Source organism: Oryza brachyantha, chromosome 5 (genome assembly GCF_000231095.2).
Source record: "Oryza brachyantha chromosome 5, ObraRS2, whole genome shotgun sequence".
Lineage (NCBI taxonomy): Eukaryota > Viridiplantae > Streptophyta > Magnoliopsida > Poales > Poaceae > Oryza > Oryza brachyantha.
Genome location: NC_023167.2, coordinates 19,356,977 through 19,588,848, shown reverse-complemented (window position 1 = coordinate 19,588,848; position 231,872 = coordinate 19,356,977). Strand labels below are relative to the sequence as shown.

At 41.4% G+C, this 231,872-nt stretch overlaps 31 protein-coding genes, 2 long non-coding RNA genes, 1 other non-coding gene and 1 pseudogene across 36 annotated transcripts; 17 read left to right on the top strand and 18 right to left on the bottom strand.

The window, feature by feature from the left end:
• Nucleotides 1–995: 995 nt before the first annotated feature.
• On the top strand, nt 996–7,260 carry LOC102715306 (protein REDUCED WALL ACETYLATION 3-like). The gene is made up of 16 exons (XM_006654781.3): nt 996–1,382; nt 2,273–2,364; nt 2,598–2,726; nt 2,820–2,876; nt 2,967–3,039; nt 3,749–3,907; nt 4,640–4,789; nt 4,872–5,127; nt 5,211–5,332; nt 5,561–5,647; nt 5,802–5,890; nt 5,981–6,043; nt 6,128–6,184; nt 6,713–6,809; nt 6,888–7,043; nt 7,133–7,260. The coding sequence occupies exons 1-15, from the start codon at nt 1,350–1,352 to the stop codon at nt 7,041–7,043; spliced, it is 1,620 nt and encodes a 539-aa protein (XP_006654844.1). The 5' UTR covers nt 996–1,349; the 3' UTR covers nt 7,133–7,260.
• A 1,442-nt stretch (nt 7,261–8,702) lies between these two features.
• Nucleotides 8,703–10,387, top strand: LOC102721084. Its single transcript, XM_040524478.1, has one exon. The coding sequence runs from the start codon at nt 8,745–8,747 to the stop codon at nt 9,642–9,644; it is 900 nt and encodes a 299-aa protein (XP_040380412.1). The 5' UTR covers nt 8,703–8,744; the 3' UTR covers nt 9,645–10,387.
• Nucleotides 10,388–16,496: 6,109 nt separating this feature from the next.
• Nucleotides 16,497–18,285, top strand: LOC102720802 (PLASMODESMATA CALLOSE-BINDING PROTEIN 1-like). Of its 2 annotated transcripts, none has more exons than XM_040524512.1 (4): nt 16,497–16,691; nt 17,041–17,505; nt 17,596–17,626; nt 17,738–18,285. In XM_040524512.1, the coding sequence occupies exons 1-4, from the start codon at nt 16,631–16,633 to the stop codon at nt 17,970–17,972; spliced, it is 792 nt and encodes a 263-aa protein (XP_040380446.1). In that variant the 5' UTR covers nt 16,497–16,630; the 3' UTR covers nt 17,973–18,285. The 2 variants fall into 2 exon arrangements, with proteins under 2 accessions (XP_040380446.1, XP_040380445.1); XM_040524511.1 differs by having other exon boundaries at nt 17,035–17,505.
• Nucleotides 18,286–19,368: 1,083 nt separating this feature from the next.
• On the bottom strand, nt 19,369–28,912 carry LOC102715021. Its single transcript, XM_006654780.3, has 11 exons — nt 28,856–28,912; nt 26,963–27,374; nt 25,777–25,820; nt 24,758–24,863; nt 24,539–24,662; nt 23,184–23,824; nt 22,136–22,406; nt 21,769–22,048; nt 21,275–21,442; nt 20,085–20,576; nt 19,369–19,997 (listed from the first exon to the last, which is right to left on the bottom strand). The coding sequence occupies exons 1-11, from the start codon at nt 28,910–28,912 to the stop codon at nt 19,740–19,742; spliced, it is 2,853 nt and encodes a 950-aa protein (XP_006654843.2). The 3' UTR covers nt 19,369–19,739.
• A 4,684-nt stretch (nt 28,913–33,596) lies between these two features.
• Nucleotides 33,597–34,765, bottom strand: LOC102720526 (translation initiation factor IF-2-like). The gene has a single exon (XM_040524422.1). The coding sequence runs from the start codon at nt 34,504–34,506 to the stop codon at nt 33,691–33,693; it is 816 nt and encodes a 271-aa protein (XP_040380356.1). The 5' UTR covers nt 34,507–34,765; the 3' UTR covers nt 33,597–33,690.
• A 6,207-nt stretch (nt 34,766–40,972) lies between these two features.
• Nucleotides 40,973–41,045, bottom strand: TRNAR-CCU. The gene has a single exon. It is a non-coding gene; the product is annotated as a tRNA-Arg (tRNA).
• A 2,373-nt stretch (nt 41,046–43,418) lies between these two features.
• On the bottom strand, nt 43,419–46,455 carry LOC102720242 (putative pentatricopeptide repeat-containing protein At3g47840). The gene has a single exon (XM_006655566.3). The coding sequence runs from the start codon at nt 46,453–46,455 to the stop codon at nt 44,263–44,265; it is 2,193 nt and encodes a 730-aa protein (XP_006655629.3). The 3' UTR covers nt 43,419–44,262.
• A 764-nt stretch (nt 46,456–47,219) lies between these two features.
• On the bottom strand, nt 47,220–54,058 carry LOC102714738 (sister chromatid cohesion 1 protein 1). The gene is made up of 20 exons (XM_015837471.1): nt 53,977–54,058; nt 53,734–53,802; nt 53,576–53,634; nt 53,444–53,488; nt 53,338–53,357; nt 53,162–53,238; nt 51,870–51,972; nt 51,654–51,735; nt 51,495–51,573; nt 51,203–51,366; nt 50,589–50,626; nt 50,346–50,501; nt 50,082–50,250; nt 49,901–49,968; nt 49,643–49,790; nt 49,234–49,321; nt 48,806–48,936; nt 48,630–48,714; nt 48,431–48,543; nt 47,220–47,677 (listed from the first exon to the last, which is right to left on the bottom strand). The coding sequence occupies exons 1-20, from the start codon at nt 54,027–54,029 to the stop codon at nt 47,595–47,597; spliced, it is 1,830 nt and encodes a 609-aa protein (XP_015692957.1). The 5' UTR covers nt 54,030–54,058; the 3' UTR covers nt 47,220–47,594.
• A 5,451-nt stretch (nt 54,059–59,509) lies between these two features.
• On the top strand, nt 59,510–64,832 carry LOC102714462 (glucose-1-phosphate adenylyltransferase large subunit 3, chloroplastic/amyloplastic). The gene is made up of 16 exons (XM_006654778.3): nt 59,510–59,624; nt 61,037–61,262; nt 61,372–61,491; nt 61,911–62,081; nt 62,214–62,303; nt 62,406–62,492; nt 62,583–62,638; nt 62,742–62,835; nt 62,932–63,044; nt 63,109–63,181; nt 63,366–63,446; nt 63,644–63,730; nt 63,813–63,917; nt 64,010–64,116; nt 64,220–64,280; nt 64,367–64,832. The coding sequence occupies exons 2-16, from the start codon at nt 61,050–61,052 to the stop codon at nt 64,466–64,468; spliced, it is 1,560 nt and encodes a 519-aa protein (XP_006654841.1). The 5' UTR covers nt 59,510–59,624; nt 61,037–61,049; the 3' UTR covers nt 64,469–64,832.
• A 2,254-nt stretch (nt 64,833–67,086) lies between these two features.
• On the bottom strand, nt 67,087–74,289 carry LOC102714187 (auxilin-like protein 1). The gene is made up of 8 exons (XM_006654777.3): nt 73,739–74,289; nt 68,885–72,227; nt 68,707–68,782; nt 68,513–68,583; nt 68,358–68,423; nt 68,177–68,266; nt 67,890–68,066; nt 67,087–67,304 (listed from the first exon to the last, which is right to left on the bottom strand). Exons 1-8 carry the CDS (start codon nt 74,173–74,175, stop codon nt 67,269–67,271), a joined length of 4,296 nt encoding a protein of 1,431 aa, XP_006654840.3. The 5' UTR covers nt 74,176–74,289; the 3' UTR covers nt 67,087–67,268.
• Nucleotides 74,290–82,052: 7,763 nt separating this feature from the next.
• On the bottom strand, nt 82,053–84,830 carry LOC102713909 (anaphase-promoting complex subunit 10). The gene is made up of 6 exons (XM_006654776.3): nt 84,584–84,830; nt 84,413–84,473; nt 84,241–84,333; nt 83,775–83,845; nt 83,106–83,210; nt 82,053–82,584 (listed from the first exon to the last, which is right to left on the bottom strand). The coding sequence occupies exons 1-6, from the start codon at nt 84,787–84,789 to the stop codon at nt 82,515–82,517; spliced, it is 606 nt and encodes a 201-aa protein (XP_006654839.2). The 5' UTR covers nt 84,790–84,830; the 3' UTR covers nt 82,053–82,514.
• Nucleotides 84,831–87,598: 2,768 nt separating this feature from the next.
• LOC121054549 (protein RADIALIS-like 3) lies at nt 87,599–88,826 on the top strand. Its single transcript, XM_040524588.1, has 2 exons — nt 87,599–87,985; nt 88,748–88,826. The coding sequence occupies exons 1-2, from the start codon at nt 87,690–87,692 to the stop codon at nt 88,770–88,772; spliced, it is 321 nt and encodes a 106-aa protein (XP_040380522.1). The 5' UTR covers nt 87,599–87,689; the 3' UTR covers nt 88,773–88,826.
• Nucleotides 88,827–91,706: 2,880 nt separating this feature from the next.
• On the top strand, nt 91,707–92,740 carry LOC102713635 (protein RADIALIS-like 3). Its single transcript, XM_006654775.3, has 2 exons — nt 91,707–92,227; nt 92,357–92,740. The coding sequence occupies exons 1-2, from the start codon at nt 91,956–91,958 to the stop codon at nt 92,376–92,378; spliced, it is 294 nt and encodes a 97-aa protein (XP_006654838.1). The 5' UTR covers nt 91,707–91,955; the 3' UTR covers nt 92,379–92,740.
• A 322-nt stretch (nt 92,741–93,062) lies between these two features.
• On the top strand, nt 93,063–103,319 carry LOC121054556. Its single transcript, XR_005811938.1, has 5 exons — nt 93,063–93,205; nt 95,702–95,785; nt 98,319–98,505; nt 100,282–100,361; nt 102,845–103,319. It is a non-coding gene; the product is annotated as an uncharacterized LOC121054556 (long non-coding RNA).
• Nucleotides 100,355–101,593, bottom strand: LOC102719679 (zinc-finger homeodomain protein 6). Its single transcript, XM_040524624.1, has one exon. The coding sequence runs from the start codon at nt 101,345–101,347 to the stop codon at nt 100,634–100,636; it is 714 nt and encodes a 237-aa protein (XP_040380558.1). The 5' UTR covers nt 101,348–101,593; the 3' UTR covers nt 100,355–100,633.
• Nucleotides 103,320–106,986: 3,667 nt separating the features above from the next.
• Nucleotides 106,987–109,037, bottom strand: LOC102713364 (putative fatty-acid--CoA ligase fadD25). The gene has a single exon (XM_006654774.3). The coding sequence runs from the start codon at nt 108,900–108,902 to the stop codon at nt 106,989–106,991; it is 1,914 nt and encodes a 637-aa protein (XP_006654837.2). The 5' UTR covers nt 108,903–109,037; the 3' UTR covers nt 106,987–106,988.
• A 4,431-nt stretch (nt 109,038–113,468) lies between these two features.
• Nucleotides 113,469–114,937, bottom strand: LOC102713085 (DNA-3-methyladenine glycosylase 1-like). The gene has a single exon (XM_006654773.3). It carries the CDS (start codon nt 114,853–114,855, stop codon nt 113,905–113,907), a length of 951 nt encoding a protein of 316 aa, XP_006654836.2. The 5' UTR covers nt 114,856–114,937; the 3' UTR covers nt 113,469–113,904.
• A 1,174-nt stretch (nt 114,938–116,111) lies between these two features.
• On the top strand, nt 116,112–121,533 carry LOC102712814 (sugar transporter ERD6-like 4). Its single transcript, XM_006654772.3, has 17 exons — nt 116,112–116,592; nt 116,703–116,792; nt 117,060–117,119; nt 117,209–117,274; nt 118,030–118,095; nt 118,187–118,262; nt 118,406–118,470; nt 118,549–118,641; nt 118,833–118,913; nt 118,993–119,077; nt 120,129–120,175; nt 120,273–120,335; nt 120,410–120,469; nt 120,620–120,685; nt 120,762–120,821; nt 120,930–121,044; nt 121,144–121,533. Exons 1-17 carry the CDS (start codon nt 116,278–116,280, stop codon nt 121,254–121,256), a joined length of 1,521 nt encoding a protein of 506 aa, XP_006654835.1. The 5' UTR covers nt 116,112–116,277; the 3' UTR covers nt 121,257–121,533.
• A 1,923-nt stretch (nt 121,534–123,456) lies between these two features.
• LOC102719392 lies at nt 123,457–124,826 on the bottom strand. The gene is made up of 4 exons (XM_006655563.2): nt 124,155–124,826; nt 123,952–124,041; nt 123,790–123,857; nt 123,457–123,685 (listed from the first exon to the last, which is right to left on the bottom strand). Exons 1-4 carry the CDS (start codon nt 124,824–124,826, stop codon nt 123,559–123,561), a joined length of 957 nt encoding a protein of 318 aa, XP_006655626.1. The 3' UTR covers nt 123,457–123,558.
• Nucleotides 124,827–129,000: 4,174 nt separating this feature from the next.
• LOC102712538 (GATA transcription factor 15) lies at nt 129,001–130,040 on the bottom strand. Its single transcript, XM_006654771.2, has 2 exons — nt 129,564–130,040; nt 129,001–129,481 (listed from the first exon to the last, which is right to left on the bottom strand). The coding sequence occupies exons 1-2, from the start codon at nt 130,038–130,040 to the stop codon at nt 129,182–129,184; spliced, it is 777 nt and encodes a 258-aa protein (XP_006654834.2). The 3' UTR covers nt 129,001–129,181.
• An 8,306-nt stretch (nt 130,041–138,346) lies between these two features.
• On the bottom strand, nt 138,347–139,763 carry LOC107304205 (annotated as a pseudogene).
• Nucleotides 139,764–140,408: 645 nt separating this feature from the next.
• On the top strand, nt 140,409–145,350 carry LOC102712259 (polygalacturonase At1g48100-like). The gene is made up of 7 exons (XM_015837793.1): nt 140,409–141,027; nt 142,794–142,925; nt 143,367–143,543; nt 143,634–143,675; nt 143,770–143,977; nt 144,488–144,678; nt 144,753–145,350. The coding sequence occupies exons 1-7, from the start codon at nt 140,575–140,577 to the stop codon at nt 145,146–145,148; spliced, it is 1,599 nt and encodes a 532-aa protein (XP_015693279.1). The 5' UTR covers nt 140,409–140,574; the 3' UTR covers nt 145,149–145,350.
• A 929-nt stretch (nt 145,351–146,279) lies between these two features.
• LOC102711978 (cinnamoyl-CoA reductase-like SNL6) lies at nt 146,280–152,425 on the bottom strand. The gene is made up of 5 exons (XM_015837311.2): nt 151,958–152,425; nt 149,544–149,719; nt 147,295–147,495; nt 147,005–147,158; nt 146,280–146,908 (listed from the first exon to the last, which is right to left on the bottom strand). Exons 1-5 carry the CDS (start codon nt 152,205–152,207, stop codon nt 146,580–146,582), a joined length of 1,110 nt encoding a protein of 369 aa, XP_015692797.2. The 5' UTR covers nt 152,208–152,425; the 3' UTR covers nt 146,280–146,579.
• Nucleotides 152,426–158,475: 6,050 nt separating this feature from the next.
• Nucleotides 158,476–159,728, top strand: LOC102711702. Its single transcript, XM_006654770.3, has one exon. The coding sequence runs from the start codon at nt 158,549–158,551 to the stop codon at nt 159,446–159,448; it is 900 nt and encodes a 299-aa protein (XP_006654833.2). The 5' UTR covers nt 158,476–158,548; the 3' UTR covers nt 159,449–159,728.
• Nucleotides 159,729–162,444: 2,716 nt separating this feature from the next.
• Nucleotides 162,445–165,146, bottom strand: LOC102719118. The gene is made up of 3 exons (XR_001550295.2): nt 164,522–165,146; nt 162,742–162,794; nt 162,445–162,612 (listed from the first exon to the last, which is right to left on the bottom strand). It is a non-coding gene; the product is annotated as an uncharacterized LOC102719118 (long non-coding RNA).
• Nucleotides 165,147–168,867: 3,721 nt separating this feature from the next.
• On the bottom strand, nt 168,868–172,449 carry LOC102718840 (peroxisomal membrane protein PEX14-like). Its single transcript, XM_015837305.2, has 10 exons — nt 172,036–172,449; nt 171,438–171,560; nt 171,088–171,311; nt 170,935–170,980; nt 170,701–170,732; nt 170,548–170,587; nt 170,401–170,468; nt 169,757–169,801; nt 169,622–169,690; nt 168,868–169,414 (listed from the first exon to the last, which is right to left on the bottom strand). Exons 2-10 carry the CDS (start codon nt 171,484–171,486, stop codon nt 169,226–169,228), a joined length of 762 nt encoding a protein of 253 aa, XP_015692791.1. The 5' UTR covers nt 171,487–171,560; nt 172,036–172,449; the 3' UTR covers nt 168,868–169,225.
• A 2,729-nt stretch (nt 172,450–175,178) lies between these two features.
• LOC102711434 lies at nt 175,179–181,257 on the top strand. The gene is made up of 14 exons (XM_006654769.2): nt 175,179–175,357; nt 175,839–175,983; nt 176,340–176,407; nt 176,491–176,544; nt 176,676–176,759; nt 176,943–177,028; nt 177,222–177,302; nt 178,217–178,347; nt 178,916–178,957; nt 179,422–179,498; nt 179,582–179,672; nt 180,224–180,305; nt 180,641–180,713; nt 180,840–181,257. Exons 1-14 carry the CDS (start codon nt 175,266–175,268, stop codon nt 181,006–181,008), a joined length of 1,275 nt encoding a protein of 424 aa, XP_006654832.1. The 5' UTR covers nt 175,179–175,265; the 3' UTR covers nt 181,009–181,257.
• A 2,121-nt stretch (nt 181,258–183,378) lies between these two features.
• LOC102711156 (serine/threonine-protein kinase STY13-like) lies at nt 183,379–186,908 on the top strand. Its single transcript, XM_006654768.3, has 6 exons — nt 183,379–184,012; nt 184,886–185,007; nt 185,563–185,759; nt 185,885–186,059; nt 186,269–186,403; nt 186,493–186,908. The coding sequence occupies exons 1-6, from the start codon at nt 183,700–183,702 to the stop codon at nt 186,700–186,702; spliced, it is 1,152 nt and encodes a 383-aa protein (XP_006654831.1). The 5' UTR covers nt 183,379–183,699; the 3' UTR covers nt 186,703–186,908.
• A 2,270-nt stretch (nt 186,909–189,178) lies between these two features.
• LOC102718556 (probable calcium-binding protein CML14) lies at nt 189,179–190,237 on the top strand. The gene is made up of 2 exons (XM_006655561.3): nt 189,179–189,281; nt 189,470–190,237. Exons 1-2 carry the CDS (start codon nt 189,179–189,181, stop codon nt 190,009–190,011), a joined length of 645 nt encoding a protein of 214 aa, XP_006655624.2. The 3' UTR covers nt 190,012–190,237.
• A 112-nt stretch (nt 190,238–190,349) lies between these two features.
• LOC102710876 (probable isoprenylcysteine alpha-carbonyl methylesterase ICME) lies at nt 190,350–194,743 on the top strand. The gene is made up of 12 exons (XM_015837307.2): nt 190,350–190,775; nt 191,102–191,178; nt 191,390–191,459; nt 191,540–191,620; nt 191,701–191,775; nt 192,075–192,176; nt 192,634–192,771; nt 193,353–193,418; nt 193,523–193,663; nt 193,984–194,074; nt 194,168–194,333; nt 194,519–194,743. Exons 1-11 carry the CDS (start codon nt 190,540–190,542, stop codon nt 194,327–194,329), a joined length of 1,239 nt encoding a protein of 412 aa, XP_015692793.1. The 5' UTR covers nt 190,350–190,539; the 3' UTR covers nt 194,330–194,333; nt 194,519–194,743.
• Nucleotides 194,744–198,729: 3,986 nt separating this feature from the next.
• On the top strand, nt 198,730–200,373 carry LOC102718275 (protein MIZU-KUSSEI 1-like). The gene has a single exon (XM_040524437.1). The coding sequence runs from the start codon at nt 199,066–199,068 to the stop codon at nt 199,966–199,968; it is 903 nt and encodes a 300-aa protein (XP_040380371.1). The 5' UTR covers nt 198,730–199,065; the 3' UTR covers nt 199,969–200,373.
• Nucleotides 200,374–204,906: 4,533 nt separating this feature from the next.
• On the top strand, nt 204,907–207,958 carry LOC102710591 (probable auxin efflux carrier component 3b). Of its 2 annotated transcripts, XM_040524266.1 has the most exons (7): nt 204,939–206,100; nt 206,182–206,470; nt 206,603–206,688; nt 206,777–206,934; nt 207,020–207,096; nt 207,184–207,340; nt 207,417–207,958. In XM_040524266.1, exons 1-6 carry the CDS (start codon nt 205,029–205,031, stop codon nt 207,251–207,253), a joined length of 1,752 nt encoding a protein of 583 aa, XP_040380200.1. In that variant the 5' UTR covers nt 204,939–205,028; the 3' UTR covers nt 207,254–207,340; nt 207,417–207,958. The 2 variants fall into 2 exon arrangements, with proteins under 2 accessions (XP_040380201.1, XP_040380200.1); XM_040524267.1 differs by having other exon boundaries at nt 204,907–206,100; nt 207,184–207,958.
• A 3,203-nt stretch (nt 207,959–211,161) lies between these two features.
• On the bottom strand, nt 211,162–214,220 carry LOC102717995 (homeobox-leucine zipper protein HOX3-like). Its single transcript, XM_006655559.1, has 4 exons — nt 214,136–214,220; nt 213,804–214,015; nt 212,385–212,464; nt 211,162–211,435 (listed from the first exon to the last, which is right to left on the bottom strand). The coding sequence occupies exons 1-4, from the start codon at nt 214,218–214,220 to the stop codon at nt 211,162–211,164; spliced, it is 651 nt and encodes a 216-aa protein (XP_006655622.1).
• A 5,773-nt stretch (nt 214,221–219,993) lies between these two features.
• On the bottom strand, nt 219,994–226,776 carry LOC102717714 (mitogen-activated protein kinase 17). The gene is made up of 11 exons (XM_015837243.2): nt 226,441–226,776; nt 225,002–225,407; nt 224,791–224,918; nt 224,639–224,698; nt 222,444–222,593; nt 221,871–222,026; nt 221,628–221,765; nt 221,468–221,541; nt 221,147–221,248; nt 220,628–220,817; nt 219,994–220,528 (listed from the first exon to the last, which is right to left on the bottom strand). The coding sequence occupies exons 1-11, from the start codon at nt 226,456–226,458 to the stop codon at nt 220,451–220,453; spliced, it is 1,500 nt and encodes a 499-aa protein (XP_015692729.1). The 5' UTR covers nt 226,459–226,776; the 3' UTR covers nt 219,994–220,450.
• Nucleotides 226,777–230,109: 3,333 nt separating this feature from the next.
• LOC102717437 (oleosin-like) lies at nt 230,110–230,909 on the top strand. The gene has a single exon (XM_006655557.3). It carries the CDS (start codon nt 230,169–230,171, stop codon nt 230,676–230,678), a length of 510 nt encoding a protein of 169 aa, XP_006655620.2. The 5' UTR covers nt 230,110–230,168; the 3' UTR covers nt 230,679–230,909.
• Nucleotides 230,910–231,872: the final 963 nt, after the last annotated feature.

Below are 231,872 nucleotides of genomic sequence, written 5' to 3'. Positions count from 1 at the left end.
AAAATTTAAAGCAATCTGAATCGGTCAGGTCCAAGTAACTGTTAAAAGATAAATAAATTGTCTCATAAAGTTAGTGCCTATCTTTTTCGCTTATATTAAACATAAGTAAAACAACTTATTAATAATTAAAAAAATAAGTATGGGTAAAACTTTTATAGTGATCTAAAACCAAATGATAGAAAATAAACTATGGTTAAAAAAATCTCAAAATTAATTTCAGTATATAAATTTTAAAAATTAAATTTTAGATTATAAGCATAAATTTTGGGGGAAGGATGAGATGGTGTATCTAAGAGCTCCAAGCGCACTCTCGTATTGTCTAAATCCCTAACAACCAAATTACCGGATCATCTGCTTTTCCACCAAGCCATTAAATTAAACCGAACTCTCCTCATGATTTATCTTATGTTAGATACATACCACGCCATCAATCCTAAAATATACCCTTTTAGCTACGAAATTAGAACTAATCGAGTAACCCATCAAACACTGCAAGAAATCCCGAATAATCGACCAGAGTCAACCCCCACACTCGAGTGGGAAAAAGAAAACCAAAGATTCAAAATCGTTCGCCTGAACCAGACTCTTTTCGTACAAAATAACTTTATTTTTTTACTTATCACACGCCAACCAAAATAAGAAGAAAGATAAAAGACTAAAAATACCCTTCACCTTATCAAATCATAATACAATTATTTTCTACTTTATCTATTATCAATGCATTTATTACTTACTTAATAAACTCAAATACAATAATTACTTTAAAAAACTTACTTTTAAATAAACTAAAGTATCTAAAAATCAGTAGGACCGAGTAGCAGCGACCAGTGTGCATTCGTACCGGAGGAGCAGGAAGAAAGACCAAGCACGACACACGCGAAAACCAGAGAAAAGGTAAAAAAAGGGAAACGAGAAGGAAAAAAAAGGAAAGGAGCCCCACCAAACGCCGCAACAACCACCACCACGCCCCCGTCGACCAGACCAAACCAAACCAAACCAAACCAACCGCTGCTGCTGCTGCTGCGCCCGCGTCTCCGATCCCGCTCCGGCCTCCCTCGGCGACCGCGACCAGCCACCGATCCCATCCCACACCACCCGCCGCGGTTGCTTCAGATCTCCTCTTCCCCCCGCCGCGGCGCCAACCCCCTCCTCCCTCTCCAATTCCGCCATTGCGGTGCGTGAGGTGAGGGGGTGGGGGTTGCAGTATATAAGCCCTATCCCCATCACCCTCCCCGCGCCCGCTCCCCCCATTCCGCGCGCCCGCCATGACCTGCTCCTGACTGCCGCTGACCCCGCGGATCTCGTCTGCTCCAAGCTTCGTTGCATCTGGATCTCGACCCCTCCGCGGAATGGAGGTCTTCGGCCCCGTCACGCCCGGCCAGGTAGGGGCGCGACCTTTGCTGCTTATTGCTCGCCGTTGCCTTGCTGGTTTCCTCTCCCGTTTCGATTTCGCTTTCGTCCGGCCCAATTCGGCGAGAGTACGCGCAGCGTTCCTTGTTCCGACGGCCGCGCTGGTCGTGAGCATGAATCCGGCAAAACGGGGTGCGGCTTGTCGGTGTCCGGTGGTAGCACGAACAACTTGGTCGAGGTTTTCATGGCATTTTTTTAAAGGTTTCTTCCTCCTGGGTTCGCGAGAGAATTGAATTGCGTGCTTACTAAGTTGCACTCGCCACATGTCCGCTCACCTAACCACTTCGGTGGTCTTCCGTTCTGTCCCCTTAGTCGAGGTGTCTTAGTTTCCAAGCTACTGGTAGTACTATTTAGTTTCACTGTCGCATGGCTCGCAAAATTGATTCGGAGTTTTGATGCCCAGTAGAGGTTATGACTTGTGAATGTTGTGAAGGGGATTGTTCTCTAGAGTAGTAGTACTACACTTGTGTGTGTAATTCTGTATGAGTGATCAAGTCCATTTCTGCTTCATCATATATGACAATGTGGCTTAAAATTTATAATCTGAATTTTAGTCTTGGCGACAGTACTTAACTAAAACAAATGAACTAGCCGATCAATACCATTAGACCAAAAGAACACCATATCGAATCAGCTGTGACGGGATATAGCAATGTTTCTTCCCTTCTGTCCTTCCCTGAATACAATATAGATCAAAAACTGGGGAGTTGGATCTGAGTGTGGCTACAACGCCTACTCAAGTAACTAAATGTTGAATTGTTTGTTTTTGATTGGATGCTTTGGACAAACATCGCTGCTAGTTAAGCTCATTGCCTGGCTCTACCATGGACTAACTTAAACTCAATGTTTTCCCTTTTTGCAGGTGTCGTTTTTGCTGGGTCTTTTCCCTGTCCTCATTGGATGGGTTTATTCCGAAATCCTAGAATACAGGAAATCTTTATCGTATGGAAAAGTGTAAGATTTCTTTTCAGATACTTTAGTTTTACTTAGCTTAGGGAGTTAGTTGTTGACACCGTATAGTGTATATATGGATATTCGATGCCAACTTCCCACCACTGCTCCTAATAATTCAATATTTTTACCAGAGTTTTCGCTATGCAACTGGCATGGCAGATCTTCCTTCATAGAAATGTTGAAAAATCCATGGCCTAATTGCCCCCCTATTTGGGCATTCTTTTCATCTGCAGTCACTCAGATGCCAATTTGGAGAGCGAGACTATTAAGGAAGATGATAAGGCTGTATTACTTGAAGGGGGGCAGTCAAAATCACCATCTACAAAGCTCCGGAACATGTCTACCAAAGCAAATTTAATACGGTACTGTCTGAATGCGTAATGCGGTACAGTTTTTAGGAATGTAGGACATGCCATTTCAGATAAATGATATCTCAATGTGGTTGTGAGTTGCAGGTTTATAACAATGGATGAGTCTTTTCTGCTTGAAAACCGTGGTATACTGAGAGCCATGTAAGTCTGTTCAGAACAACCTCTATCCACTCCAGACTTCCAGGCTAAGAGATGACCTTTGTTTCTCATGCGCCCTTTAACTTCTTTCAGGGCCGAATTTGGTGTTGTTCTGGTCTATTTTTACATTTGTGACCGGACAAATATATTTCCAGAAAGCAAAAAGGTAACCATGTTTCTCCTGTTTCTTACCTTGACAGTCTCAATGATGGATTATGTGATAATGGAAACCGCAACATGTAGCTTTTGGCTAAATTGTAAATTTGTAATGGTAGCATGTTTCCCATCCCTGGGGATATTTCTTACTGGTTTCATGACCTGCTGTTTCTTGTTTCATCGTTGTTTCTCCAGCAATTAATATCTGCAAGCTATAGGGACCTTTTTATATCATACTTTTCAGTTTGGGCTTATCGCTAAAATAAGCTAGAAGCAGTGAGCCAAGGGCCAAATAGGTGACATATCTGTAGCCTATCTAGTTTTCTGACTGGCTTAAGCTTTTCACCCTCAATTCAGAATTTGTAGCCAATGGATGTGGGCATGCATGGGCGGATCTAGAGTATATTGAGTGGGGTCCTAGGACCCCACTCAAATTTAATACTTAGTGTATTATTATCATGTAATTAAGTAAAAATTTTTTTTAGCACACTAACAATTCTAATAAGGTGCCCCCACTCAATTTTTGGGCTAGCTCCGCCACTGTGGGCATGTGGCTGGTAGAAGGGCAATAGTTTATAAGTTGTGTCTGGCTTTCAAACTTTTAGATTTATGTAATAAGTTACAATTCTGGGATAGACCCCAGCCAAATAATCACTATATGCTGTTCATGTCTCGGTGTTCTTTTACTTACATGCTAATCTTTGTGTTCGTTTTGGCAGAGCTACAACCGCGACTTGTTTCTGTTTCTGTACATTCTTTTTATCATAGCATCGGCACTTACTTCACTTAAGAAGCATAATGAAAAATCAGCTTTTACTGGAAAGTCGATACTCTATCTTAATCGCCACCAAACTGAGGAATGGAAAGGGTGGATGCAGGTCAGTGACTTTACTTCACAGCTTCTGTTCTTTTGGTAAATGTGATTTTAGTTATTTGTTATCCTATCGCTAGAGTTTCTTGGAGGTTGTGGTTGTAAAGAAAATACCAATGCAACCATTGGCCATTTATCCTTTCAGTTTTGTACACCTAAGCAATGTATTGATGTTAGTTCAGTGATTCTGCCATCACATGCCATAAAAATAGTTTTTTGTGCTTTTACTTGCATTCCTTTATACCTTTCTAATATCGAGAAAGTAGACAAAGGACCAAAATAATGGGTTGCAGTCCTTTTCTTGTTTTAGTAGGCATTGAGTTAGGAAAAAATATTCTGGCTATTGTCTATACTACTTAAAAGTGAAGTTGTTCGTCCTCTTCTCCACCTCACGTCACACAAAAACTATCGCTTCCATAAAAACCAGAAAAAAAAATCAAGTGGTTTGTTAAAAAAATGTTTCTTTTCTCTATGGGCCTGCACATCATCAGTTGTATGGTATGGGTCTGTTGTAAGATATGGGCATACTACTAGTATATCCAAAATTCCCTCTCAGTTTTACATTTATGTCAATAGAATGCTTTTATTTCGTGAAGCACTGTATGTTACAGCAATTTCTTGCCTCAGAAATATCCGACTACTGTGGTGGCATTTCATTCTTACTGTTGTCTTATGCAACCCTATTAGTGCCTGTATTTTGGCCATAAGTCTGTTCTAATTATTAAATCTGCCTTTCCAGGTCTTGTTTCTGATGTACCACTATTTCGCTGCCACAGAAATATACAATGCAATTCGTGTGTTCATCGCTGCCTATGTCTGGATGACTGGATTCGGGAATTTCTCATATTATTATATTAAGAAAGATTTTAGCATTGCAAGATTTGCACAGGTGTCCATCTCACCTCATCCTGTTTCTTACTCGTCTTTTTGTCACCATTGTTGAAATACTAAAGATCATATTTGAAATGCAGATGATGTGGAGATTAAATTTCTTTGTGGCTTTCTGTTGCATTGTCCTTGACAATGATTACATGCTGTATTATATCTGTCCGATGCACACGTTATTTACTTTGATGGTATACGGATCGCTTGGTCTGTTTAACAAGCACAATGAGAAACCATCTGTCATGGCTATTAAGCTTGCTTGCTGCTGCTTGACTGTCATTTTGATATGGGAAATTCCTGGGGTATTTGAACTTTTATGGGCCCCCTTTACATTCCTTCTAGGTGAGTTATTCTTGCATTTTTTTTAGATCATTATTCTTGTTAGCCATGGATAGAATTTTACATCATTTTTCTTTCAATTACAGGATATAAAGATCCAGAGCCTTCAAAGGCAAACTTACCCCTCTTGCATGAGTGGCATTTCCGATCTGGCCTTGATCGATACATATGGATTATTGGAATGATTTATGCTTACTTCCACCCTAATGTAAGTAATTCAGTTTTGGATCTGCATTCCCTCCCTTTGAAACTGTGTGAATGGGCATCATGTTTTTGGGGTTCCTCTGATATATCTCTTCCTGTGGAGTCTTTCTTATATATACAAAAAAATACTGGTGATACATTGAAATACTCACTCATAAGATATCTCTTATTTTAAGAATTTATTCCTTGTTTATATATGCTAATGTAGCGTGGATTCCCCTGTCTGAAATAGGTTGAACGATGGATGGAAAAGCTGGAAGAATCAGAGACTAAGGTTAGACTGTTTATCAAGGGAACCATTGTGACTCTTTCTTTGATGGTAAGTCGCATCCATCTTGTATCTATTCGCTGACTTTCTATATATATGTCGAGATGATGTACTTCCTTTGTTCTACCAACTAGATTGCTTTTAAGCCACAATGGTTTTAAACTCCAAATTCTGCACTAACTAGGACTTCTGTTCCTTCTTGTAGGTTGGCTATCTATGGTATGAATATATCTACAAGCTAGACAAAATCACATACAACAAGTACCATCCCTACACGTCATGGATTCCTATCACGTATGTATAAAATACAGTATCGTTGTTAATATGGCAATTGGTAGTTTTTTTTTTCTTTTATGCAGCTGACACAGCACTATTGTTTTACAGAGTTTATATCTGCCTCCGCAACTTCACCCAGCAGTTGAGGTGTTCCTCTCTGGCTCTTCTCACGTAAGCACCCCATACATTGATGGTTCAAGCATTTACTTCCTTTGCTTTCTCTGCCACTAAAAATTTACTCTATTTTTTCAATAGTTGGCTTGGCAAGATCACACTAGAGACGTACATTTCCCAGATTCATATTTGGCTCAGGTATGGGACTGAATTGTTTCAGCTTGTATTATTTTTCTTTTAATTGCTTAATGCATCTCTAGTCCAGTAACCAGTCATGTATCACATGTTAAATGTATGGGCAGAACCATGAATGGAAAACAAAAGTAATTTGAGTCATTTGACACGAGCTGTGTTGAAGCTGGGAGAGCGTAACCTTGCTTCTTACCTAATTGGTTTAACACGTGATACTTTTGGCTAAGTTAGAATGTTTTCTTGTTTTGTGAAAGATGTATTCCACAGCTATGCACAGGGACTATGACATTGCCGCCAAACATTAAAACCATATGTTTCTACTTTCGAAGAGAATTCAGAATCGAAAAAAGCACAGGAAATGGAATTTATGGAATATAGTAGTTATCAAAACTTTCTTTACAGCAGATGCATTTCTTTTTAATATGAAGTATGTGTAGGATTTGTTGCCAGTGTCCAAAATTTTCATCTACTGTGAACAATATTTTGAACTTGAAGATATTGGAGCCTTCCTCGATGCTGATTCCATTTTTACAGGTCTAGCATGCCAAATGGGCAACCAAAATGGCTTCTGTCTTTTATACCAGATTATCCATTGCTTAACTTCATGCTTACTACAGCGATCTATCTTCTTGTAAGTTTACCAAACCCAGATGCATTTTCACCCAAAATATAATCGTTGAAGATATTAATTCCGTGATGCATAATGCAGCTTTCACACCGGGTGTTTGAGATCGTAGGCGTACTGAAGGGAGCTTTTATTCCCAGTAGAGACGACAATCGGCTATATCAAAATTTTATTGCAGGGATCGCCATCTCTGTATGCCTGTATTTCTGCTCACTTATTCTTCTGAAAATTTCTGTATAGGTAAACAGCTGGAACCTACTATATATACTCCTGGCTTTCACATAGCCAGTCTCTTAGTTTCTTCAGTAATTGTTTCCTCGTAATTACAGGTAGTCGAGAGTTACCAAGTAAATGTAAATGACCTTAATAGAAAGGTCGCTCCTGCAAATTGTGTTCTTGGTATATCTGGTTGTAAGATGTTCAGCTCAGGTCTCAATTCCATTTTGCATTAGGTAAAGATGCAGTTCCCATGAAGGCCCTGCTAATCTTCATTTTGGGAGGATCTAGGTATTAGCAGTCCAACAAATTTTGTTTTTCCCTTTACTCCATTCATGGAACACTGTACACAGTTAGCAAACTCGTCCATTCTTTGGAGGTTGTAACGGCTTTCCGAAGTTGATACAAAAGTGTAAGAAGAAATCTCCCCCCAAAAAAGCACTGTAACATGTTTGTCACAGTTTGTGTATGTACTATACAGAATCATACAAGGAAGGGGTTTCCCTCTTGTAAAACAAAATATAAAGGGCAAGCTCCAATCCTTTTTGTTTGTCCTCATATGCATGGAAAGCACGGTATCATATTTGGTTTATCCACCCCCACTACCATCGTACACTGAACTTTCTGGTGGGAGAAGCTTCAGCTACTTGAGGCTCTAATTGATTGACGACCTGTGTGCTTTTGGACCAGCTAATGATCATGCTGTGAAGTGGGAGTACAGATCCAGCTCTGCAACTCTCGGAAACTTTGGAACTTTCTTTCAGTTGTACTCGTTAGAGTATGTACAATAACGGACTATGAGCCAGCTATAAACATATTTTAATGAGGTGAGAGGATATAGAAAAGCAGTGAATTACATATTTAACTTAATATGTATATGATAGGTGAGACAAAATAATATATGTTATATAGACAGCTATCATATAAATTGGCTGCTATTATAGTAAAGATTTACTATAGATGACAACAGGGCAATAACCGTTAATCGATGCGAAGCCGTACGTGGAGACTAGCTGGATGCATGTGCCCAACGCTGGTGGGGTAATGGACCAAAGGGCAGAATGCCATAATGCGGCCTCAGCCGCTAGTTTTGAGGGACCAAGAGAGACCACCGGCGGCGCCCGCCGCCGCGCCGCACGACGGCCGGGACAGTAGGTTGGTCCATCGGAACGGGATGGCTGCCTTGGCGTTGGCGCCCACACTGCCCACCGGTGGTTGCCCAACTGCGAGGTAGGAGCGCGTGCCAAACAATTACTCCTTGTTTCTGCATGCGTAAACAACATTTTTGCAGCCATCGACCTGGTTAAAATACTCCTCCTGGTACAAACATATTTGGGTCAATGTATTCACGAGGAAAATAGCATGCAAGAAGTCACTGTCAGATTAATTAGCGGGTTTTGATGAATCTGTGTGATGAAATGGCCGGTGAGTTCTGTGGTGGTAGTAGTGGCGTGTGGGTCCAAATCAATAAATCATGGAAGTGGTATAAACTAGAGATCACCAGAAAACAGCAGATAAAATGACCTTATGATTTTGGCATCCATCCAACGAAGGAATGAAATATCTGCAAAGCTGACGAATTAACGAAGCATCAAACACGTACCTAACGCAAAAACTAATCACTTCTCACGTTAAACTTCTCCATTAAATAACGCTCGCCGCGCGCATTATTGCCACCAATCACAAGCTCTCCCATACTTGCAAGCTAGGCTCCACGTCCCACCAATGGAGGCTCCTCTCCTCCTCCCCCTCGCCACCGCCTCCTCCTCCTCCTCCGCCGCCGCCGCGGAGTCTCCCTCTTCTTCCCCTTCCAACGCCAGCATCGTCGCCCGCGTCGTGGCCGTTCTCGCTGTTGCTTCTGTCTCGCTGTTCGCGCAGCACGAGGCCTCGAGGGGCTTCCACATCGACGTCGTCAACGCCGCGCCGCGCGACACCGTCGCTGGCCGGCGGTTCGACCTCTTCTTCGTGTCCAATGGCAGGGCCGAGCGCGTCCTCCACTACGCCAGCCGCGGCGTGGAGGAGGCGCTCTTCCCGGACGCGTCGTTCCCGCGCAAGCGGGTCACCCGTGTCACCGTCAAGATGGCAGGCCACAACCTCACCGGCGACGACGGGGCGGTGGCCGCCGCCTCCGTCGACGGTGTGGCTCCCGGGGAGTACGTCATTTCACTGAGCCCCGGGCTCATGTACAGCACCAGCGACAAGGCCGCCGACGCCGTGGCGGCCGCGGTGCGCCGCGCCGTGGCGCGCATGTGGTTGTGGGACGGCCGCGGCGCCGCTCCGGCTCGCGTCACGGAGGCCATGGTGGACTACCTCGCCTCCGGCGCCAACGCCAACGCCATCGAGGCCTCGCCGGCGGCGGACGACAACGACGCGCCGCAGTGCATGTCGGCGCGGTTCCTTACCCACCTGGAGCGCCGCCGCGGCGGGTTCGTGGCGCGGCTGAACCGGGCAATGAGGGACCGGTGGAGCGACGCCGCCGTGGACGCAGCCCTCGGCGTGCCCGCCCGCCCGGCCTGCGCCGCGTACCGCGCGGCGGCGGCGGCGGCGCTGACTCAGCAGCAACCACCGGCCGCGCTGGCTGGCTCCACGTCAGCCGGCGACGATGATTCCAGGGTGGCAATGTGAGGCCGCCGCAACCGCAACGCAAGCGAAGGCAAGGGGCATTTTGGGTAAACCACCACGCATCCACGCGCGTCACGTCCCGTGTAATTAATCCGCCATTAGCGACGATAATTAAGTACAGGGTGGGTCATTACCTCGCCTCTAATCGTGGTTGAAGCCGGATTACCGGTCGCTGTCACGCTATTTTGTATATGTAATTATCACGGGTTAATCGAATTAAATTAACCCTGTCCGTCCTTGTAAATGATTAATAAATTTATAGTGTGTGATGCTACCAGCAGATTTTGTGGTGATCGGTGATGATACGAGAAGCTTCGAGAGGCAAAAATAATCTGAGACCAACACAAAAACAAAGCGAGGGCTCAATCATTCCACATCGCTTTCGTCCGTTCGCATTCGCAGTTGCTGCTGCTTTGAGCTAGTGTTTCATGGATGAACCAGCAAGAACAGGTGAAGATATTATCTTGGACATGAAAAATAATCAAATCAAGGTTCGAGGCTGCAGTGTTATGGCTGTCTTGTCCATGTGGTTGCCCACATCTGGACAGATGGACGATTTGCATCTGCTTGTCCAGCTCCATTCCAGCAGCAGGAGCAGAGGATTTTGTTAAGGGTGACAGGCTTGCCTAAATCGGTGAAACGTGCAGTTGCTTTTCGGAGAATGTTTGCGTATTCAGCAACATGTGAGTTTTGTTTGTAATTTGCACTCTAACAAACCAGTAACATGGGGCTGCTCTTTTCTGCAGCTTGTGTTTAATTTAGGACCAGTTTTGAATGGTTCTGTACTTCTATTCTACCCCGTGCAGCTCGCAGATTGCATGTCAGTAGTACTCCTCTGAATATGTAATGGCACCGCAAATTCAGAAGGAAAAAGAGTCTACTGGGAAAAGAAAATTGGTACTCTAGATGAGGAGTCTTCAAGAAAGAAGAGAATTCAGTGAAAATTCATCATCTTAAATAACAAAAGAAGATATATTAAATTCATCATACTGAGCAAATTTATCACCTTAAATAACAAAAGTGTTTGTTAAGTCATAAGCGTATATTCCAGACAAAAAATCAGTGATGGAGATTTCTGAAGCTAGCGACGTCGCCGACGTGAAATCTTTGGAAAATCACCTGGGGTTAATCATGGATGCTCTTGTCTTTTCTCTAGTTGCCACACAAACTCATGGCTGCCATTGTCTTCCAGAGGCAAATCTTGACTAAAATCAATGGATCTCCACATGTATGGGTCCCATTTTGTTCATCAATCAGTCAGGCAGTTAAATGCTTTGGCTGGAGCAGGAAGATTGCTGGGCCCTTGTACATCTTGGATCACAAAAACCAATGCTTAACTGTCTGCAGTTTCATCACATATTTCTGCAGTCTTGTCTTGGAACAAAACCACTTGTTTGCTGTCGACGATTGCTTGGTTTGCTCATATTCTGGTGTTTGGTTTTTGATTCGGTCGCCGGATCTTTCATCTTTGCTTGTGGACATGGCTTTTGTGTCCTTAATATATATGTTTTTGATGTGATTTTTGTCCATGATTCAGTAAAGGAAGCTACAATGGAATAAGGTATCGGCATTATTGTGTGAGGATGATGCGATTAGCTAAATGAAGTCTTCAAAACATAACAAAATGAATTATTAAGTTGGAGGCTACAGATAATAATTCTCTTAAAGAGAAACTACAGAGAATTAAGATACTCGCATTATTGCAAAGTGACAGAAGTATCGCTGGAAATTATTGAATTTAGAAGTTGCCATTTGCCAAGTAGACCTGGTACCATTCGAGCTCGTTGCTCTTCTTCAGAACTCAGAATATCGGTCAAGTTCTTTTGATAACAGGTGGTCTATGGAACTGGCAGCTTACATTTGCAAGATTGCAATACCCAGATAGATTGTGAACTCGGATTTAAGTTCAAATTCACATTCAAATTCTGCAATCTCTTCTTCCTGCTCATCTGTCATCTTACTCACACAGATTATAGACCTTTGGGCCTTAGGGAGTCAGCCTTTCTCAATTCTGATCACTGAAATTGGATATGAACAGTGCGGATTCAGCCCAAAGTGTACTTGTGGTTTTCACTGTCTTATCTTTCTCTCATTTTCCAATCTCTCAGCATGTCTTTTGTAAGTTATAAAAGTTATATTTTTGTGATAAATCTATTATATATATAAAGTAACAGAAAAAGGAGCCACCATGTTTACGGGCTAGAAAATCTCACGTTAATCGAAGAAAAATAAGAAAAGGAAAGAAAAGATAATGATTTTTTATCAGATAAGGACTTTTTTTTGAATCGGACACTGTGCCTATCGTCCGTATAGTATAACTTCCTCCGTAGATCATCTGTCCCGCGCACTAAAAAACCAAATCAATATTTTTAGGTGCTGCCGTTTCCGTTTGATTTCCTTTTTCCAGCGCTTTCCTTTTTTTAGCCGCGTCCGTTTTGAACTCAGCAATGCAATAAAGCACATGCATTTGATAGAAATAGAGATTCATAATCATAAATAAACAAAAGTAAAAAATAGTGAATATATAAATACATTTTAGATTAATCTGAATTTTGGATTAAAAATTAAAATATTAGTATTATTTAAAGAGTCCATCTAAAAATATCTTTTAAAACATATAATATTTTGGTTAAAAAATTAATATGAAGAGAAAGATTTTGCTTAGAAATACAATTTAAAAGTATCTAAAATTTTGATTTACAAAAAAAATAATATTGTACATAGAGAAGTTTATGTAGGAGTAAGTTTAGGCAATAATTAGATTTAGATTAAAAACATAATTAACTTTGAAGAAGAGTTAGTGTAGAAATAATTTAGAAACATCTAAAATTCGGATTAAAAATTAGTAATATTAAGATTGTAAGTCCGTGTCTTAAGTTCATATTGATGTAATTATTATTGAGAAAAAATTCATATGTATGAATACAATTTAGAAATATTTTAAAACCAACAAAAATAAGTAATATTGATCGAAAAGTCAATATTTTACCTATATGAACTTAACAGGACGAACATAGCTAGAAATTCATAGAATTCACATGTTAACCGAGAAGTTTTGATGACTATGGGGATAAATGATACAATATCAATATCTTTTTTACGCTGAAACATAAAAATTATATATCCTATTGTGTGAAAAGTTATAATCATGCTAGCAGCGCAATATGCGCAGGCCACCATACTAGTTACTATTAAAGCTATAGTTTTTGGACACAAACCCTTAAGTTTATAGTTTCATAATAGTTTGATCAAAATTTTGTGGAATTTACTCTTAAAACTTAGGTGTTTGTATCAATGATATATACCATTGGATCCGAATTTTGATGGTGCGGATATTATATTACGAGTGAAGTGCACCAGCGGTCTCTAAATTTGTGTGCATATGTCATCTAGGTCTCTAAACTCTCAAAATGCATTTTTGGGTTCTCGAATTTGTCCGGGGGTGTCATATAGGTCCAAACGGGCTTCGACCCGCTCCATCCGCTAACGTGGCATGCAACTGTGGCGCCTATGAGAAGGAAGAGAAAAAAATAAGGAGGAGAGAGATACTGACATGTGGGACCAACATGGTCGTAACAACACGTAAGTGCCACTATTGCATGTCACGTTAGCGGATGGAGCGGGTCGAAGCCCGTTTGGACCTATATGACACCTCTGGACAAGTTCGAGAACCTAAAAATACATTTTGAGAGTTCAGGGACCTAGATGACACATGCACACAAATTTAGAGACCGTTGGTGCACTTCACTCTTATATTATTATATGACGTCGCTAAAGTGCAGTTGCAGTGTGGTGCGGATAATGTCTTAAATCTCCCCTTTTTTCTTATTCTTATGTTCACGTCTATAAAAACTTTTATTCCTCTTAATAATGTAATGGTACGCGAAAAAAACTCGAAGCAATCATCGCCTCCATCTTCTCCTGCCTGCAGGTTGCTGCAGCACAAGGGACTGATCTGAAAATGTGTCTGACTAGTGACTACTAGCAATAGCAGTGGAACGAAACAGGGTCTTATCTACAAAATATATATGAACAACTAATAGCCTAATAACACTCCCTTGTTTCAAAATAGTACGAGCATGCGTGGGAGTCAAAATTATGTTCTGAAAATATAAGCATTTATGTATCGGTTCTTACGATTTTTTCTGATTCCAATGACGATACAACTAATCAGTTGGTTTGAAAAGCAATCTAAGCAGTTTAAAATTCAAATTTTAACCACTAAAGTAGCTAAAAAGGTACTTTTACTAAAGCTTAGTATTTGCTAAACAACATATAAATATTTATTATATTTTAGAATGGATGGGGAAGTTTAGGGACTTGCATGAAAACATTTCTTGAAGCGAAAGCAGTGATACTCTAATTAATTAATCGTTCCTAAAGAGGGGTTTATCTGTAAATTTTTAGGACCTTGGAAGGATCCTGCCGTCCATTTGGAACCAAGGCTACCTGCAGCCGTGCGATCACGGCCATGTTTACCTGCCGTGTCGTCCTCTTCCTCCGTTCCCCCACCATGCGGCGGAGCTCCGGCGATCCCGCAGGTCGCAGCGAAACCAAGTCCTTCAATTGCGCAGCACGGCAGCCGTGCTCCTTTTAACCACCGGGCCATCGCCGCCTGTGCCGAGCGGAGCGGCCGTCCGCCGCGTTATTACTGGCGTATTTCCGGGCAGTAGCAGTACTGTCGAGAACGCTGGCTGTTCAGACTGCCACAGCATCCGGCGATTTCCATGGAACCTCCTGTCCTCTTCTAATGTCCTATCTCCAGAGACGGCATTGCTCCCAAATCTTCTAATGGTGCTAGCTCCTTCATGAGTGATGTCTTGTCTGCTGAGACTCCTTCATGAGGATTCTTCTCCATATCTAGCATATAAATATATAATTTTTAGTGGCAGTAGCAATTAGAAGGGGGAGAGAATGCATTAGCTGTGGCAATGTGGCATATCTATATCACAAGAGAAAACTGAATTCCACATTGGAATATCTTAGGCAAGCCACCTCAAAAGTGTAAAGAACCTGCCTTGTTTGAGGTTTCAGTTTTCTCTTCAGCAGAAAAACTGAAATACGTCGTTTCAGTATCGTTAGACCGGTTTTAGAGGGCACCAAATCCAGGATTTGTCCATCCATGTTTATGACACAAGAACAGTTAGAAGCCTAGTGAACAAAATTGAGTTCACATGACATTTTTTTTATTCATCTGGCAAACCAATTGGCGTGGAAGGACTCTAGATAAAAGCAATTGATGATAGTAGAATTATGAGGGGGCGGTTGCTGTTTCTTGTCAGCACGTAGGTTGATCTTTCAAACTTTTCCTTTACTGAAGTTCAACTTTTCGTGTTGTAACAGGATGAAGATAACACTACATGAGGTGCTACTGATTACTCTGTATGTTGTCGGAACCATGATTGCTATAGCTAATTGACTGTGATTGCCACCAGCTACTGGCAAAGTCCACTATAACAACGACAATCATGAGGGTTCAGTTTCAATTCCATTGGTTCTACATCTTCCAATCTTACTTCTTTATGAACATACAAAAAGAACAAAAAAAAAAACCAAAAACCTAGCTAGTAGAGTATTAGCTATGTTAATCTTCAGAAGTTTCAGAGCGAAGATCTGCACCTGAAAGTCCGCGAGAACAATGACTGTTGCCCAGTGGGTTAAGTAGCAAATCAGATGGCCTATATATTACTTGCATTTAGACCGGCCTGCTAGTGTTATTTTCTAGATACAGCCGTGGAACTACACTACTACTAGTACTAGGTTTGTTCAGTGCTACTACTAATTTGGCTGGGAGTTGAGAAAATGCAAGCACGTTCATCAAGCTAGCAGATGGCGCATAGAGCGCAACACCAATTCGAGGGGACAAAAAGCAAATCTAGGAGCTTTTTCGGCGATCTGTGCAGCTGCTCGAGGAGCTCAAAAGGAGATGCAAAGTGTGGAACTTGGACGCGATTCAGACCGGGCTTGCTCCAGGTGACGACGAACTTTTCCATTTCCCTGCATTCTTTCTTCCAGTGATCAGCTTGCACGGTAGAGAAAAAAGGAGAGGCAGGCAGCATCGGCCAAAAAGTGCAGGCCTTCTATATCCATGGTTCACAAAACCGACGAAAAGGTTTTCATGAAATTTTGAGGTTTCGACACGGCTCGAGTCAAGAAACCGCTCGCTGGTCAAACAAAAAAAAAGCAAACTGTATTGTTATTTTTATAAAATTTGTTGGAATTTCACCTGTTTTCGTGAAAACCGATAAACCCTCTCAGGAGTTTTGTGAACCCTGTTCTATACAAAGTTAGAAACTGATGAACCTGTCAAACAATTTATACTACAAGTTTAAGGGGAAATCTTACCTTTGCATACCATACTAATTACTGAATTTTCGTTGCGGTTCTAATTGAATATCTGAATATTTCTGTCTTCTGTCAGTACAGATACTATTTAAAACCTGACACAAAATTAGCACACGAATCTGAAAATATTCGCTCTAATCCCGATGTCACCGGCTGCACCAAATGGAAAAACCATGTCTCATCATAGCAATTAGCAAAGCCATCATGAAGGCACCCCACCCACAGAACAAATTTCTCTTCTTCTTTCACCTCCCAACTCATCCAGCCTTCTTTTTTTACTTTCTTGCACCTTTTGCTTAATCTATTGCCTTCTCACAATCATCTCAATTACGTACGTGATCCTGCAAAGCTATTAGCCTCGCCGTCCAAGTTTCCTCTTATTCCCCTGACCCCTCCTCCACTCAGGAAGAAAAAAAACCTTGAGATTATTCTCTCAAGACATGCTTATGCTTATGCTTATCAGGATCAGGAGATGCACTTGCTAGAAGAGTGAGGCAGCAGCTAGCTCGCTTTAACGCTTTCCTGAATAAGCACACTCTCCTGCTTGCTGCTAGTAGTGTCTCGTTGGAAGGCAGCCATAGCTGAGCAAGCCAAAGCTTTTTATCACTCTTGTGGTGTTTAGTAGAGCTTTGCAAGATCGAGGCATGGATCTTGGGCCAGTTCATTGCTTGGCATGCCTCCTTGTTCTTCTCCTTTTCAGCCATGGTGAGCCCTGTTACTGATCAAGATTGTATCTTTGTGTGGTTTTCTGTTATTTTAGGGTTTGAGGTGATGGTGTTGCTGCTGCTGGCTCTGGTTACAGCAGCCGTTTCTGCTAGGTTACCATGAATGAATTGTTTGTTTCTTTAATTTAGTTCGTTTCGCATGGTTGTTAGTTGAAGGTGACGAACAGAGTGTCATGTCATAGCAACAGACAAACGCATGCTTTTATCACATATTAGTATCTGTCAAACGCAAGTGCAAATTGTGCTTTTGCTTAATCAGAAAATAAAATTAAAATGGAAAGACGAAGTGAGAACTCGTCACAGAAGCTATGCTTTGGCTGAAGCTGCAGGGGGTGGTGCCGAGCAGACAGCAACAGAAGCGCGCCACGACGCGTCGCGACGGCTCACCGGCGTGGCGAAGCTGGAGTCGGCGCACGAGACGCCGGAGCGGGACGTGACCTCTCCGCTCGCCACCGTCCCGGTGGAGACGAACCCCACCGTGACGTCGACGAACCCCGCGGCGATGCCGGCGACGCAGACGCCGTCGCTGGCGAACCCGGTGGCCGCGGCCGGCGGCGGGAGCTGGTGCGTGGCGAGCCTGAGCGCGAGCTCGACGGCGCTGCAGGTGGCGCTGGACTACGCGTGCGGGCAGGGCGGCGTCGACTGCTCCGCCATCCAGTCCGGCGGCGGCTGCTTCAACCCCAACACCGTCCGCGACCACGCCTCGTACGCCTTCAACAGCTACTACCAGAAGAACCCCGTCCAGACCAGCTGCGACTTCGCCGGCACCGCCATCCTCACCAGCATCGATCCCAGTAAGCTAAAAACTTCAACTTTTCTCCATCTCTAGCAGAGCAAGAGCATCAGTGACTAACAAATCCATTCATCTCGTTCCAATTCTGCAGGTTCCTCATCGTGCAAGTACCCATCGACGAGGTAAAATCCGGCAACTCAAGTAAACAAGAAAGAAGCAGAGAAAAATGCATATCGATTGAACTGAAAATTCTTCAATTTGTTTTCGTTTCTTTTGTGTGATCGAATCGGCAGCACCGGCGCCTCGGTTCTGAACACGTCGACGCCGACGAACCCAGCTTTCGGAGGCTACGACAACTCTCCTCCTGGATACAGCAACGGCAACTCCCCTCCACTGTACGGATCCATGTCGCCTCCGGGCTACACTGACAACGTCGGCGCCGCCGCAGCCATGGCCGGCAGCAGGAGAAAAGTCTTGTCGCTCGCGTGCCTCGTCGTGGCAATGGTGCCTCTGAACCTGTACGAGTGAGAATTCAAGATGCAGTTTCAAATCAGTAAACTTTTGGTACTTGCAGTCTTGCACTGATGCAACCAGAAAGCAGAGAGGGGTCTGCAGATTAGGGTGCAAAGCTTGGAGAAGCAGGGTGACGCCGAGCAGCCCGGCAAGATAGATAGGAGTATTAGATTTCTCCTAGATGTAGAGAAGTAGCATGTATCAGCTGTGATGCTGCATGTAACTAGGAATCAGTAAGAACATTGAGCTGATCTTTTGGGTTCATGTACGTGAAACAGTTAATCATCTACTTAGATGAACATGGATGAGAATGTGTGAAATCCATTTCGGTGCAAATGTGCGAATCTCAAAGAGGAACCATTCCTTCAAAATTTTGGCGGCATATTTATAAACAAATTAATAAATAAAACTTTTATATACATGTTCAAAATAAAATATGATGAAAAAATCTAAAAATAATTTTAAATTTAAGGTTAAAAGACCAAATTTTAGTTTATAAACATAAACGAAAGATAGATTTTTTGTCTGGTCATCTAAAACATCGTCACTGAAGTATAAGGCTGCACGGCACACCAGTTTCTATCGAGTTGTCTGATCATCATAACATAAATCACTAAGATTGAGTTTTAATTATTACTCCATCCATATTTTAATGTTTGGTCATTAATATTATTCAATAAATCTATGTAAATATTTAACAAAATAGATTGTGCTTAAATTATTTAGAGATAAAACAAGTCACAATAAAATAAATAATGTTTCCAAATTTATTTTGAATAAGATGAGTGATCAAACTAGATATCCAAAAGTGAAAACATACATTAAAATATGGAGGGAGTATAAACTTATAAATAAATTTATTTGATTTATTAAAACAACTATATAGAAATTTTTTCATCTTCTATATAGAATTTATTTTAAAAAAAAAACACGTGTGACAGATTAAAAAGCATGCTACAGCTGCCCTGACAGGCAGATTCTTCTATCAGACCATGAGCCCGTCGCCGGTTATCGGCGAGGTCATCGAGATGCTGGCCGTCGACGACCTCCATTTTCCATGCCTTCAAGCGTCATTAAAGACCTCGGCTGCTGCCAGGCCTGCCAACCACACCCTCATGACATGAATGCTAAACGATATACTCCCTATGTCATAGAATAAATTAATTTTTCATTTGTTTTTATTAGATGATAAATTATAAATAGTATTTTACATGTGACAAACTTTTTTTTTTAATTTTTTAAAAAATTTTCAAATAAGACGGACGATCAACGCACACGAAAATCAGAGAATTGATTTTTTTTTTAAAGGACAGAAGGAGTACAGTTCAAAGCTATTACATGCTTATGATCTATGACACGCCATTGCAGATAATAAACCAGACAAAACAAGAGGGCAAAGGCATACAACACAGGTGATGCAAAGCTAGCTCATCCTTTGCTAACTTGAAATTCATGGTGCTGCTTTGTTAGATATCTCAGTTTTATTGTTACATGATATGTAAACGGAAGAACAAAACCAACTGAGAAAGGACGGTTCTTTTCTATCAGAATATAAATAAATAGAGCTACAGACAGTTTAGGCCACATCCTAGAAATGCTATGAGTAGAATTGAACGCGATCAAACATACACATCTCCTGTGCCTCACCAAAATGTCGACATAGCAACTCATATACACAGTTGCTATTCGGGCGCCTGAATCAGGCCAAAAGCATTGCATGGCAGCTCTGACGTAGCACGCACCACAACAGGACCACACACTCAGATGCATTCAAATGCTAGGTCAGTAGCTATTTGGCCACATTTGGTTAGCCTGAGCAGCAGCAGCAGCGCTCAAGTTACCGTCGCTAGGGTTTCGGTGTTCATGGCCCAGGCCTGGCTGTGACTGTCCAAGCGCAGCGCCAAACTGTGAAGGCAGCTGCCCCTGCCGAAGGCCACCCTGATGGCCCTGCTGCCCCTGATAGCCATACAAGGCATTCGCTGCAAGAGGTGGCATTGTTCGCGAACCAGCTCCATGCATCCACATTGCAGGGTTCTCGCTCTGCAAAGTAATTAACATAAGTTAGAAGTGTTCCCTATTTAATCCAGTTTTTTATGCTTGTACAAACTTAAGTGCTCTAGTAGTTACCTGCTGAAGTGAAACAAAGTGATTTCCTTCTTTGTACTGTGCAGGCACAGTTCCATCAAACCCAGGAGCTGCGGTTGCTGATGCTGTGCTTTGGTTCAGAGCAAAATTTCCAGGCATGCTACTTGCAGCTCCAAAGCCCCCAACATAGCTTGAGAGCAGCGAGGCTGGCTGTGGTAAGCTCGCAAGGGAAACATTACTTTTGTACTGTGGCAGAGGGTATTTTACACTGGAATTGGGAACTGCAGCTGCTGCTTGGTGAAATAGGCCACTGTTCATGTATGGTTGCTGAAAAGCCGCAGGTGGGAGATATGCATAACTTTGCGGCAGAGATGGGTAACCAATCATGCTTGCATACCCGAGAGGAAGAGTTGCTTGGGCATAGGGGTGAAGGGCGAGATGCTGAGGGAGTGGAGGACCTGAAGCAATGCTGGTGCTGGTGCTTGGTTGAGATTGGCTCAACTGAGTGTTGGATGAAGCACCTGGATTCACATTCTGCAAGAACCAACAAATATGAAAACAATACACAGACAAACAATCCAAAAGAAAAAAAATAAGAAAATGTATTCATAAATAAGATACACTTCTGTCAAATGAGGATAACGAAGTAAAGAGAGAATTTAACTCGTAACAAAATAATTTATCACTATAGAAGATCAGAGCGTCAGAAAAGTAAGACTTTTCCTATTGCTAGAAAATGACAAACCAGAAAGTGCATGACTTCTGTAGCGTAAGTATGAACAGTTCTGATAGCAAAGCAAGATTTCAGAAAGAACCAGAGAAAGGGCATTATGCAAATGGAACCTCAACAAATGATATGAACAAATTTTGATTTGTTATTGCATGGCCTATTAATAATGCCTTTACAGCACAGTCAACAAAAAAAAACAGTTATAGAGCTCAAAGCAAGGGTATACAGGTTGCAAGTTGCAACAACTTGTCCAAACTACAAACATCGTACAGTCATCAAGCTAAAACATCAACCAACCATGCAACTAGGAGAAAGATCCGTATACAAACTCATCAAACCACACTTTTAGCTTTAGGTTCTTCAATAACCCTTCATTAGAACAAATGCGTATGTTGCCATGTCTATTCAAGAGTAACACTAGTTTATTAATTGGTTCTAGGACCAAAATGTTAGAAGTATCAAGTAGATAAGAACTCCAAATATTCAATGAGTTCCCCCATACCTCTTGTGGTTGTGTAGAAACAGTAGCTGCATTGCCCATGGACGATGATGTTGTGCCATGAACCATTGTAGCGAATGGAGGGTTAGTAAGCAATAATGAGAAAGCAGGATCAAAGTCACGCACAGGTGGAAGTGCTGGTGCCAATAGTCCATTTGGAATATTTCCATGCTGCAAAGATAAGAATAATAAAATAAGCTTCTTGCTGAACAAAAGATAGTTGGGGTGAAAATTAGGTTATACTGTGTCATCAACAGTAAAACAGAAATAAGAGCAGATTTCTTTAGTGAACTAATGCATCTCTAGATGGAGTTGGTTTAGTTATTTTATAGAAATATGCACTGGGGTATGCATTGATTGATTTGGCTGTATGAAAACAAATGAGGCTTATACAAAACTGCAACAGCATCACTGATTTTTATGTAGACAATTCCATATGGAAATTACTAATGATGTATCGTTAAATTATTGAATAGAACAAGTAATCCACCATGTACCATAAAATTAGAGAGGGGTGAAACATTTTGCAAATGCCGATGTTCTTGCAGATAAGTTTGTGCAGAAGAATCTGGTTGCACTGCACTTGAAGTTGCATAATCGGATGTTGATGATAAATTGTACACGGTGTTGTTTGTAACATCCATTAAGTCAGTTGTTCTCAATTCAGGTTGTTGTACAGGTGTAACGTCAAGATTCTCCATATCACTTTTTGTTGAAGAGGCAGCATGTCCTTCAGCTGCAGGTGCTACTGTATCCTTATTTTCATACTCATGGATTCTGAAAAAAGAGTTGGATGTTACATGATGAAAAAGTAGATGTTACATGGTGAGAAAGAAGTGAAGAATGTGACACACGAGTACATACCTGACATCTGACTGATCAATCAAATGGTTATCAGAAACAACTGCAACATCCCCATCACTATTGGCAGTTTTCAAGGAGACTGGTGCATCAAGTGTTCCAGACACAAAACTACCAAATGTCAAGTGTGCACAATCAGCATTTGAAACCTGAAGATGATCAGGAATTATTACAGCTGGGTTATCTTCAGATGATTTTGATATCTTTTCCTCATTTAGAGTCAACTGTTCAAACTGTTTGTCAGTAGCAGACATATTTCCCTCTGAATCTGGAACTGGAAATAGACAATCATAAACAAATGGAGAAGTCAATATAACAAGAAAATATATCGTGCAAAGAAGTTAATACAAAAATGCACATGCAGAATCTCCACAGACCATGGTGCTGACACTGATATTAAAGGTCCTGGCAAGGACATGAAATATGAAAGGTTGCAGTTTCAGTAGAGATTGGATCCAAAAAGTACAGGTGAATAGCTTACATTTACTAACACAAGAACCAGACAACAGATAAAAATACTTTCTACTGGTCCATTCTCTGCCGAATGAGGAATGACCTTAAAAATATATTTGGTGCAAAATATAATCATATCAAACTCATTACTCATCATGAGTTTGATTTACAGTCTCATGCTAAAGACCAGATGTGGAGGTTGATGGAGACAAACAGTGATTCCATTCCTTAGTAGAAGTTATATAAGCAAAACAGCACAATTGAAGACACCACCACAGTATTGTCAATACCAATCAGATACAAGGCTTGAAGTGGCTAGTAGAAAGAAACCAGCTAATTAATGCTGGATATGGAAACTTGCTTAAGATCCATATCTGACCGTAAAACAATACATAAAACGAATGACAGAATAGGCAGAGATCTAACACAGTAAAAATGCAGGCAAGAATTCTTCTAACTCGATGTAATAACGATGGCCTGATGGGTATTCTCAATATTATGGACAAAACAATACCATGTTGAATAGATCTGCACATTTGGTATTGACAATTACATATATATAAAGTAAAGTAGGTAGGGCTAATTATAGATGACTTACCACGGTTATTCTCAAATGCATTGCTATCAGACTGACAGTCATTGGTTTCATCTATCAAATCATTGTTCAGCTGGGTGGCAATTTGAGTATCTGATGGTATTTCTTCACTAGATGCAGTGCATGGTCCTGAAGATGTTGGACCATCCACACTGCTTGCACTCATGTCCTTGTTTTTATAATTTGTGTCTTCTTTGACTTCATCCTTGTTAACATCTGCAGTTGATGGTCCTGGTTTACTAGTGGCAACAGACTCTGGCACCTCCAACCCCTCTCTGGGAGGTAATACATCAATAGAGGAGTCATTACATGTAGGGGATACACCATTGGTACCATTTGGTATTTTATCAGTCGTAACAGAGTCCACTTCTGAAGTCAAAACTAAGTTCTGTTGATCTTTTGAAGTATGATTTGTTGGATTGGAAATGATTGGACCGCCAACGGTTGGCATGCCAGTATTACTCGCAACAGATCTGCTCACAGGTTTAGCTTGGGGTCTGCCCATCTTGACAATATCAGCCATGGAAGGGCGTCCTGACATCACACCCCAACCATGCTTCACTTGAGAAGAGGGCTGGAGAGTGGTGGGCTTTGCATCAGCTTGGCCACCTGATACAATAGAACTATCATTGATAGTAGCATGGCTGCAAAAATGAGTATAAAAAGTTAGAAGGTCTGGAAAAATGGCGAGTGACGAAGATGGAATGCTTGATGAAGACAGAAGAATAATTCTGCAACACTACATATGATGTCTCCCTAGGCAACAAACTACTCCACCAAGGCATTAGCAATCGTAACTTATAGTTTTGCACTAACTCTATTGCAAAAATATAAGCATTTCTGCGCGTTTCTCGAAATGAATCTGGAGATAATGTCCAGAAATGTTTATATTTTGGAACGAGGGTGGTATAGTATAATTCCTCCTTTTTAGGTCATGATCATATGAAGAAATCCTGACTTCATTTTGTACAAAGTAGGTATTTTGATAAATCCACCTTCTAAAAAGTGTTACAAGATAGACACCGTCAAGGCATTGTAGTTGGTAAGTCCCATGTTAACCTATGGGAGCTGAATAAATCATCCAAATATAACTATATAAGAAAGGGAACAACCACAGGCTGCGATGCCAGGTCATGCATCATACAGATACCATATTCTGGAAAGACAGCTAACAAAGACCTAAATAAAATAAAATGCTATATCAAACCAAATGTAAAGGAAGGGTGAACAAAATATCAAGCATCAATCAACAATTACCAAGGGATAACAAACATAAATAGAAAGCAAAAACATTAACTGAAAACAAGAAATATATGACTAAAAATCACTATGCGAAATCAAGAAGTACTATCGCTTACTCAGCTGCTGAAATATTTTCCTTTGGGTTGCTTTCCTTGACAGAATCCAAAGCAGATGAATTCGCAAGAGAATGTAACTCGGTTTCTCTCTTGGTAGGGCCTTTACCACTGCCAGTTGAATCTCCTAATATGTTAAAAGGTAATCAGAATGTGCCTCCATTAGATTAAAAAAAAATCCAAATTCACTATCATATCATAGTGCAGAATGTCGCACACTACCTCCCAAGCCAGTGTGGAAATGCCCGCTTCGATCAGAACCGGTCTTAGATCCTCGGAATGTAGATTTATAAAATGGTCGAGGCCTGGTTTCCTGAGGAGCTTTGATCTACAGGTGAGAGAGTTTGTTAGGAGAACAAAATGAATGGCGTAGAAAATTTTCACTTGGACAAACTTCACATATTCACTAATATTCAGTAACTTTTGCAAGCTCACAAAGCCTCACATATACCACTATTACCTTGGCGAACTTCTCAAACATGCCATTGTGGGGCATATTCTGTCCAGGCCAGCCGTTAGGCATGTGAAAAAAGTTGGTTTCAACCCTAGGTAATGCATTGGTGGGGGCAACTAAAGGGGCCAGCTGAGGTTTGAGAATGCTTAAAAGGGTTGCAGTTTGAATTCATGATGCTAAAAAAATCCAATTTGCATACTTCTGACAAAATTCAGCTTGAATTAAAAATCTTCAGGCAAATTTAAATTAATTATCAGACCTAAACCTGATTTCAAATTTGAATGTCTGAATTTGGAATTCAAATTAATAAGCCAATATTTCACAATAATTTTAAAATTATGAGAAACCCGAATTTCAACATGATTTCAAAATCTGGGGCACACTTCATGATTCTCAGACCTCAGTTTACCCCTTTTATGTGATGTTTTACCAACACACCACCTAGGGGTCGCACCGACATTTTTCCATGTGCTAACGGTTTGGCTTGAACGTTGTCACATAAAGTCGTATACCAGAAGTGTGTTAAAAGAGTAGTGGCATATGTGGGAGTAACAAATGGTGTATGTACAAAGAACAAATAATTGTAAACAAAACATGAGAAAGAAAAATAAATTCAGTACAGCATCAGGCATTGCGGCATACAACAACAATAAATCATCATGTCACATGGGGCTAAGCGTATAATCAAACTCATGCAAAATAAACAGGATGGCAAACCAGACGGTGAACTTCCTTAGTTCCTTACGAACTAGTAGCAGCATAGAGAATTCAAAGCTTATATGCTTACCTCCTTTTTCTTATCACGTTTTCTTCTCACTTCATGAAAAGGATCTGAACAGACATGAAAACTAAAGTTAGATGAATTACCAACATAACATTGAATATTTGTGGGCATTTATAAGAAATAAATCAGCTAGACAACATATCACAGGTAAGCATCATATAGTGCATGAGTATAGCGCAAATAAAACACTCAGAGATAAAAGAAAAAGACAAATTTTCATTAGCTCCTTCAGCCAACAAAGGCAATCAACACCTAAGATACCACTTTTATGCTTGCAGTTTCTTCCCAACAAAGAAAGGGATTATTCTCGTTATGCTAGTTTCCAACAGAAGTAAACAATCAGCTTTTAATGCACTAGCTCCCAAAAAAAAAGAAAAAGAAATAGTATACAAGCACAGACAGATAAATGCCAGTGGATGTAATTCCCAATACAATTCATGAATTCAAAGTATTATTTGCCAGCGTCCCATAAAAACAAGCAATGTACCTAAACCAAGCTATTAAACAGATACGGAAGTAACACTAAATGATAATGAATGCAAAATAATGTTCTCTACAGAACAAAGTAATAAAGCATGAAGGATGCTCCCAAATCCAAATCATTGTGTAGCTAAAGTTGAATAACATGTTGCAGTTATCCAATGTGCACTATATACACACCAACTACACAACTAACATGGAAAATGATCAGCAGACATAAATACATAGTTCAACTATCCTATTCCTGTGCAAGAACACAAATCAAGCCCTTGTACTAAGATTAATTAAACTGAATCTGCTTACTATATCATAGGGAGCCACTTCTACCATTCTATGTCAAGAAGAAGAAAAATATACTAGCTTCATTCATTGCAAAAATAGTATGAGTTACTAGCTTTCAGTATATACAGCTTATATAATCAAACTCACAGAAAGTGAATACAGATCAGTGTACGAGTTTTAAAGAAAGGACTAGATTGACGAGCAATTCAATAGCAAAGGTCCAAGTTTGGAGTTACAAGAGCACGGGAACGTGACAAAGGCACTAAAAAGGGAACATGTCAGCTCAGGGCACAAGTCCATTTACGAGGCAATCGTCACGCGAAATCAAACCCTAACCCCTCACGAGCACCCTACCGCAAAACAATAAACCTGTGTAATTCAAATCGTCGGGGAGCGAAGGCGGCGGCGGCGGCAGAAAAGGGCATACCTTGGGAGATGAGGCGGTCGAAGGCGACGTCGGGGTCCATGCCGCAATCCAGGAGCGTGGCGTAGATCTCGGCCTCGGAGCGGTCGTTCAGGATCCCCTTGAGCCCCTGCACCAGCTTCCTCGAGGCCGGCGGGATCGTGGCCGCATCCGCCGCCCCCGCCGCCGCGGCGAAGGGTGCCCTCCCGCCGCCCCCACGGCCGCCGCCCCTCATGTCGCCTCCCCTCCCCCCGCTCCGGCGCCGCCACGGAAACCCACCCCGCCCCCGGCCTCCCCCCTCTCGATCCGAAGGCGGCGAGCTCCGTCGCCTCGCCGCCGCGCACACAGAGTCTGGAGGAGGAGCAGCAAAACCCTCGTCGCCGCCTTTTGTTCCCGTTTGGTGTACTGCCACACCCACCAAAGCCACCTCCTTTGTCTACTACTATACCAGTAAAAAAATTAAAAAATATTGCTACTTGAGTTTCGTAAATTGCAACAACTATTGGTGCGCTTGTGACTTGGGGTAGGGTTTGTGCCTTCCAAATCTACCCACTGTGGATAACAATTTCGACTTGCTCCAAAAGAAATGATTTTTACAATTGCTTGGGTTTTCAAGCTTAAGGCCGACGTATGGGTATATTTAGGAACCGCAGGTAAAAGAATTATCATCACGCCATATATCATTGTTAGCAAAAGTAGCTGGTAGGACATATTCGGTTTGAAGAAAAGACCAAAGAATTTGATTTCTAAGGATTCCTTATTAATGAAGTCATTTGGTTTATAGGAATTAAGTATAGAAAAAAAGAAGAGAAACTTTTTTTCTTTAATTTGTATAGAGAAAATATAGAAAAAAATTCACTTACTTAAACCTCTTAAAAAATTGACCTAATCAATGTGGACATACATTCTTGCTGCTTTACTTTTTTTTTTCTATTTTTATTTTATGGTTTAAAATTCCTGCATACCGCCCTTACAGTTCTTATAGGTTTTTAAAGATATACACTCTTTTTTTATCTTCTGTTTATGCGTATAAGCTAAAATTTAAAAAGTTTACCCTTAAATGTGAAGTTGATTTTTGAAGTTTCCCATCGTACTTTATTTTTTCAGTATTAACTTATAGATCGACAAGATCATGTTTATCAAACTTTTATTCAAATAAAATTTCATTTGTAAATATGTCGTTTGGTTTTCCCAAAAAAAGCCAAACAATCACCCCCTCCCACAGTAAAATAGGCCAAGATAATGGTGGGTATTTAGATAGTATAGCCATACTAAGTGTTGCCATCAAACATTTATTTGTGTTAGAGAAAAGATTTCACGATTGTGTAAACCTTCTAAAGATGGAGTATAACATGCTGAAAAGATGGGCCATATTAGAAACCAAATATATCCTAATATCATTTATAAGACAATGCTAATATTTTACTTCACAGAGCTCTTGTTTTGGGGCCATTTAGAAAAAAAAATTAGGTATAAAAATTACACCTGTATTCAAAAGATGCCAAAAAATGAATAACTAGAAATACATATTTGTGCGCCAATTTTAGGATACAATAGAAGTGATTTTAGAAATATGTAAATGCTGGGGATAGACTTAAAAATCTGTTGAAGATATCTTTTCTCTTTTCTAGCCTAACTCTCAAATTTTAGATTTAGAAATTAATTTCAGGGACATCTAGGAGATGCTCTATGTATTGCCACCAATCAGCAGTTAGTATTATCGAAAAAACGTTTTCATAATTATATAGATTCTTCAAATTGGAGTAAAATAAGCTGAGATAATGGAGCATATTTAGAATCTGAAGCCCTATCGTCAATTGGTGTTTGTAATTAAATATCTTGATGAATACCTCACTCGTTTTGCTATACTCTTGTTTGATAATAAAATTTGTTTCATCACGAATTCACTATCCTTACCCCATATCCCCCTCTAACATTCTGACTGGTGAGTTTGTGTACATTGCTGACACCCATCAACTGGATTACCAAAAAATACTTTCAAATCCATCCAAAAGTTCTAAATTTCAAGCAGAGTAGGCCAAAGGGTTCAGAACATATTTGAAATTCCTTGCTTCCATCTTCTCAGAATACAGGCATTTTGCTGTCCTATACACCATCGTGCAAAGCTTTAGCTACGATCCCTTGCTTCTGAACTAAGTTTTATCCTATAGCCGATTCAACAAAAACAAAAACAAAGGTTTTCTCCTATACTTCACCAGTAAAACCATGTGCAAACCGCAAAGTGGTTCAGGGACTCTCTCTGTGCGCTTTGCTGCGGTGGCGTTTTGGTCATGGGCTACACCAGGACAGGCCGTCCTAATGGTGATGACCACTTGTGGCCCATACAATTTGAAGGCTTATATCCTTTCCTGTCATGGGCCAAATAGTATCCCGGCCCATCTCTGGCAAATCCCACTTGCAGTCAGTGTACTCCCTTAACAGTTAGCGCCTTTGATTTAAGGGCTCCCTTCGAACGAATAAACTTTAGGGGGATTTTGAAGGATTAGGTTTCTGTAAAAAAAATATAAAAAATGGAACAAAGGAATGCCTCTTTAAATTTCTTTAAAATTCCTTAAAATGTCTCAAAAACATTGGAAATTTTTGAGGATTTTCAGCATGAGATCCAATTTCATTGGAAAATTTCTTTGTCTATCTCTCTTCCAGTTCCTACGTTTCTTTTTTGTGATTGATCCAAGCGGCTATTCCTGCGGTTATCTTGTGTTTCACTAAGTCATAGGATTTGGGTTAGTAGGACACTCGAATCTTTTTTTTCCCTACTCGCGTGTTTTGAGAATCATGCATTCCAAATGAGCTCTAAACGAAAAATATAAAAAACCTGTAGGATTTTAAACCCGTAGGTTCTTTCTAAGTGACTTTTTAAAACAAAGGAATCAACCTATTAAGCTCATATGGATTACCTCAATTTATACAAAGTTTTAGAGAAAATTTAACGTGAGATGTAACCTCAATTCATGAGAAAATTTAACCTCACGAAAGGTTTCCTTTAATTCTTTATATCTCCTCAAGATCCTGCGTTTTCATGCGGTCTTAGCATACGTTTGTTGATGTGTTTTTTTCTATGTTTTGTTGAGATCTTTTTTTCTCCTTATGTCGTGCAATCATAAAGCGTGCCGCCTAAATTACTAACGGGCCATTCAGAGCGAGTTGCAAGTTCCGGCCCATTACACTGCTCTTCCATAAAAGCTGGGGATGGTTGTGCCAAACAGCATATTTGCAAATAAAAAATAATTTATGAATAAAAATTTTTATATATGTATTCTTAGTTATCTAAAAGTTAATGCTGTAAAATAAACTTCGGTGAAAAAACCTCAAAATCAACTCTAAATTTAAGGTTAAACATTTAATTTTGGCTGATAAGCATAAGCATGCGCGAAAAGATATGAATGTTGGTGTGTCTATGTGTTTTTATTGTTTTCACTTTTAATTATCATGCCATTTATCAAGTTTCCAAGTATCAATACCCAGTAAAATTCATCAGTTGAGACGTCCAAATTTGTCCTGCAAACATTTCGCAGGAGATCTGCAACTGGGCCAGTTTGTATGTAGCACAAAAACAAGTGACAAAGACTGGTTTAGAACACAAGGAACACAGTGCAGCAGCACATAAGGCTTTGGTTTTGGTTGGTTCTGGGGAGGAGACCCATTCGCCAAGGGGCTTTTGGTTCATTCCAATCATTCCCCGTGGCTTGATCTAACTAAACACCAACATTTTCGTACAAAGAACATATACCAAATGTAATGTGCAATAATCAAAGGAGCACACTGCACATAAAACCTACTTGCATACATTTCAATTTGTGCAAAAGAGAAGACAAGTAGGGCCAGTTTGGTGCATACTTAAGAGCCAAGCAGCACTATGACCATAAAAAGTGACAGATTCCAAAAGCCATCTTCTGTTGGTAGTATCCACCACTACTATCATCCACTGAAAACCAAGGACATGGATGCATAGACTGCTTCTGATTTTTTTCTCCTTTTTTTCTTTTTGGTGTAGACAAAGGGGCTCCATGAATTGGAGTAGTATTATTAACAAAGCATGCAACAAAGTTGTAAATTATTTTGGTGCTGGAATATGGACATTGGAAGGATGTTGACTCCGCCTTTGTCTCTGCCACGCAAGAAGAATCATTTCATGGATAATGGATTTGGAGAGAACCTGTAATTGTAATCTATATCAGTGGATAATATTCTCAGTAGTGGGGGATAATAAAAGAACAATTAGTGTGAGGAACAAAGCAACTAAAGGGAAGGGCAATGTGTAAAGAAACCTGATGAGAGGTATTTTTAGGTTTTTATTTAGCCGGCAGTGTCTTTTCCTTTTCCTTTTCCTTCCTGATGAAAAGTTCGGTGGCCAAGTACATAGAGTCACTGAAATTGCTTCAGTTAAGTGGCACTGCTGCCATGATTAGCATTCAACTAGGTGAGTGTCTTGAATGATGGTGGCATTTGTTTTTGCACCAGCGAGGAGCAAAATCAACAGGGAATTCTGTCCCCAATCCCCCTCTCCCTCCCGGCCATCAACCAGCACATCCATCCTAATAAACTGAAGCCTGACTCCCAAAATATCTTGGCTGTGGATTAAGATCCCTTACCATTATATTATTGTAATTAGTTACTGATATATGAGTCTTATTACATGTCAGTAACTATAATGTTACTATCATAATGTTAGAGGATTTAAATCCACTTGTTATTTATCTCATGAGCGTTTGTGTTTATAGTGTGTTTTGAAAAGATCACGACAATATTGAGCTTTGCATCGCACCTAAGGAGAATGAGAAAAAAAATAAAATGCGAATAGAGAGGTTGGGAATCATGGGCGGGTGGTGGGGGATTAGCGAGGGAGAGAGGAAGCAGTAATGGAGAGGAGAATAATGGGAACCCTGAAGCAGCATCGAATTTGTTCCCTCCGTTTCCTTTCCGTCTCTGGACTGACCAAACGAAAGCAACAGTGGCGGTGCAATGCATTGGGCAGCAGCAATATTTCCAATGCAACTCGCACACTCCACGCAAGGCCAATCCACGGACGGACGGAGGCCGATGGATGGATGGATGGACGCATCAGGCAAGCAGATCGATCCGTCTTTTCCTAGGAAACCAGAGGCGCCGGAAGGTGGCATATCCAGCAAGCGAATACTTCACCGATTTGTACCATTCCCACAGTTAACCCTACCAGTTCACTGTCTCCTTGCTCTTGTTCAAATCCAATTATAAATTTTGGATTATCATATATTATTTTTAAGCTAAACATTTTCATATAAAAGCTCTCCATCTGATATTTATACTCCCTCCGTCCCTAAATATTTAACGCCGTTGATTTTTTTATACATGTTTAACTCTTTGTCTTATTCAAAAAATTTACATAATTATTAGTTATTTTTATATCATTGTATTTATTGTTAAATATACCTTTATGCATATATATAGCTTTACATATTTGATAAAAAATATCAAATAAGACGAATAGTCAAATATGTATAAAAAAAGTCAACGACGTCAAACATCTAGGGATTAGGGACTCCGGGACGGAGGTAGTAAGTTTGTTTACTTTATATATATTATAATTAGTTATTGTACTCTCAGATAACTATACAAATATTAGATATTTTTAACTTCTAAAATCTTACCACCTCTTTACCGAAATAAGATCATCCTGAAATAAGATTATTTTTTAGTTTTTTGGTACAATGTTTTGATTCTTCGTCTTATCTGAAATTTTTTGCGGTTAATATTTTTATTCTTACTAAGTGATAAAATATGAATAATACTTTATGCGTGACTATTTTTTAAGCTGACTCTTCGTCTTATTTAAATTTTTTTACGGTTAATATTTTTATTCTTACTGGGTGATAAAATATGAATAATATTTTATGCGTGACTATTTTTTAAAATCTTTTATATAATTTTTTTAAAACAAGACGAATGGTCAAAGACCGAAATTTTTATGGTTAATATTTTTATTCTTACTGGGTGATAAAATATGAATAATATTTTATGCGTGACTATTTTTTAAAATCTTTTATATAACTTTTTAAAACAAGACGAATGGTCAAAGACCGGAAAAAAAAAATTATTACGGACGGAGTTACCAGCTGTCTCGAGTATTCCTACATACGAAGTACATCTTCATCTTCATGCATGGATGCCAGCCAAACGCACGGGAAGAAGTTTGTCGATAGGTGAAAAATGATGCTGTTAATTACTGTACTGCACTGCTCTACCGTCAGATTCTGAATTCCTCATCCATCGTTCATGTCACGTGTCACTGTGTCAAGCATCCATCCGTGTCCGTCTGCTACACGGCCTTCACCGGCGCTTGCCGCTCTTCCTGTCCCTCCCGACACATTAGTCAGGTTAGGATTCAGAAACTGAAGATGTCGCAAGAAAAAAAGTTCAGGTTTTTTTACTTCAGAAACCGAACATCTCGCATGAAAAAGTTCAGGTTTTTACCCAGCGTTCTGCGTTTTTGCCCCTCTACGATCGATGTTTTCTACCAAGGGAATTAGCACCGTCGAATCCACGATCCAACGGCTGTAAAAAGTAAAAAAACCGTTTACTAGATCGTGCAATCCAAAAAATAGAATGAAAAAAGAAAATAGAGGGAGGCCAAGAACAAGAACAAGGCAAGGCAAAAACGTGCACACAAGCTTGCTGCTAGTAAGCCAAGGAGAGCTTCAATTCTCCATTTATGTACTTTGCACAGGTTTTTTTTCACTGACAGGTGGGCCAACTTATTCGACAACCGCAAGGGCTCCGGTGATGGCCGGCGCGACCTCGCCGTGGCCGACGCCGGTGACGATGGACATGGTCATCGACTCCTCGCGGTGGAACCTCGTTTGCTTGGCGATGAACGCCTCCACCGTCCGCCGGAACTCCTCCGCGTCGTCCGCGCCCCAGCTCACCGCCTCCGCGTCGCGCGCCGTCACGGACGACCGCCGCCTGCGCCCGTTGTCCGATTCCGAACGCCGCAGCTCCGGCGACGCCGCCCGCCGGAACGCGCCGCGCGGGCTCATCTTCTCCGACCTGCTCCGCCTCGGTGCGCGGGCCTTGTTGACGCGCACCGTCTGCTTGTCCTCGAACACCGCCGCCGCCGCCGCGGCCTTTGCCGACGACGGGGCGCAGGGGACCACGGGCGCCAGAGGCGCTGTTGCTGCCGGGGCCTCGGGGACGTGAGGCGGCGGCGGTGACGGCTGCGGGACGATGAACGCAGGGAAGCTGCAGGCGGCGGGTGGTGCTGTCGACGCTGGCATGGGGCAGGCGCCACTGTCGCAGGAGACGGCGGCGGCGGCGGTGGCAGCTTGGTTGGAGGAAGAGATGGAGAGGTCGTGCCTGGAGAGCGCGAGGAGCAGGAGCACGATGGCGTTGCCAAGGACGAACACGAACCGGGCGTTGAGCAGAAGCGACCCGGCGAGCCTCACCACGGCGGCGGCGGCGGCCGGCACGCGGGAAGAAGACCACGACAAGAACACTACCAACGCAAGCAGCTCGCCCACGCGCAGCATCCGGTAGAGGAGTCGCAGCCGCAACGCTGCTCCGGCGGCAGCCATAGCACTGTATTGTACACGGCGTGGCTTCGCCGGCGCGCGGCGGTTCTTGCCTGTGAGGGCTTTGGAAGAAGAGAGGCTTGGAAGAGAGTGAGGAGTGAAGTGTGAGAAGAGAACTGCTTCAAATCTTCTCTTTGGTTGGGGGTGAGGTGGATGTGAGCTTTATATATAGCCTCAATTTTGGTGGCTTTCTCTGTGGCCTTTTGTGTTTAATACTTGCATTTGTCTTGTACTAGTCTTTATGCAGTGGGTCTTAACAATTTTTTTGTGTTCGAGTATATTGATTTTTAAAAATTTAGGGGAATATATTGGTGCTGTTGATGGTAGTAGTAGCAAGTAAAGTTCTTGAAATGGAGTGATTTATAGGACTAAAATGATAGGCAGTGTGGATAGAACATTTGAACCACCAACTTTTGTATACTGTGGACCTGTGGTGGTAGTAGTTATTGAAGTCAATGCAATTTTCAGGAATACATGGTACTTTTTTTCCTCTACAAGCTATGGTTCATATATAAATTATGGTGACTTTAGAGTGAAAGATGCTTCCTACAAAATTCACATGTTAATATGGTAGTATCATGTTTAATTGTATTTTTTATAGTATAAGTATGGCACATTTAAAATGAAGGAAAAAAAGTTAACTATCGGTCTTAATTCTTCAAGGCGGCAACACAGTAAAACCGCAACTCAAGTTATGTGTCGATCACTTCCATTTACACTTCTTTTTCTTACGTGCATATAAACCATCTTCTTTACTCAGTTGTTTATATACTTAATTAGTGATTAATTTAATTATGTACATTCCCAAATAGCTACCACAGAATTAATTAATCTACAAATATAAAAAACTACGAGGAAAAAACTATACTTCTCAGAGTGGTTTCAGATGTTGATAAGATACTCGCGTTAGTCTTAGGAGGGAGAAACGGTTGAGAAGTGTGTGACTTTATTGTTGTTTATTTTTTGTTTTGATTTTTAAGATCGCTACGAATATATATGCAAAAGTTTATTTTGTAAATTATTTTTCGTTTAAAAAATGTTTTGTTTAATTTTTTTTAGAGAAAAATCCAAAGATGACCGCCTATGTCACCGGTTTACGTATCTTTGAGAGTGTGATAAAAGGATATACTTTTATCGGTGCAGGAGCGTGGTGCTCGTGTGCGGTGGTATTCCATCCGGCGAAAAACACACACTTGATCTTAAGCGCGCCTTCCAATGGATAACAAACATCAACAGCGGCAGCAAACTCCGTAGCTGCTCGTTGCAGGCAGGGACCCCAAGTAGGGATACGTGTACGTATCACGAGCTGGTTTCCCTTCCCTCCCGCTGCCGGAGTATTGCTTCGGCTCGGCTCGAGATTCGTGTGCGGGGCCATCGATGTGGAGAGACCTCGATCAGTTCAAAACTTGCGAACCATTTCAGAGTTTGGATGCCTCTGCTTGTACCAGATCCCTTCTCTCCTAGTACTAGAGCATTGCAGTTTTGTAGAGCAGATCGGGTGATGGTCTCCGTCTGAACTCTGAAGCCTGGAATTTCCTTTGTCTCCACCGGCATTCAAGCAAAGCAAAAGGGAAAATGTTGGCATCAGAGCATAATAAGGGAATCAAGCGAAGAAAAATCTTCGGTTGATCGATGCAAAGCGTGGGAGTACTCTACTTAGGCCTTGTTCAGTTTGTAAATTTTTTTCAAAAACATCATAGATAAGAGTATACATATTTAAAGTATCAAACGTAGTCTAAGTACAAAATAAGTTACAGATTCTGCCAAGAAACCGTGAGACGAATCTTTGAGCCTAATTAATCCGTCATCAGCAAATATATGTTACTGTAGCACTTATGGCTAATCATGTACTAATTAGTCTTAAAAGATTCGTCTCACGATTTTTCCCATAACTAACTCTCCGGTGCATTTTACTTGTAGTATTCTACTATCAATAGAAAAAGAGTAGTTTTGTACTTTGTTAATTACTTGATTAGCAATATTTTGTAATTTTATTTTTTTGCAATAAAGATCACAATAAAAAGGATGATATTACCCTTCAAATTTGTACTACACCTAATATAGTTGGTAGTATAATTTAATCATAGCCATCGGATAAAAATAGATCAATGACATAGATTAAATTCTACTACCAGTAAAATACACCGGAGTCAGCCACTTAGTTTTAATGTTCATGTATATTTACTGCTCTATTTAGGTATCCAAAAATTCAATATGATATTTTTAAAAAAACTTGTTGGGAAGCCTTACTGAAACACGTACGGATTGCGGTGCTGCAGGGGCATTGCTGCTGCATGCACGAGGCCCGGCTGAAACACTGACCCAAGTGCAGTGCGTGCATGCATGCCCCTGTACATCCTGTGCCATTGCCATTACATTATTGTGCATTATACACTGCCCTTCTTTCGCATGGATAGTGTTCGTGTATAGTTACTGCGAGGCGTCCTTTTATCCCTGTTGCAGAGGTGTTGGCAGTGGAAGGGCAATGCGACATGCTATAGAAAAACAAACCAGAGGTCGACCCCTCTGCCGTGATTTAGAACAGTCAATTTTTTATTTAATAATAATGATATATTATCTTTAATATACATATATCATATATTAGTAAAATGTAACCAATACATCAATTATTATATGAACACAACATTAAAAAAATTATTATAGTATAACATCACAATAAATTGATAATGTAATATTGCCACGGCACAAATTAAAAACCAGTTCAATTATATAACTTGTCAACTCAACGATTTTTTACCGGTTTGATTGCGTTCAATCAGCGGTATGGTCCGGTATTTTTTCTATGCAACGCAAGGTAATGAAGCGTGGCCCTCGCGCCAATGCTCAAATGTCCCTCACGTGTATGGTGATGCCAACTCTGCCGCAACACAACAACAAGCCCCCCTACATGCTACTCGTACAACAACATGCAATGGCAGTAGCAGTAGTAGACTTCTTCTCTGCTGCATGACTGGCATTTCGGTGTACGCCACGGATTTCCAGGCGGCCCGGCCGGACGACCAGGCGCACGCACACGCACGCACGCAAGCACGACCGGGTGAAAGCTCGAGCGAAACGAGCGCCCCTCCAAAAGAAAAATCAGCGTGCGCAACAAGGGAAGGGGAGGGGAAGCGGTCGCGGACTCGTCCGCTCCATTTCCGCGGCTTTTTTTGCTTGCAGCGTTTGCACCGGTGCCTTTTCCCCGCGGGGGGAGGAGGAGGAGGAGGAGATGCCGAGACGAGACGGGACGGGACAAGGGCCGCGCGCGCAGGCGCTGTGCGCACGTGTGGTGGTGGTGCCTTTCTTTTTCTTTTTTTGCCCCGGGCAGCGGCCGACGTGACACGTCCGCCCAGTCCAACGAAACAACACATGGGAGTTGTGTACGCAGCAGCCGTTGTTGCCGTGGACCAGTAACGTGTAGCCAAACACTGCAGGTACCGGCCGGTACCCCCTCTCCTCCCTTGAAGCAAATAATTTATGATGCGGTTTTATACTAGGGATGGCACCGAGAAATTCTGGTTTTACATCTTCATACCTGTCTCCTGCGAGTTAAAATTTTCTCCGTCATCATCCCCACAAATTGCAACGGGCAAAGAATTTCCTCCATACCCGTCCCCGCTTAAAGAATATAGTATACATATCAAATCATATATATAATCTATATTTTTATATTAATATAAATAAATATATATTCATTAATTTATATTATAAAAATATAAAATTATTATTTATTGAATATAACAATGGATATAATTCATGACATGAAAAAAATAAACTTAAAACTCGTATATTTCTATTAATCGGATCTTCACGGGGAACGAAGACAGGATACTAAATACCATACCCGCCCCCGCGAGACCCGACGAGGACATATTTTCCTCCATTTAATTCCCCATGGGGAACCAATAAGAACCATCCCTGTCCTCTAATAGGATAATTCTCCGCGGGAAAACGGGTAACAGGAACCCATTGACATCTCTATTTTATACAATGTTTTCTATGAGAAAATTTGAAAAACAGAAAAGTTACACAAGTTATAAATATAATAATCGTGTCAATGATATATATTTTAACTAAGGTTGGGTCTGAGATAGCCGAAAGATGAATAAATGGAATATTTCTGATTTTTATGACAACTATATAATAATATAAATGATATAATTAACTAATATAATTTAAAAATTTACTTTATAGAAGCGAGAAGATGAAGCAACGTGTTCACAAGAACAGATGAAAAAAAAAAGGAGAGAAGAATGCTGTCTAAGTGATTTTTTTATGGTGCCGACAAAATTGCTGCCCCCTCTGGTCACCTGGAATAATTGGTTGAGGCTTTTCAAAACCCTGTAAATTTCCTTTCGTACGAGTAGTTTTTTAGATTTTAGAGAAAGTTAGTATGATCTTTAATATATTGGAAAACCAACTATTTTTCTTACCCAATTTTCACGCTTTTCCCGTGGTCTATCCAATCAAATATTCATGTGTAGCTGTAATTATATGCTCCGCATGTATTAGATTTGTATCAAAATTATGTGCTTTTTTTATTCATGCGTTTTACTATTTGCGCGTTTCAAAGAAGGCCTAAAATACTTTCTCCACTGCTGGTTTTGGTCACCACTAAACTAGTAGGGGAAAATGGAAATCCTATCTACAACCACATCACATCCACATCGAACAGATATAATGTCACATGCAGCTCATTAGAGAGCATTTAGGAGAATTAGCATTAGAAAAACTGGCATGATTTCGCAGGAAAAAGGGGCTTCCATTCCTTTCGGTACAACAACAACAACACAAAGCACACGGATCGAACAATTTGATTTTGCCCAAAGGCTAAAAGTAAAAGCTGGCGCCTATATAAGCTACAGCTAGTTCACATAGGAGACTGTTAATTATGCGTTCGTGTGCACGCATGTGAGGTGCCGGTTTGCGAGGGCAGGGATCAAAAAAATTAAATTTTTTTTGATTGCAAAGTAAGCTTTTCACCCTCATATTGCGATAACTAGGGCCTCAGCTAGGCGATTAGCAGCATATATTAACAAAAAGAGGAGATTTGGTGGGGAGACATGGTGGCACGATGCGCCGTTCGTCGCAGTCGAGCAAGTTTGGTATCACTAACTAAAACAGCCGTAGCGATTGGCTCGTGTCGCTGCAATATTGATCAACTTTTTATTGCTGATGGTTGTTTATGCTGGTCATGAATACAATGCCCACCTGTTTCGTCAAAGCACAGTTTTCGTGGCCTTGACTCTACTAGCTAGCTGCTGCAAAAGCTCCCGGATAGTTTGCTGCTAGTATATGTAGTGCACGTACTGCCTCTGTCAAACGAATTCTTTCCTTGTTCAACGTTTTGACATCTGTTTTATTTAAAAAAATTTCAGAAAATTAAAAAAAAATTTAGTCACACGTAAAATACTATTCATAATTTACCATCTAATAAAAACAAAAATATCAATCATAAAAAAATTTAAATAAAACGAAGAGTTAAAAATTAAAGATAAAAAATAAAAAAATGATTTATTTTAGGACGGTGGGAGTACTACTTTAGAAATAGTGAGAGGGCAATGATTCACTATTACGATTGTGTTGGATTACACTAATCATGTCGGGCAACCAGGTGATATAGCTATAGTAGTACCATGCCAGGTTTAAGCAATCAAGACTATGTTAATTAGCTTGCTAAGAGCAAGTTCCAACTACTAGCTCTAATTCATCTAGAGTTAATCTAGTAGTCAATTTATACAATACTTACCTACTAAACATACCCATATATCATACACACCGCGTCTTAAAACCCGTGTTACAGCTAGCTATAAATTAGTATTCCATTACTCTTCTCTCTTTTCTTATCTCTTTAAAATATATTTACAACTGACTTATATGCTACTATTGTACCTGCTCTAATGATGTTTGAGGTAATGTATTGGGATTGTGATAAAATATGGTAGTTTCTCTTGTCTGAATCTTTTATTGTATTCTTTATAATTATTAAAAATGGCCGGCATAATCAAGTAGCATGTAAAAGGATGTATTATATTCAAAAACATATATACTATTTTGAGTGCTAATAGGACAATGGTTTGAAAAGTAACTTGTTTAACCATTGCTCTCCTTTTATTTAACTTTCACAATTTTTTTACACAATAGTAACATCACAATACTGTAAATTTTACTCCAGTCGGCAAGATAAAATAGTGATTGGGTTGAAGCTAGCTAAGCACTGTCTACTACTAGTGATATTAACAAATAAGGGATGAAAAACAACCTATTGGAGTAGTTTCTGAATTCATGCCCAGATTCTCATCAAAACCAAAGAGTAACATGGTTAAACAATCTTTTACTTTGGAGTAGTTTCTGAATTCATGTCCAGATTAGCATTAGCAGCAAAACCAAAGGGTAGCATGTTAAAAAAATGATTCATGTCAGAAAAATTAGCATGGTTAAAAAAATGATTCATGTCAGAAAAATAAAACGCGCCAGGTAGGGGTCGAACCTACGGCCTTCTGCTTAGGAAACAGACGCTCTATCCACTGAGCTACAGGCGCCCTACATGGCAAAATCAAATCAAGCTCTATGAAGTCCTTCCTTACATAGAAACGCAAATGGAACTGACTCACTAGCAGACATATACTGATACATCTAGCTTATGCTGATTTTCCATATAAGCACATTATATTCCCCTTGCAAGTTACGTGGTGACCAGCAGTTTGCTACACACATCATCAAATCAGCTCAACAAATTCAACCCAGAACAGTCTTAAGAAATGGATATATACCTTACAAACAGCGAATAGAATCAGATACCGCAACTAAAAGCATCACTTCTTCTCTTATTTGCTCCGCTTTAGTGAACCACTTGCCCGCAAAGCACCTTTCCAATTCCAAATGCTCCCAGAGAGGCGATCTTATCCTCCTAATTCTCCTTGTCATTGCCTCGACGCAAAACATATGCTTGGTTCCAGATTAGCGATTCCCAGCTGCATCCATGTTCTTCCGCGTCGCCACGCAATTATCTATCGGCTAAATGGTTCCAGGATTCGACGATTATACTCAGTTCTGAACTTGTGATCACCTAAAATTCAGAGAGAGAGATAGAAAGAAATGCAGCTTTATACTTGGTTTATTCGAGCTGTCTTGCCTTTTGAGGTGTTTATTCTGGGTTCAACACGTCAGTAATAGGCCCCTTTCACTAGCATTGGAGCTTAGGGGTGGAAGGAATTGAAAAGGTGCCTTCTCTAGAAGGTTAGGAGTAGAGCTACGATAGCTTTGCTTTAGTATTGATCATTGATTTGTGATTTTCTTACTGGTACCAGTAGTGCATTTTGGAGAAGTTGATCAATCATCCCTAAACCCATCATTGCGGAGATTAGAGTAATAATACTCGTAGTTCTTTTTAGACATATTTATGACTTGAGATTCTAAGTAGGACCCTATTGGTTTGGTACCTCGAAGTCACAACAGGATAAAGCTAAGCAAGAGCAAATGGCTATGGAGCGTTAAGACCCTGTTTGGATCCACTCAACTTTTTTTAGTCCCTATCACATCGAATGTTTGGACACTAATTAGAAGTATTAAATATAGACTATTAATAAAACTCACCTCATACTTTGGACTATTTCACGAAACGAATCTAATGAGCCTAATTAATCCATGATTAGTGAATGTGATGCTACCATAAACATTTGCTAACCATGGATTAATTAGCCTTAAAAAATTTGTCTAGTAAAATAGCATTTATTTATGCAATTAGTTTTGTTATCAGTTTATATTTAATGCTTCTAATTAACGTCCAAACGTCCGATGTGACAAGGGACTACAAAAAAGTCCCTGGATCCAAACACCACCTAAATAGGCTAAGTTAGTTAAAGTGTTCCAAAGCCTAAGCTCCATCACCAAAGCAGCATCATTACTACAACTTCCTCCCTGTCATGGTGATTTTTGTGTTCCTTTCTACTGGTATGGTAATGGTAGTGCTCCAATCTTGTTAAGGACTGATTGTTTATCATCAATTTGAGTCATGGACCAGGTGACTCACCTGATGTCTCCAAGGTCAGATCCACTGAAAATAGCATTGTTGTTCTGCCGATTCCTTGACGCTTTGAATATCCACAATCCGTTCAATTCTGTGCGGTTTTTAACAATCGTTCTTCACATGTATGCACTCCATCTAAAGGCATCTGCATGACGAAAACAAGCATACAACTTTTGTTATCAGGCAATTACGAATTGTTCCCAAATCAGATCTGACAAGTGCAAATTGTCAGAAAAGACAGTAAATAATGAGCATATGTACAAAAAGGTCAAAAGTCTAAATACTGATAGACATGATTCACCGTTGCATAATCAAAATTGTCAAAAAGAGAAATACCCTAGGAGTTATTGTCAGGAAGAATATGGTACTAACAACTCTACAATAGTACAAGAATTGGCATTAACAATGCAAAAAGAATCATCACCAAGCAATAATATCTTGGTCAAGAATCAACAAACTTAGTGAGCAGCATGGACATGTTGATGCAACTTATTTTGGCCGGGTGCCATGAAAGTGTCAACGCTGCTATGAATATCTCTACCGGCGTCCACTCCCTTCTAAAGAAATGATGAAATAAGATCAACATAGGGCAGCCTGTGACATTCCTATGATGCTATCTGCCCCCAATTCATTGTGCATAAACTGCTTCAAACTTGTACTGCTAATATAAGAAGAGCAAGAAATGGACTTCTTCAGTTCTTCACTGTACATCTGATGCAGAAATCAACTTGACTTATTAACGATTTAGGTCATGAAACCTGCAAGTGGGCTATCTCAATGACTTGGAGTTCATTCTTATAAGACATATCTGCTACTTCAAGCCGCAATGCTGAAGCCTGTATCTGAGCATCCTTGCCTCATTTTCTTTTGAACTTTCGAACCGGGGGATGGGGGGAATCCCCACCTGAATATATTGAAGAAAACAAACAACTGTACAAAAACACGGAATTACAGGAGGTGAAGGGGATGAGCAAAGATCGATTTCTTAGCCGGGTTGGCCAAAAAGGCTCAGCAAAGATCGATTTCCAAGAAGAGAGAACAATTTTTTCTTGTCGCTGAATTCTATGAGACCAAAGACCAGAGTCTTCGATGCAACTTCTCAGAAGCCTTCAGACTGATGGAGGAAAAAAATTGAAGACGACTTCATTGTGATGGTTCCAAATCCTCTAGTAACACAACAGAGAATTATTGAAAGAGCCTATTGGGCAGTGAACAGGAGGGTTTTCTGTCCTGTATTCTTTGCATGGTTGGTATGTTAGGATGGAGGTGAATTGGAGTCCATAAGCTTGTGGTTAGGTAGCACTGAAAAAATAAGTGATCTGTGTCCTCGGTGTGCTGATGACAAATCTCACAAGTTTGAGTGGTGAAGTAGCTTTCTCTTGTGAAGGGTTTTCCTTGTTGGGAGTTTGTCTTGAGCTAGCAGCCAGGCAAAAAAACACTCTTGGCGGTGCACATATCTTCCAAATGTAGGTGCATGGGGGCCAATCTTAGTGATAATTTGTTGGGTGTTTGTAGTAGACCGAGCTTACAGTGGTTCCTCTTGGTTTTGTGAGCAGGCTTGAACAGGTGTCTTGTAAATCCGATAGAGCTGTCTCTCAGATGAACATAACATTATTGCACCCATCTTATTGAGGGTTGTCTCTCTCAGATGAACATAGCATTGTCGTACGAATCATTCAATCAATGCTTCACAGCAGCAGCAGAAATGATAATGGCATGACCAGACCTTCCTAAGCTCCACTGAATGGAAACAAATGCTCATGTAGTCGATGCTTCCTACTGATCATCATATCCAGATCAGATCCTAAATCCAACTGATCATGTGCATGGCGAGCCATTCCAGCTCCATAATATATCAACTCAAGCATACTGTAAATTGCACTGTCTTTGGGATGCGTGTGATCACTTGCCACAAACACCCCTACTCTCCTGCCCTCCCCTCCAACTGAGATTGATGACCAACCCGCGCCTTTCACAACCCCTTTCTGCTTCATCATATGCCGCTCTTGCGCAGCCTCATGCCATTGTCCCTTGCTGGCATAAAGATTTGCCATCGCCACATGTGCTCCTGCACCCCATGGCTCTGCTTCCATTGCCCTCTCCGCAGCTTTCCTTCCAGTTTCCTCTTCTCCTAGGGCTGAACATGCCCTAAGCAAAGATGTCCAAACAACACCATCTCTTTCGTTGGTAGCCATCTTTCTGATCACTTCCTCGGCTTCATTTATTCTACCAGCTCTACCCAATAAATCCACCACACAGCCATAGTGCTCCTTGGCAGGATGCAGGCCATAACTCTGATTCATTTCATTCAGGTATCTCAATCCAAGCTCGACCTCCCCAGCATGACAGCACGCATTGAGCACACCAATAAATGTGACATGGTCTGGCTTTAGTCCAATACGACACATTTCCTTAAATAACTCAAGTGCCTTCTTGCCATGTCCGTGCTCTGCATGTCCAACAATCATTGCAGTCCATGAAACAACATCATCTTTCGCACGATGGAAAAATACCATATCAGCATCTAACATGCTACCACTCTTTCCATACATGTCAATGAGCGCACTCCTGACCATTGCATGGTGTTCAAGTCCAGCAGCGACAGCAAGCGCGTGGAGTTGGCATCCAGTATCCAGTGCCGCAACAGTTGCACAAACACTTAGGAGACTAGCAAGAGTGAATTCGTTAGGACGAGGATACCTGCTGTAATGCCTCATTTCTCTGAACAGAGCGAATGCATCCTCAGCAAGGCCTTCCTGTGCATAGCCTGATATAATGGCACTCCAAGAGACAACATCCTTGACCATGCTCTCCCGGAAAACAGCATCAGCAGCTGACAGACAGCCCGCGGCGTGTGTGTAGAGTGTGACAAGAGAATTGGCCACCGAGCGTCCACAGGCGAAGCCTTTTCTTGCAGCTTGCGCATGCAACTGCTCCCCAAGACAGACCCAAGCAATATCTGCACACGCTGCAATAACTGCAGCGTATGTGTATTCATTCGGCAATGCAACCGGTGATGATTCCTCACGAACCATTCGGACAAACGCCTCAATAGCCTCCTTTGCACGGCCAGTCTGCACGTAGGCGGCGATCACCGTTGTCCATGCGGCCACATCGCGCGTGGCCATGCGGTTGACGGCAGCTAGTGCGCCGTCGATGTCGCTGTAGCGCGCGTACAGAGTGGCGAGCGTGTTGGCGACGTAGGGCATTGAGTCGAGGCCAAGCTTGGCGCAGAATGCGTGCACCTCACGCCCGCGAGACAGCAGTCCGGCGTCAGTGCACGCGGTGAGCGCGGCCGCGTAGGCGTACGAGTCACAGTGCACGCCAGAGGTGCGCATATCGGAGAAGCGGCGGAGCGCGTCGTGACGCCGGCCAGCCCTCGTCAGCGAGGCAATCAGTGTGGTCCAAGAGACCACGTTCTTGTGCGGCATTTCGTCGAACACCTTAAGCGCCAGGCCGAGGCAGCCAGCCTTGGCGTAGACGTCAGCCAGTGCAGTGGCGACAAAGACGGACGAAACGGCCGATGAGCGGACCGCGAAGGCGTGCAGCGACGCGGCGTCGGGGAGAAACCCGGCGTCGGCCGCGGCGGCGCAGGACTTGAACACGAGGCTGAGGACGAACGAGTCCGCGGCCGCGCGCGGCGGAGAGGAAGCGCGGAGGCGATAGAAGAGCTCCATCGCGCCGGGGAAGTCGCCAGCGGCGGCATGGCCGGCGAGGAGGGTGGCGTAACAGACCTCGTCGCGGTGCGGCATTCCGTCGAACAGGCGGTGCGCGTCCGCGAGCCTGCCCGCTCGGACCAGCTGCTTCAGGCGGGGCAGGAGTTCGTGCATGGGGGGCGGCGGTGGTGGTGTGTCGTGGCCAACGGCAGCAGTCCAGACGGACCGGCGTAGACAGATGAGGCGGAGCCGGCGATGTCCCGCCATTTTAATCGGCGGAGTACAAAACCTCGTTTGCTTGGACGTGGCTGGATGGTTAAATAGAACTAGACCTCGTTTCGGTGGGCCATACTTAATCTGGCCCATTTACGTGTATGGGCCATGATTTCGGCATACCCGAACAAGGTCTCAATCCTTAAGACGCAAGGCTAAAATTCGGACGTAGGAAACACATCAGGAGCATGTTTAGGAAGCTTTAGATATGAGAAAAGCAATTTGATTATCTACTTCTGATAATTTAGAAAAACTCTAAAATCCAGCCTAAACCTAGCTTCTTTAGCTAGTGGCTTCTTAGTTTATTTTTTAAAATTTACAACTACAGATTTTCAAAAGCTATGGTTCGTTTGAGACAGCTTTTGAAAAAAGCTACGGCAGAGAGAAACTATCCCAAACATCGCCCTAATATCACACGGAAAAGGGAGTTTGTTTGAAGGAGTCGTCTACTTTTGGCTGCAATCAAATATGGTTGTAGCCTGTAGATATCTAAACAGCATTGCCGTATTCCTTGGTTTTGTTAGTGGTACACTGGTACGGTGGTACCACGATGTCGATGAGAAACGTTCACGCCACAGGTTCAGAACTGTCATGGCATAATTAACATTCGGTACAAGTATCAGATTCATTAGACAAATCGAAGTAACGAACTTGTTTCGGACATCTGGCTAGTGCTTGTATCCAAATGAAACATATATACATGGATTTTTTTTTTTCTTTAACGTACAGTGTTTGAGGTAAGCTTTATCAATGTTGCCAACCAAGTAAATTATATGTTAAAAGATGGCAGAGTATTCAAGTGAGAAGCATCGAACAACAAAGTATAAGAGTTAAAGCCAGCTATTTCCTCTTAAATATATAGACCATACCCTGAAGGATACCATTTACTAGTTTTAACCCTACAACAGCTATCAAGCCAAGCAAGTCAGCATAGCTTACAAAATTACATACGCAAAAGTGTCTAAGCCGACCCAATACAACCTACCTACAAGCCTACTAGTCTTCCATCTTCTATACTTCCTGAACGAACTTAAACACCATATATAACACGAGATGTGCAAGAACCACAACAGGCCGAAAGTTATCCAAATATTAACATTAAGGATGGCATCTTCTTTATATGCAAAAACATTTCACATCTTTGGTCCTCTCGAGATCAAGATGTCTCCGTATGGTTCCAGCTGCTTAACCTTGATAAAATCAAGAGTTGCTAAAACTGCAGAGCAAAGCGTCCTCAGTAAATACAAGTAATGACCCAAAAATAACACCTACAAGCACCTAAAGCCCATACACTATCAAACCGCCATGCAAAACAGTAAAACCAAGGATGTAAAACACCTAACCAAACATCTGTAAACACCGATTTGACCACGCACGGTGTTTAAGCCCTCATCCTCTCTTATCAAGGGAGGAAAACAGACTAAACCACTATTGACATAACAAAAATCACTAACTCGTCCAAATCAAACATGGCTACAATTTCTTAAAAGAAGCAACATAAAAAACACATATCCACGATGATGTCGACTGAATTGCCCAGGTGTCTATTCAAGATTTCCCGATCTGTCTTTGCTCATTTATCATCTCAGGAAATAGTGCTATGGCACATCAATTTTCTTCATCAACACTAAATGAACTAATAAGGTGAACTTATCATATTTACTTAGCCAATGTAATGAGAGAAGACCACGGGAAAACGTAATGAGAAGTTTTAAATTAAAAGGTTTCAGTGATATTATAAATTGAAACAGAGGTTGGAATATTTCCTTGCAATAAGCATGTGTGGATGGACAAGTGTTAAAATGAACTTATTAAAACTGAATAATTAAAAAGGCAGCAAATAAAATGTTAACATTTTGTCAGCACTGCCCTTGTTTTTGGCATGAATAATCAGTGAGACCATCCCTTTCATTTTTACTCTAGCAATTGCATAATTTGTTGACTTGCATTAGGAAAAAAGAATTCATACCACATGCTTGATAGAAGAGCCGGGCAGCCTTTGCTGTAGTCATTCCATATGCTAGCTGCCTTAGTGATTCAGACTGTGAGGCCCCTGGGGTGTCAAAGTGCAGCTTGAGGTACCTGGATGGATTTGATTTGAGCATCACAGAGTATGCATCTACTGTAATCTGTGAAACATACATAATGTATCAGTTGAGGATACTTACGAGTGGATTGATTGTGTGACCTGGTCGATGGGATTGGATTTCTTCGCATATGGGGTTTGAGTAGGTTCGGTTTCCTCCAGAAGGTCTGTGACCAAGTTTAACTGTTAACTGGTATAACGGTGGAGGGAATCTTCTATATATAATCATTTTAAATAAGGAAAGGGAAAAAAGTCAACCAGGAGTTGGCCCAATATCTGAAAGCCTTCTCATCTTGAAATCTCTCACTTCTTGCTCGAGTGGAAATTCTTCTTCAACTGGATCAAGGTTCCCAAAGCTTTTTCCAGACGAATGCTGCCTCCTCTTGGACCTGTTCAGTGACCTCACAGAATCATGCTAAGAAAATTGAAGGACCATAGGAAACTGACACTTGATAATTGATGGTTAACACCAACAATCTACATTTCCTTTTCTTTTTGCCTAACACTTCCATCAATGAGACAACTAACCATTTCTATGCTTTGGAGCATAAACCAAAGAGGCTCCAGTTTAAAGACAGGGAGTCTTCAAAAGTTTGAATGGACAACCATTTATTTATTCCACGAGCAAATCATGGTTCAGAAAACTAATGGAGGTGATAATAGGTTTGCAATTAATGAGCACGCACCTTCCAGATGGCAACTGTACTTCTGGATCCAATGGCATAAATCCCCGTCCAGAGCCACCAGAGCTTGAAGCAGACCTGCGACTTAGCCCTGCAGCAGGAGTGATGTCATGCAGTGTTTAAATAAATACTACTTCCATTCCAAAATATAAGCATGTATTGTTTGTTTACCATAGACTAAGGAGATGTCAAAGGATTCTCCTTTAGTCACTCAAGTGGTCAATTTTTGAATTTTGAATTGATTAGATTCCTTTTCTAAGCATCTGACTGGCTCTACAATTATATGAGTGCTTGAAATAATGGGAATCAGTGCAGAGATGCTTATATTGTGCTACAAAAATTTGAATCCTAGAAATGCTTGCATTTTGGAACAGAGGGAGTAAAACCTAGTAGTATTCCCTTTTGTACTTACCAGGACTTCCAGGAGTAGCACTATGATCACTCTGAAAAGTATCATAATCTCTTTCATATTCTGCACTAGTGTTTCCTCGGAGTTTTTCAATGTCATCTGCAAAGTCCACTGGGTGAAATCCCATTTCCCTCTCATTATCAACCTGAGCCTGCAAATTGAACCACTTATCAAACAAGTTCATGAATGAATGCTAATGCTATTCAACTCAATAGGAAAAGCTAATCATAATTCTATTCCAGAAACATAGAAATTAGATACCTGGGGTGCAAATGCCTGAGGAGGCGAGTTTCTTTGCTGTTGTTCTGGTGATGATGACTTCTGCCCTCCTTTAATAAAGGTCGCAACATTTTCAGTTCAAACGTGGCAGATTAAATTATAAGTCTTGCAGTTCCCTTAGTGATCCAGAAAGGTGAAAGAGAACTAAAAGTTGTGTACTAACCTGAAGATGGAGTTTTCGGGAACTTGACTTCAGTACATTCCTTCCAAAGCTGCATAAGCTGCTTAGGATAATAAAATTCCAAGGGCGACTTGTCCAAGGAAGATATTAGAGAAACTGGGGGCAGGTTCATGAGGTCGCTTATCTTGATTGACTGAATAAGATTAATTTTCTGCAATATTACATGGCAAGACATCAGATTTGTCAATAAATTATGCCTCATTGCAAAACTACACACAGAATTAGGTATTCAAAGAAATCACATACACTATTGATTCTGCGCCTTTTGGCAATGAGACTTGATGGATCCTTGAGCCATGTTTGATATACATTTCCTGGGATCATTATCTGGTCATTATCCATCATCACCTGGGGGTCTTTCATATGCTTTTTCCTCTTTGATGATTTAGCTGGTTGCTGACCCTGGTTAAACAAGATCAAACAAACCAATTAACTTTTCATGACTTCACCTAGATGTCCCTGAAGATAACAGCTCGCTTGATAACAAACCTTCAACTTCTGCTGCAGTTGCTCATGAGATGAACCCCCTGCAGAAAAGCTCTGGCATATATTAGTGTACCCAAAACTATCTCCAAGACTTATATCAGGTATATCCAACAGAAGAACAAACTGTTACGAGGCAGAAACTATATGCAAGTCTTGTTTATTGAGTAGAAAAGATTCAAATACAATATAAATTGAATTACAGTCGATAAACTAGAACAGCCATATAATACAGGTAGTGAATGCAATGGTAATTACTCAGCACCTCTAACTAGCCTCACGAAAGCCCTACTGTTAAATATGTAGAAAGACAACAGGAGATAATGAATGAAGATAATTTTTCAGCTACTTAACCAAACATAATATAGCACAGTATATAATAAGATAGAGTATCTAGCTGTCATATTGAGATTACCATCAATTTCATGTCCTATAAATTCACTGAAATAAATTTGGCTGGAAGTTTCCCTTGATTAAAATAGCATTGAATCCGTTGCATGCTCAAAAACAGAGAAGAGAATTGTTGTCTTCTGGCATGTGAAAAGTTTCCAATTTACAGGATGATAGTACCCTTTCCAAATTTAGGATCAAATAGACTAAAACCAAGTACTTGAACTGACCTTGTTGAGGTTCTTCATGAAGAGGGGATGGGGCCGCATGATAGTTTTCTTGTTGCTGAGGAGGCTCTTCCTGCCTAGGCGGTGAAGGGACCAGAGTACTTGGAACCTGTGGGTGCCCATCAGGAGTGATATTGACTGTGGTGTCATCGTCTGTTATGTCGAATCTGGTAACATGGTACAATTGCTCAATAAATATTTGTACAGGCCAAAATAAGGAAGGAAAAGCACACAAAAAGTGATAGTAGTACTATACAAAATGGGTAGAATAGAGAAGAATAAAACTTCGCTTTACCTCTCAAAACGATTGAACACATCAGTGTCTCCGAGTCCAGACCCAAAATTATCAGCCAGGGTGATATTTTCTGCATCAGCTGAGATAACATGTTTCAGTTAGGAAGTAATATCCCTTAAGCAACCACAAAGAGCAATTCATAAGAGAAGAAAGAAAAACCTTGGTGATGATTCTCAGCGCGCGAGAAGTCATCATCATCTAGGTTGACATTAACATATTGTTCATCCAAATCCTCCAAGCGCTGCAAACAGAGACAATCAGGCAAAAGTCAGGAGACTAAAAGCAAGCCTGTCCAAGTGTCTATTGCTCATAACTTAGCGCAATCTTCAATGCATACTATAGATACGACCAAACTATACAGATTACAGGGATTACCATTCCCCGGAACCTTGTAGTATCAGCTTCTGGGAAAAGCATGGGCTGCTCCTGCTCTAGATCCATATCCATCATATTCTCTGGCAGTGTTACTGCTTCGTACCTGCAGCCCAAATTCAGATAAGCAAACCATAACTTTCTTGCCCATACTATGCTATTTACAAAAATAAGTTGAAAAGACCCTTGGGATACAATCATACAGACTAACTAACCAAGGGGTTTGACCTAATTGCAACTGTACAGGTATTAGCATCAGGTGAATTAGGGATAAGCGCAGATAATCTATGGTCAGCTCTAGTTCAACTAAATGTACTAAATTTTACTCTTGAGACCTCAAAAATGAAACTTAGTTTATTTAGTTGAACTAGAGCCAATCACGGATTACCCGTGGGCTGACCCGCGCCATCCCTGGTGAATATTACAGTAACCATCGAACATAATTCCAATGGTAATAACGGTACAGTCACATGGTTACATATCAGATGCAGGCCACTAATGGAAGGTAATGGTACAGCCACGGACCTTTGAGCATGATACAGGATCAAAAAATGTTTGCCTTTAGTTTCCCAAAGGTGATGAAAATCCCTAGACTCTAAAGATAGCAACACTTCTCAAGTACCATATAGCCCTCAGACCAGCTCCCTTGGCATCAGCAACTGATACCCCAAGAAAACAGTCAATGTTCATCCTAAGTGCCTGCCTAAGACCCTTGCATTGGCAGCTAGAACAAAAGGACAACAGCCCCTCTCAACACCAAATTCATGCTGCCAGGAAACAAATTGAGAAAACAATAAGATTGGGCTAGCAAACACAGATAATTTGTAGAATTGTAGACATAATACAGACATCGGCTGCAGTATCACATTCAGCAAGACAAGAAGAGGCAAGTAACAGCAGGGTCCCACAGGACGCCAACAGACAACAGGTAGAATATAAGTCATATGACAACATCAAGTACATCTGAAAACATAACGTGCTAGCTGCAAGGAGATAGTATCATTATAAGATCAACATTATATAGATGCAGCATGTTTTAATTAGAACCAAGTAAGCTCATGACATATCAAAACTTCCAACTGTGTCCAGTGGAGAGTCCATCAGATTAGCACCGGATGGTGAAAATCAGACAAACAACAATCCCCAGGCAGCACGGAAACAAAAGCACTAACTCCTCGCGGTCACCAACATGATGCATGATCATCAATCTTCAGCCACACGTAGCCCAAACCCCTGCACGAGACATCTAGAAACTTCTAGTCCCAGAAGGGCATGGAAACAAAATGGGCACTTACTTGGCTTGGGTTTTGCCCTTGGGAAGTACAGTGGGGTCAGCGACCGGCTTGACCCGCCATGCCTCGTTGATCTCAATCTGCAGGAAGGGTTAGTACAACCACAGTATTAGCATGCAGAGGTAAATGGATCAACGAGGAAGCAGTAAAAATATGCGAAACTCGAACTCGAAATTTACCAGAAGCCGAGACACGTCATCTGCGAACAAGACATCACGCAGTTTGAGACGGCAAGAAATCCCAAAACAATCGAAACAAACGAGCAGCAATCAGCGAGCAACTCACCATACAGAACCTTCACCTTCCTCTCGTACACGATCACCACGCCACCTACTCACATGACGCAAGCGCACAATCAAAATCGATCCCCAAGCAAATGCGGCAGGAAATACGGATAAACAAGCAAACTGCACTCACCCATGAGGATTCCGGAGAGCCTCAGAGCCATTGGTACCGACGGGTTCAGAATCTCCTCACTAACCCCAAAACCACACACACAGAATCCACCCAAAAAAAAAAATCCCCGTCAAGTTCGGAGCGAAGAAACCAGAAGCCGTTCGAGCCGATTCGCTCACCAGATTTTGATAATGTCAAGCTTGTCAAGCCGCTTGCGGTTGATCTTCGCGTGAAGCGTCGCCGCCATCCTGCAACAAAACCGGCGCAATCAGCAACCTAATCAACGTCCATCAAGCAACCAGCATTCGGATTTCGGAGCGCAACGAGCAGAAAAATTTGCATAAAATACAAATTAGAAGCAGAACGGCGCGTGAGAAGCCGAGCGACGCAATCCGACAGGCGAGGAGAGGAGTTGAACCCACCATATCTGGCCGAGTGGAGCCTTCCGCGCGAGGAGCTGGTGCGAGTAGAACATTCTCGATCGCGAGGATGGAGAGAGTGAGGGGAAGGGGAGGAGCTGCGCGGCGGAGAGAACAGGTGAGCCGGAGTGGAGGGTTTTGCGGATGGGACGTGAGGTTCGGGGAGGCTTCCGAGGGAAGGAGAAGAAGAAGAAGAAATAGGGGTAGATCGGTGAAATTTTCGCGCGTTGAGGGCAGTGTTGGTAATATGCATCCTTCTTTTTTTTCTTTTTTAACATTTACACCGGCTCATCAAAATTTGATTACCCATTTTATCCATTTTATCATTTGGATGATCATTTAAAATAGATTTATCAATTATAACTTTAATAGAATATCTTTATTATATCTTTTATATCTATTTTATTAACATTTTACAAGCATATACTTTAATATTGTTCTTGCTCTCTTCTCTTAAGATTGGAGATTGAGATATGAAATGAGTTTAAAAAAACAAAATACATATTTTTCAATATAAATTATGCTATATTTTCAGAAGATGGGACGAAGTATCCCATGTGCTTGCCGAGAACCCTAAAACTAAATTAGATTGTGTTGGGAACGTATATGCTATATACGTCGGCAGATCTAGAATGGCAGCGCAGGCTAAAAAGATCCTTCTAAAATTTTATACCAAAGATCAATGAAAATAAAAAAGGAGAGTCAAAACTCTATATAATTTATTTAAACCCCTTTAACTTTATTGGCTAGATTTAAGATAATATTAGTTATACGTAAATAGTAAAACTAGATGTAGAAACTGTCGGTGAGATGTTGTCTGATCTAATTTATAAATTCCAATTTTAATGATCAATTTTAGGTGCCCTTGGAGATGCTCCGATGCATCTGTGGTAAAGGATGCAACGGTACGAGCCAATAGAACAGATCAGTGCTGAGCCGGATCAAACGGGCCATAGCCCATAGGCACCTCCATCCAAACCCACAGACCGAACGCCGAAGATCACAATCATCTCGGCCCACCTTCTCAGACCCAAACTACCTTTGCCTCCCAGCCCATCTACGAGGGACAAACTGGCTCCGGTTTGGTGCTACGCGCGGCGCAGACCTCTTTCGTCGTGTTGGCCCACTCAGCGAAACGCCCTGCCAGCCGACATCACTTCCTAGGCCGGCTGGACCAGGCCAGCCCTTTAAAATCAAAATTGACTTGGCCTCCTTTTCTTTCTTTTTTTTTTGTCTTCCTCGATTTAACGTAGAACAGGGTTAGATGGTCTAAACAAGTTAGCTATAGTTAATCTTTGTAATAAAATTTTAGGAGAATTTTTGCAATGGCTCCAATGTCTCTAACTAGGTAGCGGGGACTCAAGCCCCTACCACCCCAATACTAGATACGTTGTTATTGGGTTTAAAAAAACAGTTATTGGTTAAGCGCAATGCCAATCCCAAAGGACGGTTTTGGCTTCTCGAATTGCAAGAGGCTTTCAAACCAACACTAAATCCACAGAAACCAACATGCTTACTCCGTACTTCGCTAGATCGGTGATTCGAGATCGCTACATATTTACTCTTAAGCTTATAAACATCAGCAGAAAATTCAATTTTCTTAAAGATTATTTTATCCTTTTTTTCCAGAATTTGCCTTTAAAGAACTGAGGAAAAGTTATGCCTGCCTAAGCCAAATGATGAGGCTAATAGTGCTAACAGCAAGAAAACGTACGTGATAATTTGTTCCCGGTGACTTGCCTGCGTAGGATCTGGATACTTGAGAACTTTATCAGTTTCACTAGCTGGTCCATTCCCAAACTGGACACGTTGGCAGGCAGTCTAGATTGTGTTCTTCTGTTGATGGAAGATAAAATATTATGTAATTTTTTGTAGTAATTTAATAATATAAACAATAAAGTTATAAAAATCTACTGCATGAATATAAGATAATTAATTTTTATATAGAAAGATTTAAAAATACATTATTTAGTAGTTCGAGAAGGGTATGCATAAAAATTAAGAAAAAAATAATAACCATCCATAGTCTTTTTTTTGAATTTTTAACATTAAATTTTGAGTTGATTTTATTTTTTTATCGAAGTTTATTTTCTAGACATGCAATTTATCTCACCAATAACACATATATAGAATTTTTATTTATAAATCATGCAAATATACTGTTTCACTATTAGGACGAAACAATCATCCATCCCTCAATCTGTAAAGAAAAAAATGCAATCTAGATCAAGAGATGAGTACGGGTCAATGACGGCGGCGAACGACCGATGCTTCCTAGCACAGTTCCTAGTATTACGTGGAGCTTTTCATTTAGCTCGTTGCTGACAGAATATAGTCTGGACTCATTTGTTGTATTCGGTCCATCGCTCTACAATTTTATAGTCTTCTTCTAGTCATGCTCGCAGCCCGAGGACAGCTATGTTCTTACACGCACGCAGCCCATGCATGGATGCCATTGCCTCATGAGTCAGGATGAGTCACGACTCGATCGGTTTGTTGTTTGTTTTTTCCATGATTCCATCTGATGTTTGTGCTCTTACGGTTTGCAGGGTCATCCAACCAGCCAATTTTTCTACCGAGAGCTACATACAGTACAAGACTGTGCCGTGTCACAATGTGCACCATGCAAACTTGCAGCGATCATGTGCACCTGCAGGCTGCGCACACCAGCTGGGACTCTCGCAGCTTCCATCTTGCCTAGCTAAGCTAGCTAAACATTGCTCTTAGGGCTCGTTCGCATGAAGGAGTTCAAAACAGTCCAATCAGCATACGCAAAACAAGAATAACCATTAGCATGTGATTAGTTAAGTATTAGTTATTGTAAACTTGAAAAATGGATTAATATGATTTCTAAAACAATTTTCATATAAACTTTTTTAGCAAAAAATATATCATTTAGTAGTTCGGAGAGCGTGCGAAGTCAATATTCAACAGTGCATTGCGAAGAGCCCTTAGTAAATGTGGGATTGTTACAGATATCATGGGGGTAAACGACAAAACTTTTACGTATATGTTCTCGGTCTCGGCGATTTAAAAGCTAAGCATGAAAAATAAACTATAGTTAAAATGTCAAAAATTTAAATTTAAGTTAAAAAATTTAAATTTTAGCTTATAAGCATAAGCATAAGGAAAAAAATATTTTTTAGCATTTACACATATAAAAAATTATTCATAATTTATTTTTGTTTTATTAACCAAGGGTGATACATGTTGTCGACGGTGCAAAGGCGACAGGTGAAAAGGAATCACGGCCGATCGGCGCCTCGATCGACAGCGATTCCTCTCTGCCTCTGCATCCATATATGCGCGACTTCTCTCGTGTTTCCCTGCAAATTGCCATCGTTTTCAGAGTTGCAACCAGTGAGGTGTGATGGTTCAGAGTATGGTCCTGAATCTACTGTATCTACAAGTAACTGAGCTCGTCTCGCCTTCTCGTACTAGGGCTGATGAAAATTAAGCCAACCTCCAATTAATGGACGGCAGATTAAACAAGAACGCAAACACGTCGGTACCTAAGTATAGTGCTTCTGTATAGCTTGATGAATTTTATAGGCATGTTAGGCGAACTAAAAAATTAAATTGCCTCAGATGAGAAAAGAACCGTACGTGTGGATCGATCGACCTCTCTCTGTCAGAGATTAGGTCCAGGCAATCGACACCATGTGATATGGTTACACGTCGACTCTAATCTCATCTCTTACGTATACTTGACTTCCTGGTTAAAAGTCTTGCTGTTTATATATATATATATATATATATATATATATATATATATATATATATATATATATATATATATATACACACACACGTACGTACGTATGTATGTCCATCTTCGTCTTGCTCTTGAGTCCGAAAGAGAATAAAAAACCACCTTTTTTTATGATGCATACACGCATTCATAATCCATGCATGCACTGCAATTGAAGTTCATGATTTCTTCGGTCTTCATTACAGGTTCCAAGTATGAAAATGGGAAAAAGGAAGAGGCAGAACACTTTCATCTATACTCTCTAAGCGTTGACATTGACGCTTGGTTGGCTTGCGCGGAGACATATCGCATTTAAGTAATCAAAGACTCCAGATTAATTAATCCGTGCTCAAAAGTGTCAAAAGGATCTACTAGATCTGAAGACATTTTACAGGATTACAGAAGTATCAATTCGTTTTTGGTGAATGTCCTTAAAAAAATTCATTAGTTCCGAAGAAGCTGTAACCACCAACTGCATAATATTTTCTGTCAAAACCTGTCACATCTTTTCGCTTCCATTTATATTTATAAATAAAAAATTTAAATTTATTAACCTTAAATTTAGAGTTAATTTTAGAGTTTTTCACCTAAGTTATTTTTACCATCTTAGCTTATATATCACTCTATATATATATATTATTTTTGTTTGTAAATATACTGCTTAATTCTTTTATAAAAAATACAAACAATCGTCCTTGGATTAAATTTAGGTCCCTGTTTTATATTAAAGTTCTTAAGATCTCGCAATTTCACTCGGAATCTCCCTTCATCCTCATCGAAACCTCAAATCTGATGGTTTCCATCGAAAACGTGAGCTCTGCTAGCTAAAGAGTGCAACAAATGACTCCATGGATCCGGGGAGGAAGAGGATCCAAGAGCTGGGGTGTTTGTTACCAGTAGTACCAGGAGGCACGTGTGTAGGTAGCAGGAAGGCTGTGGGCCTGTGGCGGAGGCGGGCAAGGGCCAAGGGGCAGTACGATCCGAGGTGGGCGCGCGGCGCGTGAGGACAAGCGGCTGGATCGCCCGCTGCTCGCCGTTCGCCACGAGGGCCCGCGCGTGGCGAGACCAGACGGGCGCCCTCCCTCCGTCCGTCCTCGCCACCGGGCCCCGGCGAACAGCAGGCGCGCCGTGCTGTACCCCCTTGCCGAGCCGCGCGATTTTTCCACCGTTGGTTCTTCCGCCCGTCATGTGTCAGTCACCCACCCACCCACCCGCTCGCTGCCGTCGACAAGACGACGAACGTTGGCTTCGTTCTTGGTGAGAAGCTTGATGGGCCAGTGTACTGAGAGTCCTGATTGGTCTCGCCGTGAAAGGTGACGCTTTACTCAGTAATAACTCGAATGTAAATACTACTGTACAGTACAGAACAAAAAAATTCGGACTGATTCAGTCGGCTGTGTATTTGAGTGGGCAATCGACAAAGAGAAAAAGAACGTGATGTGATGCGTACAGAAACAATCGCCGGAGCGGGTGATGGTATATGATGGGAGGCGAGATGGCATCGGGGCCGCGCCGGGAGGCATGGCGAGCGGTGGATGGGGAGGAGAAAAACGTGAAAGCGAAGGGGACGGTGGGGAGAGGAGTTACACATGGGGGATGCCGAAACGCGAGACGACGCCAAAACGCAGCGCCTGCCACCTTCACGCCAGCCTCGCTAGCCTGTTCCCTTCCCCCCTCTCGCTCTCGCACCGGCACCGCTCGTTCGCTCGCCTTCACGGCCACGGCCTTCACTCCAATCCAACGCCCACCCGCTTTATAAGGGGAAGCTCCTCCACATCACCACCCTCCCCATACTAACACCATCGCGCCGGCCACCTCCTCCTCCCTCCCTCCCCAAAGGCCCGGACTTTCTTTTCTTTGATCTCTTCTTGCTCGTCCATCGATCCGGCCATTCCCCTAGGTAACATTTCGACGTTTCAGAATCTCTCTCTCTCTCTCTCTCTCTCTCTCTCTCTCTCTCTCTCTCTCTCTCTCTCTCTCTCTCTCCCTCTCTGTGTCTCTGTGGATGCTGTGCGTTGTTTGATGATTGTGGTGTGGAAAGGTGGCGGGGCGTTCTCGCCTTCTCGGCTATAGGACTTTGCGTGGTGCCTGTTCTTGAAAATGGGCGGCGAAATGCTTTGTCTTTGATGCATGTATCAAGAAATGCTCGCCTTTGTGGTTTCATCGGTGTAGAAAATTTGCTGCCGGCGGCGATGGCAGCAGGTCTCTGACGGTCGCCCGGGCGGATGACGCTGGTGACAAAGGGATCAGGGGAGGAAATGTTGTTCTGACAGTAATTTTCGGGACGGAGAGGGAGGGCGGTTCTTAATTTCTCGATTCTCATGGCATGCAGATAAATTTGCCTGAACTGAATTTGTCCCAACAATTTATTTATCTGGACGCGATTTGGTTCTGGGTGCTCTTTCTGCACCTATGGCTGTATCGAGCCTGTTGAATTTTGCGGTGGATTGAGGTGATTTCTCCCATTTGTTTTCATTTTCCAACAATAAAGGACCGTTCTTGGATCCTGTGCACTTCAATACACATTTGGCTTCTGACCACTTTCGTTTCATCATTTCTGTACTTAGAATAATCCAAAAATTACAGCTTTCTTACGCTGTGAGAAGCTTCCGTTCCCATTTGGATGTAAAGCCACCCAAATCCATTTGGCTGTGAAATCCACCTGTGCATATGTTAGTGGTTTGCTCTCTCTCCGTGAGTCCGTGACATGTTAGTGGTTTGCTCTCTCTCCGTGAGTCCGTGACAAGACAAAAATTGTCTTCTGAAGACTAAATAAAGATAACTTTTCTGAAGCTTCTGTTTGGAGGCACAGCCGTTCGACTTTGCGGCTATTTCTACCAACTTGTTATCACTCACTCTATTCAGGTGTAGTTCGCTTATAAAGCTTTCTTATTCTACTTTGCGTCGTCTTCAGTTCAGATTTTTAGAACTGGGATTCCAATCCTTTAGATCTTGTGAATCGCATAACACGGCATAAGGTCGTTTCTATAGCTTTCTCGGTTGATGCGTAGTACTTCGTTCCTTAGCTTTCAAAATCTCGGTGGTGTATGCGTCAAGGGCCCCTACCCTGCCCTTTATTCCGTGATCTTTGTTCTGATCCCTTCTAAATAATCGTGAACCGTGAAAAAAGAAAGTTCTTTTTTTTGCTTGATGTTGTAGTTCCTTTTTCAGAAGCTTAGACCAAAGAAAGACTGGCCTTGCTCTAATATAGTTTATGTGGCCTGTATCTGCCTTGTGGTGCTAGAAAATAGCACAGTGAAGAAATATCCAAGAGAATTAATTGGTAAGGCTATTGACTTTATTACCTTGCAGGTAAATTTCAACGATGCAGTTCAGCAGTGTGTTTCCCTTAGAGGGCAAAGCATGTGTGAGCCCAATAAGGAGAGGTGGTGAGGGCCCAGGGAGTGACAGATTGAAGATCGGGGACAGTATTAGCATCAAGCATGATAGAGCAGTGAGGAGAATGTGTTTTGGTGCTAGGGGCACGAGAAACAGTGCACAATGTGTGCTCACCTCAGATGCTGGCCCAGACACTCTTGTAAGTTTCATACCGTCAGTTTTCAAATTGGTGTTTTCTCACTGTCCTTTTTGCTCTCCAATGATAGTAGATGTTAGAAAATCTAAACTCTGTACAAAAAAAATTGCAGCATGTCCGAACATCATTCCGGAGGAACTATGCGGATCCAAATGAGGTTGCTGCTGTCATATTGGGTGGTGGCACTGGGACTCAACTTTTCCCTCTCACAAGCACAAGGGCCACACCTGCTGTAAGATTATTCTGAGATTTATTAAGTTTCAAGTTGGTAGAATTTTGTGAGAAAAGGGTTTCATTCGCAAAGAATGCTCAATTGATTTGTCTGCTTTAAGTTTGACAAGTCGACATCAGAAATCTCTACTTGTTTGCAGTTGTTGTCTTCACATGGCAAGGCAATTGATATGCATGACACCAGTTAAAAGTCTAGATCATTCAATAGCATCTTTGTGCATTGTGTATAAATAATTATTAGTAGCCATGGACCAATGATTTTGGTAGCTGGTCCCTCTGGTGCCCTCCACGGCTCCACTTTAGCCAACAACCCAACATGATTTCAAGCTCAAGGCTATCAAATACTATCATGTGGCTTGTTCAGTCATCTTGAAATTCCCAGCCTAATCTTTGTTTCTTTCCTTTTGTTGCATTACATAGGTTCCTATTGGAGGGTGCTATAGGCTTATCGATATCCCCATGAGCAACTGTTTCAACAGTGGCATAAACAAGATATTCATAATGACTCAATTCAACTCAGCATCTCTTAATCGTCACATTCACCGTACATACCTTGGTGGTGGAATCAACTTTACTGATGGATCTGTTGAGGTAATTCACCTTGACTTATATACTTCAGTCAAGAGCTTGTGATGCTTATTCCCATTGGTTAACGTAATTGTTGACTTGGTAAAGAAACAATTACAGCTCACATTAACTGAGATGATTTTTGCCAACTGATAGGTATTAGCTGCTACACAAATGCCTGGGGAGGCTGCTGGTTGGTTCCAGGGTACAGCAGATGCAGTTAGAAAATTTATCTGGGTACTTGAGGTAACTATTATTTAGAAGCACGCAATACATCTACAGCTCATACCTCATCGTTTGGATTGATGAAGCAATACTCACTATGTTGTATGTAATGTATCTGTTCAGGACTATTACAAGCATAAAGCCATCGAACACATTTTAATCTTGTCAGGAGATCAACTTTATCGTATGGACTACATGGAGCTCGTGCAGGTTTCTTCTGGTCTCATTTTTCTGTACTTCTACACATGCTTTTCTTTTGGACCAGCTGACCCTCCTATATAAAACATTCACCATTTGCAGAAACATGTTGACGACAATGCTGATATTACTTTGTCATGCGCACCTGTTGGAGAGAGGTATACCAATTGTACTACAATATTCGAAAACTTAGCTAGTTTTATCAGCATTTGCCCTCAGAAATTACAGTGCGTCCTGATTTGGTTTCCTTTGTTATGGAAGTCGAGCATCTGACTATGGACTAGTGAAGTTCGACAGTTCAGGACGTGTAATTCAATTTTCTGAAAAACCCAAGGGTGCTGACTTGGAAGCAATGGTTAGAATCAAGCTTATCCCAAACTATCTATTTGTCGAACTTTCTGGATATGAAACAAATTACAGTATCTGAAGTATACGCCATTGATAATTGCAGAAAGTGGATACCAGCTTTCTCAACTTTGCCATAGACGACCCAACAAAATATCCCTACATTGCTTCAATGGGAGTTTATGTCTTCAAAAGAGAAGTTCTTTTAAACCTTCTAAAGTAAGAATCTTATTGCAGTAATATAGCTCTCCTGTAGAATTGTATTCTAACAGTGCCATTTTAGGTCAAGATATTCGGAACTACATGACTTTGGGTCTGAAATCCTACCAAGAGCTTTACATGAGCACAACGTACAGGTAAATTTTTAAAGCTTCTGCCCAAGTTGAATTTCTTTCATTGTTCAGGAAATCATGCTTCATATTCAAATTTGGTAATAGTCCATTTTCAGTCTGTACTGCCTACATGCATCAAATGCAGTCTGTACAATCATGTCTGCCTTGTGGCGTGAACTGAACATCCATCTGCCTTTATTGTTGTTAGGCATATGTCTTCGCTGACTACTGGGAAGACATAGGAACAATCAGATCGTTCTTTGATGCAAACATGGCCCTCTGCGAGCAGGTAATATATATTATTTATTTTTCTCTTCATTTTTTGGTTGCTTCCAATTTTAGTGCTCTAAAACTGTACAGATAGTTGGATTTTAACACATCTGAATAATCCATTTAAAAATATGTACAAATGTTAAGCATAGTTCAGACTTTTCAACAGATTTAATATTTTAATTCTCTCTTTCCTCACAAGTTCCTCCATTTCAGCCTCCCAAGTTTGAGTTTTATGATCCAAAAACTCCCTTCTTCACTTCACCTCGATACTTACCACCGACAAAGTCAGATAAATGCAGGGTACGGACCACATGGAATGAACTTTCTTTTTCAAACTTTGATACGAGCTTTTCATATATGATTAATGAATCCATGTGTGCAGATCAAAGATGCAATCATTTCCCATGGTTGTTTCTTGCGTGAATGTACGATCGAGCATTCAATAGTTGGTGTTCGCTCACGCCTAAATTCTGGATGTGAGCTCAAGGTACTCTCTCCCACCAATGGCCAAACTGAATCCATGATTATGCCTCTATAGCATAATTGAACAACACTGGGATTTGCAAACAACACTTGCAGAATACCATGATGATGGGTGCGGATCTGTATGAAACTGAAGATGAAATATCAAGACTACTTTCAGAAGGCAAGGTCCCCATTGGTGTAGGGGAAAACACAAAGATCAGGTGAGATACTGACCTCAAGGCTCTGAACTATAATGCGCAATAAACATAAGAAGCAGTATCATGTTTCACTCGCAATCTGAACCGTTCTGTTCTATCATTTTAGCAACTGCATTATCGACATGAACGCGCGGGTTGGAAGGAACGTGGTCATCAAAAACAGCGAGGTAAGCGCTCAAGCGAAAGCCGTCGCAAAGTTGCAGGCTTTGTTTCATACAAAATTCTGAAACGCTGCAACCCTGTTTGGTGATAGGGTGTCCAAGAAGCTGATCGGCCGGAGGAAGGGTACTACATAAGGTCGGGAATCGTGGTGATCCTGAAGAACGCGACCATCAAGGACGGGACGGTCATATAGGAGAGCTCGCGACGCAGCCACAACTTTCAGAAGTCTGAATCTGAACCAGCAAATGCAGTGCAGTGCATCTTTTCTGGAAGAGTAGGACGTACAAATTCCTTGATTTTGGTATCAGGAAGAGCTGAAAGAAAGATCCCAGGAAGATTGACGAGAGCTGGATGATCGAGAAAGATGGTGTAGTAGTAGCAGCAGCAACTTGGTCGTCGGTTCTTCGCTCGCTAAATGTGTGTAATAACTAATAAGCTGCCCGAGTGAAGCAGCAGCAGCAGCATTTGGAGGTCGTTGGTGCATCACCATGTTCGTGTAAATAAACCCAAAAGACTGGAAAAAAATGTATCGTAATCCCTGCGTGCCATCGTCTCCATTTTCTGTTTCGCTGCTACGGATTCGACGCATTGATCCATGGATGAACAATCAGTTGCAGATCTCAGGCGGCAGACCGCAGAGCAACCGTGCGCTCGCTGACATCTGCGATATGGTTCGTCGCGGTAGGGCGTTGCGTGATCTGCCGGCGCGAGTCGCGCGAGTGCGTTCCAATGGCTGGCCGTGCGCGGTGACGCGACGGCGATCTATCTCCGGCAGCCACCGCCGGAAGATTTCCGTTCATGAAATTCTCCTCTCCCTCTCTCTCTTTTTTGAAATTTACAAACGTACCATGGGTTAGGATCAGGATGACATATCTCTAATTTTACAAAATTATAATGACATCCTTACAATTTTTTTTCTGGCCCACAAGGCATTCGGTGATTCCAAAGCCCGAGGCCCACATAGGCCTCGCTTTGATGGGCCTAAACCCACTCACACAAGTGGATGGGCTGGTACGTCTTATCCAAATAGGCCGATGTTGTGCCTAGCACGTTGCGGTTTGGGCTTGATCGGAGCCCATCTCGATCCATAAAATGCCCACTAAAAAATTTTCTAAAATAAATTTCATAATTTATCCCATAACTATAGATTTAGAAACTTGTTTAAGAGAATTACGGATCCAGTTGATTATAGGTTTTAGACATTTCCATTAGAGTAAGTATAATAAAAGTAAGTGTGCTCATATAAGAATACCACATAGGATTTAATGTCCCGATAGAGAAGAGGGATTGAGTCAATAGCCAACTAGGTCAATATGTATGAAGATAAATGCATGGTTGAAAATATATTAATAAAGTATAATTATCGTTTATTGTGTCAATAGAAAACTATTATATGCTCTACCTATATACATAAATTTAGATGACATGACATGTATATAGCTGATAGTCAGCTATATTATTAAACTTGCTCTTAACTGTACTATCACCTACATGTGGGGCTGGTGCATAACGAAGCCATGAATTAAGCAAGTTTATTAGTAGAGCCAACTGCTAGCTACATGTATATGCTAAATCATCTAAAGCTAATCATATAGGTGAACATATAATTGTTTGGCGGTTGACACAAGATATATTTTATTAATATAGTTTCAACATACATTCATCTTCGTACGTATTGAATTGACCTATCGTTGATGGGATGTTTTATTTTTTAAACATTTCTAATAAATAAATTTATTACTAAACCACGAAGTAATTTTTTTCACTGTATAAACTTTTTAGCCACACCATTGGTACTAGCATGATCCTGCAATACCAGTGTCAGTGACGTGACAAGCCTCTCGCGTCAACCAACTTGCATGACAATGTTGTCTTGTCACATTATAAACACTGACGTAGCCAAAGAGTTTATACTGATAAAAATATTTTTCTTCCATGCTTAGTAATAAAATTATTTACTAAAAATGTTTAAAATTTCCGTTGATGGTAGACCTTATTTTTTAAGTTTGCATGCATCTAACTATTGTTTAGTACCTCACTCACAACGCCCTCCTCTGTCACACCTTAAATTTAAAATTTTAAACTTAAATTTAAATTTATAGTTAATTTAAGGGTTTTAAATTTATAGTTAATTTTAAGGGTTTTCACCTAAGTTTATTTCTCAGTCTTGTTTTTTAATCACATATGTATAAAAATTTTATTAACAAATTATTTTTCATTTGCAAATGCCTTTTAAGCTTTTTCAACAAAAAAAGCCAAACTATCCTCCTCTCGAATTTTTTAAACATTTTTAATAAATAATTTTATTACTAAACCACGGGGTAAAATATTTCCACCGCATGAATTTTTTTGACCATGCCACCAACATTGACGTGACGAAACTGACTTACCACGCCATACTACACTGACCAAACTACATGGCAGCGTTATCTTGCCACGCCACCAATACTGACGTTGTCAAAAAGTTCGGTTTTAAAAAATTCGCTGGTGGTTTAATAATAAAATTACTTGCTAAAAAAATTATTTAATAAAAAAATTTCCATCCTCTCTGGCTCTCATTTTTTTCGTCAACCTACCCATTCAATCCGACATGACATGACCCGTACTCATCCTTATTATACTACAAGGGAAAAAAAGAAGTGGCAAAACCAGAAATGAGATCCTTCGTACTGCAGACTTGCAGACTGACATGTGAGCCCAACACTCTGTAGAACCCACTTGTCACTTTGAGCAGTACTGTAGGGACGGTACCACAGAAGATATATGCATCCGGCAAAACCGCCCAGGAGTATGATAAATTGGATAGGAGGCTAGCAACCATGAAGCTCTTCTATTGAATGGATTCAAGGAGCGAAAAGCATCGTCATCTAGCATATGATATCCTAGGACTGCATATTTACACCAATATTGAATCAACAAACTAACAATATGGCTATATAACTACTAACGAAATTTCCTGTCTCGAATAATAAACCGGCCGTTTAGCTTCCATCCTAGCGCTCCTCTGAAGTGAATTTGTTCCAGGCATCCTGCAAAGGTAGTGGAGCCAGTAAGCAAAAGTTGCTTGAATTACAGAGGCTAAAACTATCATATAAAATGCATGGTGCAGAACGAGGGGCAACTGTACATCAGAGTTCCAATCACATTTATGAATTTGAGTTGATTTGGTTGCCTTTGCATTGGAAGTACAGTGCTATAGCATCGTTTTACTTCTACAAGTTTGTTTGCCACAATGCAAAGAGAAAACAGAACACAGTTTCTTCCAAGACAGCAAAGGTGAAAGAATCAAGCCATAGTTCATCCTAGAATTCGGGTTGATTTACAGTTTTGTCTTTGATAATTGCACAGGCATGCTTGCTTGCTAAACTATTTCCATGCCCCAAAGTCAGTTAGCTTTTGCGAAGGGTTATAATATTATATGTTCCTAAAACATCTTATTAATAGTGTAAATAGGAAGTAAAAGTTCCCAGGGAATTGATAAACCAGAACGATCCTAGAGCAACACAGTTGTTGAAAAAAATGCTTGCACACAAGCAATCAGAAATGGAAAAGCAAAGACATGAGCCAAAGTGGATTCCAATAATCACAACAAATTGCGTGGACAGAGCACAAACCTTAAGAAGATCAAAAACCTTCTCACATATGTATTTCTGCCTAATTGTAGCACCCCTTTGCTGTAATTTATCTGGATGGACACAAAGGGTTGCCTTCCTGTATGCTTTCTTCACAGCAGCAGCTGTAATTAGTTCTGTAAGTGGTACTGGCTGCCAACCACTGTCAGCACCAAGAATCTGCCAGGGGAAAACGGGAGAAAATTTCAAAAATGATTATATGTCTGTTCGTCGTTTCACCTCTCAGAAAGGTTTTACAGCTGTGCAAGATTTAAGATACTTATACTTACATATTGCAATGTGGATAACAAGGCTCGCAGATTTCCTTCCTTTCCATTTGACCATCTCTTGATCTCAGGGTCTAGGAACTCAGACATTCTCTGAAACGTGAAAAATAAACACCAGATAGTATGAGGAAATTGTAGGCAAGCGCAAGAGAGCCAAGATTTTGTCTGTGCTCAAACATCTTACATGTTTCTCTGCTTGCTCTCTTTGGGCCAGCAGATCCCGCATGTTCTTCTCAGCAAGTGCTTTTGTCTGAGAACAGGTAATATTTACATTATGAGTACTGCTATGAAACAGACAACTAAACAGGGTAAAACAAAAGGGGTGAAACTCAGGCTTACCACACGCTCAGCTGTGCGTTGATGCCTCTCTAATCTTGCCTTATGCCTTAAAGCTGATTCAACCTCGAGGCCTGTTAATACCAAAGAGCAAAAAATTCTATTACTCACCAATTCACATGATATATTTTATCTTCAGAGAGAAAAATATGACACTAAGATTACAATTACAAAGTAGTTATGGAAAGAATAAGTACCTTTGCTATATGAATCTTGGTTTCTCATTAAGTTACTAGAAGTAGCTCTCTGAAACTGTGTGTCCTGTCGAGTATCCTGCATCCAGAACCAAGATTTTATTAAAGGAAACATTAGAAATTACTATGTGAAATCCTTAAACAGAATCCTTAATGTGTCATTCAAATAAACATCACCTACCAGAGTGGTTGACTTATTGAAAGAGGATCTGTACCGCTCTCTCCGTTCTCTTGCCTCTGCAGCAGCCTTTTCAGCCTTAGCCTTTTCAATTGCCCTCTCCCGAGCTTCTGCGGTTGCACGCTCAACTGCTGCACGTTCTGCTTTTATCCTAGCAGCCCTTTCAGTGGCTGCTTCAGCACTTGCTCTCTCTTCTTTTTCTCGGGCCTCAGCAGAAGCTCGTTGCCTTGCTGCAGTCACCCTTTCCAATGCTATTTTTTCTGCCCTTTCGCGAGCCTCAGCAAACGCCCTTTCATGTGCTTCCCTTGTAGCTCTTTCGACAGCAAGTCTATCCTTTTCCCGTTCCCTCTCCCTTTCCTGTTCTTCTAATTTTTTCCTTTCCCTCTCTTCAGCAATTTCCCTTTCTTTCTCAAATTTCTTTTCCCTTTCTTTTGTTTCTTCCAGTCTCCGAGAAGCCTCTTTGTCCTTCTCTCTTTCCCTTTCTGTTCTTAGACTCCCCCTTTCTTTGGGTCTTTGAATCCCAGGTGCCTCTTTTCTTGATATATCAGCAGAAGATGGGATATTACCTTCTGCAGATTTAGGTAAACTGCTAGTCTTCTCCAAATGAGATTGTTGCTGCTTCAACTCAGCGTTTGATATCCCTTTAGAGAATTTTCCTTCCACTTTGTTTGTCCTAGCTTTCTCTTCTTCAAATGCTGAAGACTTATCTCTTGGTAATTCTCTCCCTGCTTCTTTGCAAACTTTTTCAGTCTTTTCAAGACAAGGAAAACTTCCATTACATGCCTGAGAAATAGCAGGTTCAGCATCTTGAGGCATGTGATGTCCGCCGGTTCGCATTTCTGAAGATGAAGATGCTTGGTCTTTTGAATTTGAGGTCACAGCAGTGGTAACATCTTCATCTTCATAACAGGTTACGCCGTCTAACTCAACAACAGTTATATTACCTTGTGCATTTACATTACTTTGTCCTTTCGTCTTCTCCATTTCAGGCACCTTCTGGTCCTGCTGGTTACCGCGACTCAAGACTTCTTCAATACCTGTCTTGTCTCTAGTTTCTGAATGGTTTTCTTTTGCATCAGGCTCTCCTTTTCCAGTTTCTTGCTTTTCTTGATCAGGTTGTAATGTATCTTGCTTTTCTTGATCTAGGTCTCTTTTAATCAATTTGCTGGCCACCTCAAATACATTCAGCATGGATGATTCTTCATAGTCTGGCAGATTATTGTTTTGTGAAGTAATATCACTTTCCTCTTTAGGACACTCAGCATCTCTATCCACAATTGACTCTTCAGAATGTGCGCATGAATCAACTCTCTCTTCAGTTTCAACTTTCTCTACTTCAGAGATTGGAGTTTCTAAGGGTGATTCAGTCCTGTTCCCATTTGCATTGTCCATAAATGATTCTTCAATAAAACTGAACTTATCCCTCCCATAAGTTTCAGCTTTCAGCCCAGTGGTACCAAGGCTCCTCCCATAAGTTTCAGCTTCTGACCCAGCAGTACCAAGGTCCCTTGGGAAAGCCTGACTTTCATAAGACCCTTCAAGATCTTCTAGAATCAATGATTTAATTTGTTTTGCCCGTGAGTTATCAATGTTGATGACTTCTGGAGCCTCTTGTAGTTTTTCACTACCCCCTGTAGTGCATTGCATCTCAACATCGCATGCTGCCTCAAGTTCCTCATTAGTGCATTTAGGTTCCTGTGATGTTCCAGCTACTGAACTTTCCTTCGTAATGCTGTTATCAAAATCAGTGGCATGCTTTCCAGATGAAGAAGCCTCTGAGAATGAACTGGGCATGTCCTTCATCAAGTTCAGCCCTGAAATAGAGATCCCACTCTTACAAGGAAGCTCAGCAACCCCATCCTCATCATCAGGGTCTTCTTTAGAATTTCCCACAATTGCAGGTCCCTCGGAAGAGTTACAATTCTTGTCATAGCCTACATTTTCTGTAGAAGCTTCAAGAGTTGTAGACACCACATATTGCTCTGTTGGAGATGTATTATCTTCTCTTGGATTTACATGCTTCACTCCTACATCCCTGCCATCATTAACCTCCCACAGTTTTTCATACCTTTCCAAGTCAGAGTCTGTTGTGATAACTTCGTGCTTTTGTTCCTTGCTGAGGTTGGTGACAAAATTTGTTGTCTCACACTTATCTTCCTCCTCTATGGCTGTATCCATTTTCTGTTTCTGATCTTCTCCAGTCAGCTCGTAAAATTCATCACCTGATGTCCAGTTGCCTAACTTCCCTAATTTACTGGAAGTTTGATTGGGCACGGTGTTGCTTTGTGTGAAATTCTGAGGTTTATCCAGCGAAAGCGCCCATTTTCCACTCTCATCACAATGATCTATTATAACTTCACTAGCCTTTTGGTTCTTGTCCACTTTTTGGTTCTTGTCCAACAATGAATCCTCGGAGTTAATTTCCTCTTTTGCTAACTTCTTCACTGCAAGCTTTTCATCGAATATGTCTGACTCTGTAGGAACCTTGATTTCTGTAGATCTTGTGCTTCTATGATGGCTTGGTTTCCTACGAAGTTTAAAACTGTCCCCTTTTCTCTCCAACAGTTCTTTTGCAGCTCTTAACCTAGCTTCTGCATACTCCATTGCCTCCTTCATAGCAGCTGCAGCAGAACTGGGGTTGGCCTCAGTATTGAACGAATCGGTATCATCTCTTCTTTCAGCCTGAGGTGCGCTGGTGCTTGAAGGGGTACGGGCACAAGAGGCTGGAGTGCAGCTCGGATTTTCAAGATAGACATCTCCTTTTGCTGCAATCTCTCTCTTCTTAAGCAATTTAGATTGTTGTTTCAAAGGAGGTGGCGCTTTGACTGTCTGTGTTTGCACATTGGCATCAGATATCCTTAGAAAGGCATAATCAGGAGAAGGTGTTTCATTACTGGGTGTTGAAATACTATTGGAGTTCTGGTGATTCTCATTTACAGAAACATTTTCAGAAATAGGTGGACATGCTGGAATGTGCTGCTTCTGATCAGCTGTGAAATCACTCTCAGAGCTCCTTAGACTTAGACTGACACTTGCAGAACTTGGGGTGGACTTCTTACTTTTTTCTCCGTTAGCTTCTATACCATCATCCATCCTTGAAACATGATCAGTTGCTGGGACTTGAGGCAATTCACCAGAATCAACCACATAATCCAGTGAAGGATCGACCATGCAGGTAGTCATCTCAACTAGATCATCAGATCTCTGGGAAGTCTTGTTATATGACATAACAAACCGCTGATTGTCTGGAGGTAAGGAAATTACAGAAGGCTCAGGCTCCTTGAAATGTTGAGGAAGCGTAAATGACTGCACATCCGGTTGGCTATATTCATTTTTCACCGATGAACTGTTAAACACAAAAGAAGTGATAACTAATTAAGCGACATATATTATGCACTTATCAGCTATAAATGCAAGTTAAAGAGGAAAAGGCATGGACAGGTAAAATACAATCCGTGTTCTTTTAGCCAGATTATTCCTCAGCTTTTGTGCACACGCTTCTTGAACCGCTAAACGGTGTGTTTTTTCGCAAAATGTTTCTATATAGAAGTTTATCATCTCACCTTTCTAAAGTAGATTTTTAACTTTGTAGTATTTAATTTCATCATCTATACCATTAAATAGCTATAAAAATAAGATACCTTTTCATTTTCATCTACCGAAAGATGCCACCACAACAAAAAAGAACTCTAGAATTACGGACAACTGCACCATTGTCAAGGGTCTACAAAGAGTACAAAGAATGCAGAGGGATAAATGATTTTATTTTGTGCCGGCACTATGATTGGCCACACCACTAAAATCTCAGCCAACAGAAATGGGCCACGTAACAAGAAACATTGATCTCAGTAGTAGCAAAGAGAATGTGCAACGTCAATCAAGAAATGCCAATCCTAGTAGATCATTATCATCAGATGAATCACATAAGAATGTGCAACGTCACATATGGATTTATGTGAGTTCCACTTTCCTCATCTGATGATACCTTGCCAATTTGTACCATCTTTGAGTCTACGTGGCTGTGTCTGTCCAAGCTTCAGTGATCTGCTGACACCAAACTGAACCATCCAACTCAGAAAATCTTCCATAACAAAAATGATCCTTGTGTACCCTCCAATTATCTCTATTAGACTGATCTAATAAGCATATTACTCTCCTTAAGTTCAGTTTTCTGATTCACGTATCCAAACTACCTGACAATCTCCACTGGAAGATTATAACTTAACATCAACATGACATCATTGATTTCCAGCTAAGACAGATATATTAGTTCCAAAATGTTTTATGTACATGAAACATTGGAGCTTGTAAACAACAGGTTCTGAACAAAATAGACCTCAAATAGTCTACCCTAGAAACACTAAAAGGGCAAATCTACCGATCCCTGTTGCCACCATTTCACGCTAACCCTGGAAACACGTAAAAAGGCTGTACTTTCTCCTCAAAGGAGCCGCCTTTATGAATTAGGAATACCAAGATAATTCGAGAAATGCTTAATGCTCCCTAAGTAGCTTCTCCAAACGCTAAAGCTAGGATTGGCGAGCAAAGTTAACAGTATATTCTTAAAAAAAAATTAACTACCTTTACGAGCAAAAGGATGTGAGGCAAGAGAAGTTTGCAGATCCTTCACACCATCACACTATCGGACCATTTTACTAACATGCTGCATGGATATTTTCAGAGAGAAACGAAATCGAAAATCTCGCCAATCTTTCAAATCCCATTTCCGAAACGGAAGAAAGCCAGTTCTTACCCGGAGTAAAAACGACATATTTACGCATCACATAACAAAAACACTCCTCCATGGAAACAAAGCGGAGATGGGGAAGCGAGTGTGGGGGAAGAAATGGCACAAACCTGGAGCTCCCGCTCGACGAGGCAATCTCCTCCGCTTCCCTCTCCCCCACCGCCTCCGCCTCGCCGAACAGCTCCTCGTACGGCACCGCGAAGTCCCCGAAGTCGAAGCGGCCGAAGATCTCCCCGTAGTCCCCGGCACCGGCGCGGCCGAAGAAGCCATAGTCGGCGGCCACGGGGGGCAGGTCGAGGAACGGGATGGAGCAGGTGGCGGCCACGCCCCCGAACACCTCGGCGTAGTCCGCCGGCGCGCCCCCGAACGGCGCGGCGAACCGCGGCGGGCCCCCGAACACGTCCCCGTACGCAGCCCTCGCCGCCGCCGCCGCCACCCCATTCCCTCCCACACCCACAGCGGCGGCCGCAGCAGCAACCGGAGCCTGAACAGCCGCCGCCTTCCGGTGGTGGTGGTGGTGCCTCCGCTCCCTCCGCGGCACATCCATATCCACCGCCGCCGCCGCGGGCTAAGGTCTCAGCAGCGGCCAGCCGCCCAGCACGCTAGCTCCTCCCCTCGGCGGCAGAGAGAGGGAGAGGGGTTTGTGGGGGAAGGGAAGAGGAGAGGAGGCGGCGAGGCGGAGGAGGTGGTGGTGGAGAGAGAGAGAGAGTGTGTGTGTGTTTTCCGGTGGTTTTGGGGAATTAAAAATTACAGCTTTGTGGGTCCCGGTGGGGCCGCGGAATGAGTGGGCGGGGCGTGCGGCGGACAGGGAAAAAAAAGAAAAGGGAATGTATCGTCGTCTGTCTCTCGTCTCGTTTCACGTCTTTTTTTTAGTTCCAAAAATTTCTTAAAAATATCGCATCAAATTTTTAAACGTCTAAATAAAGCAATTAACGTATATAAAAAAAAACTAATTACACAGTTATATAAGAACTCGCGAGACGAAATTTTTAAGATTAATTAGTGCATGATTAGTCATAAATGCTATAGTAACCAACACGTGCTAATGACGGATTAATTAGACTCAAAAGATTCGTCTCGCGGTTTCTATGCTAGCCGTGAAATTCGTTTTTTCATTCTTATCAAAAACCTCTTTCAACATCCGATCAAACGTTCGATATGATGTTTTTGCCAAAAAAGAATTTTGACAAGTAAACAACACCTTCTTTCGTTTCATTTCCGAGAGAGAAGATGAGCGGAGGGGAGGGGAGGGGAGGGGAGAGGAAGGAGGAAGCGCGTCGGCGCTTGTCGCATCCTGCCTCCCTCCCGCCATGCCTGCGTGCCTCGCCTCGCCGAGTCGCCGTCCCACTGCCCCTCCCCATCACTGCACGCGATTTCACTCGGAGAGGTTGGTTTCTTTCACACCGCCGGCGTGGTTTGGCACCGGCAGTCGCCGCTTGCTTAACTTTATTGCGACGTGGGAAACGGAAAAACGTGGCACGCCAGGTTAAGGCCCCGTTTAGATTGCAAAAAAAAAATTAAGAAAAGTATCACATCGAATGTTTACCGGATATCGGAAGGGATTTTTCAGATATGAATGAAAAAACGAATTCTAGAAACCGCGAGACGAGTTTTTGAGCCTAATTAATCCGTCATTAGGGCATGTTTAGAGATAGAGCACGTTGTGGGCTCTATCTCAATTCACGTCAGTAACTAGAGTCTATTTTATAGTGATGCATACAAAGTTAGAGTCAGATGTGGTTTCTTCAATAATACAATAAAATATTTTTTATTAATCTAGTTTCCTTTTTATACATTCTCATGCAAGAAAGTTTCCTTTAATAAATGCTAAGAGTCGACTCTAAGCTATTGTCATGCATGACAACAGTTTTTCTCTCTCCTTCTCTCTTTTCTTCACATCACCAATTTGTTTACGTGGCGATTGAGAGAGGCAGCTAATAGTTACTTTTGTACGTGCCCTTAGCACATGTTGGTTACTGTAGCATTTATAGCTATTCATGGACTAATTAGGCTCAAAAGATTTGTCTCAAGATTTATTCCGTGTAATTAATTTTTTATTTCATCTATATTAAATACTTTATTCAGGTGTCCAAAGATTCAGTGTAATGTTTTTGGAAAAACTTCTTGAGAACTAAACAGGATTAATTATTGGCTCTGTTCTAAAATATAACAGATAAGTATTAAGATTTCTATATTATAAAATATATGACCTATAATTTGATAGGTGTATTAAGTAAAATTGACGAGATGCTCATCCGACAAGTCATTGGAACCGTTCCTAAAATGAAGTTACTAAAAAAAATTAAAGGACAACTGATATTATAAATTATATGGAAGATAATTGGTCACGGTGTAATGAATTTTTCCCTAGTGATATTATTTTAGGTATCTTTTTTAAAAATGCATTTTATAGGATGTATATGATTTTTTAATGGAATGTGTTTTGTTCCTTTTGCTTGAAAAGTTATTATTAAACATTGTGAGCTTCAAATAGGGTTGGTCTCAAATAATAATAATAATAACAATAATAATAATAATAATAATAATAATAATAATAATAATAATAATAATAATAATAATAATGTTGTGTATGTGTATGTTAGATGGTATGATCGACGAAGTATTTACCATCATAAATATATGCCAGTGTACACTATAAATACAGATAATTATTGATCAGAACATTGTGAGAGGTGACCCAGTTGTCTGACTATGGTCCTCTTTAGTTCGCAAAAAAATTTCTCACAAATATCGCATCGAATCTTTTGACACTTAAATACAACATTAAATATATGTGAATATTAAAACTAATTACACATTTATGAAAGAAATCGTGAGACGAAATTTTTGAGCCTAATTAATACATGATTAGTCATAAAGTGCTACACTAACCAATATGCGCTAATAATAGATTAATTAGACTCAAAAAATTCGTCTCGCAGTTTCCAGGTAAAATCTTAAATTTATTTTATAATTAGACTATATTTAATATTTCAAATTTATAACCGTACATGTCGATCTAACCTTTCTATAAAAAAAATTTTGGGAAACGAACGGTGCCTATGGAGATGGTCTTGCATAGGATGCTGCCAGGAGGTGGTCAAATACGGTCGTTGTGCTCACGCATAATAATATATATAAAAATCGCGTCGTACGTACGTACATGATACTTCCAAGTTTTCACATAATCACAAATTCACGCAATAGTCTTCCCGTTGCCGAACGTTACGCCTACGATCGCTGGGACCAACCATATGCAAATGCAACCGATCGAGTCATCAAGACCTTCATGCTGATAGCCACGTCGTACTTGCCATGCATTTGCATTGTATCTGCACATATATTTTTCCTCGGCCAAATCGATCCATCCACCAGCCCGGCCGGTCTCCGGCGCCGCCGCTGTCATGATTCCGGCGGGCGGCGGTGAAACCGGTTGGCGCTTGGCCGGGCACCGCCGCCGCGGCGCGCGTGAAATCTGGAGAGAAAACGACGGCTTGTGATCTGGGCAGGAGGGGAGCGGGAGCAAGAGCAAGCAACCGGACGGACATGGCGTGGTGGTACTCCTGTGCTTGGAGGGTTTGGTGGGGTGTACCGGTTATGGCGCTTGAATGCGATAGCAACGGCTCATGAGATATCCAGCGATTCTCCTCTCTTCTCCTGTCCTCTGTGTGTGTGCGCGCCGATCGATCACGTCGAGACCATGGTTCGTTTGGGAATTCAAACGGCTGACGATCGCGCCGATCCGCCTACTGCGCTTCGCGTGCTGAAAATGACCGCCATTGATGCTGTCTCTTGTCTCTTGTCCTTGCATCCATGCACTGTACTGCCCCTTCGTTTTTCCGCCTACGTTTATAAGCTAAAAATTGAATTTTTAATTTTTAATTTATGGTTGATATTGGAGTTTTTACACCGAAATTTATTTTTTAACCTTGTCTTTTAGATCGCTAAAAATACTATATAAAATGTTTATTTATAAATTATTTTTCATTTTTAAATATGTCATTTGATTTTTTTAATGAAATACTCAAACAATCACCCTAAAGCTTATTTATCGGGTTATTGTCGCTCATGGTTTACTCCACGGCTTTCCACCCCACTTTTTTCTTATACTTATACTTATGCTATAAGATAAAATTTGAATTTTTTAACCTCAAATTTGAAGTTCATTTTAGTGGTTTTTTTCACCAAGTTTATTTTTCAGCATTGACTTTTAGATAACTATAAATATATATAAAAATACTTTATTTATAAATTATTCTTTGTTTATAAATACGTCGTTTCGCTTTTTTATATCGGCCCCCTTCGCGTTTCAAATTTAGTACTGTTTGTAAGACTCATAACATATAATATTTAATTGAGTTTTACAGTCAAATAGATATAATTCACCATCTTTCATCTATAATCTAGAAAAACCAGTACTCCCTCCGAATGGAAACATATGTCGTTCCAGACTAACGAAATGACCTATGCATTACCCCATCTTTTAGTTTAGGTTTATGCTTATGAACCAAAATTTAAATTTTGGACATTTAGAGTTAATTTTAATATTTTTTAACTGAAATTTATTTTTCAGCATTAACTTTTAGTTCTCTATAAATACATATATATAAATTTTTATTTATAATTTTTTATTTATAAATATATCGTTTGTTACCGGAAACGACATTAAAACCGGCATGTTGGGGTATAAAGACCAAAACGTACGTGTATTCAGAATCTAGAGTGGGTTGAACGCTAAACCTCTCTAGAGTGGGTGACTGACTGACTGACAGGCAAAAGAGAGAATTTGCACGCGTGTAAGCGTTCTGTACGTACGTACGTATGTATAAATGTATGCGCACGGCAGGCTCTGTGTCGGAGTGTCTGAAGAAAATTAAAGCGTACGGAAGAGACAGTTCAGTCATGGCGGCTCCGGCAAGTCGTCGATGGAAGCAATCGGCATGCACCATGTTGGATCTGGCAGGTGTGTCCATTAATTCAGTTCAGTCACTTGCTACATCCATTTTAACTCCAAACCTGAAATGAATCTGGATCATCCATGGAGATCGATCGATGGAGCTAGCTAGCTGGGACAACAATAATGAACACTTTTTCGCGTGGCAAGGATTACGCCTGACAAGAACACAAAACACGACCAGTGGGCGATCTCATTGGGTGTGCTCCGATCAGCACTCGCCACGAATCATTTCCTCTTTCCATATCCTTCTCTGCTGTGTTTCTGGTGTCCCTTCTCCATCATTCTTGCTCACCCAGGATAACAAAAACTAGCTTAATTAGTATAGTAATAACTAACTATCAAGGCAACAACTAATTAAAAGAGTTATGGCTAGCTACCACCATGCATGTCCATCTATGCGTTAGTTAACAGTTGGTGCCAATCAAATCCTTCCCTTTCTAATGGCCCCAAACAATCACCATCATCATCCAAGCACCAAGGTCATGTGCTCCAGACAGCAATGGCGATGTCCCCATGACGTTTACACCCCATTTGAATCCTAACAATTCTAGCATTCTGCATATTAATGGTTGTCTGTGGTGTGGTTGCCGGTTTGGGGTCATCAAAGATCACAATATATATTAATCTATCTATCAATCTATGCATGATCTCCAAGACTGCCCTAGAATAATGTTGTCATGTAGCAGCATTTGCTGTTGGTTGGTTGGTTGGGTCAGAGTTTTACCAGGTTTTTTTTGGCTTGATCACCAGTTTTGGGGGTTGGTTGGCACCTAATTGTTTTGGGTTCTTCTGTTGGCTTATTAGTTTGGACGACGTGCCTACGTGGGGGCAGCAGTCTAATAATTTGCATGATAGATCCATTGGACCAACCATGCAGTGATGCAGCCATATATGTATCTTCTAGATCTCCAGGTAATATAGCTGGGATCTTCCTGGTTCTTGGCATGTCTGTCTCTGTGTGGGGTTGCAAACTTGCAAGGCTAATTTGTCTCTTATCATGTTTGTGATCAGCATCACTGTATGATGAAGATCTGGCCGTCAATTTTGTCTGAACATGTGAATGAAGTTATGCATATCTGTGTTCTACCATGCTATTTTTAGTTAACCAATCATTCAGATCAATTCAAGTGACAAGTTTTGTCATTACAAGAAAACACAGGTAAATGACAAAATTAAGTAATAACATATATTGTCAGATACTATATCTCACTGTTTTAATTTGCTCCCTGTTATAAACAGAGTTTTACATGTTCTGCAAACAAGAATGTAATGCTAACTTATTAGACTTGGATATGCACTTTGCACCATTTTCTTTCCTTTTACGGCTGAAGCTGATAAAGCAGTATATATACAGAAGACAGCACATGAGAACTTCAGGTCCAGGTTGTCATGAAAAAAATGCAGTTGCTGAATATAAAGTTACAGATTAAAAATGATCAAGCGTGTCCTACCTACACTGATTTGACCAAAAGCTTGGGATTCCTGACGCGCATTAAGCACTTGATAGTAAATCTCGTTGCTTTAAAGGAATCTATCTATGCCTTAGATACAAAGAATGTGGAAAAGAGATCACAGATAGGAGATAAAGCAAGTTTAATCTGATCACGAATCTGTATTGAAACATACATGCCGGCTAGCTCCTTTGCTCTTTACAATGCACCCTGCTTTGCTGCGATTCTCAAGTTTAAAATGCCATACTGTTTCAGACTTTTAGTCGCTTTTGTTCTACTTTCTTTGCATCTAGTTGTCTAATGTTGTTTATTTGATTCGGGAGAGCTCAATTTGGGGCTTTCACTTTTCATACTACATAAGTTCAGTTTAAACAAGATGGTGAACATATTTATTTTTAGACCAAAGACTGATCATATTGATACAGCTTTATAAGAAAGCCAAATATGATCATCCAGTAAACAAAAAACAGTAAAACTAGTGAACATACCAGTACTACAGAATCCTCTTTTTTAAGTAAAGACTACACACTCTAGCTACTAACCCTAAATTCTTGGCATGAAGGATTAGAAAATTAGTTAATTAATAAAGAATAGTACTGCTGCTATCTTGTTGATCTTTGGAGGTCAGTTAATCTGGGTCCCAGTAGAGAAAATTGCATGTTTGTAGGGAGCCAGCCCACCAGCACTTATCATTGGAGGACCTACATGCTTGCAAATATATTACTAGTCCAGTGGTCTCCTGCTGACCTATGCAATTCTACTACCTGGCCCAGACTAGTTTATGACTGCCTAAATATAATATGATGATGTGTAAAGATAGTAAAGACATTCTTAATTATTCTGGGTTGTTTATCTGTGGTAGTACCCCCCATTACACTGAACAATTTCAGTTTACTGATAAGGTCATGGATGGCTCAAAATTCAAATGGCAGCTGTTTGGCTGCACATGGACCAGTGGCCTCTGTGGTTGACAGCCATTGTGTTTTTATCAGGCGCCTCAGTGAGATGGATAGCTTTCTAAATTCCTTTGCCAGTTGATCTGATGGAATTGATATATAGCAACTAGTATTATCAGGATACTACCGGCCCTTTTTTCATGGCTGCATATTATTGGAATCGGTAACCACATTTCTTTTATTCCACTTTGAAAGACGCAGTTTCTATAGAAATTTCTGTTCAATGTTTCAGCGAGGTACCATCAGGAGGAAGATGAGAACCATTTTCATTATGGAAGAAAAACTGGTTACTGACGGTGGATGCTGTCAGTGAAATCAGTGAAGTTTAGCGAGGAAACAGCACGAGAGGAGGAGCAGGAAGAAGAGACGCAACCGTTGCACATTTATGCAGAGCACAAGGACAGGTTGGTTGGTTTGCAGGAAATGCCGCGACTCCGTCGTGAGGAGGAGGAGGAGGGACCATGATCTCCCCATCAATTTCGCGTGCCACGCTACGCCGCTCCCAGCACCACAGGCGCCATTTTCAGCAACAACCACGCGACGTGATGGCAAATGCGTGCTGCCGTCCGTCCGTCGAGGTTTTCCGGAGAAAACGTGGCCGGTGGCCTTGATTGCGATTTAAATTAGCACATGCCAATCGGAAAAATTTGTTTTATAGCTGCACTTGTTGGTTTTTTAGAGAGAGGGTGGCATATTTGTAAATAAAAATAATTTATAAATAAAACTTTTATATATGGGTTCTTACCGATATAATAAGCAAGGCTAAAAAATAAATTACGATGAAAATAACCTCCAAAATCTACTCCAAATTTGAGTTTAAAATTTTAAATTTTGGTTATAAGCATAAGTAGAATTGAAAAGATAGGCTGAGAGATTTGATTTAGCTCCACCAGTAGGAATGCATGAATCCCATATGAAATGAACTGTTTTGTTGCGAGTTTTTTTTCCAAAGTTTTGTAAAAGTCAGGTGTTTCCAATAAATTAGCGTACTAGTAGTTTTTATTCATGTACAAAGATTACAAAAATTAGAACAAGCGATCTTTTTGTTATCCTTTCAGAATGGCCTTTCTTTCGTCCTTCCCCAAAGTCCGGCCCAGTATCCGTTGGGCTGGGTAAGCAAGAGAAGCCACCCGAAAAGAAAGCAGGCAAAAAAACATACAATCATTACGAGTCCTCAATCTCAAATTCTAAATGAGCATACAAGATAACCATTTCTTGCACACAACAGAAGAATAATGTTACATTCCATGGACGTAAAATGTACTATCTCGTATAGACAAACGAATTCAATATCAATTCTCTACATATTAAAACAACAAATTCTCTTGAAGGTTCATGAGAGACTAGATGCTTAAGCAGCTACTTCCAGAGTTCCACTGTGATTTCTGGGTGCATATCATACGAGACTGAACTCTGAAGCATGCAATCAAGGTTTGCACCTGAAGTCTGTGTCCCCAGCTTTCTACAATCTTCAACAACAGCTCCAATGTGGAGGGTTCCATGGAATTAAATTAGTCAATTGTCACCTAATAGTAGAGTACGTGACGAACTCCCTCGAAGTGAAGTGAAATGGTTGGTGCGGAACATGGTTCCTGACAACAAGAAACAGTATAATGAGAATGAAGATGAAAAAACTTTAGACTGTATGAAGCCACAGCAAAAGATTCAGAGTTAGACGCAATAATTTCAGCGCTTCAATGTCAGCGCTATTCTTTCAGGATCATGCCACTAATGCTAGAATATTCATGTGTATGATACTATGATTTGTTATCTGTTCCCTTTAGTTGGACGAGGCTAAGGGTTTACTCTTTCCGCTAGGAAAATATTACAGGTTATTGAATCATGTGCTACTTAATACAACTACATAGGTGGGTGGTTGATTGCATGATATCCAGCTGATGGTCTATGTACATAAATTCTGATCTGTCAGACATGAAATTAATCGAGATTATCTCATCTTGTACTACATAACAGCTGCGGGTGGTTGCTTGTACAGTACCCAACTAACGGTCTATGCCCATAAATCCTGATCTGATTGATACAAAACAAATTGGGACTATCACATCTTGTACAATTAATACAACTACAAAGGTTTGTGCAATATTCAACTTACGGTCTTGGCCCATATATCTTGATCTGTCGAACATGAGTATCCCTCCCATTCAAGTGATTGGATAACACCGCAACTTGGAGCATAAATGTATGAATGAATGTTTCTCTGCATAGATATGCAAGAAAAGATAATTATACAACTGTCTTCGACGGAGTAGAAAAAATAGGCAGCACCATTTAGAAAGAACCATCCTTGACATAATTTTGACTGTGAGAAATGAAAGAACAAATTTTCAATTTATTTCACTGGATCAGTATTATAACCATTTTCTAGCCTGACCAAATATTGCAACGGACAAGACTGAAATGAGTATCAAAATTCAAAGGAAGTATTCAGAATTTCAGATCAATAAAGACAAAACTATCACCATGTTGATGAACTATGAAATATAAGCATATTCTTGCACAGGCACTATCCTAAGAATATGAGATATCCTACATTTTCTAAATAGCATAAGAATGTGTCATGGTTCATAGCTGCTTCTCACTGCTGATAGATATATTAAGTGATGTTTCACTAGCTTGGCCACATTATAATTGTGTAATCATAATACTTAAGTTTGCTATATACTTTCAAAATCTCAATGCTACAAGAGACCAAAGAATCATCATCCTACATTGAAAAGATACAATTCTGAACAGTAGTTATATTTACGTTAAGAATTCATACCGGGGATCAGCTCCAGATAATGATATATGAACCCAACCAACTGGTTTCGAAAGCTCCACAGTCTTAATTTCCTACAGACATGAGCAAATTACAATACATAATTAGATCTAAAAAATATTGTCCCTAGGTGAATTGAAGGTGTTCAAGTATATTAATTCATCATTTAGTGATAACTAGTGCAGGAGCATAACAGATTAACAGAACAGGTTCAATTTCCCTGAGAGAAAATGCTGCCACAGTTTTCTAGTGAGACCTACCCTAATATCAATATAGTTCAGTACAAGATAAACACCAGGACAAACTGTGCCAAACTGCTCCTAATACAACATCTGATCCCAAAACAACATCCTTTTCAGATGAGGGCACAAATCAAATCTTGATAGAGTTCAAATATTCGTATCCGCGTAAAAGCTAAGATATAGAGCCAAGCAACATTATCACAGCTGTTCCTCTTGGAGGAGATCACCTTAAGATTGTGGAAGCCATCGCCGGCCCGGACAGAGATCTTGCTAGGCGTATAGCTCTCGTCGAGCTTGAAATCCACATACAGCACAACAAGCTGTCACGCAACAGCAAGGGAAAAAATGATTGAGCACGATTCACTCGAATCAGACAAACCGAGGCGAGCAAGAACTCACCTGCAGCTGCACCTTCTTCTGGAACTGAATGTTCACCAAGTGCGGCTGCGCGCCGTCCGACCTAACAAATAGAAAAATTCCAAACCCAAATCAATAACAACTCGGTCTCCTCCCCCCTTTCCTACTCGCTCGAAGAAAAAAATATCGAGATTTCGAGCGGGTGTCACTGACTGCCAGTAGGTGTCGAGGTTGTCGTCGCGGAGGGAGGCGACGCCGTTGCCGGGCTTGCAGGAGCTGACGCTCCAGGCGGCCGTCTTGGCCATCTCCCGCATGTCGTCGTCCACCATGAGCTCCGGACAGCCCTTCAGCCTCCCCGCCGCCGGCGCCCCGGCGGCCCCCGGGGTCGCCGCGGCCTCCTCGTCGCCGTCGGATTCCATCGCCGCCGTGCGGGGTGAAAGGGTGGAGGGGTTGGAACCTTTTTGGAAAGAGGAAGAGGGAGACTGAAAGGACAAGATACACAAAAATAGGCCCGGCCAAAATTATGATAAATAGGCCCGGCCCAAAATACGAATGATGGGCCGGGCCCTTGTTTGTGAAATTTCTGCGAGTTGGGCCTTCTTTGGTTTGGGCAGCTCTGGGCTCGCTTTCTATTTGTTCTTTCTTTTCGTTTGATTAAAAAACAAAATCAAAAGCGAAAAACGGGACTGAAAAGGAGTTTGTGTTAGTTTTGTTTTCTTGTGCTTATTTTCTCTTTCATTGTTTATACATGCAAGGCTAACTTGACATGCAGAAGCAGAAAGGAAGAAGAAACATACGATCACAATTAAGATAAAAATGTTCGATTAGTGACTTGAGTTGACTGCAAGATTTTAGATGCGCTGATAGTATTTGGCCTGTAACTACAGTACTACGTGCTTCAGGAATCATGGCATCTCAGCCTGACCTAAAACTAAAAGGCAGACATAGCATGACCAAACATATAACGTGTGAAGATGCTGTCAGAAATTCAGAATTGTCTCGTTCTCACTACAGTCTACATGGAACTCCACACTGTTCTTGAGCTCTTGCAGCTACGTACGCTCACTGAAAGTTCAAATCATATTGCATACATGTAAAATTTTTGCCTCTTAATTTGTTGCTCATATCAGACCAAGATGCATGGGCATACAACAATTGGGAAATAAAACATAAACAGGCATGCAGCAGACAGAGGACACGGAATAGCTTTCCGAGAGATAATGTGCCCTGATATGGTGATGATACCCGCTGTTGTTTTCATCATCTGGTATCTCCAAAAGCGGCGATATGATCTCTTATCTCCTGCGGCCGCCAATACGAAAAATCACCTGACTCAGCACGGCAGATGCTCGATCCCCTCCTCTCCCCCGACCTCGCAGAGGCAGCAGCAGCAGCCCAGAAAGGCAGCGGCCTGCGTGGCTTGTGGCCAGCAACATCTTCCTTCTGTTCTTCCTCTCAAAGATTCTCTCTTTCTTTGTTTGTTTGTTTCTCTCTCGGTGGAATTCTCTTCTCATCTTCAGAATGAAAAAGAACAGCACCTACGTGTATATACATGGAGCAGATGGCAGAATGGATGCCCCCACTGTGCATATGTAGCTTCTTCGCTTTCGTGGAGGTCGAATTCATCAGCTGCTTGCTTGCTTGCTTTTCATTCCATGGATTCTTCAGAAAATCGACGGATGGTTCTGAATATTGCAAGGGCCAAGGTTAACAGTAGCAGCAAGAAGAATGCAGAATCCCTTGCAATAATTGTGGAGTCTTTTGACCAGCTCTTCTGTTGAAAGTTCCATGCAGCTAGCTAGCTAGATAGATAGCTAGTGGAATGGATTCTTGCAACTTTCTCTTCAGCATAGCTCCTGGCCGACAGGGGATCGAAGAACAAGGCAATATATGTATACGTTGATGGCCGTTTCACCATTGATCCGACCATGTCATGACCTGCAAGACCGGCCGGCCGCGGTCGCTGTTGCCGTTAAAGAAATGATAACGATTCCATTTGCAGATGGATAGCAAGCTTCAGAATCTGTTTAACCGCGGTTAGAATTAGCATATATCTATCTATCTATCTATCTATCAGGTACACTCCAATCCTGTGGGCTTGAATACATGGCATATATTCTTTGACTGTGACTGTCAGAATCTGGCACCCTGGAGAAGCAAGTTGCGTGATAATTTGATTAGAAATGGCAGCATTTTATTCATTTTCCGGTGGATCTTAGACTTCCACAGCCCTAGGGAGCCACTGTAATACTGCTCAAGTGACTTCAGTAGACAGTAGTTCAGTATCTCGCATAACGTTCTCTGCAATATTATTTTCTCTGTTTGAGCTTCAAAGTGCATACATTGATTTTCAGTTAATTAACTTGTAGTGCCATTTGCTTTCCAGAGAACATGAAGCGTGAGAGATTCCAAGATTATCTTTTCGGTCGAATAATGTCGATATATTGCACTGAAGTTAAATGATTAGGCTTTTTTTTTCTCATTATTAAAAAACCCCTCATCTTCAAACGAAAAAAAACACATGGTATATGCGCAAATTTGTGCAATACACACACACACACACACACACGAAAAATTTATGTGCAAATTCGTCTATAAAGTACTTACAGTATTATTAGATATAGTTTAAGCTTTACAGCATGTTTTCATGTTGAGAGCGAATATATTCATGTGACTTGTACTTTTTAGCAGTCCCTACGGTAGCAATTTCTTCATTCAGAAATATAAGACTCTCCATTTTTAAACTTTGACCAACGATTAATCCAATATTATTTAAGCTTTTCCATGAAAACGAAATTATTGGATTCATCTTCGAAGTGTTTTTATGACTATGACTATGAGAGAAGTCAAAATGCGTCCTGTACTTTATACCAGATAGTTAGGGATCGAGTGACAGATTGATGGGTTAACACTTTGATCCAAGCATACACATTAATCACTATAAGTTACATGGCAATGTGCCAAGCAAGCAAGCTAGGTAGCAAATTAAGCATGCAGTCTTGAACTCCGAAAAGTAGCAGATCGATCGATCGATCATGCACGTCGTCATCGATCTAGCTAGCGCTATTGCCAGCATAGTGTATATTACAGTAGCATATCTGTTCAAGCCGCGCTACGTACGTGCAGCGTGTGGTGCATATATGCATGCGCGTGCGTGCGGCGTGCACTATATATACCTCTCCCGTTCCTCTGAATCGTTTCAGAATTAGTTAGTTCGCTGATCTTCCATTGAACAAATTCGAGTGACCAAAAGCTTCTCTTAATTACAGTTCAATTTACAAGCAGCAGCAGAATTAAGCTAGGTAGTAGCAGCACTAGTATGGCGTCGGCGGCGGCCGGGTCGTCGAAGCAGCAGCAGCAGGTGACGACGATGCTGCCGTCGTCTCGCGGCGGCGGGTGGACGCAGCGGCAGAACAAGCAGTTCGAGTGCGCGCTGGCGGTGTACGACAGGGAGACGCCGGACCGGTGGCACAACGTGGCCCGCTACATGGGCGGCGCCAAGTCCGCCGACGAGGTGCGCCGCCACTTCGAGCAGCTCGTCGAGGACGTCGCCCGCATCGAGTCCGGCCGCGTCCCCTTCCCTCGCTACGCCGCCGCCGGCCTCGACGACGGAAGGTAACATCGATCAACGTCGATCTCTACAGCTGTCGTACGTCGCCGCCTCGCCCGCATGCATGTCGGCAATGCGTGCGTGCATGTGGTAGTGTTCGTGCGTGCGTGGCCTGGCCTGGCCGGTGCTGCATGCATGTACTGATGCAGCCAACGCCACATGAGATCTGATCCTGATATGTGTATCGCCATGGATGGCTGGCTGGCTCATGCATGCATGTGCTTAAGAGGGATGGGCACTTGTGATAGTGTGGCAGTGATAAGCTTTATTATTGGTCAGATAGATATATAGATATCCCGTTTGGAACAGTGCACGTACACTGCTTGCCTGCCTCTCAGTCAGGATTAGGTTAAACTAGCTTAATTGACTCATGCCACGCATATATGCATGCATGCGTGATCATACACACCGACTTTATCTGTCAACTTGCTCCCTGTCTACCTAGCTAGCTAGCTAGATAGCTTATTTATACACACTCACGTACAAATACGGACAAGTTGGCTATATATGTATCTATCTAGCTATAGTATTCAATTTATTCAACTTGTATGGCTACACTCCTAGAGATTTATAACATATTCAGTTTTGTATCTAGAGCTTGGTTGCTAGTTGGTAGAATAGTAATAAGTACAATGACTGAAATCTTCAGATTGATCACTTGTACTTGATAGAAACACTAATGAACACAATGTATATGAGCAGCTAAAACTAACAAATGCACACTAACGGGCATGCATCTTACTGGCTGTATCTGTCCCCTGTTGCAGATCTAGGTACCTGAAGTTTCAGTGACGACAATTCTAGAGGATGACAATATATGCACGATCGATCAACCGTGACTCTGAGCCTTAATGATATATGTCTGCATATGCATGCAAGTAAATATGTACAAGATCGATCAGTACGTACATCAGATCAAGTATATTAAGCAAGGAGATAAGTCTGGTCGAGAAAATTAAGAAGGATGTCTAACAAAAATCAGAATTTCATCAGTTATTAGATCAATATACATACATATGGACTTGTCTGCAATGTCGTTATCTAAGCTAGACTTTGTGTTCCCAGTTCCCTTATGATATACATATGTACGTGTATATATCTCGACACATCATCTGTATCCAAGAATCTCCCAAATCTCCAAGTGCATGCAGATCAACACTTAATTTGATCGATCAGTGCTCAAATGCACTAATATATATTCACGTCCATAAGTCCATTTACGTTTACCTTTTCTATAGCTCCTAGCTATGAATTAATGAACAGTGCACACATGCATCAACTTGCGAGAAAAAGAATCTCTTATCAGCGTAGAAAATAGGAGAATCGAATCAGGCCGATCACATCATCGATCACATGGCTCCACCTCCAAGGATCAAGGCTTTCTACAAACAAGTGGGATCCTGTAGCAACAAAAATGCATTACAATACAATATTCAAAGTTGGCCATGCTCTTTCGCCCGGGGCATCTTTCTAAACACATAAATTTCATAGGTTTTTTACAAAAAAACAATTCCTTTTTTTTACTATTTTCCTTTCAAATCCCCCAAACCGAACATGACCTTACATTTGATATAGCAGGATTAAAAGCACTAACTCATGTCCCTTTATTTCATGCTATAGGATATTTTGATTTTTTTAAGCCAAACTTTTTAAAGTTTGATTAAAGTCTTGCTAATATATTTTTCGTGTTGGAAATGCTCCTAAGTTTTTCTATAAACTTAGTCATGCTTGAAGAAAATAACTTATAAAAACTCAAAACCTTACAATAGTAAACGAAGAGTAGTACATACCATTTTATTCCTATTTGAAAGTGCTTTACAAACCAGTGCATTTCCATAAAGTTGTTGCAACAATATACGAAATTAACGGTCAAAGTTTCATTTTTCAGATATCATACCAAGTCAAATCATGCATTAGAGAAAAAAAAACAGAATAAAGTACTCCATAGACTAGAACCTACTACGTACCGCTTGTGCAGGAGACAGAGCCAAATTCTCTGTCTTTATATTCATTTTTATAAATTATATTCTGTCTAATAAAACCATATTCCAATTCATAGGGAAAGCAAGGGTTTGCCTTTAAACGCTCATGAATCGCCAAAAGAGGGACAAATTAGAATCAGCTGCACATGCACAGAGGGGAGAAATGTCTTTCACTGGATCACATAAAAGCGTCCTTTCTTTCCATTGGTTGCAATAAAAGAAAAAACAAATCAAATAGTTGGATACTAAAACCATGGACAGAGTCATGCACTAAAAGGTTGGAGCTTAGATTGCTTGATATTATTCTCTTCGAGAGAAAAAGCAAGATATGTATGCTCCTTGGTCTATCTTACGACCACACACCTTCTTTCCAGTGATGGAATCCAATCTTTGCAACTAGTTATATGGAGACGGTGACTGAATGTTCTGAACCAAATAATTGCACTTGCAGCTCCTTCTACGAGCAATAATTTGCTTACATGTTCTTCACAAAGCTAACTTAATTAAATTAGAGTAATTTTTATCATCGTTGAGAAAGTACCGGAAGATACAATATTTTCTAATATAAAATCTGATATCTCTGATTACTTTGTAACTTGAGGTGCCAAAATTTGAGTGTAAATAGAGGTACATGGTAAAATGCTTATTAAATTATGCATATTTTTAGTTGCAGCAGCGTTCTAGGTCGATAACTGTCACAACCTCCCCTCTCTTTTTTTTTTAGAGGTTTGTTCTGGTCTAACAAAAAGTATATATCTCGAAGTACCGGTACTTCACAGTACTAAATCATTTCCCACCATTGGATCTAGCTAAACAGGATGACCATTATTAGATCCAACGATCAGACATGGTTTGGTACTGTGAGATACCAGTACTTCGAGATACTTTTTGTTAGATTGGACTAAATCTTTTTTTAACATGTGTAAAATTCAAAATCTTCAGTTATTTTGTATCTTGAGGTACTAATTTTGTGTAAATAGAGTTACTTTCTCAAGTATGGTAAGTTGCTCATTCATGGCCACAAAACCGGTTTTTTTTGTGTGTGTAACACGGCATAACACACAAACGATCGTATACACGTGTGCACATAAAACGTGAAGATTGGCAGTAACCGAAAATCAATTGTTTTTTTCACCCTTGATGTATGGATGAATCATGGGTGATCGAGTATACTGATTGTCTGCATTTTCATTCCTCGAGAGGACATGATATCCTAGCTCATGTGTTTCTTTTTATGAAATACAATATAGATTCACGATAAGAATGAACTAACTAGTGCTATACCCGTTCCGAACTGCAAACATTCATATAATTCAAATCATATTTTACGATATATAAAAAAATTTCTGATACTATTTAGAGAACTATTTTTCATCAATTATTCACTGCTCAGATTTCTTTATATCTTACCTCCACCTATATATTATTTTAGCTCTATTCACATAATTACCAAATAACACCAAATTATTTATTCCTTGACGGCCTCGATCTCCGTAAAACAGCCTATTTTTACGCGTTCTAACTAACTAAGTGGATGCCAGATATAGCTAGCTTGGATTGGATCTCTTTGAATAGGACGAGATGGAGATGGAACATATGCCCCGATAGGCGATAATAAGCTGAACCGCGACGTGACGGGATCGGAGCAAAGAGATAGAAAGCTAGGTAGGTATTCCGTAAGAGATCGATCCCCCACCTCCCGGGGACAGAAATGTTTGTTCCTCCTACATGCCAAGCCATGCCATGCCAGCAGCTCACCTCATTCGATCCTAGCTCTTGTCTTTCTCTCCTCCGGCCCGGCCCCCCTCGCCGGAAAAGCGACCGCGGCTGCTGCTGCCTATAAGTAGCGCCCCTTCTCACACCTCTCCTCCTCATCAGCTCAGCTCACCTCAGACAACTTAGCTCAGCTCAGGCAACTTAGCTCTAGCTACCAGCTCGATCAATCTCAAGTGCTTGCAAGCTAGGTAGCTGAGAAGAGATCGAGGCGGCGATAATGGCGCAGCAGGCTCGGGCGCAGTGGACGCCGAAGCAGAACAAGCTGTTCGAGCAGGCGCTGGCGGTGTACGACAAGGAGACGCCCGACAGGTGGCACAACATCGCCCGCGCCGTCGGCGGCGGCAAGTCGGCGGAGGAGGTGAAGCGCTACTACGAGCTGCTGGTGGAGGACATCAACCACATCGAGTCCGGCAAGGTGCCTTTCCCGGCGTACAGGTGCCCCACCGGCGCCGCCGCCGCTCATGCCTCCCTCGGCTGCCAGACCGAAAGGTATATAGCTAGGCACCATATCCAACTCTCACATACTACTCCAGTTTATATCAGAGACAAGCTAGCATGAGGTCAATCATGGCGGGCGATCGAATCAATTCTGATCTAAATGCATCATGCACGCTGCAGGTTGAAGCATTTGAAGATCTAGGCCGGTGGCGATGCTGTTCGAAGAATTTGCAGCTAGCTAGCTAGCTAGTAGCATCCATGGCGATATATGCAAGACGATGTACTATTGATGTGTGTGGTGGTGTACGTGGTTCATGGAAGCCCTGCAGAAGAATCGGAAGCATGCATGTTAATAACTAGCTAGGAGAATTAGTAGCAGTTCATCACGCGATCGATCCATCTCCTCCATGTCACCATGTGCATGTCTAGCTCCATATTACTCTTCCTACCTTAGTTCTACGTGTATAGCAGGAGTACATCTATCTGAACCTGTATAATTAAGCTAGCCTGTAACATATATATTGATCGAAACAATGAACTGGATATATCAATCAATTAGTTCACGTGAAGAATTTCAATCGATTTATTTTCTCTATTATATTCACCTATTAAATACGCACTACATATATGCTTATACGAAATAAAAATTAAATTCCCCGCAAAAATAGAAAATAGAAAATCAAATACTACTAACCAAGCATTCAAATGCAGCCGCCCAGTGACCTGAAAGTGAACGGGCCGCACTAATGGAGCCCAATAGCCCATACATCTGTGGATTTTAGAAGCACAGGGCCATAGCCCACGGCCCACGGCCCAGCACAAATTGTCGTGGACATAAAGGCGGTCGTGCGCGGCAAAAAATTCCCCATCTCCCTCCACTGCCTCCCGCATCCTCCCTCTCTCTCTCTCGCCGGCTCCGCCGCTCCGACTCGGTCGGCGGCGAACCACCGCCGCCGAACCCTCGCGCTCCCCCCCCTCGGAGATACCGTCCTTGGATTCTTCTTCATCCGCCCCATGACCAACCTAATGGTGAGCTTTCCCCTCCGCCGCCGCGGGGATCAATCCAATACCTAATCACAAGCCCTCGCCGGGAGTTTTTTTTTTATGCCTGCTTGGTTTGAATCGGGCCAATCGATTGGCAGGTGGTGCTTTCCACGCTCAAATCAAGGTGAACCATAGTCACCTCGACCTCGTCGCTGTGGATAGCTCTTCTCTCAGCGAGGGATTTGATTTTTTTTTTTTTTACACTCTGATGAGTTCCGCATCCGTTAAGTATCGATCTCTCTGTGAGGAAACCGCCTATTTTTTTTGTTCGGGTGCACTTAGATCATCGCGTCGATATGCAAAGTTTAGTTTGATCCGTAGGGTGGATGCTTAACACTGGTCGTTTGATGGTAGCGAGTACGTGTTGGATGATCTGATCTCACATTATCACCCCAGAAATCCGCCTAATTTTCCTCATATTTAGTTAGCGAAATTGGGGTATATTTGCCTGTAGATACACCTTTTCAGTTTACATACTGGTCGAATTAGTTCATTTATGTGTCGATGAACTGGTGTGTGTTGTATCTGAATGAAACCTGAGTTAGGATTTGCTAGTTTGCTGTAGGTACTACATAAGGTCGGGAATCTCACATGATCACTCCAGAATTCTGCCTCAATTCATTCATGTTTAGTTAATGAAATCAGAGGTAGATTTTCATGTAGATATATCCTTTTAGGTTACATACTGATCGAATTAGTTCATTTATGTATCAATGAACTGGTGTATTTTGCATCTGAATGAAACTTGAATTGGAAACTAGTTTGGTGTAGGTATTGTGTTCAGCCTGGATTAATGCACGAATAGCAGCACAGCTCTTGTTGAAGAAGCTGGTATAAGTACAGTAGATATGAGGTGGGTGATAGCTAGGCATTGCACCATGGAGGACTGCTGTTTAGATATCTTAGGTTAGGGCCAATTTAGATAGAAGAAAAACTCAGTGCTAACTACTTCCTCTCTCGAAAAAAAATCGCAATCCCTAGCTTCTCAGGGTGGAGTTAAGAATAGAGATAAAAGACCAAAATGCCCTTTATAAATCAGGGAATAGTATTGGTGGGTGCCTGGGTGGGTAGGTAAGGGATACTGAGGGAACAAAATTTCTCGATTTGTGTATCGGAGGTAGGCATAAATATTGAAGTTGCTTATTTGGGACAAATTTCAAACTCTAGAAATTGATTTATTTTGGGACAAATTTCAAATTATAGAAGTTGATTTATTTTGGGACAAATTTCAAACTGTAGTAGGTGAAATCCGTACAACGTTATCTTATGTGATGATATTGCATATAAAGGTCATGCTCATGGAAATTAATATGACATTACATCCTTTGAGATATGGCATGGCACCCTATGAGATGGCACAACAGGTAATGCTCAAACATAATTCGACTTGGTGCAGGAGGCTTTTACATCAGAAATTAGAACCAAGCAGCATCAATACTTTCAGCAATGCTCATATCTTGTCTGATATTGAAATCACCTAAAATTGTTTGATCATCTAGGGAAGCACCTAAAGACTTATACTACCTCCGTTTCATATTGTAAGACTTTCTAGTTTTGCCTAAATTCATCAATTGATGAATGTATATAATTTATATATATGTCTAGATCCATTAGCATCCATATAAATCTAGGTAAGACTAGAAAGTCTTACATTGTGAAACGGAGGGAGTAGAAGAAAACAAAACTTTGCCAGACAATCTTGTCTGCCCCTTTGCAGAAGACTGAACTTGTGTTAATGTTGTGATTGATTGTTCTCCCATGAACACATTCTCAAGTTCTTAAGCACAAACACAGCGAATACTCACATAACATTCTTCATCTTATTTTTGCATTGCATAATTCCGTATGATTTATCCATTTTGTCTGAAGCAACTCTTCATGGCAATACTGTCACTAAATCCCATGTTTTTCTGTTAGATATGCATGCAAGACAGGTAGACGGCATCTTTGTAATCACACTCATCCTTAAATGAAACTTTGCTGCCGTCAGTTATGTATGTTGTGTTCCTAATAAGGAGCTATATCTTCTTGATGACCTTTTTCTTTCTAATTAAGTGAAGCTTACTTATGTACTGATTGGCCATATGAATATATTTGAAAGCTATCATGTTAAAAGGGGATACTATCATTTGAATACCCGTTCTCTTCAAGTTGCTAAGCTTATCTAGTTATCTGTACATAACTATTTGCATTCCAATTTATGCAAGGGAAAAGCTTCATGTAGGCTGCTATTCTGAGTGCTATTTTTCTCATGACTTTGAGTTTATGGTATGAGTATTATGCTGACTAAAGTGCATGTAAGAATTTCTTGTTGGCAATAGTCAATTATCAATATAGAACTAATACAATTTGTCATATCATCTCTTGCGCTTGTGACCTACTTATGTTAATTCTTCGTTTACATAAGATCAATCTTTACATCTTTTTTCTCATTTAAAGTATGGACTGAATCTCCCTTATACCCTAAAAATGTGGGTGCAGTATCTTTGAGCAGAATGCTGAGGAGATTAGTCCTACCAACCACAAAATTTTGAAGATGAGGACCTTTTCCCCCATATTATGCAGGTACCTGCTGTCATACGATTTTATACAATGCCCTCGGTTGCTTTAACATTTCATTGATTTAGAAGAGAAAATTGCAGATAAAGATATGTCAAACTTGAGATATTCCAAATTGCAATGCTTTTCACGGTCATTTCTCCGTGCGACTGCACCTTTTCCAGTTATTGCCGTTTCTTTATCTGATGGCTGTTTTCTTTTGTCACGTCCCTGTCAAGCGCCCTTTATTTTTCCCTTTTTCGCATCTTTTTTGGTACTGGATTTAGAACCTAAGGTCGGCATGAATTTCCAGGTGCATAACTTATGCTGATTTAGCGGGGTACACAATTAAGCATTAACAAAATCTAAGCTACTATCAAATGACGCCATAATCGTTGCGTTCTGGACTATCTTCACCTAAGCGTTGTCATGGTGCAACTTTTATAGCAGTTCTACTAAACTTAGCCAAACCTAATATTACTCTGTACAACGTGGCCGTTGCATGAAACTATGAAGCCATGGACCTACTGCAGTGTAAACCACTGTTTCCTGCTTCCAGGACTTGACCCATCGAAAGAAAGCACAAATTTGATCATCTCCCCCCACCTGCCGGGCACGTTCCATTCTGACATTGGTCTCACACAAAAAAAACTCCTGTGCGATGCGAGAAAACTTTGATCATGCATCCTGACTTAAGATACTGACAACTGACAAATAGCAGCAAAATCGGACCCTAAACACCATGTTACTGTACGTGACGTGGGACTTAGCAGGTGGGAGGAATTAACAAAGCAGCTGTTTTCGGCTAGGGCTCAACCACATGGTCTGCCACTGTAGTACGATAGCGCCCTCATGTCGGGCACGCCCCTAATGCGGGAGCTTAGTAAGCAAATGGTCCACGGTGACCCACGATTGGCTGGAAGTTTAATTAAGAACTGCAATCAAGATCATTAGTACCTCAAGGTAGTACTGATCACTTTGCATTAGCATTAGTCTATTGTTGATAATTGCTTAAGCTTCGCTCTGTTGAGTGGTTAGTTGCTTGCGTAACTGACTCTGCATGATTCGGGTCCACTCTGCTTCTATAAATAGCTAAGATCCAATTAAGCTCGAACCTTTTCAGACATGAAGATTTAAGATTTACTACTAACTAGATATGCTTGTGTAGACGGGATTAGTTTAAACCTGGGGAGGATTGAATTGGTAGTCGCTATAAATTTTTGAAGATTAAAAGTTTGGGCACTATTGGATTTGATCAGCCTCCACGTTGCTTAGGGACTTGGAGCCACATGATTGGTGGTTAGCGTTTTATGAGTCATGCTTGACGCCAACTAACACGACGTAAGCAGATACCTGATTGCCGATCTTTGGTATTTGCATTTTTAATTACCATCTTGGAATATTATCTTCAAATATATCTAAGCATTTCAATCTAATAGTGCAACTCTCTTTATCTGTTTCACACTTTTATTCTCGTTATTGCTTTTCTCCAGAAAAGGAGAAACATAAGGCTCTACTGATCTACTCTACACTATATTGTTTCTTTCTTGAAATTGCAATATCGTTGAATTGGTGGAGGACTAAGTTGAACTAATTCACGATTCACTCGTCAGAGCTAAATGCTCGTTTTTCTTAGTACTAAGAGCAACTGAGCAAGTACCGCCTTTTGTTGTTCGTGGGCGGCATTTGCTTTGAATCAATCGTCTGTGCTTTAACAAAATTTACTTGCATGTTTCACATTCGGTGATACTTTTGGGTGATTAGAGTAATTAGGATTGCTTTACATTCGTCGCACTTTTAGGTCTTCCTCTCAGACAACAGGTTTGTCTTGAGCTGATGGAAGGGAACCTCACAGAGAAGGCAGGGAACAACCCTCCAGAAAATCACAGGTCACCACGGCAGTAGTGTTGATTCTCCAATAGTGTTTCTCGAGTCATAATAACGCCTGTCAGAAATGCATATGAAAAGACAAAACAATCAGAACTGATAAGACTGATCAATCAGTGGCAACATGATGGGCTAAAGTTCAACATTTGCTGCAGCGCACCGCAATCACTCCATGCTTGCCATGCACCTAAGAGCAAGTTTTAATAGTATAGCCAATTACTAGCTTCAATTCATCTATAGTCAATCAAATAGCTAATTTATATAATAGCTAGCTAAAAAACATTAATACATGGTTCCACATGTCATATACATATTTTGTATTGGAGTCCGTGTACAGCTGGCTATAAATTAGTAGCCCACCTCTCTTATCTCTTCCATCTTATCTCTTTAAAATATATTTACAGCTGGCTAAGCCAGCTGTTGTACCTGCTCTAAAATAAGCTAGCGCTACTATAATACTCAAAATATCTCAGCACGAGCAATGTATTCCTTCCTCTCCGGTTCGATTTGTTGCCATCAAACCTTGGTTGTGTTTAGCTGTTTATGTTTTCGTTGTAAATACGAGCCATCAAACTTTTTTGCTCTGCCTCCTTTTTTTTCCCTCGTACAAAATTGAATGTAGATTTTTAGGCGTGAGCTTTCAAATTCCTTCTGTTTTTTTTTTTGGTCACAGTTGTTATCAGCGTACCACTGTTTCTTCTGTCACAACAACATTTGTACATTGACTACCTGATTTTTGGCGGAACAAATCGACTTCAACAAGTTGGCTCTTAACGTGGCCAATGTGACAAACCCATCCAGATCAAAGGAAGCAATGACACCACGGCTCCACGCATAATGGCAATATGAAAACAATCAAGGTCAGTTCCTCTCTTACGTGCACATTGGTCGCTATATGTTTCAATCCTGCTTTTGTAGAGAGATAACATGTAATATTGGAATTCTGGATAGCAGATGATTTAGTTTCATCAATTAATATGTCCTAGCCCATGTTTTAAGTTTTAAATTCCTAACTGGATTACCTAATTGTCGCGCTGTAAGTTACTAGTATGAGATTGCAACTAGATCGCCTATTTGCACTTGGACTATTTATAAGTTCGTTCCTATATTTAGTAGGACGACATTTCAGCGAACTTTGCTTACTGCCTATTTTGTTGCTGTAAGAGTTAACTCTACTGCTCATAGCAATGTGCCAATGTACTACTCTCTTTAGTTAACGTAGCTGCAGGTTGGTGGACGGCAGTTGATATTAATCAGTAATAGTTGTGCACGGTAATAATCAATAGAAATTGTAGATAAGGCTAGCAAGGGCATGCATTGTGATCTCTTGCTTAGTAAATACTGCTGTATGGTCGCATCATGCGATTGATTGGAACAGTATATTTAGAAATAAAAAATAATTTTATAAATAAAACTTTTATATACATATTTTTAGCGATCTAAAAACTAAGACTAAAAATAAACTATAATAAAAAATCATAAAATCAACTCTAAATTTAATGTTAAAAATTTAAATTTTTTGCTTATAAGCAAAAGTAAAAGAAAAAAGTGGTGTGCCAGTACGGCAAAATTATGCGTATTTAGAAACTGATAAACCTCCAAAACAAGGGCACCAAAAGAAACCACAAAATCTTCTCATTATCTCCTATTTCTTGTTATGCAATTTTCTTGGAGGGCATTCATTACATCCTTATCTGCCTCTTCTCACTTGCACCATGGACCTCACAATTTCATGGAACCAAAACTCCTGTGATATCTCTACCTCTGGAAGGTAGAAGGAAAGGTCATGTGGCCAACCATTTCCACCCTGCTAATTTCAAACTCCAGCTCTCCATTAAAGGATTCAGGTTTGAAAAAGGACTCTTTAACTTAATAGCAGTAATGTGTTGCATCTAGAGCAAAGTACAACTCAAGCTTAGCAACAGCAACAACCAAGTACACCTTCAATTAAATGGCTAATAAATAATCAAGAATGAGCACTTGAATGTTTGGGAACAGTACAATACAAGCTGAAAATTCTTTTGTGGTAGATCACAAGAAGCCACATCCGAGTGCAATTCATTTCTGCTGCTTCCATCCCAAAACGTTTAAGTATTTCTTGCTTCCATCCCAAAACGTTAAGTATTTCTAGGTTGGTTTACAAGGATTAAGGTCAATAAGAAAAGACGATAATGTCACTTAATAAATAAAGAATAAAGAATGGATGTGGTAGGAGGGAATGTGAGGTAAAATAAAATAGAAAAAAATAAACAGAAAGTGATCGATGAGATAAGTATACTATAAATAATGTTGAATCGTAATCATAGAAATGCTTACATTTTAGAAACAAATGAAGTATATTTCAGTCAATGACTTGATCCATGCTCTCGGTGTTACCTCATGTCCTCACTAGAGTATTTTAGCCACTTATATTGGTTGCTGTTCTCTTAATTAATCAGAAAGTAAGTTCCAGAACTTCATACTATCATTTTGATTATTAGTTTGATGTTGTTTTAAGCTTCAACTTTGAAAATGTCGCATTGAGTTTTGAAAGGGAGAGGCAAATGTATACAGCACATTACTTGAGCAACGAGGAAGCAGTTGCGGACAGAAATAACAGTGGCTAACCTAAACCTTATTGCTATCTCTCTGTGCAGAGAGCTCACGAGGTGAAATAATGAGAAGCAATGCAAGCATCACATCGAAGAGGTGATGAAGAACTTACCTCATCATCCAGGTAAACCCTCAACCTTTTCTTTTTGCGATCAAAGTAAACCCTTAACTAGGATGCAAAAGGAATCAAAATGAACCAGGCTAGAATCATGAACCAAAGTAAGCAGGAGGACTGAAAGAATGAAGGTTAAGGCCAAACGAGAGAGAGAGAGAGAGGATAGAGATCGCAGAGAGTAGTCCTCACTTCCGGATGTTTAATTAACCCCCTCCTGTCTTGGGCTTATAAAAATAATGAGGTGGGGATTAACCAAACCAAATGCTTGTCTCCTCCCATGGCTACTGCGGTTGCTGCTGCTGCTGCTGCTGTTGGGACTGTTGCTCCAGCGGCTGCCTCCTACTGCCGCTGCCGCTGCTGCTCTTGTTGTTGTGCATCCACACCTTGAACACCTGCCGCCGCACGCCGACCTGCGCGCAGAACTGCTCGACCAGCGCCTCGTCCTGCTTCTGCATCCGCCACCCCACCCGCTCCGCGAACGCCAGCATCTGCTCCTTCTGCTCCGGCGTGAACTTGGTCCGGAACCGCTTCCGCTGCCCCTGCGCCGCCGCCGCCGCCGCCGCCGCAGAGGGAGGCCCCCGCTCCTCGCTGGACGACTCCGTCGTCGTGCCGCCGCTGCCGCTGGGGGTGTGGTGGTACGGGAACGGCGGGTGCGGGTGGCCGTGGCCCGCGTAGGGGTGCGGCGGCGGCGGCGGCGGCATGAGCAGCGGGACGCGCGGCGTCGGGGACGGGACGAGCACGCGCAGCTGCTGGCCGTCGTCCTTGCGGTGGAAGCTGCGGTGGCAGCCGCAGGCGGCGCACTTGAGGGCATCGGCGGCGTCCCCGGCGCCCGGCATGAACTCCCCGCAGCCGTCCACGACGTGGCCGCCCATCGCCGCGGCGTGGTTCCGCAGGCACTCGTGGTACCTCACCTCCGCGGCCGCGGGGGAGGGTGGCGCCCTGCCGTACGCGACGCCCATCTCGTCGACGGGTTCCTCATGGCCCCTGAATTCCATCAGGACATGCCTGTCCGGGGCCGAGGCCGAGAGAGCCGAAAGCGACCTCGCAAAGTTGCTCGGCTGACCAACCAGCGTCTCGCTCTCGCTCGCTGTAGGCTGTAGCCGCACGCAGCAGCAGCTGCCGTTAAGCTCCTTTGGGTTTGGGTGGGGGGAAGAGGAGGGAAGGGAGGGAGAGGGTGAAGTGATGGTGGTGGGGGATGGCTTGGAAACCTGGGAGGGCGAGTGATGAGCAGCGAGTCGGCGAGTGGGCTTTGGGGGAACACTGTTTCCGGTCGGGTTCGGCTCGGAAATGGCATCGCTTGCTTGCTGGATCCGGATCCCCTCTGACCTCACACACGGCTAGTCTCTTGCTCGGACACGGACCTGACCTCTGCGGCGGAGCGGCCGACAGCGGCCACGCCCTGCAGCCGGGCCCCGCCGCCCACCGCCGAGATTATCTCTAGCTGTAGGTGCTGCTCCTGCTGCCTCTTTCGTGTTAGCACCGCCTTGGACGTAATTGCCCAGTTGACCGACTGTCTCTTTATAAACTTTCAGGCTCGTCCATGTTCAATGGACTGGTCATCGGTGATTGAATAATTAACTTTTTGTCACTTTTAGAAGAAAAGTACTAGAGTACGGTATATCGTACGAATGGTATAATTAACGTAACATATATCTAGTGAATATCCTGTGGTTGAAATAGATAAGCCGCACATCACCGCACTGACATGCCATGCGTGCCTCCTCCACGACTCCACGTCGCATGTGCCGACGCGCGCCGCACAAGCCTTCTCCGTGTCGCGACGCCGCACAAGCCTTCTCCGTGTCGCGGCGCCGCACTTCCTCACTTCACTGCTCCGCATCCGCGCCGCCTCCCACACGTCCCTGCATGCCGTCGCCCACGTCCACCATCGCTGCCTTCGCCATCGGCCGCGTCCGCGCCGCCTCCACCATCGCTGGATGTCGCCGCCTCCACTATCGTCTGCACGCCTCCGCCGACGTCGCGCTGTGTGCCGCCACGCCGCGCACTTGCCGCAGCGTGTCGCACGCCTCCACCATCTTCGCGCTTAGATGCACCTTACGTACCAGTGCGTAGTTGGTACCAGATGATACCACTGGTACGATACCAGTTGGTATTATCTGGTATCATAGCGTTGTGCGACAAGGAAAGCTCGAAAAGATACATGTATCACATGGTACTAGGTGGTATCAATCGGTACCATATGATTCTAAGTGGTATCATATGATGTCAGTATGTATCAGTATGTCAATAGGTATCAATAAGTATCGATATGTATCGTTTGATTTTCATATGAAAACCTGGATGATACTGATTAGTATCAACGTAACTCATATGATACCAAAAGATGCTAGAAGTTATCAACAGGTATCAACCCACTAGGTTCTAAGTGGTATCGTATGGTATCAGAAGGTATCAACATGTATCACTAGATAGTATCAATATGTATCATATGTTAATAAGTGGTATCACATGATACCATTTAGTATCAACAGGTATCATATCGTGATATCGAGCTCCTCGTCGTTACGGATCGCCAGCAGCATGTGCTGCGTTCCCAGTGAGCTCGAGCACTTGGAGGAAGGAATAGAAGAGAATGGGCAGGCAATCCGAATCAACTCGGGGTACTCAGCGGTGGGGGCATGAGTGTGCATGCGACAAGTGCGTGGGCCAAACCTCGGCGGCGAGGTACTCGAGGACGGTGGCGAGGTAGACAGCATGGAGACGCGCGGCAAGGCAGACAGCATGGAGGCGCGTGGCGTGGACGAGGCATGCTGTGCGGAGGAGCAAATTAATCATTAGCTATCCCGTTCGTATGTGATACCATAGGCTAGTTTTTCTGCTCTTAGAAAGGGTGCTAACATAATTGTCATTGGGCCAACATGTCATAGACATATGAGAACCAACATGTCATAGACAGCAGGTGGCAAATATGCTAGGTGCCATTTTCAAGAGTGGCAAAAAGTTAAATGCCCCTAAATTTTTTTATAAAAAAATCAAACAACATATTTATAAATGAAAATAATTTATGAATAAAATTTTTATATGTGTTTTTTATAGATCTAAAATTAAGGCCGAAAAATAAACTATGATCAAAATTACCAAAACCTACTCCAATTTTAAGTTTGAAAATTCAAATTATAGCTCATAAGCATAAGTAAGAAAGTAAGAATTAAAAAAAAAGGGGCCGTAAGTTTAGCCATTATTAGGGTTTTTAAGCATGTAAGTAATATTACTTGGCTTTTGGGTGGATATCAACATAAATAACAGTCGTTTACTATCATTAGGGTTAGGGCCTTATGAACAACGGTTGCTTTTCTAAGAAATAATGCAATATTTCCTCCAAATTCTCATGAAGTTCGCTTCTCCTTAGCATTCCATCAGTTTTTTGTGCATGCTAATGTCCACCAAACTTCCGGGGCTCTTCACAGCTTAGCAAGAGCCAAGAGGTAAGATCAGCATCATTGTCTTATTAAATTAGTTGAGACATTGACATAGCAAACTAGCGCTTTCATTTGAGACGGAGACCTGTAAACGAAGATAACAGTGGTTAAATGTAGGAGCGTGAAAATAGTGGAATCAATAGTCTCACGCGGTAGCCTTGACGACCTTCAAAGCAGCCACTATCGAAGTAACTGCGGGTACACTCCTTGCCATGCTCATACGGACCAAAATTAATGGTTCAAAGGACCCATCAATGTAATTTGGGCCGTGCAAACTTATAATTTTTATAAAGGCCTTTAGTGGGAGGATATTGTTCAAGCTTAATTTTGTTTTTAGCTTGACTATGTTAGGTTTAGTAGACCTTTAGTATCTCAAGTGATGTTTGTCAGTTTGCATCCCATGTTACCATATTTTCGTTTCCGTTTATACTTATATATCAAAATATAAATTTTTAACATTAAGTTTTAAGTTTAGAGTAGATTTTAGGTTTATTTTTATTATAGTTTATTTTTCAGCCTTGATTATTAGATCAATAATAACACGTATATAAAAGTTCTATCCATCATTTATTTTTTATTTGCAATTAACATTGACTTTTAGCCTTGACTTTTTCTCTAAATAAACCAAACAATCCTCCTTGGGAACGTAAACTCCTCTTAGGCTATTCTCAATGTAAGTTTCATGGACACGATTATCTAGAGTCATATGCCATCTAAAAAGTTTAAAACTAGAATAAAACACCTATCTCTCAATGCATGGTTTCATCTATTGTTATTTCCTAGCATATATGTAAGCCACAAGCTGTCTAGGTAACAATGCATAGAAGGTTTTTAATCTCCATGAAACTTATTTTATCTCTCTCTTCATTAATACTTTGCCACATAATCAAAAATGTCTACATGACACTCTATTTATTGTCTATAAAACTCCTATTGAGATTGATCTAAAAATAAAGCGCTAGAATGTGGAATTCTTCTAAAAGTAGTCGAGGTAGAGCTACTACTCAACTCTAGATATAAATTATTTGGATCAAGATAAAATATGAAGCATCGAAGTCCCACGATATCTCGTAATATGAAATGATATACTTTGGATTTTGATATTTTGTCTATCGTTAAATATTTTCATTTGGTATTACCAAACCACTTTTAGAGGCCAACAGTGATTATACTCAGTGTTTGGCAATCTCAGGGGTCATCTTTTGTTTTTTTAAAAAATAAACACAAATGGTATATTTGCAAAAAAAAATATTTATGACTAAAACTTTTATATATATGATCATAGTGATCTAGAAGCCAAAGCAGACAAATCAACTCCAAAATTCAGCTTATAAGCATATATAAGAAAGATAAGAAGTAAAAATGGGGGTGCTCGAGTTCCCACTCCACCATGTTGGAGTATACATGCTACACATGCAGTATTTATAGCTAGCTGTCATGTGTTTAGAAAAGAAACCCTTTTTTCTGGTGAGGACGAATTTTATGATTTTTGAGAAAGAACCGAGAGTTACCAAAATTAAAAATTTTGATACCTCCAATTACATAATGCCTAAAGGTCCTAAGCTTTACATCAATCTTTCTATATGTTCTTAACGAAGTAAAATTATTCTTTGGTGAAACAACAAGGGCAAGCTTACCAGTTTCACCATCTGGAGGCCAGGTGATAATGCATGAAACGTCTGATTACATTACATCACGACGACTCAAGCTTACCAGCTTTTAATTTCTAGCTCTCTTTGATCCACCTCTTCTTTGATTCGAAGAAAAATGTCTTGCCGTGAGATCTTTATTTTGGAAAGTCTGTCTGCTGTGGTCTTTTCAGATACCATAGATTTCATTGAGTCGCATTTTATTTTGGCTAGTTAAAGTGCCTGGTTAGCCCCAGAAAATAATTGTAGGAAAAAAAAAGAAAAAAGAGGCTAGTGGGCTGTTGGCTCTTGGGCCTGGCCTATGATAGCGCATCAGGCCTTGGGCCATTCAATAGCTAGCAGCAGTAGAGCAGCCCAAGCAGGCAGCAGCAGCAGCGCAGGGACACTAGCAATTTAGTGTGAGCTACCTGGAAGCAGACCAAGGGAGCGTTCTCAGCGTTGTCCTTAGTCTACTTGATATGTTTTCTAATGCTATGTTTGCATCTAAATGATTTAGGTGGTTATCGTTTGGCTTTTTAAAGAAAAAAAATAGAACAACTTATTTTGAAAACGAGAAATAATTTGTAGATACAACTTTTATATATGTGTTTATAGCATCTAAAAGCAAATGTTGAAAAATAAACTACGATGTAAAAACACTAAAATCAACTTCAAATTTAAGACTAAAAATTCAAATTCTAGTTTATAAACATAAGCAAAAGAGAAGATGAAGCTGTTAGGTTTTGTTTGGAATCACATGGTCCTAACTTCTATTTGTTTTTCGTGCATATACTTCTTAAACGGACTAAATAGTGTGTTTTGTGAAAAAATATACAAAACAATTGTTTTAAAATCATATTAATCCATTTTCAAGTATTCTATAGTTAATACTTAATTAATGCACGCTAATCCATCGTCTCCGTTTTATGTGCCAGGGGATATACCAAACACAACCTTAAAGCCTGTTTGAAGGAGTTTAAAATTTTAAGAACCAACTAGTGGGTAGCTAGTATCCTAGAATTTAAAAAGTTGTGTTTTGTAGCTTCTAGTTTCTCGTTTATTCTCTGGATTCTACACCAACTGATTTTCAAAAATTAAGCATTGTTTCAAAAAATTTGTCTTTGGAAGATTTTATGAGAAACTGTAGCCGCTAAAAACAACCTCAAACAGAGCCGTAAGGCTGTCCACAGTGTGCTAGTGCAGCCAAGGTTTTTGTAGGACCCACTGCAGCTAACGAGCATCGGTCTCTCATGGTTGCAGTGTACAGATAAAATAAGCATCAAAGCTATCTATTCATATGGGACCTATGTATAAATAAAATATAGTTATCGTTTGTCCTTGTTGGTTTGCTTTACAGGATGAAAAAATCCACTTCCTCCTTTCTACAGTGAATATATTATTGTTTAATTTTTAAGTGCCGATGCATATACATGCTCTGCTCCCATCTTTTCTAGCATCACATATCACAATGTGTAGAGCGATGCCTAAAGCTTCTCTTTCCTTTTAGGCAGCACTCCAGGCACACGCTGTGGACGGCCTAAGCATGCTACTAAGCATAACATGTTCGCTCAAAGAAACGACTGCAGACGAAGACGGCGACTTGCACTTCCATAAGCCGTAGACATGGCGGCACACTCCATCTCCTCTTCACCTCCGATCCCTGGCACCGAGCTCTCGGTAACGTCGTACCGTGCTTCGAAGAGAGTCGGAAGCTTGCCGGCGAGCAGCTTATCCCTCGCTGCACGGCGGCGCAGCTTCCCCGACGTTGTCTTCGGCACAACGCCGCTCTCCACCAGCACGATCCAGGTAACCCTCACGCCTTCCTCTTCCCACGCTGCTCGCCTTATGCTTTCACATATACCCTTGTGATCGCCGCCGCCGCCGCCCCCGCTCTCCTTCACTAGCTCCGCCACGAGGACCACCAGCGAAGTTGATGGCGCCGCCACGGCGGTGAATGCGGCAATGCAGCCGCCTCTCAGGCGACCCGGCGTGCTGCCGAACGCCGCCGTCTCAATGTAGTGCGCGTACGCGCTGCGCTGGCCGCCGTCGAGCGCGAGGACGTCGGCGCTCCGGCCAAGGACGTAGAGATACCGCTCTGCTCCCCTGACCACGCCACGGTCGCCCGTGCGCACGAAGCACGACGAGCCGGCCTTCCCCGGCAGCCTCGCGCAGAACACCTCGCGGCTCGCCGACGGGTGGCCGAGGTACCCCGACCCGTTGCTCGGCGAGCGCACCCATATCTCCCCCTCCACGCCGTCTTCCACCGGCTCACAGGTCTCCTCGTCCACCACGGCGATCTCGATCTCCGGTTCGTCGTCGGCCACGCGGGACAGCCTCGCCGACGGCAGGAGCTTCCTGTACGGCGGGAGGTCGACGCACCGGCTCCGCCACGCGGTGGACACGAACGTGCAGTTCTCGGCGAGGCCGTAGGACGGCGAGATGGACGCAGCGTGCAGCCCGTCGCGGCGGAACTCCGCGACGAACTCGTCGACGCACGACTTGTAGATCGGCTCGTTTATCAGTATGAGATTCTCCAGGCTGCCTAGCTCAAGCGGTGGCCGCCGCTCGTCCGGTGAGCGGCCGCGTCTGAGCACCAGCGGCAGCGCGAACGACGGCACGGGCGTGCAGGTCGCCTTGAACTCGGCGACGAGCTCGAGCCAGAGGCGCGGGCGGCGGACGAAGGCGTCGGGGGAGGCCAGCACGCACGTGGCGCCCGCGACGACGGTGAGGAGGAGGAACATGAGGCCGCAGTCGTGGTACTGTGGCAGCCACGACACGACGACGCTGCCGGGGTGCATGTCGTAGGCCTTCCTCGCTGCACGCACGTTGTGCGCCGCCGCGCCCGCCGTGATCACCACAGGCTTCGGCACGCCCGTCGCGCCGGAGGTGTACTGGATCAGGTACGCGTCTTCCGGCTCGCAGCCCCTCACCGGCGCTGCTCCATTGGCACCGCCATGCTCCAGCTCGTCGACGGACAGCCACCGTAGGCTCCTCAGCATGGCGGTGAGCCGATCGGGTGCTCCGGCGACGGCAGCGGACTCCATGACGGCGTCGACGTATCGAGCGTCTGCGACGGCCGCCCTCGGCCGCGTCTGCGACACTATGCGCAGAAGGTGCGCGTGCGCGGCGCCGTGCCTGGAAGGATCGGGTGGTATGACGGGCACCGCCGTGAGCCCCGCTCGCTGGCACGCGAAGAGGAGCTTGACGAGGCGGAGGCCCGGCGAGGCCAGCACGAGGACGGTGTCAGCTCGCCGGAGCGTGCCGAGGAGGCCGGACGCCATGCGTTCGACGGCGGAGTCGAGCTGGGAGTAGGTCAGCGCGGCGTACGACGACATGGCTCCGGCGGTGGCCGCGCCGTCATCCGCCCAGACGAAGGCCGGCTTGGCGCCGAACGACGGCAGCTTGGCCCACACGGGGAGGTACCGGTGCACCACCGGCTGGTCGGGGTAGCACGGGTCGTAGTTCTCGGTGACGGTGGACATGGCCGTGTACGTACGTGACTAACTTCAGCTTGGCGGGAGCCTCGTCTTGTCACTCATCAGAAACATTTGAGGCTCTGTTCTATTTATACAGCTAGAGCTGGGCAGCTGGCCAATGACTACGGCCCCGTGTGTTTATTGGAGAAGTAATTCGCCCGAAAAACGTAATAGCAAATTAATATGTAATTAATTAGTTATTAGCGATAAAAAATAAAAAAAGAATCGATATGATTTTTAAAGATAACTTTCCTACCTAATTTTTTAAAGAATACATAGTTCGGAAAACGTGTACATAAAAAATAAGAGAATATAATTTAGTATTGAGTGCCGAACATGACCTACATAGTGTTTTGCTTTGAAATACTATCCCTTTCTTATCTACTATCATTAACTTTTAAATTTACATTTGATTATTTGTCTCATTTGAAATATTTACACAACTGTTAATTATTTTTATGTAGTTTTTATTAAAAGGATTTGAAGCATGATTCAAAAATTTTCTAAAAATAATTGAATAGGAGAAATGGTCAAATATATATCCAAAACTTAATGATGTTAAATGAAAAAAAATGGAGGGAGTATTCTCTATATTACAATCTTCTCTGGACACATCAAACTATATATTGTATGCTATTGAAACCTGCCAAACTATGTATGTTGTCGACGTGGATGACAGCGAACTTATGATTGGACAAGTAAATCAACGAGTTATATGTGCAGTTTTCTGCAAATTACAACCTTCTGCAAGACTGTCAAACTATATATGTTGTCGACGAGCATGAAAGCAAAGTAGTGACTGACGCTGGTGATGAGGCAGAGAGCGCCTGTTTTTTTCTCCTTGGGAGTCACCTGGTGACGGTGGATATTTGAAGCATATGCCTTGCTAGAATGCTACTTTACGAACTTCTCAACCGCATGTCAATCTATATATGTTCATGCCAAAAAAAAAAAAGAGAAACGATTCAAAAAACTGCATATGAATTGGAGGATACGCGACATCGTGTGGCCGTATGAATCCGTTGATGCCGAGGCGATGGAAACGACTAGTATAAATGTATAATATACAAATACCGATATAATTCAGGGAAAGATCAAACAGGTAGACAAAGATGGCGCCGTAGAATTTGGTATCTTTTCGAGTATATTCGTGGTCTCGCGTTAACAGGAACAAATTTTACAGGGGAAAGAGAAGAAGTCATATGCCAATACAGTAGCAGCTTAATGTGTTTGCCGATGTTTTATCTCTTGAACAATCAACAGCGACAACAATGGCGGATAAGGATTACGGGGAAGGAGAGTATTATGGAGCAGTAGCCGGCGCCCGGCGGCAAAAGCCGGATTTCCATGGCTGAAGTGAACTATGGGGATTCTGCCCCCACCAAGCCCATAGAGTCGAGTGGATCTTACGTTTTTTTAAAAGAAAGCTAAAATCAACTCTAAAATTAAACTTTAAATTTTCGTTTATACATCTGCCTATTATAAAAATTGTTTCCATTGTCCATCAATCGTGTTGCCCGTATCCATCATCAATTTTAGTCCGTCGCTAGTAGCTCGTGTCATCCCATGTTCCATATACAAAAGTGACATTTGACATTTAGTTGATGTATCTATGATATTTAGGTATTGCATAGACACATAGAGTGATAAATATGTAAATACAATACGGTAGTGGCGATAAAAAATCGAATGCCCCATTTGTTCCGTGTGCGAGCGCTATGCGTGATTAGACTCTTAGAACAATCCCAAAAGAAATACTACTGTGTCCCAAAGAAGTAAATTTCTGGGTTTCTTGACTAAAGGATTTGGAACTTTGTAAAAATTAATTACTTACTTATTATAAAGACATCCTGAAAAGAAGACACTTTTATTCAGGGGAACAGAAATTACCATATTATTAATTGGAGAACTTTTATTTATAGGTATATAAATTACCACATTAATCAGATAACGCAAGATAAAGTTAGATATAGATTCAATGGTGGAGATCCACAGCAAGAGGTAGATGTATAAAAATCGGTTGAGTATTTTTAGAAATACAAAAGGAGTCTGATACGCAGCTGTGGATCACGTCTGCCTATATTAGTTTGTGATGAAAATAGTCATGACATAAAAGCTAGTCTTATAAGCAAAATTTGGCTCGAATTACTAATTAAATCAAAAGGTTGAGATCTTTTGGCTTATGCTTATAAGCAAAATTTAAATTTCCAATCTTAAATTTAGAGTTAATTTTGTAGATTTTCTCATCGTAGTTCATTTTCTAGCCTTGTTTTTTAGATAATTAAAAACACATATATAAAATTGTATATAAAATTTTATTCATAAATTACTTTTCATTTACAAATGTGCCACTTAGCTTTTGTTTTCCTCCAAACACCCAAAAGATGACCATAGTAAGAAAAGAGCCCCAAAAGAAATTGCCATGGTCACTTTAGACTTTATAGGTATATATGAATTACCACATTAATTAGGAAGAAACAAAACATACACGCCGTTAGATTGCGATCTAAATTTGATCTGGATATTGCATACACGCACGTCCGCTTTAGTGAGTTTAAGGATGTGATGCCAGTCTCCGGCTATCTAAGCACATGTTAGAGGGCATATTTACAGCAGTAGCGCGTGTTAGATAGCATATTCAATTATTAATCTCCACGTAAAATTGCGTGGGTAACATCCTAGTTGAATTAATTCTTCTAAAATCCTGTCAAATTCCTGCGCTTCGAACAAGAGTTACTGAAATCTAGAATGCCCTCTTAGACAAAAAGAAATCTAGAATGCAAAACGCATCTCATTTTTATTGAAAAGGACCCTTTTGAGGATATAATATGCAAACATTTTCACACCACTACACTGAATAAAAACGTAGTAGTCCAAACTTCTGTTACATTATACTGTAGACTGTTCAGAGGAGCATATAAAAGACCATTGATTACCAGGAAACATTAGACAGACTAAAAAAAGCAACAGGAAAAGAGGGGAAAATCAATCCCATGATTGTTTTTTTGTTAGCGGCACAGATATTCAATTCTTCTTGCCTCTCTTGTCGAATTTGCAGGACATCATATTCACAATCCCCTAATCAATCAAACTATTTTATACTATACATCTCCTTTTGGTTTTATATAATTACTACTACTCGAAAGAATGCTCTGTCGTTGCTTAGTGCACAAATGGTACCTTTAAGCATCTGGACAAGACAAGTTGCACTCCTACTATGCATGTCATCTTGAGTTATTGACGACATAACTTAAAGGTAAAAAGGGGGAATTGTGTTCTTAAGCAGTCAAAGTGCAATGAAAACTTGTAAAGGCAGCTTTGGACATGGGTATCCAGTTTACACAGGTTACTACACATATGTTGCTAGAGCGCGTAATCAGGGCAAAACAGAACATATCATTTTGCATTACTACACATGTTATTCAAATCCATGCATTCAGCACACGAATGTGACATTTAAACCTCCTTGGGACCGGAGGATTTTGAACTTACACTTACAAAAAATACTGTCAGATTTCTGCACTCCAACCAAGGCTTTGCTGACAACTGAGAGCGTAAAATACGGCTTCTGTTTTCAAAACAACCCTTTTCACAACACATAATGCAATATATACTTTATGACATGCCTATATGAACACCAAATGGCCTTATCAGGATCCCCCTTTCCCAACAGATGGTTTCTAGTGTCGTTAGATCAAAACAAATGTCAAACATAATGTTGTTCTTCCACCCATTCCCGAGCTTATCCACATCCTTGTTAACTGTTACTACAATGTGCATGGCATGAACCTCAAAATTTTACCATGCTCAATAAATATCATCTTTTATGTTGACCACAGCCTATGTTCGCTCACTCTAAAACGATCACAGTATTAATCTAGACCTTCACAGCACTACGCTGAATAAAAATGTGGTAGCCCACACTTTTGCCACATTATACTATAGATTGCTCAGTAGCATTCAGCAATGCACCTCAGTGTTTACCAGGAAGCATTTGACAGAAGACTAGACAAGCAGAACCCCAAACGAGGGAAAATTTAACCCTCCTAATTATTTTTTGTTTGCAACACAGAAATTCTATTCTTCTAGTTTGCATCACCAAGCTTCCTAGCTATCATATTCACCCTCCTAATCAATAATATCATTTTGTATTAGCTTTATGAGCTATAGACAGACGCTTCTTTTGGTTATATAATATTATTACCATACAAAAGACTGTTCTGTTACGGTTTGATGCATCCACGGTAGCTTTAAGCATCTGGCTAAGAGCTTAGTTGCACTCCAAACTATGCATGTCATCTTGAGTCCTTGACAAATTCCTTGACATGTGCAGTAATAATTTTTTTGAACTACCAAAGCCAATTGCACAGGCAGATTGGATATGGGTTTCCAGTTTCAATAGGTTACTATCACCCCAATCTTTTCGCTTTTGCTTATGCTTATAAGCCAAAATTTGATATTCTCTCTTCTCTTATCATTGCTACCCTTAAGACTATACCACACCACTATAGTCTGCAAATGTAGGAGATTTCACCGGGTTTAAATATTTAAGCGTTCCACTGCATCATGCATCATTACCTCAACACATCTTGCAAATACTCCAATGGGAAACATAGATGAAAACAAATATGGCACCTCCCACAAGGTAATCAACATTGTAGTTCTAGCAAATAACCTGAGGAGAAGCTGTTTTGTGTTTTTCATGCCTAAATGGATTCATTAGTTAAACTACAAGCATGGTACAACTTCAACGGGGGAGATTCTTAGTTCTTAAACACTAAGGATGGTTTTTACATGACCTAAAGAGCATCAAGCATTGATCTTGACAAGATGAACGACACGAAAGCTAATTGATTCATTAAACAGTTCTTCCAACACCACATTTTCAGTTCTACTCTCTTCCAATCTCCCCCACCAATACATAACAACAGATACACAAAGCTTCACGGAGCAAGGACCCAACTAATACCAAGGAGTAATAACAAGAAGTGCAGAATAGGTACCGCATTCAACCCATCCCTGGAAGCATCTGAAGAGGATCAATCATTTGGATGACACTCTGTTGCTGCTGCTGGAGCATGAGCTCATCATCAGTTGCAGGCAGTGCAGGTGGCCTGACAGGGATGGCCGGCGGCAGCTGCGGCGGCGGAGCCTTGGATTCAATGAGCCGCCACATGTACCATGCCCCAACGGAGCGGTACGGGCGCCATTGCTCACATAGCTTCTCCATCTGCGACGGCCGGGGCACGGCCTCGAGGCCGTAGAGATGCTGCACGCCCTTGCGCACCCCGAGGTCCGCGGCGGGGAGCACATCGGGGCGCGCAAGGGAGAATATCATGAACATGTGGACGCTCCAGGCGCCAATACCCTTGACCATGGTAAGCATGGCGGCGAGGGAGCGGTCGTCCATGTTGACGACGGCGGCGTCGGAGAGGATCCCGGAGGCATACTTGCGGGCTAGGTCGTGGAGGTAGGACGCCTTGCGCGGGGAGACCCCGATCTGGCGGAGCTCCTGCGGGGGGAGCCCGAGGACGGCCTCCGGGAGCACGTTGTGCTCGCCGCCGAGGAGGGAGAGGAAGCGGGAGTAGACGGAGGCGGCGGCCTTGAAGGCGAGCTGCTGGTAGAGGATGGATCGGACGAGGGAGTGGAAGGGGCGGTGGGGGCACTGGAAGGCCGGGGGGTCGTGGGCGTCGATGACGGTGGCGAGGGCCGGGTCGGCGACGCGCAGGTGCTGGATGGCCGCGGCGACCTCGCCGTCGGCGGAGAGGGGGCGGCCGGGGACGGAGAGCGTCAGGCGGGGCTTCTTGGACGCGCTGGAGGGGTCGGAGGAGTGCGGCTTCTTGGAGCGCGAGGAGCGGGAGGCGGGGGCGGAGGCGGCGGTGGCGGGGGCGGCGGCGGAGGGCGACGGGGAGAGGGGGTGGGGGTGGGGGGAGAGGGATTGCTCCTCCTGCTCGCCCATGGAATTGACTTGCTTGGGGTTGGGTGCTTCGGTTCGGGCTGCTTGGATCGGGGGGTGTTTGTGGTATTTCGGGGCTTCAGGAAATGAGATGACGGTCCTGTTTGAGGTTGGGGGATGGTAGCTGCACTTCTCACACAATATGCATGAGTTTGAGCTCCTCTTAAATGATATTTAATTTGTGAGAATATAAAGTCGTAGAATTTAGAAAATAAATTAGAATTTCTAAATTGGTCTTTCACTTATTCCTTATAATCTCAACTTCAAACAAAACCGGGATCCCTTTCATGGTCTTTTTCGCTTCCCAATCATAGTTATTAAAGAAAATTATTATTAACACATATTAACATTATTTTATATATATCATCTCTTAATTAATTAATTAATTATTATTATTTCATAATCTTTTTTACCACGAAGAATTAGTGATTATAGTTGATATGTTGCACGATCAATTATAATTTTAAAATATAAGGAGTCACGAATCAATTACAATTTTAAAAGATAAGAGTTAGGGTAGTGCATGATAAATTCTGCACTCACCGTAAGGTCCGTAACAGCTCTTTTTACATGAATATAGTTACAGATTTTATTCTTTGAGACCAAGTGGCTTTGGATTTGGTATGGGAGCTCATTATCAACTCTAGGCCCATAGAGCCCCATGAACCCCACTAAAATTTTCTGCATTACTCTTACAATGGGCTGAAATTTTATTTAAAGGTAAAATAATCGTATTTTCAATCCAACTATTATTTTTCTTCTGGGTAAAATGTTCATACTCCATTCCAAAAAGCATACACTAAAAATATAGAGTATCATCCATAACGAAAAGATGCTCCGTTCTCTTCTCATTCTATATCTCAACATACAATTTTAAAAGATAGAAACAATAACATATGAGAATATATGGTTATAAAATATTTAAAAATATATAGAGAATGTAATATGAATATTGTGTTAAAGTGATAGCTAATATAAAAATCTATTTTAAATAATTATCTAAAATAACAATATAAATAATTAAATTTAGGCGAGTTATCGGTAATTTTATAACAACGGAGTTACTACAGGAATTCTTCGATCTTTCGTCTCCATGTACACGTGTCACGTGGTGAGCACAAGACATACACACGTGCTAAAGACTCGGACAAGACGCTGAAAAATCACCAAATGCGAAAGGTGCCGTGCCTGCCTCTCCTCTGTTTCTCTTCTCGTAGTCTCCTCGTCATCGTGTCGTGTACTCGTGTCCAGCTCGTGAGACGTTCCCCATCCCAACGGAGAAAACGGCGAAAGAAAGAAAGAAAAAACCGAGAAAATCAGAGTACCACTCGCTCCTCCTTCCATCCATCGAGCTAAGCTTGGCGAGACAGCGCCCGCGGGATCGCGGGCCACGCAGGCAGCTTGCCCCGCCCCGATCCATCCGAGATGAGCTTCCGCGGCGAGGAGAGCGGCGGTGAGGATGGGGCCCGCTCGTCGTCGGCGTCGGACCTGCGGAAGCCGTTCCTCCACACGGGGAGCTGGTACAAGATGTCGGCGGCCGGCGGCGGGATGGGGTCGCGGCAGTCCAGCCTCATGGACCGCCTCGGCTCCTCCGCCTACTCCCTCCGCGACACCTCCGTCTCCGCCGTGCTCTGCACCCTCATCGTCGCGCTCGGCCCCATCCAGTTCGGCTTCACCTGCGGGTTCTCCTCCCCGACGCAGGACGCCATCATCTCCGACCTCGGCCTCTCGCTCTCCGAGGTAGGGGCAAGCTGCTCTCGCTTTAGTACTCTGCTTACGCTTAGTGAACCATGTCTGGATTTGGATTTGATTGTAATTTCTCCTCTCGCCCATGTCTTCTCACGCTGCAGTTCTCGTTGTTCGGGTCGCTGTCGAACGTTGGGGCAATGGTGGGCGCCATTGCCAGCGGGCAGATCGCCGAGTACATCGGCCGCAAGGGGGTGAGCATCCGCTGTCTCTTGCTCTTGTCGCAGATCACGGCACGACACTCAGTGCGGTTACTGTTCAGTAGAAGTATTTGCCAATTGCCTTGTGAACGCTGAAACCGGATCGTGTTTTCAGTGTCGATGGTAGTAGGAGAGTGAAAATCGGTTGCTTTGTTTGTGAGAGCCTGCAAAAAGATCTGCTTTTGATAATCTTTCAGATGAAAAATGGGACTCCACTAGTGCTGCTGATTGATTATGCTCTTTGTGTTGTTGATCTTGCAGTCTCTCATGATCGCGGCAATTCCAAACATTATTGGATGGCTCGCAATATCTTTTGCAAAAGTAAGATTTTTGTGATTGAGCAGTTGGTTTGATTTGCCCAGGCAGTAGCCTGTGTCTGTTTAATTTACTTCTGAAATTGGTTTATCCAGGACTCATCCTTTTTGTTTATGGGTCGATTGCTGGAAGGATTTGGGGTCGGCGTGATATCCTATGTGGTCTGCATCTCCTCCTCCCTCAAATTACTCTTAACGGATGAGCAATTTTTTTTGTTGCATTCTACTGTTCTTCAACTTTTCGTTCAGGAAATTTAAAAATGTTACCTTGCGATCAAATGGTGATATTGTGCTGAGATACTTTTATCATTAAAAAATATTATTGTGGAAATGTAAAACTGTCAACTTGAGATCAGATGATGATATTGTGCTGAGATACTTTTATTATTAAAGAAGTCGACCTTTACATGTTCATCCCAAAGTAACACATTCAAGCCCCAACACATGGGACATGAAGCAGTAGACTGTGCTGGAACTCCGGAAGAGTAGTAAGGCACATAGCCTAACATCATTGAATGAAACCAAACAATAGGTGTCCTATTCTGCGAAATTAAGGAAATAAAGGTGTGGAATTAAATATGATTTTGAGAATTTCCAATATCTTAAACATGGTTCCACAATATTTGTGATTATAGAACAAAAATAAAATCAACCTAGCTCTCTGTTCCGTGCTATACAGACATGAGGCAAAATTGCCTATAGGAGTAACTGAAATTCTAGCATTCCATATCAAAATATGGTTGTGTGTAGCGAGGTGTGTTAACCTTTACTATTATGCAATATATTGAACTTCAGTCTTTACCTTGCATGAAAATGACGTAGTTAGGCAGCATTTCAACTCATTGTATGTCTTCCAGAGTAAGCATCCACTGTTCAACAGCACCTTTTTATTCAAAACATTTGTTTCATGGTCTCAGGTGCCAGTTTATATAGCAGAAATTGCTCCACAAACAATGAGAGGAGCTCTTGGTTCAGTCAATCAGGTCATATTTTGAATAAAGAAATAATACCGGGCGATTTTTGCTAGTCTGTGCTTTTGTTGCAGGTTTTAACCCTGTTCGGTTTGTTTTGCAGCTTTCTGTTACTATTGGCATATTGCTTGCCTACTTGTTAGGCATGTTTGTTCCCTGGAGAATTCTATCTGTTCTCGGTAAGCTTGACAAAATATTGTTGTGTTCAGCTGTTGGTTCATTATGATAGAAAGTGTGCATGCATATCAGTCTCGCTAAGTTTTTAGGTTCATTGATACAAAACATTATCCTGAGTCTTTACTATTACTTTCACGTTTCTTAGGTATTTTACCATGTTCAGTTCTGATACCTGGATTGTTCTTTATCCCTGAATCACCAAGGTGGCTGGTAAGTGCTGTCCTATGTTGCATTATCTTTCTGTTAACGACTACAGCAGGATCTAAATGGAACATATTATTGTGTCAGGCAAAAATGGGAAAGATGGAGGATTTTGAATCATCGCTGCAAGTCTTGCGAGGATTTGACACAGACATCGCAGCAGAAGTAAATGAAATAAAGGTAAACGGCTGTACCAGGCTTTGATTTAGTCTAGTTTGGTGGTATGCACCTGCTGCAGACATTTTTATGCTTTATGTTGCACCTGTCAATTCTCTGAATTAATATTGACTGGTGGGAATTTTATCCTATTTTTGTGGGATCATGTAACATAAGGTAATGTGATTTATAAACCTCTATACTTTTCTACACAGAGATCAGTTGCATCATCACGGAGGAGGACAACAATACGATTTGCAGAAATCAAGCATAAGAGATATAGTGTTCCTCTAATGGTTGGTTGGTCGCAGTTACATATTTTTGCTTTGATACCTCATTTTTTCCTCTTTTTGCTTATTGGTTCTATATCTTCAGATAGGAATTGGTCTCCTTGTTCTTCAGCAGTTAAGTGGTGTGAATGGCATTCTATTTTATGCTGCTAGTATCTTCAAAGCTGCTGGTATGTTCTGCATGATATAATGAGACTTCGTTTAAGAAATGGCATGCTTGTATACTAGTTTTGCACACATGCTTGTTTAGTACAAGAGAACATGTGATAAAAACAAATGCCAACATCAATTATTGATAAGGCCCTGTTCTGACATTGCTGTGGATTTTCAAAAGCTCCTTTTTAGAAGGAAAAAAAACTAGTTGAATGATCTGCACTCGAGCTTTAATAATAAAATACTTCTGGTGCTAGCAAGAATTCCTCTGATGAACTAGGTTGCACAGCTAAGCCTGCTAATGGATTGCAATCCAATCCAAATCCACTCTAATCCATCTCTTTGCTAATTAGTCTACCAGACCAACCCGCACCAATTATTCTTCATTAGGATCCAATCCAAACCAATCCAATTTCGATTTTAGCCCAACCCGCACCAAACCATTTGATTAAAATGGATCCAATCCACTCTTGCAAAATGGATGCATCCATTTGGTATGTATGAACTCGGGCCTAAAATTTTAAAACTCGCGTTCACACTATAAAAATTTGTCAAATTTGACTAAAATTTAGTGGGATAATTTATTATGTATAAAAACAACTTTGTGCAAATTTTGATCAATTTCTACAGGTGGATCCCACGTATGTCTATTCTTTTATCTATTAGGTACCCAATTAAAGGATCCATTTGCCCTCTTCAGGTTAAATCCATTTAGAACATGAAATCACTTAACCAAATCCAGTCCATACCAATCCATTTGTCTCTATAACCCAATCCATTCTAAAACATTTGAACAATCCATTTGCACCCAACCAAAGACAATCCAAATTAAAACCAACCCATTTAATCCATTTTCATCCAACCCATTAGTAGGCCTATGCACAGCAAAGCAGAACAGGATAGAGTAATTGCAAACATGCAATAGGACTTCCACTATAATACCAGTTTAATTTGGATATTTTGAGCTCCTTGTTATGTGATTATGCCCGCATGATGCTCCTACCACAATAAAGGCAATAGATTGGAACTTTGTTAAGCATGACATCTTACAAAATTCTTCCTAAACAGGTCTTACAAATAGTAATCTAGCAACATTTGGTCTAGGGGTTGTTCAGGTAAGCTTGTCTTATGAGTTAAACCCATGTCTCATTTATCGACTTTGTACAGATGTGGATATTCTATTGTATACTTAACAGAACCTAACCATGTTAGGTGGTTGCTACTGGAGTGACAACTTGGCTGACTGACAAAGCTGGTCGACGACTACTTCTCATTGTTAGTTACATCACAATTCTTTTTCAGGCTTCTGCCTTTGAAGAATATGTATTTTATTTTTTATTTTTTTCCAGATCTCTACTACAGGGATGACCATTACACTTGTCGTTGTTTCTGCGTCATTTTTCGTGAAGGTATAGTCAGTTCGTGACTTCAAAAAATTATTTGGTACTGTGTTTAATGTTTTCAATTACACTGATTGTCTAGTTTTGTTCAATTAAATGTTGTGTTATGTCAGATTCTTTTCCCCCTTGTAACATGTTTTACTGTTAATTTTGAAACAGGACAACATAACTAGTGGCTCTCATTTATACTCTGTAATGAGTATGCTTTCGTTGGCTGGGCTTGTGGTTCGTTGAAGTTCTATGTACATGTCTTGTCTAATTGTTGGGAGAAGCTTGTTAACCCTTCTATGCTCTGTTACAGGCATTTGTGGTTTCATTTTCCCTTGGTTTGGGAGCCATACCATGGATCATAATGTCTGAGGTATAGATCCTTACTGCTAATATTATGCAGAGTACAATTGAAGGCCTAGAGAAAATTAATTGTTGAATTCATCTGGGAGATTGATGTGTTTCTTTTGGATGCCTTCAGATTCTTCCTGTAAATATCAAGAGTCTTGCTGGAAGCGTTGCAACCCTTGCAAACTGGTTGACAGCATGGCTCATTACGATGACGGCAAGCTTGATGTTAAGCTGGAGCAATGGAGGTCTCTCACTCTCTCCCTCACACACACGCCCGCATGCGTGGAAAATACAAGCCTTTTCTTCCAGGCTCATCACACTATGCATCGTCTTCTTTTTGTCAGGAACATTTGCTATCTATGCTGCGGTGTGTGCCGGTACCCTCGTTTTTGTATGCCTATGGGTGCCGGAGACCAAAGGAAGAACACTAGAGGAGATTGCATTTTCTTTCCGGTGAAGCCAAAGCACGGCCTTTCTGTTGGCAATAGATTTACGGATTAGCTATCAAGATCTGAACTCTTGAGTTCATGTATGTAATCATGTATTGGTTGGATTTGTATCATGTGTTCATGCGTGTACAATAGAAATATAGAGTGGAGCAGTAGCAAAGTACAGGACCATTGCAAGCTATCTCGCATGGGAGCAATCTGTTGATTTTACCCAAACTGCTATGGAGGGAACAGTGAAGACTTCATGTAGTAAGATAAATTTTGAGCAAATAAATTGATGAGGATCGTCAGTTCTGATGTACATAAGATTTCCTGTCTACTGGTTTGCAAGTTGGAAGGCCTTAAATCAGGAAACATATATGGTAAACTACCTTTTGAATATGACATGCCCAATTGATCATTATTTTCTTGAAAAATTAAATTTGGGACGAATACAGTGAGGTACCTTTTTCTATTTTCAGTGGCGCGCCGGTCGTTGGCCTGCCTGGTCAATGGCAGGGAAGAATAATGGGCCGGCTACCGTGGTTGGGTTCGTCCGGTCGCCGGCGCGACGGCGGCGGTTCACCTAGAAGTGGATGACGCCGAAGACAAAAACGGAGGAAGGTCTTGTGCCGTCGTCCATGGTGGCGCGCGGTGGGGCTAGAAGCTGTTTAATAGTCCATGGCGGCGCGCGGTAGGGCTAGAAGCTGTTTATATTAAGAGCAATTTATCGTCCTTGAGAATATCACGAGATATTAAAAATTTTAGTGTAAAATTTTAGTACCTCTTAATACTTAAGTGCTAGAAGGTACTAAATTTTTCACTAAAATTTTGGTAACTCTCGATACCTACTTAAACACTGTAAAATTGCTCGTCTATTAAAAATGTGTCTTTTGCAAAAAAAAAAATTACACTTATCGTAAGTGGCTTAAGTACGGGGAAGTTCTTAATTTTTCTCATAATTATTTAAATGATATGAAAAAATGATAGGACTTTTCCAAGAGGGATTAAAATCCATTCCATACCCTTATATATTATATATATGAGTAATTTTATCAGGTACCACTGTTTTTTTATGTGATAGAGATAATAAATTTTACATAGAAAACAGTGGTTATATATATATATATATATATATATATATATATATATATATATATATATATATATATTGTATTATAAGATACTTTGGTTCTTCATGTACGCTAATGACTAAACATATATATAAAATATATTTGTTAATTCATAAATAAATCTAATCAAAACATCTTATAATTTAAAAATGGAAAATACCCGTTTTGGGGCGACTCAAGAAACGAATGATCGATGCATGAACCCGTCTCAAAAGTCGAATCTATACAGGTGTATTCGCAGAGCTGCTCCATCCTATGTGTCAAGCCTTCATGGCTTCATCCGAGCCGCTAATTAGTGCATATGCACTGTGTAGTCTCGTCGATAATCTAATGGCTTTTGGCGACTCAGGAAATGGATCACTAACGTTTGTAACCACCTATGAACGAGCTGTTTCATCTCGATCTTTCGTTCTTCGGCTTATCGGTTGCAGCAAAACAAATGAATTATAAAACTTAATGTAGAGTTGATTTATTTTTCTCAATTTAGTTTATTCCAATGTTTAAGTTGCTAAGAACATCGTATACAAATTTTACTCTAATTATTTTTTATCGCTAATAAACGTTCCTTAGGCAAAATGATTAGTCGGTAAATCTATAAAAGATCTCATTGTAAAATTTGCTTGGGCTGCCTTTTTTTAATCATAATCCGCACCGTACATATTTGATTGAACAGTAAAAATCAACCCTACGTAGTATTTTTTTAAATCACTGTAAACATATATATAAAAGTTTGCCCATAAATTAATTTTATTTATAAATAAACTTAACGGTGAGAGCGTTGACATTTGGTCCATAGTCATTAACTTAAATGGTCCCATATTGTTATATTCATGAGGGTTAACCGAAGTAAATTGGGAATAAAGAAAGTGTCAAAACATCGAATTGGATAGATTGGGCCTTCCTACGTAGGGCTCATTTGGTATGGCTCTAGTTCCTCCGGTTTTATTATTCTACAGCTAACACCCAACCAAACGGTTTCAGCTCCATATAAAATAGATATAGAGCATGCTCGAGTGGTCTTAGAAAATAAATTAAAGAGGTGGAGGTGGGTTGGAGAGCACCTTCACAGCTCCTCACCAGCCTACCAAAACGGGACTGTCAAGGAAAATTTAATTCAATTCGCAAGTCGCAACGTCGGATAAAAAAAGAGGATACAGAGGAAATCATGAACAAACAGTGGCACTTGGCAGTGGAGAGATCAGACGGCGTCGCCATGAGACTGCAGGAACTCCATGAGGATGCGGTTGTAGACGCAAGGCCTCTCTAGATGGGCCAGATGCCCGGCCTTGCTTATGCTCCGCAGCGTCGCCTTCTCTCCCAGCTCCCTGCGCTCAACATGTTTAATTTCACAAAATCAAATCATCACCTCGATCAATATGTACGCCAATCAGTTGAATTCCCATCGACTGAAGGTGCAAAGAACACTCACTCCTTCAGCTTCTTCGCCATTTCCATGGTGAAGAAGTCGTCATTCTCACCCCAAAGCAGCAGAATTTTCTGCTTGTACATCAAGAATTTGAAGTGATCAAAGAAGTATGTTTTCTTAGATTTTAACATGCAGCGTGCAAGTGTAATAAGATGGCAAGTTAACCTGCTGGAAGTCAGGGACTGTCGCGTCAGCGTCACTTATCACCAGATTTTCGAGCAGCTCACCTCTCTCTTTTCGGTTCGTGAACATCACCTGCAGTAATAAGCACAGCATCATCCATGGCTCCATGCAGCTCAAGCATGAAAGTTTTTACAAACAAATATGTTATGCACAAGCTTGTGCTTTGATATGCATGGATGTGCCACCTCGAGGAAGTCCCTGAGCAGGCAATCAGGAAGCCAAAGCCTCCGGTAGATGGCGGCGGAGAAGAGCGACCTGAGCCGCTCGACGGACTCCGGTAGCAGAAGTTCGCCGACCGTCCTGGCGCCTCGCCGGGCTAGCAGCGCGTCGTTCATGGCGTCTGTCATGTGGACGGCCGAGCCGGAGACGACGATCGACCGGACGAGACCGGGGTCCGCCTCGGCCATCCTGAACGCCACGAACCCGCCGTAGCTGAACCCCACCACCGTGCACCTCTCCACGCCGAGCTTCCGCAGCGCCGCCGCGATGCACGCCGCCTGGAACCCCGTGGACCGGTCGGGCGACGGGGAAGCCGAGCCGCCGAAGTGGAGCAGGTCCGGCACATACACGTCGTGGAGCTTGGCTAGCGCGGGGACCTGGAGCCCCCACGTCACGATGCCATCGCCGGCGAAGCCGTGCACGAGCACGACGGAGCTCCTCCGCTCACCGGGTGCTGCTTTGTCTTTCGGCGCCCAGAAGCTCATGATCGTGCCGGCATCGTCGACGGCGACGTCGAGCCGCCGCAGCCTGGAGTATTCGGCCAGCAAACCCAGCAACTTCCTTTGTACTTCTACCCAGTTCACCATCCTACCTTCCTCTTCAGTCCCACACTCCCACGGCAGCTGAGCACCACGCATGCATGGATTATATGCTCTTCCGGTCTTCTCCCATGCCCAAAGGTGTATCTACCTCACTAATCGATCTGAGACATGGCCATGTGGAGTTCTGCAGAAATGTTACGATGAGTTTGGTCAGTTTTTGACATTAGCTGATTTTAATAGTCCTGAAATTCACAATTAATTTGTCCCACGACGCTTCACCCTCTTCCCATATGTTAGAGCATCATAGCACTCATCTAAATTTGATCATCCATATCTTTATTTAGATAATTATTTATAACAGTTTCATCTTCCAGCAGATCATCCATATATAATATCATTCATGTCTCTTTGGAGAATGAAGAGATAGAGCATCCAAATATAAAGTTTCTCTCTTCTCTCCTAATATGTATGACATATAAAAATAGAGGATTGGATGGATGTTCTGTTGAAGCTTAATTTTTACTCTTCATTCTCTATTTTTAGGATGAGTGATGGGGTATATGTACTACTGGGAATGCTCTTAGTTATTTTAGAAGAATTTTCAAACCCTTCTAATTTACAACTTAGACCATATGATATATTTTATCAACTCAGTACTAAGACATTGCAAGAACTAGAAAAACGTTTCAATCTATAGCCTGGAGATGAAGATTTTGAAGACTAAGAGTTTGTAGGACTATACCAACAAAGTAGTATTTATGTAAAGAGCAACTTTATTATTCTTGAGAAAGTAACGGGAGACACCATATTTTCTACCGTAAAATCTGATACATTCAGAGACTTTGTACCTTGAGATATTAAAATTTTTTGAGTGTAAATTTTGGTACGCAAATATACTTTTTAATGAAGGTAAAATCCCCCTTGTGTAAATTAGGCGTGTAGCACTAGCAGTGTTAGTATTGGAGTTGGGTTTATAGTCAAAATAATGCTGGTTCCTATCGTAAAAAACAAGGAATCAGTTTGTGTGACTTCTGACTACTTCCTATCCCAACACTCTGTTAGGATTACTATTTGAAAAAAAATATTTTTCAAATAATAATTTCTTAGATCACAAACAAACTAAATTGACGGAGCATGTCACTATATATATAGTTTGTGTCGAGTGTTTTTCGATGGTCTAGTAGTGTCGATATCATTTTCATTTTCAGTTGTACCATATTGTTTTGATTCTATTCTAGAGATTTAAAAAATGGTGACAATAATGGTCTGAGCATTTTTATCTGACGGTTTTCTCCTTAATGGCTTGTCGAGAGTTAGAGGTCCTTCCTAGTCTTTCTAATTACTCCACATCGATCACGCATGACACCTCGAACATAATGAATTCGTCTTTGGATAGACTTGTCTCATATGCTACACGGGAGACGGGACCCATCTCATATGCTGCCCAATTAGTCTACCTTGCCTGCAGTCCCGAGTCCCGACTACCGCTCTGCAGAATACAGAAATACAGATGGCCACTCATGCCCCATGGTGACGGATTTGTGTTCCTCACCACACAGATGCAGATGCATATGGAGTTGGTTGTTTAGCACATACTAAGATTTAGCTAAAAGTTTCTCCGGTAGTTGTTTCAGTTGTTTATTTTTTATTTTTAATTACTTAGACTCTCTTTGTAGACACCTTATTAGCTCTAGAATAATTGTAACGATTAGAAACCTAGAAAAATTAGTGTAGAAATATTTATATTATAATATAAAAATTCTAAGGAAAATTTTATTTTGAAACTTATGGGTATATTTTACAATATTTCTTAATAAGTTACTGTATCCTAAACTAGTTGCAGACTCAGTGGTTTATTTTTTTGGCCTTTTTAATAAAAATAAAAACATCATATTTACATATGAAAAAATATGTAAATAAAACTTTTAGATATACGGTCCGAGTGATCTAAAAGTAAAAGCTAAAAATAAACTACGATAACAGAAACTCAAAAATCAGCTCCATATTTCATATTAAGAATTGCAATTTTAACTTATAGGCTGTGAGATCCGTATCATTGCATTAATTAGCTAGCTAGCAGAAATCTTCAACCATTTTTCAAGGGTATTCATAGAATACTCGACCGGTCATAAATATTTTATGTTTTAAGGAAGTTATGGTTGCGTTCTTTTTCTCAAATTATTCTTAAATTTCTTCTCGGCTTATAAGATTGTATTTTATCTTTTATCTTCAACCAAAAAAAAGAGCCTGCATACTAGCAGACGGAACAAAAATTTCGACTCATCGAGCTAATTTTCACAGCATTAAAAGCCATCACCGGGTTCTTCATGGGCGGCTAGTTCGCACGAGAGTGCCAAACAGTCTAAAATCAGTTTACGTAAACCCAAAAAAAGTCATTAGTATATGATTAATTAAGTTTTAGCTATTAGAAACTTGAAAATGAATTAATATGATTTTTTAAAACAACTTTCGTATAATTTTTTTAGCAAAAAGTTAGCAGTTTCTGAAAATATACGCATAAAAAAAGAAAAATTATACTCAACAGTGTCTTAAGAACTAGCCCCATATGTAGTACTCGTACCCAGTAACTTGGTAGAAAAGCACACACTCGTCATTATGGCTCTGTTTGTTTGTGTTCCTATGGATGAATGCGGCTTGATGAGAGATGAATGCTGCACAGTAGAGATGAAATTGCGTTGATTGCAAGTTGCAAGTACTATTGAAGAAGATGGAGTATGCAGTGTCCAGAGATGATATGGATGGATGGAGCGATGCATGGACAGCGACAACAGGAAAAATTAATCTTGCCATGGCAATTATACTCATACAAATGAAAATACGTAAAGAACAAATTTTCAGCCCCCAAATGTGCACATTGTAACCGATTTCGTCCAAACCTTCAATAAAAAGGCTAGCATTCTAGAAACATCTAATCGAGAGAGCTCATGCATCATTCTCCGAATACAAATGAACCAGAAGCACTGAGCGGCCGTGTATAAGTTAACTAAGCCTCTCTCGTCTTCCAGGCACACGTTTCCCGAACTACTAAACAGTGTATTTTTTTTAAAAAAAATATATGACAAAGTTGTTTTAAAAATCATATTAATCTATTTTATATTTTTTTAATAATTAATAATTAATTAATCATGTACTAATCTATTACTACGTTTTTCATACAATCATAAGTTAACTTATGCCCCCCTCCGAAGGCCTCAACAGAAAACATTATCGCACTCACACAGATGGTGCAAAAACAGGAAAATATTCTAAACCCTCGAGTAGATGACCTATCGTCTACTGTATATTATCCAAATAGTCATCAAAAAATTTGAAAAAAAATTACGAAGATAGATTAATATAAGATATATCAATACACAATCATGCAAGTTTAAATATGACTTCTACAATCCATAACAAAAATAACAAATTAAATTCTGAATAGTATATACTTACAGTCATATTTGTTATTTTTGTTACGGATTGTATAAGTCATATTTGAACTTACATGCTTGTATAGTGATATATCTTATATTAATCTATCTTCATACTTTTTTTTAAAATTTTTAATGACTATTTAGATAGCATGCAACAAACGAGGACATCCTCTCTAAGAGTTTAAAATCAAACTCGCATAGACAGAGAGGATCAGCGGAATGCAGAGTTTTAGAGAAAAACAAACTCGCACAGACAGAGTCCGGAGCTACCGCTTGCCACCGCCGACGCTCCGCAGCCTCGCTCGCCCGCCGACGCCGCCGCTCCCCCCAACTGCGGAGATAAAAACGAGAGAGAAGAAGAGGAAAAGGAAAAGAGAAGAAGATTTCTAACTAGGGTTGTTGACTTCACTTTTTTTTCTCAGTTATCTATGGGTCCTAAATATTTATTTTTTATGTTTTTGTTGACTATGTTGACACATCTTTAAAATCAGTCTTTTGAATAGTTTTTACGAGTTTTTAAATAGTTTTTATGAGTTTAGAAGTAAATATTTCTAGTTTTAAGATTAAGTGACCTCAAACAGATTAGTTTTAAGGTTAAGCGACCTCAAACAGATTCGACGTATTTTTCCCTTTGCAGGCCTTGAAAGCCCATCTAGTAATGGAAGGGGAAAAACAAAAAAGAATTGCCATGTCTTTTGCAGTTGCCACGCCAGAATTGACATGTTTTTTTCCATCCCAAACAAAAAAGAATTGCCATGTTTTTTTTATAATTGAGATGCAGCACAAGCGAGTGTAGCAAGATGATGAGCTTGAACAACTACAAGATGGTGGTTCATTCGGAATCAGCTCGTTTTAACGAGCAGAGTAGTCATCACACAGAGACTAGCTAACGCGCTACACAACACATGCATACAGACGGGTCAATCGGTCGCGTGCAACCGTACAAAATGTTCCCCAAAAATACGGTGCAGCTCCCACTGCTACTGCTATGCTCCCCCCAAGCAACACTACACTACACTAGTTGTAATGGAAGATGCTTGCCCGCTCCGGCCACACCGAGAGCGCCGTCGCCGCCGCCGCCGCCGGTGGAACCACGTTAAGCCGCCACGCAAGAAACGGCGCATCGGCGACGTCGCCGCCCGCGCCGAGGTACGGCGATGTCTCCTCGCTGCACGTCACGGCGGGCGCTGCCTTGGCCGAGGACCCGCGTGCCCGGTGCGCTGTGAAACCATGAGACCCGGCGCCGTTGCCGTCGGCCGTCGCCGCCGCGCGTCGCTCCTCTTTCTTGTACCTGATCCCGCACGCGTTGCACAGAGACTGCAGAAACGAAGCAACGATGTCAGTGACACCAGCGTTAACAGAAAGTGCAGAGCTGCAATGCCAAGAAGATTGGGCGAACCTTGGGACCGCGGGGCCCGTTCCTCCAGAGTGGCGTCGACGTCGTGCTGCAGTTGGCGCAGCGGCGGTCGATGAGCGTGTCGTGGCCGACGGCGCACTTGGCGACGCCCGCCGCCGGCTTCCCCTGCTGGCAATAGTAAGACTCAGCAGACGTGTCCCACGGCACGGTGGCTGGCAGCGAAGGACAATGCGCCGCCGGCGGCGCCCCAAAGATGGCCGGCGCAGCAACCGGCTCTGCGCGGCGGGACGACGGCGTGCCGAGCGAGAGCGTGCAGTCGACAGAGCCGGTGGACGACGAGGAAGGCGAGGAAGGAGATGTGGTGACGGTGCTGTGGTCGTCGTAGGCCTCCTCCGCCGCCGGCGGCCACTGTCCCTTGGGCAGCGGGAAGAAGAGCGAGAAGGTGGAAGAAGCCATGGCGCTGGGGCTACCAGCAGCAACGTCCTGATGATTGCCGGCGCTGGTGTAATGGTGAAGCATGGTGCGTCGTCGCAAAGTCACAGTGCGCCTTCTTATCGAGAGTCGAGGAGTCGAGCAGGAGAGCAACCAGCTGTTGTCTATGCAAGCTACTCGACCAGTTGGACTAGTAGACCAGCTGCAGCTGCTAGGAGTGGCTGCCAGCAGCTAGGTTATATAGGATCAGGCTGGTGAGTGTGCAAAGGCTGATCTGCCTCTGGTAGAGAGAGAGAGAGAGAGAGAGAGAGAGGTAATCTGGGATTGCAATGGGAAGTAGCACAGACGATGCTGTTAGCTTAGGAGTAGGTGTGAGAACAGGTACAGTAGGAGGCTATAAAGCAAATATAACCACATATTTTAAAGAAAATAGAGAATAGTAGTAGTACTAATCTGTAATAGCTGTATAGGCTCTAAAACTCAGCGTGTGTATGATATATATGACCATATATTAATGCTTTTGTAGGTAACTATTATATTATATGAATTGGCTATTAGATTGACTATAAATGAATTAGAGCTAGTAGTTGGCTATGCTATTTGAATTGGCTATTAGATTGACAAACTAGGCTATGATGGAACCAATATAAGAGCAAGTTCAATAGTATAGCCAATTACTATCTTCAATTCTCTATAGTCAATCTAATAGGCAATTCATATAATAGTTACCTACAAAACATTAATACATTGTCTCATATGTTATACATATATTTTATTTTGAAGCCTGTGTGCAGCTGACTACAGATTAGTAGTACATATCTCTTCTCTTTAAAATATGTTTATAACTTGCTTATAGCAGCAAAGGGGTGTGTGTTTGTGTGCACGATAACAGATGCGAAGGCATGCAGGGGTGGAGTACAGCGAGTAACCAATGAGTGCGCGGCTGTGAGACAGTGGGCAGGCTCAGGCTGAGGCTCGACTGGATGGACTGACTGGTCGAGGCAGACCGCTGCGATATCACCCGCTGCCATGCCATCTGCAACGCCGCACTTATCCCGGAGCTACGCACCCTATCCACGGCCACAGAGAAAGCCCGACGTACCAGTACGAGCAGTCACAGAGTGATGAAGGAATCAAACGGCGAATGCATGCAGGCAAGGGGAAGGCGAGAGGAGAGAAAGATGCCGGCCGGCCGGGTCCTTCCTTGGAACAGGCGTCGAAACCGAGTGAGCAGGCGCGTCATATATGGCAATATGTGACGACCCGGCCAGAACCAGCGACTGTTCCGTCCTTTTACTTACGTCACACCAACAAGACCGGAGATCCAGCGTCGCAGCATGCATGTCAATGGTATAGCTGCCGCGCGGCGAAACAAACCCCCGTTTCATTGCACCCATCAACAACAAACGCAACGCGCGGTCAAAAGCCGCGCGCGGCATGTGACTCCGCGGAACAGTCTCCGATATGCTATTTGCGTTGCGCCCCGGATCACGAGGCAGCACCGCAGCAGCGGGATGGATCGTTGTTGCTGCGGTGCCACCGGAAGACGTACCGGCCGGCCACCACCACCAGCTCGCCTCCTCCCGTCGCGTCGAGGCGCGTGCAACGTGATTGATCCATCCGCACGCAGCAGCGCGCTGCCCGCCGGCTCCGGAATATAATCTCGTCCCCGTGTACCCGGGCACCGGCTGGATTGCAGCGCGAACAGGCTTCCTGCCGGTGCAGCACACGGTTGATTTCGTGGCGAGCAGCCGGTGGCGCCGGCGGCCGGCCCCCCTCCCTGGCCTCGCCGGTGGCGCCTCAGCTGCGACGTGTAGTCAGTCAGGCGGGGCGGGGGCGGGGAGGCAGGGGACTTTTGCTTGCGTCGCGCTGGTGCACGCGCCAGTGGAATTGAGCAGTGACGTCTCGGCGTAAAAACACGTAGCGGTACAGTTTTCGGGAGTGGTTGCGTGATGCACCCCACACGCTGCTGTACGACTAGGAGTGTACCTATTGACGTGCACTCCGATCGATGAGATACGGGTACTCCTGCGCCTCTCTCTTCTTGCTTAACCGAACCTGTACGTAGCACATTCCACTAACTGTACCACACATACATTCCTCTCCAAGGGAGGAGATCACGAGAGGTTATTTCTTACTCCCTTGAATGCATTAGGAGTAAACTTCTCACCCAACATATGCTTATGTCTAAGGGGTAAAATTTAAATTTTTAATCTTATATTCAAGTTGATTTTAGGGATTTTTTATCAATGTTTATTTTTTTAGCCTTGACTTTTAAAACACAAAAAATATATATATAAATTTTTTATTCATAAATTATTTTTTATTTGTAAACGTATTGTTTGTCTTTTTCGTGAAACACTCAAAGAATCATCACCAGTAACCGTAAGACCGTGTTTGCTCGAAGGTTACCTATGCTACTCCTTCGTGTACTATTATTAAACGAGCACTACTACGATTTTTTACAATAAAACGTTTCTTTTCTCACTGGATTTTAGTATCCATCTGCGCTATTACATTTCTCTTCGGCTCTCCACGCTGTTATGTTTCATCATACTAATAGATCAGAAGAAAATATTACATGTGTAGTATATGAATGATACTAAACATAAATATATATATATATATATATTGTTATAAGAATAAATTTAGACATAAAAGCGGTACAAAATGAAATGGATCAGGGGTGAAAGCTAAAAAGGTCATCTGAAACAGAAGAGGACATGCTACGCTAGCAAACGCAGCAGAATCGCTCAGCCTTTGCAGCAGCACAACACAACTCGCCATGCCATGCATTGCGAATGTCCAGTCCAAAGTGCGCACCGGTCTGTCCGGTCCAAGACCACACGCAGCAGCAGCAGCAACAACAACAAATCTCTCTCTTGCTCTCTGCTTTTGATGGACATCGACCGGTTTCCCTTTCCGAATAACACGAATCTCCATGTATCGAATCGGTGGCCATAAATCATGCATGTAAGGCCACTTCTGGATATCTTAAGGTCATCTCCAATAGATATTTATAAGATATATTATATAACTTTTTAATAGAAGATATATAAAAATTATCTTTTAATTAAGAGAGTCTCTGGTACATATTTTATTATCAAGTGAAAATAAATTGTAGGCTCATTTATATTATGAGTTATTTGCTAAGAGCTAAACCATTGAAAAAATTATCTTTTAGAATGTTTAGAGATAGTATGTTATCTTTATTGTTAGAGGTGGCCTAAGAGCAAGATCAATAGTATAGCCAACTAATAGGTCTAAATTATTTATAAATTCATACAATAGTTATAAACATTAATATATGATCCCACATATCATACGCACGCTGCATCTTGAATCCCGTGCTACAGCTGATTATAAATTTGTACCTGCTCTTCTCTCATCTCTTATCTCTTTAAAACATGTTTAAAACTAGCTTAGAGTCTGTTATTGTACATGCTATAATGCGTGCACCGATTCGAGATGAAGATGATCAACGGATACCTATCGATTGATCTTTTCTTCCTTCCTTCTTCCGATCTCCTGGCTGGCCTGCCTCGAGTCAAAGAACGGGGCCGGAAAGGGGCATGTAGCTCAGGTTCACGAGGAAAAGCAGCCCCGGCATAGCTACCTTGGGTACGGATGCAGTGGTGTGCATGGGAGCTCACGCAATCTTTTTCATGCCGTTCTTCAAGGGTTGGTTATTCGTCTTGATCGATCTCTTGATTTGTGCACTGGATCCCGACACTTCAAATGGAATGAACGGCTTCTGTCGACTCGGAGCTGATCAGTGTTTCCTCTCATGTCAGTCTCAATGCTCACTTTAAATAAATACATATTTTCCAAAACATTTAACTCAATAAAATAATACATAAAACAACTACCCACAGTGCAATATTTTATTGTACCATTCCTAAATCTAAATAAAACATTTAATTACTGCTTAAAATTTAATTGCATGGAGATGATGTTTGATTGCATGAAATGTCTCAAGCCCCTCAATGCGAGTTTTATTGTATTACCGATGACTTGGTAACGTTGTCTAAACGTTTCTTGACCATGAAACAAATTTCCTCTCTCTTCTCATTGTTTCATACAAATATTCTCTTTTATATTGATGTGTTACATAATTAATAAGCATAACACTCCTATGAAACCTCCATTACGACTGGCCTCGTGACCCTCACTCAGGTTTATGCTAGATCAAGCTGCAATCGATTATGTACAAATGAAAACTAATTTATAATAAGAAATTCTGAAGGAGAGAGATGTAGGTATGTTTTTATAGAATAATTAATCGATTATTTACAAATGTAGGTGGACTAGGAGATAGATGCAAAATTATCGCCTTGGACCAAACCTCTAGTCCAGCACTACGTTTAGACAAACTTGAAACTCACATGGATGTGCACGTGTGATGGCAAAACATTCAGCTAATCCATCAATTGATTAGGGGTAGTAAATTAATTAGCGCAGTACAACTGCGTGCACATTGTTCCTATCTGGTCGAGTACAATGCATCAGAGAGGACAATTATCAAATTGGTTGTTCCAAGGAGATCGTCGTCGTTCAAAAGGCTGTCGCCTAAAAAGGCCTCGAGATTGCCTTAAGAATGGTTTTATGCGGTAAGCACGAGAGATATACAGGGAGAGCATCTTTTGAGATAGTTAGAGGTAAGCAGATTGCAGTTACCTCTTTGTACCCTAGCTCACGTATTGATTTGCTGCTGCATTGCTAGGGTATGCGACGACATTCACCCATGCAAACTCTGTGCTCCTCGTGTTTCTGTCTACCCTCAGTCCCTCACCCATACGAATTGTGGCGTTTCCAATAGTTCAAATATATACAGATCAGCCTGCATGGTTGGGCATGTCACAGTCAACAAGTATGACGATCAGCCCTAAAGTTCTGGAGTACTACTTGAAACATGGAATTATTACTGGGGGGAATTCGGAATTGATAGTATGTTTCATGTCCTGATAGTGTTGTTACTAGCTCACCCTAATAGCTCGGGATTCTAATAAATGGGTAGTGAGTAATTTCATGTGAAATCTCGAAAACAAGCTAGTTTTTTTATTTTTATAATTACATGTTTTAAAGCATAAATGATAATATAGAGTATTTTATAAAAGTCACCCTATTAAAGGGACTTAATCACCTAAGAGCGAGTACAGTAGGTGATGTCAGAAGGTTTTCAAAAAATTGCCACATTAGATATGGTTTTATATGAAAGATAGAGAACAAATAAGTTAAAGATTTATACCCCACTATAAAACAGGGTTTAAAACGTTGTATATATGAGATAGGCCACGAGTAAATGGAGTATAGTATATATTTGGAGTAGTATGTACTTATTGTATGGATATGCAATTAAATTTAGGGTCCAATCAAATGCTAAACATATGCCAAATAACATATTATTAGAAGAAATAATGATTTATTGCGAAAACTTTTGTATTTGCGTCCTTAGCAACTTAGTCCAACAAAAAAAACTCAAAACCATGCCAAAAATTGGCTTCGAAACTCAAATTTTGGCAACGGTATATATGTTTTAGCCAAAAGATAAGAACTATAGCTGACATGTCTATTTCTAGGACTATACTGTAGACACATAGGTTATACTGTGGAGATGGTTTTTTTGATATACACCAATTTTTGCATATCACCTAAATTATTATTAGAAAACACGAAAAAAATGACTAACATGGGATATATTACTTCACAAACATACAAATTTAAATTCAACTTTTACGAGTTATAATAAAAAAATAAATTAAACTAAAATTAGTCTGCAAATTCACAGTTATATTTGTGTGCAAAAAAGTTTCCCGTTCTACTACTGCAATGAGCCACAAGAATAAACCGTTATACTAGTGCTGGCACAGAGGATCCGGGTGACCCCTGCAAATCACCTTGAGAACTGAGACATGCTGATTCTCCCTTTCCTTGACCCTGGTGTCCGTCTGCACCAGCGTCCAATGTTTGCTGGATCCTGCATGCCATGTTGCCCAAAGGCCATCGCGCAGCAGCGATTGATCCAGTCACTCGATCTTCTCGCCACGTCAACATCAACTCCGAGGTGGTGAGAATTTGGCCCACGTAGGCAGTACCCCACCCTAATAGTGATCAACCAGCCTACTCCCTCGCTAAAAAAACCAATTCAAATTTTTTTAGAAAATTAAAAAAAAATTAGTCATATGTAAAGTACTATTCATGATTTATCATCTAATAAAAACAAAAATATTAATCACAAATTTTTTTTAAATAAGACGAAGAGTTAAAAATTATATTAAAAAGTGAAAAATTGTTTTTTTAGGAAGGAGGTAGTACATGCCAAAGGGAAGAGTACACGCGCCGTAGGTCCCGTACTTTCGTATACGTACTGCAAAGCTAATGTACTAATCCCACCTTCCAAAAAGACTTTATTCCAAAACGACACTATTTCTAGTTTAATTTATAAATTAATATGAAATCATAAGACTAGAATATCCTTAAATTTTTAAATCTAATATATTTATCTATACCTTTTAAATTCCAATAAATTTAACCCTACTTTACGAAACTCCAATATAAGTAATAATTAATTAAGAAATAACGTCTTTTGGAGAGAAACTAAGGAATCTAAAAATAATGTGTCCTAAGAACTGAGGTATTCCCACCATCACAAAATAACTTAATTTTTCACTCATCCCACATGTACCAATACAAAATAAAAAAGACAAGAATATATTCCACTTTATCAAATATCAATACAGTTACTCCACACTTTATCTATTCTTAATGCATTATTTCAATTTCTAATATAATAATAATTGCATAAAAATAAACTTATTTTGAGAGAAGGTAGAATGGATAAAAATGATGAGTCTGGGGTAGTACCGTAGTATTTGTAATCCTGTGGAGGAGCTTAATGCCCGAGGTAGCTCAGCTGTCGTGACTTTTTAGGTTATTCATAATGCAATGAGTATAACAGTGTTTATATAATTAAATAAATTATCACATAGAAGAAGATGATTTGACAAATCAATAAATAAAGAAAAATAAGAGAACCATGTATTGCATGAGACATAATTTCTATATAACACCTGAGACATATGATAAATAAACAACATTAAATTATATGTGAATTATTAGTGTTTACATTAAAAGAGTTGTATCTAGTACTTAGTTTCTTTATGACATAAAAAATACAGAAATAATAACTAGTGTTTCGTACTCACGCCGTCCCAAAGTAAGTTTATTTTTCAGTTTTTAGATATAATATTTGACCTTCATCTTATTTTAAAAAATTACGATTAATATTTTTTTATTGTTACTAGATGATAAAATATAAATAGTACTTAACGCGTGACTAATTTTTAAATTTTTTTATAAAATTTTAAAATAAGATGGAAGTTCTAAAGCTAGGAAAAAAACAAAAACAAAAATAAAGTATTTATTAGTATAGAGAGTATTGTATCGGTCTCATGAGGGTAGGTATAGCAGATACCAGTTGAACTCGAGGCCTATATATATGTGATATGTCCACGTGGGGACCACTGTCTTGCCTGCAAGATCTTTGACCAAGAGCAGGTATACAGACGTGGGGTCCTACTCGATTTTTGCCTGTTTATTTCGTAGACTTTACAGGCACGTTTCCAAAACTACTATAAATGTTTTGTGAAAAGTTTCTATACAGAAATTATTTTATAGAGTAGATTTTTAAGTTTATAGTAGTTAATTTATTTTTTATACCATTTAATATATCTATAAAAAATCAAATAACTTTTCCTCTTTCATCACGAAAAGAACGCAACATAACCTGGTAAAATTTTTGATCCAGCATTTGGCCCAAAATTTCCCATAAGGCCAGAAGATAACTCTACAGCCAGGCCCATGGAGGACTGCAAATGCACCTGGCACCGGCGAGCAAATCCAGCCCAGCAAAAACACCGGCCCACGAAATCTTAAAAATTCCCGATGAAGCTGACGCCTGCAGATGGCAGCTGGCTGGTCGGCCACATCTGAACTAGATTACTCGTAGGCCGATCTGCGCCTAAGCCGCAATCCATCACGGACACCGCACGTAGACGTATTGCGGCAACATGACAACATCAACACCGCGCGCCAGATGCAACTTGGCCGGACGAAGCCAGAGACCAGCTTAATTTGCTATCCGTGGCCTGCACTGCGCCGGCTGACGCCGGCCCGTGTGCTGGACGTTGTGCTCTAAATCTTCAAAAGCTCTTGCTTGCGCATCAGCTAATTGTTGGGATATCCCAATCAAGACTAGTAGATTGCTATCGTACTGACAACAATTCGTGTTATCTCTCGCTCGACCAGCCATCGCAGATTGTGAATAAAAATCCAGCGAACCATGCAATAATAATACGATGGATTGGATGCGTGGTTGGTGCCTCCTATAATGTTCAGAAGGGGGGAAGAGACAGGCACTTACAGCGGAGGCGAATCGAACCGATTTGGCAGGACGCAGCAGCCCGTGAACGCGAAGGCGACGCACAGCCACCAATCTTCTGCACGCATGTCTCAGGAGCCAACAAAAGCTGGGACACATCCTCTATTGCCTGCCTGAGACGTTCATCCACGCGAGTCCAAACGATTCTGGTACAGAAGAATACTTATGTAAGTTATATGCAGATATGTTTATTGGCACACAACTATTTTTTTGTGGGTGGTAGTAACTGGTACTACCTCATAATTTACGAGCTAGTGGCCATTGGTACCACTGACACAGAGAACAGAGCAGCTTGGCTGTGACATCAAGGTGACCATGTCAGATCAAGTTGGAGCTTTGGAAGGACTCGTTAGATGTTAACGGCTTTGGCCTTGAATGGAAAATGTGGCAGAAGGAAGTATTCATACCTTACATCCCAAGCTTCTGACAGTAAGCTTTGCTTGACAGCTCCTGCTTGATGACGACTATCTTGGCCACATGTTATACTGACAAAAACCTGAAAGCATACAGTGATAATGTTACAAATGCTTTCGTGTAAGCTGAATGTCACATATGCATGCTGCAACGCTTTTTAAGAATGTGCAAGGTATTTGATCGATCCAATGGTGATGAGCTAATCAATGGCCAGTGGCATACTGGCATGTAGCAGCAGAGCACAATGAAGGAATAGCAAACTACTAGCCAACAATGCATGTTGCTTTGTCGGCTTGCAGGGATATTTTTCCAGATGACCTGCCGCATTCGGCAACCAAGAATGCACATCCGCACGCACGCATTCACTTGAGAAGGGGAAATGGGTGGTGCTGATGCGCGCCAGCACGCGCGGCCGGGTGGTTGTATGGATGAATGGATGATTGATTGGAAGAATGGAGGTTTTGGAGGGCGACGAGGAGAGGTTGGTGGCTTTGTTTATGCTTCGGCGTAATGGCGCTGGGCAACTTGGACGGGGGGCCCTTTCTCACTAGTCCGGTAGTGGCAGTTTGTCCGGCCACTCCTTCCCGTGACAGTCCCTGCAAGCATGTGAACGGCAATTGGTTAGCCGCAGCAGGAACGCAGTGATCCTGACGAGATCAAAACTCTACTACTAATAAGATTCATAAATGCACCATTACACTGTGTGCTAAACATCAGAAAACGGTCGTGCGTAGTGTGCCTCCCACTTGTCAAGAGAGATTGGATCTTATCAGCACGCTTCCCACATCCCATGACTCTTTGGGGCCAGCCAGCCATTCAAGTGGCTACGTTCGGTTTCTGCAATAACAACTTGAGTTCGCACGCAAGATGTGTACAGGCAATCAAGCTGCAAAATAGATTCCGTAAAACAATTTGGTTAACAAAACCGTAAAGGAAGGCTACAAAGTTACCTGCATTTGGCATTGGGAGTTCCTGCGTGTAGAGGATTTAAGGAAGCGAGGGCTATCATGAGATGGAAACCTGAACAGTAGTAGTTGTAATAAAGAGACTCACGGGTTATTTCCTAGACAAGAAGCATGCATGAAAAAAGACCCACGTATAGGTAAATGCTCATGACTGGGACGATATTGTGACAAGGAAAGCCTGAGAATTGTAAACTAACTGGTGTATGAACCATGTTGTCAGTTTAATCACCTGGCCGACTCTTGTACCCTACCTAAAGACCAAACTGGTGGCAAATGACTCCGTCTAGGCACAAAGATATGGCACCTTCCTACCCCGTGAACCATTAGTACATAAATACAGATAAGCTGCCTTGTGTAGTTTTTCTGAACTATGGCAAGTGGGGAAGGCCAAACCTTGAGGAATGAGGGGGTGTGATTCCTCCAACCGATTCTCACAAAAAGAACACCATAAAGGAAACCACAAGGGATAAAACTGTGATGGTGATATACAAAAGCAACAAACTACAAGTATACACCTTTAATTCTCTGTGCAGTTGCAAAAATGCAATTCATGCTTCCCAAGCATGCATGTGAGTTGGGGTCCCAAAGTAGAGCCTCCTTTTATTTCCATTTCTCTGCTCCAGCCTTGAGGAAGCAAGGATAGCAATGGAGCCTCTATTTAAACCCCCTCATTCCCTCCTGAGTCCTGACCACCTCAAAAAGCTTCATACTCTATATCCCCCACTCATCTATCTTCCTTCCAAACACGTACATACACTGTTCTCTCATAACAAGAGATACATACAAAGTTACAAAAGCAAAGATGAGGCTTGAGATAAAAGGTCTCACCTTCATGCTTCTCCTTGTCTTGCTCGTTCTGTGCTCCGGTGTCAGTTTATCTGACGCAAGAAGTGGCAAGCATTGGAGGCAAAACAGAGCACCCTCCACCTCTCTGCTGCGAAGAAAAGGGAAAGGAAAGACCAGCAATTCCCACAAGCAATATGGCAAAGGGAATCAGAACCCATACCAGCCAAGCCCCGGCACAATCCCGAAGGTGCCCGTCAACCCGAGCGAAAGCCCTGTCCAGGGAAAAGGAAATCAGGGTCCAACAATACCAACACCAAGCAGTGGAAGTGGCCATAAATTGCCATCTCCGGCACCACCGCTGCCACCATTGCTGCCGCCAACACAGCCACCAGCAGCCCCATCACACAACACGGTCTTCAATGTGGTTGATTTTGGAGCCCGTGGAGATGGAGTTACAGATGATACTCAGGTAACTGCCCCACTGCTTCTCAAAGTTTTCTGCTTTCAACTTTAAAAGTTGTGCCATCTGCACCATGCATTCTGAGTTAATCATTTGTTTTTTTTTAAATTATGCTTCAGTTTCAATCGTCGGTTACAATCAGCTAGCTCTTCTTTAGGCTTATGTGCAGAATATATAACTCAGACTGCAATACCTGAATTTAGCATGCTGCGTTTCCTGGAACTTCAAGGAAAGTTCTAATTCCATCCGGATTGCTTGTTGGCCATAAGCATATGTTTGTGTTACCTTGGTAATGCATTTCACATCAACATGCTACAGTCATATGATGGTCAAATATTCTGTCTTTTTTTCAAAAAAAAATTCGAGAAAGAGCTTAATCTGAACTTTGAGGTATACCGGCCTTTGAAAATTATCACACGTCATCTGCCATTCAAAGTAGGAATCTCACATGACAAATTGTATACACAACACGCTTGATTTGGAGTTTATGTTTACTGGCAAAATGCCTGTATTTTGTTACAGAATAAAAATAATCACATTAGCACATTGCAAAAATAAAATCTATTTTGAATTTTAGAATTAATTAGAGGCTTTTTCCTTGCAAGTTTTTGCTCCCGTACAAAAATGATCCATTTATTATTAGCGTGCAAGGATAACCATGCTTGAGAACTCCTATGAGTCTGCTTGTGACTTCTACTGTTCTACCGCACGTTTGGTTTGGAGAGGGGATGGATAGTGGTCCCAGGATGTTTTAGCTTTGTCTTAAGTCAAACTTCTCGAATTTCGACCAAGGTGATATCCAATATCTACAACACCAAATTAGCATAGTTAAAATCCACTATGAAATATGTATCTATTAGGTATTGTCGATGTTAATTACTCCCTCCGGATTTTAAAAGATGACACCGTTGACTTTTTTTCACATGTTTGATCATTCATCTTATTCAAAAAAACCTATCTAATTATCATTTATTTTGTTGTGATAGGATTTATTACTAGGTGTATTTTAATTATAACATGCATTTTCGCATAGTCGCACAAAAAGATTGAATAAGACGAATCATCAAACGTGTGCTAAAAAATCAATAACATCATCTATTAAATACAGAGGGATTATTTTTTAAATAAACTTGGCAAAAGTTAGAGAAGTTTGACTTAGGACAAAAATAATGCATCTTACAGCTGAAACAAAGGGGGTATTATTCTTTTCTCACATGATTGGGTGCAACTCTGAAAAGAAACACATCTACAAATCCTATACTTCATATGCATTTGTTTGGGGATAAAGTATTGATAATTGGTGCCATGTAGATGGATGGTTGACAAGAGTACAAATTTCTGTTGTATCTGTTGGATTTCTTTACTGTACCAGAAATGTCAGAATGCAGTTGTGTGATTACCACAGAACACAGCTAACTCTGAATTTAGTATAGAACTATTGATTCTCATTGTCAGTTCATGCTGTGTCCAACTTATTGAACAGAATAAAGAAAATCAACACTGAATTCAATTACTCCAATGCTATCAGTTGATAAATTATCCTAAAATTCAACCAGTAACATAGGAGTGTCTCCTCTAAAATAAGAAAAACTTTCTTTCTCCACTTAGGACATGGGGTTACGAGCTGCAAAGATGTACTAGCGATAACTACAGAAATAGCAGACTGCTGACTGCACTTGGGATCGAGCTATATACTTGGGTTCACATACATACTATGATACAATGAAGTGTCCTTCCACAACAAGGTTGAACTTAACTATTACCTATGTATTCAGGCTTTTGAAGCAGCATGGGCAGCAGCATGCAAGGTGGAGGCATCTACAGTTCTTGTACCATCTGAACATGAGTTTGTCGTTGGCCCAATCTCATTTTCTGGGCCTTACTGCAAACCAAACATTCTATTCCAGGTAAGTCCAATCCCAGTCCTAAAGTGTATTCCAGCATATCATTGGCAGGAATAAGTGTGTTCCATCACTTGGAATAAAGCATATTTACCACAATACTTTATTCAACAAATGGCATGGTTGTATTTTTTTCACTCCTTGCGATCTTGACCATTTCAACACATATACAAATTTCAACTCAACCGAGCTATTTACTTGGGAGTTTCATAACTGAAGCCTGCTGCATGTCTTTTTCATTTTGGACCAGTACTGTTATAGTGCTTTCAGTGTTTAATAACCATATTATAACCACCATCAGGAAGCGAGTGTATATTTTTTTTGTCAAAACATAGGAGCTCAAAAGGAATGTTTCTAAAGCATATCTAATTCAGATTTTCGCACTGGAGAACAAACTGAAGAAGCAGAAATCCGGTTATTAAATAGAGATTATGTTTCATTTTGCAGCTAGATGGAACTATTTTAGCTCAAACCAGTACAAGAGCATGGGGTTCTGGTTTGCTTCAATGGCTTGAGTTCACAAAACTTAGTGGAATATCAATCCAAGGAAGTGGTATCATCAACGGTCGGGGACAAGAATGGTGGACCTATTCAGATTCAAATGATGACAATGATGTTGATGCTGTAAGGCCTGATCATCTATAATAACATACTTATAGCAAGTCAAATGTAGACAAATTTAATTGCTTACCTTGGATGGATGCTTTCCAACAGTACAATGTGGAGCTGGAGAATATGCCACAGATTAAACCTACAGTAAGCAAAACATCATTTCATTTGTAGCTTTGAACTTATTTGTAACTGCCTAGTGGAACAAATTAAACATTCATTGTTACATACATTGATGCAGGCATTGAGGTTTTATGGTAGTTCCAATGTCACAGTAACTGGTATCACCATTGTAAACAGCTCACAGTGCCATCTCAAGTTCGATAGTTGTCAAGGAGTAATGGTTCATGACCTGACGATTTCATCACCTGAGAATAGTCCCAACACTGATGGAATACACCTGCAAAACTCCAAAGAAGTCAGCATTCACCACACTAACCTGGCTTGTGGTAATGCTCTTATTAAACTAAATTAAAGAAGTAGGACAGTGTAGTTTCATATATCATATGTTAGATAAAACTCCAAAGAAGACAGCATTCTTGCATATTTTTAAGAAAAGTTTTCACAATATAAAGGACGAGCCTATGAGTTTGATGGGCAATAGCTGCCAGCATTTTCCTCGCCAAATTTTGATGGCACTAACCTGAAACAACAAGTATTGTGCTTCATGCCAAATCTCAACAAAATCCCCTTCCCCTTTGGCTTCCTATATAATTTATAGGTAATTTGGCAACGTTTGGTCAAGCTCTTGCCAAATTTTGGCAAGGCTTGGTGGGTACAAATTGGCATCGAACAGAAACCCAGTCTGATAATGAATTATTTTAGGTAACATATAGAATAAACCACATGACAATTGATCAGCTCAGTGCTCACTTGTGAACTGACGGGATTCAGGACTAAGGGAAAGCTAAAAACACCGGTACAAGTATCTGAAGTAATCTTTGCTCGATGTGATGCAGGTGATGATTGTGTTTCCATCCAGGCGGGCTGCAGTGACATAAATATACATAACATTAACTGTGGACCAGGTCATGGGATCAGCATTGGTGGTCTAGGGAGGTACAACACAAAAGCATGTGTATCCAATGTCACTGTAAGAGATGTCAACATGTTCAAAACAATGACTGGTGTCAGAATCAAGACTTGGCAGGTAAGTATAATCAGCTACAAAATGTGACTCGTCCAACAAACACAGACCTAAACAACACTGACATTCCTGTGCAGGGTGGTTCTGGGTTGGTTCAAGGCATAAGGTTCTCAAATATACAAGTGTCAGAAGTCCAAACACCTATCATAATAGACCAGTTTTACTGTGACAGAACAACCTGCAGAAACCAAACATCAGCGGTGGCAGTTTCAGGTGTCCAGTATGAGAATATCAGGGGGACCTTCACAATCAAACCTGCCCATTTTGCATGCAGTGACAGCTCACCTTGTTCAGAGATCACTCTTACTGGAATACAGCTCAAACCCCTAATAGTGCCACAATATCACTTGTACAACCCGTTCTGCTGGCAAGCGTTTGGAGAGTTGTTCACCCCCACCATCCCTCCCATATCCTGCTTGCAGATCGGCAAACCATCTGGGAACAATGTGATGTCAGATCATGATCTATGTTGAAACTCTCTGAACGAGTGGACGTGCCATGATCCAGAAAACACTGTACTCCTGGTGCTCATCGGTTAGGGTGATCGTCGTGATTCTTCCGACCCCCTTTCCCGCACAATCATCGTGTGATGTGGAAATATATACAGTGTATGCAAAGATGTATGATTATTATGGCATTTGCCAGCTTCCCTATGAAAGTGAAACATAGAAACTTAGATGGCACAAGGGCTAGTATTCATGAAGTTTGGAACATGTATCATGTATATGAAGTACTAAGATTGGGTTCAACTCAACAGGTAGAAAAATTAGCAGAATCATAATCTACTTCGCTTATACGAATTTCAGCCATTGCTGTTTTTTGACTAAGGGAAAATCAAGGAGCCCTCCATTCTCGTAACAAAGCAGCGAGAAAGCAAATATAAGGTAGACGCATTGGGCGGAAGAGGAGGCAAACCGGCTGCAAAGTACTCAGCACCGGCGAAGTAGCAGAAGCCGCGGCGGTCGCGCGGTGCGGGATAGGGAGGGCGACGCGGTCGGCGCAGTGGTGTGGACATATTGTGGGGGTGGCGGAGGCGCGGCTGATCCCAGCTACTGCTCCGCTCCACGCTCCGCGCGGTTGCGCTGCGGCACGCCGTCGTCGTCCGCCAGAAACCCTCGCTCGCCATCATCGCCACGACTGCGGCTCGGAGGAGTGGCATGGCGAGCCGTCCCCGTGCCGTGCCCGCGAGCCGCTCGAACAAATGCCAACACGCGGAGGAAGAAGCAGACGGTTTCGGTTTTGCTGCGGCTATCTCGGCCCATGAGGCAACAATTCAACTGGGCTCGCACGAAAGGGCTTTTTATATAAGTTATTTCTCGGCCCAAATCGGACGTGTTATCGCACGAGGTGCGTTCCTTCTAAAGAAAAGGAGGTGGCAATATTGCTGCACCTGAATCGAGATAATTTAATTATGTACTGTTGATTATTTTAAATTTAAAATAGATTTATTTGTTTTTAAATTTTATATTGACTTTGTTTGAGAGATAAAAAAACAAATTTCAGACAAATCGATATGATTGTTGATTGGTTGAAATTTTTGTTGGTTTCATACCTCACGAACAAAGTCAAATTTGAATTAGGTTTTTTTTATCCAGATGGTCATAATCATATTATCTATATATGGAATTTTTATATGATTTTAGATAGTTTTTTGTTGTTGTTGTCTGCACGAGCTTTCAGCTAGATTGAGTTTCCACCTTGTATTTTTTTCCGTATTTCGCATTTCCGATCACTATCTTTCTCCGGTGATGTTTCGGGCAGTGGGGCGTTTGCTCATTGCGACCCTACTCCTATCTATTTCTTTATGTTTTTTACTGTACAATATTTTATCTAGCTAGCTTTATTAACGCACCAAAAATCTATACAAGGTTAATCGCAACACCCGCGAACTCGACACCTTTTCTTTAGTCGTATGAGGCGGGGTAGTACACGTCATAGGTGCACCTCCTCCGCGAGGACACCAGCCTCGCCAGCTTCCCGTTGCAGAGCGCGAACCGGGCGTCGCCGTCGCCGCCGCCGTCGGAGAAGCCGCGCCGCGAGATCGGGAGGCCCAGTTGCCGCCGCAGCTCCGCGAACTCCTCGCCGCTCCGGACGACGTGGTCGTAGCAGATGTACCGCCCGCCGGCCCCGCCGCCGGCGCCGCTCATCGCCTCATAGACGCGGACGTGCGCCTCGGCTACCCTCTCCACGTCCGCCGTCGCCAGCAGGCCCTCCGCCAGCATCGCGTGCGCTCCTGCACGAAGCAGAACAGTTCGCCGCGCGCCGTCAGAACTAGCTCCGGCCGGCCAGCTCGACTGAGAGAGTAGGTAGCTCGCCGAGATCGACAGACCTTTGAGGTAGGCGATGGACGGAGTAGAGTTTCGCCGGCGGAATCCCGGGCCGGTGACCAGCGCCGGGCATATCGTCACGAGCTTCAGGTCTCTGCCCCGTGCTGCCCTCCACGCCGCCTTCTCCGCCATCGTCTTACCCAGAGCAAACCACAGCTGAAATGTCCGTCATGCAGCTCCCAGCCATTAGATCAATGCATGGTTCGATTCCCAACTGATTTCATGTCCTTTTCATGCAGCAGTTGATTTGAGAAACTGAAATGATTTCTCTTCTTCTTTACTTATGGCTCACCTTGTTTTCGCGGCAGAAGCTCTCGTCGCTCCAACAGCTCTCGTCGATGATGGTGGGAAAGCGACGGTGATGAGGGTAGCTTTGCCTCCACACACATGCCAGTAGCGACGAGGTGAAAACACACTTCCTCACTGACTCTGTCCTGACGCAGGCTTCGACCACCTGCTCCGCCGCTCTGGCTTCCAGAATCGCCATGTGTTTCTGTTGAAATTGACATGGAAATGTTAGGCAATTAAGCTAGCCCATTTCAGCTCAGTGCTCGCTTTTCTTTTATCGCGATGTGTTTACGAGTCGAAATTGACATGGAGAAATTTCACTGTTCTTAAAAAATTTCTGGAGGTAATAAAATTTTAAGCTATTTTAAGGTGCTTCATCTTATCACTATAAAGGTAAGAGCGCTACTTATAGCCCTGACCCGTTTGTTATTAATGATTTATTATATGAATAAAAATTATGACCTCCTTCCATTAATACATCACATCAAAAAAAGTAATTATGGGTATAATTATCCTACCAAATAATGCATTCCAGTACCTACGAAATAGTCAGTGGCCGTTAAAAATAGAGCCCTACATGTTAATAGAAAGGAAATAAAATATTTAAATTTTGGATATCTAATTCAAATATTGAATTTTGTATGGAATGTACTCAAATTACATAAAAGTAACCAAATAATTTTATAGTTCTGATGAAAATATATAATTGCATTTTTGAACCTCAAATTACGTAACAGCATTTCAAACACCAATAAGAAACTCCATTATAAACTTAAAAAAAATCTAATCACTTTCAATTTCAATCCACCACTGTGATATATTTCAAAAAAAATGAAAGTTTACCAGCATACATTACATTATATATTAATAAGTTAAGGAAACTTGGTAACTTTCCTTATTAAAATTCAGTAATTACCATGAAAGGAATTGAATGGTAATAAATGACTCTTACCATATGGTAAGATAAAACATCCATAGTTAGATCAAATCACAATGTATGGTTCATAAAAGTTTTGGTGCATCTCTAAAAAGATCCTTAATTTTACACTAAAATTCTTGTTACCTCCAATTATATACATAATTTATCAAATTTACCCTTAAAAAAGTTATAGTAACTCCCGGTGCATTCTCGAGGATAGTAAAATTAACTTGAATTTCAAGAAGTTCTATGTGAATCTGCCCAAGAAGATAGGTCTCTCAGCATTCCAGGCTTCGGAACATTATAACTTGTTCAAACAATCCTTTCTGAAGAAATAATGTAACTGCAGTATATATGTTGACATAAGTGGACCATATATAGAGGAATGAGTGGATCACATCAAGTACTATCTATAGCAAGTGCACTGAAACCATTAGATACCCAGTCAGTTTCGAATTATTTGGTTGGCACATCTAAGTGGTAGTGCCATAGCAATGTCCCATGCTCACAAATGGGATTTTGACTGCCCAGCTAACAATTAATCATGGCGTGCACCCCTTTTTTTTGTAATTCTCTAACAGATAATGGAACTGGAAATTCTAGCAAGCAAATGTTATAGAACCACTGATCCTTGAGTCATCATAATGAGCTAGTCTTGTACAAATCAAGGCAAATGTATACCTGCCATAGAAAAGTTAGTTATTTTTTATTGGTGCATGCCGAGAATCTAGTGTGATTAGCTTTGTAAGCAATAGGGATAGTGAAACATGCAGTTACAAAAATAATATGGATTTTGCATGTAATGTCAAAAAGAACAGGGCAATATACCACCTAACTAATTAATTTATCAATTCATTATTGACCTAAAAATCCGACAAGGGTGCTGTTAGTTACTACAACAGAGAAAAGAGAGCCACGAAGAAACGTTCATACTTTTCGTCAATAAGTGGCTGAGCTTTCAACTGCGACCGAAAGAATGATGGGATGCCTTTCATATCTTCAAAACATATGCTTCACAGCGCGACTATTTTAGATTGCAGGTGCAAATCACACGGTATATATAATATCGTGGACCCAAAAGATGTTGCCCACCACAAGGAAGGACACCTACAACACTTCGGTTGGCTATGTAGTGGATCCAAGTGATGTTTACTCTCCTTTCTATTCCTGACTGATGTCTGAACTTCCTTGCAATATCCATAGACCAGGTGTTTTGTCTAGTCATTTGTGCTGTTCTCCCTACTGTGTTAGGCTTGGTGATGCAGACAATGCTCTGATGTGGGTGTAAATAGAGTAATAACCAAAAACACAGGTTAAGCAAGTAAGCAACTCACCGTGTAGCCAGAGATACCCCCTGGATCGACGAGGGATGATGTGTGGAAGACGCCAACACAACCATTGAATGCTCGGTTCAAGCTATCTTGGTCCATTACATTTGCCATCACGGTCCAGACTCCGTCGCTGCCATTCTCACCAAACATCTCCATCTCTTGCAGCTTGTCCAGGTCCTCTGCCATAGAAAAGAGTAACACGGACAAAAGTTTTCAGAAGAATTCATTTCAAATTATCATTGACTCTAATCTAACTTTTCTCCATAATTTAGGAGTGACAGCAGCTAAGGGACAAAATGTGGTGCGTTAGCAATCCTTTTGGTGTCATATTAATCATCCAAATAATCCGTTCGAGAAGGCTGTAAGATGATGTGAACCTATCACTTATCAGCATATTGCTAAAGAAGAGAGGATCTTATCTGTAATAGTGTAATGTGCCAATGAAATCTTCCCCAACCGTCCAAAAAAGGGTTCATATTTGTCAAAGAAGACTGTAAACGTGTAAGGTAAAAAGGCTGTAAACACCAATGGAAACAAAATACATTTATGTGCTGCTGTGGAACTTGCAGTTTGGTTCTGCTCTATTCGCCGACCAAATTTACCCTATGCCATACAAATGGAGTGAGCAGGGGAGAAAAAAGGACATCTCATTTAATTTGCATGACTAAGTGGTTCTTTATTTTCCAAAGGGAGTGAACTGGTCGGGTAGAAAATCAGGCTATGGAAAATGTCTATGGTCCAAATTAAAGAACATCACGTTGGTGAAACATTCATTACTGAAGGTGATATGGCAATACGGTGTGGACCAATTTTGATGCAACATGCTACCAATTGTAGTACGTTTTTAGTAGAAGAGCATATTATGCATAAGAGTCAACAGTTGTACACATCGCAACTAATGACCAAATTGAAACGAAAAATGGGCGTGGGAATAAGTTACCATAAACTATTTCTTGGCAATAAAGCATCTTTCTGCATCAGAAAGAAAAGTGGAGATACCGAATATCTTCGGGTCATCTTTTGGCATATTAAAAAAAAGTAAAATGTCAAAATGACATATCTATAGACGGAAAAATAATTTGTGAAAACTTTTATATACGTGTTCATAATGATCTAAAAGTCAAAATTAGAAACTAAAAACGTCAAAATCAACTCTAAATTTAAGATTAAAATTTCAAATTTTAGGTTATAAGCACAATTCAATGCCAAAAGATGGAAGTGAAATAAAATGAATGCTTATTTGAATGAACAATTTTACCATCCTTAAGAAGGTACCAAGAGGTACCACTGTTTTCTACATAAAATTTAGTATATTTTACGTAGAAAACAGTGGTCGGTACCTCTTCAAGGATGGAAAAAGAACTCTATTTGAATGGCTCTGAATTAATGCAAGCCACGAAGTTAATTATTGCGGTAGACGAAAGTTTCCATCTCAAACATATATAGTTTCGCTAAAAGAATGGAACCGGGGATTTTTTTTTTCTCTTTTGTTTCTGAAAGAAGACAAAATAAAAAGGGAGTGCACCTTTTGGTGTGGACACATATTTTTTGCACCTAGGTACAATATAGCTCATTTTATGCATGCAGTTTAAATAGTTCGTGAAAAAAAATTTACAAAAATTGGTGGTTATCTACCGTTAGAGAAATACAAATAATAAAACCAGGTAGTGAATAGCAACTGCGCAACGTAAATAAAATTTATTATTTTTGTTTCTTGGTGTCTAGAATAAATTTAGGCTTGCATGTTCTATAGTAGCTTTAGCATTATATTCGACCTTATAAAATTTTATGATTTTTTTCATAACCATTTCAGTGACACACATACGCCTAAAGTGCTATTGCGTGCAAGTGCAAGTGCGCATCACGCTCATCGCACGAGGTCCACCAGAACGCCACGCACCAAGCATGAACCGAAGCATGCAGAAAGAAAATACAGGAGAGCAAAAAGACAAAGGTTTACCAGCTAAAACAAGGGGTGCAAAGTGGTTAGATTGTTACATATACCAAGTTGAATAGTAATTAATCTCAAAGTTTCCATTTTCTTAGTGCAATTTGGTACTTTGTATATAAAATTGAAATTTCAATTGATACACAAGTTTGAACTAAACTATTGGATATCTCCTGCCTGGGAAGGGATTGGTAACAAAAGTGAAATTATAATTCCAGATAAGAAGATAGAGGTGAGACGAACTGCATTGCAGGCATTAAAAATACCGATTCGATTTTGCAGTTGTACCGAAACAAATATCACAAACAGAGACTGTTACCAACTCCCCGAGGGTGTGATCCGATGCCAAATGTGAACCAACCAAATATCATCATCCAACCCGGCGATTCCCCATTCGCCGAGCACCCAACCGCTGCTGCTCAAGGGGCAGGCCAAACCCAAAATCAAACAAGCAAATCAACTAACTAACCTTGCGTCTCGAGGGCGAGCCGGACGATGTACCCGTGCCGGAGGAGGCGGTCGACGACGGCGAGCCCCACGAACGATATCCCGCCGGTGACGCACACGGTGCGGGCCTCGGGCGCGGCCCCCTCCTCCGCCCCGGCGGCCCGCTTCGCCGCGGCCCCCGACCTCCAGGCGCCCGCGCCGTGGCGGAGCAGCGCGGCCCGCATCTCCTCCACCTCGGCCTCCATGCTCTGCGTGCTCCGCAGCACCCCCATGTAGTACGTATGTATATGCCGCCGCTAATGGCGGCCGCTCCGATCGATCGATCGATCTCTCGCTGCTCTTGACCCTCTTGTTGAATCGATCGATCTCTCGTTGCTCTTGATCCTCTCTGCTCCCTGCCTTGGCGTCTCCGCGCAACAACTCGTATCGCGTCGCGTGGAGGTGGTGGTTTCGCGTGTTGTGATGGGTGGGTGAGGGGTTGCGTTTAAGGGAGACGTGGATATATACCACGGCGACCTGAGGAAGAAGAGAGTGGCTGCCATGGCTTAGCCGCTAGCGTGAAGCACACGCGCGCAGGCGCATCGGGTCGGCTCGGCTCGGCTCAGTGACGGTTGGGCCGTTTCCAGGCAGATCCTTCCAGAAGGAAGTAAAATGCATAAAACTGAATGCTAGATTGCTAATAGTCCAATATTTTCATTTCTGTTTATACTTATAAACTAAAAATTAAATTTTCAATTTTAAATTTAAAGTTAATTTTAAGTTTTATCATCTTAGTTTATTTTACGGTATTTGCTTTCGTATCGATAAATATATATATATATATATATATTACTTATAATTTATTTTTTTGAAAATATGTCGTTATGTTTTTTCTTAAAATAAGCTAAGCAATGACCCTAGTAAAAAGGACTAGAAGGAAGCAGTTGAGAGAGAGGAAATACAACGTGAATAAAAGCTACAGATCGTACCATCCTCCTGAATCCGGACGTTTCCTGCAGGTTTATTTAGTGTTTAACCCTTACACAAGCTTAGAAGACTAATGGAATAATGGAGTGGTTAGGAAAACCTTTAGGAGATTGTTTTTTTAGTGGGGACTTGAAAAATGTAGTGGGAACATATAACATGTTGCTAGCCAATAAAATTCTTTCTTTCTTTCTTTACCTAGCAAAGTTGTTTTGAACCCATTGAGGCCCAAATTCCTGACTATTATCAGGTTCTTTTTTCAATTCCTCTTGTTTGTACACTAATGTCAATGTCATCCATATGTTTGGAATAACTTTTAATATTAAAGCGACATATGTTTGGAATAACTTTTAATATTAAAGCGACGTGTATAGATGAAACCAACGATGACATTTTCTTATAGTAACGGTTGAATGTAAAACTTGTAAAAAACGAGCCACATAGTTGGCTCTGCCACTGATACCAATATGGCATACAAACATGACCAGAGAGACAAACAACCAACTTATCATTCTAAAGCAGGAGTCCAACCTATGCGCTAACTATAATCCCTACCTTGCAAGTTGTACAACCGAAGCCAATTTGCAATTTGCAAACGTGCAATATGTAACGGGGTTGATCCTGTGACTGTGGTGGCCTCTTTCCTTGCTTGTTCCCTGCTATTTCCTCCGTTTCTCGACGTAAGACTTTTTAATATTGTCTAAATTTATATAGATGTTAATGAATCTAGACATATATAAATTATATATATTTATTAATTAATAAATTTAGACGAGACTAGAAAGTTTTATAGTATGAAACGGAGGTAGCACTTGGCTATATGCTCTTTTCCTCCTCCGTCGTTTACCAACGCGTCACAGTCTTGCCCCGGCCGTTGGAAGCGGGTTTGGTAGAGCCTGGCTGCTGGAGGCTGGAGCTATACGCACGTCAGCGGCAGCCTTGGTTTGGATGGAGATGGATTGCGTGCCCATTCTCCGGCTCGGCTCCCGGCTAACTTTCTCAGCCGAACGGTCGGCTCGATGTGTCATTTACTAAAAAGCTTCATTGTCTTATATTTCCAAATTAGATTTCATTATTTATAGTAATTAATTCTATTATTTATACTGCTTAATAGATATCGAAGAAGTCAGTAAATCTCTCATCTTCGCCCTTGTTTTAATCATAGCAATCTAATACAAGACACTACCTATGATTTTTATATCTTCCATGTCATAAAGTACTAAATATTATAAATGTACGTCTGTTTCTAAATATTGAACGCAGTTGATTTTTTTATAAACATTCGACCATTTGTCTTATTCAAAAAATTTATATAATTATTAATTATTTTTATATCATTTTATTTATTGTTAATTATACTTTTATGCATGTATATAACTTTACATATTTTTCAAAATTTTTTAAATAAGACGAATGGTCAAACGTATATAAAAAGTCAACGGTGTCAAATATTTAGGGACGAATGGAGTATTTAAATTTAGTGTTACTTATCTCTTATTTATGTTTTAGGTGTTGTATAGAAACCATATCTTCTCTTTCTTCATTAACTCGTTTACTGCATCATTTTTTTATTTTATATAACAGTATATTTAATTTCATAGACATTATTCTAATCTATTGTTAATGCCATAGCGCACCCATTGTAACCCAACCCCAGTCATTTTCTGCGCTGCTTGCGGCGCTGGGCTTTGGCGGCCGCAGCGGGCTAATGCGCGCAGGTTTCCGGAATTTTCTGTGGGGAGTGGACTGGGGGACACGGTCGGCCCCTGAAGACGCAGCAAGGATCAGTTTTAGATTAGCCCTAATCACTGAAATCCAGGGAGGCTAAACCATGGGTGTGAGTGTGGCTTTGCTTGGTTTCAGGCAAACCTCTTCTCTGATGACGCTTTCAATTATCGATTTCTCATGACGCGGAGATTCCGCGTACGATTATCTCTAAACTCTTAACTTTTATTTCCTCGTTTGAAACTATAAGTATTTTTACATTTAAATATAAGCGTTCATATATAATAATTCTCATCACATCAGAAATTCTTAATTAAGTAGAAGCTTGAAAAGGGGACTAAACCACACAAAACTTAAAAGATGGTCGCTAAAGTGGCTGAAAGGATACCTTTTAGTTCAATCTTAATATTTACTAAATAATCTAGAAATATTTATATTTTAGAACAAGGAGTTTAATATTTACTAAATAATCTAGAAATATTTATATTTTAGAACAAGGAGTAATAGATAATAGAACTGTGTTGTTGGATCTCATAGTCTTTGTGTATGTCACGTAAATAAACACCGAAAAATTTGGAGTCTTTCTCTAGTAGAGAGAACCATGGCGTAGAAATACTGAAATGGGTCATCGTAAAGGAAAAAAAACAATTTGAGGTATAAACAGAGTGGTCAATAGTCAATACTGCCCAACCCAGCCGAAAGATGCCAAAAAAAAAACCTACCCGCATTCAGGCCCAGCACTAGTTTTCTGGCCCAAAATCATATTTTGGATCGTCATCAATGGTAGCAACCGAACAAGGCCCACCATATTTTGGACCCCAATTGTTAGGAGAGATCCCAATAGGACAGCCCACCAGATTCTAGGCCCGCAACCAACAACGGTGTCGAGGCCCACGTCGTCACCATTTCACAAGCCAGGCCTTTAGCACTTCAGCGTTAGTCGCGTCGTGTCCGTCGTCGTGTTCCTGCCGGCAGCAGCAGCTGACCGCCGAATTCCCCCGACGGCGGGACGACTCGGACAGCCCACCCGCGCGCGCCGCCTTCATCCGACACGCACCGTCACACGGCCGCGCCCATCAATGGTGCACGGCCGGCCGGCTGGCTGGCCTGAGCACACCTGACCAGAACCACAGCATCAGCAGCGGCCAGCGACGGCCGCCGTATGAAGTATGAACGGAGAGAAGAAAGCTTACCTCTCCGTGCGAATCAAGCAAGAAATCAAAGCTAGGACCAACGGACAAGCGAGAGAATCCAGCGCACACACACGCTGACACACATCCATATCCACGTACCAATGGGGAGCAATTTGAGAGACGAGCATACCTTCTCCCTGGCCTGTGGCGCTTGCTGCTTGCTGCTTAGCGCCAGGAGTTTGAGTTCACTGCCGCTTTCGCCGCCCGCCCGTGTGTAACCGGCGTGGGAACGCATATGGCGTGTTGGTTCTCGATCGTCACATTAACTATGGCAGATGCCATGCCATGCACACCTTACCGCACGCACGCCTCTCCTCTCGCCGATTGGCGTACGTGTCAGCAGCAGCAGCAGCAGCTGATCGAGCACATGACGAGATCGATATCCAGCCGACCGGCACAGAGACCACCCGTGCTTTAATTCATAATAATTAAGGTCATGGTCATGAGATAGTGACAGCGATTTGACGATGCATGCGTCGTATGCATGCATATATTTCATTGCTAATCATTTTTATTAATTTTCATGGTCGATGGGATGCATGTATGCTTATAGTAATATTTTTATGAGACTGTGGAATTGATTTGTGTGGCACAAAGGGAGACTTGGAGTCCAAGGGAAGTGGCTGGTTCCCTTTAGACTATAGCAGCTGCAGTCTACACAAAAGTCTCACGGTGGGTGCACAATAATCATACTATCATTATAGCAAGTATAATAGCAGACTATAAGCTGTCTAAATGTTTATGTGGAGAAGAGAGAGGATGAGAGAGTGTAAGTAGGTTGTAAGCTTATAGCCAGCTCAGACACACTAAGACACAAAAACCAAGAAACTCTGTAAAAGTAACATATGTGTCCTACATTAATAAAGAGCTAAGTAGTACATGGGTGAGCTAAGAGCTAGCTATAAAAAGTTTTATAGTTAGCTTGTTGACTATATTACTAGTCTCGCTCTTAACAACAACGACAAAAAAATCATACTACCATTCATGCGGGTCGTTGATTAATCCATCTCACGCCCACTAGCTAATGAATGACCAGTAATGCTGCTTGGTGCTCATACCAACAACGGAGGATTAAATTCAACCTTTGATAAAAATATCGCCAAAGTTATTAACACGCATGTTAGATTTTCTTTGTCGATCATGCATAGCTATGCTCCCTTCATTTCCATTATTCTTACCCTTATCCTTCATTTCATTATTCTTATCCTTTTAATATGGTTATGACCAAAATTTTAAAACTTTAACTATTAAAAACTACTAAAATATTTAGTTTTAAAAAGTTAGGACTACATGTACAGATAAGTCATAAAAAATAATTTAGTAAAATATTTATTATATATATGAATAGAAAATCATAATTAGATATATATTTAAAAATCATCTAATTGTGCAAAATAACCAGAATTATTAAACCAAAGGTTATCCAACTTAATGTAAACAAGCAACTAACCCATCCTTAGAAACGCGTGGATTTTATAGCATTCGTGTGAAAATTGAACTTATTCCAAAGAATAAAATAACCCATAGATCCCCTACTTTTCCAGAAATGGAATTTAGTCCATAGAGATGATATCATCTTATTTTTGCGTGTGATCCAAATGGTAATAAAAAATTTTAAGGAAACAATGAGACAGATTAATATGTAATATATCACTTCACATATGTGCATATCTAAATTCTAATCGTATGAAATTGTATAAAAAAACAAAGTAAACTCTCATTAGCATAAGCATATTTATAATTATATTTTTTTGACTTATTGAAGTTAAATTTGATCTTACATATTTGTTTAGTGATACATCATACATTAATCTATCTTATTTTTCTAAAATTTTCATAATCATTTACTATAATATGATATACAATAAAGAGCAAAGTGGTTGGGGTATGTCACCCCGGTCCATAAACTCTCAAAACGACTATATAGATCTGTAACTCTGTTTTGGTGTCATTTAAGTCCAGTAGCTAATGATGTCTTATTGCAAATCACCCTCTCAGTTAATATAATCGCTCAAGTTAGTCTTTAGGAATGCTTAAAACTGTGATTTTTGTGGCTTGCTGTTGCACGATAGTGCTAAAACTTTTTGGTCAGTGCAATGACATGATATGGTTAAACTTGGATGCTTAAACTTGTGTTATGGTTCAGCCTGTAAACTGTTGTTTTTCCTAGATGTGTGGATGGTCATGTTGTTGATCGGTCCTGCTCTTTATGTTTTTTTATCGGTGGCGTGTGTCTTTTGTTTTTAAAATATGTCCTATGGTAATCTTATAATCTAATTCGAGAGGGGATTTGCAATAAGACATAATCAGTTGCTGGGCTTATGGATTTAAACGACACCAAAACAGAGATTACGGACACACCTAACAAATTTAAGGACCTCTACACTAAATAAGGTGATATTCACTCGAGAGAGCGCGTAAAAGAGTTTGCCTACTTTTCCAAAAAGTCTTAAACCGTTTCGGTGAAATTTCTAGGGCGTTGATCAGAACTCCGAAAGACTAGGGGTCCACGGCCTCTGCACCAAGGAAAGCAGCAGCAGCAGCAGAGCTTCTGGAAGGCGTGCGGGGTGCAACCGGTGCAGTGGTGCACTGCCTCTATATAAGCGCAGCCGCTCGATCTCTCTGACTCCATTTCTTATCCACCGCGTCGTCGCTCGCCTCGTCTCCTCCTACTCCTCCTCCTCCTCAGCTCACATTCCTTCCTTCCTTCACCTCGCCACCACACCACCACCATGGAGGAGAGATTTCCTGGGCCGACGGAGCCGCAAGACCGCACCGTTGACGTCGCCGGCGTGCTGCCGGCTGAGGCTGCGTCGGTGGGCGTGGTGATGGAAGCCGACGACGATGAGTCGGACGGGGAGTTCGAGTTCGAGTTCCCCTTCGTCAGTAGGGACTCCCCCGCGGGCACCGCCGCCTTGGCCGACGATCTTTTTGCGGATGGGCGGATCAAGCCGTTCTACCCGGTGTTCGCCCGCGCCGGAGGAGGAGGAGGTGATCATCAGCTGGGCAAGGGCGTTCCGCCGCCGGTGCCGCCGCGGACGAGGGGACCACTGGGGAGGCTGTTCCTCGAGGAGTCCCGTGGCTCGTTCGACAGGTGGACGTCCACGTCGTCGTCGTCAGCGGCGGCGTCCGACGAGGGTGGCCTGGAGGGCGCGCCGCCGGAAAGCTACTGTCTCTGGACGCCCGGCGCCGGCGCCGTCTCAGCCTCGGCCTCGGCCACCCCACGCCCGCCAAGGAAGAGCAGCTCCACGGGTTCCATGGCTCGGTGGCGCCGCATCAGCGAGCTCGTCGTCGGCCGCAGCCACAGCGACGGCAAGGAGAAGTTCCTGTTCCTCCCCACCCCGCCGCACACCAGGGGTCACGACGACATGGATCTCTTCAAGCCCAAACCCAAACCCAAGCCCAGGCCAACTCCGGCAGCCGCAGGCGGCAAGAAGCTACCGGCCGCCGCCGTCGCAGAGATCGACACGGTCGCCGCGATGCACAGGATCGCATACGGAGCTAAGACTTGCACCGCCACCGGCGCCGGCGGGGGCACGCCGCGGCGGACGTTCTTGCCTTACCGCGAGGAGCTCGTCGGCCTCTTCGCCAACGTGAACGGCATCACCCGCAGCCATCCGCACCCATTCTGAGGCTAGCTAAGCTAATTACCCCGTAACTAATTCAGTCCAGTCCAGTGCTTGGTTTTGCATAATGATGGTCAATTAACCACGTGATTATCTCAATTAATTACGATTAATGTGGACTATGAACAGTGTGAAGCCATTGACTCACTGGCTCTGTCCTTCTCGGCTCAGTGTGAACGCCTACGGGTGGCGTGAGAAAAACCTCCACCAGAGAAAGGTTTCCTATACCCGAGTTTGTACACGCGTAATAGCCAATCCATTAAATTTCTGAGAGTGACATTCTATTTTCTGCCTAAATTAGGCTGTGCTTTTTTCTCATGATATTTTCAGATATTTTATATTATCTGATTTTATGATAGTTATTTAAAAGTATAAACAACTTTGAAAAAATCAATAAGAATTATGGATTTTTTTATGTAAAACGCGTCATGAGAGTTTAAAAGACGTGTCTAAAATCCACAATAGGAAACAGTGACAGCATACCAGGGATGGATCTAGCATGTGGGCTTCAGCCCCCAATATCTCTGTTAAAGCTACTGAAGCTCCTACGAAAAATTCTTTTAAAATTTTATGACAAAAATCAATAAAAATGAGGTTGAAACTCTGATAACTTGTTCTTACCCCTAATCTCACTTGAATTAATTCCTTTCTGATGGATGCACACGAGGTGATCACTGTATCACGACAGATCAAATTAACGGCTCAACGGAGACGTAGGTGGCGTAGAGACACATGATACATACTTTTTTTAGCACGATGCGTCCAAATACTTTTAAGGAACAAAAATAAAGTTAAAGTAACAGCTGGTTAACTAGCTTTGGTGCTGGAAACGAACGCGATTAACCAGCGTAAGCGCGACGTGTGCGGCGCCGGCCGGCCGAGGTGCCGTGGATGCGCCGCCATCACGAGCGGCGGCGGCGGCGCCAGGTGGCCGGGCTCCGACGATTCTGTGCTCGCCCAGGTGAAACGGCAGAGTTGTTTTTCGGGTGTGAAATCGATGGATTTTGTGATAATAACTTCATAGGAATTGAACTTGTTCGTGTGAAATCCCTGTAAAATCCATGATGAAAAGAGGTCCGTGTGTTTTTCTTTTGGACCTTTTCACGGTGCTTCTACTTTGTTTTAGTTTCAGAACATCAACAACATGTTGTTGATCCGATGGATAGTATTTGCCACCTCCAATTATCGGAGGTAAGAGATCATGAATTAGGGAAAAAAACATTTTTCCGGCCTTCTACAAAAATACCAGTGCATATAAAGTGCTTAATGTAAAATGTGCCATACCCTTGCCATATTTTCGAATTTTTATAATAATTCTGAAAGGTACAAAATTTAAATTTTGAGCATCATATGTATTACAAACTAAACGGGAATTTTAAAAACTATGATCAAATCCAATAGATTTCAAGGCATAGAATGGAAAATTTCAAGTGTTTCAAAATCTGAGTTGTATTTGATTTCATTTCATGTAACCAGATTTGGAATTTTAAACAACAACTATATATTTGATAAAAAAACATAAATTTGTTGTAATGAATTTCACCGTCTTAATTTGTACTTTTACCATCATTTCTACGGAACTTCCCAAAAAAAATCCAATGACATGTATGTCCATTCTAAGTGAATAGTAAAAACGTTGAGTTTAATTGCACTCATAGTTTCTGCATGCATCCTTAATTTGGAAGGAAAATTATATGCATTGATGCTTCCATTTAGATTTTTAATTATGAGTTAAGAAATATATTATCACTATAGAAAACTAATAAAAGTTTAAAGGCTAAGATTCATCCTAGCTCTTACCACCCTATAGGTAAGGAGCACCTTAAAATGACTCAGAGCTCGTGATTGATTCAGTGCTTGTTCCTTAAGATTTCTGGAGACGTCCGGTAAGATTTCTGGAGTATGCAGTTCGTTCGTTCATAATTGGGATCATGACAGCACAGGGACAAACGTACGGATTAACCAATCAAAAGTGGGCACCACCGAAGCGACCGACGATCGATTGCTAAATTAGCTGGACACCACGAAGAAAACGGCTCTCCTGTTCGACCGATTTGAAATGCTGGTGTTCAATCCATTTTGTGCATCTTTCGTGTCAATTATCTGCAACTGTAGCAAAGCATTCATACATGATAAATGTTAGCTGATTCACGTGATCAATAAGAGTTTCACTGATGAGATAAAGAGATTAATTAGCCCTTGTCTAGTTGCTTCCTCTCGCTTTCGACTTTTTGCATCTGCTTATACTTATAAATTAAAATTTATATTTTTAGCCTTAAATTTAAAGTTAATTTACCCCCGCAAAGAAAAGTTAATTTTAGGCTTTTTTTCATTGTGGTTTATTTTACAATTTTGGCTTTTATATTTTTAAAAATACTTATATAAAATTTTTATTCATAAAATATTTTTATTTGTAAATATGTCGTTTGGTAAAAAGTCAAACAATTGCACCCTCTAAGGCTCTAACTTCTAAGCTAAGATGTACAGTATCTTATAGCTGAAGCCCATAATATAATTCTCTGTCTAATACTTGTCTACACGGCTTTACTGAATTTTTCTGCGTACCAAGATTTCCTCTTGTCTGAACTTCTTTTCCATGTTTATAATTACTTTTCAGAGTTTCATATCCAGACACCATAACCTGTGCCCAAAAGCTGCTTTCGAGTAGCAGAAAGTCAGTAAGAGCAAGGCTAATGATTTAGCCTGCCGCTGGCTAAATACAAGTGCCATGTCACATTAAGCTAGCAATACAGCCAGCTCATATAATGGCTTAGCTATTAGACTGGCTAAGAAAATAGCAACAAAATATATAGCTATTTAGTGTTTACACGTGCACATGATCAACTGTGATCTATATCTGTGTGACCATATATCAAGCAACACAATATAAAATTTATAAAAAATAAAAATCTTACTAGCAACATGGTTCATTTCAACATCTTGATAACAGTTACGTTGAATTGATGGCACGCAGGACCATAAGTCCATGATACCACTAATTAAGCATTACAGAAATCTTAAAGCATTAACCAAAAGTACTACCAAATAAATCCTTCGGAATGAAGCCACTAATTATTAATCTAAACAACAATAAAGGGATAACACCCATTGCTACTATCTTCGGTCCAAAGAAACAGGTAGCCCATTTTGCATGAATAACCTTCGGGTCGCTGTGTAAAAAAAGAAACAAAAGCATGTGTAAATAATATTTGTCTGCGCAAACTCACAAAATGTCAATATACAGGTTTAGTAAACAATATAGTATAAAGGAGCATGCAGGTTCCGTAAAGAACGCATACCTGCAGTAGTAACACCCAATGCAATCACGAGACACCAGATCATCACCAAGGCCCTAAAATACATATAAGATATCACATTGATGCCTATGTTAATGGGGAAATAATAAAACCATGTGCATATATAAGTAACCTACCATGATTAGTTGCCATGTCTATTTCCAAACCTATGCCAAATGTGCTCAATCAAATCATTTTTAAGTTTGGTATGTTGTGGACGAGCACGGATAGCAGCTTTTCTACGCATCACATTAGCAAAGCACAGATTACCACCAATATTCACTTCAGGGGGTAGAGCAAAGGATGCTCCCGGATTCTCATTCAAGTCAATGTGAATGTTAGCATCCTCTATCTCATCTTCAACTATCATATTGTGGAGAATCACACAAGCTTGCATGATTCTCCCAACACTCTTTCGCTCCCATAGTCGAGCAGGACGGCGAACAATGCTAAACCGGGACTGCAATACTCCAAAAGCACGCTCGACATCTTTCCTTGCCTCTTCTTGATACTTGGCAAACAACTTATGCTTTTCTATTTGAGAAAGTGGTATAGTCTTCATGAAGACGACCCACTCTGGATATATACCATCAGCAAGTAGTAACCTGTGCTATACTCATTCCCATTGACTAAAAACTGCACTTGAGGTGCTTCTCCTTTCAATACATCAAAAAACAGTGGGGAATTGTTCAGCACATTAAGGTCATTATTTGACCCAGCAATTCCAAAGAAAGCATGCCAAATATGAAGATCTTGGGAAGCAACAGCTTCTAGGACCATTGTTGGTACTCCATAATCACCACGGGTGAATTGCCCTCTCTATGCTAAAGGACACTTCTCCCAGCGCCAGTGCATGCAATCTATGCTTCCTAGCATTCCGGGGAAACCACGAGACTCATTAACTTGAAGTATACGCTCAACATCGTCTCGTGTGGGGCGTCGCAAGTATTTCCCACCAAACACTTCAATCACCCCCTGTGCAAACTTGTCCAAGCATTCTAATGCAGTGCACTTTCCAATCTTAAAGTACTCATCTAACGCATTTGCAGGGGTGCCATAAGCTAACATGCGCATTGCTGCAGTACACTTTTGCAGTGGTGACAATCCTATTCGACCGGCACAGTCTGCCCTATAAGTGAAATAGGGAGACCATTGACCAAGTGCGTTCACAATGCGTAGGAAGAGATGTTTATTCATACGGAATCTAGTACGGAACATACTCTCAGGATACAATGGTTCTTCAGCGAAATAATCCTCCAAGACGCTGATGAGCATCCACATGATCTCTTCGGATGCTCTTCCTTGCAGCATACTGTCGCTGGGAGACCCCAATAGATAATGCAGCGTTGATCTTCACTGCAAAACTACTAGCAAAGGAGTCTAGGACACTCTGCTCAGCAACACACTCTTCAATCACTTTTGAAGGGTCTAGTTCATCAGAATCATCAGAGGAGAAAGCTAAGTCTGACATGGTTGGATGGTTGAGCAAGAAGATGAGAGGAAGATGGGATTGGAAGACTGTGTACAGAGATGAGTAGAGTAGAAGTAGTCATTTGTACTGCAGTAAATTGGACTATTGAGTACATGATTATCTGTACTGCAGTAAATTAGATTGTTGACTACATGATTACTGTACTACAGTAAATTAGATTGTTGACTACATGATTATCTGTACTGCAGTAAATTAGATTGTTGACTATGTATGTAACAGAGAACAAATTCAACTTGTATTCTGTACCTTATTTAGTTTTGCCAAATTTAAATAGAGAAGAATTCAAAATACCTTAGTCACTTTTGCCGAATAACTTCTCTCTAAAACACCTCAACGCTAGCACATGCTCAGATCTCACATCTTCAGACATGACGGTTGTGTCTTGCATCATCAATGATCTATAGGTTTCTAACATGGCTGATTCTTTTTGCTCTTTTGTTGCAAGGTACGCAAGCTTTCGAGCTTCAAGCTTCTCGCTGGACACACGCCTTTGAGTCTCTAGCATCTCTTTACGACCTTCATTAGCTGTATTTTGAGCTTCTACAAACTTATGCAGCTCATCTTCGAGATCTATTATACAAGCTTAGTCTTTTCTTTTTCTTTTTTGTTTCTCCTTAGCTTGCTTGCCCCTATTGGCCGTTCATCTCTTGCCTCATCTAGAGAGAAATGCTGCCCCACATCTGACTCGCAGAATTTTCTATTCTCCGGCTTAAGCTGTTCAAATTTTCTATTCTCCGGCTCAAGCTGTTCAAGGCGCTCTAAATAGGCATCCCATTTTTGTTCCTTTCTAAGGTACTCCCAACAATGCCTAAACATGAATGGACCATCTTTTTTGTGATCTTCTTCGTAACTATCAAGTGCCCTTTTCATTAAATCTGCATCAGATTCACCACTACCCCACAAAGCATTAGCTTCCTTCCAATTACCACAAAACCATGCAACCCTCTTTTTAATTCTCGCAAAGTGATCTTTGACTTGCTTGATTTGTCTTGTACGGTTTTTAGGGGTGGTCCTATTGAAGACAACGGTAACATCTTTCCAGTATGGATCGTTCTTCTTATAGTTTGCTTGGATTGGATCATTTGAATTATTTATCCAAGCACTGACTTACAATATCAACAAATGATGTTTATAGATATGCTAACAGTGTAACACATGAAGGCTACCATGCAAAAGAAAAAATCTTTAAAAAAATCTCACCAATCTAAGATCCTCCTCTTTTGTCCTCTAGTATAATCACCATCACTAGTATCATCACCAAGATTGATGGGCTGTGATGAGTTACCATTACTCAAAAAGTTAACAAATCCACCGGGTGGGTGAGAATTTGAACCCTGTTAAAAAAATTATACACCAAATCAATAAAAAGCATCACAAACTACTTAAATTAGCTTTTACTCTTGTGTAAAAAAATACACTGTCGGCTAGCTGCATCCTTGAAAATGAAAAAATAAGACAACAAAGAGTCTATTGTTTTTTTACTCTACAGTACTACTACATGAGTCACTGTAAAATAAATGTATGAGTAGTAGTCACTAACGAGCTACAACATCAGTACAAGTGTATAAATAAAACTGTAAAAAGCTACTCACGTAAATTACTACTAGTTACCATGCTTTAGATCATGCGAATAGGGATGCAACAAAGATTAAATAAGTAAGAAACAAAGAATACATACCATACTTATAGATCGGAGTCCTCAAGATTGTCAGCAATGGGCGCATGATTCACAGATGCACCAACTCCAGGCAGTCCCCAACAAGCTGGGCCTTGAGCGGTCAAGGCAGCCATGCTCGGGTGATGTAACCCGGCGAGCCAGTATGGTGCAGCGGAGGACATCACAAGCTGCTGTGGTGGGCACCAGGAGCCAGGTCCAACCATAGCCGGCGACGGAACAGCTTGATCTCCCAGGGTCGGAACAGCTTGAGCACTCGGCGCAGGCGCAGAGGTCCTCCTGGACTGCCGAGGCATGTCGTCGAGCTACTGGCGATGGGTTTGGTGAGGCTAGGGTTTGGAGGGGGCAACTGGATGTGATTTAGGCACGTAGTTGAGGCTTTAATCTTCGATTTGGCGCGTGTGGGATCGATTTGGCGCGCGTGGGATGGATTTGGCGGGAGGCGGAGGGAGATTTCGCGGGCAATGGAGGTGTGTTGCAGGGGATCGAGAGGAGGAAGACGGCGACTGTTGAGTGGCGCGCATCGGGCTGGGAACGGGCGATATCTCCTCGTACACTGTGATTTCGCCCGGCGTCTCATACACCGCTCGCTTGTTTCTCTCTCCTATGTTCTCTCCCGTGACGTGGACAAACTATTTAGCCCGCCGACTGAACCTTATTAGACTTGCTCTAACAATGGGTGAGCAATTGAGCTGGGAACGTGCCCGATCAGACTCGAACCTTCAACCAATTCCATTCGGTTTTCGCGTCGCGATCTCGCAGGAAGCTGCCTCGGCGTGGCGTTGTTTTCAGGGAGTAAAACGAAACAGAACAAAAGGAACAAAACAAGAGAAGCAGAAGGCGCAGCGTCGCGGTCAGTCTCGTACTCCTATTAAACCTGTGAAAAAGAGACGGTGCGTGCCTGAGCACTTGGCCGTGAAAAACTCCACATTTTTGCCAGGAGAATCCGGCGCCGGTGAGAGGCGTTATCCGTTCGATCTCGACGCACACAAGCCCATTGCTAGGTAGAGCAGATACACAACAGTAGACTATAAATCAGCTATAAAAAATTTTAAAGAGATAAAAAAGGAGAGAGAGCAGCGTGCTATTAATTTATATAGCTAGCTACAGCACGGACTCTAAAAACATGTGGGACTATGTATTAATATTTTGTAGCCAACTATTATATGAATTAACTATTAGATTGACTATAGATAAATTATAGCAAGTAGCTGGCTATACCGTTGAACTTGCTCTTATCTGTTCCCTTCAACCTGTTCTCTGAATTGTTACGTACTTGTACATCGCCTCATTGGCTAGGCCACCATAGTGCAACACTGCAACCCCTTATTTAATTTTACTACATAATATGACCGGATATTGCATCGAGACTATATGATAAATGATGGGCTGCATGGGTTCTTAGTGATAGAGAAAAAAAATCTTATAATAAAATTAAGAACTCAAGTATTTATAGTATTAAAATAGTTTATCCGTTTAAAATATAAGCATTTCTAGTATTTACATCTTATATCAAAATATATTTATTATTATCATTATAATAGTACTAACTGTTTCATCAATCACTTTACATTTAAAATTCTTACCATTTTATCTCTGCCTACCCTCACACCCCATCTATTCCTTATTTAACCCTCACACCCCATCAATTCCTTATTTAAGTAGCACCATAATCATTTCCCTTAGTCCATGCTAAATGATCTATAAATACCTGTACTGTGAGACAGAGGTAGTAAATCATAAAGCATAGACAAAAAGCAGATGGCCGGAACAATACAAAATGTAATTCAATGGTACAGAATAAACTCTCACATAGAAAATTGGTTGACTACAAGGTCATGTGTTCAAAGTCCTATTTTTACATGTAATGACAAATTGACATCTGTTCTAATATGCATCATTGCAAATATGTACAGAAAAATCCTTTTGTTTGCGTGTGCTGTCATTCAAGGTTTCAGGACCAGGGTTTTCCGTGGTGTCATTGACATGATGACCAATTTGAGCTGCCTAATACCTAAAGTTAGGCTCACTGTTGACGCTCTCCTAGCTTGAAATTTTTGGCCCTGTCCTGTTCGTCTCCAGTTACCGCACCTAATCTGAATCATTGCCATCAAAACGCCTCTGCAGCTCTGCTGCATCGCAAGATCACAACGTCATCTTGACGTATCAGAGACGCCAAAAAAACAACATTGTCTTCAGCTCCAGTCTCCTCGTTGACGAAAGCATGGTGACAGTCAAAACGCAACTCTGTATTACGAGCAAAGAATAGTATGATAATACTAGTACTAGTCATTAGTCAAGTCAACATGGCGCTGCTTTTGCCCAACCAAAAGAAGCACCAAACATGTCGTTAATCCGGCAAGCAATGCCAGGCAAGAGCAGTGTACCCACACTTTTCCCCGGTGTTTATGGTTATAAGGCAAAATTTAAAATTTTAACATTAAATTTAGAGTTAATTTTAAATTTTTTATATCAAAGTTTAATGTTAGGTTTGGCTTTTAATCGCTAAGAATACATATATAAAAATTTTATTTATAAATTTTTTTATTTATAAATACATCGTTTGACTTTCTTATAAAAAAACAAAACAATCTCCACTGTGGTGATTTTGGACTGGTTAGGCCTGTAGCTTTGTCTCGATCGTCTTTTGCATCGTCTAGGTTTGGTTGATTGCTGGTCGAGGTAGTTGGTGTTGGAAAACTGGGAAAAGAGAAGGCAATAGAAGCTGTGTCACTCCATCAGAATAGTGGTGAGGCAGATGCGTATCGAAGCAACGCCCTTCATTTCTCCAGTTGCTGTACGCTGCTAACGACACGCACGCTGAAGCATATTCGACGACACGAAAAGAGCACAAGGGGGTTACACACGACGACTGGGGAGACTTTCACACCCAGCCGGGTTCACACCTGTGCAGAGTGTCGGTACCTAGTGGTTCATCAGATTCAGCTAATAACTTTGCGTGTACAGTTGTACAATTCAAGATATTCTCAGATGCAAGGGTTCAGACTTCAGACATGAGCATCACAACATTTCATGTGGCTGTTTGTACGTTTTTCATGATTACCAAGAACTAAATGGTACAGATTGTATCAACTATTCCGCGAAACAAAAATGGGGAGGATTCTTGTGTTGTGCCTGATAAATCTGATACTGAAAATAGGAAAGTAACTGGGTCACAATGACACAGATCTGTGTATTTAGAGAAAGTAGGTTCAGAGAATTTCAGAAAACCGTTCCGCTAGAAATTCGAGCCTTTTGGATGAGTACATGTTGAGATAGTTTCCACCATGTTCGATTCCATCATCCTGTGTTTCTTGCAATTACGACTTTGTCGAGGCAGCATCATCTGTGTGAGCTTCAGAAGCTGCAACCATTTGTTTTGATATAGCGCCTGTTCCAGTAAACTGGTTGGTGCTGTCATGTTGAACTTCTGATATCAATTCGATGGTGTCCGTTGACTGAGATTTCAACTCCCGGTTGGAACTTTCTTGACCCTGCATTTCCCATGGCTGTTTACCAACAAAATAATCGTGAGCGAGCTGTTGTCCTAAAATAGCCTGACCAACAGCATGGTTGCATGAAGATACTCTAATTTCAGCATCACATGCTGATTGTAGTTCCTATGTATATTTACATACTTTCTGTCACCAAGACAACACAAGAACTATATCTTATACTATTAAAGGTCTGTTTAGCTTGAAATGTTAAGTGCAAACCTTGGGTTTTGGTGCCATGCGGGATTCTGAGATTGGTTGATCAGGGTTTGGAGGGTCATCATTAATGTCCTATATTGTTGAAACAGAAATAATAAGTATACCGAGTCCACTTGACAAACATGAATTTAGATATACCTGTATATCATCTGGCCGCTCTCCCCTTTGTATCATTTCCATGATCTGTCAAGCGCCAAATCCAGTATGACAGTTAAGAGCTAATTTTTGGTTCAGCATGAGAACTTTGCTTGCTTTAATATTTCTTCCTCATCATCAGAACATTAAATCCAAACTTTCAGAATGATAAGTTGTTTTTGTCCTAATACTTTTTAGATAAGTGCACACTAAAATAAATTGGATAGAATAAGATCATCATACAATCGATAATCCCTCAAATATAATACTTGTTGATGAGTTGACCTATACACTACATCAAAAGAAGGAAGAAAAATCTACTGTACATGCCAGCAAAACATTGAACTGGATTTATCAACTAAGAAAGTTTATACATAGAACTATTAAAAGGTCCACTTCCTGGTAAGGTCATCTTGAACAACCTTTCATCAGCAAAAGCAAATTTAATTTACTACTATGTTCCACTGGCAAACTAATGGAATCATGGACTGTGCAACATGGAACAGTCAGGAAAAACTACTGTACACTTTAACTTCATTGATAAATATTTAAGTAGCATCCTTAGGAGCAAAGACAAAACCCCCACAACTATTCTATGGTCATGCTAGAGTGATAGAAAAAAATAGGTGATGCTCAATATAGCCGACCTCCATATATGATTTTGGGTGACGAGGCACCACAGGATCCACAGATTCAGTTTCAGGCTCAGGCCTCCCTATAAAAGCAAGGAGACTCAGAAGAAGAAAACATGGCTAATAGTCAACATGACTAATGGAAAAGCAGAATTAGCAGACCTGAATCATCCATACATGTTGTAACAGTTTCAGGTTTCTCCTGTGGCGAAGAAAAAGGGATAACTTAAAGTTTGCAACATAAACATCAGTAATGGCTGACCAATACTTAACTGTGGACTGAAAAAACATTTTCTTCTGTACTTTTTAGCTGACCTGTGTGATTTTTGAAGAATGATCATCGACCCCTGAAAAATGCAGGAAAACATAAGGCTATGCTTTTAGGTATGTCTTGATGAAGCTACAGTACTTTGAGTACCCTTGTGCATATACAACTAAGGAAGTTCATCTTAGTGACCATTTACACACAACAACACAACAACAACAACAACAAACAATCAACAATCTAGACAGCATCCACGAAGGTCACAAAGGTTTGAATCTTCCTACCTTGATATGTGCACGTATTTAAACTCATCGAGTCTGAAGATGGGCTCTGGTAATTGCACAAACTAAGTTAGAGAAATTAATTAAGTCAGAATAGCAAAGTGATTGACTGCCTGAATAAAGAGCCGACAAGACAGCTGAAGGAGAAAATCTTACAAGCAAACGTCGAAACGCCTCGTCGATTTCATCCACGGTGAGCCCTTTCTTCTCGAGGAAAGAACGCCTCTGGACATCAGAAGAGGCCAGCACCTTCGGGTGTTTCAGAAAACTGACCGCGCTCTGGACCAGCTCCTCCCTCATCGGTTCGGGTCCCCCAACAGCCTCCTCTCCTCCCACGTCTTGCAAAGAACTACGCACAGAAGCATCTGAGATTCCTCGACCTAGAAGCCATGGAAAGCGTAGAGTTCATCACTTAGGTACTGAGCCACCGATTTGCTCCCCTTCACAACCCTAACTAGAGCTTCACTACCAAGTGCGACAAAATCAAGTTACAGGGTGGATCGAACCTGGAACCTGCGCCTCGTCGGAGAGGTGAGACGCCAACGAATCCTCCATCCCGACTTCTGGGGAGCCAAGTAGCCAAACCAAGGTTGCGTCTCGGGTGGGAAAACGAAAACCGTTTTCTACTTCTACATTTGAATACGAAAACGAAAACGAAATCGGTAAAGTTGAACACGAAAATGAACACGAAATTACGGAATATCCCGAATATCGGAAACGAACCAATTCGAACGGAATTATGTCGAACACAGTCGGTATACGAAAAAATAATACGGAATATCAACTTGTCGACACACAAATACATGTCTATCTAGAACAAGCAATTAAGTAGCAACTAAACTAGAATAGAATAATCAAATCAAATTAAATAATCAAATCAACCACTTGACAAGCTAAATTGAATAATCAAATCAAATTAAACAACCCAATGGTGAACTAGCTTAACTAAGTAAAATTAAAGCATGACAAACATTAACCCATAACTTCACATAAGTACTGTTGCATAGTAGGATTAACAATATTATGAACAACTGCTAATCAAATTCACATTGCAACTAAAATTTACAATGCAACTATAGATCGATTGAGGCATGGAAATTGTACCTGCTGCTGGTGCCGCTACGTGCTAGTGCTACTGCAAATGTCGGGGATGAGTTCAGGCAGGCTCACCGGCGAGATGGAGACTGGAGAGGGCAGGCTCAGCGCTTACGGTCGCGGGAGGAGGGGCAGCAGGAGGACGAGCCACCGGAGGAGCCGCCGGCGGGAGGACGAGCAGCAGGAGATGGAGGCGCCGGCGGGGGGCTTATACGGTCCGTCGGCGGGGAGATGAGGCGGCGGCGCCAGCGCCGGCGGATGGATGAGCCGCCCGTGGGAGATGAGCGGCGGCGCCGGCGGGGAGATGAGGCGTCCACGCAGACCAGCGACGCCGACGACGCAGTCACAGTCACGCTCACGCATTAGCCTTTTTTCCTGACGGGGCCGCCGCCTCTCAGCCGTGGACGGTCGCGACTCCTCCCCTCAGAAGATAGGGTTTTCATCTAAATGGGCCTGGGCTTTTGACTGTAAATGGATAGTGGGTTAATTTCGGTTTTAACCGAATTTATAAATTCAGAAGGTTTCGAATAAAATATACTCAGTCTTTTTAGCATGGTATTCATATGAATGCTAATAAATTTAGACATATATATAAATTATATACATTCATACAGGAATGAATTTAGGCAAGAAAGACTTACAATATAAAACAGAGATGGTAGAAATATAGAAATCGATAGAAAAATCACAAAACCGTATTCGTTCCGCTTTCGTATTCCGAATTGTATGTTCCATTTTTGAATTTGTCTAAAAATATGAATTTGATCGGATCAAATATAGAAAATGGTACGGTTTGGTTCAGGATATTTCTGTACCGTTTTCATCACTATTCATTAGGTGGGATAAGAATTGAAGATTGTAGGAGGAAGACGACGAGACAAGACGAGGAAGAAGAACCTGACATGTGGATACATTTATGTTGACTCAAATAGGCTGGCCCATAGTTATAGAGACGGCCTTGTTAATCACGAAAGATAAAAGACCTAGTCTTGTTTCAAACGCGGGGCGGCTCATTTACGTGGAACTGGCCCATGGTTTTGGGCTAGCCTTGTTTGGCAAGAAATGAAGAGGGCGGTGATTTGTATAAGGACATGTTTAATTTGTAGCATGTAAAAGTTAACAGTGTTAAATAAAAAATTAGAGGGAGTATTTTTTAATTATAATTGATAAACACATCAATTACAGTATGGTTATTGACATATATTCTTTTTAAAACAAGCCTAATAAACATAGCTTATAATTGATACCAAGTGAAATCTTCATCTATCCTCACAAGCTTACGACTTAAACGGGTTTGTCGGAGATCTCTATATATATTCGATTCATAATTTTTTTTTCTTTTTAAGATGAGCATCCCTATATACGAACGACAGGCTTGCTCTTGGCCGGATAGTACGTCTACGTGGCACGCCTGATCGCTCGAAGACTACGCTTCAGCCAGCGCATGAACGCTCGCCCAGACACGAAGGCCATGGTCACCGGCTTCGTCTTCGCCTAGAAGAAGCATCAAGAAGAAAACAAGCGTCGAGCTCGACCCGTCTCAGCGCTACAGTCCTAATTAATTGTTGTAGCTTTTCTTTATGATAAACCAGCTGTTTACATGTAACCATATATATATAGAGAGAAGTTGTACAGTAAACAACCAAGTACGCACATATGGAGAGAATTTTGGTAAGAATCGCATGATTAGCACGATTAATTGGATCTGTTGTGCACACAGTCGCATGTTATTATGTTAATTATCTTTCTTCCCACAAGGGTAGTATTTGTTTCACTTTTTCTAGAAAATGGAATTTCTAAATTTTAAAACAATTTAACATTTATAAACTAATTCCTGTAAAATAATTGTGCACACGTAAATACATCCAACATTAAATCGCATATATTGATTGAAGCACTAAAAACACAGGTATGGTTACAATAACTAAATAACTAAATTGGCATATCTACAATTACGTTACCTGCGGTGTTAACACTTACTATCAATCACAGTTATCTGATTAGATTTTACAAACGTCAAATAAATGGGCCAGCCCACAAAGCACCTTGCCAACACATTAGACATGAAAAACATGTGATTATTTGGTAAAACAACCTTTATATTTCTACCAAATTACAAAATAATCTATCAAACATTATTGTTGACTACTATTTCAATTTTAGTGCCTCAATTTCCACATTCCAATAAATAACTAAATAAATGACACATATTATTTTTACACCCAATAGTTACAATCATACACTATAAAATACATCAAGCTTAGTTTAAAATGGTTTCATAAAAAATCCATAGCAACATTAATATGTATTTATGTTTAAAATATCCGCAAACCTAAACTAATCCATATGTAATTACGTGCGGCCTTCAACCTTTCTAGTGTTACCAAATCACTGTATACCAAGGAAGAGGCTTACAGATCAACTATTACCATGGAAAGAGAGGCAAGGCAATGAATAGCAGCTTAAGCATCCCTAACAACTCATCTAAATTTAATAATCTATATCTTTATTTGGATAATCATCTAAACTAGTTTTATCCTTCATATATCTCTGTACTCCATTAGATCATCTATATATGGCATCCTCTGTATCTCTTTGGAGGATAGAGAGATCATCCAAATATAAATGTTCTCTCTTAATATGGATGAGATCTAAAAATATATGGTAAAATAGACGTTCTGTTGGAGCTCAATTTGTAGTCTGCATCCTCTATTTTCAGAACAGAGGATGGCATAGATGAGCTGTTGGGGACTCTAAGGCTCCCAAAAATTTTCGCATTAACCCATCACATCGAATCCCTGTATATGTGTATAGACCATTAAATATAGTTAAAAAATAATCAATTACATAATTTGTAAGGAATTTGCGAGGCAATACTTTTGAGCCTAATTAGTCTATAATTAGCCATAACTGTTACAGTCACTTACATGTGCTAACTATAAATTAATTAAGCTTAAAAATTCGTCTTGTGTTTTCTTAACCCCTATATAATTAATTTTTTAATTAGTCACCGAAACGATCTTCCTATCTAGCAAATATTCCGATATCTAGCAAATATCTGATATAACAGTAACCCAAAAATTTTGGCGAACAAGCCCTAAATTCAAATTCCCTGAAATTCAGCCGCCGGCCACGCGGCTTCAGGAGCGAGTGAGCGCCAGAGAGGAGAGGAGAGGAGAGGAGAGGAGAGGGAGAAGGAGAAGAGGCAGCCGCTCACCGCGCACTCAGCGGCGTCGGAGATGGGGATCTTCTGGAGCAAGGCGGAGCCGCCGCCGCCGATGGTGCTCGTGCCGCCGCTCTTCGACTACCCACCCATCGCCGCCCGCACCAGGTCCGCCCGCCGCCGGTCTCCCCTCCCCCCTCCCCGAATAAAATCCGCCGAACTCTCTCGTCTGCGTCCATAGCAAGTGCCATACCAATGGTACACGCGCTAACACTGCCAGTTGATTCAAACATGCTCTACACGATTCGGTTTAGAATATAGACCTCTTGCAGTTGCAGATTCCCCCAATCGCTGGACTGAATGGTGGTGTTTGGCTGATAACTCGCGCTTGACCGTTTCTATATCAGTTGCGGATGGAATTCACATCGTTTGGTTACAGTTGTGATTCCGGTTCTGATAAGTTTTCGTGGAAATTGCACATCTCTGGCTGACACACTGAGCGGACGCAAGCCTTTTGATAAGATATACTGATTTATGTGTGCCTTGTGATTAATTGGAATGCTCCTAGAAGGACGAGAGGACTCTATACAGTTAGCCACTGATCCTTTTGTTGTGATTCACTGAAATGGTTTTGGTCCTAAACATGCAGGATGTCAGTGCCAGCATATGAGCTAATGTTTGGGAAGCTCTCGCTGCAGAATCTGTTTGAGGACTACTTTGATCATGCAGGGAATATGACCTCAAGGATCATGTTGAAGCCACTGGAGGATCCTCATGTTGATTTGATTGCCACTGTATCCTGCCAAACATGATTTTGCCATTACCATGCTATTTAATCTGTTCCTTCAGGTTGTTCCAGTACTAAGTTTCTGTCTAAGCTCAGAGAAGCTTGTTCTGATGATTATCTTCTAGTGGCGCCAATTATATGTTACCTTTTGGCACAAATTAATGTCTACCTACTGGAGGCCTGGTCATCACATTGTTAGTGTATGACTAATTAACTGATATATCTTGCATTAGTTCATCTTTGATGCAAGAAATTATGTTTAGACGATACTATTCCCAATTAACTTCCTTTTAGTCCTGTAGAATTCTTAGGTCTCTCATTTCAAGTGTTATGAGATACTATTGCCTACCTTAATATTACTAGGTGTCTGCAGCTTCTGATAAAATATGTGGGACAAAAGTAAAGGGATATGCTCTATTTCGCTGGCAGAAGTACTTACTGTTCCTTAGTCCTTGATATTTATGTAGTATATTTTATAATCTAAAATAAAATGCTTTACTGGATTTTGTTTTAGAGATTTAGATGACCCCCATACTTTTGTGGACCTTCTCGTGTCAACTTCAAACCCGTAAGTACTTTCCTGTTATGTGGATAATATCATCAATGCAGTTATTATTTATTTCTGAAAATTACGTATATGATGTTCTTTTGGCTCATAGTTTGTTTATCCAGACTCGCTAAAAAAACCTTTTTATCCAGAATGTTGCAGGTTAGGTCATGTGCTTACTATCCTAAATATCGTGTTGGTGCATTTGGGGCGCTCCCTTTACTAATGGGAAGCAGGTAGACGGCACATATTGTTTTCAGTTGCAAATCATGCATGGAGTTGCTAGAGCTTTCCACATTTTATTCTGTTGGACATCATAGAGAAATTTGCAAACATAGTATAGGATGTTCATGTGATTAATTTTAATTGATATGCTTATAACCTATAAACAACCAGAATCAGAGAGTTATGTTTTTCAGGTTGCATTCCGAGGATTATGGTGTCATGGGTATAAGATATGGTTCAGAGAACCTATCGTTTGGGGCTTCCTTTGTGCCATTTCCTGGTACATAATCATTTATAATATGATTCTCATGTGATTTATTGAATTATGACTGAAGATGATATGTGACTGTTTAGTGTTCAGAGACATTCCATAATTTCCAATTATTATAATATCCCAAAGAGGCCACTAGTAATGTTTATATATAGTCACTGTCTCCTAAGCTTACATCTGTTGATATTACCATTTTTGGCAGGATCTGCTGAACTACCCTATGGAGCATGGTTGGTGGGGAGAAAGGGGAGCTTAAGTGCTGGAGTGCAGTACAAACCACTTAGTAAGTTTTTCTTGTTTGACGCGTAAATTATCAGTCCATCTGTCCCAAAATATAATGTATCATGTAATTTGTCCCAAAATATAAGGGATTCTAGAGTGCTACTTCTTCCACTTAATGACCTCTCATTTAATTTTCAGCCAATCTTACCTCCAACCATCCTCTCAAAACCCACATACCCCTCATTTAATAAGGGTTGCATTTCAATTGTTCTATTCATCGTCAAAAGAGCATGCATGCATGTTTTGGGAAACCTGGAAATTTTCATTCAGATAGAAGCACATGGACTGAATCTTTGTTTTATATCCAAATTACTAAAGATGAATGTTCTTCTAAATTCAGATAAAGATACTAAAAGGCTACCATATTTGACCATGAGCGTTTTATTGTAAGTTGGTTTCTAATATTACTGGAATGTTATTTTGTTATGACTTGTACAATAAGTATCTGTTGTCTTTTAGTAAAAGGCAAAACAATAGTTTGCTATGTGCCCACTGCACAACATTGTTCATTTGGAAACACCATAGTGATTATGTCTTCAGGGGATTAGAGAAGAAACCGCTTATGGCATTCTGCAGGAGCCACTGAGTTGGCATCTGTTTAGCCTTGAGCATTTGCTCATCCTCCTTTTTTTTTTTTTGTCTCCTATGCTTTTTCTTCCTGGCTGTACTTAGGTACTCTGTGTGTCTTGGGGTGCTAAAGGCCATGCTGCCTTGTGACGTTGTATCATTTCTTCTTAATGTAATGACATGCAGCTCTCCTGCTGGTTTGAGCAAAATAATGTATTTATCTTGACGTATATCCACATTTTTTTGGATGTAGAGAATTAACATATTCAGTTATTTAATTGCACCTTTTGAGTTTTTTTATTATTACGGTTCTACACTTAATTATCTTTTCTGTAAAATCTGCAATAGGTGGAAACAAACATCTTATGCCATATACAGACTTGAAGAACTGGAATTATGCAATCAGTTATGGTGTGGAATCAACAAGCCCGCTCAGCCCTTCATTCATTTTCTCTCTAGAACTTGCCAGAAGTACGGAGGTTTGTTGAATTTTTTCCTGTTTCAATTAGGAAGCTTAATCCAGTTGCTATGATCTCTTAATAACGCCAGATTACAGATAAGCTAGCATCTCTGATGGAGCAATGGATAGTTGTGCTTGATCTAAGATGCAAAATTTATGTGTGACATTATAAATATGTCCATGCCTTTTTTTTCCTTCTAAAATTACCATAACTTTATCCTAGTACTTCCCCTTTGATATATTTGTACAGTATGAAGAGTTGGACTAGTAAATTTAAATGGAGGGACTAAAATGTTGCAACTCATTCAATATGTTCTTGTATACAAAAGAAAAAGAAAACATGCATATATTCAAGAGTGTATAATTAATCACATTAATTGTCTCGCGTAAGTCATAACAAGCTCGTTATTGTTTTCTTCCTTTCTTTAGAGTAGGGAGAAAGGGTCAACTTACTATTATTTTTGGACAAATGCATGGGGAAGTACAACAATGCCACTTTTCAAATAATCATTAACTATTATATCCTCTAGCTAGTGTGATCTTCATTCAGACCCGTGCAACAACATTTTGTTTTCCTTGATGTGCAGTTTATCGCATCATTCTATCAGCACCTGGTTGTTCAAAGAAGGGTAAGAGTGGTTCTCTTTCACTATAATTCATGAAGTCTCTTTGATGATATGGAAACTAATAAGAACATCAATCTTTTATGCTTCATCAGAATTTTCTTGTGTTCAGATTTCATTACTTCATATGGATCCTTAATGGCCTGAGCTTCATAGTTTCTTGGTGCCCTTTCCACTGTGTCAGTTTATGTTTGGTTGGATAAATATCTGCTATGTTTTAAAATATACAGAATGCTTATAGTTATACTAAGTAAAAGAAAATACTTACAACCATATATATCTTCCAGTGTTAGAGTGAGTCATGTTACCCCACAAGTTTTGAAATACTTATATTCCAGTGTTAGAAATTCCCACATTTTTACCAAGTAAAAGAAAGTCCTTACCTTCCAGCGTTGCAATCAGTCATGATGTCTACAAGTTTTAAAAGTTGAAGCTTGTTGAGATTTTGTGGTGATGATTGTATCTACCAGGTTAAGAACCCTTTTGAAGATGATCAGATTGTTGGAATCACAAACTACATCGATTTTGGGCTTGAATTGGCTACAAGGTAATCTTTAAATGAAATACGAAAATGTTTTTCATCATCTCACTCTTATCAGCTGACTAATTCCATTTTCACACCGTTATTAGGATTGACAAAGACCAACCATCAGAGAGTTCCAACAATTCCTTGTTTCAGTTTGCTGCAAGCTGGCAAGCTAACAAGAACTTCCTATTCAAGGTTAAGTAGATCATTCATTTGCATCAATTTTGTATCTAGTCTTTTAGAGAGGACATACCCTGTGCCACTGCCACACACAATTTGTGTTCTCTCAATTCAATAATTTAAGAAACTTTGAATATATATTAAATAGGACGAGAGGTTCTACCTGGACACCTGGTGCAAAAATTGAACCTAACCTACAGGATAGTTTGCCCTCTTTTAATGTTTCTCCATGGATGTAATTTTGGCATGTTATGGATTGTTTTGGGACTTGTAGAAGCAATTATCATGAAATATGTACATGATGCAAGAAAAATGGGGATACATTGAGCATCCACAATGCACTTACCTTTATTACCTCCTTTGCACACTATAAGATGTTCTAGCCATCCCTAAATTTATGTGTATGCTAATGAATCTGAACACTTATATATAAAAGATATTCATTGACCCATGAATGAATTTAGGTAGGACCAAAACACCTTATAATATGGAGCGGAGGGAGAGTTTATAACATTACTTCCATTTGTCTTTTTTTTTAATGTTGATTGCTCTCTTCTTCTTAATAGGGGAAGCTAGGTCCTTCCAAGTCTTCTGTAGCATTGGCATTCAAGTCATGGTGGAGACCATCCTTTACATTTAGTGTCACAGGTGTGTAAGCGTACCTTTCAAACTCTTCTGCATATAAACAACAAAACAAGCACAACTATTTTATCTGGAAAAAGGACGACATCCAGAAGAATGTTACTTTTTTTCCCTATGGAAAGAAATCACAGATTGAGAACAACTAGTTCTGCTGTGCATGGTCCATTTTAGTCTTTTTAGAATATCTATGAGGGTTTGTTCTGTTGAAGTAGGATAACTGAACCCATATAACATGGAAAAAGAATACTAGTGATCTCTGCAAACTATTAATTATTTATTTTAAAAGGACTTTTGGTTGTCCACTGACTGCATTGACATCAATTTGCAATTATGGCTTGCAGCTGTGAATGATCATTTGATGGGGACAAGATCATATGGATTTGGAATTCGTGTTGAGGATCTTAGACAACCAAGGTTCTATTATTTGTTTATTGTATTTGTCTTATGTTTGTTTGAAACTTCTGTTCATTTATTCTAGCTATTAACAATGTTGTATTGGCTATTAAGCACACTCCATTCCTTGTTCTTAATGAAATGCAGTTACCAAAGGGCTGATCCGAACTATGTAATGCTGACACCAACCAAGGAACACTTGGCACCAGGTGTTTTGCGAGAGTTTGGGAAGCGGCCCATGTTCCAGGCAGACATTGATTCCGGCAACTATGATCATTTACCGACAGAGTTGAAACCGATTAGCAAGATATTTTAACTGGAAACTTTTGGTTCAACCTTTGGTCCAAAGAACTTAAAACTCTGCAAGACAGTTGGTCCTTTACGATATAGACGTTTTATTGTGAAGATGTCTAGGTTGAATTTTAGTGATATGTCACTTTGGAAATGTATCCATCAACACCGTAGATTATAGAAGAATATGGACTATCAAGTTGAAGTTATTATTGAGCATGTTGAATTAATTAATAGATCATATGGTTCGCTCGTGATATCCTTCAGTGCGTCAAAAACGCGGAGCAAAACTATCCAACGCTCGCTATTTGAGGTACGTGATGCATTTGCATTTCGTTTGCCTGGGAAAGTTGGAATTATATCCATCAACATGTAACCTGTTTTGCTGTCAAAATTTACTTACCATCGTTTGCTAATTGTAACTTTGTAGGGCAGTTTTTTTGCATCAATTTGATGATTTTGTTGTCTGATGTCACTTTCATTTCAGTTGGAAAAGAAAATCTTATGCAGCAGTCAGTAGGGGGCAAAAGAGAAGTCCTTGGTGAGTTGGTGACCATAGATCCATAGCATGGCACCTAGGAAGCCTAATAGGACCTCCATCCGGAACAAGGTAATATGCATAAACTAGATTTATCCATGCACAAACAGTTTAATTGCTGAGCATGTACAAAATCAAAAACCAATCGCCTGTCACATCTTTGATGAAAGTCGCTTGATCTTTTTATCTTCTTAATTGTTTATCTGTTAGTAGAAGAAGCACGACGAAAGAGACACGCATAGCCCATCGTACAAGCCTGCCAGTCTTGGACTTGGGGTGACAACGATATATACATACATCATGTGCATGCATATACCAATACCAGTAGCATATACAACATGGACACATGGTCATTAGGTCAAGTAGTAGCTACACGAGATATGGAGTTGCATTGGCCAGTTTCTTCAAAACCTCACTGATTATTGGGCTGAAAACGCTACAGGTGCACGGTCCAAACGTCGCAGATTTCTCAATGGCGACAAACACGTCACGGCGCTGTGGACCGAGAGAGATCGCCGAAATACGTAGGCAAGAAAGCTACTACTACTAGCATATACATTTATATGTATAAATCGCAATAATGTTAATGAAAAGTGATGTAGATGTCAAACGACAAAGCAAAGCTAAGGATCACAAGAGGCGTTATCCACAGCAGCAGTAGCCAAATCCAACCCGTGAGCAGGATGGATGGATGGAGCTAGCGGAAAATCGACGAGCTCCATCCATGCCTGCCCAGCAGGCAAAAGCAAGCAAGCTGGACTGGGAGAGTGGCATCTAATCTTTTTCTTTAATTCATTTTTGTCGCCAAGGATGACGATGATAATAATAGTGTGGCTCTTGTTTTCCAACTTAGCTGTTGTTAATTGCTTGGTGGTTATCTTTTGACTTGACTTCTCACTAGTGATTGGTGGTTTCACTCCTTTTCTTTGTTGAACTTTGCATCGGTCGTGATCACACTAGAAGTCGAGACACATCGTCAGATCTTGATCGTCATGTATATACATACGCTCTCAGCTTCCCTCCTTTCATTTTTACTTATACTCCAAAATTTATTTATTTTATTTATAGTTAATTTTAAGGTTTTTCATCTAGTTTATTTTTTTATTTTTTAATGGTTAAAAACACGTATATAAAGTTTTGTTTATAAAATATTTTTTATTTATAAATATGTTGTTTGCTCTTCCTTTCAAAAAGTGAAAAAACTACCCCACAGATAAACATTTTTCTTCAGCTGACTAGATCTAATATTTATGTATGATGTCAGTACAATCCCATCTAAAAAATGTAAAGCATATTTTATATTGAATAATTAATTTATACTAACATGTCATTTATTGGATGCAATAGTATAATCAATTTATAGTGACATATTGTTTATTTGAATCAAGTAACGTCAATCTTATGCCTTAAAAATTTATCATAGTAATGTATTATCGTAACAAAATAAAATACATTTTTATATTTTTTGGACAGAGGGAGCTAGATATACTTAACATCATCTTTAGAAAGAATCCATTTACTCAAATACATTTTAAAGTACCCCATCTTTCCACTTATGTATATTTTTCTAAACCAAAAATTAAATTTTTAATCTTAAATTTAGAGTTAATTTTAGATTTTTTTCACCGAAGATTACTTTCCAGCTTTCGATTTTAGACGCTAAGCATATGTATACGAAAGTTTTATACACATAATATTTTTTATTTATAAATATATAATTTTAACTTTCTATAAAATATACCCAATCAAACCCTAGTAGACAACTGAACACATTATTTACCGCCTCTCCCGACCACCACGCCGGTATAAATACAGTGCCGCGAGGAGCCGAGACGGCGAACCCCCGACGAAACAGCACACACGCCGGCAGCAGGAGAAAACGTAGAAGAAGAGGGGAAAAACCGCGGAAAACCACGCGCCGCTGGGCTGGGCCCCGGCCCCGGCCACGCCCCGCCCGCCCGCCAGACGACACGATACGACACGACACGACGGCACGAGCCCACCACCCTCTTCCCCTCCCTCTCCGGCCGCCCGGCAGGCAGCCCATGTGCTCACATGCCACTCCGCCTCGCCTCGCCACGCCACCCTCTTCCACCTCACTCCTCCCTGGCCTAGCTTAGCAAGCTCACTTGTTTGCTCTGCCGCCGAGCGCACCGGCGTCACCAAACGGCCGGCGGGATGAAGGAGGGCGGCGGCGGCGGCGGCGATGGTGGGTTCGTGCGGGCCGACCAGATCGACCTCAAGAGCCTGGACGAGCAGCTGGAGCGCCACCTCAGCCGCGCGTGGACGATGGAGAAGCGCAAGGAGGAGGCAGCCACCGGCGCCGACCAGCGGGGCAGGCCGGCGCTCGCCCCCGCGCACTCGCTGCAACGCCGGCAGCGGAGGGAGGACTGGGAGATCGACCCCGCCAAGCTCGTCATCAGGGGCGTCATCGCCCGCGGCACCTTCGGCACCGTCCACCGCGGCGTCTACGACGGCCACGACGTCGCAGGTGCGTGCGTGCGGCGCTCGCTCGCCGTTCCTCCCGATCTTACTGTACTTACCATTTACCAACCGGATAACCATGCCGTCGCTTGCACGCACGTAAGGTGATCGACGAAATCGCGCTGCCATTGCGGCGCTGACGGCGACCGACGCCGTGGAGCCGCCGGTCACTGTTTGCTTACGATAGGTGCATGTTTGGGGTGCTCCTTTCTTTACCCCTTTTAGCAAATTGCGGGAGTTGATGCCGCTGCCTCTTTTGGCTTTTCATGGTGTTCCCCGTGACATCGGTTGGATTGGGCGGCTTTAGACGTGCCCTATCTCATCAGTAGTTCTCGTGGCCATGATTCTTGTGATCCCTACTTAGGAAAGTGTAAGGTTGCTTTGTGGTTCAAAGAGAGCCGAAAATGTAGACTTTTCAGCATGGAGGGATGCAATCTATAAGTTTGTGTACTTTCTCATCAGATTGAGATTATACATGGATGCAATCACATGATATGGCAACAGCATAAAAGGAACCCCTTTTGATTCATCTATCGGAGCTGAACATGGCTGTCTTATCACTAGATAAGCAATTTGTTAATGATGTACATGCATAGTTCATAAGATACAACCTGTTTTTGCATTTTTGAGAAAAGCACATGAACTTAATTCCCTAAAAAAAAGTGGGCTTTCATAGGTCTGAAATTTTCTTTGTGTGCCCTTGTCTTGCCATATTTGATGGTGTAATGGCGACACCCCTGCTCCTCCCTCAACCTTGGCACCTCTGCTCTCATCAATTCTCAAATATTGTTTTCATTTGACAGCTTGCAGTAGGAAATTAAATTTTGTCACTTCAAACACCGATTTTCAAAATAGATCATTGACGCATATTATTTTCCAGTGAAATTACTTGATTGGGGGGAGGATGATCATAGGTCAGAACAAGATATTGCGGCACTAAGAGCAGCTTTTTCACAGGAGGTCTCTGTCTGGCATAAGCTGGACCATCCAAATGTAACAAAGGTACTATTTAGTTCAACAACAAGGCATTTCAATTCTTTTGGCTTAATCATAGTTCTGCCATAAATTGCATGAAATCAGCACAGATTTTTATATAGATGGCATACTTATATTTGCCTAAACGGCTGAATTATTAAATGACATATCAAGTCCACTACAATCATATATTTGACATATTTGATCAATGTCTATGTGTCAAATGTGTGTAACACTAGTGCCCTTAACTAGATATCGAAAGTGATGCCTGTCTAGTAGCATTACCAACTGGATAGCTGGAGCCTTATCATCTTATCTACTCTGCTACTGCCTACTTGTAGTATACGATCCATAGCAGTTGTTAAATTATTCAGCAAGTTCTTACATGTATTGAGGTTTGAATTGATTAATGTGCATGATCCCATGCATACATGCATGTCTAATTGCTGTACCAAAGATCAAATGACCCAGCAGTGTTTGAAACAGCTCATAAAATCCATCTACTACCTGTTCTTTCATATTTCTTCTGTTGTCTCTCTACTGGCAGGCTACTCTAACAACAGGTTGAATTTCTCTATACAGTTTATAGGGGCTGTAATGGGTGCAAGGGATCTAAATATTCAGACAGAAAATGGACATATTGGCATGCCAAGTAATGTCTGCTGTGTCATCGTTGAGTACCTTCCTGGGGGTGCACTAAAGGGATTTCTGATAAAGAATAGGAGGAAGAAGTTAGCTTTTAAAGTTGTGGTTCAAATAGCTCTTGACCTTGCCAGGGGGTAAGCACTTATCTGATCCTTGCGAGTTCTTTTGAGGCTTTTAATTTTGCTGCTCAGTCTTTGTCCTTTATAATTTGAATTTAATGGAATCATATTGACATTTAAGTATTTAACTATATCAATAGGTTAAGTTATCTTCACTCAAAGAAGATTGTGCACCGTGATGTAAAAACTGAAAATATGCTTCTTGACAAAACAAGAACAGTGAAAATTGCTGATTTTGGTGTTGCTCGACTTGAGGCTTCAAATCCCAGTGATATGACAGGGGAAACAGGCACCCTTGGTTACATGGCACCTGAGGTATCTGATCTTGGACACAGGCTCAGCTCGTTCATCCATGCTTCCTCAGTTACATCTGATTGTAGCACGTAATTAATCAAGACAAAAATGTCATTTTTGCATCAAACAATTGTGTGTGCCTCGGGCCCAGGAAGGATATTCAATATTGTGTAAGTTAGTTAGTAGCTCCCTTGCATGTTATATGCCTTATTTTGGCATGTGATGTGCAGGTTCTCAATGGCAGTCCATACAACAGGAAATGTGATGTTTATAGCTTTGGAATTTGTTTGTGGGAGATATACTGCTGCGATATGCCATATCCAGATTTGAGCTTCTCAGAGGTCACCTCTGCAGTTGTTCGTCAGGTAAAACCCCTGCTCTAGCTGGCTTGTGTTCTGCTTTTTTTCTAGCTGCTGATTTGATTTAATCTATGCTGAAACCCTTGTTTTATTAGAATTTAAGGCCTGAGATACCACGCTGTTGTCCAAGTTCATTGGCGAACGTGATGAAACGCTGCTGGGATGCGAACCCTGACAAGCGACCTGAGATGGCCGAGGTGGTGTCGATGTTGGAGGCGATCGATACGTCGAAGGGCGGAGGCATGATCCCTGTAGACCAGCGACAAGGATGGCTTTCATGCTTCAGGCGATACAGAGGCCCATGAACATAGCGCGCTAGCTGGAGTTGTATCTGCTGCAGATTGACGACTGCATCTCGTGTAATTCGATTACATTTGTTCTAAGGTAAGCAAACTGGTTAATGGAGCTAGTGTGCTTAAGATCTTTGGTTTGAGTAGCCTCTGATGTAAATTCCCTGTTCACTTCACCTCTTCTGTTTATCATTGAAGAACCAGCTCGGTTCGTTCATCCATGTTTCCTGATGTAAATATTCCAGCAGTTTCGGCTAGTAGCAATGAATAGAACCCAAACAGATATGATTGACCAGTTGGTTTGCTTCATATTTTTATTCTATTTTTTTTTCATCTGTAGACTTAAACTACACAATAAAAGACTAGTTAGGTATCTGATGTGCTCTTCATGACTTCATGATTGTTGCAATATACTCCGTATTTAGGGTGTTTTTGGTTGAATCTACTACTCTAGGCTGGATGGACTGGCCTGTCCCACCGCGGTCTGTCTCGGTTGAAGTTGTTTCTAGCATGTATACTGGTTTATTTGTTAAGCTGGGATTGTTCAGCCTGTCTCCCCAATGAAGTAGTTTGGCTTCGTACATACACTGATATACGTTTCTCTTGTGAAATACTAGTAGAAACACTGTAAATAGGTAGTGTTTTCTTGATTTACCCCAGTCAGTCTGGACATAAATGAATCTCTAGCTTGTTTCGTTGGAGCTAGGCTCCGATTTGCAAAACAAATGACAACGAAATAGTTAGTAATTATGTAACTTTTATAATAAGATAAAAATTAACATACCCTTCGAAAAAATAAGATAAAAATTAACAGTGTTTAATAGAAAAAAAATCAGTGGTAGCATACTAACCTTACAAACTCTTCTGTTACGGTGTATGATGAGCGATGAGCCACGATTGTTTACGTCACATGGCAGCTGTAAAGACTTTGTATTAGTTCATCTTGCTCATCTGCTAAAGCCTTTCTGTATTACAATATTTTCTTTCTTTGCATAATACCATGAACTAATACCAGAGCTATCCATGAACTAATGTAATTTGATTTCTGAAAGGCTTCACAGTTTATAACATCGTATATGTATTTTTCTTACGTACGGGCACCGACTACTGTACATTAAATTTATCGAGAGTGCATTACGTGTACGTTGCAGTATGCACGCGCCGCCATTTGTCGGTGGACCATGCCCATGCCCCCATGCATGTGCGCGCCACGCTCATGGATGATACGTGCCGTATCGGTTTTTTTTTCCCATCGCACCGCACGTACCGTGCGTGCCGTTCGCGATGGAGATGGGCACACCGGGGTCACGGCAAGTATGCACGCTAACAAATCCAAGTTCGCCGGCTCACCGTTGCAGTACAGGGTCATCGTAATTGATGGCCAAACACGTGAGATGACCGCGAGATGATGCGAGGGTGGCCTCTGTTTGGTGCGACCGGCCAAGATGGCAAGATGACATCAAGAGCAGAATGAAATTGACACAGTAATCAGCATTAAGTGGAATGCGTATTTCAGCGTCACCTTTTCGCTCTATTTATGTTTATAGGCTAAACTTGAAACTTTCAAACTGAAATCCGAGGTTGATTTTGGTGTTTTTGGTCATAGCTTATTGTGTTCAGCCTTTATTTTTATATTGTTACAAAAAATATTCATAATTTATTTTTCATTTGTAAATATGTTATTTGTTTTTTTATAAAATACCAAACAATGACCCTTTCTATATACACATAGGATTCAGATATGTTGTAATTTAATTGTTTGATTGAATGACTACATGTAAAATTATGTGCAAAAGCAGTTCTCGACCTCTCGTAGCAAGAAACATGGTCATCCTACACCGAACAGTAGTATGAGCTTGATATATATTTTTTCACTTACGTTTATTCTGGCACTCTGCATTTAATTTTAAAATTTAAATTTAAATTTATCATTATAAGTAGAAGCAAAAAGATAAGACTGATAACAGTATGAGAGCAACTTAAAACTAAAGTGTCAATGTTCTTGTAATAGAAAAATGGGTAATCGATTGTAGGCAGCCATAATGCAAACCCACACAAAAAATCAATCTTGCTGCTAATTGATGTTGTTTCAGATCTGATGGTTAATATGATTAAGTGACACGTACGTACGTGAAAGGGCAGTTGATTGCCAATAACAAAAATATAGAAAAATATAGGATGTTACCATTTTTTTCTTCTTTTTTTCATGTTGGGGGAGGCGGCGAGCCACGGCAGCCGCCCCCGCCCCCGCCGGTCCACCTCGCTTTGCCACTGCCACCGCCACTGCTTGCAAGGGGATTTTGATCCTACCTACATGGATGGTATTCTGCTACAGTAAAAGAGATAGAGCAAAGTTTGCGCCAAAATATGTGCTAAAACAGTCAAGCTACAGTAAAGCTGAGCACTACCATTCGTTGTATTTGTTTACCCTTTTTTCTGAGAACTGCAGATGAATGATGAACCGGATCCCCTACAAACATGGCAGTCAAAGATGAACCGGGTCTGGGGTTTGGGCACCAAAAAGTTCAAGGCTGTCAAGTGTCAACCTGTCACGCGGTGCAAATTTACAGCGCAGGTTGCAGTTAACCTCACAGGTGCAACCAGAAAAACAAATTAAAGAAGAAGGGCCAAACCCTCCAATTTTTTTATGGTCACCCACCCGGCATTTTGCCTCCATTCATGCATGCACGCACCGACCGGGTCTGTCAGTCCCAACTGCAACGCGTCTTCCCGGCACATGCTTGCTCATGCAGTCATGCTCATCTCCTCCATAAATAACTAGAAGTCGCGTCCACGAAGGTCACAACCATGTCGACCGAGATGACAATGGCGAGGCCGGCACCGGCGCCGCAGCTGCGGGGCAGCCAGCTGAAGCAGCTCCGGGAGGTGTTCCGGCGGTTCGACATGAACGGCGACGGCAGCCTGACGCAGCTGGAGCTCGCGGCGCTGCTGCGCTCGCTGGGGCTGCGCCCCACGGGCGACGAGGTGCACGCGCTGCTGGCCGGCATGGACGCGGACGGCAACGGCTCGGTGGAGTTCGACGAGCTGGCGGCGGCCATCGCGCCGGTGCTCACCACGCAGACGCACCTGGTGGACCAGGCCCAGCTGCTCGAGGTGTTCCGGGCGTTCGACCGCGACGGCAACGGGTTCATCTCCGCCGCCGAGCTCGCCCGCTCCATGGCGCGGCTGGGCCAGCCGCTCACCTTCGAGGAGCTCACGCGGACGATGCGCGACGCCGACGCGGACGGCGACGGGGTCATCAGCTTCCACGAGTTCGCCGCCATCATGGCCAAGTCCGCGCTCGACTTCCTCGGCGTCGCCTGAGCTAACCGACCAACTAACCGTGCTACTAGTTGTTAATTCCTCTTCCATTTTTGGGACAAGATCAGTTCATTGTTCTAGCGTAGCTAGCTAAATATACCCAAATTTTGATTAACTTTCTTCATTGTATTTTGCTGCTGATTAAGCTAAGACGAAAATTCATCCATCGAGGTGCATGTGCGTTGCGTATACGTAGGTTCGAGTATGTTTCGTCGATCTCATCGAGAAATGAAATGGATGCACGCATGCTTGCTACTCCTTGGTAGGCCATGGAAGTAACGGCCCGTTTGAATAGGCCAATCTCGCCGGCCACGAGGCAGAACGTCCTGATACGACGGCCTCCGCCTCCGCCTCCCCCGCTTCCGCTCGCCGTCGAGACGCGTGCGAGCTCCGCCTCCTCTTAATTTGGGCGGCCCCTCCGTCCCTCCCCTCCCCTCCCCTGGCCCCTCGCTTCCTCTCCGCGCCTCCAATGCGGCAGCAGGCACGCGCGCCCTCGCCCACCGCACCAGGAGCATCTCGAGCGTCGTCGCAATGCAGCTCGCGGGTCGGGCCTCCGGTGACGCGGCCGCCGAGGAGGCAGTCCCGCGCGTAGTCAACCAGGTCCTCGTGCGCCGGCGTTCCGTGCCCGGCGCCTCCGACTCTCCGCTCGCCCCCGGGAGCCGCGGGGGCGGCGAGAGGAGGTCCACGTTCCGGGAGGACGTCAGCCATGCCGCCGCCGAGACGTACCTCGTCACGCGCCTCGCCTTCATCCTCCTCCGATACCTCGGGTAATAATCTCACGGTGTACCGATCGCCATTCGGAGAACACGGGCCAACCAATTTCATATAAGAAATTAGGAATCCCCATTGTTGAAAACAATTTACTGTCTGCAAGCACAATGCGTTTTCTAAATTCATCTTCAACTAATTCACTTGGATGGCAAGCTAATTTTATCACTCATCAAGTGGAATTTTATTGTCTTGTAAAGTTAAGCTTCAAAACACCTAATATGTACATTGAACTGTCTTCCCACCAACAATTTCCAAATGTATATGCAATATATTTTCACCCTTTTCTGTATAAATGTCCCTGATATTCTTTCTGTTTGTTCAGGGTAGGCTACCGGTGGATATCACAGCTCCTTGCGCTCATAATATATGCAATTTTACTTATGCCCGGTTTCATAAGAGGTAGATTAAAGAATCAACCTTAGATTTGCTCACGTTGTCCTCTAGCTGTTTTTTACAGACTTGTATGTTCAACATGATGGTTATATATTGTTAGGATTCTCTGGCATCTTAGCTCATCTTGATGGCTTTTTGACGTAATTGATATATGCGATTGAACCATGCCCATGATTGTACAACTCTACCGACTAATTCATTATTTGTTGATTGCCAGTTGGGTATTATTATTTCTTTTCGAGACAGGTTTTGAGGAGCGTGGTCTATGGGGATCAACCAAGAAATAGGTATAGAAATATCTGCTATGTAAACAGAAGAATCTGATTTTTGAACTTTGCTAGAGTTAACTCAATTTCGCACTGTACAGATTGGATCTGTACATACCCAGAGACCACACCAAACCTTGTCCGGTTGTTGCATTTGTAACTGGTGGTGCATGGATCATTGGGTGAGTAGAATTCTATTCCCGATGTATTATGAGGATCTTCCGCAATGACTTGACCTTTTGATGATGCCCATTGTATCTAGTTACAAGGCATGGGGTGCACTTCTTGGAAGGAGGCTAGCAGAGCGTGGCATTATAGTTGCTTGCATAGATTACAGGTGCTCATATGCAGCATGAATTTCTCATATAACTCACCTTCCCGGCTGTTCCTTTTTACTTATTAATTCCCTCGCAACTCTATTTGAGGTGTTTGGCGAGGCTTTTCTCATTGATGGGGTATTTCTTTTCCTTTTATTGTAACCCGTCTGGGTTTTTACTCCTGCTTATTGAAATATAATTGGCAATTCTCCTGCCGATTTAGTTTATTAATTTAACAAATCCCTCGCAAAAAAAATTACTGGTTGATTAATTTATTGCTGCTTGCTTGATGATATATATAGAAGCATATGTTTTGCAGGAACTTTCCTCAAGGAACAATAAGTGACATGGTTAGTGATGCTTCTGAAGGGATATCATTTATCTGTGAGACTGCAGGTACCTTTGGAGGAGATCCTAATCAGTAAGTGATACTTCATTGTATTACAGTATCCTAAGAAGTTACTACTGAAAAATATATTCATGTCTACATCTGTTTTTCAAAAAAGGTTTTCTTGAATCAACAATGCACAGGATGCGAAACACTGGTTTTTGTTTAAAGCAGTGATTATATTCGAAATCCATGCTACATGATGTAGTGTATGTTGGTGATTTAAGGTAGATGTTTCATTTGTGGGTGTGCTTCCGTTCCTACATGAATTGTGTAGATATGGAAATGTTTGTCATGTCTAATAGAAATGCACAATATATATCATACTTGCAACTAGATCAACCACTCTCATTTCTGAAACTGATGACAGTATTATTACCATGAATGATGCATCCTAGTAATTTCATAGTTTTGCATTCTTCTTACTTTACGTTTTTTTACTGATGATTTTTATTGAAAGATTTACTATTCATCTCTTTAAACCCTGCAGGATATACTTAATGGGTCAATCAGCAGGAGCACATATCGCAGCATGCGCTCTTTTGGAACAAGCAGCTATAGAATCTAAGGGAGAGCAGATTTCATGGAGTGTTACTCAAATAAAAGCATACTTTGGCTTATCTGGAGGGTGGGATTGCTTTGTCATCTAATTATTATTATTATTATTATTATTATTATTATTATTATTATTATTATTATTATTATTAAGGAATTCTTTCTCTTGATCAGTTTATCATGCGTGTTTTGGTCTAAAATAAAACACTAAACCTGATATCACGGGTGATTAACATTTCATAATTTATTTTGTGTTAACTCAAGCAGGTGATCAAAGTCTGCTGTTGATTCTACCCATTGTCAATCTGATTGTGATTGTGAAGAATATTCTGGTTTTGGTATTTGTTTGACTATGATGATTATTGATTAACTTATAAACTCTGATGCAAGAAAATTCTGGCTAGCCCTTGTGCTAAAAAGCGATAGCTATCTACCACTTGGTGTTTAGAGCGCTTGTTTTGAAAAGATTTGTACATCATCAAGTGTTTTAGACTTTAGCAGCTGACAAACATATGGTGCCTTTAATTTCTAACCAACTTTTGCAATCTCAAATTGGCATTTGTATGCAACAGAATGTGTAGTGAGATACTAATAAATGATACAGAGCTAGTGATACCACAGTCACATGACACATGCTCAAATTGCTCTTTGCAGATACAACATTCAAAATTTGGTTGATCATTTCCATGAACGTGGTCTTTACCGTTCAATATTTCTCAGGTAATTGTATAACTGTACTTTTAATATGACAGTGTTACTTCTACTTTTCCTTATTCTTAAATACAACTATACAAAACTCAGGAACTTATGAAATGTTTTTCCAGCATAATGGAAGGAGAGAAATCATTGCCACGTTACTCTCCAGAAATTGTTGCCAAGAAATCAAGTCCTGAAACAATAGCTCTACTTCCTCAGATTGTACTTTTGCATGGAACAGAAGATTATTCTATACCGTTCTCTGCTAGGTCTGATTATTTTATTTTCAGGGGATTTCAATTTTAAATTACTAATTGTATACTGTAAGTTCGTAAGTGATATATTTTCTGTTTGTTGTTATGGGTTCCTCTCTTTTATTTAAATGAAGTTTCATACAAGCTTAGTCTTTCTGGCCATATTATTATAGGCAAACACTCTATTACTTCTTGTTTTTCTCACTTCTGTCTTCTATATGTTTCCACATTTACTGTAAGCTCTAAATCATTATTTGATTCATCTTTCTGAACGAGTTAATCCATTTTTGTTTTTATGTTCAGGCTGCCAATAACTCTGTTTATCACATGTGTAGTGAAACTTTTGCGGGTGTCCTCAAACAAGCTGGTGCTAAAGCCAAGTTACAATTGTATGAAGGGAAAACACATACTGATGTATTTTTACAGGTTAGTCATCTTGAATAGTAAGGCTGGAATAGTTATATCAGGATGGTTCTCTCCAGAAATTTGTTTCGAGTCCTAACTAGTGTTCCATTTTAGGATCCACTTAGGGGTGGCAGGGACAAACTGGTTGAAGACGTTATTTCAGTTATCCATGCTGATGATTCAAGTGCACGTGAGAAGGATGCTTTAGCACCGATCCCAGATCGCCTGGTTTCTGAATGGCAAATAAAGCTGGCCCGCAAAATTAGTCCCTTCTGAACAGGTACGAGTTTACTTGTTTTCTCAGAGAAGTTTTTTAACGTGCTTGATCTGCCGTGCAGTCAAATAAATCTCTTCGATCGGCTTTGGTGCTCACTCCTGGAATTTTTTTTATGAAGTTGGTCCATCTTGATTGATCTTGCATCCTAATGTGATATTATGTCTACTTGTGATAAATGTGCATGGCAGTTAAGCAGGAGTTTACAAGATTTGGTAATGTTTCACTGAACCGGACAAACTGGGTTGAACCTGCCTTTGGAGCATATTGACAGCGAGGGAGTTCTACCTTGTAGCGGGTACTACTATATTGTTGAGGGAAAGACTAATTCACAACGTGTTCAAATTTCTTCTTGTCTTCCTGGTTAAAAAGAATGTATCAAATCAGTATTATAATACTAACTCCGTTTCAAGACTTTCTAAGCTTATCTAAATTTATTAATTGATAAAAAAATATATGTATATATATATAATACTAACTCCGTTTCATATTGCATATCTAGATTCATTAGCATTCATATGAATCTAGACAAGGCTAGAAAGTTTTACCTTATAAAATGGAGGCAGTACATAAAAGGTGTTGTCCAAATATAAAGTATAGTGTTCTGTTTTCTGCCCTCGAAGGCATTCATAATCGTGGTGATCTATTTTTCAGCCTTGACATTAAACAGCTAACTAATAACGTCGATAAAAAGGTTGATGCATAAAATATTTTTGATGGGTTCGTTCATTTTCTTCTTCATGGTCTATAGCCGCGGAGTTTTCTTCTCACGCAGACGCCACTGGCCCGTCTAGAGTTCTTGACAATCCACGAGGCTCTGGTACATGTAAGCCTCCTAAAATATTTTTTACAATTTTTTAAAATAAGATGGATAGTCAAACACTAGGCACATAAATCAAAAAACATTTTTTTGGGATTCCTTAGGCCGCGTTCGGCGGAGCTCGTTTTCCGCGCGCACGCTTCCCAAACTGGTAAACGGTGTATTTTTTAAAAAAAATTTTTTATAGAAAAGTTGTTTTTAAAAATCATATTAATCTATTTTATATTTTTTTAATAATTATTAATCAAGTAATTAATTATGTAATAATCTATTACCCCGTTTTTCGTGACGGGTAAGTTAACTTACCTCGTCCCCCACCAAACACGGTCTTAGTGTAGTTTGTACACTCCACATAAAAAACTCAAAACCATAATTTCCAATCCTTCCATCAGCCGTCCCCTACTCATCCATCCGACTACCCAAGCCAAGCCTAAGAGCATCCCCATCAACTTATCTATCCCATCCACAATCCTGAAAATAGAGAATGAAGAGTACAAATTGAGCTTCAATAGAACGGCTATAGTATCATCAATTTTTAGATATCATCTATATTAGGAGGGAGAACCTTCATATTTGGATGATCGGTCTCCATCCTCCAAAGAGATATAGGATGTCATATATGGATGATCCAGTGAAGTACAAAGAGATATAAAGGATAAAACTAATTTAGATGATCATCCAAATAAAAATATAAATTATCAAATTTAGATCAGCTGTTAGGTTGCTCGTCCGCTAGGCTGTGACGCAAGCGCAACCTCCACCACAACGGGTGGGGGGGGGGGGGGGGGCCAATCGAGGTTGGGGTCTGGGCCGGGGCTAGGCCGTTCCTATACCGTAGCCAACCCAACGACACGTCACGTACGTGTCCGCAGTGCAGCCTGCACGGCTCGGTCGAGGGGGAGGCATCCATGCAGCCGGCCGGCGGATGCGCCGTGAGACGCTTGGTTCGTGCCGGCACCTCCCCTTCCGCCCCAGCCAGCCATCCGGCGTTAATTGTACGTACGTGGTCACTGGTCAGCTACGTACTTGTCACCGTCCAACGTAGCAGAAGAACCATGCACTGGATGCGTACGTGTTTGGTGACCAGAACGCATGCCTGCTCCGGCCGCCGCCCCGTACGTTGCGTTCCGATCACCCGACCACGTACGCATCACCCGCTGCGTGCTTGCTAGCTGTGCATCTCCATCACTCCATGCCAGCCACAGCTATAGTCTTCCGTGCATCAGATATCTCCAGCTCTTAATGAGTTCACCTAACTATATATGTAAGCATACTGCATAGTACGTGTAGTAGGGAGAGATCAAAGAACGAAACTTATTGTGGCGTATCCGGTTCACAAGTCAGCGGAGGACACGGCTGAAATCTCCTATAGCTCTAACTAATCTGTTTCCGTCATATGCAAAAATACTTTACTTAGTACCAACAAACATAGTCATCGGTCATTAGCATATTGTCATCGCTGACGGTGCTGAGCGCTGACATGTGAAATTAACCTCCATGCACCCATATGTACTGCTGCAGTTCATTTTAGCCTGTTCTGTTTCTTCTTTTTCTAGTATTACAGTGCGGTAAATTCATTTGTCCCCCCTCTCTCGGTATCTCCTGAGTTCTGATCGCTACGTACTGGGCCATCCTACAGCTAGGAAACCAAGGAGAAGAGGTGAATTTAAGCGTGTCTTGATCTTCTGACGAGAGATGCTTGCTTGCTTGCTGCAGCAACCACCGGACCAGAAACAAACAGCACCGGCCCTAGCACGATCATTTTTACATTTTAGCCTTTCTATAAACTTATTTCACATAGAGGCCCCTGTAAAACTTGTTACAAGAATAGATCACTACGAGCCAAGTACAACCTCGGCTCCAACTACATTAACGCCGGCACACTCTCCCCATGACCACTAACATGAACAATGTTAAAGAGATTGGCACTGACTTTAAAGACACTATTGTTGAGGACTAATTTATAGAATTATTTACTTGTTGATCTTTCAATAGCATATTTATAAAACTATAAATAGATCTTTGGTGTTAGTTCCTTTGTCGCTGACTCCCTTCACGTTAGTGCTTGGCTACTACTGTGTTAAGGATGTCGGCCCAACAGCCAATGTTATTGGTGTCGTGAACTTTGACTCCGGGCAAATGGGCTTTCATAATAAATTCTTTATAAAGATCTATTTATAAAATAAAATTCCAGCACCAACAATATTTTTACATTTTAACCTTTTTTTAAAAAAAATCACAAATAGACCCTACAGCACCAGCAGTAGAGACTACCACCACTAGCTCGAGAGGAGACGGATGTAGCTGTGGCTTGTGTCTCTGATCGCTCCTAGCAGTAGCGTGTAGCACTGGCGCAGGCCGGGGACGACAACGACGACGACGATGAGGTCGCTAGTACGGCGTGTCGCGTCGTCACCTGGACCCGGCCTCCCCTGCTGCTCGTTCCGGCAGGCATGGCGCTGCTTTGCTTCTGCTTCCCTCGCCATGCACCGTCGCCGTCGGCACCGGTCCGGTCGGCCCCTCCACGGTCAAAGCTGCAGCTTTCGCTTTTGGATTTTTACCCCCTTTTGGGCCCCGCTTTGCATGCCACCGATCCCGAGGCCGGCACGCAGCCTCATCACGGAGGAAAACAAACTGTGCTGCTGCTTCCTCTTTTCTTTGCCTCCTCCTCCTCTCGTCTTTCTCTTCTGCACCTTGCAGCCTTCTCGCTTTAGTTTGGATCTGTGCAGCGATCGATTTGAAAGAAAGAGAGCAAAGCTAGAAAAGCAGTGTGTTGCCTGATCGGAATGAACTGGTTTGATGGAGGTAAAATGTGCATTCATTCTCTGAAGATAAAGAAAAACTCTGAAATTGTTGGAGTTTAACATTCGGCGTTCGAGGATTGGAGCTTCCTGGTAGAGACCTTCAGGCAGTGCGGTTAGGTAAAGCTGCGCGTCCATGTGTTTGTGTATTTTAAGGAAGAATCTTTGCTTGTGGGTTGCATCATTTCAGCTTGTGCTGAGAAAAAGATGATAGGTTCCTAATTTAGTTTTGAGCTATATGTCATTCATGACGAGTTATGAAAGATTTCTGATTGGGAAATGGGAACGGAGTACAGTCCAATCGCAGAAGCCGTTGACAGCACAGGGAATGCAATGTGGTGCAGTGCTGCACTCATGTCGTCTAAGTTTGTTGGGAATTAATGGCAATTTCCACAGTATTCTATACTACATTAAGAATTAATCATGATTGTTAGGTAGCTTTTTTCTAACCTGTCTCCCTTTTTTCTTTTCAATAGACCATGCCAATACATCTGTTAATCTGAACATCGATTATATAATTACACTTCACTGCAACCTCACCAGTGCATCATCATCCACTCAGATCATCAGTAGCACTAATTAATCAATCCCCACCACTGATAAAGCCAAACCATGAAAACCAGGCACGCCTTCTCTCATGTCACTCTCTTCCCAGTTTCTCAATTATCTTATCTGCCATAAATCTCTCGAGCTTTGCCCCACTGCCGCAGCCTGCATTCCTGTCTACCATTTCCTAATTAAAAAGAAACAAGAGCAACAAGTTCAGAAGAGAACCCAACAATGCCAAGCAGCTCTCTCCTCTCTTCTTTTTGTTCGCTCGGTTTTGGTGGGTTCTGCTCACCAGCCACTCCCTCAGTACAAAAGCCCCAGTGATGCAGGGACAGAGAACACTAGAAACAAAGCATAGCTGATCGTATCACGCATCGATGCCCAAGCATACAGCTGAAGATAACCTCCTCTCATCTCTCAGACTCACAACACAGCTGCACAAGCACAACACTTGCTCAATTAGCTAGCTAGTGAAGAAAGGAGCAGTGTTCTCTTTGCTTTGCTTTGCTTTAGTTTGCTTCAAGAAGCTAGGCTTGGCTAGCTAGCTCAAGCTGAAGGAGAGCACGCCATGAGAACCATTACAGCAAGAAACCCCCATGATTCCCTCTCCTTCTCTAGGAGGCACTTCAAGTGGCCGGTTCTTGGCAAGAGCTACAGCCATGGCGCCACGAGATCAGAGGACGAGGACTATATGAAGAGCTCGGAAGCTGAGGAGGAGGACGAGGCGACAATGGCATTCTCCTCTGTTTGTCCGTCGTTCCATTCCGAGGAGTTCGTTTCTCCTCCGAAGAAGCCGCCGCGGCATCAGCAGCAGCAGCCGCAGCCACCGCAGCAGCGGAGGAAGGGCCGTACGGCCGTGTCGCGTCTGCGCTCGGCGCTGGCGGCGGCTGTGACCGGCCGGCACCGGCAGGTCGGCCTCGGCGCGCGGCTCACCGGCACGCTCTACGGCCACCGGCGCGGGCACGTGCACCTCGCGTTCCAGCTCGACCCGCGCGCGTGCCCGGCGCTGCTGCTTGAGCTCGCGGCGCCCACGGCCGCGCTGGTGCGCGAGATGGCCTCGGGCCTGGTGCGCATCGCGCTCGAGTGCGAGCGCGCCAAGGGCGGCCCGGGCGCCGCCCCCGTCCTGCCCACCGCGACGGCCGCCCCCAGCGGCGGGAAGAGGCTGCTAGAAGAGACGGTGTGGCGCGCGTACTGCAACGGCAAGAGCTGCGGGTACGCGGTGCGGCGCGAGTGCGGCGCCGCCGACTGGCGCGTGCTGCGCGCCCTGGAGCCGGTCTCCATGGGCGCCGGCGTCATACCCGCAGCGAGCTGCGGCGGCAGCGAGGGCGACGTCATGTACATGCGCGCGCGGTTCGAGCGGGTGGTGGGCTCGCGCGACTCCGAGGCATTCTACATGATGAACCCGGACAGCAGCAGCAGCAGCAGCAACAGCGGCGGTCCTGAGCTCAGCGTCTACCTCCTCCGGGTTTAATGGAATCATGTCTGAATTTTTTCTCTTTCTCTGCTTCCTTCCTTCTTCTTGCTCGTGTCATGCCGCGGAAAACTGGAAATGAATTAGGCAGGTGCTGTTTAGACTTTGTCATTAGCTAGACGAGAGTGGCAATTAATACTTGTGTGTGTGTTCATGGTGGCTAAGTGTGGATGATGCATAGTGTTAATTAATTAGGTCATGGGGGGAAGGGAGTCATCATGCTGTTGTCAGATTGTTAATGACTCAATAGATGAATAGTGTGCTCTAGTAAACCAAAGTACCTTGTCCGGTCTGGTTCTGGATGCAAGCCGTAGAATAGTGGTACATTTGCTACGTTTATTGTAATAAATCAATAAAGTTATTGTTCCCTTATAGTTTTGTACTCTGATATGCATGACGTTTAGAATGCGCAAGAAGTTTATAAGCCATCAGGGATGCAATGAGAGAAATTAAATCATTTTTCCAAAATACAATATGAACATGGCTATTCATACACGTATGCACGCTTATTCTTATGAACGTACACACACCCTAATTATATAAGCATGTGGTGTACAAACTTACTACATTTTTTCCCCTTATGGTGTTTGTCGTCTGATATGTATGAAATTTCGAATGCGATAAGAATTGGGTATGCCATATACTACGCGAGAAATAAAAGATTTGGAAAACAATACGGATATGGGCACTGACTGCTCATATCTTTCTTGTTTAATTAAAAGTTAAATTTTGGATTTGGGAAGAAAAATTAAGCAAATGATATGGAACCAATGGCCAATTCTTAGCACAGCAGAATGTGTCACAACCATGTCACGTTCTAGATGACAGTTTCCAAGTTCTTCCTCTCTCAAAAGACTCGCAATTGCTTTACTGTGGGCCTGTACTAGCAGCATGAGTAGCGTTTTCTTTTCGTAGTTTTGTTTCTCTTGCTCCAACTTCGCCTATTCAGCCAAAAGGCCTGAATTAAAGCGCGTAGGATTTTCAGACAAACAACAAAGCAAACGAGATACTGCTGTAAAATGCGATACGGTGATGAGTAGAGGAGATTCAGTGTTGCACCGGTGTGTAAGTGTTGTAAGCCCGGCCGGTACTTCTGTCAGTGTAGTGTAATGCAATGAAATGTAATGAACAGATATTGCAACAATGCGACGTCCTTGTAAATCTGTAATATGAGCAGATGGAACAGAATACAGGCTTCAGGTTTTATGAGCAGATGGAACAGAGTACAGGCTTCAGGTTTTATTTGTGCAGTAGGATTAGCACCCGACCAGAGGCATCGAGGATCCAGACCACACTGGCGTGCTGTCATGTTCTTGAATCTTGATGATGTCTCTCTCGAGTACTGCTAGTACCAGTAACAGTAGAGTTAGATTAATTTTAGTCCCATCAGATGATAGAATCATTGCGACATGATGCGGATCATGAAGTCACCGACGCCTAGAACCACACCGATAGCAAACTGGAGAGCAGAACAAGACGTACTAGTGATTATTTGGCATAATCGAAGCACTTATGCAAATCAGAACATGATCGATGTGTAAGCTCGCTATTTTTCAAGTTCATAATCACTAGAATTTCGTTTTACGTGATAATCTTCTCCTTGCTCATTCTCATTCGAAGCTGGAGTAAGCAGTGATTGAAAGTAGAAAGAAGAGATGCGGTCCCTCCTCGTGTGGCTGTGGGGGGAGAGGTGCATGGTAGGCTAGGCACGCAATGGCTAGTCGCATTTTATTTGTCATCCCGAGGCAAGCGATGGCACGGATTGCAGAGGCTGCCTCCCATGCAACGCATTTCCTCTCTGCATTCACAGCACCGGCGCCATACTCCGACCCGCAGGAGGAGCAGCAGCAAATCAATGCAGAAAGCAACAATTTTGTTTAAGGACTTGTTTAGTTTGCAAAAGATTCTTGCAAAAATATCATACCAAATGAACGGACACATATTTAAAATATTAAATACACTCTAATTACAAAATAAATTATAGATTTCGTCAAAAAAACTATGAGGCGAATCTTTTGAACCTAATTAATCTGTTATTAGCACATACATGTTACTGTAGCACTTATCGCTAATCATGTACTAAGACCCCATTCGTTCACATGCCTAAGTTAACTTATCCGCCTCGTTTTCCCTGCACACGCTTCTCAAATTGCTAAACAGTGTATTTTTTATAAAAAAATCCTATAGGAAAGTTGTTTTAAAAAATCATATTAATCTATTTTATATTTTTTTAATAAGTAATAATTAATTAATCATGTACTAATCTATTACTATGTTTTTCGTACCGGGGTAAGTTAACTTATCCCCGAACGAACGAACGCGGTCTAATTAGGCTCAAAAGATTCGTCCCACGATTTTCTCCATAACTGTGTAATTAGTTTTAATGTTCATATATATTTAATGCTCTATTTAAGTGTTAAAAATTTGATGCAGTGTTTTTGGAAAAAAATTTTGAAAACTAAACAGGGTCCAGTCATCTACACACAGCAACTACACAGGCCCAGCTCGTGAAATTTCCTGCTGGTTGCTCCTACTTGTCCTAGCACTAGCCAGCAGCCCAGCAGCAGATGTATTACAATACGGTAGTAGTACTAGTAGTAGGCTACGAATTAGAATACGGAGACTACTAGTAATAGTAGATTGTACACTTTTGGGATGAACCCATCATTCCGGCATTAACCAGCACTAACAATAGATGCAAAACCATAACCATGAGAGTGAGTATAATCGGTAAGGTAAACCGTTTTAAAAATTGTTATATCATATTTATGATTATGTGAAGGAGAGAGGAGAGTAAAGAAAAACAGATTATAAATTTATAGTCAGTTGTAGCATGAATACTAAGATATTGTATATGCTATAGACGAATCATATATTAATGATGTAGCAGCATACGTTTACATGTCACTATTATAACAAATACAATGGTAACCTATAAGTTAGTTATAATCCTACGTGGAGAAGAGATAAAATAAAAAAAATGTTGGACGATATTTACTTGAGCAAGGGACCATGACAAAACACTCTTTAAGGTTCAGCCTAGTGGCGCGGTTGAATAAGGGCTAGAAAAAGATGAGGATCCTGCATGAATGTATGCAAGAGTGGAGTTGAGCAGGTATATATGTTTGGGCCACGTGGAGCGTAATAACCTACGCTTATGGTGAAGAGATTTCTATCTCTTTCTCCCTGTCAGGCTCTCCTTTTAACATGATACACGAGCACCATAATGCCTAGGGGAGAAATGACTACATGAAAATAATAAATATCCTTTGGACAACTACAATAATATCATAAATGCTTCTTGTGGCCTCACAGAGAGCCATTTAACGAGGCCACGTCCTCCTACTGACACACATCGCCAAGACGCCTACACACAGTCAACGCAACTCACAAAATCGAATGGCTTTGTTTTGTCACGTCCACCATAAGACGAATGTCACCCTAACATAGACGGGTAATAACAAATACGTAACCGGTAGGATGGGCGTGTCAAGGGCATGTGTGCACCAAATCTTCTTTCGGCGATAGGCATACGCGTGCATGAAATGCTCTGATACGAGGCAAAGAGGGGCTCTATATGATGTCAGTCTGACACCCTACGCGTAGTGGTGTAGGTAATCAGCTATTCATGCCCCTACTCATATGGGGCATGTGGCAACCTGATATCCCCTCTACTGATTTGGTTGGGTTGGGGCGTCGGGTTGTCCCAACACCTCATCTCACAGGTTAGATTGGGGAGGTCTATTTTTTTTAGGCCAATTACTGATAAAAATATGGACTGGTTCTCATGTCCCCATAAAAAATGTTGTCTCTTATGAAAGAACTAGCTTACATATGCTCTAAGAAAGATATGAGAAAAGATAGAAGAAAAATATTAGAGCCAATTTTATAGCTAATTTGTTGGACATGTTAGTTATAATATGAGTTTATAGCTAACACGTAGCCTTACTATTAAATTTGTTGTATAAATATTAGTTTTCTGTTTCAAAATATAAACATTTAGATGATTCAAATTTTATATTACAATATAAACATTTTGCACCGATTCTCATAATTTTAGTTAGTAATTTCAAAGCAAATTATATATCTAGAAAGTAAGTCTAATTAGTGCATAATTCAAAGATAAACCACTAAAATAACTTAAAAAAGCTTTTAATATTTTTATTTTACAATGACCTTACCAGGTGTGGATGCCTGGTAGGGGCAGGCATCCCCTAGCCAATCAGCCCTTTCCTGCTTTTGCACGGTCCTCGATAAAGAGCAGCCGTGCACATCCGCTGGGCCGCCTCCACCTGCCCGTTGCTTTGCGAGTTTCCCTTTCGGCTCAACGGAGAAGCCGGCAGCGATGTGACTTTTGGCAATCTGCGGTGGCAAGCAGGCAGTGGATGGCACGGCCGGCCCAACTCGTGTTTGGGGCTGGGGTGAGATTCGCGGTGGGCCGGAACCTCAGAAAGAAGCGTTTGCTGCTCGTGGGCCGAACCGCTACTAGGTCGGCAGGCGGGAGCACGATACAATGGGCCGAGTTCATGGGCTGACTTCGTGGAACACGGAGAGAGACCGCTGCGTTGTCAGATGCTGTTTGCAGATCATCGGATCAGCTGCGCCTGTACCAGCCACAGTGACAAGGCGATGCACGAGTCCATCCAAAACTGCACGGCATTTCGAGGTGCGCCGCGCCGGACTGACGTGACAATACGCATACCGGCCAATGGACCCATGCCCAGCCCAGACGACTGAACTGACACCTGCAGGAGAGTACGAGTTTCTTTTTCTTTTTGCCCTTTCGAGATTCCTCTGTGAAATGCTTAGCCGCATTCCGTGTCACGCTGTCACGTTACGTGGTAGCTTTACCGTGCGACGCACAATGCAGAGTTTTTCGTTGGTGGGAAGAGAAACAGTCAAGGCCCAAGGACGGTATAAATTCGCCGCAAAACGCACTCTCTTCTGCATGTAGAGTAACGAACTGCGCGCCGAGCCGGAGGCGGACCTCCTCTCGATCGCATCCAAACCCGACCGATCCTGCTCCCCGGCCGCCGGCGATCCGCGCCGCCGCCGCCGCCATGATATCGTGGCAGGAGCTGTACATGGTGCTTTCGGCGGTGGTGCCGCTGTACGTGGCGATGATCGCGGCGTACGGATCGGTGCGGTGGTGGGGCGTCCTCACGCCGGACCAGTGCTCCGGCATCAACCGCTTCGTCGCCGTCATCGCCGTCCCGCTCCTCTCGTTTCACTTCATCTCCAGCAGCAACCTCTACGCCATGAACCTCCGCTTCCTCGCCGCCGACACGCTGCAGAAGGTGCTGATCCTCGCCGCGCTCGCCGTCTGGTCGCGCTTCCCCGCGCGGTCACCGGCGTGGTCGCCGCTCGACTGGTCCATCACGCTCTTCTCCGTCTCCTCGTTGCCGAACACGCTCATCATGGGGATACCGCTCCTCGTCTCCATGTACGGGCCCTACTCCGGCGACCTCATGGTGCAGATCGTCGTGCTCCAGTCCGTCATCTGGTACACGCTCATGCTCTTCCTCTTCGAGTTCCGCGCCGCCCGGGTGCTCATCGCCGGCCAGTTCCCGGACACCGCAGCGTCGATCGCCGCCGTGCACGTCGACCCGGACGTTGTGTCACTCGTGGGCAGCCAGGCCGAGGTGCACGCCGAGGTGGCGCCCGACGGGAAGCTGCGGATGATCGTGCGTCGGTCGTCCGTGTCGAGGCGATCCCTCGCCGTCGCCACGCCGCGGCCGTCGAACCTGACCGGCGTGGAGATCTACTCGGTGAGCTCGTCGCGGAACGCCACCCCGAGGGGCTCCACCTTCACCCTCGCCGACATACCCGGCCACCACCCACCGAACAGCGCGCTGCGTGCGTCCAGCTTCGGCGCCGCGGACCTATTCTCACTGCACTCTTCGTCGAGGCAGCAGACGCCGAGGCCGTCCAGCTTCGACGAGCACGCGGCGGCGCGGGCCAGAGCATCCGCGACAGTGGCTCCCAGCAATGACCCCAACGACACGCACATGATCGACTGGAGCTCCGGCGCTTCCGCCGCGTCGGAGGTGAGCGGCCTGCCGGTGTTCCGCAGCGGCAGGGAGGTGCGCCGACTAGTCCCCTGCGACGCGCCGTCCATTGCCTCGTCGAGAGGTCTGTCTCCAAACTCATCTTGATCCCGCGTGAAACTCCCAACTAATCCATCAAATAAAACCCGTACATGTTTTTCCTCAGTGATCCGGCCGCCGGGAGCGATGGACGGGGAGCGAGCGGCGAGCTTCAACAAGGCCGTGCCCGGGCAGGACGAGCTGGCGAAGCTGGAGGCCGGCTCGAAGACGGAGCAGCAGACAGCGGCGGTGGCGAAGGACGGTGGCGCGGGCGCGGAGAGGGCGGGAACGCAGCAGACGGCGCCGGCCGGCGTGATGATGCGGCTCATCCTCACCACGGTATGGCGCAGGCTGATCCGGAACCCCAACACCTACGCCAGCCTCGTCGGCCTCACCTGGTCGCTCATCGCTTTCCGGTAAATCAAACTCCTCGTTACTTCTTCTTGGTTACTCATGTTCGATCGATGATTAAGTTTGAAACTGGATTCGATCAGGTTGTTGTCAGTTCAGTGTTGATGCTGTAATGAGCAATGTTGTATTTACTGCAGGTTCCACATTGCGATGCCAATCATAGTGGCCAAGTCAATCTCCATACTCTCCGATACAGGGTTGGGAATGGCCATGTTTAGCTTAGGTAGGTTCAGTTCCTTCCACCACCATCTGCTTTAGGAGTGTATTTGGTTCAGACAAGTGCAGATCTTTAAACTGAATCTTGCGTTCAGGACTGTTCATGGCAACGCAGCCAAAGATCATCGCCTGCGGCCACTCCGTCGCGGCGGTCAGCATGGCCATCCGCTTCCTCGTCGGCCCGGCTGTCATGGCCGCCGCGTCCGCCGCCGTCGGCCTCCGCGGCACGCTCTTGCGTATCGCCATTGTTCAGGTGAGCCAATGCTCTGAATCTGCATTGCATTCTTGGTTGGGTTTCTACGCACTGATTGCAAGTGCACTGCATTCTGAAATGTTAGGCCGCTCTGCCACAAGGAATTGTGCCGTTTGTGTTCGCGAAGGAATACAATCTCCATGCTGCCATCCTTTGCACTTTGTAAGTCTGCAGAGTTAACCCTGAAAATTGCAAGTACATGACCATGATCAAGATTCTAAATGTCATACATATTTCCATCGTTTTCAGGGTCATCTTTGGCATGCTAATTGCTCTACCAATCTCCTTGGTCTACTATATTATCCTTGGACTACTGTGAACGAATCAGCAACGATAGTAAAAAAAGCCTTACACGTGGCGGAGACCGGGCGGTGCAGAACTGTGGATGGCCGGCACATGTTCTAGCGTACGTGCTTATGCTTAAGCTTGATTAATCTAATAAAGCATTTCTGATGAAGTATGAACTGTTCATGCATTTGTAGGCTCGTAGCTTCTAATTCCTTGGTTGAGACTTGAGTAGATTTGGAGAACACACCATCTGACAGTCTCTCACTTCCGGGCCAATGGAATAACATACACACGGAAGCAACTTAATCGATGTTTTAGTCATTAGTTCTCCACATATTTCTTCTGTATTCTTCTGATCCCATTTCTGCACTAACAATTTTGCGAGGAGAAAAGGCACTGAGGTGCTCCTTTCTTGGAATGGACGGCACATGTTCTGAAGGACTACAAGTGGTGTGGTTGTAGTGGTGTGGTATCCGTGGGAGTTTCTTTCTCTCGCTCCTTATAGATTTATTCCCTAGTTTCAGAACTCCTTTTCCTCAGGATCTTTATAGTTATCTTCTCCTCTCTCTGTTTTTCTTTTTTTCCTGGATTTGGTTCTCTATTTATAGTGCCATGGGATACCACAGCTCGGTTTTGACCGAGGAACCAGGAACGTGCTACTACAGGGAATGAAATTTCCTTCATCTTATGCCTTGTAGGGTAGCTATTTAGGCCTTGTTTAGTTTCTAAATTTTTTTTTCAAAAACATCACATTAAATTTTTGGACATCTAAATGAAACATTAAACATATAGATGAATCAAAAAACTAATTGCACAATTATGAAAGAAATCTTGAGACGAATCTTTTAAGTCTAATTAGTCCATGATTAGCCATAAGTGCTACAGTAACCAACATGTTCTAATGACGGATTAATTAGGCTCAAAAGATTCGTCTCGCGGTTTCTAGGCTAGCCGTGAAATTCGTTTTTTCATTTGTGGCCAAAAACCCCTTCCGACATCCGGTCAAACATTTGACGTGACACTTCTCCCAAAAATTTTCTCAATCTAAACACCACCTTAATGCACATGCTTATTGGACGTGTGATGTGATTAACGGTATTAGAGGCTGATGAGAGTTCCACGCGGTCTGTTGGCCCTCATGAGCCACACTCTTGCGACGTGGACAATGTTGGTAGCTTGGACATCTGACTTGTAGGCCTTACCAATCGTTTCTGGCAGGTTTTATATATGCTCTAACAACTAAGCTATTTGGTCTACTGGGCTTTAAAAATAGAAATTTAGTGGCCCCATACACATTTTGAGGCCTCACAGGAAAAAAATTTCTTCCATCCCCAACCCCATACGGGTGGGTGCCTGGTGGATCCTCGGCCACGACGGGAAATTTGCCATCTCGAGCCCTGTGGTGTGAGTCACTGTTGAAAGAATCTTGGTTTCCATAACACCAATAGTCTGGTTACCTGTTTACTACCACGGAGTAGTTTGCTTCATCTGGGAGCACGTCTGATACTTCTAGTGTGTTTGGTTCAGAAACGTGCCAGACTTATGCATGCAGCTTCAAGCTGAAGCGCTTGAAATAAGTGGTCTGACTCATCTTGTGTTGTTTGCTTGTACTATCCAGTTTAGGGTGTTATTGTTTGTTTATTTTGAGAAAAAAAAGCAAACGACATATTTAAACATAAAAAAGTAATTTATAAATAAAATTTTTTTATACATGTTCTTCGCAATCAAAAACATGACCAGCCCTGAATTTTCATGGTCCTAGAGCAAAACTATATATATGAATATATATATATATATATATATATGAATTATCGTCGTAAACATTTAAATTTTATTCATAGATGATATTTATATAGAAAAACTTGTACATGTTGTTAAAAAAATTAAGAGTGGGGGGCTATAGCGGCCGCACCGCTTGCTCCCCTCTAGAGCTAACCCTTTTTTTTAAAAAAATAAAGTACGATGAAAAAAACCAGAAAACCAAAGTTGAAAATTTATTTTTTTTGGTTTATGAGTATAAGGAAAAGCGAAAAAACGAGTACCTTATATTACAATATTTGATGTTTTCTTTTTTGGTTTTACGAGTTCCCAATCTGTCAGGTTCATTTCTTGCACAAGCTCTTTGAAACGCCTGATCAAGCAAAATTCTTTGCAAGTTTGCCTGTACATCGGCATGCTTTTTTCTTTGCAGATTACTCAGGTGGCCAGACGCCAGCCAAACAGACCACCACACGTCTTGTCTTAGCTGTTAACTGTCCACACCCTTATCACCTTATGTATTCTTCTTCACTTCTTGAGCTCTCTTACTTCTAGCCATTGATTAATCATTCACATTTTTCTAATAAATACATATTCTTCTTGAGCCATTTTGGGGTATAGCCATTGGTTAATCATTCATATTTTTCTAATAAAAATATATTTGCTCATTTCAATAATGGATAAGGGCAAAAGGGAAAGAAAAATCAACGGTCATAATTGCTCTTTCTAAATTTAATCATGCATGCATTGCATGCTTTGTATGGATAGACATGCAAGTTAATATGATTTCATATTTGGACAAGTGGAATCACACAAATAAATTCAAAAATCCGGATCTCACCAAAAAAAAAATCTTCTATGTATTAGTTTTTTTAGAAAAAAAATACACATTACCTTTTAGTGTCTATATGTTGTGTGTTTTCATATCTGATTTAAAATTTTGAATTCCAGGGGGTGATTCCTGACTCTAAATGTGATTCAAATGTGGTACAAAAAATTGTATTCAGAATATGAAATGTAATTTGCACAATATATTTTACATTTGTATAATATAGTAAATGAATTTTTTTTACAAATAATGACATATGTAAAAGAATTACCACTTTTCTTATTATAGGTCATACCCCTAGTGGGGTATGAATTACAACTTTAAGGTCATACCACTAGTGGGCAGAGGTGGATCTAGCATGAGGGGCGGAGGCTCGAGCCTCCGCTACCCCGTTAAAATTATCAGAGCTTCCACAAAGACCCACTCCTAAAATTTTATGACAAATATTAACAGTAATGAGGCTGAGAATCTATGTAATTTGTTCAGACATCTCTAAACTCGTTGGCTAGATCCGCCACTGCCAGTGGGGTGATAGATTGTATCAACCACTAAATCAAAGGCTAATGAATGGTCCAAACAAATTTGGAGCACCTTAACAAAATCATTCTTCCGAGTTTTGACATTATCTACGGAAAATGTATTCTGTAGTAAAGAAAAATGTATTCTTCTAATCCAATGCTTGCAAAGCTAGGTTTTTTAACATCCGCACTCTCAAAAGAGGTTTCTCTAAGACTTAGGCAGACTCGTAAGGGTAGCATATGAGTAGAAACCAGCTAATTCCTGAACATTCAATTGTTTAGATATTAACCAGGTCCGGATCTTCTGCATTATTACTCCTACAGTGATAATCACTGACAGATAAGTCTAGTCTCACATGCCTGTTGCTGTCACTGTAGTAGCAATAGTGCAGAGAATCCCCACCGATATTAACCATTCATGTTTGTTCTTTTGCGAGGCAACCAGAACCACAAAATTTGTCAGCCAAGAAAGATTAAACAAAAACAGAGTATAAGATAGCTATTATCTGTTTTCTCACAAATAACATGACTGCTAATGATTTCTCAAAACAAAACAGGAACGACTAAGCTGGAACTGTTCCGAACAAAAGTCAAACCCTCATGATCAACGATAAAGACTGACAGGTTTCGAACTAAATGTATTTTGGGAAAAAAAAAGAAAGACATTTCAAACTAAATGTAAAACTCTAAAGATAGATAGTATTCAAGTCCCGTCGACACCAATGTTTCCAAGCTTATTCTTCATCAATGTCCTACAAGACGGCTGTGACTGATCACTGATGATGATATTGCCGAATCTTGTAGTACCCATCTTGTGCTCTTGGCATGAGCGCATCAGAGTGCATTTGGCGAGTACCAAGCCCTGTAAGGGTTTGGGTCAAGCCAAGGCGAAGTGAAGATGCCAGTAGCTGCAGAAGTGCTGGCTTGCTGTCCAGCGGGAGCTCTGACGGCGTGCTGCCAGTGATGAGTGTGGAGCTGCAGCTGCAGCTGCAAGTTCTTCGTCTTGAGCTGCTCAACCTGGAGCCGGAGGCTGTGGTTATCCTCTTGAGCTATGTTCAAGCTTTCCTTCAGTTGCTTGCACTCCATCTCGGTGGATTTCTGCTTAGACCTGAGCAGGAAACAAACATCACATTACTATAGGTTTGTGAAGATTAATCTGAAAGATACTACTAGTACCAGCATAACAGGCACTGGAGCGAATGATGAACTCTGAACTTGTTCTAGTTTGCTAACTATGTCCTGCTGTTTACAAAATCAGGGATTTCTTTTCGAGGTAAACCTCGATGAGGAGTTGTCTCAGTTTATAACAACAAGCCCAAAAACTATACACCAGCACGGTTAATCAATGGAAAATAGGCACGATTAATTAAAGGAAAACAACCCACAAAGAAGTATTTAATTGAGGGTTTTCATCTGCTAGTGCTAAGGCATTAATTCCCAATAGAGCCATGCAATTGTTTCAGACATCGCAAGTTTCAAACTAACAGGTAAGCTCAGAACGAAAAATATGAACCATTGCTTGCACGGCAACAATTTTGTCTCAGTACAGCATTGTAGCTCATCTAGAGATACTGTCTATAATCTTAACTAAAATAAAGGTAAATCAGAATAATCAATCAGAGCATTTGCATCAGATAGCAGGATACCACTACCACGTCAAAGATTGTTGCAGACTCATGCTACTACTACGGTTACCATCTTGCATCATCTTATCTTTTTCAGATAAAGGAAAGTCTAGCATTACCTGAATCACAAATTAATATAATGCCTATCTAAATGTTTTAACAGTTTATACTATGAAAAGCCAAGTAACATATAGATGATTGACGTACAAGGCTTTTGACACTAAACTGCTTTTGTTTAAACGAGACATCGAGATAAACTTTATCATTTTTTTTTTGGAAATGTGATATAATCTTAATCTTCAGAACAGATGGCAGTATGTAACCAATAAGGGAAAACCAGAACTAGAATTAAGCATATATGTAAGAGAAAAAAAATGCATATACGAGAACACTTTAATTAGTGAAAGCATTGAGAAAACTTGTCCTGGTTACCTTGACCTGCGGTTGCGGATCCAGGAATCCACCTGCTTTAACCGAAGATTCAGTCGAGCAGCCAACTCCCTCTTTTGTTTCTGAAAATGTTCCATTCATTTCCTAGAGCGTCAGTGACTGGTCTCCATTGACCATCAACAGAGCAACTAATTATTAAAAAAATGGTCTATTAACTGCTCCACCTGCGTTTAGTCCATTACAGGCAGGAATCATGAACTCTAGTGTAGCAATATACGACACAAATATTCACCAGTTGTATCCTTGCATTTCATATAAGAAGATAACCCCATCTATTTTTCCTACTTTAATTCAGCATTTTAAGGGCGCTCTGAGATTAACTAAAAAGATTTGGTAGTTGGACTTGGCAGATCAGATTACTAGGACAACGGATTATATTCATGGAAAAGCATGCTAATAGACTCCAAAGTGAGTAAAACTCGATAGTTATTAATTACGAACTTTGGAATTATTAAATCATAGAAAAACTATAATTAAAACTCCAAACTAAGTGCAACTCGATTTTTTAATTATAAATTTTATAATTATTAAATAATATAAAATCTATAATTGTGACTTAAAAACATGCACAACTCCATAGTTATCAATACAAAATTTTGGCAAAAATAAATCATGGGAAAATGCTGTAACTGGGACTCTGAATTGGGTACACCTCTTCACTGCTAATTTCGAATTTCAAAATTATTTAATCATAAAAAACTGTATATGGACTTCCAACAAAGTATAGCTTGATATTTCAATTCAAAATTTCCCATTTTTAACTATATAAAATATTTTTCTTATATGTATAATATTTAGTTAAAAATAAAATTAGCTGCAACACTATATATAAAATCCACCCTAATATTACAATAATACCAAAAAAAATTCATCATATGATTAAATTTTTAATATTTATAACAATGACCAGTTCTTTGCATAAGCTAGAGATTAGTACAACTTAGGCCGTGCTCGGCAGCCCATGTCACGAAACTATATCCCCTCGTTTTCTATGTGGACGCTTTCCGATCTGTTAAATGGTATATTTTTATAAAAAAATCTATAGTAAAGTTGTTTTAAAAATTCATATCAATCGGTTTTTAAAGTTTTTTATAACTAATAATTAATTAATCATATATTAATCTATTGCTACGCTTTTCGCAACGGTTACTTAACCAACAAATAAACACGGCATTAATTTAATGTGTGATCTATCAAGAGATATATTTTCAATCAAAATTTCAAGAGCATGCCCATGATTGTATCATACTAGTAAAAAAAAAATAAATTTGCTTGATGTAATGGTATCCAGATCCATTATTTATGTATAAATCTAATTCCAGATCTACTGTATTTCAAAATTAATTAATTAATGAACTCAAAAGGCGGATGATTATATTGAAATTAAAAAAACAAGCTTACCACATCAATTGTAGGATTTTGACGATAAAATTCGTCAAGTTGCTTGCACTGCTCCATGGTGAGGCGTGCATGCCTAGAGCTTTCTCTCCTAAGAACACCCCTCTCCTCCCCTCTGTGCACCCCCATGCCAACACCAAGGCGCAGCTCCTCCTCTTCACCGCTATACGGGCGGTTCAAGTCCAGATGGACACCCTGCTCCCTCGCGTTCTTATCTGCACATACACATGTACATGGAATTAGAGGTGTCCATGCAAATATTCACCCATACACCAATCTTGGTGACATAGAAATAACAGGAAGTTTGCTCATGGCTGGCTACATTGCAACCTTACCAGAGAAAGGGTTGAGGGCATGACCAGGAAGAGCAATGGAAAGCTTCAAGCCGGAAGGACACTTCAGGGTTCCAATAGGCTCCATTGATCACCGATTGCGAAGAAGGTGGAGATCTAGCGGAAAAGGTACGCGACCAAAGAGGAGCTAAGCAAGGCGGCTAGATGATGGAGAAGGTGGATGGAGCGCGTGGTTTTATAGGAGGTACAACAGGTTATACATGGATGCGCTTTATTTCGTGGGTGTGAAATGATCTGGTCAGGTAATGTTTCCTATTCTATTCTATTTCGTCAATTAATTGTGCTAATTTGGGAGGCGGATATTATCTCTTGGTTGGCTAGGATTAATATTTACCTTTTCATTTTATAATAACGATTTATATATATATAATTAAGTACAACAATGACAATCATTGGCTTATTAATATTTTTTGAGTTTTTACAAATATTGTAAGTTAAAGAGTAAGTGGCTAAAAATGACTCGCATCTATGTGTATAAGCTAGAGAGGGATGTTGTATGTTCACACTGAATAAAGTAAGAGTTTTAAGAAAACAATAGTAGTAATAATTGTTAATATAACCACATAGATAGATAATCTAGGGTTAGTGGCAACAGCAATTATGTTGAGGAATGAGGAGGTAGGAGAGGACGATACTGCCACATTGGTGTAGAAGAAAGGGGAAAAACAAGAGGAAGAGAAGAGAGTAAAAAGAAATAGACTGATAAGTGGGTCCCAATGCCACGTGGGATGCCACAAAGTACTAAAACCACACTTTTTTTTTGTTAAAGGAGGTATATATCGTCTGGTTTCAAGAATTGAAGAGTGTAGCAAGTATAGCTTCGTAGTTGAAAGGCGTAAGTCATACAAATCATACTTTTATAGTTATGGGTGGGTACATCAGATTTACACTTTACAACCTTTAAATGAGATGATGTGGTGATTCGTATGCTAAATCTAAGCATATCTATCTTTTTATTCCGATCCTTTTCTAGAGGTACCTATAATGGCAATGCTTCTTTTGGAGAAGCATTACTTTTGTTCAAGCAATTCAGCTACCACACTAAAAATCGGTTTCAAGGTGCCTAGACGTTGCCTTCGAAAAATGGGGGAAAACTACTAGATGTGACGCCAACAAGAAGAATTAGCAACGGTGTTCACACTGAAGCTAATAGCAAGCACACAAACTAAAGAACCATTAAAGCATGATTAACTAAACATTTTCTATTAGAAAGATGAAAATAGATTTATTTAATTTTTAAAAATTTTATGTAGCTATTTTTAAAAGGGAAAATTGCAAACCCTATTCCCAAATATCACTCTTAGTTTGAGATTACCTCTATAAGTTAATTTGTTGTAAATACCTTACTCCTAATTTATTTTGGTTTGAAATTGCCCCCTATTGTGGCCACACGTGTATTTTTGTGGCTAAGCATGTCCATCCATGGTTTGAAACAGTTTCCAATAGTAATCCAACTGAACCTGCATAAGTCGATGTAGGATGGATTGAGTCAGTGGGATGAACATGTTATGTGTTTTGTGTTCAAGAATAAAGGGTAATAGCAATCAAGCAGTAGACAACTATAGTTGCCTATGATCTTGACGCAAGTGAACTAGGCAACTCTTTCTCTAGTGTTGTAAGTCAACAAAAACGATCTCTCTCAACGTCATAGTTGAATACTAGATCCACAAGTCGAGCATAGCATACAATAAAATATATTATATTCTATCACATGTTAAAAATGTTTTCGATAATTAAAATTCATCATCCTTCCTTGTGCATATGTTGTTAGGAGTGTTTTTGGATCCTAGTTTGCATTGTCATATTAATATGGATCATAAGCATTTACCTAACTAAAAAGTTCAGAAAATATTGACTCAACATAAAATTATGGGAAAATACCTAAAATATTTCATAACACAAATAACCTACTATATTTTTTTGCATAAATTTATCACTTCATTTTATACGATCAATTAAATCATTCAACTTAGTAAAAATATGAAATAACAACATAGCACTTAGCCTACCTCTCAACCTCACCATATGGCATCCTTAGGCATCTTCCCATAAAATATTGAATTAGATGCAAGAGCATTCCCAACATATACTCTATCCCGAAAATAGAGTATGTGGGAAAAAAAATGCTCCAGTAAATACTTCATCACATCCTCACCATATGGCATCCTTAGGCATCTTCCCATAAAATATTGAATTAGATGCAAGAGCATTCCCAACATATACTCTATCCCGAAAATAGAGTATGTGGGAAAAAATTGCTCCAGTAAATACTTCATCACATCCTCTAAAAATAGAGCATCCTCTACTCACTTCATATCTCAACATCCAATCACAAGAGGAGAGAGCAAGAACAACACGAGAGGAGGTGATTGCAAACTATTAATAAAATATGTATGGAGATGTAATATGGATGTTCTGTTGAAGTGATAACTGATATAAAGAGAATGTATTTTAGATGGCCACCCAAATGGCAATAGGGACGATCAAACTTAGATGAATTGATGGAAATGCTCTAAGACTAAACATGTACTCAACCTTCTATAGTCTTCCTCCCACCAATATCACAAAGGCAACACATAAAATATCTACCCCAATATCTTTAAACAATATTCAACTACTAGAAATAGATTCACATATGGCACGTCGCCCATTTACCATGGTAAAATCTTAAGTCCTCCAATCTTGGAACTTGGTCCATGTCTTAGATCACATCTTTGTTGACCTCTAGTGATTTAGGTTCATATTATAAAGCACAATCGCTTGGAGAAATCAAGGATGAAACACAACTAAGTGGTACTGTTCACAAACTTAGTTTCTAGGATTTACCATCACTTGTTTCACTATTTGGTTAACACATGTAAATTGATGACATTTGAGTTATATTGCTAAAACAACATGCTTACGAACAACATCATCGTACATTGACATTACACATGAGATTAACAAGTGCGTGGAGCTCGATCATCTAAACATCATCATGAGAGCAGCTCCACGTATGTGACAACCACATCCAACTCTTGCAGTAGCAAGAGCGAAGGATGTTTCTTAAAATCGACTGATGTAATAGGTTTTGTAATAATATTGACCATGAGATGCGCTAGGTCATATAGAACATATGGAAAAGGCTACGGGAATATTTGTGAGCAACGGTGATAGGGGAAATCTCAAACCAAAATGAATTATAAGTGGGGTATTTGAAATAACTCAACTTATAGGAGGGAATCTCAAACTAAGAGTAACATTTGGGTGGATTTTCACAATTTTTCCTTAAATAGTTGCATTGTTTTAAGAGTTTGAAAAATGTGTTGCTATCAGGATTTGGAGTAACCAACCCATATTGCAGAAAAAACCCTAAAACCCATTTAAGCAGATCTTCTTCTATTTGTGTGGCCTACATTGTTGTCTTAGTTGTTTGACATTTGGTTCTCATGAGAAAAGCAATATGCAGGCGTTGACCTGCAGTGAACACAAACATAACAGACTGTAAACTATAATCACTCGCTGAGACAAACCATGCAATGTCGCAATGTGATAGCACAACACAGCTGGAGGTAGGTGGTGCCCGCTGCACCATCTGCCCAACCATGCCATAGTTTCATGGTTGGCGAGGCAGATGAGCCCAATTAAATTTCAGTCCTTAATATATGTAAGTAGGCCTTGAAATTATGAGCCCATTAAAAAGCCCAACAAAGTGCCCTTACTTTATTTTTGGAATAGATCTGCCTCACCCGTCTTAAGTCTGGATCTCCAAATATAACACATATGTAATTATGTAAACATGAATATTTGTTTTGATCCCTTCTGTACCCCTCCTGTTAGTTGACCATGAGTTGATCGTTAAATAAGTGTTAAAATGTCGATTTTATCTCTGGATATGCAGGGAATGACGAAATAAAGTATTTACACATTAAAAAATATAGTACTTTGTTGTATGACAATAAGTTAATGGATGAGAAAGTAATATTGGTAGCATAATAGATTTTTTAAATGATAGCCATAATAAATTTAAGTTATAGTATTTACGTATTAAAATTTTAAATATATATTAAAAATGTGTGTAACATTTTTAAATGGTAACCATAATAAATTTAAGTTATAGGTAGCATTTTTTAAGTTATACAACTTGTGGCAAATCTATCGTACTACTATCAAAAAAATACATTACATATATTTTTAATAAAAATAATACATTTTTATTATTATAAAATATTTTTTTATTATGAATAATACCTTACAATTAAGAATATAATAGTCACACTCAATGAATTTATAGCTTTTAACTATATTCTACATATTTCTATTATTTTCCTTTCTAGACATAAGGGCAAAATTGTCATTTTTACAAAAAAAAATTAAACAGCCAACTGACGGTCAATGGACCAAAAGGGCATGGAAGGGATCAAAATCAAATTCAAGATCATGCAAGGAAGTTAGCAAAATTCAGAGGCACTGGGGATAGGCTAATATTTGAAGGGCATACACAGAATTTTCCCATCATAGAAACTATATGTGATTCCATCCTCAAAGAAAAAAAAAGAATTTTATAGGATATAATTGTCAATCGATGAAAAGAAAAGGAAATACTAATTAGTCAGATGTTGGTATTATTAGATGTAGACTCTTTAGTTAAAGAGGGATGTTGAATGTTCACGCAGAATTAAAGTAAGATGACTTTGAAGAAAACAATAGTTGTAGTAATTGTTAATATTTCCACATGGATTTTTATTTACTTTCTGTATGATAAACTTAGTTTGCCTAATACGACATTTAAATGAAATGATCTGGTGATTAATATGCTGCATCTAAGCATATTTATATCTTTTCATTTCAATCCTTTTTTACAGGTAGCTACAATTGCTATGCTTGTTTTGTAGATGCAATATTTATTTTGCTTAACCAATTCAGCACACTAAAAAGGGGTTTCAAGATGCCCAGTGTCTCGACATTGCCTTCAAAATGGGAGGAAAACTTCTGGACATGACACCAACAGGAATAACTAACGGTATTATTCCCACGGTAGCTAATAGCAAGCACGCGAGCTAAGAACGAATAACCATTAGAGCATGATTAAGCACATATTGCGCGTACACTGTAAAAGGTCTCCTTTTCTGTTGAGAATAGATGTCATCCAAGTTGCGTGGCCTGATCCACCGCCTCATATATTTTCTATTGGACTCTCACGATGAAACCAACATGCATTTAGTGGGAGAACTTAACTCTGGAGACGAAGCTAGTCGAAAATATTATCGTCATCTCTATTGTATAACACGACAAACTACGGTTCAAAATAGTGTATTAGCGAAGATTTTTAAAATTCCGTCAGATTGTATGACCTGACAAACAGGTCTAGTTCTGCCCCCTGCCTAACATGATGTCGTGGTGCGGTAGCACGGCGCCGGCAAAGGCAGACGGTGCCCGCTGCGCCACCCGCTTTGCCGTGGTTGGCTAGAGGACGAAAACATGTTCACTTAGGGCCTAGGACCCACTTAAATTTCAGTCTTTAATGTATTATATTATTCATGTGTAGCTAGACATATATAGAAGATATAAGCCCATTAACCAGCCCAACAAATTCTCTCGGGTCTCTCTCCGGTATATTTTACTAGTAGCATTATACTACCAGTAGAACTAATCTCTTCCGTTGATTTAAAAGGGTATTTTAGTACTTTATTAATTAATTGATTAGTATTGTTAATTAATTGATTAGTAGTATTTTGTAATTTTGTTTTTTGCAATAAAGATCATAATAAAAACGACAATATTATCCCTTCAAATTTCTAACGCACCTAATATCAGTATAATTTAATCATAGACATCTGATAAAAATAGATAAACGGTATGGATTAAATTATAGAATGCACCGAAGTCGGCTCACTCAATTTTTGGTCTATGTCTCCATCTCACACACGTCTCAACTCCAAATCTCCAATTATCTAAAGTGTGTGACTTGAAAAATATGACAGATATCATGTAAATAGGAGCGTTAGGGATGGATTAGCTCTTGGCGGCAAAATTTTACATCATCATAGAAACAGTGTGCGACTCGGTGCTCAAATTAAAAAAAAAAAAGAAGAAGAAGAAGGAACTACTAACCAATTAGTTAGACAGTTGTTTGCTGCCAAAACACAAAACTGAAGGGAAAAAAAATTTACAACACAAACAGAGGTTGGCATTATTAGTTGTAGACTCTTTAGCTTGGTTAAGACCATCCAGATCTGGGATTTTCGTCTTTTGGGAAAGCACATGTATACACAGTAGTTGTACTAACTCCAATAGATTATGTGACTTTAAAGGGAATTAGGTTTTCAGTTGAGCAATCTTTCCTGAGACCTCATCAACTGTTTCATCCAGGGTCTCCGTAAGGGACTCCTCCAGCTGAGTAAATATTAGACATTGCATGCTCAAATTAGATCAAACACAGGAACCATCATGACGTGTGATTCAGGAACGAGAGGGTGTTGACACTACACTTACATCTTTGTCTTGCCTTGGTTTTTCACCAATACACTTGGAAGCGCTTATGCTTTCGCTCTTCAACAAACTCCGAGCACTTGAGAGCGGTTTGCTAATGCCATCTGTCACTGATGCATGATTTGTCTTCTCACCAACATTCAGCTTTGCATGGTACTCATCATCCCCATGCTTATTGCCAATTGCTCTTTCCCTGAGAGAGTATGCAAAAAACTGTTTAGTTCCAAGTGTGAAGAAGAGTAATTTTAAATTTATATGGCAATACTGTGCTAAGGTTTCCTTTTTTATTACTCTTAGGATGCACAGAAAATTTTTGGACCATATAGTATTTCATCTAGTCATATACTCATATTCTACATGTCTGACAAATCAACGCCCCTGCCTTGTCGAAATAGATATTTCCTTAAGCAAAGGTTGGCGAAAGATGAACAATCCAGTTGCTATCTATCTACGCAAATAAAAACACATATTTCAGGGATCAGAACATATTACCTTGATATAAAAAAAAAAAGAATATATTACCTTGGTAAGGAAGCATTCTGCCTAAGTTGTGGACTGGATTTTTCACCCTTCGAAACGCCTTCTTCCAAATGAGCAAATTGACGCTTGAAGCGGTCTACTCCACTATAAAGTGCCAACATATATAAACAGACATTAGAACTATAAGTGTAAATATATTTAATATATACTCAACCAAGCAAAATTAGCATAAATCAGTGATTTTAATACATCATATTGGTTTGTTTTTGTGGGACGCAACAATACAATGCATTGAATCAATAACCATACTCGTAAAACATACCAACAAGTGAATCAACTTTGTAAAAGAAATAGTGGACTTACCTAGGATACATAAAGCTCATTTGATCTCCTCCACGTAAATATTCTTGCAACATTTGAGGATGATACTCTAAAATCTAAAAAGATGTAACAAGTATTAGTACAATAATGAGTCAAATGGTAGCTTAATCATAATCGTCACAGCATAATTGATCAATGGTACCTCTCGGTAAATTAATTCCCGGACATCATCTTTGGCCAATTTCCTCTTCTCAAACTCAAACTCAAGTTTTGAGATAGGCTGCGTTATTGGTTCACGCTCAGAATTTGCTAGCCCATTGAAGTAAGGGTCTGTCAAGGCCTTGAATAACAATTACATATCTCATTATCGAGTATAGCAGCAGACCCAACATTTCAAAGCTGGAATGTCTACAATGAACATAAGTTGGTCATGAACACTCTTTACCTCATCAGCACTTGGACGATCTTTGGGATCAAATGCAAGAAGACGTTCAAGCAAATGGAGAGCCATAGGATCCACACTAGGAAATTTTTTAGTAAAAGGAATTGCCGGCTTTTTCCTCATGTTGCTCAGGTATCGTCGAGCTTTCTCGTTCCTTATCTGCAACCCATTCAATAAATGGATGTAAAATCCATCAGTTAACCATCATTTCCTATCATTTTCATCTCCTTTCTTCAACAAATACATAGAAGTAAATGGCAAAGGCCTATATATTTTTGTTGGTTGAGCATAACACTGAACTAGCCAACAACTAAATGCTCCAAGGATTTAGTCAATATGAAGGCTCTCAGGAAAATATACTACTCATATAGACCATTAATAACTATGCATTGTATTATTCAACGTTGGTGATTTTATAGGAAATTTGTACAACAAATATGAAACAGAGATTGATGCGTAGCTTAACTACTAAATAAAATTGCAATGGCTTATGCATAAAGGTTTGATCACACATGCTGGTGAATGAATATATTCCATAATTGAGTGAACATTCAGGCATGTGAGGAGTTAATATACCTTAGCTAGAGATTCGGCTGAAGGAGTGCCAAGTAGATCAGTCATGAGATCCAATTGATGAACAACATTTTTCCCTGGAAAGAGTGGCTTTCCTGTAAGCAGTTCTGCAAATATACATCCTACGCTCCAAATATCAATTGCAGGAGTGTACTGCAAAGCAATTTCCAAATATCAATTGAGATATCACTTAATGTCTGAGAGAAAATTCTCAAAACACTATTGCTCCACTGATCTAAACATATCATATCTATTAACTTAATAAAATTAATGGACAAAGGAGTCTCCATATTTATTCTCAAAGCCTACAAATCTCACATTAATCAAAGAAAAAAAAATGCACTCGTTGCGGGACCTAACCCAACACTATAACCCAACACTACACGACACAAGCTAACAACGGTCATGCTCATGCACCACTTGTGTCTGCATTCCCGAGGGCACACCTCTCTTTCAAGTTCCAAGAGGATTCGCGACATGTAAAGCCCTGGTAAGGTTTTCTCTTTGCATCGAATTAAACCACATGCTTCACCGCTTGTGAGGGTCTCGACAATTCCTTTGAGTTTCGTTCTTGCCAACGTACTCCCCATGTGGGATACTTAAATGTGTTAGCTACAACACTGCATGGGTCGAGTTCCACAGCACCTAGTAGCTATCATTTACGGCTAGGACTATTAGGGTATCTAATCTCATTTGCTCCCCTAACTTTCGTCTATCAGTATCAATATTGGCCTGGCAAAGCGCTTTTGCCGTTGGTGTTCTTTCCGATCTCAAATTTCTAAGCCATTGATCAAAGTGTGGGTCCATATTGTAACAGACTAGATTAAACCAAAGAGTCCGACTAGAAACACAAAGAGTCCCAATAGAAACATAATTTAAAATAACTAAAACTTCAAATAAAAAACAAAGAAACTATGTCCTACGACAACACAATTTATTATAAAGCATGGAAAAACAAATACTACGTATCTGATTAGTGCTATATTCTAAAGCATGTTTTCTTTTAAGACTTTGCATCCTATTAGTGCAAGCAAAGTGAAGCATTAATTGAGGAAACAATCTGGTATGGCTCTGCAGCGAGCTAACATCCAAGGAAAAAAGAAGTGAGCTTCAACCGATCAGTATGATGTTCGTCGAGGAAGATATTAGTAGGGCAGTAGGAAGTAGTCAGAATCATCGTTGGCGACAAAGTTCAATGTATGTGTGTGGCAGTGATACACTCCAAATTAATGTTGCCTTATTGGCTCGTCACAAAGGACTTCACTCAAAAGAAAAAACAGAGAGAAAATAATCAACACAAACAACAACTGCAGGCAGATTAATATTGATCAAGCTAATAATACCTGCTACCTAGGTAGGTGCATCACGGCAGTATACCATGCACAAATTTATCTCTACTTAGGCCACGTTCGGGTGAAGCTTGGTTATCCGGAGCGAAAAATGTAGTAACAGATTAGTACATAATTAATTAATTATTAATTGTAAAAAATTGTAAAATAGATTAATATGGTTTTTTAAAAGCAACTTTCCTATACAAAATTTTCGAAAAAAATACACTATTTAGCAGTTCAGGAAGCCTACGCGCGAAAAAACAGATGTCTTACTGGATGATTAAAAAAGCAAACAAGTTTCTAACCCTATCATATTATTCTCAAATTAAATGAATTTAATAATCATATATTATTAATCCAGTTATGTTTAAATATAAACTTTAGATTTCAAATGACATTGAGACGTCGATCTAAATATTATATTAAATAATATTGTGAAGCATCTAAATTGAAAGTATTATATTATATTAAATATTGGATTCATCAATGAAATTGCATTTTCCTTAAGTTTCCATAATCATTTATTCGTTCATACCAAATGTATACACGCACGCATGCCAGTGAATGCACCCCACGAGTATGCACACCCCTCTATATAGGTCAAAGAGATATAGGTGATGCCTATTGTACATTAAAAACTAATTAGCCTACGTTAGACAATTTCTTTATTAGAAAAATGCCTACAAAATATATGTGTAGAATTTTTTAATGTTTATTTGATTATTTTAATAACATCATTTGATACCAACGAACTTTAAGTAAGCCACGCAAATACGTAGGCCACCATGCTAGTTAATATAACAATTTTGGGGGAGAAAAGTTAACATAGCCAATGCCATTTGTTAGATAGAAATTCCGGTCCCTCACCTTTGAAAAAAAGGAGCCACACAACTCTGGGGCACGATACCATCTAGTTGCCACATAATCCTAGAACAAGGAACGAAAAATTCATAAGATACCAGGATCTGGTTGTTCACTATTAAGAAATTTCTGCTCGACAACATTAATAAATGCCTAACCGTCCAGAATATGGCTGACGGGGTATCATTAAATGACACTCGGGCAAGGCCAAAATCACAAATCTTCAGCTTGCAATCAGCATTCGCTAGAATATTCTTGGGCTTAAGATCCCGATGGAAAACATTTGCTGCATAGAGAAACCAAAAAATAAGCATGTCAGCCAGATATGCAAAAGAAAATATCAATTTCCTACTGTGTGAAATCTACTACCTGCATGAATGTACTTCATTCCACGGAGCAGCTGATACAAGAAAAACTGGTGATGCTCTGGTGTGAGATCATCATTTGCTTTTATTACCTGATGGAGATCTGACTCCATTAGCTCAAAGATTACATATATATCCCTGAATTCCCTCCTAGAAGGGGGAAGCATTATGTGCTTGATCTCAACTATGTCAGGGTGACGCATCAACCGGAGCAACTTGATCTCCCTAAGGATGCGAGTGGCATCAGAGACATGATCGAAAACATCATTGATCTTCTTGATTGCCACTCGTTCGCCGGTCTGGGTATCGACAGCGGCAGCCACAACACCATAGCTCCCCTTGCCAATGACTTCACTGACCTGATACCGATTTGCTTCACTATATTCTGTGAAGAATTCAGATTCCGATGTCTGAAAATGAACAAGTTCAGTTTAGTAACATTACTAAACAATAGGTTGTTTCAACAAGCTGATGTCCTGGAGACACACCAAAACTTGGCACCTATATATTAAGAGTTTTTTTTTACATTCTTAAAAATTAACTCAATGTATCGTATTTTTCAGTATAAAAATTTAGTATCTCAAGGTATAATGCACCTTTAGGTTTCAGAATTTTACACTAAAATTTTTTGTACCTCAAGGTACTTTTTAAGTATGGTAAAAAAAGCCCATATATTAATATACAGGGTACAAACATTGTCTGTGCCACTAATAAGCTAGAAAAGGAAATGCAACATTACACTGATAAATGGGTAGTGGCCAAATAGAACTGGAACTTCAAGGTATTAGGACGACTGAAAAATGTACTAAAGACATTTAGATTCATATTCCGTCAGTAATATAAATTAGAGAGGGACTGAGCATCAACAAAAATTTCAATTTGATTCTTCCAACAATAGTGGCAAACCAGTATATAGCTTTTTTTTTAAGAACGAAAGGGAACCTGTATCAAGTGAAAAAAAAAAAGAAGACGCGCAACAGATGTTTTTGGTTTATCCCCAAATGAGAAAGTAACAAGGAAAGCAGTACGCCCCCCTCTTCCAAGATGCACCAGTGACACAGAATTATGTCTTTGTTTCCGTAAAGTTCTACCTTTACCTGGAACAAAAGGGTTCCTAAACTAGCATACTTAGTTATCTTGGATCCTATAAGTCAAACGACATTGATTAATCATACATAGCACCCATAAACAACTCTATCAGCATGACACCAACAATGATCCTGCACGTTGGCTTAAGTTAATTAAGCAGGAGGACAAACGTCACATGGAGAATCATTCAAACGAGGGATGGAACGGTGCCAGATCCGCAAGAACTGACAACGAACCAATCGCATGAATCAGAGACGGCAACTCCATGTAGAACATCAGCGCCTCATCGGAGGCGGCTCAGTAGCAGCAATTCACAAGAATCGAAGAAAAGCAGTCGGCGAGAAGATCACCCACCTTCTTGCTTGGATCCATGCGTCGCGGCTCCGTGCGCACCCGCAGGCGCGTGCCCGCACCGCAACCGCAATGTTGCTCCTCGTCGTCGTCGGACGGACTCCGCGTTCTCTTGCTGCCTGCCGGACGGCCGTGGATCGAGACCCTTGGTGGGGTGGTGGTGGGTCAGTGGGAAGGAGGAGGATAGAGCGAACGCGGCCGGCCGTAAACCGCCCTCGCGGGGTGGTGGCGGAGCATCGGCGGCGCGCACCGCGCGGAGGGTTGCCTGCACAGCCTGGGGACGCCCGCTCGCCGCGGGGGACGCGTCTGTCGCGCCGCTTAGGCACGGGGGGCAGAGCGAGGCGCGCGGAGAGAAGCAAACAGCGTGGCGCAACACGTCGTTTGGAGGCAAAGAAGACACCGGCGGTTGGGGGGATACTCGTGATTATGATTTATACATGATACATCCCATCTCTTCTCTAGTAACAGCTGCATGCATCTTTAAACATATTTTTCTCCTAAACCATACCACCTCCGTACTGAAATAAAATAAGTTTATTTTTTAGTTTTTAAATAACATGTTTTGACTCTTTATCTTATTTAAAAAAATTGCAATTAATATTTTTATTGTTACTGGATGATTTTATCATGAATAGTACTTTATGTGCGACTTTTTTTTAAAAAGTTTTATAAATTATTCAAATAAGACAAATGATCAAACAATGAAGGTGGAAATTGAAAAATAGAGTTATTATGGGATAGAGGTAGTATGTACTACCTACGATCCAGTTATATCATTGTATTTGTTATAACTACATTTTTATAACGAAATCTTATATGCTTATATTTCTTTGAAAATATTGTATTTTATTTTTCTGCAATAAATATTTTTTAAATGTTTTAATAATTATTTTAAGATGTTTTGTTAGGTTATTTGAATTGTTGCATTGGATTTTTGGCATTATTTCATTTTTATCTTTGATTTCTTACAAATATGACGCTTTAATGGTCAAGAAAAGATGTTTCATACGTGAAAGCTAAATGTTTTGATACATGATTTAATAATGTTGCAATATTTTAATATATTGAAACATGTTTTACTAGCAGTGAAACATTAAATATCAACATTTCTCTTGAAAATTACTATTCCTGCTCTCAAGCAAAAATGTTTCAAATTATGATATAATTGTATTTCATTATTTGAGTAGTTGAAATAATTTTATCTAGGCAATGAAACATCTATATTTATTTAATGAAACGCCGCCTAACCTTTTATAAAGAAACGGGCGTCCAATTTGTATTTGGATCCAATACTCGTCGGATCGATGGGTGGTGGTGCGGGAGTGGGAGGAGCACGAACGAAATCGGAAGGGACGTGGGAGTGAACCGGAACCGGGGAGCACGTCAAGAGATTTGCAGCCGGGGCGGCCTGGGAATTCGGGTCCCCACGAAGAGGCAGGCAGAACTGCAGAAGAGTTTGCTCTCAGTGAATTTTGATCGGTGTCTCGGTATGGCCGTCGGTGCTGCCTTCCATGTCCATCAGCCATGCTTGCTGGGGACCTCGTCGAATTAACTGAAGCACTTTGCAACAGATCGGGGATGCATTAGCTCTTTCTTTTATGTTCTTCAGCAATGAATAGGAAAGGCAACCATCAATAGTATTCCGTATTGATAATGACTACTCAATATATGTTCTTTTACTAAAATCAAACGAATATAACTTTAGTATAAATTTAATATAACTGAACTAGCATGTCCCTTGTAAATACACAAAACATTCACAACTTGGTAAAAAGGGCTTGTGCACGTGATAAAAGGGTCGCGGGATCGTGTTCTCCTCGAAAACAGGATGAATATCGACCATGCTTAACTATCGGCTAGCAGCGAAAGGGCATATAGCTTAGCAGTTACAACGGCCTTAGTAGCACCTAAGATTTTGGGTTCGACTCTATTCAGGGATAGGGGTAGGTGTCGTCCCCACTAAGGTGCTCATAGAGGTAGGTTTGTGTGCATGCGTTCTTAGGGAGTTTTTCTAACGGCTTTGTGCAGGCGTCGTCCCAGGTTTTGGAGGTACTCGTAGGGGTAGGACTTGCGTGCGTGCGTTTTTAGGAGAGAGTGTACGTGCGTTGTGAGTGTTTGCGTTGTACTGTGTCCTCTTGAAAAAAACTATCGGCTAGCATAAATACTGGGACACATTAGATGGCAACAAGAAAAATCTAAGAGGAAAAAATGCATGAGAGATTTGTAATAAAATCGACAAAGATATACAATAAATCCTGGTTCCGCACTGCGCCACTGCATATACCCGGACCCGTCGAGTACCCTAGTGGCTCATAGGAAATATTGCTGTCATTCTCTTGTTTTGTATATATGGCATGCTAACTAACCTATGCCCTGTAGCATGGGAAACCTTTGTTTCTTTTTCTTCTAGGAGTAAGTGTTTTCTAAACCTCCTACCTAGTGTCATAGCATGATGTGAAAAGAAAAATCTTGAAACGGGAATAATAGTTTTACGACATATCATTATTAGTCATGGGAAGTCAGTTGACAGTTGGTTAATTTATACCTGACGCTTTCCAATCTAATAATTTCCCCACATTACCATCTTGTTTAATGCACCTCTTGCATCCATTATTGTTGTGCAAACTACTCCTATAATAACATAAAGTTGGTGGTTTGACAAAGTAGTGACGCCGTTTTCGTTTTATTAGATTAGATGCCAAATCCTAGCGAACATGGCACCCGTCTCTCTTCACGACTGCGCGACAGCAACCACCATTCAAGTTTCGGCGGTCACCACCATTTGGGCCGCATTTTTGGCCCACCGTCGAATCGCTCGCTCTACTTGCCGTCGGCTTCCTGCCCGGAACTAGCTCGATCTCACTCGTTGTCGCCGGTGACGGTGACCTGTGCAGCTGTGATGGCAACTTGCTCTGCTCGATCTCATCCTTGTGAAGCGAGCTGTCGATCCGTTGCTTGCCACACGTGCCCACTGATGCACATAACGGGGTAACTGTGAAAAAATAAATGAAAAATAATTTTTATATAAATTTTTATATCCTGCTTCGTCCCAGAAAAAGAGGATTTCTGGGTTTTCTAGCTCGAGCGTTTGACCATTCGTCTTTATTCGAAAATTTTATTAAAAGTTGAAAAAAATTAGTCGCATATAAATTACTATTCATGTTTTATCATGCAGTAACAATAAAAATATTAATCATAAAAAATTTAAATAAGACGAGCTATCAAAAAACACATAAATTTGTTTATTTTGCGACGGAGGTTGTACGTGTTTTTAGTGATTTAAAAATTAAAACTGAAAAATATTTTTTATGAAAAAACTCTAGAATCAAATCTCAATTTAAAATTAAAAATAAATAAATTTTAAGATATATACATGAATAAAACGAAAAGACGAGGATCGATAAACAAAAGTAGACAGCTTCTGCATGCGCTTGTCTAGGCAGTGCAGTAGAAAAAAGAATCTGACACGAAGAGCATGGTGAAAAGCACGCTATTACCAGTGCCACTGTCGTAGCGACTAGCGTCCGTTCGTTAATTTTGTTCGGTTCGGTCGTCGCCCCACACATGTCGCGCATGCATGGTTGTCGCCGCGACACGTGCCGGCGCGCGCACCTCCCTCTCCGCCCCTTAACTCCTCGCGCTCGCGCCACTACCACTTCCCCATCACGAGAGCTAGCTGCGCGCATGCCATCCCCCTAGGTCGGTCCTCCTCCTCGTCGACGACCGCGAGCATGGCAGATCGGCAGCAGCAGCACGGCGAGGCCCGGGCGGCGGCCGGGCCGCGCCAGGGGCACGCGCCGCCGGCAGACTCGTCGACGACGCTGCTGCGGCGGGTGCAGACGCACGCGCCCAACTCCACCCAGGTCGTCGGCTTCCTCACGCTCGCCATCTCCGGCGCCGTCCTCCTTCTCCTGACGGGCCTCACGCTCACCGGCGCGGTCGTCGCGCTCATCTTCCTGGGGCCAATCGCGCTGCTCACCAGCCCCATCTGGGTGCCCGTCGCCATCGCGCTCTTCGTGCTCGCCGCGGCCGTGCTCTCCACATGCGCCTTCGCCGTCGCCGCCGTCGCCGGCGGCACGTGGATGTACCGCTACTTCACGGGGAGGCACCCCGTCGGCGCCGACCGGGTGGACTACGCGCGCAGCCGGATCGCCGACACGGCCAGCCACGTCAAGGACTACGCGCGCGAGTACGGCGGATACCTGCATAGCCGGGCCAAGGACGCCGCGCCCGGCGCGTAGTAGCCGCCCGCACCACTCCACCGCATGTGGCTGTGGCATGCAGCTCTAATTAGGCCGTTCTCTTGTGTGTTTACTTCGTCTTCACTCTTCGGTGTGTTTGTGTCGTGTGTCACTTTTCCCCCACTATTTTCTGTAGGGTACTTTTATTTGGTATTTTTCTCTAGATCGTCACTTCACTTGTATTTAGTTCGGATCATAAGACATCGCAAGCACCAGGCTGCATTGATCTTCCTCGTTTGGCCTGATTCGATTTCACGATGAAGAGTTTGGGAGACCTGTCGCGGTTCTACTTCCTGCTCCAGGTTACACTCGTTAATTTTGCGTGAGGTGTGCGTGCGACATCGAAATTTATTCGTGAGTGTTAACTTATACTTATATACATGTGTTATCTAAATTTATGTACATGTGTTATCTAGGTCCCTGAACTCTTAAAATGTATTTTTGGTCCTCGAGCTTGTTTGGAGGTGTGAGAGGTGTCATATAGGTCCAAATAAGCTTCGATCCTTTTCATCCGCTGATGTGACATGTCATGGTGACGTTTACGATAAGGAAGAGAAAAGAATAAGGAGGTAACATATGGGACTGACTCACTAACATGTAGGCGTCACCGTGGCATGTTATGTCAGCGGATAGAATAAGTCAGAGCCCGTTTAGAGCTATATGATACTCCCGAACAAGTTTAGGATCTAAAAATACAATTTTGATAGTTCGAGATCTTAGTTGACACATACCCACAGGTAAGTTTAGGGATGGTGCACTTCACTCTTTATTCGTTATCACACAACTCAAGATACGATGGGCTTCAGCCATGGTGGCCATTAACGTACCGGACTTTTTTGTGCTCCTGGAATCGAAAATAGTTGGGCCAACAAAACTAATTCTTCAGTGGGTAGGCTGGTGAGCCTATCTAGGCCTATGAGTAGAGATGGTTCCAGCCAGGCCCATGAGTCTGTAACAAACGGGCTTTAAATGGAATAAGTCCACTTAAGGTCACTCGACTTATCGTTTTGTCTGTTCGTCCATAGACCGTAAAACTAAATACCACCGGTCCCTAGACTATCAAAACCGGCGTAAAAGAGGTTTCTCGACGGTTTTGGCTGACTTGGCGCCTACATGGCTAGTTTGACTAGGTCTTCGTCCCACATTTGACATGGAGCTCACGTGACAATTACATATCAGAAAAGTGGTCCACCT

Bases quoted from the DNA above. Each gene is read 5' to 3' on its own strand.
- LOC102715306 (XM_006654781.3), top strand. From the start codon at position 1,350: ATGGAGGTCTTCGGCCCCGTCACGCCCGGCCAG. The intron at 1,383-2,272 runs GTAGGGGCGCGA...CCCTTTTTGCAG, and splicing joins GCCCCGTCACGCCCGGCCAG to GTGTCGTTTTTGCTGGGTCT. The intron at 5,333-5,560 runs GTAAGTAATTCA...TGTCTGAAATAG, and splicing joins ATGCTTACTTCCACCCTAAT to GTTGAACGATGGATGGAAAA.
- LOC102721084 (XM_040524478.1), top strand. From the start codon at position 8,745: ATGGAGGCTCCTCTCCTCCTCCCCCTCGCCACCGCCTCCTCCTCCTCC.
- LOC102720802 (XM_040524511.1), top strand. From the start codon at position 16,631: ATGGATCTTGGGCCAGTTCATTGCTTGGCATGCCTCCTTGTTCTTCTC. The intron at 16,692-17,034 runs GTGAGCCCTGTT...CTTTGGCTGAAG, and splicing joins TCTTCTCCTTTTCAGCCATG to CTGCAGGGGGTGGTGCCGAG. The intron at 17,627-17,737 runs GTAAAATCCGGC...TCGAATCGGCAG, and splicing joins TGCAAGTACCCATCGACGAG to CACCGGCGCCTCGGTTCTGA.
- LOC102715021 (XM_006654780.3), bottom strand. From the start codon at position 28,912: ATGGGTGTCAGCAATGTACACAAACTCACCAGTCAGAATGTTAGAGGG. The intron at 20,577-21,274 runs GTATGGGGGAAC...TGGTTCTTGCAG, and splicing joins TTTCTACACAACCACAAGAG to AATGTGAATCCAGGTGCTTC. The intron at 19,998-20,084 runs GTAACTACTAGA...ATTACTTTGCAG, and splicing joins ACTTTGTTTCACTTCAGCAG to AGCGAGAACCCTGCAATGTG.
- LOC102720526 (XM_040524422.1), bottom strand. From the start codon at position 34,506: ATGGCTGCCGCCGGAGCAGCGTTGCGGCTGCGACTCCTCTACCGGATG.
- LOC102720242 (XM_006655566.3), bottom strand. From the start codon at position 46,455: ATGGCGGGACATCGCCGGCTCCGCCTCATCTGTCTACGCCGGTCCGTC.
- LOC102714738 (XM_015837471.1), bottom strand. From the start codon at position 54,029: ATGTTCTACTCGCACCAGCTCCTCGCGCGGAAGGCTCCACTCGGCCAG. The intron at 53,239-53,337 runs GTAAATTTCGAG...CCCTTCCTGCAG, and splicing joins ATGACGTGTCTCGGCTTCTG to ATTGAGATCAACGAGGCATG. The intron at 51,973-53,161 runs GTAAGTGCCCAT...TTTGGGCTGCAG, and splicing joins AAGGGCAAAACCCAAGCCAA to GTACGAAGCAGTAACACTGC.
- LOC102714462 (XM_006654778.3), top strand. From the start codon at position 61,050: ATGCAGTTCAGCAGTGTGTTTCCCTTAGAGGGCAAAGCATGTGTGAGC. The intron at 61,263-61,371 runs GTAAGTTTCATA...AAAAAATTGCAG, and splicing joins ATGCTGGCCCAGACACTCTT to CATGTCCGAACATCATTCCG. The intron at 62,493-62,582 runs GTTTCTTCTGGT...CACCATTTGCAG, and splicing joins ACTACATGGAGCTCGTGCAG to AAACATGTTGACGACAATGC.
- LOC102714187 (XM_006654777.3), bottom strand. From the start codon at position 74,175: ATGGATGTGCCGCGGAGGGAGCGGAGGCACCACCACCACCACCGGAAG. The intron at 72,228-73,738 runs GTTTGTGCCATT...TGTGTTTAACAG, and splicing joins TCGTCGAGCGGGAGCTCCAG to TTCATCGGTGAAAAATGAAT. The intron at 68,267-68,357 runs GTAAGATGTTTG...TTCACGTTTCAG, and splicing joins GAGAGCAAGCAGAGAAACAT to AGAATGTCTGAGTTCCTAGA.
- LOC102713909 (XM_006654776.3), bottom strand. From the start codon at position 84,789: ATGGAATCCGACGGCGACGAGGAGGCCGCGGCGACCCCGGGGGCCGCC. The intron at 84,474-84,583 runs GTCAGTGACACC...TCTATTTGTTAG, and splicing joins AACCTCGACACCTACTGGCA to GTCGGACGGCGCGCAGCCGC. The intron at 83,211-83,774 runs GTATGAATTCTT...ATATCTATGCAG, and splicing joins TTATCTGGAGCTGATCCCCG to AGAAACATTCATTCATACAT.
- LOC121054549 (XM_040524588.1), top strand. From the start codon at position 87,690: ATGGCGTCGGCGGCGGCCGGGTCGTCGAAGCAGCAGCAGCAGGTGACG. The intron at 87,986-88,747 runs GTAACATCGATC...CCCCTGTTGCAG, and splicing joins GCCGGCCTCGACGACGGAAG to ATCTAGGTACCTGAAGTTTC.
- LOC102713635 (XM_006654775.3), top strand. From the start codon at position 91,956: ATGGCGCAGCAGGCTCGGGCGCAGTGGACGCCGAAGCAGAACAAGCTG. The intron at 92,228-92,356 runs GTATATAGCTAG...TGCACGCTGCAG, and splicing joins CTCGGCTGCCAGACCGAAAG to GTTGAAGCATTTGAAGATCT.
- LOC102719679 (XM_040524624.1), bottom strand. From the start codon at position 101,347: ATGGAATTCAGGGGCCATGAGGAACCCGTCGACGAGATGGGCGTCGCG.
- LOC102713364 (XM_006654774.3), bottom strand. From the start codon at position 108,902: ATGTCCACCGTCACCGAGAACTACGACCCGTGCTACCCCGACCAGCCG.
- LOC102713085 (XM_006654773.3), bottom strand. From the start codon at position 114,855: ATGGGCGAGCAGGAGGAGCAATCCCTCTCCCCCCACCCCCACCCCCTC.
- LOC102712814 (XM_006654772.3), top strand. From the start codon at position 116,278: ATGAGCTTCCGCGGCGAGGAGAGCGGCGGTGAGGATGGGGCCCGCTCG. The intron at 118,096-118,186 runs GTCATATTTTGA...TTTGTTTTGCAG, and splicing joins CTCTTGGTTCAGTCAATCAG to CTTTCTGTTACTATTGGCAT. The intron at 118,471-118,548 runs GTAAGTGCTGTC...TTATTGTGTCAG, and splicing joins CTGAATCACCAAGGTGGCTG to GCAAAAATGGGAAAGATGGA.
- LOC102719392 (XM_006655563.2), bottom strand. From the start codon at position 124,826: ATGCGTGGTGCTCAGCTGCCGTGGGAGTGTGGGACTGAAGAGGAAGGT. The intron at 124,042-124,154 runs GTGGCACATCCA...TTATTACTGCAG, and splicing joins TGCTCAGGGACTTCCTCGAG to GTGATGTTCACGAACCGAAA. The intron at 123,686-123,789 runs GTGAGTGTTCTT...TGTTGAGCGCAG, and splicing joins ATGGCGAAGAAGCTGAAGGA to GGAGCTGGGAGAGAAGGCGA.
- LOC102712538 (XM_006654771.2), bottom strand. From the start codon at position 130,040: ATGCTTCACCATTACACCAGCGCCGGCAATCATCAGGACGTTGCTGCT. The intron at 129,482-129,563 runs GTTCGCCCAATC...TCGTTTCTGCAG, and splicing joins ACGGGCCCCGCGGTCCCAAG to TCTCTGTGCAACGCGTGCGG.
- LOC102712259 (XM_015837793.1), top strand. From the start codon at position 140,575: ATGAGGCTTGAGATAAAAGGTCTCACCTTCATGCTTCTCCTTGTCTTG. The intron at 141,028-142,793 runs GTAACTGCCCCA...CTATGTATTCAG, and splicing joins GAGTTACAGATGATACTCAG to GCTTTTGAAGCAGCATGGGC. The intron at 143,978-144,487 runs GTAATGCTCTTA...GATGTGATGCAG, and splicing joins CCACACTAACCTGGCTTGTG to GTGATGATTGTGTTTCCATC.
- LOC102711978 (XM_015837311.2), bottom strand. From the start codon at position 152,207: ATGGGGGTGCTGCGGAGCACGCAGAGCATGGAGGCCGAGGTGGAGGAG. The intron at 149,720-151,957 runs GTTAGTTAGTTG...TTTCTATGGCAG, and splicing joins GCTCGCCCTCGAGACGCAAG to AGGACCTGGACAAGCTGCAA. The intron at 147,496-149,543 runs GTGAGTTGCTTA...CAATTTCAACAG, and splicing joins GGGGTATCTCTGGCTACACG to AAACACATGGCGATTCTGGA.
- LOC102711702 (XM_006654770.3), top strand. From the start codon at position 158,549: ATGGAGGAGAGATTTCCTGGGCCGACGGAGCCGCAAGACCGCACCGTT.
- LOC102718840 (XM_015837305.2), bottom strand. From the start codon at position 171,486: ATGGAGGATTCGTTGGCGTCTCACCTCTCCGACGAGGCGCAGGTTCCA. The intron at 171,312-171,437 runs GTTCGATCCACC...CATGGCTTCTAG, and splicing joins CGACGAGGCGCAGGTTCCAG to GTCGAGGAATCTCAGATGCT. The intron at 169,802-170,400 runs GTCGGCTATATT...GGCGCTTGACAG, and splicing joins ACCCAAAATCATATATGGAG to ATCATGGAAATGATACAAAG.
- LOC102711434 (XM_006654769.2), top strand. From the start codon at position 175,266: ATGGGGATCTTCTGGAGCAAGGCGGAGCCGCCGCCGCCGATGGTGCTC. The intron at 175,984-176,339 runs GTATCCTGCCAA...TAATATTACTAG, and splicing joins ATGTTGATTTGATTGCCACT to GTGTCTGCAGCTTCTGATAA. The intron at 178,958-179,421 runs GTAAGAGTGGTT...TGTATCTACCAG, and splicing joins ACCTGGTTGTTCAAAGAAGG to GTTAAGAACCCTTTTGAAGA.
- LOC102711156 (XM_006654768.3), top strand. From the start codon at position 183,700: ATGAAGGAGGGCGGCGGCGGCGGCGGCGATGGTGGGTTCGTGCGGGCC. The intron at 185,008-185,562 runs GTACTATTTAGT...TTCTCTATACAG, and splicing joins ACCATCCAAATGTAACAAAG to TTTATAGGGGCTGTAATGGG. The intron at 186,404-186,492 runs GTAAAACCCCTG...TTGTTTTATTAG, and splicing joins CCTCTGCAGTTGTTCGTCAG to AATTTAAGGCCTGAGATACC.
- LOC102718556 (XM_006655561.3), top strand. From the start codon at position 189,179: ATGAACCGGGTCTGGGGTTTGGGCACCAAAAAGTTCAAGGCTGTCAAG. The intron at 189,282-189,469 runs GTGCAACCAGAA...ATAAATAACTAG, and splicing joins GGTTGCAGTTAACCTCACAG to AAGTCGCGTCCACGAAGGTC.
- LOC102710876 (XM_015837307.2), top strand. From the start codon at position 190,540: ATGCAGCTCGCGGGTCGGGCCTCCGGTGACGCGGCCGCCGAGGAGGCA. The intron at 191,776-192,074 runs GTGCTCATATGC...TATGTTTTGCAG, and splicing joins GTTGCTTGCATAGATTACAG to GAACTTTCCTCAAGGAACAA. The intron at 193,419-193,522 runs GTAATTGTATAA...ATGTTTTTCCAG, and splicing joins TACCGTTCAATATTTCTCAG to CATAATGGAAGGAGAGAAAT.
- LOC102718275 (XM_040524437.1), top strand. From the start codon at position 199,066: ATGAGAACCATTACAGCAAGAAACCCCCATGATTCCCTCTCCTTCTCT.
- LOC102710591 (XM_040524267.1), top strand. From the start codon at position 205,029: ATGATATCGTGGCAGGAGCTGTACATGGTGCTTTCGGCGGTGGTGCCG. The intron at 206,689-206,776 runs GTAGGTTCAGTT...TCTTGCGTTCAG, and splicing joins AATGGCCATGTTTAGCTTAG to GACTGTTCATGGCAACGCAG. The intron at 207,097-207,183 runs GTAAGTCTGCAG...CATCGTTTTCAG, and splicing joins GCTGCCATCCTTTGCACTTT to GGTCATCTTTGGCATGCTAA.
- LOC102717995 (XM_006655559.1), bottom strand. From the start codon at position 214,220: ATGGAGCCTATTGGAACCCTGAAGTGTCCTTCCGGCTTGAAGCTTTCC. The intron at 212,465-213,803 runs GTAAGCTTGTTT...GAACATTTTCAG, and splicing joins AAAATCCTACAATTGATGTG to AAACAAAAGAGGGAGTTGGC. The intron at 211,436-212,384 runs GTAACCAGGACA...TTTCCTGCTCAG, and splicing joins ATCCGCAACCGCAGGTCAAG to GTCTAAGCAGAAATCCACCG.
- LOC102717714 (XM_015837243.2), bottom strand. The intron at 224,919-225,001 runs GTAGTAGATTTC...TTCTCTATGCAG, and splicing joins AATGAAGTACATTCATGCAG to CAAATGTTTTCCATCGGGAT. The intron at 224,699-224,790 runs GTTAGGCATTTA...TCCTTGTTCTAG, and splicing joins CGTCAGCCATATTCTGGACG to GATTATGTGGCAACTAGATG.
- LOC102717437 (XM_006655557.3), top strand. From the start codon at position 230,169: ATGGCAGATCGGCAGCAGCAGCACGGCGAGGCCCGGGCGGCGGCCGGG.